Source organism: Hippoglossus stenolepis, chromosome 3 (genome assembly GCF_022539355.2).
Source record: "Hippoglossus stenolepis isolate QCI-W04-F060 chromosome 3, HSTE1.2, whole genome shotgun sequence".
Classification (NCBI taxonomy): Eukaryota; Metazoa; Chordata; class Actinopteri; order Pleuronectiformes; family Pleuronectidae; genus Hippoglossus; species Hippoglossus stenolepis.
Window position 1 is genome coordinate 19,791,149 of NC_061485.1, and position 271,035 is coordinate 20,062,183.

The window sequence follows — 271,035 nt, forward strand, 5'->3', positions numbered from 1 at the left end:
TTACGACCACCTCAGTTACAGCCTGTCTGTAAATCAACACCATGTCCTCTGAAGTACAGTAACACAAGCTTGTTTGTGTGAGTGGGTGAGTGAGCATGTCTGAACATGGCATATGTCCAAGCTTATTAACACAAGCAAGGTCATGCACAAGATCAGTGACACGATAACCAACACGTCAAATCATACCATGACACTCATTTAACCTTTGAATGAATCATTAGCAATACCATACTGAGAGCCGCATAGATTACAATGACTCTAATGGCCAGGTACAATAAATATATTGTACTCTACAGTGTGAGTAGTTCAGATTATGAAGGCGTAAAGAGGCAGTGAAGACAAAGAGACCAACACGTTCTGTCGTATTTCCACAAAGGCATAGAAACACGAGCATGAAGTGCTTCCAATGGCTTGTAGGCCTGAATAATGCATTAATGCACCAGTGCAGAACAGATGCATAGTAGCCCATGTATTTATAATACATAACAGACCATTCAGAGAATGAACTGGCAGCTGGTGTTGGTTCTCCCAGCTGAATCCTGCTTGGCAATCCCACATTCCTGTGGATTTCCCCCTGAGTCAGATTGTGTATTCCATATGATCCTATAGGTATTTCAATCCAACTTAAAAGGCTTTCTTAGTGATTTGATATTGTGTGTTGGAGAGTTTTTTTAATCTAGTTGCAAACTGCTGTCGAAGAGCATTTGTAGGGTTGCCAGGCCCTCAGGAAAAGGCCAGTCACTGTTTGGACCAGAATTTTTATCACAGAAAACAAACACATGGCCACAAAGGCCTCAGTCTGTTACTGGATAAACATTTCACATATGATCTTTGCGTTGATATTTTCCATTGACACAGTTAGTTAATGGTGCAAAGGCCTTTTAGTAATTTATTCTATTGCAAAGCTAATCCTGCAGTTTCCGATAGGCTCCATCTACAAACAACCTTGACAACAGAGTTGAAGAGGAGGACTTTGTTGTCACTTTCTTTACAGGATGACAAAAGCATTCAGTACCGTCTATTGTTGCAATTTATCAGCTACGCTCATCTGTCAAGTCTCAACGTTGGTTGTAAAGCTGTTTAATTTTCTCCCAACCACCCTGCCCCATCTGGAAATGTCCATATTAGCATTAAGGAACCATCTGTGGCTGCGTGTCATTGGCCAGTGGCTCAAGGCTTTGGTTTTCAAATAGAAGCAATGCAAGGATGGTCAGGCTTTGGAAAGGTTTGTGTGGATATACACACAAAAAAAAGAGTAAAATAACTAGGATGTGATTAAAAAAAACAAGAGCGGTTCACTTGGGACCAGTTACTGCTCAATTATCTCAACAAACAGCCCAAGTCATCTCATGCTTTATCTGTGCACCCCACAGTATGGTCATGGTATTTGCATTATTTGTGTAGCTCAAGGCAAGGTGGTCTATTCATTACATATAGAGATACATCCAAACATTTATATTTCTTCTGCCATTCAGGTCATATATTTACATTCTTTTAATCTGAGATTTTAAATGGAGATTTGGGTTTTGCCATGGACAGAACCTTGCCAAATGCTGCTTATGCAGGGTGAGGCGGCAGTGGCAGCAGGTCAGCCACAGTAAGCCACATGTACCTTTCCCCATCACCTTTTTCCTGATCCTCCTCAGAGCTCCTGAGACATTCCCAAGCTAAAGGAGATAAATGATCCTCCTCAGCATGTTCTGGGTCAATCACCAGAGCTTCCTACCAGTGCCTGGAAGGTGACCTCACTACCTCCACAGACTCCTTTCAACGCAAAGGAGCAGCAGCTCCCACCGGCACCGTAGCTCCTTACCCTATAGTACCTTCTGATACTGTATCCATCCCCTCATTAGCCACTAGCCAAACTAATAAATAAAGGGTTTTGGTTCCAATCAGCCCCCCCCTCTTCACCACACTAGGCAAGTACACCATTTTCTTTACTGCCAATGCCACAACAATCCGCTCCATATACTCTCAATAATCAACAAGGTCCTGAGAAACTTAAACCACTTAACTTGGGGCAGAATCTCTGCCCCAACCTTAACAGAGTAATCCACAGAATTTTGGCAGAGAATCATGGCCTCAGACCTCCATCTCCACTGTGGGGGGGCAGACTGTAGGAAAAAACACGAGCAGCATGGGCTGACATCCACAGTCCTTGCAGTCTCCTTGTGGTATCTCGACATCCAATGTATTACGCATATGGTGTATAAGAATTTTGTGATGCTCTGATGCTCTGATTTTGATGGGGAAATATTAAATATTAGTGTTAATTCACATTTGGAATCATTCATCCAGTGAGACAATTCATATTAGATATGTATATAATGCTCCATATTACAGGCGTAAACAAGAGATGTCAGTTGGAATTATGATTGTTATTCATTTTAATGTTTTTTTATGGAAGCAAGTCTAATAAACAAAAATGTTGTTTCGAGAGGTACAGATCTTTGAAAGCTAAGTGACTGAAATGCCCAAGGGAGCACAGGGACACATATTACTAATACTAACATGATCGAGTGTGTGTGTGTGTGTGTGTGTGTGTTTGAGAGAGAGCTGAAGATGTAAATGGTCTGTATTTATAAAGCACTTTTCTTGTCTTGATGACCACATTTAAAGCGCTCATGTAGAGTATGAGGAATAATGTGGGGCAGGAAGATATCTAGGACAGTAGAGGAAAAAAGACCTTCAACATAAAATAACTCATCATTACCACATAAGATTATTGTTTTACATTTAAATATGGTCTTTATGGGTAAGAGTTAACTCTTACCAACTCTTTCTCTCCCACACATTTAAGTCCTTAAATGTATGTGTGCATGTGTATTCTAACAGTGTATGTTTCAGGACCTTTAATTTGCCTGTTAAGTATATATGTGTACATTCCAGTTCATGTCAGTGTCTCTCTGGTCTTGAGTCACAGATCATGTGACTGGGCAGATGTTGACGTCTTCAGTATGATGATAGAGACACGAGCTTGAGAAGCGTAAAGTGAAATAAACCAGTTTGCTTTGAAGTGAGTGAGAGGCAGGCAGGACATTTCTCTGACATTTCCTCTGGTGACATTTCCAGTCTGATGGAGGAAAAATGCAAAATAAAGAGAAAAGGAAACGTAGAAACAAAAGAGTGCAGCATTTCGGCTCCATTTCTCCTGACTGATTTTGGAAGCCGGTCCTCCTTTGCTCTTTTTTCACAGGAAAAATAATTGGTGCGACCTCTGGGAGTCTAACTCAGAACAATTAACTGTGTTTTTGTGTCAGAGCCGTCTTGTTACAGCCTGACTGAGGCAAAGGTCAGAGAGGCAGGTGGAATCCACCCAGCGGCGTAGTATGGGCGAGGCGGTGGTACGTCTGAGCAGCAGGTGAAAGTAAGAAGGCCTTACAACATGAGATTTAATTTTTTTGCTCAGAATGGGCTTGTAACATTGTCACTTTAAACACAGCACGTCTTTGGTTTCATTTCAAAAGACATAGGGAGTTCTCTGATTGTGGTGGCATGGAGAGAAACTTACAGAAGTACAGATACAGCAGGAGGATGAATATGTTGCTGTAACAAGTAGAAAAGGGAGTTTGAAGGCTACAGTGTGGCCTCGTTTGTGGATTTTTTATTTATTTATCTGGGGAGTGGGATCAAATTGGTTGAGAATGTGGCTTAATAGAAAAAAATATATATTTATCAACTGATCTCCATTTGCTCTGATTCAAAAAGCAAATGGCTGCTCAGTAGCAGCTGAGACATTCATTCATTTAATTCGTAATCTTCATGGATTTCATTCATTATCATGTAATGTATCATTTCTATTATATTAAGCGTAAATCCTACACATTCACGTAGTTTTAAGACATGAATGCCATATAATAATACCCTGGGTGCTTTCATCTGATTGCACAAAGATAAAACATTGTTCTCGTTTCCCTCTCATGTGACATTTCTGCACTACAATGCAGTTCTGATTGCTAAAAGCCGAGGTTTAGTCTGAGGCAGCAGCCTCCTCTGGACATCATCAGCCAGCGGCTTCTCCCAGCAGCTTGTAAACTCCACTGTGTTCCTGTCACTGGCCTCAAGCCTCATTTGTCTACATTCAGTGCAGGGTTCAGAGTCGGTGCAAGAAGAACCAGAATCCATGTCCTCACAGTCCTGCAGTGGCCCCTGAAACTCTGCTCTGAAAAGCTCAGACATCTGTCTGATAATCTGTTTGTCTGTGGAGCACATATCTTCTACCAGCACAGTTTGCAATTGTACTGGTAGTAACCCAAGGAAGTGCAGTGTTGAATTTGCTGCAATTCGGACATGTGATGCATTAAATGTTAATAAACTGAATAAACAGACGACCAGCGCTCTGTAGCCGCAGCGGCTGGGACTATGTAAGTGACATGGTTGATCATGGCGACAGCAACAACTAATTCAGACTCGAGCTTCACTGAACTTTGAATAGACAAATGAACAGCAGCAGGTCTCTATTTGACACGGCTTAATTACTGCAGGTCACTTTCAATGTTACAGAAAGAAATCTGCATTCAGCATCACCACAGGCCAAGCAAACTCATTCCAAACAGAGATATTCAGAACAGGCACTGCAGTAATTCTATCAATTGGGGGATTCAACTGCTTGTATTAACATCTGTATGATTAATGATTAAAGTATCTGTTTTTCTTTCATATGCATGCTGTCGAACTATACTGTGTGTGAGTGGCTGGATTTGATGAGCACCATTTGAACAGACCTGACTGGCGGCACAGGAGGTTAAATAGCTACAAAGGCTCAGAAATCATCACCTGAGTGACCACACAGAGATTTCTTTTGAATACTCTGCTCGCTGGATTCCCTTATCCTTGTTCAGTCATTAATCACAATGTTTGTTTCTTTATGTGCATAAAAAACCCACTCAGTCAGCCTCCTGCTCTTCGGGGCGCCAATACCTGTTTTCTTGAGAAGTCATGTTTTCAGTCACAGCATGGCTCGGCTCTACGGATGGCAGTGCAGGTCTTTCTGTCTATCAGTGGGTCAGTCAGCCTATTTATGAGCAAATCAGACACAACATAATATGCTAAACATTATCATGTTATCTTGTCATTATCACTGTTCAATAAACAATAGCATGCTGATGAAGCACCACTGTATTGTAGAGTGGTAATTTATTTGCAATAAGCTCTATAATACACCAGTTCACATTTATTTTTATAATCTTATTTTGTGTCATGGCCATGAGCTACATCAGGAATGTACAGCTATTTCTATTTTATTTTCATAATGCCCAAATCTGAAGATGTTCTCCAGCTCCTTTGTGTGGGAGTCGGCAGCGCCTGTATGAGTCAGTGAGTCCTGGAGGATAAATAAATAAATAATAAAACAAATAAAGACATTTCATGATAGCAGAGGTTATATGAGGTGATATGAACTTACACTTTCTGATATTCTAAGTCAGCAACAGATTTGAACCCATATACTAAGATAGAATCATATTAAATTGTGGTTTGCAAAGATGTTAGTCTAAAACTGGTCCAAACTAATTGAAGACTACACACACACACATACACCCTGGGTATTTTCTGTCACGTAATTGCCATCCTTTACAACTACAGCAAGTGATAATGAATCAAATGAGCAGAGATACATTTCGAGACCTCGTTTGTATCACATTTGAGAGGCGTTGACAGGGCAATATATAGCACGGAAGTCCCCAATAGATGTGTTAGATGTGAAACTGTGTTGTGCGCTAATGATACTTAATGTATGCCCTGAGAAATACACTAACATGATTATTTTTCTGAAAGACCACTCTGGCTGTGCAGGAGGGGGTCTTTGTGTGTTTTGTGTTGTTTGCTCTGGAGTCAGTGAAGTATAAAAGATTGTGATTGAATGGAAACAAGAAAACATACATTTGACAGCTAATGCTAGACTTTTATAGAATTACCACTGATGTCCTTCCCCCAGAACCAAATCAAATGAAAGGTGGTTTCATTCCCACCTGTTAAGATGGCCCAAGTACTCGATGTGTGTTGTAAATTGGCACCTCTTCATTCAGCGGGGTCTGCATCAAAATGAGTGATCTGAAAGGGGGACGGGTGTTTGGCAGGGAGAGATGACCAAAAGAGGTTGGTCGTAACGTTATTAGCGTGCAGGCTGGTAGGACACATTTAGAAATGGAGGCATGTGCCATGGTTTATGTTTTCTACATCATAGGCAGCGACATGATACCAAGCTTTTTTCTTTATAAAGTTGCTGTATTCCAGGGGGAAATGGTAAAAAAAATAATCATTCAATATTTTCACCAAAATGGCATTTGCCCCAGCTTGTCCTACGTAAATATCTTTCCTTCCTTAACCTTGTGCTTTTTTCTGTTGATTGGACAAAACATTTGAAGACATCACTTTGGGCTCTGGGAAACTGAGATGGTCAACAACTAAAATAAGCAACAGATAATTATCAGAAGCAAAATATGTGCGATGCAGCCCTAGTTCAGACACACCAAATCAAAGATAAAAGCTACAGTATTAAGAGTAGTAAGTCGGTTCGAACTATTGTCTACTACTTACTATCTAAAGCCAGATAGAAACAACTATCAGGCTCAGGACATAATAATAATATAATGATGGCATGTCTCCTCCCTGTACCCTTTCGTCTTTGTCATCCAGTGCCATAAAATGTACGACAAAGTAAACTGGCTGTACATTTTTGGAACAAATAAATGTGAAGTAAATCATGTTCCCCATTGTGTTTTTCTTCAGGAGTCAAAGCTCAACATACAGAGACATACAGCTCTGATTTGCATAAGATAACTGCCCTCCAACCTTTGTTTCTATGGATATAGAGCTGCCAACCATCGTCTTACTCTGCGCACAGTTAATGAGTGTTGTCAGGGTCTTTGATGAGCAGGTGCAGACGTGATGCACCAACAGGATCATCTCCTTAATTGGTCCAGGACACAGTTGGACCCGCATTCATGGAACAGAGTGAAACGCTGCGACTGATTCTGACACGCTGTTTTAACTGGTAACCTCCTGATTTTATAGTGTGTGTGTGTGTGTGTGTCTGAGAGATAGATAGGAAAAGAGAGGAAATAAGAAAGAGAGCATCTGTTGAACCTTCACTTATTGTTATGCCACAGTCATTCTCTGCGTCCTTCATTTTAAAACCCATTTTTGAATTGCGATCAAATATATTCAAAACTTTCAGCCTGATTCCAAGTTATCACTCATTTGCAAAGCATTACAGTCATGTTGACTCCCCTTTAAGAGACACTCAGGAATGATAATATGTTTGAGAAATTCTAGAGAAGATTTAGTAAGTCACTCACAACAGAAACAGCTCTCCTTTATTTGAATTTTAATTTCTCCACAGACAACAAAACTAAGTTGTATCTCCATCCAGGGTTTTAAATCCAAAACTGCAATAAGCTTTACCTGTGGACTGCTCTAATTAGTGTATTATGGGATGGATTTAATTCTCACTCTACATGCATACATTTCCCTGAAGTCTTATATGTAATTATCTTGTGGGAACAAGTTACTATCTTTTGCACACAAGATATTTATTTTAAGAAGGTGTTTGTGTTTTAATCACTCAGCTTATCAAGTTTTATTTTCACCTGAGAATGTCAAACAATGAAATTCTTGTTGCTCTTGCACAGACACACTGAATTGTCAGGAATCATTTGAAATTTGAAATGGAAATGAACAAACTCTTAAAAGCTATAAAGGCAACTTAGTGTTGACTTCAGAGCATCGGCCAGTCATATCATGCTTGCACAGCCAATTGCCTATGTATGGGCTTAGTGCAGTTTGAGAGATATATACATATATATATATATATATATATACAGTATATATGTATTTTTGGTCATGTTCAAAATTTTGTATGCCCTACAAGGAGGGTTTCAATGGGTTTCTGAGTGCTATGGGAATAAAATGTCATATCATCATCATTGAATTCATATTAACCATTAACCATTGATTTTAGCACAAGCTAAATTATCAGATATTTTATATACGTATAACAAGGTGTAATGGTGCGATTACTCACTATCTTGTAAACCAAATGCTTTGGGAAAGCTGAAATAGACGCCTATTAAGGTGTTTGATTACTTGTGATTACACTCTCTCTCATGTGTGCTGTGCACATAACGCCCTCGCATACACCCAAAACTCACCTCCCCTTCTAATTAAGCAAGTAATCCTATCTTATATTCCCTCCTCACACGGCACAGATGCTGCTGAAAGACATGCTCAGAGAGGGAGAGAGCAGCAGAGAGCCGCTTTGATTCAAATGCACAAGAGTTGTGCTTATCTGCAGTTTCATATTGCAAAGGACATGATCAGAATACACGTTGAAGTGTCTGCCGCCATTAATCTTGAGAGCTTTTACCATCCGGTCAGTGTTGGATGATAAAATGTTGCTTGCACTGTGTCATGCTATTTTTGCATTAGTCTAGAATGTTAACTTACATCCACAAGGTTGTGATTGGCCCATGAGCCCAGTCACAGATCATGCATGCTCTAATGTGCACCCTGAATGACAGGCACATAACAAGTGCTGATAAATAGGCTGAAGGGTCAGTATACATTTCATAGATTTTTAGACAGCCTAACAATATGGCAGCCCAATGGGATTTGTCCCAGTTTTCCTGATGCCATGTGTACCACTGAATGTACACACTGTTTGCCCTCTTACATTTTTTTCCTTCCCACAGGTAACTAAGAGCAGTCTTGAAAACACAGACAGTGTGGAGCTACATACCTGTAACCTACATGAATATCTGCATCTGTTTACTAGTCAAATAACGTTCTAAAACAGTTCTCACAGTGTCACGACCTACATCCCTCGCTTTTGTCACTTCGAATCTACACTGATCTCATGCAGGGCCTCGCTGCAAGACGGTCTGCCTGTGGGGCTCCTCTGTGGGGTCGCCTCTAGTGCAGGTCTGCTACACTGCCAGGACAGAAAAGAAACCCAGCAGACAGACCCTCTCCCCATACTTTGAATCCACCTGGAAATCTGTCGTAAGGACTGAGAACTTTAATCCCTGTTAACGGTTCAGTTCACATATTTTGACTCAGAGCCCTTGAAAGGACGTCTGATGTGATCGATAAGCAACAACTTTGCCCTGCTTTAGGGAGAGGTGGTAACTGTCGTCTGCAGAAATTGATTGAGTGTGCAATGAATCCGCACTGTACATCCCCCACTAGCAGCCCTCAAACCTAATACTGATTTTTTTTTTTTAGTCTGACATCTGTTTAGAACTGAACAAATTCAAAGTTCACTCAAAATGTCTGTGGCCAAAATGATTCTGTCACAGGAAGCATTGTGTAGCGGCAGTGCTAATGAGAATCGGGAATGGGGTTAGCCTCACTAACAGTGTGTGTGAGAGAGAAAGAGCTCTTTAGTTTGACCCAGCTTTATGGGTAAATGTCGACCTTTTAAGAAATACTTGTATTTTCCCCTCGACCTTCACCTCCTGGCAATGAGAGTGATGGGATGTGACAGGTGGAAGCAGGCCTATTATAAAGCAATAACCCTGTAGTCTTGTGGCATTTGCTTGACTAAATCTTGTTTGGTGTCTCACCACACTTCATATGCCTCACTGTCTTTTTCTGTCCACAGACAATGGTGTATGTTTCCTGTTTTCCTTCTAGTTTGCAGGATGTGATGAATTAGTTATAATACTAATCTCAGCTTATTTTCATTTTCTTCCAAGGTCACGTTAGACAGACTGACATAGTAAAAGAGGCGGTAGAAAGAACAAAGTGCTTGGCCTAGTTAGGACACACAGTGAGCTGTCCATGGTGCTGAATCCATTTAATAGCTCCGTCTATTCCTCTCTCTCCATTCACCTCAGTCTGAGCTTTGTTGACATGACGTGCACGCTCCATACAGATCTAAACAGAGGGTGACAAAATGAATTACATTCCGTGCACAGAAAGAGCAGTCTGATAAGAACAGATGGGCAGATCTGCAGTGCTATTTTGTATCCATTACAGTCGCCTGTTTCCCGGAACATGAGACAAATATCAGCACATCTTGTAGAAAGAAAACCAGGACTCAGTACATTTTTCTCTCTCTCTGTTCAGTTTATTCCATGCATGACTTATTTCTTATTGCCTTAAGAGGAAATAAGCTTTGGGTTGCCAAAGCAATACTGTTGTGTTGATAGTGAACTAAAATATGTAAGTTTTTTATTTTTTTAAACCGTCTGTATCAACTAATTTGTTTTTAAATTATTTTGTTTCATTTTCCTCTTTAACTCTTAAAACTAGGTAATTTGTAATCCATCACTGCATGTATACATCAAGTCATACATCCCTTGTATTTTATTTATTTTATATTTTCTTTCACATTTTCAGTAATGTGTGCAGTAAATTTAATGTGTAGATTTGTAATCACAATGCAAATATGTAATCGCTTCAGTGCAGGGTTTCTACAAGTTGACTTTAAGACTTAAAGACAACAAATATGAAAGAATATCAGATTTAATTGAAGATAAGGTGAAGTAACTACAGGCAGAGACAGTAGGTATCCATAGTCTTTACCGCAGCTAGGTTGAGTGTACTGAGATCAATTCTTTCAAGGGTGTTTATACACAGTTATCAGTTCCACATGGGACAGTTTGTAGTATTTATATAAAGAACTACAACTTCAAGACATTCCCATCAATGCATGGCACCAAAAGATTTCTCGAAAAATATCGTAATTTCAGAATTTGATGGAAGCTGCGCTAAATGAATGTTAACATAATTAACGTCTACTTGGACATATTTAAAGGGTTAGTTCACTCAGTTCATTCAGTGAATGAAAATTCACTCGTCATCTACTCACCACTATTCCGATGGAGGGGTGGGTGAAGTCCACAAAACACTTCTGGAGTTTCAGGGGTAAACTGTTGCAGCCAAATCCAATACAATTGAAGTAACTAGTGACCACTTCTTAAATTGGCCATGATTTTAGCCTAAATGTTCGGTGTGATCCACGCGCGAATGGCTCCAGAGGAGGATATCAGAGGACATTAAGGCTGAAAACATGTTGTAAATGTATTTGTTTAGAGTCGAATTTGAATGTCGGGGCTTTCAGACACTTGGAAGGCACCACAGGAGCAGTATGGAGGCATTTTCTGTTTTTGTTTTTTAAGTTTGAAAAATTGGTCACCATTTACTTCTATTGTATTGGAATTGGCTGCAACGCTGTTCAACCCTGAAACCCCAAAAGTGTTTTTGTGGACTCAAACACTTCACTCACCCCTCCATCGGCATAGTAGTGAGTAGATAATGAGTGAACTTTCATTTTTGGGTGAACTATCCCTTTAAGATCTAGTACGTAATATTCTCATGCATTTAATATTTTTTTAAGGCCTTGATGATGGTTATTTGATGATGATGTCATCAGTGTGATTTTCTCAGCTTGAGCTTGGAAACCAAATATGTCCAAAATAACTATAGAGTAGAGTGTACAACATTTATCATCTTCCATGTTGTTGATTAGTTCTCTTATATATTCTACCAGGCTCAGTGAAGATGTAAAAAATTCCAAGTAACTGCTCACTAGAGTAAAGCAGAGGTGAAGGAGTGATGGGACTGATCTCGTGCACAGCCGTGATCATATTTACCAGCAGGAGTTACATTCACTCTCGTTACTGTAGCACATTAGAAATTCTAAATAAGTAATTTCATTTTTATTTTTATTTTTACTTTGCACGTTCTTTTAATGTTAAAATACAAATCTTCGAACCACAGCCACACTGTGTGTTGTGCTCAAACTGAACTCATGTGAGGAGGCAAGTGAACACAAACATCTAACAGTGAATGACTGGTAGCCTAAATACACTGAAGCCTTTCACTTGTGATTTACCATCTCTCTCGACCAACCCCCCTCCACTCTCTCTCCCTCTCTGACTCTCTCTCTCCACTCTCTCTCTCCTTCTGACTCTCTCTCTCTCTCTCTCTCTCTCTCTCTCTCTCTCTCTCTCTCTCTCTCTCTCTCTTCTCTCTCTGACTCTCTATCTCTCTCTCTCCTTCTGACTCTCCCTCCCTCTCTGACTCTCTCTCTCCTTCTCTCTCTCTCTCTCTCTCTCTCTGACACACTCTCTCTCTCTCTCTCTCTCTGACACTCTCTCTCCTTCTGACTCTCCCTCTCTCTCTCTCTCTCTCTCTCTCTCTCTCTCTCTCTCTCTCTCTCTCTCCCCCTCTCTCTCTCTCTCTCCCTCCCTCTCTCTGGAGTTAGTTGGTGGGTTGCAGCAGTGTCTCAGTGTCTATCCTGGCTCTCCTGACTGACGGACAGAGGCAGTCCTCCTCTCTGCCTGTCTGCCTCTCTGCCTCACCGCCTGTCTGTCTGTCTGGCAGTGTGTCTGCCTCTGCGTGTATCTGTCTCTCGTCTCAGATGGAGAACGGAGCTCGGTAATGGAGACTGTCGTGGACCGGGTCTGTCGCTTCCTCCCGCCACCGGAGACCCGCCAACTCGCCGGACACATGATGCGTTAAAGGACGATACATCGTTTACCTCTTCCCCACGGAGATCCCACAGTGACGCTCGTTGGTGTCTTTTTCTTCACCTCCTCTTCCTTCCTTCCTCGTCCTCCTCTTCCTCGTCTGCTCGGGGAAGTTACGCACCAAACACGGATAAATCCTCCAAGTCTCCTGTTTCCAAGCGGCGCGCTCCGCCGGAGGTAAAAAACAAACAAACAAACAAACAGCAGGGGGTGGGAGGCTGGAACTGGTGAATTGCTTCGAGATGTTTATGCACAGGATGTATTGTGTGTCTGTTTTATTATTTACATGAAAAGTCAAATGTGTGAGGAGTGAACATTTCGTCCAAAGTGGGAGGAAGGTGACTCATGCTGACTCAAACGGAGGAGTCAGTGTTTGCGCTGCGTCTCTGCAGGGTTTAAACACACACACGACAGACTATTCCTCTTTAACATGTCACTGTCACAGGACGTGTGTGTGTGTGTGTCTGTGTCTGTGTGTGTATGTATGTATGTGTGTGTGTGCAGCTCCCCCCCTCCACGCTCCTCTCAGCTGTATTATGTTTGACAGGTAAAGAAATGGGGGATTGAGGTTTTGCAGTGTTTGATGACATTGGCCGGTTTGTCACATTGAGTTAAAGGTCCAGTGTGTAAGATTTAGGTGAAAGGGATCTCTTGGCAGAAATTGAATATGAAATAATCCTGGTGATGTTATCACAAGTGTGTTTAATCTAAATTGTACGAATTGTTGTTTTCTTTTCCCCGAGAATGGCCCCTTTATAGTTAAATACTTAATATTTACATCGGGAGCGGGTCCTCTCTATGGAGGCAGCCATGTTTTTTACGGTAGCCCAGACTGGACAAACTAAACACCTTCTAAGTTTTTATGACAAATGAAGGCTACCACAGGTTCACTTTCATGTTTGGAAGGAGAGGGTGAGGTGAGGGGTATTCAGCTGCAACACGAAACTTCACCACTAGATGTCACTAAATTCTACACACTGAACCTTTAAAGACATGTTAATTATACACTCTGAAGATATATAAGAATATATGAATATAGAAGTTATATTCCTATTTGCACTTACAAATATGTAAGACGGTCCTGTGTTTACTATTAAGTGCAAGTGCATAGTTAATTTTTGCAAACACATTGGACATAGTAAGCTACATTATGATTGACGTGGTCTCTTAATGATTTTTGCTTATTTTTCCTGTAGGATTAGTGTATTTCTTTTAAAGTACCTAAAGTTATGTTCATCAGTGAGCTTAAGGCTGGATGATGTAATCATTTCAGACCTGACACTCAGAGAGTCAAACAATTTTCAAATTCACTAGATCCAGAACACTGATAAATATCAGTCCCCTAAACATGCCTGATTTTCTTTCATCAAGATTCATGAATTATTCTCAGAAATCAACGAAAATGTCTCACATTGTTAAAGGAAGTGAAAAAAAAATCCTGGAGATGCCTTCTGATCTGGATCCACACCAAAATGTAGTGGTTTCTACCCTGACTCATATCAGGGAATTGTGAAACTCATGAAACCTTCCACCAAGTTAATGGTAATCCGTCCAGTAGCTTTTGTGTAATCTTGCTTAAAAACAATATACTTGTCATATACTTATAGCAATATAACGAAAGGCAATTGTATGTGTGTATATATATATATATATATATTGTGTAAGAACAGTAAGGTGGAATAACGTATAATTGATCTTCCTCATATTTGTTAAATATTTTGGTGTTCATCAAATGTTTCTGATTCTCTGTTCATAAAGAGTTCAAAACCACAACCTTCACTCAGGAGCAACAATCAGTCTTTAAACTTTAAAAAGAAATAACATGACATTTATCCTGATTAATATCTATTGACTAAACTGAACATTTTTATCTTGATATCCATCTAACCCAGCCCTAGGTGTGCTGTAGTGTGTTATATGACAGGAGGCTGTACTCAGAGTGTAATGTATTTCAAAGCAATGCATTGTGCTAAACATTGCCTAGCGAGTCTCATCTGTCAGTAAGATTTGAGAAATAGGAGATCCACCACAATATCAGGTGGCCTTGCGGAAGCTTAGAGTTTTTATGTCTCACTCTGTCCTCTGTTAAACATCAAGAGGCATAATTTCACTGGGTAAAAGCCTCCAAATCAGGAACTCTTCACAGTCCTGAATCAAGTAGACTTTTACCTCACTCTGCTGAGAATGGAACGGAAAGCATTATATTTACTGACAAGTTAGTTTTTCGTAAAGAATGATACATGTGTGACTCTTTGAAGTGATTAAAATGCTAAATCACCACTGGAGCATCCCAACAGTTAGCCTGCTGCCACAGATGATGATTTAGCTCAGACTCTCAGTCCCGTGTTTACAAGGTCAATTACTCCACAAACTCGAATGAATCACTCGTCCAGCTCCGTCCACTCAGCAGTCACTTCCCCACAGCATTGCTGAGCAGGGCCGGCTCACTGTACTGAGGATATAAGAAGACAGATTTCTGCAAATATGTTGTTGTCATGAATAATCAGAGGTAAGCGAAAAAGGACACTTTATTAATAACTGATCGAGACACGGCTGTGCTCAGCCAGAGATACCAGTCAGGATTAATCAATAGTGTTTTTCCCAACAGTTTAATCAAATCAACTCCTGCGCAGATGACATGTCGTAGTCTCTCCATGTGGCACAACATGCTTTAGTAGGTTGCAGTGTCTTTCATTCCATCAAATTAACAATGGATTTAGGTCTAGCTACCCTTTTAGCACAGCTTTTTGAGTGACCTGAAAAGCAGCCTAACTGCTGTGTTAGTGGCCTCAATTTGCTTCAACTGCAAAAAAAAAAGCTCTCTTATCCACTGTCACACACACTACCCCCCCCCTGCTAGTATGCACTCACTCAAACTGTGTCTCATCGCATCTCATCACTCTCAGCAGCTCTCTGCCCTCTCTGCTTGTCTCCCTCACACGTGCATGCGCATGCACGTGTACACGCACACACCCAAAGAGGCAAACCAGCCCACAGCCGTGTTGGATATTATTTGATAAATTATGTGCATCTTTCTGCTATCACAATTTGGTAGTTTGTGTATTCTTCGGTAGGTTTGTCGACGAACCTTCCTTCTTTTCTGCTTTCATTCTGTAAATTACAACTGAGCATTATGACCTTATTGAACTCAATACAAGGGGCTCTGTGTATTTAACTCTATTATAAATACCTGCGTGCTCATGTCATATATATTGGCAAAAAGAAAAAACTGCATAATGGAACTTCTAAACCCCATTTCAAGGGCAGGTCATTTCTATTTTCTCTGTTGGCACAGTGGCTTCCTTTTAGGAGGATGGTATATTGCAAAGGGTCATTTATAATGTATAATGTATAGAGCAGTCCTGTATTAAATATCTGCAGAGTCGGGGGTGTGTATTCCAACGCTCAGGCAGGGGGGCTTTGTTACACCATATTGCATCAATAGGGGAATGAAGGCAATATGGGGGAGATGAGAAAATATTCTCCTTCTTGTATCTCTGCAGAAAGTTTGCCCGGGTGTTGTGACAGTTCGGAGGAGTGTGTGGGGCTCGGTGATAATTAGATTTTAACTGGATTCTTTCATGTTACTGCAGTAAATATGAGTTGTAATGTCTTGGAGAAGAATCTTAAAGACAAAAACCTGAAGTTCAAAGATGAAAACAGAAATAGAAGTCTATGATCATGTATCAGCAGACTCAGATTCTGCAGAAACAGATAAAGTCGTAGAAGTCTATATTTAAATGGCCTCGCTAGAGAGATAAGATGTCGTCATCCCTCCCAGTTGGAAACTGTGTCTGCAGAAGGAACCAGATCTTTCTTATCGCTGCGTCTTTTTTAGTGCTTGTTCACTGCAGAGCCTTTATGAATGTGATCACATCATCTTGTAAATCTGTTTACAATATTGTTCCAGGTTGTGTTGGATGAAGAGTGTGTGCCTGTTTTGATGCGTAGCAGTTGACAGGTGTAACCAGGAATGTCAAAACAGAATAATTGACAGCGAAAATGTGAAACCTTTGTTGACAGTTGACTGGGAGGATATTGGACAACAAGGAATTTTTGTGCATGAAAATCAACAAGGAGACTGTAGATAAAGCTCACCATTAGTGATTTGTTTAGGAAACGGCAGTGATTGCCACGAAAGGTAATAGAAGTAAATGAAAGCATCATTTGTCATTCACATTATGTTCTGGCACATTTTCACATTCATTTGCTTGTTACCTGAAAAAATGACACGAACAGTCACAAAACAGTGTGTAATTTAAGAAAATGGTCATGTCAGTGTGTCAGCGTTGCTGTTTTCTCTAACTTTCTCTTGCTCTCACCTGTCAGACATTCACAGTTCAGCTGTCACACAACTTGCTGATTCTATCTTCACTGAGCCAGTGTTATGCTTTCGGGTCTTTGCCCTTCCTCTAGTCGGTCATTTAGCTTTTTGTTCATGTAGAAGGTCTTTTGAGCTGTAAAGGCCACAGTCCAGAGTATTTTAAAGAGTATGACGACGTTAAAATATGAAGAACGCAACAGGATATTGTCCAGTTCACACATGTTGACAAGAGCAGGAAAATGTCCAGAACATTCAGCTTTAATAGAGCAAGCAGGAGACACGACAAAAGGAGTAAATTCTGCCTGTGCAAATCACATATTTTTGTTTACAGCAAATCAACAGTGGCGTCACTTTAAAACCAGTTGGAAAGAGGTCACTCGCCTCTCCCTCTCTGTCTCTCTATCTTCCACTTTCTCTCCTGAAATCAAAACAGTTTAGTGTGGACATTGCTGACATGAAGACAAGAACTTTTGACATCAATTACTGCCACTTCTACTTGTCCATAAAAAATCAAGCCTCTAATTAGACCTTACGTCTGACTTCCCGGGAGAGCGCAGGCTTGGTAATGGGTGACAAACTGTCTTTTCACCTGGCCTGTAGATAATAGTGGTGCCAGCTGTGCTGTGCTGTGCTGGGATACCAGGGTTGGCAGGGATTCAGAGTAGCAAGGGGGACCTTTATCACTGAGGCTGTTGTAATTCTGCACACAACATGTCTTGCTACGATGTTCCATATGATGCTAGGAACACTCTTTAACAATGCACAAGGAGTCTGGTCCTGGATCCACATGTCAGGAATAAAGGGAAGGAATCACAACCCAGTTTATCAAAAGGAAGGATTCTGTAAACTCCTGGATTATAAGTGATATTTTTCAATCGTCACTGTGTTGCTATTCATTACAGGAGATTATGCAAAGTTAATCTCTACAAACAGATTCTGCATTTGAATATGCAGGGACAAGATTTTGTGGCCGGAAGCCTTGAGGTTTCCTTTTCTAATTTGACCTATCATGTTTGAGCGGGCTTTGTTTGCCCACAGTCCTTGTAGAGAGCAACAGAGGCAGAACACATTGACCAAAATGCATCAGCTATCGACTATTTGATTTATCTGCATTCATATGCAGATATCTGTAAATAGAGATTAGCCAAAATGTTGTCTGGACCTAAAACAGCTAGAAAAAGTATCACTGTTTGTGTTTTGTGTGGAGAAATCGTCGACTCATGTGATAAAAGAAACTTGAATGGAAGAAGGAGTCTTGACCCAGAAATTAGCTGTCTACACTGGCAGCCCCAAAATAATGGCTGTTTCCCCCAGAGGCTAATTCGTTGTCTGATGATAACCGAGATTGCTGCAAGGTTAATAATTTGGTTTGAGGCTGCTGCACACTAGAGGATTTTCAACTCTTGACAGATTTAAAAAACGTGGGAGACCACAGACATAATGACAGATTTAACTGATTTTAAATCTTAAAATCGTCAGAACGCACACACTAGACAATTTGGCCAGAATGTAAAACCACACACTTGTCGTTTGTAGGGAACTATTTCACAGTGGAGATTGCAGAGACTTAGAAAATCACAGAAACTCACGATATCTTCTTCATCTTCAATTTTCTTAAGACGGTTGGCAAACAACCTTTAGGTGCATTACCAGCACCTTCTGAACTGAAGTGTGGAAAACTTGAACGTGACTTCAGAGGAAAATTAAACATTGCAGTCAAGCTGGAGGTCAGTTGGAAATGTATTGTTGTTTTTAGGTGTACAAGTACGCAACATCCGGTTGGTGACACTTCCTGGTCAGCTCGCTCTCATTGGCTATTGCGGGTAGGCAAAAGTCTATAATCAGCACCGATTTTACGCCCCCGTAATTGACGGAAGGGACAAATCGGGTCTGAAATCAGCCCGAATATCCTCTAGTGTGCAGCAGCCTTTAAGCAACAAAAACACTTCAAAGTTAGGTAAAGATCAGTACATGATACTGATGCAGTAAATCAGTTAAAGATTCAGCACTGAATGTCGGTCCGACGTGTTAATAAGACAGTGTGCAGAGTTTGCATACTGATTTGTAAAATGTTTATCTGCTGCCTGTTTAAAATGCAAGTCATGCATACAAATAAACATCCACAGTAAAATCTTCTCACTCCACATGTTCTATTCTGCAAAGCTTTAACTCTGTGGAACCCCTCAGGAGAATTATGCACTTCTCAAAGCTTCGCTAATGACCATATGAAATTATGCAAAACACCCACCGAAGGTCAACAAAGGTATACCTGGCAGAAATGAAAATGATTCTAGGGTTTCATTTCAAAGTTGTTGTCTTTTTATTTTTGCATGTGTGTGTATGTGTGTATGGTTACTAGAGGTGTGGAAATTTCTCGATTCTAAGATGCATCGCGATGCAGACTTGGACGACTCTGCATTGATGCAGAGACGGAACATAATCGATTTGTGTTTTCCGCTACGTTCATTGTTTTAGCTATGTCCCGTCGCTTAATAATAACGACCAGCACTGCTTCAGGATCTGAACAAATGCACATTAAACGTCTGGTTGTCCTGTGTCAGTCTCTGTCGGAGTCTGTTTCCTCCTCACTCCCCCTCTGACCTGCGCTCACTTTACACCATCAGTGATCACAGGTTATTAGGACACGTACAGTGTACTTTGTGTTTGTTTGATTCGCTCTAGAGTTTATGAGACACAGGTTTAAACCTGCTACACAACACGAGACGTAACGTGACGCGCCCAGTCAGGAAATCAGGATTCAAGTGACCGGAACTATCCGGAGTCATGATCCGACATCATCAATTTATAACTAAATACATGTGATTATCAGTTTGTGTGAAGAGGGACAGAGACGAGCAGACACACACACCCTCACACAGACAGACAGACAGACACACACACACATACCCTCACACAGACACACACTCCTGCAGACAGAAGTTCTTCCCGCAGATTACGACGTAATGCGGGGCAGTAATTAAATTCAATTATTAAATTAATTAATTAATTAAATTAAATTAAATTCCCGTCGCAACAGCTGTTATTTTGGCTTTGTCAGTGAAGTTATGGTCAGGTTAACTTTTCCTTTTCAACTGTTTTGGCTGAGAGAGGATGAGTTTTGCTTTAGGCGATTAGCTGGCTGTAAGCGAACAGAGCAAGAGAGCAAACAGCCCTGACTGAAGGAGGCTGAAGTGTGAGATACTGTTACAATGGATTAATGTCAGGTTTCTGTCTACTTTTACAGTGTAAGTTGTATGTTTGTGAATTTGAAAGTAAGTGTTGCTTAGTGTAGCTGTGTATTTGGGATGCACTAGTATTGGTCACATATCAGCTCAGGTATTAGGGACAATAATTTTGGTTATTATTATTAAGAAAGTAATGAATCTTTCTGAATCATCAGTGTTTGCAAAGTAGAGTGAATGGAAGTCAAATAAATGATGAGAGGGATTTATTTATTCAAACCATTTTATAGTCCTCGTTTAACAAGGGCTGGTCTTATTTGTACATTATGTTCTTTTTGCACTGCCTTTTATTTTTTTCCTCTACTGTTCTTTCTCTCAATTTCTGCCTTTCCCCCTTCACCCTAATCCTGCCTCCCACCAGTCGTCACTCACCAACCCACCCTTCCTCTCCACCGAGCCACCTAACAAGGCTGTTCCACACTCGGCCCTGCATTAAGATGCAGACCCCCATCTCGCCTGCTCCTACTCAATGGCCCTAATCCTTCCCTCCCCTCTCTGCTATGAATGATAGCCTCAGCACCTAGCCCCCCGTCTCTGGCAGGCACAGGCCCATCGCTAAACAAAATGCTGAGAAAATGGCCGCAGTCAAAAGATGTGTCTCGTGAGGAGAGGTCAAGCTGTCAGCTGCTCAGTTAGAACGGACGGAGCAGGGACCTGGAAACCCAGCAGAGTGAAAAGGTTCCTGTCAGCAGACAGTGTGTTAGCTCTGTTTCAGGTTTACATCCTTTAATCCAGGATATTCTGCAGATCTGGGAGTCTTGAAGGTTGTTAGTTGGTTTTCTGTATTTATTTCAGACCAGATGTGTGAATTTGATTGTGCAAGATATGCATTCATTCATGTTAAAGAAATTAATTAACTTTGATCCATTTGTGTACGGCCAAAATAAAGATAAAGGGTCTATCTCAATGTGGAAATTAACCAAATCCTTGTATACATCTGCATTAGCATACATTTAATATTTTGAGATAAATTATTTAAATATTGTAAAACAGAAAATGCAATATTTAGCTGCATGAAAATGAAGTTAATTTGAGCTCATTCGTTTGGCTGAGAATTTGGTGAATAGATCAACATCACTCTCATGTTTTTAGACTATGAAGCTGAAGACTATGAAGTATAAAAACATGGTCGATATGACTGCTCCCCAAAAGTGGAGCCAAATCATCTCGATCGCCACCTGGTGGCTGGACACAGTGTAGGTCATAAACCCCGCCTCCTACGTGTGAGCAGATGGGACATAGGCTAAATTAGAAAGTTAAAATACATATACAATATTATTAGGAAGATGGTTTCTGTAATTTTAGGTATTTGTTTTCACACTGGTGTATGTCAAAGTGATAATTGTTCTGGTAAGTTTGTTTTTAATAATTTTTTCGATGATATATAAACTTGTTCGCCACCGCGCAGACGTTCTCCAAATGTGCAAGATGACAGCGTTTGTATCAAGGTTATATTTGCTTCATTTCTGGTTAGTCAGAGGAAGTGTTGTCTATGTAAGAGACAGTTAGCTGAGCTGAGGAACACCATCACCACTTCATCCCTCTTTCAAGAAAAATCTCCACACACTTCCCCTGATAATGCTTGCCCCTGAAGCCCCACCCTTCTCTCCAGCCAGTTTCCTAATAGCGTGAGGGAATTGCTCTGTCGGAGAACAGGGTGAAACAATTAAATTAGAGGACACAAGAACAAGCGGAGAGGAGGCCCACCTCTGTGTTCAATTTACTTGTTAAATATACTCACTGTGCCTCGACAATTATCTCTCCTACTCTGTTTCACACACACGTGCACGCACACAAGCACATTGTGTTGAGATGAATGGACTCCCTTCGATATTGTTTGTGAATGCTGCATAATAAGCTGATCTGTGTTGCTTGTACAGTGCAGGCAGAGAACATGTCTGACTGATAAATTGCACATTTTCATTGTTTCAATTAGTACTTTTGATTACAGTTGTTACCCAAAGAATCAAAATGTAAGAACAGTTTCACACAGTCTCAGATTATTTAGGTGTGTAAAATTACTTTGATCTGCACTTTTCATAATGCTTTATTTTGTAACTGTATTAATGAGCTATGCAGCAATCCAATACTAATAATACTACTAATACTAATAACTATAATACTTATGTAAAAATTAGATAGTGACTCAATTAGCAGGATCGGATATTGTTGATAATAGGTCCAATCGATGGGGTCGAAATGTTGTCACGAGTTGTCATGTTCACGAGACTGGCATGGAACATGTACACACCGTGGTCGGGCCTACACATACACTGGTAGAAAATTCTGGTGTTTGCTCTAATTATCCAGGGCTTGACCTCAGCACACCCCAGTGACTGGCAACATGCTTTTAAACACTTTTATGGTTCTCCTATTGCTCTCCTGTGCCCACAGAAACAACCGCTTTCACTCTTAATCCCTCTCCTCTCTCTCTCCTGTGTGTGTGTGTGTGTGTGTGTGTGTGTGTGTGTGTGTGTGTGTGTGTGTGTGTGTGTGTGTGTGTGTGTGTGTTTCACAAAGCTAAGCAGCCCTGCAGAACAACTGACAGGGGAACCACACAGAAGTGAAGCAGAACACTGTGTGACAGTTGTGCATAATTAGAGTTCCTGTGGGTTAAAAGTCAATGAGTAAATGAGTGTTTTACACTGTAAATTATTATCCTGCTACATTTGACACTTGTTGTTGATGATAGACCAGAATATGTCAGAGCAATTACTGTGATCTATGGTACATGAGAGCAGGGTTGCTGAACAGGGCATGTGACAGCAGTGAGACGTGTCTTGGGTCTTGAGGACTTATAACGTTTATTTACCGACAAACCACCTAAACTGCACTTTCGTTGCACAAAGCTATACCGGCTAACTTCTAACTCTCCAGTTGTAACCATTACGATCGCCCACCCACCCACCCACTCTCTCTCTCTCTCTCTCTCTCTGAACCACATGTTTGCATTCACTGAAGATATAAGAATCTGCAATTTAAATAAGGCAGTGATCCAATATAATGAGAAGAGAGAACCGCCACTCCTAAGCAGCTGCAAAATCCATGAGTTGTGAAGCACATGTATCCCTCCTCAGCTACTTTATCACGTCTTAGTGCTTTCCAGTGGATGATACCCATTTCTTTTTACAGTGTACTGATCTCTTTGTTTGTCCATTCACATTGCATTTTCTGTTGTTGCAGATTCTGGTCATCCATGGTGGCTTTCACTGGCCGACAAGTGAAACCACATGATTGTGTAGACACGCGGCTCAACATTAACACAATTGTTAATGTACTTACCTAGGTACTATGCGTGTTACTGGAGGATATCTCTGGAGGGCACACCAGAGAGATCAGGCCTTACAACTACTACCATATTTGCATAATGTTTATTATAAATATAGCCATACACACTTTCAATATCATTTTGTGTACATTTTTTCCTGAAGACTGGTCAACAAAACACGCCATGTGCAGTACAACAGTATCAATATACTCTCAGACATGCAATGACGTCCTGACATTTTCCTGAAATTTTCTGGAGAGGTTGTATGTGAGAATCCAAATGTCCGAGTCTGTTGCTCTGGAATCTTTCCAGATCTTTTCCAGAAAATGTCTGGTGGGCATGTTGATGACATTTCTTACATGTGACGGACCCAATACTGTAAGAATAGAAATATCTCACGATGCAAAAAGAAGTGCCGTACATGTAGAAGATACTGACAAACACATCACCTTGGAAATACGAGAGCTTTTGGCATTGAGGGGCGAAGCTGTTGTCAATATGTTGTAATATGTCACAGAAGAATTTATACTACATATCCTGAGTCTTGTATGTTCTACTCAGGTGCCAACCCTCACCTGAATGTTCCAGAGATGTTTCTATTGTTGTGAAACGCGTCTCACTCGGACAATCTCCTGCTGCGTTCTTCATAAGAAAGGCAAACTCCGGAGTTCATGTCTCCAAACAGCTTTACGGTGTTATTAAGTGATAAAACTGGAGGATGCATTTATGAGATTAACGGTGACAAATAATGATGCATAATTGCACAGTTGCAAAGGGCGTTTTTTTTGTCACTGATTTTACATTAACAAATACACCATTCACCACAGGAGAAATGACACAGTGTGGCACAATTTAATGGCACTGAAAAGAAAAGACACAGGGAACCAGGCTGCAAAAGAAAAGAGTACACAGAGAGTTTGGTTTTCCTCACTAATTGCCTGGCATGATGCTGACTGAGTTGGCGCTCTGCTGTTTGCTGGTACACAACCACACGCCGTATTAGATGCTGTATAACTGTGGCACATGTTTAATCAGACCTGGCCCTTTGTTTTGGATTTGATTGATTTGTGCAGCGTTGAGACATGTGTAGTCTCGAATCAGATTCATTCTAAGTGCTTGCTTCTTGAATGGAAGTTGGAGAAGGTAAGCTTGAAAATGTGTTTATTAGTGTTTATAGGAGACTTTATGCACATACTGTATGTTCAGCAGCAATGCATGTTTGCATGTTCTGGCATGGTGGGATTTGTATGGTTACTTCACTTGTCAACCCTACACCCTGGCCATCTATGCAATATTTAGCAAAATTAACAGTTTCCCCCGGAGTTCGGGCTTCTCGTTCACACACAAATGCTGTTTTAAATCACTAAAATAGAGGTTTTTACAAAGTGCAGATTTTCAAAAGCTCTGGTTCCACTGTTTATGGATGTAAAATGGAGCGTTTGGGAGATGATGATGTCGCAGCTTACTTTGCGCATCCCCACTGTTGCTTTGTGTATAGAGCATTGTATTGAGTATAAGATCACTGTGCATGCTCACAAAATTCTTCTGTCTGACAGATGGTTAGTGTAGAATGTATCGCCACCTACTGGCCCGGCATGCTCGTTTGTAGTGGTTTTTGTGTTCTTGTCTGGACCGAGATGAAATGAAGGGGGAAACAAATTTAAGAACAGACGTGAAAATATCAGCAGTCGTATAGACAAGGTCTGATTTTGATTAAAAGAAGGCAGTTTTCCCTCTCTACTCCTAAATCCCCTCTTACAGCTTTTATCTCTGCTTCTTTATTTCTTTATAAACTTAACCTTATTCTCTTACTCTTTTAGTCTATTTGGAGTTGGGAATTCTTATATACATTTGTGATGCAGTTTGATGCGCCCTGGGTTTGAAATATAAATAAACCTGCCATGCCTTCTGATATGTGTTGTTTTGGATTAATTACTGGAGTCCTCGGCAGCACAGAACTGCAGGTGACACATAAAGGATATCACAGAGCGAGAGAAAACAGTAGAAGGGAGGAAAGTGAGGATAGTGGAGATAAGTAGACAGAGAGGGAAGCTGCCAGCCGCAGAAAACAAATGAGCAATGATGAGTGCTGAAACTCGGGGGCACATATATGAACGTACAAAAGGTGTAACATTCTATATATTATGGCGATGCCTACAACTACAACTAAAAAAAGAGCTTGTTCCCAGCATGCAACCGATTTCACAGATATTCTGGTGTATTGTTTTCTGTCAGTGTCAATCAAGTCTTTGTTGGATGTTTGTATTTATAAAGTGACTTTTTTATGGCTGCAAATCAAAGTACAATTTCCATGAGATTAGAAACCTCACTCTGTTTTAGGAGTGGCAGCTTCTCTACTAATGCTTATACCTCTGCAGAAAAGTGTCACCTTTATATAGATATAGATTGACATAAGATTTTTTATAAAGACCCTATAGTTGCAGAGATATACTTGATTCTACTATAAGCCAGACTTAAAGGGATAGTTCACCGAAAAACATTCTGCAGACTAGGGGGTTTGCCTCAGAAATTCTGCGGAAAGGCCGGAAGCTGTCAATCTCACATGTGCGTTAACACATACAGCCCCTCCGGAGAGTGTCTGGAGGTTCTCCAGTGTTCAGTGAGTGTCTGAAAGCAGCTGAAGTGGTTCAAGAGCAGCATTCAGTTTATTTTGCAGACCTTTTTGACCATGTTACAGGAATAGCAAGAGTTAAATACAGAACAATGTAAGATACTAAATACTATAGCAAGAGATCTAAGAAAGACTGAAACCATAAATGTACCTCCTCAGTAACCCTAACAGCCATACCAACCATCCATTAAAAGCTCAACTCTTTACTTTGTAACCTTAGCCTTGCATCACCGAGTGCTCATCCAGTCATAGAAGATTAACAAGGTTATCTCTGCCAGTGAAAATCATAAGCAGGTCTTGACTGAATGGCCTGAAGCGACCTTCCCCTGTCTGAGGAGAGCGCAGCTAATTATATCGGGGTTTTTTTGCAGCGTCACAGTAGCTTAGCAGCAGAGCGCTAATTCATGCTTACCCTCCTCATTCACTCTGGTCGGGCTGACTCACTGACAACTTGTCAGTGCATTTGAGAAGTTGTGAAGGGAGAAATAAGCCCTGTTGGCACTGGAGCACTTATCATATTACACCAGCTTTGTTACTGCACCAATGACAGGTGTGAGCAATAAGGATAAAAGATATTTTCAGGTTTCTGTCAGGAAGCAATCAACCGCAACTTTGAAATATTACTACTGGCTATACTTGCCATTTTACCTTGTGGTAATAATTTGTTCTTTGTTGTATTTGATACATGAAAAAGCTCAAATGTGGTCTGCTCGGTGGGGTTCATAGGATTAAAGTATGCACACTGATTGATGTATTAATTTAAAAGACATTGAAACCAAAGCATTCAGGGAGGGAAAGAGCTCATATACAATGCATAAAACCGTCATTTGTAAAAACAGAGCTTAATGACATAATAGTAAAAGAGTAAGAGGCCATACATATAACTGGAGTATTGTCAGTGAGAGCAGCCAAGCCTTTCAGTTAATTCAAACAATGAATAACGAGTGAACTGAGTGTTAGAGCTATGTGATCCTGCCTGCTGCATTCTGCACTGAAGCAGCAGAGGAAATGATTCTATCCGGTGACCACAACTCAGTGATTTACAAAGTCAAACCCTTCTCCTGCCTTGTTCATGTTACTACATTGAAAACATTTATCCCCCAAAATGCTTTAAAAAAACTGGGAATACACAACTGCATTCATTTTAAATTAGATTTAAGCAAAATTAATGAATTTTATATTTTTGTTTTGTCATATTTTTTCCTTTGGGCTACGTTGAGAGTTGTCATGGGGTCACTTTTGTAAAATTATGCTACATAAATAATCCAAAATATGAAAATTCGGAAGAATGAACTAAAGTGCCTGGCTTTCGAGTTCTCTATGCCATTAAATGTTCAGTCATGCAATGTGCTGCCTACCTAATAGCATATTATATATATTATTACTACTGTACTCATCATTAACCTTTGAAATGCTGCATGATCTATGCTTTATGTTCCATGGCGACAATAACAATGCTCTCTGGTGGCTGTTATTTTAAACTGGCTGACTGAGGCCCATTTAAAATGAATTCATCACTCGGATTAAAATATAATAGTTCTTTCTGACTGCTTGATATTGTTAGTCATGTCAGTGTATTATTTGCTACTATCATGTAAATCATGTAACCATATTAAGTGCCAGTGACCTGTTTTCCTCTGTGCTAGTTGTATGTGTTGGGCTTTGCGGGCGCACCAGCAGCTCACAGCCAGCTTGAATTTGGCCCATATAAGTTAATGCCATAACAGAGCAGATTATAATGAAATCATGGTGGAACATGAGCAATTGTTTATACAATAAAATGAAAACAGACAAATGGCTTTCAGGGCAAAGGACTGTAATCTTTATAAATGACTGTGCTTCGGCTGAATCATTGGGCATTTCACTCACCACTGCCACTGATGCTAAATGCATGTCATGTGAACACATTTGTGCGTCTAGCCAGCAGTCATGCCCTGTGTCTCATCAATGGCGCCTAACCTTGTTCGCTGGCTGTGACAGGCTAACAAAGACAAATGACAAATTGGTTCAGGGAATGATGCTAAATCACTAGTATAGCAAATCAACTGATCTCAGGTGGGAGAGTAGCACTGAATGCAGCACAGCAGCAGCTTAAACTGACTGAGCTTCTTGCCTTGTCTTGTGTGCATGTCTGCGGTGTGGGTATAAAAACATTTGTGTTGTTGTGACAGTTCTATGTTGCACTCGTGTCTTGTGTAACACTTACCTCTCAACCAGACTCCTTAGCTATTGTTATGAGCCAGGCCTGGACCTTCAAGAAGATGGCCTTGTGGGTATTATGTGCAACGTAGTAGACGTAGATGTTGCAGTTGTATTGTAAGTTTTGTTTTAGCTGCAGCCTCAGAAAAAGACGGACCGCCACCTCCATCCATGTTTGTAACCTGTTTTATGCCCAGTGAGGCACTGAGGGATAAGGCTGTGTATGTTCGCAGTAGTTATGCAATTAAGTGCCCAGTTCACTTCTCAGTTGGTCCGCACAGTTTTATGCTGCGTTCACATCGGGATCATTTATGTTTAATCGCGCAAAAGCAACTAGTGAGTATTTGCCTGTTCTTCGGAAGAGAGGAGGACGACTGGCTGAAGTGACTCAAGTTGCTGTGTTGTACATGTTGTGGCAACACGTCTGAATGACTATCGTTTCCAGCGCTTACCTAAGGCTGACCAGTGACCGCTTTGTCCGTTGAGTATCGTTCTCACGTCTACTTGCGTCTTTGCATTGACTTTGCATGTAATCTGGACGCATGGAAGATTTACACCGCGTTCGGTGTGAACGGACCATTATTGTTGACACCAACGAGCCAGAGCTAAGCTAAGTGTGCGAGCATAATACCTGTGGCCTCCTTACTAGGGTTTAAAGCTGAAGAGCTGGTGAGGTAACACTATGCTCACAATGACAAAATGCTGATGTTTAGCATTCTGATGTTTAGTTTGGGTTAGGGTTTGTTTGACAGACATCTGGTCATGAACCAAAGTATTGGAGAGATGAAAAGTTCGACTTAATAAAGTTACAAGATCAGGGTAAATTCATTCGAAGTAGGAAATTAATGAAATGAATCCAAAATATCCCAGATCAAAACGCTGCCATCTTTTGCATTTGTCTGCGCAGTAGTGATCGGGGGATTTGTCGACCAATCACGAGTCAGTCTTAGCTGTCAATCATGTTTCACTCCTCTTTTATAGCATCTCATAACAAATTCAAACCAAACTTGATCATACACAAGTGTGATAACATCTACCTAAAATGATAGAAACCATTTTTGAGAAAAATCAATTTAATGTGTACTTAAACTTTTTACTTTTGGTCCATGCCCCATCCACTAACATAGAGCAGGTAGAGTTTGTGATCTATACTGTAGCCAGCCACGAGTGGGCAATCAAAATCCTTATTTCCTCATTTTGGGATCTGTCATGTCATCCATCTTTATACGCAGTCTGTACCAAATTGCATGACAATAGTTATGGAGATAGTTCAGTCCAAGGACCTAAAATGAGGGAACGGTATGTCCAACCTGCGATATCCATCAGGAAGCCAGCGAGTTTTAGTTCATGTTCTATTGCAGTCAAGCAACATGTGTGAGGCTGATCAGGTTTGTGTGTCAGAGACTCTGTGACAAACCACTGGAGGCGAACTTGTATTGTGCTGCACCAGGGCCCCAGCAGAGCTGCAACCAGAAGTGAAGGAGGTCACACTCAATGCTTTTGTAAAGATGAAGAAGTTCCCCTGAGAATTGTTACTGTACACAGCGAGCGCTGAAATGAATAAATGAGAAATAAATCTTGAATAAAGTTTGTTGGCAGATAAAGTGGCGGAATGTAACATTTTGCACTCGGAGCACCACGTGGAGCCATATTACAATATAGCACTGCCTGTAAAAAGCTGGTTATTGTTGCCTTAAGGCTGTTTTATACTGACAGACGTGTATCTTCCTCCTCCTGTGGTGACAAGTGCTTATCCTGATGTGAAATCCCAGGCAGTAACGCTCATGAATCTTGCCCTACAGTCTTTGGCAACAGAGGCTGCACTGCCTCAAGTAAGTGGTTGCAATATACAGCAAAATGCTGTAATACTGTAAGAGCATTGTATAATGTAAGGATCCGATGTATCTTTGGGACCTGACTTCCTCCAAGTAGAAGAATTATTGTAAGTGCCCAACAGCGGTGTAATAAGTTTATCACATTAAATCCCCCAAATTAGTTTATCAATTACTGAGCCATGCAGTTACAATGTGGTGCAGGGCAATTTTAAGCAATTTTTAATGATACCATTATGGGCAATGTTACAGCTTAATAAAATAGACAGGAAGTTGTTTTTGGTTTGTGCACCCAAATGTCCTAAAGCCAAATTGGCCTCAAATTTGTAATGAACATGACAATGACTTCCTTAGAGCTCCTTCGAGATGTGGTGGAACTGGAGCTTTGTATCATGAATATGAAGATTACAGACCTTCAGTAATGATGTGATTCAGTCACGTCGACATGGAGCAGAATCATTCGAAGGAATGTTTTCTTTTACAATATGTGTGATAAACAATAAGGTTGTTTTGAGAGCAAAGAGAAGCTCTACCCAGACTCTACCCAGTATCTGCTCCAAATAAAGTCTCAGTGTTTCGTATATTCCTATGAGCACCCAGGTGTATGAACTGATAACGAATATTAGTAAAAATGTCTTCACAGTGAACATGTTAATTAATTTATAACCCCCACCATGAAGGTTATGTTTTCGTCTCCATTAGTTTTTTAATTAGCGGGATCATGCAAAACCTAGTCGATTAATTTCTATGAAATTTTGTGAAACAAAGAAGAGCCCATTCCATTTTGGTGCAGATTCAGATCAGCAGATTCAGTGCTGTGTTTTTTAGTGCTGTCTGTCTGTTTGTTTGTAAACAGGATTACACAGAAGCAACTGAACCGATTGTCATGAAACTTGGTGGAAGGTTGGGCTATGGGCCAATGGAGAACCCATTCACTTTTGGAGTGGAATTGGAGTTTTTTTTCTTTGGAACTTGCATGTGAATTTCTTAACAAACAATGCAGAAATCGGTACGAAAAAATCAGGAATGTGTAGGGTAGGGCCACTGGGTATTCCACACACTGCATGTACTTTATATGCATTATTGTGATAAAGTGGCCAATCAGCCATGGTGGAGGTATGTGCTCTTTGAGTGCCGTTTTAGTCAGATGAAATCTAAGGTCACTCCACTGTTTGAAGATCAATGATGCAAGTGGTAATCACCCCCTCAGACTTAACGAGACCAAAGTCATACTCTGAAGTCACGTGACTTGATATTGCAAGTAAATACGTGGACACTTGCTGCGAGTGTCAATGATACTGTAAGAGGAGGTTGACCTTCATTACAGGAGTACAGTTTGCACTTGTCCTGGACTGTAAGCCAGCCACATGAGCCCCATACATATTTGATGCAAAACCTCACTCGACCTCTTCGAAAGTACAACAGACAGAACAATCCTCCTCAAATTTAGGCATATTTGGATGCGTTTGTCTCTAAAAGCTCTGTGGTACATGTAATTTATGTGTGATCCACGCCATCTTTCATGATCTTAAGTGACAGAGCAATTCTTGGCCCCATTGCTTTAAATAGGCCAAATGCTGACCTAATTGTCAGCACTGCTTTTGGTGGAAATGGGAGTATAGTACAAGGAGAGGAGAGGAGAGGAGAAGAGGAAATATGTTACTTGAGGGTGAAAAAGACAAGTAATGGATGAAGAAAAGTAATGAAGAACTCCACAGTTGAGGGAGAATAAAGAGATGGGGGTGTGGTCTGCTGGAGGACTGTGTCTAGGTTTTCTTTATTGTGGAAATTGCAGCACATGGTCACCAAATGCACACACACACACACACACACACACACACACACACACACACACACACACACACACACTCAGGCCAAAAATAGCACGGCTATTTCAACGCTACCTCAGTGAAATTGACTTGAGGAGGAAACGGTTCTTCAGTTAATCTGCAGATGACAGAATGACAGGTTTTGTTAAGCAGAGAATAGAAAGAGATGTGAGAGCATGATGGTGAACTGTTGGCCTGCTGGTGGTGGGAAGGCACAGGATAGTGTGTGTACATGAGAGAGAGAGAGAGAGAGAGAGAGAGAGAGAGAGAGAGAGAGAGAGAGAGAGAGAGAGAATTGCTCTTTTCAGACATCTTTTAACGATTTTGTTCCCATTGCATCCTCTCTGCTCCACCCTTCTCACTCTCGTCTTCCCTGCCCCCTCACCCTTCTTGTCTCCCTCCCCTCCTTCTTGACCTATTGACCCGCACCATGTCCTGACAACACAAGGAACAGTCTGATTTTGTCTCCACACCAGCTCTTAGCTCTACCCTGCCGCCGGCAGTGTGTCGGAACATGTGGGATTTCTAAGGCTTTAAGACGACTGTGTTTCAACATTGCTGATTCATAGCGAGGCCAAAAAACACTGATGTGTTTTATGAGCAAACTACTGATTCTTACATAAGCTTTATTTGTGTCCATTCTCACATTTCCTCAAAAGTACAGTTTGGAAATGATTAATTTGTCATCTTCAAGTTATTTCAGCTAGCATGTGAATACAGCAACAGGAGTGTTATCATGGCAGTGACGGTTTGCTTAAGAGAATATATAAACTGTTACCACTGATGTGACTCACGCCACCAAAATCAGCTTTTTCCTCCTGCAGGATTTCATGCACTAGTTTGCATGAACATCACAGAACAATCTCAACTGGCATACGCTGCCATACCTGGGGACATTTGTTAAATTTGCATGGAAAGAAAAGCACTGTGAGATTCTCGACTGAGTCTCAGCTACTTAAGTCCGTTTGTCTGTCTCGTCTTGTTGATCCATTACAGCAGATCAGTTTGTTCTAATTTAAGAATGTTTAAAAGAAGAATAATCTCCTGAGTAGACACATGGAAAAGCAGAACTCCACAGAACAACAGCAGCTTTCAGCTTCTCAGCGTGGCGTCTGCAACAGGATTAGCAAATCGCTGTGACAGTCTGACATTTGAACCCTGGGGTAGGGCTAGCTGGCAAAGTGAGGCAGCTGATAGCTGATAGTGATGGGGTCCTGACAGTGCCTGTTGGTATTATTACAAATGTTTGTGCTGCACCAACAGTGTGTGTCATGGTTTTTACGTCGAGGGCAGATTTAAGATGGATTGGCAGTTCAAGCCTCAGGGGTTTGCCCATGATGCTTTGAGATAACAGCTCACTTCAGTTGACACTACAAACAGGAGATAGAATTTGGGTCTGGAGATCTGTGGCAGGAACATTACCCACCAGGTAGTGATGATGTGCAAAGACAAAGCTCACTAATGGCTCCTTAGAATCACTGATCATGCACAGACTCATATACACAGTTCCTGATGAATAATAAATATCATAATTTACCTGTTCACATTTCATTCAGTCTGCACCACAGCTAACATCCTATTTTGTAATGTTTCAGAAGAAACAAGCTGTTGAAGCCTGAAGATCTTATCTGATCTGTAAATGTATTGGGCTTTCAAAAATTCCTGCGAGACTCAAGTGTCGAGTGTTTGTCTCAGTGACAAAAGCATCTCAGCCGCAGTGAATGTGCAAAATGCTTTGCTGCAGGTCTGAGTGTGACAGATAAAGTGTGTGACTCCTGCACAGTCATTGTTTTGTGGAGGCCTCTGTCCTTTGCTGGATGAAGTTTATTTTATAGATTTTTGTTATGATATTGTTGCACAGGAACATTTCAAATATCAGGTTTTTGAAGTTACTAAAAATTAGCGGAGGTAACTTGAAAGATCAATTTGCAGAGCACGTACCTCTGCATAGGATCATTGGCTACTTAATCACCGTTTAATTAATTTTTTTGAGATCAGATATATCCAGATCATTATCTAGCTCCACACAAAAATCCCCCTGTTCATAAATATTAGCAGTCTACACATGCCAGATTTTTTTTCATAAAGACCTCTCCATTATTTCTTGAGAAATTCATAAACGCAGTATCTTACAACGTAAAAGAAAATGAAAATTGATTGAATCCACTCCAAAAGTCAATAGCTTCTTCGTTGGGCCATTCTCCATCCTTCCACCAACTTGAAAACCTTGTAATCCTTCTGACAAGACCAACTATATGGACTCAGTAAAGCGAATACCTGTACCAAGGCCCAACAGTCCCCTTAAATTATATCAAGCTGCACCAAATTGTACAATCTCATAGATATCAGTTCCCTATATTTTCATCAAGATCCATCAACTCTTCCCTGTTAATATCACTGGACTTGTAAATAAACAAAAAAACAAACATCCTATCTTACAATGTTAAGTGTGACATTCACAAAGATGTTCCTGGATTCTGGAAAGAGGAATTCCTGTCTCTACCCCCATAATCAAACCTGCTGCAAAAGTGAATTAGTTCTTCCTTGGCTTATTACCCCAACCTTCCTCCAACCTTTGGACAGGCCCATACCACACCCCTCCACCAAGTTTCAAGTAAATCTGTTGTTAGACATACAGAGAAGGAAACAACCTCCTTGGCAGAGGCAATTAGTCTGACCTCATTGACCCTCCTTTGTCTATTCATAAATGTGCTCATGCAACATACCAGCTGAAGGCCTCGCTCACCACAACAGTCCTCTGCCTGACCAGAACCTTATCTGAGGTCAACAAGAGGTCACACTGAGACTCATTTAGCTCATTAGAAAACTGTGCCTGCACTGCAGCAGGCCTGTGTTGAAAACCTGTGAGTCAACTTCACTCGGTTCATCAAGCACTGACCTCATTTGGTGACGAATGATGTTTTATGTATTTATGGAAAATTGTTGTTTAAACGCGGCTGAGGAATTTTTGTTGGCAACGAGGCGGTGACATCAGTGGTTTTTCATCCTGAATAATGTTGCGTGTTAAAAAACGAGGATGTGAGACGAGGGCCTCGACGTGAGAACATTATGTTAAGATGCTTTCGCTCTGTAGCTTAGATCACCTGAGCTGACCCACGTCGTATTTGATGATTAGCAAATGTTTCCGTCCATTTTTACTGCAACTCTACAGCGTGATCAAGTATTTTCTTTGTCAGTCATAATCAAACCACGTGACTTTAACAAATCAGATATATGAAGTGGCAGGAGGCTGAGATGAGACTTTGCACGCTGGAGCGTTTGGAGGCACTGGTTTGCGGTGTCTAATCTCCCGAGGTGAACTTTTTCAAAGAGCAAGAGTCTGTGCTGCTAATTCCATGTCATTGTAATTTTGTGCACCCCAGGCCCAGTTTTGTGTGTTTCATCATGCTAATTTTGTTTGCTCTGTATTTGCATAGTTGACACCTCCACAACAAACCTGGCAAAATATGCATGTGCCTCAAGTCAAAACATCTCTAAACAAGCTTTGGCAACTTTGAGTGTGAATGAATCTGAGCATGCAATAACAAAAGATACATTTTTTCATTTTCCATTTTTGATTTACTATTATTATTTACAACTATTTTACTATGAATGTTCTATATATTGACCAATGATAGTGTCACAGGAAAAGAGCATTCATTTAAATTATGTCTATGCATATATAAAGAAGAGGAAGTTTGTTGTGAGTAGTTTCTTAAAAGCACATAATGACGGTTTCTGGCTTTATTACCCCTCCACTTATCTTGTCTTACTTATATTCAATGAAAATAACATTATTTGTTTTAGTCTTATTTTGTGCTGTACAAATTGTCGTGGTGAATCCTGAAAGCACACACTCTGTCCACGGGTCAACAACTGAGCACTATCGCACTAATCACACTCTTTTGAATTTGAATTAGACTAATTAAGAATGTAATCTGTCGTAAGGGTTTTACTCTAATAACTGTATTGTGGGGAGATTTCATTTGTAGTCCTGATCTGGAGAGCTTTGAATAATTTCTCTCTGTGTGTTAACATGCGTGTCATGTAGTGCAGCTGCATACACTGATTATCTGTGTTATATTCTCAGCATACAAAGCTCGGCCTGCTCATATGTTGTGACTGATTGAAGTGAAAAGGATGATCGTCCTCGCCAAGAGGCAACAACTGCTGAGTCCTTATGTCAAAACTTTCCCTCTGCATGTTTCAAACTCTCCATGATGCTGCTCTGTCACTGTCTCTCCTCTCTGCCACTATCTCTGTCCCTGCTCCTCGCTCCCACTCTGTGGAGCGACCGCTACTGCTCTTTATCAGTGATGGGGCAGAGATACACACAAAGTCACTTCCATCCATCTTACACACTCTTTTTGATGCTCACACACACACACACACACACACACACACACACACACACACACACACACACACACACACACACAAGTAAGCCCTCATGCACGTGCACGCACACAAACTCACACAATAAGTTATTCTCGGCATACAAAGCCACCTGCTGTTTTCCGCTCCAAAGACATTTTGTCCTGCAAATTTAGTATATTTGTAAACACCAAACTCAACTATGCAGAGAAATTACATTTTCCACTATAAGTTTTATGAATTACCATGCAATCAAATTGTATTTATATGTATTTGTATAGCCCATATTCACAAACTGTCTTAAAGGGCTTAACAAGGTGTGAACAACCTCTGTCCTTAAAGGGATATTTCACCCAGAAATGAAAATTCAGTCATTATCTACTCACCACTATGCCGATGGAGGGGGTGGGTGCAGTGTTTGAGTCCACAAAGTGTCATGGAACTTCTTTTATTATCTAGTTTGACAGTTTTAGCTGAAAAACTAGCTATTAAATTAAACTTCCAGTGTGAAATATTGCAAAATTGCTGACATTATAGCTATCTCTGGCTAATGCTACTCTACTGGCAATTACTTCTTTGCTGCTTTAAAAACCAAATCTGCCAGGGCCAGTACAGCAGAACTGCTGTTAAGAAGTGGTGAAGAAGAAGTTTTAACCCAAATAAGTTTTATTTGGGTTAAAACTTATAAAAGAAAAGACACGGTATCAGTTTAGTGCATAGAGTAACATAGTCGCCAAAGCCCAAACCTACAATTTTCAGCAGTATCAAAGTCATTTCTGATGCTGATGTCGGAACATCTCTCCTTGAAACTTTGCTTGAAAAGATGAGAATCCAACTTCTGTCCAATATAAACTACCTTTAATAGAACAGAAACTAAACTAAAACCAAACACATTGTTTCACATTGATTTAATTTCATTGCTTTTTTAATTGGACAGTTTTTATGTTTGCCCCTGAGGAGAAAAAGACAAAGAAGCACACGAAGAGAGAAATATGGAGGAAGGGAATATAACAGTAATCTAAACCAGAGAGATGAGACCATGAATCTCTGTGGTGATGCTGCCTTCACACCATTGCTTTCTCTTCCCTTGTCTCTTTCTTTATAACCCCCTTCCCCCTTTCTCCCCATAAGCGTCACCTATCTGGATGCTGTCGCCATGGTGATTCTTATGGGTCTCTTTGGCAAGGTCACCTTCACCAGTGAGAGAAAGTCACCCAGAGGAGAAGCAAGGCAGCCGTCTTCACAGAATATAGAAAAAAATGTGGGAACTTGATCAGGAAAGAGATGAAGTGTGACTAACAAGCAGAAAATGAGATGGGACGGAAATGGAGGGTTTGACTGTGGGGGAGAGAGATGTCAAGACAGATGGAAGAAGATGGTGGAAAACAACAGGATAGAGGAGTGGGAAGGGGGAGGGGTGCATAAACAAACTAACAGCTCTGTTAAGCATCAGGCTCGTGTTGAGGCTAATCCTGGAGAAACATGTTTAGAGAACACTTTATGGAAAAAGAGTCCCATCACACGTGCATCTCTTTGGTTGAAGCTTCAGATCACCTGGACATAAATCACAGTATGCATGTGAAGAGACCAGCTGGCAGCTGGGATATCATGGTTTTTAACACACATTCGCACACCATCATTTCTCCTCATCTGCTTCTTTCCATTTTGCCTCCATCTGCCATGGCTCACCCGTCCTCCTCGCTAAAGTTCAGTCGCTCTGACTCTACCTGACTGCAGCCCTGGTCTGCACCTCCTGCAGAGTGTGCTGGAGGTAGCCCTCGCCTAGGGACATCAATATTTCAGGCTCTCTCGGCTCATGGGGTTACATGGGCCACTTGGAGCCCAGGGGAGACGTGGTGATGGAGAGACAGAGTGGGAGGGAGAAGGTTAGAGCTGAAGACTGATAGGTGAACAGTGCGGGTATGATATGGGAGGGTAAATGATAGTGTAGGAAGGAGAAGAAGAAACATTGAGAGGGTTGAATGGATATAAAGGGGAAAATGATAGTGTGCATTATAGAAAGATGGATGAGAGAAGAAAAGGAGAATGGAAGAATTGTGAGGGTGAAAAGGAGGTGAAAAGATGGAGTAATTATTCTGCTTTGTTTTTGGATGAATGGCCGTCGATTTTATCGGGAATGTTCATCTAGCTGCGTCAGTGCTTGATGAACTGGAGAATAAATCTTGGAGAAAAGAGTGAGAGAATGATACAAGTATAATTGTGATGATGGTAACAATGTGCGTATTTATAACTCTGAAAATCCATTTGCATGAGGCAAACGTTAAGTGGTTAATTATCTTGAAAACAAGGCAGTAACATCCAGGGGCAGATGAGAACAGAGGGGAGAAGTGGGCAAGAGACAGATGAACCACGGAACAGACAGAAAAAAATGGATGATGACAGAGAGCTTCCTGCCCCCTCCTGCTCCGTCCCTCTCATCCTTTTAGTCAGCGTGAAAGAGCTTCACAAGAACACTGTTGCTACGACTACAGCTGTTGCTCCTGTGGTGGTCATTAGGGGGTCGTTACCATAGCGAGGAGGTTCCTGGGGGCAATCAGAGGAGACACGCTGCACCCTCAGTGATGATCGATACGTTCATGTTGTTTTAAGCCTGTAAAGTCAAAGAGATCATGGTAGCGAGTTAGAAATGAAACACGATCTTTTACTGACCTATGAGCCAATAAAAAGTGTGTAATGACAAAGGTTGTAATTTCTTAAACGTTCTCAGAGTGGGACTTTAATTAAACTGCATTGTATTCTTTGACTCTGCCGCTGCAGTGTTTTATATTATCAGTATAATAACACACGCCATAAAACCAAAGAAATTGTTAATATAGATATGTATGAAAAATAATGTAGATTTCATGTTTCCTGTTGAGTTTGATTTAAGTGCACAGGTACAAGATGGGATGCCATAGCAGTATTTTCTCAATCAAGACCAAAGCGCTTATGATCACTGTTCATTGACGAGGCATTCTGCAGGAAACCATGAAAAACCTTCATGATCGCACTTGTAAAGACAAAGAAGTGTGCACAAGTGTGATTGTGTTTTTGTTAGTGGCGACACCTATCATCAGGAGAAGACAGCAGAGTCACTGTGCCTCTATTTCGAGTATGAAAGGGAAGGCGTCGATATCACAGTTGGTGCTTGCAATGACAAATCCATCAAGCATATCTCCGTCTTAAGAGTCTACAGCCATACCAGAGGTTCTGTGACAGTTTACTGACACACGTTGCTTTGAAATGATGAATGTCGTCACACCAACATGCGCAAAAAAGGATAATGCTAACATGGTGATGTTTAGCAGGTTTTCGTTCACTTCCATTTTTAGCTAAATTAGCATTAAATGCAAAGTGCAACTGAGGATGGGAATGTGTTGTACAAATAATTTACTTTCTTTTCATCCTGACAGCAAAGGTTAGTTGCTGAGATATGTTAGCAGAAATCTCATTCTCTTGGTGGCGCTAGAGTAAAAAGTCCAACCGAAAGCAGCAAACCAAACAACCCACTGACATTTCTATCCCCAGAGTCACACTGCTAGCATATCTACAAATACAAATTCAATGTATGATTATGATCCTTTGTTTTATGCATCAACAATACATTTAATATATAGAATAGCTTGATATTATCCTTATATTACAGTATAATTAGAATTGTTTGACGAATTTTGAGATGACCAAACATCCTTTTGCTTAAAAAAAGTAGTGATGGACCAGTTAAAGAAGTAAACTATGCCAGAACATCATAACTTATACTGGGGACACAAAGTGGAGCAGGAAGTAGAGCAGGAAAGTGGCACTCGGAGCACAGCTGAACTAAAGTGAGTCTCTCTGAGAACTCCCCCTGGAGTTAGCTTCACTTACATTGTAACAGTGACCAGTGAGATATTTGACCATGATAGACCAATTATCCACTCTCACAACAGAAAGAATGAGGGAACACTAAGTGAACTCTGACCCGTGCTCATGCTCTGCCAGAACAAATTGAGCACTGTGTGTTGAAGAAATGAGCTTTGCTGACATGGAAGTGTTGTAATTACGAGGTAGTTGTACAGTGGGAACGTAGAGGATCCTGTATAACCGCATCCCGGTGACCTTAAAGTGTCCTGTGTGTGCATGAAAATATGTCAGGCGGTTGAATAGCAGCCACTTCTTCTGTAAATAGAGAAGCTGATAAAATATCTGTTGAGTGATATGAAGTATCGACCAAGTCCTTTGCAGTCGCTTCCCGACTGCCCCTTAATTTAATCACACTCTGACTCAAAGAGTTCACCCTCGAGCTTCTCCCTCAGTGCTTTTCCAAAACACTTCGAAAGACAACTGTCCTCATCCGGTGCCTGGGTGGTTTTATCAGCCGCTTCACCTAGCCATGACCCACCAATTTGGCTCTTGCCAACTGGTTACCCCAGCTGAGGCTCCACTCCTGTCACTGATACAAGATAGGAGAGGAACAGTGGGTAAATACTCCACATCCAAAGTAGATTATGGGGCATGACTCCCTTGCTGCACTGCCTGAGTCAGACTACCTTTATAGAAGGCCCAACTGGGAAATAAAAAAGAATGACGGCATGCAGGAGAGAGCGAGAAAAAGGAGTATGATCTCATATTTGTTTATCTGAAAATAGACTTCTTCCTATCGATATCTCAGGGAAGTAGTCACTGTTTGCTTTATGCCTTTTGGAATATGAGTATGAAGAGAAAAGAGACAAAGGTTTTTCTGTGTTGATTTACAAAGCAGCCTGGTCAGTCAGATCAAAGCAGGATGTAGAGTGATCAACTGCGAGTGTTAGCGGAAAGACGGAAGAAAATCAGATGGATAAAACAAGATGGATGCCCAGGGTTTATGGGAAAGCAGTTAGTTAAAGTGGTAAAAGAGAGACGTCAGTAGGTTAATGGGAAAGCAGCAGAGATGATGGGAGATAGAGAAGCGGGTGAGGAGCAGCAGAGACACTGTATGGCCTCTAGTTAAAACATTTACTGTAGATCTGGCTGGCTCAGACACAGGGAAGCTAGGCTAATGCTTATGTGTCACAGGAAAGCTGGGCTAATGTTTCCTCAGTGAGTCCCTGCTGCATTCAGGCCTCCAGGTTACTGTTACTGTTAGCACAACTCACGCCTTGAGAAATCAAAACAGCATGAGCCACAATGAAGAGTTTAGCTCGTACACACGGGCAAACCAAGCCTGCAGTCAGACTCTGCTGTGGGGGTCTGTCACTAATCGCTGCTCAGTCAGTAGTACATTTTTATTTCTTATTTCTGCCTCAGATGACCCTCTAAAATTTAGAGCTATGCGCAATTTCATCAGAATTAATGACAATGTATGAAACTGCACCACATCAACACATTGCTTTAGATACTAAGGTAATCTGTGGAGTATTTGTTGTACATTTCATCAAGGCCTAACATCATGTTAAATGTCTCTACTACCTTGTAAAAGAAACCTTGCCTAGCTTTGCCCCCCTGTCACTCTCTCTCACACACAATAACATTGACTTGTCTGTCATAGTCAAATCTAAATTACATTTCATTTAGCTGACGCTTTTATCCAAAGTGGCTTACAATAAGTGCATTTAACCATGAGGGTACAAACCCAGAACAACAAGAATCAAGTAAGTACAATTTGCTTCAAGAAAGCCAAACTACAAAGTCCTATATGTAAGTGCCATATAAGTGCTACTATATATATATATATATAGTTTTTTGATAAAAAAATGTTATCCAAGGTGTAGTCGGAAGAGATGTGTCTTTAGTCTGCGGCAGAAGATGTGTAGACTTTCTGCTGTACTGATGGGGAGCTTGTTCCACCATTTAGGAGCCAGGACAGCAAAGAGTCATGATTTTGTTGAGTGGCTAGGTGTCCCTCGCAGTGAGGGAGCAACAAACCGATTGGCAGATGCAGAGCGGAGTGAACGGGCTGGGGTGGAAGGTTTGTCCATGTCCTGGATGTAGACTGGACCCGATCCGTTCACAGCACGGTACGCAAGTACTTATGTTTTGAAACGGATGTGGGCAGCCACTGGTAACCAGTGAAGGGAGCGGAGATAGTATAGGCGTGAGATGACCAGAGCCTTCTGAATGAGAAGGGGACGTATTCTCCTGATGTTGTGCAGCTTGTATCTACAGGAACGGGTTGTTGCAGTAATGTTGGCAGTAAGGGAGAGTTGACTGTCGAGTGTCACACCCAGGTTCCTAGCAGTCTGGGTGGGGGCTACCAAATGGCCATTGGCAGCACCTGGAGAAATCACGTTGCCCACTGGACTTTTAAAACATCAGTAAATGTTTTACAATCCTCGGCAGGCAGGGAGAACTCGTCATAACACCTGCTGTCATTCAGTGCACTGTATTTGTGATCATACATTTTTTTTAAATATACCTTTGTCATGTAGATACATGAACCCATTAAGTCCTTTGCAAATATTGTCATAGTGGAACAGTGCAGTCTATGCACATAAACATATGGACACCACAGCTGACTTCTGTCTAATGAAAGGTCAACCCAGTGGTGGAGCACAAAATGATCTAAGGAGCAAATGAGGTCAGACATTCAGCCCTCATCAGAAACCACTGGGGAGCTGCAGCTTCCTGAAGTGGTGAGGTGAGGTGAGGGTCGCTGATCAATCGCAGCTCTGTGACACACAAAGGTTAAATTAGGTTTCGATGAGGGAGAGACTTTGAGCACATATTACTGCAAATGTCAAAATCTTCTAGAGCAATTTATTTGTATTTCACACCCTCATTTCACATGTAGTAGCTACAAAGTCATTTCATTTTTCATTAGCGTCCAGACAGCACTGACCAAGAGACAGTTTGTGTGTGTATGTGTGTGTGTGAGAACGAGTGAGCAAGGCAAACAAAATGAATTCATTATCTTCCAAACAGGACTCAGAGCAGGTTCCTCCTGCCTCTCTCTCTCTCTGCAGGCAACATACTCTCTGACCTAATGCCCCTGACCTCCACTCTCTAATGGTGGACTTACTACACTGATACACATTAAACGAGGCAGGTTCTCTACTTTACCCAAGTGTGAGTGGTGAGACAGCAGTGTTCACAACAGAAACTTTCTTTCACATTGAGCTGTGCATATTACAGTGATACAGTGATCGTATCAGTTGCAGGTACGGACTGAAACAATAATTCAGGCTGAGAATTTGACTCCATTTCAGGCCAACCTCACATAAACCTGAGCCTGTAGACTAACCCTGTTTGTTTATAATTTAAAAACATTAGGTAGATGAAATATCCCACAGGTCACTGCGAATTTTCATTAAACGGTGCTCTAGACTGGAATAATACAGTTACATTTTTCAGATGTAGAGTGATGACAGTGAAAGTCTCTCGTCTGACGTATTGTGACTCAGCTATCAGCACGGCTCATTCACACCGGTTATGAGAAGGATTCGGATGTAATCAGATCAGAACAAAATGACTTCAGAATAGAGCAGGAAAGATCTTAAATAACAGAGGATACCCTTTATGGTGTGGCAGGTCCAAATGAACCACAGCAGCAGCTCTCCTTAGGAAATAATCAGGCCAATATTTCTGCTCGTGTCAGACAGACTGTAGTTTACTGTTGGGCCTGCGTCACACTCGGCTGCAATGGATGAAGGCTGTAATATTTAACGACAGAGTGCAATGGTGGCCGAAATTAGGGTCTGTTTTATGCTGTCAGTGGGATGTTTGCCCTGAAACTGCAGTATAGACCTCTGCAGTATTTTGTTTAAGCATCTATGATAGAGGCATTCGTTTTATCTTAGTGAAGGTCTGTTGTGTCACAGTGTCTGAAAAATAAACCCCAGGTACGAAACATAATTTAAAAAGATAAAATAGGAGTTTAGAGACCTACCTCTTTATTTTTTACTGTACACAGTGAAGCTTTGCCTTTATACTGTTGCTGAACAATATCCAAAAGTTATTTTATGTTTCTGCTGATTCACGATGTGGTTTCCTGGAGTCTTATTGCCTCAGGAAGCATGTTCCTAATCTAATCTATGGTTTTTAATTGAAATACTTTATCTCACAAGATGTGCCTGTTGCCTATCTCCAAAAACTCGAATTGATTTTCCAAATAAATGAAAATGTTGTCAGGACAATAAGCAGTTTTGGAGACAATGAAACATATTATCAAAGGACCATAAGAATGTCCATATTTGCATATCAAAAATCCATAGATAGACTTTGTAGGCACTAAATTTAAATCGACGGAGCCTGAAGACATTTTCTGTGTTAGATGTACAGATTGTTATGATGAGTGAACCTGATGAGTCGTCTTTGTGTTGTAGGATTTCTTCCTCTTGGAGCCTGGTTCTTCTCTGACGTCAGCGACAGACCCTCCAGTCCCAACAATCAGGTACGGCACATTTGAGCCTCTGTTTTTCTTCAACCCATGGGCTGTGATATTCTGTCTTTATTTAATGACTTTGTTTACATCTTCAGCCCAGTTGTGAATGTGACTATAGAGCTCGTGCTAATGAGACAGTGTTCTCCTTGATGTTGTTACTTGACATATTGAAAGGCCTTAACTGCCAGTAGAATTAGCTCATAGGCTTCAGAAAGATGGCACGCCTTGACCTTGTCCAGATTGAACTACGATGCGTCTTCAGGGCATTGAGGCTGAACCCGGCCGTCAAACAGAACACGAGTCCGAAGCTGTGGAAGGCAGAACTTGTCGTCCTTTGTGCGGGCTAATAAATCTCTGAGGGCTTTTGTTTGCTTAGACCAAAAACTGATCAGAATTGAAATGTCAGTGTATTTGATGCTAAGTAGTTTGAATGTAACATGAGTTACAGTAACTGCACCACTGCCGTGTGGTTGCATCTATGAAAGGGCATGTTTTGTCATGCAGACGCATGCACAATGTTGCCTGCAGAGCAGCGAGCGCTGACGGAACAAAGCCGCGGTGCTCAGCATCATGAGTGTCCTCTGTGGGCTTCCCTGAGGTCCAACTCTGAACTCTTGATTTCACACTGGATTAATTTCAATCTGAGCAAATATCTCTTCTGTATTACTGTCTATGGGAGAGCACAGTGCTGAGCAGACAACTATGTGAAGGAACTCGGCCTTCTTTACTTACAGTAGAGCCACTGCTTTCACTTCTTCCTATTAAAACAAGCCCTTTGTTTGCACTACAAAATAAAACTGTACATTTGTGGAAAGGACCTGAGGGGAAATGGAGAGAGTGCTGGGAGGAGTCATGACTGTGTACCTTGTTAAATTTCCAGTGACATTGATAATCCCTCTGGGGTTTTTTTCTTGCTTTTTTCATGCTTCCTAAAAACAAATCAATAACCTTTCTGCAGCTGATGCATTAGTGATGTTTTTGCTCCACCGAGCTGCTCGCTGCACAAAGTCCTACATAACAGTGGCCCATTCATCCGGGCACACTGAACCCATCAAAGGGTGAAAAGTTTAAAAGCTGAACTATTTTTACAGTCTGGCATTCAAAAGAAGTACCTTTAATAATATTTGAGCAAATGCTGACCTCTGCACATATTGATTGGATCAATATTACCTCAAAAAACGACACTGTAGGGAGGGATCATATAGAAAGCAGCAGAGGGCAGGAGCTCCTCAAAATAAGAAAATCGTTTTCAGTGTGTTGGCGATGTGAGCAGCAGAAGAAATATCAGCCAACAAAACTTTCAGTGGTATTTGCAGTCACTGAAACACTTTTAGACTTTTATAAGAATCTTTTCACACTTTTTAAACTAATCAAAAGCATCATCGGCAGTTTTTTTTTCATTCAAGAAAAAAATAAACATTAATGCTCAAAACATATCTGCTGTATTTTGACTTCACAAAAAAGCCTCTACTTAGTTAACGAATACAAGTAGTCGCAAATATCTACATGACACAACCCTACTTATTATGCCTCTGCGCAGGTGACAACCAGAAGCCATCTTTTCGGGTTGACTGTCTGTCCATCCGTCTTGTGAACACAATATCTCAAGAATACCTTAAGTGTATATTTTTATTTCTGTATAAATATTCACTTTGGTTTACGGGTACACTGATAAGAGTTTGGAGGTCAAAGGTCAAGGTCAGTGTTGCCTAACAAACCAAGGTTTTGGTGTTGTGAACGCAACATCCCAGGCACACCAATTTCTTCAAATTTTATTACAAACTCTCCGATGGACTTCATTTTTTACAAATAAATGGCCATAAGAATCACCAGCATATACCAATCAGAAACAACATTAGAACCATTTGCTTGTTTTAATGTCGTGACTGTGGCTGATCAGAGTAGGATTATAAAAATAGTGAGCTTATAAATACATTAGACTGTATTTAAAGTAGCATCTAATACTAGCCTAGGTCAAATATCATAGCTTACAATATATGCTCTTTATATACACATCAAAACAATACTAAAATAGGTAAGTGGTTTCAATGTGGCTGATCTGTGTACATTATATTCCATGTTAGTGAACAATGGATATTAAATACTGTGTATATTTTCATATTTTCTGTGAGTGGGCTTGAGTTGCATTGAGGACATTTTAATTCACTGTTAAATGCTAAGTGTGCATATGCACAAAACATTTGATTTGAAATTCAAATGATTATTGTTATAAAACATAAATGCTAATTATGCAGTCTCTGTCGGCCTTAGATAACGTGTATTTATCTCCCATTGTTTATGTAAAGCATTTCAGTATGTCAGAGGGAAAGGACAGAGCCGAAGGAGTGCTTGTAATTACGTATGCAGGAGAAGCTATTGTACATGAAGCTGTTGCACAAATACATCCAGTATGTGTGAAAACCAAGGTGAGTTAACTGTCAACATGCACGGTTTAGCAGTGAGAACAGGGAGCGTCCACGTTTCTGACAATATGGCATCATAGTACATTTTGTTAATGTCTCAACAGCCTGAAAGGTATCCATCACTAAATGCCAGAGAGACACGCTGTCCCCCAAGCCATGAACCCATTGCTTTCATTCAGCCCACAATCAATTTGCTCCTCTATCTCCTGAGAGTCACAGTGGTGCATCTTATCTGTGATGCATTGTCGATGTGATCATGTTTTGCTTTCATGTGTCAGGGAAGAATGTACAATTCATCTCCAGCACCGAAGAAAAAATATTCATTTGGAATCCAAATAAACATTTTTTTGCTCTACTGATAAAGTAAGACTGTCACTGCTACTGTGAGTATTGGCTTTAGAATTGTTAATGAAGAAAACAAATATCTCAGTATTTTTCCCAGAGCTCAAGATTTTGTCTTCAAATTATTGTTTTGTCTCAACAGTCCAAAATCCCAATGATATTCAGAGATATAAAAAAAATCATTTCACATATGAGGTGGAACAAGTGAATTGAGTAGTTCTGCGTTTTGCATAGTAAAGGGGACGTCTGATATTTTTTCAACATGGGCCCTACGTTTATAATTGGGTGTGTAAAAAAATGGCACTTTAAAAAGCTTTTCGGAATCGGCTCTGTAGAATCTATATCTCATGAGAACCCTGTGCTCTGTTCATTTGCATAGCGGCTCTGCATTGGTTTTAATGAAGTGGCTTTAGCCAATAGAACAAAAGTGCTGACACTTAGTGCAAGAAGAAATATATTAGAAGTGTCTATACGATTTTGAAATGCAGTGCTTCATTACTGAGCCTTATACTGGAACAGTGAGTTATTAGACACTAAAAAGGCTTCTGTGCCATGGGTCATCCTCTTGTTTCATTTGCGGGACCATCACTGGGGAAAGAAGACATTATCTCCTACGAGTATTGTAAATGGTCTGTATTTACTGTATATAGCGCTTTTCTACTCCTGCAGACTTTACAGTATAGTTTTTGCCATTCAACCATTCATAGAGTGCAGCACTTTCTCTGTGAGAAGGGGCGATTTTGCGGTTCAGTATTTTGCCCAAGGACACACAGCATGTGGTAAGGGGAAGACACATAGATCAAACCGTTGACCTTCTGGTTAGAAGACAACAAGCTCTACCCCCGAGCCACCGATACCACTTGGTGTAGCCGCTCCGTAAGTCTGTTTTAGGATAACATTGGTACTTTTGGTCGTACACTACATCAGATAATTCAACTTTGTACAACCATGCACTCACCATTTACCTGCTTTTGCGCCGAGTACCTGGTATTGTTACTGTGAGCTCACTGTCACACTGTCAACTCTTACAGGGTGCTTTTCATACTATGACATGTCAAAATGTCAATTGTGTGTGTGTGTGTGTGTGTGTGTGTGTGTGTGTGTGTGTGTGTGTGTGTGTGTGTGTATTGCATTAACATGGTTTAATCCCCTGCTTGGCTTATTGGATACAAATCCTTCCTAAAGCTTTAAAAGCTCCTTTTCATTTCTCTCTCTCTCTCTCACTCTCTCAGTGCCTCTCGTGTCACAACATCTTCAGTTTTATAATCAAACCACATCCGATGATGGTTTCATTGGGTAATTTTACATGTTGGTCAGTTCCTAATTGACATTTTACTTTTTTGGCCATGATAATACTAGAGTCAGGACATGTGCAAACTGGTTTAATGTGCATTGCCAGAAATACTCACAGCATTGCAATAACCTTAAGTAATAACTGTTTAACTACCTGCCTGTAATTTATTTATTAATCTGTGGCACGATTTAACACCACCAGTTTTGATTAAGCTGTTTATAACACTATAAGCACCTGATGTCTGGTCATGTTTTGCACATAGTAAGCATATATGAATACATATTTTTCACAAATACTCATGACTTCAAACAATATCTTTTATAATTTGTTCTTATTTTGATAACATTCATCAGGCCTTTTACTGTTTACTTTTTTACTGTCTTTGACGTCGCAGTCATGGATGGGATTTAATTTTTAAATTAATGAGTGAAACATGAGTGACAAAACCAACTAAAACAAAATACAGGAGGTTGCTTTTCTCATTGGCAATTAACAGAGAGAAACTGCTGCTTGATCGTCAATGAGGAATCAATACTCAGGACTCTCAGTGCACTCTGTAATACACAGTGATACAGTGTCTGTAGAAACCCTTGTATAAGCATTAGTGAGTTTTTACAAACTCAATTGTACATTTCTACATCGTAATGTGCTGTAACTTGGCCAAACTTTATGACTAAATGATTTAATACGGCTGCTGGGTGGACTGAGGGGTGATGTGAATGCCATCTTTATTCTCTGTCTCTCCGCACATTCACTATGTATACAGTAGCATTAGACATACCATAATTCATGTGCCCACAACTACAATATCATTTCATTTAATCAACATTTCTGTAAATGTGCCAGTGATAGACAGCTGGCCTCTTTTCATCTGCAGCCCTTTGTCCAGATGTTACTACATATGTGTATCTACATATACAGAACCTAATACATTTGGTCTTGTCTCAGCATGTACCTCTCTTTGGTCAGAAAATGACAAAGTACTTAAGCAGCAAAGCATTTTCTCTGTGTCTGTGTAACTGTTTGGTGCCGACAGTGTCCTGATTAGCCTTCAACTTCCACCATACACAGTAATGTCTGTGTAAAGTAAATGTAAGTGTTTACCTTCGGAGCCACCACAGCTCCTTCTTCTCAAACACTCATCTGTCTGTAAAGGGACTGGAACAAGAATAGAAAATCATTTAACAGTGATAGGACTATTTCCTGCTCATATTCATGTTGGCCAATGAAAAGAGAAAATTAAATTATCTTCTGTTCCTCTTTTTTCTCCCGATATTTGAAGAGTCTGACTTGGTCATAAGGGTTTCTCAGAGAAAATGAATATCAGGTCAATGTGCCTATTATTAACACGTGGATTCTATTTTAATAGCCTCAGCACCAATTACTGGAGTTCTTCAATATCAGTATCACACAGTGTGACCTAATTAAGGTGGCAGAGACAGATGCTGTAATTTCTCATGTATGATTTCATTACAGATAATATTTGAAGAGAGAAAGTATATTTTAATGTGAACTTGAGCAGAGGGGTGATTAAGAAAAGGCCTTATGAAATGTTAAAAGCACCACAAGGAGGCCATGACCTACTGTCGTGTATATCATCAATGTTATGCTATACAAAATAAGTTGCTCAATGGATTTAGAGTAAACACATACAAAATGTGTCTGCTCATTGTCAACAAATTGAACTATGTCGTCAGCATATTAGCGTATTCACTTCTTTTTCTTCTTCTACTTTTAAATGATGTCTCAAATTCCTGCCACTGGTCCGAACTATTCAAAATCTGAACTTGATCTAAACCGAGAACACCTCTTTTGGTCAGAAACACTTTTGGCCCGTTTGTCTGAAAGGGCCCTATGTTTATGAAACAATCGCCTTTTTTTCAGTAATTCATTTATCTACAGGCGTGTGCAACAGTTTTATCATTCCTCCCACCATAAGACTGGTTTACCTGTTATTTTTAGCACTAACAAACAGTGATAGAGAAGATATATTTTATTTTATACCTGATGCTACATGTAACAATAGCAAGCTGTAGAGGAAAGCACTGCGACTTCACATCTGAGAGCCGTTGACAGCAGGAGCCACATCCTGTCATTTTCCCTGACTCCTTCCCCTCTGAGAATCTCTCTTCATGATGTCTCACTCCTGCAAATACTTCTCCCTGCCCATTCTGCACTCTCCCTTTCACACAAACCCCTTTCTTTACTCAGCGCGATAAATACTTGCCCCTCTATTTCTTCTCTTTATATCTAGTGACTGCTCTGTATTTTTCCCTCAATCTGCGAGGCCATCTGGTCCTCTCTCCTCAGCCTCAGTCTGTCTGCAGTATCTTTGCTCTCTGAATCCATTTGACAAGATTAATAGACTGAACCTCAGACAGATATAAGCTGCTCATTTTGATAGGGATCGTTGGGAGGGGATGGGTTCAGTGCTCATTGTGAGCAGATGAGCAGGCTTTTTCTTTTTCTTCTTTCCCTCAATGGCAGCTCACCTGGCCAATCAGAAGGATTCATGGTAAAATAAACTACAGATTTAACATAATAATTAATCTGAGAGGGAAACGATACATCATCGTGATGTTTCTTGTTTGATATGGACGCATGTCATGCAAACAAGAGTGACCCCTTTTTTCTCCCAGTGTCAGCCGAGGTCACAGACTCACTGAAACCACTCAGCTGGCAGGATAAACTGTAGTCAGATTATATACTGCTGCCAGGTCTGAGATCAGCTGTGACGTTATGTGATGGGGACAGTGTGGAATATATGGAATATATCAACTGCTAAGTACAGTCATGTCTTTGAAACATTTCTATTGTCAAATACCAATTTACATAATCAGGAACATCTGGAATCATCACAGTTTTTCTTTAAGAAAAATGGATTTCTAAGGATTTCTCTGCACTGTGTGTCAGTAAAAATTGTAAAAAGTTTATTCCCCTGTGATCATTTTGAGGTTAAACTAGTATAATCGTTCGCAAAAACTTCAGGCCTTAGGCCCTTCAGAAGAGATCATGTCAAACAGAACCAAATTAATCTTTCCAAAGGACTTCAGAACAAAAGAAATCAGGACAAAGAAAAAACAAGCACAGGGCAGAATATTTACTTAAGCGATGGTTGGAAAAATGACTAAAAAGAATTCAAATATGCCGACTGTTGAATCCAATTCAATATAAATTCTCTGCCATAAAGTTTACTGTACGTGGTTTTATATGACTGGAAAAGAGCCGTTCATTGAACGATATATTAAGGTCATAGTTAGTACTTGACTGCATTATATTCAGAAGTGTTTAATAATAAACATATAACTGAATTTACACATTTTTGACAATGTCAACAAAAACTGATTGTTACGGTCATAAAGGTCGAATTTATGGCAGAGCTGTTACATTAAAGTGCAATAGGTGGTGTGGTTGTACCTAAAAATGTGGTCACTCTGTGTGTATGTTATATTGAAAGAGTAATATCGGTGCTGTGGTATAGATGTAACACTTTCTGTAACAGTCTTTAGTAAGGATCACTCAGTATGAGGGTGTTTGACTGAGTCATGGCCTGTCCGAGGTGCTTTTGTTGCATTTATGAATTGTGTCACAGGTCGTACACAATCTGCAGGCTGGTGGTTTCCCACTGCTAATTGACCTGTTCCCATTTCAGCAACTGCTTCACAGTTTGAACATACTAATGTAATCATGCCCGGTGTGAATGTGCACTTTGCCAGTCCACATTTTAAGATGAAGCCATACATTTGTTTTACTTCTGTATATTTATATTTAAAACATTGTGTGTAGTAGAACATTTTTTCTTTCCTTTTTCCCATTCTGTTCATTATCTTAGTACATCCTGTGACATAAGAGGTCCCACCGCCAGTGTGGCTGCCAATGCTCAATAGTTGACTTGTGAGCCCAAATGGCACATATTCCTATCTCTGTCCTGTTTTTCTCTTATTTTTTCCAAAATAGGAGAAAGTATATATTTTTTATTTTATTACATCACACTCACAGCACATGCGCTCCTCTTGGAAAATGAAGATTTGACATTCAAACCAGGGCAAACACTTTTCGTTTATGACATAACTCACACCCTTTGGCTAAGCCTAGCACCCAGGTAAACTACACACAAGAGCAATGTGATGATTCACGCATGATGTAAACATTTAACTGCCTTTTTTGTGTTTATTTGCCAAATTATGGTTTCTGCCCCTCCAGAAATACTCAGTTCTTTGATTTTCTCCCACTCATCTCTTCTCACCCTCTACTTGTATTTTCCTTTTCCAGCAAACCAATTTATCATGCATGCTAATTAACGAGGGTGGCCTCAATTAAATTGGTAATTGGACCATATGGAAAAACCAAAGGGAGAGACATCATGGACATACTTTCTTTATGCTCTTGGGAGGACCTACTATTATTTCTAAGTGAAGCTTTGTTTTGGCTCCAGAATTGATATATTGTCATACGATTTCTTTGGCAAAAATATCCCTGTTTACACAGCTGCTTTACTTCTTGCTTTTGCTTTATTGGTGCCATATCAAGACACGTGTGAGTTTTAGGATTTTAAACGATTTTTCTTTTACTAACATTTTTAAGACTTTAAGTCTTTTGCTGTCTTCTCCTTCTCCTTCTCCTTATGTGACAATTTGGGGGACAGAATTTCTTGATTTATAAAGCCCAACATAACAGTGGCATGCACTATTTTTAACCAAATATGTTATGTAGAGCACGAGACAGAAGCTGTTGACAGAAAATGGAGCGCATATAGTACCTTTAAAGGGGTAGTTCACCCAAAAATGAAGATACACTCATTATCTACTCACCGCTATGCAGATGGGGGGACGGGTGTCCACAAAACACTTTTGGAGTTTCAGGGGTAAACAGTGTTGCAGCCAAATCAAATGCAATCGAAGTAACTGGGCTACCACTTCTTCAAAAGTAAAGAAAAATAACAGGAACAAAACTGAAAATGCCTCCATACTGTTCATGTGGTGTCATCCAAGTGTCCTTAAGCCCCGACATTCAAATTCGACTCAAAACAGCGTCATTTTCACCATGATTTTAGCCTAAATGTCCTCTTATATATATATACTCCTAGCCTGGAGCTGCTTTCACACTCACAAGCTGCAGAAGTTGCTAATCTCGTGATCTCGCCTAGAGGAGAAAGCTTGTGCAAGTGAACGTGAACGTGGCTCCTTTTATTTGGGAAAAATCTCTTCAATTTCATGTGTAATTTAACTTTAACATCGCTTATTTTTTAATTACCCGTTATTATAACTTAAATTAATTATGTCATGGGTTTTCATTACTGAAGGATACAATCCCTTGAGTTGTTAAATTGTTTTACTACATCATTTGTTTTCTAATCACGTTTACTCCAGTCAACTGAAGATATTTCTCTATAAGCATGTAATGTCCATTCCACAAGTTCATAAATGCACCATTGTTAGTATAAGACAATAATGATGAAGACTATCGTGGCCTCAGGGCCATGACGGCTTTTTCTTGGTATTTCCAGTTCATTAATATGTTAATTTCCTTGAGTTCTGGTTGCCTGCTATGCATGACATACAGTGATTCATAAGGCTGTGTTACTGCTGCATGTGCTTGAAACTGCAGCATTATTGCAGACAAGGACGTGGATGACAAGAAAGACATGAATGGATAGTATTATATTCAACAACAGATGTGAATCTATGAATATCATTTCACATCCCTTTGTGCTGGGGTACTATGACTCAGACCTCTACAGCTCTGCAGGAGAAACTGTAACAGCAGGCTACTCACCTCCACAACTCTTCAGACGGGCAGCTTTTTACAGGCTTTTCTTCTTTTTAATTGGGAGACAGGGACTGTGCAGACAGGGACCTTTATTCTGCGTCAGTAATCGATAGGTGGGGAATATACTACGCTATATTAATGCTTTTGTTCTGAAGAATAGAATATAGGGACTTAGCAGTGATTAACCCTGGTATATGTCAGGCTCCAACTGTAATGTGAATGTGCAAATAACTGACGGACTATACATGCAGCAGTGGAGAGGCTCATTGACAAATAGACAAATCGGTCATTCTCCGTTAGTATGTTTCAGGAGTTGTAAGCCTGTTCCCTATCAAGTGCCATTTCAATTTTTATAGCATCCTTCACATGGCTTACTTAATCATTGAACACATACACCACACTAATATCATGTGATGGCTGGAAATGCTTCTCTGTGACAATAATCTGATGTCAGATGGTAGTGATGATGATGCTACTCAGCTGGTTTTAGCCAAAACAACTTGCTGAAACAAGATTCAAACAAAACAGTATTCCAACACACAAACTGGGCGCAATTTGTATAGTTGGGCAATTGTACTGAAATTGGAGCAATTTTTTATGTCCGTTGTTTCACTGCAGACCAGAGACATTAAACTGAAAATACCCTACCTTGTGCTGTATCAGTAATCTGCTCTGTGACAGTTCTTCAAGAAAAACAGACTCTTTCGAACAATTTTACTTTGTCCAGTGCTGCAGCTCCACAGGGGCAACAAGACCCTTTCTCAAGCTCCTTCTGAGTGAGGTTGCTAATATCTCACTCACCAAACTCTCCCACAAAACTTACCTGCATAACATTGTCTCAGTCAGAATGCGATCTTGTGAAGGCTGCTGCCTGAGCACCCAAACTCTGCCTTAACTTTATCAAAATGCATTTAGCACTGGAACTCATCCAGTTCATCTGCTTGTTTCCAGCTGTTTGTCTCCAGAAATTAGGATCAACAAAAAAAATTAGGATCAGTGTAAGATTTGACATGTAGCATGTATACCTATATATTATTCTAATGTGGTAGATCTTAAATGATGGTTTGTAAATTGGCCCTTTAGAGACAGATCAAACTGTCTTGTGGGTCGTATGCGTCCTGGGGGCTTGAGGTTTCCCACCTCTGATGTGTTTGATGCTTCAGCTGGTCTCTGCTAACAAGACGGGAGCACATCTTGTTTACAGTGTTATTGTTTTGGTCAACTATTGTCACCTCATCCACGTCTAAAGTGATCAACAACTTTGTGATATTTTAGTCTGACAACATCTGAGGCAACAGGAACTTTTTTCTCCTCAAAAAAAGAGAGGACATCAGAAAGCTATAAAAAGCTACAATAAACCCTTCCTGCCAAAATTGTACCATTATTTCAGGAAATAGAACTTGTGTTAATGCCTAAGGGCAAAGATTATTTGGTATATTTTGGTATATTTTATAATACATGACACCATGTATTTTGAATTCCCTCCTAAATCACACAGTGCATGGCTGTGACATTGTTTTCCTCTTATTGTTCTTCTGAGGATGAACACAGAACCGGCTCCTGGTCTGAGAACAAAAAACTGCACAAAGAAAAACATTTTTAAGACGCCATGCACAATTAATCCTCTGGAAGAAATAAAGGTTTAATCCCCTCTCCAAAAGCTGCTGTGCTTTGCTAACTGTAGCGTTATCTACATGTCATTCAACAATGCTTTTTTAAAATGTATTACGCTGGACCGGTTTGTACCACCTTTTCTCTGAAACTGGGCTAATGCATTCCTTTGCACCAGAATGAACTATATTAACACTGAATACACAGAGGGTGAACTCTTCTTTCAATTATAATCAACAAGCACCTTTCACCAAGAAGTTCACAGTGTCCTCCTGATCTAAGGCTGTGGTTTGCAATAAGGCTAACACACTCTGAAATGGTAAATAGACCCTGGGGGTGCTGCGAGGAGATTAAGGCCACGTCAACTGGCTGCAGCTCGAGCTTTGGCATCAACACGTCACTACAGGATGTCAACATGTTAGCCCATGTGCTCAGCTTTATTAAAGCACTGTCTTTCTTTGTGCGTCACACACACACACACACACACACACACACACACACACACACACACACACACACACACACACACACACACACATACATCCAATCAGGTTGGCAGCAGGACCAAACTAAGGTCACTGGGTCACATTCCATTGTTACAGTCTCAATCCCTCACCTTTTTTCTGTCTGTCTCTACCCTGCTCAGCCCACTAATATCAATATCCCCCCCCGACCTCTGTCCGTCGTCTGTCCTCTGTTGTCCACCCCTGTGTCACTCCCCCCCCCCATCTGTCATTAACTGCTGCTGCAGCATTGTCCAACCCCAACCCTGTTCAGTGAGCGACAGTGGCCTTCCTGGTTCCATTAGCATGGTACGCTACAGTCTTTCCCGAAACTGAGACACGTGAGTATCACTGGCTTAGGATTTGAAACCACCTGCTGTCTGCTCTAACTCTGTGTTGGATGGATAGAAATGATAATGACGTGGAGAATGATAGGGGAGTTGTGGAGTTTATATTCATGTGAATGTGGCATTTTTGTTTGTTTATTTCCCTAATTTTTTTGTTGTCTCTGAGCCACAGTTGACCATGACCTCCAGAGGTCTATTCCAAGGGAGCAGGGGGAACACATCTGGTGTTTGGATGTGTGTGTGCACGTCTGCTTCTGTGTGTGTGTGTGTGTGTGTGTGTGTGTGTGTGTGTTTGTGGATAGTGTGTATGTTGAGCATCCCATCTGGCCATGCAAAGAAAAAAACAGGACTGAAGCCTGGAGCGTGCAGTGTCGTGCAGTTCTGTGAAGAAACTCACATCTGTTTCTCTCCCTCACATACACTGGAAAATAAATAAAAACACAAATGTAAACAGCAAAATGTGGGGAAATTTAACTACATATACTGTATCATCGAGCACATTTTTCTACTGAAGCTTAGCATGCGCTCACACAGCTGTTATAGCCCATGACATGCATATCTTATGCTGAACGCACCATATTGGCCTTAGGCAGGTGTCCAGCCCTGAAGAAAAGAGAAGCAAAAATAGCATTTGTACACAAACACACGCACACTTGCATTCACATTGACTCCATCTCTTGAATAACCTCTCATAAATCACTGCTCCTTCTTCTAGTCTCAACTTGTGTTTAGTTAACCTCCTACTGAATGTTGCCAAACGAACCATGACTGAGAATATTACATTGTAATGGGATTTGCATCGACGTCACTGAGGCAGACGATATGCACACGATTCACCCATAAAGAGCGCAACAGCGACCGCCCACTTTTAGAAAGGCTCTGGTTCTGGAAGTAAATTTCCCATTAATTTTCTCCGTTGACGTTTCAGAAAATCCTTATAAAAACAGTTCGATATCCTATAAACAACTGTAGATTATCCCTGTCCAATGTAGAGTGCTTCTTCTTCTATTTAACCTTGTTGTTGATAAAGTGTTGCAACGTATTGGAGTTTGTGTCTTGTATGTGTATATGTAGCATTCCATGGAAGCGTAGTAGTTTAAAGTTAGTTTTGTTTTCTTTATCTCTAAAAAACTGCAGCATGTTAGACTGGGAAAGGTCGCTCTGTGTTGCGTCATGTATTGTAACGGCAGACGTGAGCCGAGATCATTTTCGCAGTTGTGATTAACATTTCCATATGAGTGAGCTCCACCAATCAGGGACATAATTGATAAGATACGGACCATGGCTTCTACGGGAGCATATAACAGTTTCACATCTCATAGCTTGTGGTGAGTCTACATGGGATGGTTACAATATAATGGCTGATCGTCATTTTAACTTCAAGATCCATATTAATGAATTCAACACTGCAATATGATGTAAAAGAAGATGATGCTATGACTTTCATTATGGTATTTTGTTTTATTGGGGGGGTTTGTCAGGAGACAGAAAATCTTAAATTGACTTTAAATAGGGCAATTAACTCCAAATAAAAATATTTTGTACACATTTTAATATTTCCCTACTGTCTGAACGTAGGCTAACAATATTTCTGTCCTGCTCTTTGATGGATTTCAGGATGTTTACACAGCAACACCAGACAGATTTAGACTTATTTTAAATAAACATATCCTTGGTCCTCCTCTCAAAAGCCTTATACTCACAATATTAAGACAAACGATGTTTACACTGCAACACTGAGCTGTGCCTTCATTTTTATGTCTTGATCATGAGTCGGTAAGGATGCCGATATTTGGTACATGCTGCATATCATGTTTGTAGCCATTGAGTACTTATTTAGACAGCTTTACATGCTTCAAATACTAAAAAGTCAAATGGAAATGGATTTCTCAGACAACTCTGGGAGCTAATCATTTAATTAACTAGCTAATTACTGCTAAATCTGCTTCTGTTGTCATTTGATCAATGTCAGTGTATCTCCCTATATCTGAAATCAAGGATTAATTTTAAAAACATTAAGATGAATTTAATGATAGATCTGCCCTTGGAAGTTTGACAGGTTTCGAAAACACAAATTAATTTCTTTTACCTCTCTTGATCTTTTTACCTCTTTTATTGTACTTCTTTTAATCTTTTATTATTAATTTGTTGTAAGATTTTAAATAGTTTTCTCTAAATGTTGTTTCTGTTTTTTTATGTGCCTGTACAGCACCTTGACTAGTCTGTGGAGGGGCTTCATAAATATAATTGCCTTGCCTTGCAACAGTTGCAAAGTGACTAACAAATTACATGTCAAAATACATATATTATGCATTTTTTTAAGATAAAAATGATGAGATGAGCTGTTGATGTGAGCCTGAATTATTATTATTGTTTTTTATTGAGCTGATTTTGGCTTTTAAAGATCGTAAGGAGCTGAATAAGCAAATTAGAGGGTTGGTGACAAATCAATGTTTTTAATTCTTTTCAAAGCTCCCTTCCAAGAAAGACGGCACAGGATCATTTTATTATGTAACATTCCTCTGCTGCAGAAAAATGTGGTTACCTGCCTGAAAGATGTGAGTCATAGGTCTGTTTGGACGGAGCAGCACAATATCTCATTCATTTCATTACAACTGTCACTGGCTATTGGGCAGAATACTCCCACAGACCTGCTGCTATTTTGAGCGCACTGTCAAAGTTATTAAGGGATGATAGCTCACTCAGACTGTGTTTTGAATCGCTGTTCATCCATAGATTTCATAACATCTTTCCTGCATGCCACAGTCATCCCCTCCTCACCCACACGCAGAGACACACTGTGTACTTTGCACGGGAAGTGGTGTTATCACATTCTGTGTGTCACAGCCATGCATTGGTATTAAATGTGAGAAAGAGAGGACCAGCAGTCTGGGAAATATGACTCAGATCGGGTTTTAAAAAGTCTGCAAGAGACATCACGTCAAGATCGAGAATTTAAAATTAGAAAGAAACAAAGGGAAAGATCTTAGAATAGGCTGATGAGGTCACCTAATTGTTTCAGAAGGGACATAAAGTACACAAAAACACCCAACACTACTTTATACTGTATCGTGTGTATGTGAAACTGTTAGGGCACATTTAATTGTCTTTATCCCTGTTATCTTCCTACTTTTGCCGCCCTTCATTTCCTCCGTGTTCCAGTTCACGAGGCCTCTAAACAAAAGGCAGAGTCAAATTGGCCTGACAGGTCAACTGAACCCAGCGCACTCTGACAAATATGGACTCTTCCTGGAAAGTGAATCGCTTTTCTTTTTTTCATGATTAAACTTTACTGTCCAGAAACTTGGGGGGGCTTCTACACAGTTTTTGAGTGATAGCTGTGTTGATTCACTTAATATCAAAATCCATAAAAGGAATCGAGGCCCTGTGGTAATGAATAGGGTAATGTACATTTGGGACTGGTGCAGTGGAGCAGAGAGACGAGCCAACATTTGAGCTCCGAATACAGAATCACTGTGGAATTTTTCTCATGTTCTAAAACTAAAGGGCTTTTTCTTTTTCTTTTTTTCTGACACCATTTGTGATTTATTGGTGTAAAGGTCAGTTTCCCTGATGATTGATATCTGGTAACTTGGGCTAAGGCCACAGGAGGCTCATTAAATTATTCAGTGTCCCTTTGAGTCCTGTATGGAAGCATCTGCATGTTTTGTGTTTTTTTTTTTATTTTCCTCCTTGTATGTCACCACCAGCTGGAAATTTATAACAACATGAAAGCTGTTGCCCTTGAAATTATGCACACGGGTCTAGCTACACATATTGTGATTCATTACTTTACTTATGATGATTGACCGTCTCCTGATGCCTTTAGATTCAAACGATGGCCGTGTGCAGGACAGGGTGGTGCACAATTTACGTGACTTTCCTTGAAACATGTAGGCTACTGTATTAAAAAGACTTTAAAATAGTCATAGACTGTATAGAGAAATTAATTATGTCACCACTTCTTCCCAACGAAGCCAAAATATCCGACACGAAAGCTGCCATCTTAAGCATTTGGAAGCAGACTTTGTGCAATAGTGTTTGAAGGATGGTGCCGCGAACAATCACGAATCAATCTCAGCTGTCAATCATGATGTTTCACCCCATTTTGTGGCACCAAATAATTAGTTAATATCGAACGTAGTGGAAAAATTATCACTTGAGCGAATCGTTTTGATAAGAACAACCTAAAATGAGATCATATTTGAGATAAATTAATTTGACGTGTACTTTGACTTTTTTGTTTGGTCCATGTCCCATCCACTAACTTGGAGGAGGCACGAATATATTACCTATATTGCAGCCAGACATCAGGTGGCGATCAAGAAGTTTTCTCTTCACTTTTGGGGAGCAGTCATGTCGTCCATCTTTCTATAAGGTCTATATTAAAAACTCAGGCTTGAAGTCATGTATTCTAAGCATGCATGGAGTGCACACACAGACTAGTAGGGGTGTTCCTCCTGAGCACCTTTAAGGATGTGCAGATATTAGATATTTCCACTTTTGCATAAGCCGATTAGGAAACTCATTACACAGCATATAATGTGCAGCACGTATGGAATATTTAACTTGAGGATTATATTAGATTGCCCCTTTGCTGTATCTGCTCTTCAATAGAAAATGCACTGTGGTAAAAACAAACAGGGAATATAAATTAGATTTAATATTTCTAGAATGTACATTTTGAACATCCAGCTGATAAAAAAACAGTAGGAATGCATAGATGAGCCGAGCTGTGCGTGTTGAAGTCTGCAGACTGCCGTGTTCGGTCGCGTCACTGGACAGTAGGAGCTTCCCTCCTCTTCATAAAGCTGCTGTGGCAAAGACGTACAGTAAGCTTCTCAATTGGCTTGGGATTGGTTTGAGTGAGACAGGCTCATGTAATATTGTCAAAGTGGTTAAGCCCCCGGGCGTCTTTAAAGAGCTTTCAGCAGCCGCACAGGGAGGGAGACGAGGGGGGGGAGAGGGAGGAGCCGGAGGGAGAGATAAAGAAAGCACCAGACCTCGAGTGCAGAGACCCTCCAGCACATATGAGAGAGGTGGAGGAAAGACGTCTCATTAGGCTCAAGCGACTTACAGTAGCAGTGAGGAAGAAGAACAACAGATAACAACGGGTGGGGTAGAGAGAAAGAAGAGGAAGTCGGTGCTCTCACATGCCAAACTACACACCTGACTGAGCTGTATTTTTTTGTGGATTGTGCCTGCACCTCTAAGGCCTCTGGCAGTGACGCAGTACTGTTCTCACTCTTCAAAAGAATCTCCCAACATCTCCGAGTGGTTATGGTTGACATCTTCAATTCTGCTTAGCAGTTTAAATGCGATGCGTTAAGTCGCGGTGGGCGGTGGAAAAAGAGAGAGCAATCCTGACACGTCTGAAGTGCTGCGTGTTTGGAGGAGGCGTGCACTTCAAGACGCTTCCCTCTGACACAAAGCCCGGACCACAGCAAAGGCTAGTGCGCTGCCACGGCTCACTCTTTAGCACAGTTCAGCTCAACATGGCCTACATCCAAGTGTACAAAAGTTATGCAGGTAAAAGTAGAGCAGGGCTCACGCTGCGTTGCTCCTACCGCTCCTTCCATCCACGCTAATTACATTCTCCTCACCCGTGAATCTTCAGCCTCAGCCAAACACCCAGGAGCACAACACAGCTTATTAATAAGCCGCCGAGGTCAGAAAAAAACGCCAACTCATCTCCATCTTGTCCTTTCCGTGAATCAGCTAAATCATGTATAACCTAAGCTCTGGGAACACATTGCAGTGACACATCTGTCAGTGAATCACCCATTCACGTCCGAGAGATGACTCTCTGGCGCTCTGAATCGCTTCAGGAAAGGCGAGGATTCGGGCTGACTTGTCGTCATTAAGTGAGGGTTCCTGCACATGAATGACAGCGTGCAGGTGGGAGCACCAGCCATCGTGATCCTTCCCCGCTGCAGGTGACAGAGGATTATTCTGCGACAGGCCGGCATGGGTGTTTGTCTTATTTACACGGCTTGACACATGGATATGAAGTGGAAAATTTGAAGGAGGGCCTCAAGGAGCAGCAGCAGTTCTATTTATTTTAACCACAGGAACAGGAAGGCGTTCCTGAAGGAATTATGTATGAGTAAGAAAACTGCAGCGTTTTTTCCTCAAAATAGAAACTGCTGTGATACAGTTTTATTTCCATAGTTTGTTCAGTTTTGTTTAAGGTTATGGCTCCATACATTAAATGTATCTGCTACAGTAAGTTTATGTCAAGATAATAAGACTTAACAGTCTTAGTTATAGTGTTAGATATGCTGACGTGTTTCAATTAATTACTGGGTGCTGCGTTATTTCTATTTTTGTCCGTCTTTGTAAATTGGAATAAGCTGATTTGGTTTTTTTTCGCTCTACCTCATATGACCATGTAATCTGTCTTGTTTTTCATTATTGTAGCATCATTTCCCCATATGTGAAAAACACAGACCTCATTACATCATTCCAGATTTAATTAGGAAAGCATGTTTTAATGGTTGTAGGAATCTGAGACAATACGATTTAGTTGATTCGCTTAAATACAATCCAGAGCATGCTCAGGATTTTCTTAATCCCACCACAAAGATAAAGCCATAGCAGCCAAACAGAATGAGGACTCACTTCAATGAGTTGATTCTGTGCAGCCTCTCACTGCCTTAGTGTTAATGCAGCTTCAGCTGTTGTCAGTGTTGTAGTTGATGTTGCTTCAGTACAACATGTCCTTCAGCCTGTCTATTGCCAACAATAACAGATCAGCAACAGGAAGCAATAAGAATTACAAACTGTTGAAATGCATCTATCATAAAATACCTGTGTTAAACACTAAGTACATAAATAAATACAAAAAATATGATGTTAGAGATCTTTTATTGAGACTTTATGGCAATACTCCTTTTGCATGTCATGAAGTATCTTGGTTTTGTGCCCAAATCAACAGTATCAAAATATGCAAAAAACAATACCAGTACGATTTTGAGAAAAATGACTATTTCATATTTTAAAATCATTTTTATAAAAAAAAAACATACAGCCTAAAATGGTGGTAGGTTGCAGGCTACTATTAAATCTTCAAGGTCAAACAATGATAAATGATATAAACTCAACACATCACAGTGTGTTTCAATAATCAACCCTGATTAAATTAACGTTCAGCCCGCAGGCTGCTGTTTATCAAAAAGGCATCTTCAAAGTTAAACAACTGCAGTGGAGTACAAAAGCCAGAATCTAATTCCAAAAACCCCCATTTCTTGAGCACCAATCACTGGTGCTGTTGTTGTCATATTTTAATGATAAACTCTAATGTTGAACCATTTTAATTTGTCATTTATCGTATTGATTATGTCAAAGGATCTTTACTGATAAGACTGTGAATGTAATTCATCTTTAGAACTTGCCCTTTGTGCACAGGAAGACTTTTGAACAGATATAATTGTGTTTCAACATGAAGAAGAGGCTGAAGGCTTCCTCTTATCTGACATGAGATTGATTTGAGAAACTTTACAACCCTGTATAATGTTAACCAGAAAATGAAAAATCATGTCATACCCTATTACCTGGTTTCATTAACGAGGTACAGTTTCATTCATGATTTTGCAAAGGCACGCCAAATAACTTTTTGTTGGGAATCATGAGAAAGTATCAGAGTGAGAGAGACTGAGACTTTGTTCTGATCTAGTGTCAGAGTGATCGGATCTCACCTGACATTAAGATGCATCCAGAATGTGTCTCTTGTGACGCCTTGTGATTGGATCTTACTTCCCAGCTCTATTAGCAAATAGTGGAGCAAGGAGGGGCTAAGTGAATCAATGCACACAGCTCCACTATAATATAAGATTATTATTATGCTCTGTCTCATCTTCTCAAGGGTTACTTTTTCCACCGTGTGAGAACATTGACGTGTAAGCATCCACAGCAGAGCAAAATCAGCTAACATTGACTCACAGATCAGTTTGGCATTCAAGCGACAGTCCAATGACAATTTAAAGTTTCGTCCCACTCCTGTATTGTCTAATTGACGTCAAATTGAATTATAGCTTTAACAGCTTGAACGGGTCAAGCACTGCTAGCCTTTCTTGCCCTGACAGCACATCACCGATACACCCAACAGTGCACGGCAGGAGATGAGACAATGACAAATTAGAGTGGGAGCAGTGTATTTCTATCCAGATGAGAATAGCCACACGTAGCTGTTCAGCTAACTACACCGACACAAATACATTGGTGATCAAACACCTTCCACTACGAAGCCAAGATGGAGACTGTTGAGGTTAAGGAGGGTCTCATTTTGTGGCTGTTTTGCGTTTTCTGTCTGGATGGTTAAACTCTCTGTCCTGTAAGAATATCTCGTTGTTTTGGGGCGGACATGCAGTACATGAGGCAGAGTTTAATATAGTTTATCACAGAAAAGCAATAGCACAGGTTAGGCTTGTGTCAACAGAGGACAACAAATATAGACCTCCAGACAACGATGAATTATTAAAGCATCACATCATGTTTTTTGTTTGGGACTCCCCTCCTCGCTGGTGCAGTGAGCGGAAAGAAGTGTGTCAGTAGCGGTGACTGGGAACACTTGCGCAGACGGAGTCACTGCAGCACATTGTTGCCGTTCTGAAGGGTCCTCTGGGACTGAGTCACAGATGTGAAAATAGAGAAGTGGGACACCTTGTGATTCAGCTTAGACTTTCTCGACTGCAGAGACAATGATTAAACCCAGATAAAGTCAACATTATTTCTCTGATGATGATGTGAAATGATAAAGCCTGTCTTGGGAGGTTATATGTGCGAAGGGACTGGTGCTACAGGCATTTTCCTGGACGAATCACAATAAGTCTTCGTAGGCTCAACTGCAGGACAAACTAAGCTGTGGTTTAGCTCTGCATTACTGAGAAGCAGCAAAGGCTTTGGCACAAAAAAGATACTAAAAGCCATTTTAAGACATTAACTCTGAAGAATGTCCGCATAATGGGTCCGGACTTTCTCTACGCAGTTTGCCTTTCCCTTATGAACAGCGCAGCAGGAGAGTCTTCACTCAGATGCGTTTTCATCAGCACAGGAATTTTCCTTCCAGGTGAGGAGGGGTGCAGCAGGAGGAGGCAGGACAAGACGTACTCATTCTGCTGCAGAGATCAAGTGTTTTTGTTCACAGCCCATCGACACCAGCGTCTGCCCTCATCGCCAAAAGCTCACTTTACATCTTCGTCTGCCTCTTCCATGTGTATGGCTCTGCTTTTTTATCTCAAGAAATTAGTTTTCGTTGTGTTTTTGTCAGGTTTGGGTCTGTTGTGTTTATTGCGGTGAATCCTGCGCTGGATCCCCTGCTGTCTTCTCACATGAGCTTTATGACCAGAGGGCTGGCAGGAGAAACTCTGCAGAAAGTCCACAGACTCTCACTTCGACATTTATGCTCTCACATACGGCCCCTTTGGAGAATGACAAGAATGTCTGAAAGCCGCTTTACAGACCTCAGAGAGAAATCTTTCTATCGTTGCATCCTATAAAACTGATGAATACCTTTTTATAAAAGCAAAGAGAACGGGTACAAAATGTTCTGGAGGATATTGTGTTTTCTACAGCCCAGATTTACAAAAAGAATATAACATTGGTGATTTGTGAAGGAGGAGTTCATTTTCTGACATTAAATAAAAATATTTTTCTTCCAGGCTGTCAAACTGTTCTTGTTCCGTCAAATATAGACTTACAAACGTCAGTCACTTACAAGCACAGCTGTCAAGAGACAAAACCTCTCGTACGTAAATCACAACCAAGAGAAAGTTGGAAATCCCTGTGTTGTTTTTGTGTTAAATTGTGTTTTATCCTCACAAGGATTCCAAGAAGAAAACCTGGTGCAACAGAGAAATTCATCACAGTGCTCCATATTCTCAGCTAAGAAAATCAATCGCAGCCCGTTCTCATTTCCTGAAACTCCACAGGTCCAACATATCATCCATCTCACCCTTCCTCACCCTTTCCCATCATTGCCCCCAAATTAGCATGAAATGTCCTTTGTTAAAGTAGGACAGTTTGTTGACTGATGAGTAGATTCACACGTGTCGTCTCTGAATCCAGACGTTTTGGCACTTACTCTGGTTTCCGTGTCACGAGGGGAAACGGCTGTCAGAGATCAGATCAGTGATCAGAGAGGGGAGCAGGGAACATTGTTTTAAGTGTGATCAAAAAGCAAAGAGTTCCTGAATCCTAATTAACCCAAAAGAGGTAGAAGGCAGCATTTCAATGGTAGAATCCATATCTCTTTTTTTTGCATTACAATAACCTTATTGTGATTCTGGGACTCCTGTATGAAGTGATACCAGGCAGCTGACGCCTTGTGAAGCTCAGGGACCTTGTGATGTGCCTTGAAATAAGATCTGAGGCTTTACAGCATTGATCATGGAAGTCACTGTAATGTCTGCTGGTTTGTAAAGATGATTAGAACTGCAGTTTTTAACCTCAATGAACCAGCAACACTTTTAAAAATGAATTTAACATGAATAAATCTGATATATTCACTAAAATGCTGATAAAAGGTTAAACTTCAGCCTCATGTGTCCACCTGATTCCCGTATTCCCTTGTTAAAGTATTGCACTGAGTAGCAGTCAGGTCGTATCATAATTCAGTATGTAATTGAAAATGCTATCATAAATATTTTATTATCATAATCAAGTGAAGGCTGGTCCTACTGTAAAGGCCCTATAGCATCTCTGGTTTTATGCAGTTTCCTTTCATATTTTTAATTTATATAGCAAATTTTGGGTCTAAGTGGAAATTAATTCATCAGATTTAGTTTCGAAAATAGGTTTTCCACCAACTTTAGTTCGAGCTGTCTTCTTGTCGAGCTAACGATTTGGGTTATTGTGTTAATGGCCTAATACTAAGCCATTTTAGGCGTCAAATGTCATCAAGCTCACAACATGATAATGTTTCTGTGACAACCTCTGTCGCTGTTTTAACTGAAACACACGTGGACATCCACTAAATGTATCTTTGATTGAATTTATCTTCAATTAACATCTTATATGAAAAGCTGATGCTCACATGAAAGAACGAGAGTGGACCAGGTGTAACATTAACTGCCTCACATGAGTTATAGTTACACCAGTCATTACACAAAGTACAGGGGCAGCAAACATCTGTATGCCGCTGCACAGATGTGTGTTTATGGAACAACAAAGGGTAATCAGAGCTGCACAATTATTACATCAGACAAATCCATCCAGCATTTCCATAAATACATTTTACTGATTATTTATTTTTGTCTTTCAGGAATCACAGTGCCACTAAGTGTCACTGAGATATCATTATTTCTATTTGCCTCAGAGTATTAGAAATGATTTCATGATGACTTCAATAGCCTTCTCATCTGGATGGTACCAGATGACTCCAATTGTCCTCAGTAATGGTAGCTACTGATCATCTGCTTGTCCCTCGCAGCCAAACGGCGACGCAAATGAAATGATTATATCAATTTCCAGCACGCACACAGGTGTGCCCGCACAATCATGTTGCCGCCGAGCCGCAGCAGATGTTTGTGCCAGCACTCGAAGACCGTCCAGATGTCTGCTCCGAGCTCACTTTTAGTGAGAGGAGAACCACAAAGCAGACTACAGGGCAAACATGGACCAGTTAGACACTATTATTCTCGGGGGGGAAAAGCATATTGAGACCATTCTGTGCTTAGCCTAGATTCCTCTTTGTGCCCTCCTGTCCCACTTTCTTCACTTACAGTGGTTTTACTGCAGCTGCTTATTCAGTGGCATTATCTCTGTGAAAATGGTAGGATAAATATAATTGGATTGTTTGCATAGTTGATAAAATAGTGGTGGATGAAAAAACACAGATTTCTTAATGCTGTGAAGTGAACTTTCCTTTCCAGGTCAAACTGGTATTAAAAAATGTATTTCTGGCACCTTTCGTCTTGTGGGACTTTAAGAGTTAACAACCTTGAGGCTGTTAAATTAATGACATGTCAGTGTGGTGCACATCAAGTTTCTGCAAAGGGCCGTGAACATATGCAGCGTTTGTAACCTTCCTGCAGTGGTGTCTTTTGCCTGGGCCACACTCCCTGGTGAGCGGCGCGTGACGGGCTCGCCGCGGTTCTGCTGCATGTCACGGTCGTTTGAGAAAATAGGCGAGTTCTCGACTCTTCAGAGAAAAACCGCACTGTTCACGCAGACAGTTGTGGACGCTCTAATCTGGTAACATTGACACCGAAATGAAAAGTAAGCTGTTCCGCGGCGCACACACGTGCTACTTATGCAAACAGTGTGTCCCGGGCTTTAGGCCTCAATACCCATATTATTACATTTCAAACTAAAATGTTCTCTGTCCACTTAAGTGTTTTGGCTCCGTATCAGTTTCAATCACATCGGTACTAACACACCTGATAATGCAGACCATGTGACCATTCACGTGCAAATGTAGCCTAAATCACTGCTATAGTGAAAAGGAAAAGAGATAAATATTATAATACACCTGGTAACAAATGCATTGTCAAATACAAATAGCAACTTTAACAAGCTTCTTTTTACACGTGCTGCTGTCTTTACAGACCATTGTCGTGGTTCAGTAAATGCAGCACTGCTGTCAGTCTGAGTGGTCTCTCTTTGTCTATGACCATCCCATGGGCTTTTACAGTAGGCCAGCCTGTTCTTGTCCTACTTTCCAGCGGTGGCTGCCTGTCCTCCCTCCTCGCTGTCTGTTGAATGTGAGGAGCCAGCCCTCCCTTCACCCACCTCTCTGAGGCACCAGGCAGCAAAGCCACTAGCCTCGGAGACAGGGCGGCCTGGTCTGCATCCATCCATCCATTGCGTTTTCCTCTGTTTAATCCGATTCCCTCCTCTCGGACAAGTCTCCCCACAGACTCTCATCCATCTCTGGCTCCCCGTGAATCTGGGCTGTCTGGTCAGGTGGTCCAAGCACATCATTTGTTTCAGTTAGGTTTTATTTTGTCCCCCCGCCCCGGGTCCACTCTCTTATACACTGTTCTCTTTCTCTTTCAAATGGCCAGTCCCTGCGACGATGTGTTCAATATCACAGCGGCAGGGATAAGGTTCCACTTTTTGCCATCAGCAGCTGCTCTAAACCAATAAACAGGATGTTAAATTGAGAATCATTGCCGTAGCCAGGTTGTTGGCGGTGGCGTCAGCCATATTCCAGACAGCAGTAAATGCAGCTGGTCCCAACGGGCTATAATTGAATGCGACTTATTGTGTTACATCTATATATCTATGTTTCCCACTGGGGCTTGGAAAGTGTCTCCTGAGTTTCATCCTGCAGTAAAAACCGCAGAGGGTGTAATCACAGTAATGGCAGCTTAATGGCTGCTACCTGCCAGCCTAATTGAAGATTTGAGGTGTCATATTTGCGTCTGTTTTCATGGCTCGCAGATGCGATTGTATTCCCCAGTTAAAAAAAAATCTTTACACATCTTCCTCTGTGAAGCTTTTATGGCCCAGTCCCATCGCAACATGGGAAATAATCAAGTTACCAGTTAGACCCAGCGATCACATACAGTGGTCTGCCTAATGTGGACACTTGTTAACCTCAGGCTCACTTCCTATTACCCACATTGCCATTCACCAACACTGCGTATAGGCAGAATGGCCACATTGTTCTCTGGTAGCTTCACTGACATTAATTCATCTCGGGTGGTTGCAGAACTCGGCTGGTGGCTCTAACCTGTTGTTGCACTATTATATCGTTCACACTGCTCAGAACAGGCCTGCAGCTCCTATAGCTCCGTACAGATATGTGTTGATTACAGTAGCTCCCTGACTACCTGTATTTGCAGCTTATATTCAAAATACTAATACTTCATTAGAATATCTGCAGTGAATTAACCCTGGCCCCAAATCATTGCTCAGCCTTCATAACAAGGAATGGCAACTCTGTCAGGCTTTGCATTTGTCAACATGCTGAAACTGGCTTTCATGGGGTTCTAAGAGGAGCGATACTTAGTAGTGAAGAGATTAAAGGGTTGTGTCTCTTTTAAAAAAACAAAAATACAAGAGAAAAAGTGTAAGGAATGGATTCAACTGTAAGTTTATTCCTGCAGGAGTTTTTCCACAGGTTAGGTTGTTCAGACATACATCTATCAGAGAGCCTTTCCTGATTTTACATGAATGAGAATTGTCTTTGAACTGTCTTGTAATGTTTATAACTATTCTCTTTCATTCTTATGATTTTATACAAAGTTAGTTTTTATGTTTGCTTTGTGAAGCAAATTATAATTATATTTTTGAAAAGGGCTCTATAAATAAAGATTTCTGTCATTAGTATTACCAGCGCAGTGCCCGTTCCAAACATGCCTGTCTGGAATCAGCTGCCTGCTTCTCCTGTGGTGCTGCTGGTTGCAGATTTCTTTCTAAAACTGTAGAAGTGACCTGCAGTAATTGAGCTGCAGGGAGTGAAGTCCACAGAATCCTGAAGCCAGCGCTGCTGCACCGAATCAGTTCGCGCAACTAGAGAATCGGTTATCATCGCCGTGGTTGTGAACACTCTGTTGTCATGATCGGCAATGTCACTTACGTCCATGAGTTACAGCCGCCAATACCACAGAGCGCTGTTCGCCTGTTTATTCAAACTTTATAAATATTGAACGTATGGTCCAAATCACACCAAATTCAACACTGCACTTTATCGGGCCCGAAACAAAACACATGCTAAGTTTGAAGCTGATAAGATGCAAAGTTCTCGAGATATGTGAGACAAAGACAGACTTATTATTGGAAAGATTATTGTTTTTACTTTTAGGGGCATGTCATTATTTTTGCAGTGTTCATGGTTAATTTGGAAAAGACGACTGTGATTTGCATGCCAGCCTCTCAAATGGTTAATAATGCATGTAGCCAGGCTCCATACACTTCTGGCAGTAAAGCAAGAAGCAGTTTTAAATTCTTGCCATTTCTCTTCTACATGAGCCTTCCCCTGTAACCTGCTATTGTCACATATGTGAGTCAGCCTGGGGTCCATTTAGCCGGGACACCCAGGCCATAGAGACTGTGCTGTTTGTGTGATACATTAATGAATCAATATTAGACTGGATGATATCCTCATTAAACAGTGGCAGCAGTTAAGATAAATCCCTGATTAAACACTTCTCAGACAAATAAACGCACAAAAGGACTCACACATACAGACGTATGCACAAAAACACACACAAGCGTCTGAGACGAAGATGATGCTCTGAAGTCAGAGTATTATTCGCATACCCACAGACATAAACACACATATGTCATTTTTAATAAAATGTAAAGAAAGGTGAGCTTTCATTAGCCTCAAGCAGGTACATTATCATCCCTTCACCTCTTCATGCTCATACACGGGGGCAGCAGAGATACATTTGTTACTCACTCTTAAAAGCAGTTTGATGAAATGACATGTGGTCCCTCGCTGCTCCCTCTTCCCATCTGTTAGTGGAGGCCCAGATTATGCTCATGTGTTTATATGCATGGGGTGTTTGTATGCATGCGTGTGTGTGTGTGTGTGTGTGTGTGTGTGTGTGTGTGTGTGTGTGTGTGTGTGTGTGTGTGTGTGTGTGTGTGTGTGTGTGTGTGTGTGTGTGTGTGTGGCTTTGGCCGGTGGTAGAAGATGAAGCTTCATTTCATTTTTTATGTCCCTGACTTTTTTACCGCGTGCTATAACTACAGCCCTGGAGAGAAAGACAGACGGAGCATAGAGGAAGACAGGTGTCTCTTCCTCCAGTGCCTGCTTGTATGTCCCTTGTGTGTGTGTGTGAGTGGGTGAGTGTGTGCATGTGTATTAGCTGAAGGCATTGCATCTCTCTCTTGAGCCAGGACATGCAGAGTTAGCGTGCAGCGTTCACAGTCGGCCTGCGTTTTTACCAGCAGTCTCCATTTACACCGTCTGCCACTCGACTGTCCTTGGATGAAACATAAATGGATCCTCTTGCTTATGACAGGTACAGCTGATGGCAGCGTCCTGCAAGATTAATGTAAAGTCTTAATATTCAGACTTCTGAGAACACGTGATAAAAGAGAAGATTCAATATGGAATAAAAACACAAATATGTTAAAACATACAAACAGCCTCACGTGGTTGAATAGAACATTGACTGGTCTATTTTTTGCAGCGTATGTGTGACAAGCCAATAAGCTGTATGTAGTTTATCTTGTACTACATCAGACTCTGTCTTTTATTATATTCCATAAACAACTAGAATGGCACCGAGTCCATACCTCTCTGCCAGTGTCCAACAGTCCCCTCATGAAACCACATTCATCAAGAGCCATAAATTTGTCTCTGATAAATCAATGAAATGTTGAAAAACACCCTGAAAAGATTCCTGGATCCTCCCCAAGATCTGAAGCTGCACAAAATTTAATGAGTTCTTCCGTGGGGCAGGTCCCACCCCTCCACAAAATTCCATGAAAATTGGTTCAGTTGTTTTTGTGTGGTCTCGCTAATTAACAAATAAACAAACCAATCAACAAACAAACGGCATGGGGTGAAAACATTAACTTCTTGGCCGAGGTAATAAGAGCTGAAGAAAGTGTATCGATTTGAGGTGAGACTGAGTTTACAAGACAGGAGACTAGAGTGTCAAGATGAATTTATTTTAGCGGAGTGGTCCATGTCTAATTAATTTGGACAGCCAATATACTTGTACCCTTTCAGTTCTAGGAAATAAAAGCAACCAATTTGGAAACCAATTTCACTGTCATCAACCAGTTTGCTTTAGAGGTTCCTCAACTTCTTCATCCATTAATGACAGGCAGAGAACAATGTGACTCTGACGAGATGCAGGAAAAGTGTGCAGGCTCTGTAAGAGTTTTAAATTGTGCTATCTTATATTTAACAGATATTTCAATTCCATGTTTGTGAAAAGAGAAATACATTTGAATTTAGAGGATTTTTCAAAGAATGAATTATGTTGTTAGAAGTTAATTTAACACCATCCACTGTGAATCATTGACCATGGTATGTTAAAGTATCTCAGGTTGGTGTAGGCGACGTAATGAAGTGAATTGTAATCTGACTATGCTCTGTAACATGTAAAGGGAAAATGAATGTAATATTCTACTAGCAACTCATTTAAACATCATAATCAAAATAATGTATTATTCAGAATAAGGTCAATAGTTGTTGAAGTCATAAATGGATTCCAAACATTCAAATGACAAAAAACTGTATCAGAAAATTTCCTATGTATGTGAAATTAGTTTTAAGCAACAATATTTACAAAATATCAAAATAATATTAACGTGTTGGAGACTGTGATTCGTGCTGGTTTGTGAATATTGAAGTAATTTAGTTGATTCATCTCTGGAGGAACGAAGACATCATTAAGACAGAAGTAAAAACTAAGTAAAACAATTATTAGATCTTCATCTCACACTTCTCTGCTAATATCATCCATCAGGAAGCTGAAAAGTGGTTTGAAATACAACAGCTGATAAAGAGCAGAGTCAGAAATGATTGAGGGCAAATTTGACATCAGGTTAAAGCAATTATATTCAAAGAGATCCTGCCTCGAGGAAACCTCTGGTGATCCCATTTAAACATGCAGGGAACAGAAGGAAATGAAACAGAGGTTGTGAAAAACTGTCTCAAAATGTTCCCTGAACTTGTTCTTTAAACTTTTTTCAAAAAAACCTGCCTGAAGCAAAACTAAACCACCTGGAAATGGACCATAAAGGTACGGCCATGAAAGAAAAGATAATATATGCTGGAAATCTAACTTTTGCTGTTCAGCTATTGATACAATGCCTTTCAGTTTGAGAATATTTTACTCATATGATTAAAATTGTGACACAAGACTGGGAAAATTTTTTTATTTATTATTCTAATCAATAAAGAAGTAAGTATCAGTTTACGTATGAAATATATAGGTTAGTCAGTTATCTGGGGGAGGTGGAAACAAGTATTTTGTATTTGCATTTTTCTTTCTGTGTGTGTGTGTGTGTGTGTGTGTGTGTGTGTGTGTGTGTGTGTCCCTTTTTTCCCTGTTTTGTATATATAATAATAGTCCAAATGCATTGGCTAGAAATAAAATCGACATATATAATATGTATATATTAGAATTGCATTTCCTAATGGCATCATTTATTCGTATTTATTCGTATTATAATAGTTAGCAGACTAATGGAACTGACTCAGTATCGCTGGAATCATTATGGTATATTACAGTTGTAAAGATGAGTATGAGCAGAAACCTGGCTTCTACTGAAAGACTTTCATTTTCAACTTATTGTTGTGTCTGACTTCTTAGCGCTAAGGACGTGCGCACCAACACTCTCTCTATTCTTCGCCCCCTCACTCTGAGCATGGAGGGAGCGAACATGAAAACAGACGTGAGTCCTCGCACAGCGTCTGACCTGCTGAGAGCAGTTCAATGCTTTCATTGACGTGTTGCTGACGACTTGAAGTCAAACAAATGTGTCTGTGTTCGATTTGAAGAACTCTGTAATTTGACCAAAGTAGGAACAAAATCAATGAGTGTTTTCTTAAAAGGTTTTTGTTTTAATTTTCTCAGATTCGATTTTGACAAATAAAATGATTGGGTCAAGACAAATTGGTCAAATATACGAAAATCCAAACATTGAATATTAGCAGACGAATGAAGAGTATGAGTATGTGAAACATTTTGATTATCGCTCATCAGTGGGATTGACCATCTACCAATCATTCAAGCCAGACGGCCTATTAATTATATTATCTGGAGGGGCTGTATGTGAGAAGACAAATGTCCGAGTCAGTTGCTCCAGATATTTTCAGGAACTTTTCCTGCCAGCCCTATAGTAAAATATCCAGAAAATGTCCAGGTGTCCCATGTGAGAACACAGCAGGGAAAGTATGAAGTTTCTTACATGTGATGGACCTAAAAACTGGGGGGGGAAAGGGTGAAAAAGAGGTGCAATACACAGTGCAGAAGAAGATGTCAACTTGGAAACACTGACACCAGTGTAGATGTTCTGGAAACAAAAGCATGTGATTGCCGCAGCAGAGTTTAAACATCGTGTTCTTCCTCCTGCCTGCTCTGCCATGTGCCACCCCTCACCGGAATGTTCCACAAATGTTCCTGTTGTTGCGAACAAGTCTGACTCAGACAATCTCTACAGTTTTCCTCTAGTTGCAAAATGCTGAAGACAAGGGAAGGTGACGTACTCTTTCTTCAGTAAATGCTGATGAGATTTTCTGTTACATCTGTCAATCATCACCTCATCAGCTCTTTTTAAAGTTACCTCAGCAGATCAGTTGCAAAGTAATATCACCGATATGTCAGTATCTCAAAATCAAAGGGACTCCAAATGATTATTTTGAAATTGAATATTAAGAAATTAAACACAATGATGCACTCACACCTCTCTCTCTCTCTCTCTCTCTCTCTCTCTCTCTCTCTCTCTCTCTCTCTCTCTCTTACACACACACACACACACACACACACACACACACACACACACACACACACACACACCCACACACATACATACATACATTATTCCCTTTAGTGCAGTGACCACATTTATTTCAGTTGCCATATCCGCTGGCAGCTACTGAGTCATTAGCAAAATTATAACATGCTGAGGTTTTGGGGATGAGCGTGTCATTCTCTCCAAAAGCGTTGTCACACTGCCTCACTTGTGGCATCCATCTTCAGTCACATTCCCATCTGCTCCCTGAATACTATAAATTGCATAAGTGGACGAGTCCATCCTCTCGATGAAGGGTTTCTAAAGGAGCCGGCTGTCTGTTGCCCTTTTCTCCAGCTTTTTCCTCCTCTTCAGCTCGATATAGTTTCTACAACATCTATGTAGCTGTGTGCACACTTCGCACTGTGCACTTAGAGCCTTGAAACAATCAGGGTTGGCTTGATAATGCACCTGTACACACAGTGACCTTTAGGTGAGGCAGTAATTGGATTTCATGGTCGAGAACTGACAACAAGGGATTTGACTTCGAGCCCATTACTGTGGTTCTCATTCCTGTGTTTCGGAATAACTAACAAGGTGGCATTAAAACACACTCTTGTGTAATTAAAAAAATTAAAATATTTATTGGACAAGCAGGGTGGCTATCACTTTAGCAACTAGAGTAAGATAAAGAAAGTCTAGGGAAGAGACAAGTCATCCTCATGAGTATACAGGTATGTAGTGTTCATACACTGTTGAAGCTGTGGGCGTATAGATAAAGTGTCCTTCCTGCTCTCTGTCATTAGATACATTTATGAGCTTTTTTACCTGCAGCGGTCGTCATGTTGATTCGCTTCCTCCGTTCGTAAAAGCATTCTGGGAATAATGTCTACCTCTTCATTTTTAGAGGGGTCCTGAATACACTATGGTTGAAGGGGTGTTTGAAGGGCTAGATGGCCACTACCCCTAGATCACAAAGAGAAATGGAATAACAGCACCCCTTCACAGCTACGCGCAAAACAAAAGGGGCAGTGCCAAGTGGTAGGACTAAGGGGGGAATTGGGACAGGCCCTTTAGCTCGCTCGTGATCTCTGAAAGTCCACAGAGGCAAAAAAGATTTAGGCTATAGGATTATGTCGGCTCATGTGATTCCCCCAGTTTATTAATATATACTGCGTCATCAAAATTAATGCTTTTATCCAATTATAATCTGCACATTTCCTGTATCTGTGCTAAATAGAAAAAAGGAAACTAGAATAGCACTCAGTAGAGCTCATAACTCCACCAAGGGCCCTACCTCTCAATACTAAAGTTATAAAAAAATTCTGTATCTCCCCATTTTCCCGGCAACCGCAACAAAATGTTTTAGCGCACAGTGCCTGAAAAAAGTCTAACCCTCCTATGAAAACAACTCATCAATATCAGGTATTCATTCTACAGTGGGTATCCACTCTGTAGTTTTTGTGTAATCCTGCTGACAAACAGAATCATGGCACTCAGTAGAGCGCATTCCTCTGCCAAAGCCCAACAGTCCCCTTAAATTCAATCAAGCTGCACCACATTTCCCACACTCATAGATATCAGCTCCCTAAAAATGCCTGATTATTTTCATGAATGTCCGGGAAATATTTCCTGGTAAAATTGTGAAAATATCGAGAATGCTCCATCTTGCAATGTTAAATAAAGTGATGAAAAATGTCTGGCTCGGCCCCCTGATCCAGATCCATACCAAAAGTAATTCAAAGAGCAAGTTTCTTTGAAATCAGTTCAGTTGTTTTTGTGTTATCTTGTTAGGCAATAAACAAACAAACCAACAAACAAACCTCCTCTCAGTGACATTAAAAATCAACCCTCATTCATTGATGGAATCAATTTAGCTGTAAAATAGGAAACATCTAATCTAAAGTAACTGTTTCTCAAATGGGTCAAATCTCCATCTGGACCTTAGAGTCCATGCATCCATCAGTGAGAGAGATTTTCCACAGCCAGGGAACAGACATTTATAATGCATTCCTTAAATGAAGAGCCCCATCAGCAGATCCCTCCAGTCTGATGCCTCAATCTGCTTGCCAATCTCATTTTTAATTTATCTCGCTCTGCCCCAACAAACGCGGTGCCGTGAAGTGCAATTTGACATTAGTCCTTCAGAGCTGCAGTGGGCGACGAAGCGAGGAAAGAGTGGATTGGCAAGGGTCCCATTCCCGAGTCAATCCCCAAAACTCCATGAAGTGCTTTTCATTTGTCTTCTGTTCAAGTTCATCTGAGCTTTATGAACGAGCTTTAAAACGTGTGAGGATTTGCTCTGCCGGGAAGTGTGAGGAATCCTAATGGCTTCTTGATGTAGCCTCAGCTCTACATGGAAGAGATGAAGGAGAATCAGCTTTAGCTGTTACCTTTCACTATTTGTATCTGATACATTTAGAGTTACCGCTTACTTTAAAACCTCCTCTGTTCTACTTTGTGTATATTGATATTAGTAACTAACAGGGGAAGGTGGATTGTATTTTTGTTTGTTATTTAAGTTCTTCTGAATAAAACTTCAAAGCCAATATGAGATAACCTTTAACACTGCTAAGAGGTTTGTGTTTGTGTGGGCACGCGTGTGTATGTGTGTGTCTGTATAATTTCACTTGACATTTTATTGTAAAAGGTCGCAGCACTTTTGAGTTTTGTTTTTGTTGATTCTGAACCAAAAATCAAAACTATAATTACAGTGATGAAACTGTTTTCTTTCAATTTGACAAGGGTTGTGGAGGTTCAGTGTAGAGTGATGCGTTGAGGAACATGACATGTTGTAGTGTCTCCACCTGCTTCCTATAAAGCTGCCTCCTACCTAAAGCTGACTGAGTGGTGATCGTGTTATTAAAACCAACCAGAGGGACAACGGAACATTTTCAAACCATCACCACCTCTAGGTTAAATTTTCCAATTTATGTGAGTCTGTTTGGACATTGTTTTAGTTTGTATGCCTTCAAGGAGACAACAGTTGTGGCTGGAGACATTATCCTTTTGGGTCCATCCATCCCATTCTTGTGAAGACGATATATCAGGAACACCTTTCTTCAGATTTGGCACAAAAGTTCATTCGTCCTCAAGAGTGAAATGATTAGATTTCGGATGTCAAAGGTCATTGTGACCATACTAAACACATTCAAATGTTACTAATGTTGTACTTAACATGTCTATGACTCAAAAATGATTACACTTATCATGGTACGATACACTTAATACCTTTTAAATGTCTTTATTACATCGATGTAAACTGCAACTTGCTGTTGGTTGAGACAGACAGCTATGAGGCGGTAATGCTTTTGATTTTAATTTAGTCACATGTTCATCTGCAAATCCTAATACTTGGTGGAGGAAATGTGTTCAGGGTCAAAGCTAACATCCTATTGGCCATAAAAATAGTAATAGTGCCTACTAGTCAAAAGCCGTTTCATCCCTGATCCCCAGTGTAAACATAAGAGTAGACAGAACATATAAGTACGGAACATATCGAGTACTCAAAAAGTCTTTGTTTCTGAATAGCAGCTCAGAATTTTGTGCATCCAAATGTTTAAAGAGAGTACAGATTACTTGAGCAAACAGACAGAGTGAATAAGATAAAGATACCAGGACACTTTCTATAAACTTAAAATAATGTTTGCAGCCTTTTGAAACACAATTCTGAATATTCAGGCTTGCCCTCACGTAGAAGAGATGGCAGCAGTGATCTTTTATCTTTTAAACACTTAAACTATGGTCTGCACCTAAACAGCACTCTCATTTACCCGCAAACACACACACAGATGGTGGCAGAGCTGCCTGGGCTGCACATTGAGTTCAGCATCTTGCTCAAGGAGACTTTGAAAACCGAATCCTTGCGATTAATGAATGACTCACTGTGCCACCTGAGCTCGAGTCACCCACGTCTTGATTTGATTCAGTTCAGTTTGTTGCAACCAGTGTTGACGTCTTTCTATCCCTTCTATCTCCATGAAAAATGACTGTTTATGCCGCAACTCAGGAGCAAAGGCAGAGGAACCATGGTGTTCTAGCACCAGAGCTGGATGCTTCAGTATGGTTTAATATGGGAGAATCTCTTGTTTCCTACCAGCTTTCAACACTGGCTTTATTCAAACATGACCACAAAATATCGCCAACATTACTTCACCCAGGAATTAAGGACTTGCTGATTGAAATGTTCAGAGCAATCTTTCTAACGTAATTACTTGACTTTGCATTTGGCAGCTCTTTGGTTTGCAGCGGTGTTGCACTGGACTCCTCTTCATGTAAACAACACAATCAACGTCTTTCAGGAAAAACTGTCTTAAAATGCTTACTATACTTATATAGCACTTTTCTAGTCTTATCAACTACTCACGCTCTACACTACACGTCACATTCGCTCGTCCACACATCAATCGCGGTCGACTGGTCGATCTCGACGGTCTTCACCGCGATCCCTGAAACTCTCTGGACTCACTGGCTGTGCTTCCCCTGCAGACCAGCTGTGTTTCGGTTGTCTGTTGTTCACATGGGCAGTGTGTCCAATACTGGCGGCGAAGCTGCTGGTATATCAACTGCATTTCCTTCAATACAAGTCGGATTATGTACTAAACTAAAAACCAGGACACTTTGGTATGAAGACGTGCATCTTCCAGTCTTGCGATAACAATCAAAGCCCTGTTAGAACAAATGACTGTATTCAGAAAGTGAAACGCTGGAGTGCTTTTACTTTGAAACTGGTTCGGGAAGTGTTAGAAATACGTTTGTGTCATATACAGATAAACATTATGTTTCACTGCAGAATAAACAGAAAATGATCTTTCACCTGAGTTTTAATGTTTCTCACTTGAATTTATTTCACAAACATAAATGGTTGCAACACTTTCTGTATGTGTTTCAAAATAAATCCATTGGTTTCTGTAAAAAAAAAACAAGGTTTTATTGTGAAATAGTGCTTCAGACTGTGTAGTACTGGTATTTATTTGAGTACACAAGACTACTTTTATACAAAGAAATAGTCATATTTATGGCCATATTCAAGTCAATGCCTATGTAACAACATTGTTCTGCAGTAGCGGCTCTTCTGCAGAACATATTGTTGGAATTAAAGTGATCTTGGGCTTGAAACGGTCGGTGTCCACTGTACTATACTATCCTGTTACACACCATTCACACACTGCAGACTCCGACTCCGCTGTCAGGCAGTTTTGGGGGTTTAGTATCTTGCTGATGAACAAGCAGGGGATTAAACCATCATTCTTCTGGTTAGTGGATGACCCACCATACCTCTTGAGCCACAGCTGCCATTAGTGATGGTCAGGTTCTCAGCCCACCTTCCAGTGCGTTCATAACAGTTATAAACCTGGTTTTATGGACAATTGTAGCAAATCTTTTGCAGCTTCTGGTTTTAACAGCGACTATTGAGGCCAAGACTCCTCCATTTCTTCATCTTGCTCTGTTTACAATCTGACTGGTTTCTTTTATCACAGAAGTCAAATGTAATCTCAATTAAAAGCTGTCTGCAGATGGATGCAGATAAATTAATAAGCTGATGCATGTCGGTCAATGCGTTCCATCTCTTTTGCTCTCCACAAGGACTGTTTACCTGCGGGTAACCAAAACCTGCTCAAACATGATTGGTCAAACTAGAAACAGAAACCAAAAAACAACAGAAGAAACCAAAATCTAGTCCCTCGCCAACAAATTTTGACCCCGAGTGGAGCTTCTTCTCCCAAATCCTTGCTAATGGATCTGTTGCGAGATGCTGAACTGTAGAAACAAAATAAGAAACACCCTTTATTTAAGCACATGTCATCTACATTCACTAAAATGTTTCTATGTGGATTCTGAATGTTGCTTTTACAGTGAATACTTGTGTTGTTTGTGTGATACCATCAACTATTTCACAGATGAACAACAGACGAATGCTCAAAATATCAAAGAGAATATCCAACAGGTTTCACACTGTGTGTGTGTGTGCGTGTGCGTGTGTGTGTGTGAAGCTTAAAACACTGAATGCAGCAGAATTTATATATTAATATCAAAGTTCTACCTTTCCACACACTGTATATTTGAGTGCTTGTGGGACTGACGAACAAAGGCGCCTCGCCTCACTGAATTTTCGAGGAAAAAAAGAATCCATAATGCAAAACAAGATTTCAAGTATGCAGTTTGATGTGTGACCTCGAAGAGTCGTTCTCCCAAAGATTTTAGATGGCACTTGTCAGAGTACGAGTCTTTTGTAGTCTGCGCTAACGGGCTCGGACGGCGACAATGGACATGACAAATAGAAAAGAGAGAGAATGTTTGACGGGTTTTAATCTACTCCTAACTGGGACGACAAGAGATAAATGAAATATACTCAAGCATGCATCCGTCCATTATCTATACCGCTTATCCTTTGAGGGTCGTGGGGTGAGCTGGAGCTTATCCCAGCCAACATAAAGAGACAAACAACCATTCACACTCACATTCACATTCACACGAGTCTTCAATTAACCTTACCCCAATCTGCATGTCTTTGTCAGAAAGCCGGAGAAGCCAGAGAAAACCAACACACTGGGAGTGTATGTAAACTCCACACAGAAAGACTGCACTCACATAAATAAATAATTGTGCAAAGGTACACCACACACACACACACACACACACACACACACACACACACACACACACACACACACACACACACACACACACACACACACACACACACAATATTGTGTCCAAGCACTGATCAAACTCCTCAGTGTGGACTCTGCAGTGTTATCAGACAGGACACATGGAGAGTGTATGACTGTTTGCAGAGGCGCGTGGTGAAAAGAGCCCTGATCCAACATTGTCTGAGCTTCCATTCCACTGCGGGGTGTTATAATAAAAAAAATAAGTGACTGGAATATGGATGAGTGGGATCCTGTCGTGATTAAAATGTGCTAAAGCCAGTGCCTTTGTGCTGCACTCCAAGGTGTGTGTGTGAGAGGCAGATGAGCGATTGAGAAAGTAGGGCAGAGAAGAGTAAAGTAGACAACAAGGTGGAGCTGCGTACTGATACTTTGCCGGCCTGAGCCTGCACACGAGTTGCCCTCAGGCGCTGGCTCCCATCAGATTATTTTAACCCGATTCGCAATGCAGCATGGTAAAGCCTGATCTTCAGCTCTGTGTGTGTGTGTGTGTGTGTGTGTGTGTGTGTGTGTGTGTGTGTGTGTGTGTGTGTGTGTGTGTGTGTGTGTGTGTGTGTGTGTGTGTGTGTGTGTGTGTGTGTGTGTGAAGCAAAGCATGCTCAGGTTCTGTTGTCTTTTCCTCAAGTTAAGCATATCACGGTTGTATGGATTCCTAGAAGACATAAACGCTGACACAGTTTTCCTCCTTCTATCTCTTTCAGGAAACCTCGTCCCGCTGTGATCGAGCCTTCGGAGAAATGAGCTGCCAATGTAAGTCTCGACCTCAGCACTGCACTTGCTTTTAAACTAATTAACAAAGCAAAATGAGCACAAACACTCATAAACAGAGTCGTAGCCTTGAACGCGTCACCTTTAACCCCCTCGCTAACCGTCAGGGGGCGGGACTCACTGCTGACATCATCTATCAGAAGCTAATTGCTATTCCCTGCAAACCCACTGACGGGACATCAAAGCATGAGTCACAGATTCAAATTTCAAACACAAACCTTTCCCTCTGCATTATGCTACCGAGTTGCCACTTTGGGGTTTTAGTTTGTCATCCCACGCACAAGGAAGGCTCGAGGTGTTATCAATAATGGATGAGGATGTGAGACTTTACAGCTTTTTTTCCCCCCAGAAGCTTCAGTGCTTGCGTTGAAAAACCTGGCAGGACCTGGCTCTCTGTACACCTGGAAACTGGTTGTTGGAGCTTTCCCTCTCCAGGCAGTGTAGTCGGTCAGAGCCGCTTACAGCAAAGATGAGAATCTGCAGGTCTCAGTGAATACGTGCGGATAAGAATGTGAGATGTTGGGAACAAGTTGACAGGAAAATGTTCTATAGTTTATTCATTTTAATGTGAAGTGACATTCATAGGAAACTCCTGGGGGAAAACTTTCATATAGGTGCTGCATCAATAATCAAACTAAAGGCATGAATCTGCACAAGTGGAATTGAGCAGTGTTTAGATCTACACCAGAGATCCTCGTCAGGCTTTGTCGAATCGTCATCGGAAGCAGAACAAGCAATTAAAAGCATAGACACAAACACATTCATCACTCAGGAATCTGCATGACAGGGAGTCAGTCTGCTCAAAGCAGAGTTGGACAGTTACTGTCTCATGGGGGACAGAGCAGAGCAGAACGATTTCCCTGGAACTTTATGTAGATCCTGATCCCTGCGGTGGAAATGTACACAGCTCCTGCAGAGGTTCCTCCTTCCTCGGGAGAGGGTTCCTGTGGTTGAAAAGCAGCTTGAAATATCTCAATCAAATATAGTCAAATATATTTTATACATCACATTAATCATCCCAAAAATGTATTCAGTATACATTAGTAAAAGTCCATACATAAATGATAAAACATTAATATATTAGGTTTTAAATTTGAATCCAGGCAAGTTCAGCCCAACAGTTGAGCAGAATTGAGACAATTTTAACCCCAAAAAATCAAAAAAGGAATAGAATGAAGGAAAGGAATGAAGGAAGGAAGGCTGGATGCACAATGCTGTGTAGAGATGGGATGGGGCCAGCACCGATGAACCGTAAATACACATCACTGACACGTCATCATTTCCTGCAGCAGCTGGAAACACACTAATGAAACTGAACCACAAAAGAAAAGTTTGTTGCTGTAAAACCAAAACAAGTCACTGAAATTATAACATCATAAATTGCACATTGTGTGGATCATGTGTTTGTTATGAGAGTGTACAGCATCCCTGAAGGGTCACAGTGAGGTTGTACTCACTTTTGCATTTCCTTGCAATACTTTTGAAATACTTTATACTGAAATATACGTTATTTTGCAACACCCTTGCGTTACTTACAATACAGGACGACGGCACAGATACAGTTGTCTGCGCACTATAATGCAATGAAATATCACCTATAATGACATGAAGATGTTGCGTAATGGGAATGGGCAACATAAAGCAAATGTATGACATGGTAAAGCTAAAGTAATCCTCGTCTGTGACCTTTCTGGGGCTTCATAGGAGTGAATGTTGTGTTTGATGGGGTTCTACAAGTTGCACAAATAACATCAACATCCTCATGAACATGATCTGCCTCTTCAGTTCGGCTTGAGAAGGTTTTTATTTGGCTGCTTCTCCGATCTGTCATTGGAATGGAGCTGTAAACCTGTGCACTTAGTACTGAACCAGATTCAATGTAAGGATTACACCCACACATGAGCAAACCTCACATACAATGTCAAAGCCACTGTCCTGCATCCCTTCACACACACACACACACACACACACACACACACACACACACACACACACACACACACACACACACACACACACACACACACACAGACACCTACACAGTGTAGTTTCCTCAAATATTAACAGCTGCCACACGTCCTATATCACATGAGAACACGTGCACTCGGAGATACATGCATTAGCATACGCATATACTTGTTGGCATTCACACACATGCACACACAGACACCTCGGCAGACCCACACACATACACACATATCGCCAGTTCTCTGCAGGAACAGGGGGTCCTGCCAGCCGTGCTGCTGTGGTTAGAAGATAACAGAACGCTCCAATCACAGGTCTCCGCTCACTCCTTCCCATTAGACCCCAGATGGGAGTCTCCATAGCATGGAGCATGAGAGGGTGTAGCTGACATCACACTCACTATAGGCCATGCACGAGGTGTTAGGACTGGATCTGGAGGTTGCAGTCACAGTAGCCGTGCACAAAAGGTGCACATGATAACAAATTAATCATACAACTCTCACTGTGGTGGAGTCATGCTCTCGTCTTTGAGGAGGTGAGACGTGCTCGTTTGCCGGGGGATGATCAAATCGATAGGTAGCTTCACACAGGAAAGGCAGAATGGATTCGACCGCGTTGCTGAAACACTATGATCAAAGCTGAGCTCGCGGTGTGAATGAGAATGTCGGGAGCAGAGCGGGGCTGCAAAGGACAGCTGTGATTGATGCATAACTGTCTCTAGCTGTCTGCACACAAACACAAGGAGGCTGTGGCAATTTCACTGAATCACAGTGTCGAACTTCTTTTGTCTCTTCTCTCATCTCTCAACACACGTGCATTTTGCTCGGACTGAACACTTGCAAGTGCTCATTCTGTGCTATTTAAAAAGCCTTTGTGTGTGCAGACAGTAAGAAACAGGCATTCCAATGTTTTTCAGTACGACCAGGACAGTGTCACAATCTCTTACTGTCCTACACATTGAATATACTGTATCCTGGGAATCACTTTTTAATAAAACCATTTACTGCTGCCTCTAATTAAGTAAAGATGTTTTATTTCAGATATGTTTGGAGTCGTGCAGTAACACACTACGTTCGTTTTCCAAAATAAGGTTTTAAGTAGGTTAAAAATGTATATCTACTGAATATATCAAATGTTTGGGATTTTAGTTGATTTATGCAAACATAAAGTAAAGATCTTGTTTTACTTCAAATAATCTGAGGGCAGCTCGACACAAATCAGAAATCCACCACATTATTCTCACGGTTTACAAAATAGGGTTGCAAATATGTATCCACTGAATATATCCCAAAAAATGATTATTGATATAAACTGAATTCAGTTTATTTGCTATTACTTCGTGGCTTTACAAAACTTTCTGTCTGTCTTTCTTTCTTTTTGTCTGTCTATCATCTATCTATCTTTGTAACTATGTATTTACCTATCTATCTATTTAATTAACTATCAATCGTATCGGTCGATCGAGCGTATCTGTCTGTCTGTTGTATCTGTCAATCCATCCATCCATCATATCCATCTATCTATCTATCTATCTATCTATCTATCTATCTATCTATCTATCTATCTATCTATCTATCTATCTATCTATCTATCATGTCCGTCTATCTATATCCATCTTTCCATTCATCCATGTATCCATCAAATAAAAGGGTGATAACAGCCACCTGAACATACTGGTAGGTTTAATAGGTCCCTACAGCCCATATGTATGGGACAGATGTGTGTTGATAACAGTCAGATCGGGTGCACCTTAATTTGCTCCGTGCAAACATATTTAATATGAGGCATGACCCATCCTTTTTTCCCCCATTCCTCCTGCCTTTTGTTATTTATGATGCCTAAAAAGCATAGATGAACAGCTGGTTTCCCCAAGAGACGAGACGTGCTGCTACCTCTGAAATCTGTGTATTTTTAGTTGAGTCACTGCAGAGAAAACATTTGTTAGATGGATATGTTCTAATATGTGTGAGGATAAACTCGCTCGCAAGCACACGTATAACGTATAATAAAAATCGAATTAATGTCACTCCTTGTTACTTTGTCAAGGTCAACATCGTCTCTCACTGCGAAGTAATTTTCAGCAGAGCTGCACGTTACCTGCTCCAGTGCAGTTTAACAAGGTGATGAGCCTCAGTGGTGATATTCAAAGCACAGTCGGAGGGAAAGTTTATAGGAGACTGTTGATAAAGTAATGAAAATGCCTCTTAATGTACAAATCACACAGCAGAGTAACACACCTTTATTTCATTGTTTACAGCTGTTCGGTGTTGGCTTGTAAATCCAGATATTGTTAGTTATTCCTTTGCTTAAAAATGTGAATTACATTTTCCTCTTTTTTCTTTCCATGGTGCAAAACCCTTTTTAACTGCCTCCTGTTAAACTTCTCTCGGGGAACATGTCCATGGGTTCTAAAACATGATTAGAGCCATTTCACCTTCCCAAAAAACAGGAACAGGGCATGTTTTATATCATGACACTGTACTTTGCTTGATTTGGTGCTACGAGAAGGAGTTGAGAGAGAAAGAAGTGGGGCAAGAAATTCTCTAGAAGTCATAGATGAACTCGTAAAGATGATTAAGACTATTTGAGCTCAGGACGCGCTGCAACCTTCACTGTGAAATGACCCAGAAGTATATGGCAGTGACAGCCATGATAAGAGCTGGTCCACTTCTCTAGACACATAAGGAAAGGTGCTTCAATGCTTCCTTTCTTGTCTCCAGTGGCATCGGGGACACTGGACCACTTTTTTTAAAAGGAAAGGAGAAAATGCTGTCTTATCAATTCACTGTGGACAATTACATTTAAAGCAACCCATGTCAATAACGTCTGTCATCAAATATTGACATCGTGTAAGTGCCTAGTGTAAGTCTTCCTATAATCCTTTTAATTCTCCTTTACATCTTATGTCCATGACCGTATTCAACTGCAGTCTTTTGTTTACCTCGAAGGAGCAACCAGGCTTTCTTAAAGTAACTTAGAAATGGTTTCTCAAGCTCTCAAGCCTCAATTCTGTGAGTTTCTGTGACATTTTATTTCAAACCATAGACTGCGTATAAAGATGGACAATATGACAGCTCCTCAAAAGTGAATATGAAGCACCTCGATCGCCACCTGGTGGCTGGCTGCCGTGTAGGTCAGAAATCTTGCCTCCTCAGTGTTTAGGATTTTTCTTAGCAGGCCGGCGATCACGGCGAAACGATCACATTTATTTAGTTATTAATCAATGATGTCGGATCATGAATCGGGATCGTTCCAGTCACTTTAACCCTGATGTCCTGGCTGTGCACCTCACATCTCCCGTTGTGTGTAGCAGGTGAATTGCCTGCGCGCAAAATGTTGTTTCAATGAGTTCAAATATGTGTCTCATAAACTCTAGAGCGAGTCAAATAAACTCAAAATAAACTTCAGTACTGTTCAGATCCTAATAACTTGTGATGAGTGTTTATTGTTAACATGTAAAGTGAGCGCAGGTCAGCAGGGGAGTGAGGAGGGAGGACATAGCAGGGTGACACAGCACAGTGCAATGATACCAGATTCATAATGTGCGTCTGCCCTGATCCTGAAGAAGCAGCGGCAATAATTCTGTAGTGGCGGGTCGTAGGGGAAACCCTGCTCCTCCATCTTAGTGGATGGGACTTGGACCAAACTAAAAGGTCAAAGAACACATCAAATTATTTTTTCTCGAAGATGGTTTCTGTCAGTTTAGGTAGTTCTAATCACACTGATATAAATGCTAATTGTTATTTGATGCTTAAAACGGGGTGAATCGTTATGGTTGACAGCTGAAGATGGCAGCGTTCAATATCCAGGATATTTTAGCTTCATTTCTGGACAGTGGGAGGAAATGGAGGCTCGTCGTCCATCAACAGCCTACTTACGTATCCAGCTGGCACAGAGCTACAGCCGAGTAGTGTCTCTGTGTCTTTGACTTGCTCGACACTCCGCTTTGTTCATCAGCCACCAGTTTACTTTGACTCTCAGCTGGACAGAAAACATTCCACTCGTCTGAGCACGTTTTCTGGAAATGGATTCATGTGGCTTTGGTCCAACAAACACTCAGCCACAGCCTGTGTGGGGCCAGAAAATCATGTTGTTATCACAACCTGCTCGAAGAGGACGTTCTCCTTCTCCAGGATGTGTTGTGCTCAGACACAAAGAGGATTCTTTTCTAATGCATGTTGCACACACAGGGGCATGTTGTGTGATACATCCATGTGACTTTATCACATATTCTGAGGGCTGTGGATCCCGTCTTCTAAATGTCAGAGCTCTGTGTGATATAAAAGGGAGGACGGACCCTCTCCACCCATCCTGCTGGCTTTATGACTGTTGTCAGGACAACGGCTCATCCCTGGGCAGTTGACGGGTTGATAGGTTGAAAGATGGCCATTAGGGTATTATTGTGATGTCACATGGCGATTGAGTGGCACGGATGCAGCGTTGACCCACTTGGCATCCAGAGGGTACAAATGTCCCCCTCTCGTCACGTGACCACCCTGCGCATCTCGACAGGAAGTGACTTTTCACCCTTTCCGTCCATAGCAGGAAATCTCATTGCACCACATCTTCCTCCGCGGGGATCAAGGCTGCGTGGATGTGTTAGATTTAACTATGGCTATTGTGTGTCAGGCCAAGGGCATTTTGAAGTGGGTGAGGGTTTAGGGCTTATCCTGGTGGGATTTATAGCTGTGCTGTCGTTGATCATGACAGACTGTGGGTGACTGTTCGTAGCTCGCACACATGGAGGCAGCTTTCATCAAAGCTTTCAGGTCTTGCAAAGTTTTACACTCAACATATCTAACCTCTTCTTCCCCCTTATTTCAACAATGTCTTGCATTCTGGTTCACCTCAAATTTTAGGCAACATCCATGCTGCTAAGTGTTCGTCTGAAAATGGCGTTCAACAGGCAACAACAGTGTCCACACAAGCGTTTTGGCTCTGTATCAGTTTTAATCCCTGTCCATACTAACACGCCTGAAAACGCATATCACGTGACCACTCACATACACTGGGCACGCGTGTGTCAGTGAGGGCATTCCTGTCCTGCTGGACACGGGAATTGTCTCAGATTGCTCGAATAATAGCTTGTGAGGAGCCTGATGAATCTGCGAAGGTGACATCGTGACCGACGAAGAGACCCAATCAGCAAGCGCTCATCGTTTCTGCGAGTCCAGACTAAAACACAGCCCTGGTGTTTTTAAACTAAAAAGGGGCCAGCAGCGTCTCCAAATGTCTACGTCCTAGCCTCTCTAAAAATCAGGAGAAGCATGGATGCCAGACGTACCTCCAACAGAGTCGATGAATTTTCAAATGGAAACGTAGTCATATTGATGTAGCCTTCAAAGTGGCTCCCTGCTGTGTGTGCGAGAGTGTGTCTGAATGGTGTCCTTGCATTCAAGCTCCTTAATATATGTGCATTCATAAAAATGGGTTAGCGTCTGTGTGTGCATATGTGCACGCCTCTGTGTCTGTTTGCATTAGTCCTTCTGATTTGCCCTAAGTCTAGAGACAGAGGCCACAGCTGTAGCCCACAACCCTCTCCCTCCCTCCCTCCCTGCCTCGCCCTGTGCTTCACTGCACCCAGCCAGAGACACCCACCCCGTGTCCCTCCCAGCTATAAAAAAAACACACTCTCAAATTAAGTTGCAGTAGACCACGTCTGCCCACAATGTCTTCAGCTTAAAACTGGTGATATTAGTATATAGTTCAGTGTATGATCCTTTCTAACGTGACCCTAATTCAATAAGATAACCCACTACTCTTGCCTCCTGCATATTTATTATTTATTGAGTACACTTTTGCTGAGTACATATGTTTTTTTTCTCAGCAAATCAAGTTGGTATCCTCCAAAGTTAAAAGACATTTTTAAATTCTTTCTTGGTTCCTCTCTCTCTCTCTCTCTCTCTCTCTCTCTCTCTGCAGCAGCTCAGCAAAAAAACACTGTGGAAACACAAAGAGACTTTTCATCCTCAGAAGCCTTAGAAGTAACCTTGGAAGAATTCCACTTGATTTCGCCATATCTTGCACGGCTGAAGCAACTTATTAGCTTCTACTGAACAGCATGTCAATGTGTGGGTGCAGAGAACAAAGACTGGATTTTGTGACCAATCTCTTACACTGAAGTCAGACATGCACTGAACTCTGGACCTTTTCCTAAAAGTTTTCAGACGGCCTGTATATGAGAACGCAAATCTCTGAGTCAGTTAATCCAGACATGTTCTGGAACTGTTCCCGCTAGCCCCCAAGTAAAATGTCAGAGTGAGCCCATGTGAGAATACAGCAGGTAAATGTACAGAAAAATTCAAGCACATGGCATGTTGATGGTGTTTCTAACACGTGACGAACGCAAAAATGGAAGAAAACAAGTATCTCAGGATGAAGTAGAGGAGTCATTCACGTAGAAGTTGTCACCTTGAAAAGACAATAAGATTCAAGAGCCTTTGGCGATGAGGGCCGACATCAATGTGCTGTAAACAAAAACACGTGATTTCCTCAGCAGAATTTATACATCATGTCCTGCCTCCTGCATGCTCTACCGAGATGCCTCCCGTTGCCTGAATGTTCTGGAGATTTTTCTGTTGTTACTAATGTTTGACCCCGGCTGTCACCTGCTGTGTTCTTCATATGTGAAAGGTAAACTCAAAATGTCCAAACCTAAGTTTAAGGACGTTGTCTGAAAATGGCTCAATATGGTATTAAGGGATCAGCAGCCAGTACATGAGGAATCATCACAAAGAAAATAAACATATAGACACGTGAGTGTTGTATTAAGACAGACACAGTCAGATCTGAAATTATCCTTTAATGTTTTATCGCGATCTCTTTTTAAATAGCTGTGCTTGTCGCTAGTTCATTTGAAGCGATTCTTTTCTTTGTGACTCTTCCTCTGTTTATTATTACTTGTAGTTGTCTTCACACTTCCAGGCAGGTTGTCCCAGCAGAATCACAAAGGGACACAGACAAGGTCAGAGTGGAGGGAGTGGATGGGTTATATTGGAACATGGCCACCATAACTGCCGCCGACCACAGTAGCTGTGGTTTATACCAATGTATTGTTTTGGGCTTTGGACCTGAACCATAGAGCAAATATTTACAGAGCAATTCTGTGTTTGTGGACTGTGTGGATTATAAAGTCAATGGAGAAACCACTCAAATCAACACTATAGTTTACATGCAAACCAGGATAGGTTATCTCATCAAGGAGCTGCAGGCAGCACCTCAGTGCTTTATTACACTCAGAAAAATGTTACTTTATCCACATAAATGTGAGGTTGAGCTTGTTTGGACAATTTTCTGGGTTATTTATTGGGAGTTGGATAGTTTTTTGTAACCCAGCTGCTGGCGTAGCAGTTAAGCTCTTGTGACGTATTTCATCAAAAATCTGAAATATTTGTATCTTTTTTATTTTTTATTTTTTTGCATCCGAAACGAATCTCCTCACACCGGCTGCTTCAGACATTCTGCTGAGTTTTTACTAGGAGACTGGCCAGAAACTCTGCAGAAAGTCTGCAGACCCTCACTTGGACAGTTGCGGGTTGTCAATTAACCAAAGGGTTGGTTTTCAATTCCCGCCTCCTTCAGTCTGTATGCCGAAGTGTCCTTGGGCAAGACACTGAACCCCAGATTGCCCCTGACAGATGTGACGTGTAAATGATGTGTGATAGAATAGATGAATGAGACTTGTAGAGTAAAGATTTTTTAATAAGAAACTTGTGGAATAACCTATTTATGAAGTAGAATGAACCCCAAATTCAAGTTAGTATGAACCAACATTTGTGTAGAATATTTAACATTTTACTGGATTAAAAGAACAACACATCCTGTTGTGTAGGATTAACCCAGTGTGCCGTTGGTCTAAGAGTGATTTACGATGTAGTTGAAAAACTACACACATTGTTTTTACTTGACAGCAACAATGTATTTAAAGACCTGAACTACATACAAATGTGACATTTAATTGACCTCTTGCCTTTTCGCTTGCCCCCCCTGCAGGCTTATTAGATGTTAGCAACAGTGAAAGAAGAATAACTATAAGCTCAGTTGCTCAGTGTTTTTAAAGAGGAAAGATGCTTGTCTCCCACAAGTTTCCTAACACGTTTTGTGAGAGTCAGTTCTGCAAATTCATAAATAACCTCTACACTGTAGCAACAAGACAGAGCCGCTCTTTTAAATGTGAAACACTCGTAACACTCTCAACATCTCCAGGTGGCACATTTAGCTGGGTTTTTCCTCATCCTAAGAAAACACCAACAACACCATACTCCTTTAATGTACCAACTTCAAAGCCAGAAATAGTTAGGAGGACATGGAAAGTTCCCGTGCCATAATAGGTAGTGAAGTGGTGCCACTGTCTTCCACTGAATTCTTTCTGGCTCGCAGTCTTCAGAGATGGGCTAAAATGAGTGGGTCATCTATCACAACAGAGGGGAGAGTGGTAAATTTATAGCTTTGAAAATAGGCCACGGCACAGCACTGATGGAATAGATAGAGTGTAATTAGGACAAGGTTAGCCTGCTTCACACGCACACGCACCCACGCACACGTACGCCATTTATTATTAATTACATGACACACATACATATAAGGCCGTGTGTGTGTGTGTGTGTGTGTGTGTGTGTGTGTGTGTGTGTGTGTGTGTGTGTGTGTGTGTGTGTGTGTGTGTGTGTGTGTGTGTGTGCGTGTGCGTGTGCGTGTGCTCGCTCGCAAACACTCAGAGGCGTTCAGTGACTGACAAATTATTCAATTACTTCTCACTTGAAGGAACGAAGCACCATAACTTGAATCAAAGCAAAAGGAATGTCTCATTTCTCAAGTAGTCCGAGACAGTTATTATCTGACACACACATACGCCTGACATATTCACACTCATTTATAGCTCACACTTCTCTCCGGGATAAACACATGCAAAGAACACTGCTAACTGACACACATCTCCTCCTCCGCTATTGTCTGATTACCTCGAATCAACCACAAAAATTGGCTCGTTTCCTTTTCATATCACTCTTTTTATTCTTCCTCCTCCGTGCAGCCTTTCTTGCCGCTCCCCGTCCCTCGTCTCACTCTGCCTCTTTATACTTCCTCTCCATCTCCCCAGTTTACGGCACATTTACTAATTTTCACACCTTCTCGTTCCCTTTACATTGCTTTCATTTCCACTGCCGTCAAAAGCCACACCTTTCTCCCCACAGCTTTTCCTTCACCTTCTCCTGTCCCTTCCTCATCACCAGCAGCCTGTGAGCGCTCGTCTGTCTTGTTACATGTAACACACACCGCCTGTGGATGCACACACACACACACACACACACACACACACACACACACACACACACACACACACACACACACACACACACACACACACACACACACACACACACACATAACTGCCCCCTGTCTTCCCGGGCATCGCTGTAAGCCTGTATGGAGCAGATGGGCTCAGGGCTGAATGACTGAGCTGTGCTCTGACAAACCGCCTGTGTTGCTCAGATGAGAGGATGATGTCCTTTGCACAGCCTCTAATCTAAATCTGGCCGCCCAAGGGCTTGTCAATCTACAAACTGGACACTAGTTGAAAAATCTGGCCACTCACAAGTTATGACATCGACCAAACAGAGACATTTCAATCAGTTTTACTATTTCCAATGTGGCTTAGTTTGGAAAGAAGAAATTCTCACTTTCAGTTTCAATTAGGAACAATTTCATGCCAGGAGATATGTGAATCGTGCAAATGGAACGGATGAAATCTGTTTTAACTGCTTGTCAGATTGACAGATGGGAGTTTACTGAAGGGAAATAGAGGAAAGGCTCAGGGTTGACATGAAGATTCTTGTTATGGTTCAACTGGTTTAGGTTTTTTAAATCAAAATTGATCCAAGTATTTTAAACTTTTATTTTGATGGGCTATTTAACAACTTTTTTTTATGCCATCCAAGCATTTTCAGCCCAAAACATTGGGACAGCTAATTTTTTCATCTCTACCCCATTATTCATCTCATGGTCAGACTTCTTGTAGGAAAAGGCCCGACATAGAACCACTGTACTAAAACTATAGGTGATATAAATAAGTTAAAACTAGCTCTGCCATAACTTGCCACAATGGTAAAAATCTGCTTATTCAGTAATGCATCAGTATAAACAATCTAATAATGTCATAGTTAATTTTATCTCACTTGGACGGGACATTTTTCTGCAGAAAAATTGCTTTTACTTTTAATATATTTGAAGTGATTATGTTCAAATTTGTATTTACAGTGTATTTTACATTTACTTTACATTTTATGAATCCTAACCCTAAACAAAGGATCTGAATACCGTCACTCCCTGATTTATGAACATCATTAGAAAAGATACTGAGTGCTATCGAGACAAATAGTGTCAGATATGACCTTTTTACTTTTGGTCTTTATTGAAGCATTATTTGACATTCACACATTCCTCTTCATCACATCTCCAATGGTCTGTCATGATCTACGAATGATTATTGATTCTGTTAATTCTGACGTGTATTCCCAGTATTCCCATAACCTCCCTACTTGCTGTATGAAAACATCAAAAAATTATGGAACTTGGCAGCTACACACTCCAACTTGTATTGACCGTGATCGCCCTCTTCTGGTTGGTATTATAAACTGCCTGTGGCTCTCAGGTTGTGGTTGCTTAGGGAATGAGTATAAGGTCATGAATTGGACATGGATCCAAACGCCCCTTTCCCCACTGAAGGAGCAGATGGCAGCTCCCCCCGGTGCACGAGGCAGGGAGATGCAGCCACCAGACGATCCAAGCAGGGTGTACAAACACACACAAACAGACACATTCATGGAGTTGTGTGCACTTATTTGTATTTTGAAATGTGTATTATCTCTGAGTGCTGCACACACACACGCACACACACACTTTTCTACTTTAATGAAGGCAGAAGCTTGACCTAAATCCTTTTCTCTCTCTTCTCCCTGAGGGTCAATGCCTCTCGACCTCTATTAACATTACATTGTAGTGCTACTGTATGAGGATTACTACTGTAGGTGCTGACACCAGTGGTTATACATGACGCATAAACATTAGCAGCTGTAGGAGGGATTTTCACACTGCTCCTTTTACCCTGTGTAACATAAACCATATTAACCTGCAGGGACTTCCAGGCATGTTGATTCATCCTGGTGTGTTCAAGTCGCCATGTTGTTCAACCACGACTGAATATAACCATTTTCCAAAAGGAGCTGGGTCCAGTGGACACATTGAATTTAGACATTTTTACATTATTTGACAAAGGGATCAATAAACCAATGAATAGAACAAGCTTTGTTTTCATTACATGTCAGTGAAATTATGAACACCTTACAACTTTATATTCTAATATTTTGTGTTAAATAACCTACAGTTAACTAGAATTTCATTATCGATTAATAATTTTTAAAAAAGACAAAAAAATATATATTTTATTGGGTTGTTTGTTTTGCTTCAAAAAGTTATTTTGACCTTGGCCATTTGTAGGTCTTATTCTATAAAGGAAAATACTATTTCTTCTACCTATATATTACTTGTGTTTTCAAATTTTACAGTATAATCATCTTCAATTACAGATCATTAACATAAAATGCTCAAATGTGAATTCTGAACGTGGTAAAATGTTTTCCATGTATGACTGGCAGCGTAAAAGTTTACGATCCCGCCGCCGTTAATAATGCCTCTATCACTGTCATTTGGAGTTGCGATGGCTGACACATTGAGGAGGGTATGCTAAGCTCAGCTGAGTGGCGTGTCACGGCGGGATATGAGGCAGTTAGCTAATGTGGTGTAAAAGGATTTAGAGGATTTGACCCTATCAGCGGAGATGGCACTCAGAGAGGCTCTGTTAATGACACTAAATGAGTCTGTGCCTGCAGCATGCTGATGATGGGAACATGAAAGCCAGGCTTATAAATTATATGGAGTTTTTTTTTTTGATTCACCTAATTGCTAGAAGTGTGTAAAAGTAATGGGATGTGTGCAGACATTATGTAAAGGCAAGGTAACACAATACAGTTCAGTTCCTCCTCTGAAACAGCGAATCACAATCAGGTCACACCGGCCTGCAAGTGAAGTGGAATCTTAAAAGTGAGCTGCTTCCTGTCACTGTAATAATTCTCCCCTTTTCTACTGGTTTTAGCTCAATGAAGGGGAGAAGATATATGCATTTTTTCAGAAAACATCCTTCCTACAGAGTTTGACAAAGAAATTATGATATATATATATTACTTTATAAACTCAAATTGCCCTTTTGCTGCACTGCAAAGCAGATTTACATTTGTTTCCTTGAGACAGGACATGGCATTTTCCTATTTGATTTTTAATATTAAAGAATGGGACAGTGGTCGAAAGTAGTTGCTACTACTGTCCCCTAGTTGCAGCTTTGGTTGTTGCATAGCATTTTGCAACTAGAGGATATGCCCGCAAATTTGGTCTGTGGTTGTGTACGGCTGCTTCCAATACATGTATATTAATTTTCATTAATTCGTTGTCCTACTCATCTAATTTCCTCTGGAAAATGAAGATAAAATGTACTTGGGGATGAGTGGGCGCCCCGCATACAGAGGTGTTAGTTCCGACTTATAACTTTTCTGCATGTCTTTCCCCGTTCTCTCTCCATCTTTCACAGGTGTGAATCACACCTAAATGCTGTCCTGCCACAGTGGCCAAAGATATCTACAGAAAAGCTTTAATTTACTTCATGGAAATCTGCAGAAATCCGCTCAACAATATATGATATATTAATATATTTTCATTCCAATCAGAATCTTATGTTGTGCGTTGTATTAATTATCAACCATAGAGAGGATAGGTTAGTGTGTACTGTATTAAATATGTAAGAAACTGTATTAGGTATTTGAATTATGAAAACTGATAATGTCAGAGAGCTGCCAGGGTTCTTCTAGCCTCCAACAGCTGCCAAAACTAATAAGAAATTCAGGGAACATTTAAATAGCAAGAAAATCATTAATATCCTCTAAAGTCTCCCTGGTTATAGTCCACAAGCTGCTGCAGTAAAATAAAAGATTAATTTGTGGAGTTTCAGATAATATTTTGTCCCAAACCCGTTAAAATGTAACTATACCAACAAAGAAAAAGAAGCAAACTGAGACTGACTTTCAACAATGACGTGCGTCCTGAAGAGGAGGGCTCCTTTAGTCCAGCAGGAATGAGGAGAAGTTATCATAAATTGAATAAAATAATATAAAATAAAATAAACCTCTTAAACCAGAACACTGAATAATAATAAGAGTTTGTTTTGCTGAACATATAAATGTCTCCCTTCTCTGATAAGAGGCCTAAATCAGTTGTTTCTGTCTGTTTGAATGGCGGTTCCCTGATTTTCTTTTACAGACAGATACATTTTTCAATGAATTAATTCCATAAAAGCCGGTATCCATCTTTGCTTTACCTTTACATAATATTCCCCTCCCATTGTCATCCATCGTGCCATCCTCACAGCCCTGCCTGCCAGGGCATTAGCACAGCTTTACTACAGAGGACAAGGAAAACTGTAGCTGCCAACTCCCGCCGCCCACTACCTGCTGGTCAAATCCTTTTCACTGGTCTCACTGTGACAGTCTGCGTGGCATCCTTGGCTCGCCATGTAAAGATAGGGCCGGAGCTCAGTGACCAGTGCCAGCGGATCCCCACCGGAGATGGGAACAGGAGAGAGAGGGAACAGAGGAGCAGGAGGAGAGAAACTGAAACAGATGGATTATTGGGCAGAGACAGAGTGCGACAGGCTGAAAGAAAGGGATCTCCCAAAAATGTGACTGTTTTGTGTGACAGCTAACCTGTAGAATATGCAGGGAGGCAGCGGGTATGTTGTTTGGATTATTTTGCTGGCACATAATTCAATGTAAAATGCTGCGAGTGTATTTTTGCACATTAATGAAAATGTTTGGACAGTGATTAATTCTTCTACTTCTGACGTCCTTTTTCTGAATATAATTAAAAAAAAGATGAGATACTTGTTGACTGGCTGCTGTGAAGCTCCACATTGCTGTGGAGGTGTCTGGAGTTACAGATGACTGCGAGCAATTGTTCTTTTACGCATGATATGTGCCCTCTCACATTAGCTGTAGCTTGTCTTTCTTCCACATGTTGTTTATCTATTCATTTGCAGCAGCGTAACAGATGTTTGCTGTGGGAGGCAGTGGAAATCTGGCTCATTCACTGTCCACAGTGTTTCCCCCACAGCCCCACAGCTCGCCGGTTTGTTGTCTGGTCTGGCACATCAGTGGGCGTGATTGTGTTGCTGAGCTGAGAGGCGCTATTGAGTGTCTACTTTAACGAATTCAGAGCCTCTTCTCTCTTTTTCATGCCGTATTTTCCTGTCCTGTTTTTGTCTCTGTTTTCTAGGAGTAACGCTCAAGCTCATCAGTCAACTCTTCTTGGCCTGGGGGTCTTCTAGAGGGTCGGGCCTCCTCACCACCATGAAAGGGTTGGGAACCAACCGTAACAGACACCTGTCTGAATCCCGTGATCCCTCCTCAGGCCACCCAGAGGCCCTCTACCCTCACAAGACGAGCACCCTGCCACGCAGCCCTTACCTGCTGAGCCCCTCAATGGACCACTATGGCACCATGGACCCCCACCTCTACCCTTCAGCCAACCCAGACTCTTATCCACAAGACTGCATGCTGCCCCTCAACAACCAGCTGTCAAACAGCAGTACCTTCCCCAGGATTCATTACAACTCCTACGACCAGTCAGACTTCTCCCCACCTGGGGACTGTATTGGGGGGATAAGTACAGGGACCATGGGGCCATCCATGTCTATGGGCATGGGAACAAGCATGGGCATGGCAGGGTTGAGTGGACGAACACCTATGATAACGAGTGGCTCAGCAACTATATCACATCATATGACCAAGAGCCAGGCACCCCCCAGTCTGCTGGAGTTTGACAAGCAGCTATCTGCAGGGCATGATGGATTCAGCACATTGCAGTTCCATCGGTCGTCTGCTGTTGCTGCTGCAAAGCAGCGCACAGACAGTCCTGGTCGCATTCGTTACATGCTGCACTCAGTGCAGAAGCTCTTTGCAAAGTCCCAGTCACTGGAAAGCCAGAACATGAAAGGAAATATCAATGGACGCTCCACCGGCAGCGGTGGAGGCTCGTCAAGCACTGAGGACGGAGGGAAACAGAGTCGCAGATCCAAAAGTAAAGATCGGGGTACAAAATCAGAGGCGACTGCCAAGAGACGGCCACGCTCCAACATGTCGGGTTACTGGAGCTCAGATGATTTGGACAGCAGTGATCTGAGCAGCTACCACAACACCATGGCCATGATGACTCTAGGGCGTCCAAGTGGCCACGAGAGCCAGAGCAGGTACATCCACAGCGGCTACAACACCATCAGCTCCTCCAAAAGCAGCAATGAGATGAAGTATCAGGGACCTCCTGGGCCTGGGGGTGGAGGAGGTGGAGGACAAGGTAGAACAGGTGCTATGGTGATAAATGACAATGACTATATGAAAGGAGGGACCTGGTCCACGTTGAACATGGGCCAGCCGAGGCCGGTGATCCAGAAGGGCTCAGCTACTCTGGACAGGTCCATGCTCAAGTCCAAATCCTGCCAACAAGAACTAACCTGCAACTACCTACAGGTTGGACGAAGGGTGAGTGAATGTAATGCTTGATAAAAGTTGCATTGTATACTGTACATTGAATTTATATTTGCAGAGTATTCCAATGTGTTAGTTCATTTGAATTTCAAAGTATCCTACAGTGCAGTGATACAGAGTTAAGATCGATAAAGACTAATTTGAGCCTCTTAATGCTGCCTATAGGGTGATTGGAGCACATTAGGCCACAGCGGGGGTGCCAATGAAATCCCATGTCGGCGGATGCGCAGTGGCAGCTACGTAAAGGCCATGGGAGACATCGAAGACAGCGATGACTCGGAGGGAAGCCCGAAACCCTCTCCGAAATCTGCTGCTCGCCGCCAGAGCTACCTCAGGGCTACGCAGCAGTCTCTGAGCGACCAGCTGCCCCCACGCAAGTAAGAGAACAGACCGAGACACAGAGCTGTGCTTTATTACGCAGTACATATGAACGCTCAACGTTAAAGGCGAAACTGAGTACATTTCACAGGGTTGTGGCCTGCTATCAGTTTTAAAATGATGGACAGGCCTTCAAATGTAAAAGGCTATCATAAAAAAAATGGATAAGAAGAAATATGTGTAATGATGTAAAGTATTTTTTGGAAACAGCTATAAAACAGTCAGGATTGGTAAGAAAAAAAAGGATGTTAAAAGTTAAAGGCTCCAGTGATAATCTGTATGTAAATATACCTGAATGAAAAGCTAATGATTGAGTCTTTAAATCTTGGGCTAAAAAAGTGTTTATTTTCAAAGGACACGCAGTTAGAAATACTAATTGGTATAACCTGTCAACATTTAAAATAAAAAAGTTAAATCACTTCCTTTTGTGATGGTGAACGAGAAGGAAAACCACTTCACACAGCCTCACTACACCAGAAAGCAGGAAAATACAAATGCATTCAACATGGACCCACATAATCCCAGCTGTGCTTACTCATGTATGGAATTAAGTGGTGTCAGACTCCTGTTGTCCTCCACATGTCACGTACCTCAGCGATGATTTACCTTCTTACTGCCGTTCCCACACAGAGCAGACTGCGTTGACATCTGCCGTCTGAGATAAATATGTTTCTAAATTTCTATCTGAAATCACACTGGCCCCAGAAATGTACAAAAGCTTAATGATTCAAGGTATTTTGGGCTGGTGCCACATGGTTTCATGCTTTCACAGACCATGTCCCCTGCTTCTAGTCGATACAGTGAAGTCAACATAAGTAATCATAAGTGTTAAAATGTCCATTCCACACAATATTCAGACTCTTTAATTAAATTTTTAAAAAAACGCACCTCCCCTCCACATATATACATGAATCAGAGGGATTCATGCACTGATTGTGTGTTGTGTATAAACAATCAGGCAATGCTAACTTTTTTATAATACAAAATATAATGCCTTATCAATAATAATTGAGTGATTATATGATGGCTATTACATTTCAGATCAACATAAGCTTGACCTTGACTTTTGACCACAGTCAGCTTAAAAAATTATTAATCTAAAGATACCCCCCAGTAATATTCACACCAAGTTTTGTGAGAAACCATCAATTCGTAGTTGGGTTATTTTGTTCACATACACACACCAACAGGCATAAATAATAGTTTCTAGAACAATTTTAAGTCTGTGTTTAGACATTTAAGAATTAATTCTTACCTGACGCATGGGTGATTGACTAATCCTCCTCCCGCTGCCAATCCCTGACCATCCAACCCCACTTCCTGGTCTGCTGCCCCCTGATTTGGCGCGAGCAGCAGAACCCTGGATTACGCCTTGTTGCAGGGGGAGCTGGACGCCCTGTGGTCTCCGCTCCACAGTGTGTCCTCTCTGCACCAGCTGGGCAGGTCAATGAGCAGGTCAGTGGTGGATAGGTCTTTAAGTCACATCTCAGGGGCGTGGTGCAAAACACTTCTGTCTGATTTGGATGATCTGTCACTGCTGGCTTTGCACTGCCCCCCTCAGATGTATGTAGCAACTCCAGCTGCCAAATTCATGCCATGTTACCAACAACTGACAATTACCATTAAGCTTGTAACTATCTGCCAGGCGCTTTTAGGTGCTAAGTGGGTCTGACATTATTTAGATGAGGGACTGAAGTGACATCTTTGTGCAAAGAACATGGCCGGAGGTCTACTGACATCTTACAATCATTGTGTGCCAACAAAGAATATGTAAAACATGACTTTAGAGACACTTCAATTAAACCTGCACCTGTTCTTTGGCTTTGGCACCATGATAACACTGTGAGCTGTGCACGTGTCTGGTTTTGCATGCAGATCAGATGCTCCACTTAGTAATTCAGATTATATTTGGGGCACATTAACGCTTCCAAATGAGAATGGAAATGAAAGGGATGAGTTGAATGAAAACCCTACGCTCCTATCGCTCTTTCAATTCCTGATTTTGCTGATCTTTCATGTTTCCCTGCATGTCCTCATATGCCTTCTGTTTTCCTCATGCGCTCCTGACATAGCTTTTCATTTTCCTCCTTATGTTTCACATCTTCAACACATCTCCTTTATCTCATTTCTCTTGTTTCTCCTCTCCTCTCACTCTCTGTCCAGCTGTCTTCCATCTCTCCAAGAGCTCTCCAATAACCGCAGCCTTGACAACCTTGACTGCATCGAGGGTACAGGCTTGTCTCTGCCACACTGGGACGATGATGAATTAAGCCAGGCCTGCAGCACCTTGGGCCGGCGCAGCTGCATGGGACAGGTCAGTGCTGGTCTGGAGACGCGGATCGTATAATGCTGTGTGTGCTCGATCCAGCAGACGCCAAATAATGATTTCCCCTTTTCTTTCTAGCTTTGCATATACATTTTCTTTCTAATGAGTTATGGGTCCATTTTTTCTTGCTTATAATTTGCATCACTTAGTTCCTGGCAAACGTTCTTCTTTCAAATCAGCAGTGGTTTTCAAAGAGCCCCTTTGTCTGCCGTGAGCTGCCCTCGTTTCCATCGTAGAATCAGCATTTTCACAGACGCAGCCTGATCGACGCTCATAAAACCAGCGTCATATGAACAAAGCAACCCTGTTTTCCTACCGTGTCACACATTAACGATTATAAACCTGCAAGCCAAATGAGTGACATTGGTAGTTTTAAGTTTAATTCATGGACTTACATAAGAGCTATTAGCCTCCCACTGACAAGGTCACTGGGATGATGAACAGCTGTGCGGAGCAGCTCTGATCTTTTTCAATGAACCAGTCAAATGAGGCAGTGCGAGCTATTAGTGAAGGATTTGCACCCGATCTCTGACACGTCTCTGCATTATGACAAATGTGCTCTAATTTATTGCCTTGATTTGCATGCACAGCGGCATCCCAGGCACATTTAATATTCATTATCACTGGAACTGGTTGAGGTCAACTTGTGTTTTTACAACTAAATGAATTTAAAGAGAGAAAACTGACAATCATCCATAGCCACAACTATAAAACGACTTCAAAATGTGTGTAGCTGTAACCCCACATCTTCTCTTGCTGCTCTTACACCCTTAGATCTTTTTATTACCAGTCAGTGAACCGACAAAATACTTTTGCTACACCCATTTTTGCTACGAGTCTTTCTCGGGCTGCTTCTGTCGACCAACAGAATATGAAACCCCTTCATCTGCGAGGCTGCTCTACAAAAGAAGCCTCAGAAATGACTCACTCTTTCGGAGCCTGCAGTTGCTGTGTAAAACATACAACCGTACTAAAACTTTTCAAAGTGTTGTCTGCTGCCTCGGAATTTCTTTCATTTTCTTAAAGTTGGCAGCTCTTAGAGACTTGGCCAAGTGAGAAATGTCAAACAAAAGAGGAAAATGCATTTTAATGGTGAACTGACATCTCATCCACAGACCCAGCCTGAGGGAAATGCTAAGAGCAACACTGGTACAACTCTGTGCTTTCCACTACTATTGTAGTTTTTCACACAGTTAAACCTTTGACAATTTTGTGCCATTTTTATTGGATCCCATCAACTCTGTCTCCCAGGTGGAGAGTGTCATTAACAGACACACTCAGCTGAGCAGCTGCTGGTCACCTCCAGTTACCGTGGGCAAAATCAACCCATTCACTCACTTTCTTTATTTTTAAACACACCACTGTAGCCGTTTTCAGACATGACCGCAGGAGAATGTCTGGACAATCGGGTCCGGACTTTCTCCAGACTTTTCCTTTCACATGAGGAACATAGCAGGAGATTGTCCGTGTCCAGGCGAGGGGCTGGGTCTGATTAGATCAGGCAGAAGGCAGGATGTAACTTCAAATGGGATGTATTCTTTTTTTTTAGTTAGTTTTGCCTCAGTAACATGATAGAAACGTTGTCTACACGCCCACTCGCTCACCTTGAATCCTCCAGTAAATCTCTTGCTGTGTTCTCACATGAGCTCATTCAGACATTAGCCGGAGTTTTTGCCAGGGGGCATTGTTTGTAGCCACTGACTCTGACATCTGCAATCTCACATACAGCCCCTCAGGAGAACATCTGGAGTTCAGTGCATGTCTGAAAGCAGCTGATGTCTTTTCCAATCTTATCCTGTCTTCTCTCCAGCTACGGGACCTGGACATGAGAAGTAATTATGAGGACCGCAGCTCCGACTCCACATACAGAGATTCCCGCTCCCATTCTCAGGACAACCCAGAGCCTCCAGACCTGCCCATGCCCACATGCTTCCGATCTCGCAGCCACAGCTACCTGAGAGCCATCCAGGCCGGCTGTTCCCAAGACGACGACACGGCTTCCATAGACTCGAGCTGCTCACACCCTCCGATTGACACCACTGTCCGCACCTACAGCACCAGCACCGGTGAGTCACTGGCTCAATTGTTCATATATTTGACCTCAAAAAAACCATATAAATAGGGACAATAGAAGAGTTCTAACATGATGCATTATGTGTTGCCCAGCTGAGATCGTCGAGATGTATAATAGATTCAATATACTGTAAATGTAATGGTTATTTATTTGATAATTAAATCTTGATCATTTCTGCGAGGCTTTCACCCTTTTTCAGACTGACTCAGACACACGGGCCCACTTTTTTTTTTTCCATTACATTACTTTGAATGATCTTCATAGCAGTGGTCCTGGGTGGACACTAGTCCTCCAACATGCACACACCAGTATTTTTAGCTCAAACGCAGCCTCTTTTGCCCACGCTAGACGACCTTTCCACCCAATGGAAGACGTGGAAAGAGCAGTTTGGCTCTTACCTGATAGCAACAGGCTTGGACAAAGCCCCAAAGGAGAAACAACTTGCACTTTTTCTGCAGCGTTTCGGGACAGACAGACCACGCATCCGACCCTCACACACAGGTAACAATCTGAAAACCAGCTACTCTCTTCTAAGAAAAAAGATGTTTATCGTGGACTGCAAAATCATGATGTTCGGGAGGGTTGGCAGTATCATAAAACCTCAAATAAATGTATTACAATTCAAATTATGACAGGGGATAACAGCTCAAACATTCACTGTGCAATTGCCTTCCCACCTTGTTGAGTTTGCTTCACCAGAGGAACTGTGGATTTAGAGATGAGACACATTAGAAGCTTTGTTTGTTGACATCTGACTACTCTCCATTTCAGAAAGAGAGCCTGGATATATCATGTGCTTGTTAATATCACTGAGCATCCACATGGTGGCGCTTTTCACCACTCTTCAAAATACTCTGTGCTGCCTTCAAGAGAGTAGTATTTTTCATTTATTCAGTAGCTTCAAACACATTCACAACGCAAGAAAAGCATTTAAGAAATTATAGAGGCAAAAGTAAAAGTCTGTGCAAATTGTCAACAAATTATTTAATTATTCATTTAATTAAATACTGAACTTATCTGATTAAAACTGAAACTGAAACCAGAAGCCAACATGTGTATGGGTAAAAATTTGTTTTTCTGGGTCCGGAGTTTATCCGCAGTTTGCCTTTTACTCATGCACAGCGGGATGTGTGGCACTGCTTTCTCATTTTTTTTTTGTTCGTTGTTTTCCTTTTTGCGTCTGTCACTCATTACAAACGTTATCAACACACCCACTCGCTCAAGGTGAATCCTGCAGAGTTTCTCCTGCTCACCTCTCACATCTGCTCCTCATGACTTTCTGCAGACTTTGTACCAGGGTACTGGCCAGAGAAAGTCCGGAGGCTCTCAATCGGACATTTGCATTCACACATACATCCCCTCCGAGGGAATGTCAGGAGGAGTTTGATACATGTCTGTAAGCAGTTTAAAGGGATAGTTCGCCCCAGAAACAAGGTCATTTACACCATAGTTTTAGCCTAAATGTCTGCTGTGAACAGTTTTGTGGACTCAAAAACTTTACCCACCCCTCCATCGGCAAAGTGGTGAGTAGATAATGATAATTTCAGGGTGAACTATCCCTTTATGTGCACCAAAATCCACATTTTCTCTGTGGAGCTGTTTTGTCCGAGGCTCAGTGAAGGCAGCAGCAGACATGGCTCCACGCCTCCCTCAGGCTCAGAAACAGAGTCCAAACAAAAGACAGAGTCAGTGAGACAGTGTGAGAACATGTGGACACTGGTCAACATCTCTGTCTGCGGCTGACAGCAGGGTGAGTCTTTTCACTGGTCCTTTTCAGAATACAACTTCCTATTAGTGGAGCAGAATTTGATGACTTCAGCAATAATATCTTAATAAACATGTAGCTGCTGGTTCAGCCTGTCACTCATTCCTTTACTCATTAAAACTGTGTTGACTCTCAGAGACAAGCGTGTGTGTTGCTCTGCTCTATCTTCATTTGGAGGATATCTAACTTATTCAATGTAGGAAATATGTGGTGAATAAAAAGTGGGATGTAACTAAGACTAACAGTGTGTATGGGATGAGTTCACTTCTGCTGAGATCATGTTAAAATGCTTTTTTCACATTTGCTGTCAGGACTGGACGATATGGACAGAAATTCTATCAAGATAAACATGTTCATATCAGTCGATCTTGATAATTATCAGGATAAATGTCCATTATTATTTAAGTTTAAAGTCAGATTGTTGCTCCTGAGTGGTTGTGGTTTTTTTAAACTCTTCTATGTGAGCAGAAAATCACAAACACTTGATAAACAGAAAAACATGTGACAGATCGGATGTAGATTAATTATGTGTTTTACCTCCTGACTGTGGTGCACAATACATAAGCAATATATTGATATTATTGAACCTTTATTATATTGCTTTTGATTAAAATGATATTGTGTTAATTATAGATTGTTTAATTGCTCAGCCCTGATTGTGGCCATAATTGAAATATTTCAAGCCATGCTTTCAGTGATGTGCTGTGAACCATTGAGTATTCTCCGACATCTCCAAAGCTTCAGGAAACTCTTCTTCCCACAATGCTCCAGCAATTCATTTGTGGTGAGGGTCAGGATAAAAGAGGAGATTTGCTGTTAAACCGAATCGAGAATATATTAAATCCACTTGTCTGTGGGACCATTTAGCTGCCTTCACTTTATAATGTATTTGCCCGTCTTCGTAAAGCTGCTTCTCTCTGGTTGCTGAAATGGAAAATTGGCCTCCACGCTGGATTATTTGTGGGCTGCCCTGCTTTTGTCCCACACGGACGACTGCAAATCCCATTTTCAGGTCACATTATTAAACAAGAAGAAGGCTATTCAGTCATATCGCAGTGTTGTTGTTGAACACATCGAGTGTAATAATTCATTGTGATACTGGTTTTGGCGACGAGGGAGTGGTGATGGTTTCAGGCAAGCTTGTCTTTGTCTTTACGGCAGTTGTTGGATTAAACAATACAGATGGGTCAACTGACAGGCAGCAGACAAGTTGGCCAGCAGCACTGAACTGTTAAATAGAGCATCACAATCCAGCTTTTGTCTCCCATTGTTTCCTGTTGTCCAGTTCTAACGGACCGCAGCACAGCACCACTTGATTAAATGAGATTATACTTTATAATACATGTCAAATAGATCATCCGGCTTAATAACACTTGCAAACTTGGGTGAAAACTACCAGCTTCATTGTTGGATCTGTCTCACAGTTGATGGGACTGTTTGACGACACAGACACACACCAGCCAGTGCACTCGTGCTGCATTCATGTGCTCTTCTAATGATCTAATTACCTTACTTGGCCACTGCTCTTCTGACTGGTGTGTTCATTTGAAGTCACATTGTGAAAACAACATGGATGCTACAAAAAGAGATGTATTTTATTGCTCAGAGCATTTAAACAATTTTTTTAATTTTTGAAATATTGTTTTAACTGACTAACTAATCAGAGTTACTGCTAATGAATAAATGTAATAATGATCTAGATCACTCTATGTGTAATGCAACCCAATACCATATGAAAAAAATCTATGCAAAAACTGATATGCAACACATGAATTTTTAACCAGTTTCTAATATTTACTTTAGTCCGCTATGTCTCTACATATATGATTTCAACATTTCGGCAAGTCATGTACCAAAATTTGTGCTGACTTTCTGAGTTGTTCCAATTTGGACGTTTTTTCCCATAAATATCTTCCTAGTTATCCTCAGTTTCTGTCTCCACAGTGGCTTGAATAAGCAAGATGGGATACATAGAGAAGATATGATTCATTTTGTTATGTACCCATTTCTAAGCAAAGGAACTGAATTATTGCGAGTATTATGAAGGTTCAAGGATCTTATGATACATGCATGTAAACTACATTAAAATCTGCTCTGTGTGTCTTTTAGATCAATTTACTTATTCCGACTTTGGGTAAAGAAAATGACATCTTGATGTCTCTGTTGGCTTCAGCTGCACTTCTGTCAGAGCAGCAGAATTTCCTAACATGGAAATTCTATAATAAATAGGCAGAATGTTTTTTTTAAATGAATCCTGGGTCTTTGGAACCAAAATGACATGCACTACCAGCGGTGATGTCATCATTGCGGGGTCTGTGGTTAATAAATCATGTCTCCATAGTCTCCCTCGGGAAAACAGTTAAACAGGGAGAGCAAACTGCTGTGGGTGGCACAGTGGTGCTGTGTGGGGTTTGCATGTTCTCCTGTTGTGTGTGTGTGTGGGTTTTCTTCGGGTACTCGGGCCTCATTAGCCAGTTGAAAGACACGCCTCTTAGGTTGGTGATTGGTGATTTGTCCCTATATGTCGGCCCTGTGATGCTCCGGCGACTTGTCCCAGTGTATCTTGCCTCTCGGCTGTCGGCTGGGATTGGCTCCGGCCCCACTGCAATCCTCAAAGGATAAGCTGTATGGATAATAGATGGATGGATGGGGACTGCTGTTTGGGTTCTAGCACATTAGAGTTTCCTATTTTCATCTTTGCCCTTTCCCTGTTTGAGAATGTAACCAGGATCTAATCTGTTAATGCATTTCATTCCTGAGATGGTAACTTGGAACGATTTTATAAAGTGGTGAAAAATTCCACATTTTACGCTGCTGAGTGGAGAGCGGTCACTGGCTTGTTGGAAACGGTTTTCAGCAGATGTGGCCTCTCGCGGCTAATTGTTTTCCTTCCTTGAAAATCACATCTTGAACCATTTCTGGCAGTGGACAACAACACCACTGTCCAGATGGCACGAAAACAGCAGCGCTCAGTGCCCACTCCAGATTCCACTTTAACATTCTGGCACAAAGCATGTGGTTGTTACTGTTCCGTCTGTAGAGCAACCAATATGTTCTACTGAACAACTCCTACACAGATTCAGCTTAATGAAGCAGAAACTGTACTTGGCTTCGTGTCCATTTTATAGTTGCAGAGGTATGTCAAGTGTTGAAGTTTATAAAAGGCCTTGTCAGTGTTTGTACTATTGTCAGTAGTAGTTCACATTTAAAGGATGTGTTTTATGCTGACACAGCGGCGTATGTTTGTGTGGCGGAGTCCTGTAAAATAAGCAAATGCACCCAAACTGTCTGATTAAGAGCCTGTGCCACTTGCGATCCATCTGTCTGTGGGAAGTTTCTGCCATGGCTGCAATTTCCAGCATTTCACAAAGCTGCTATTTTCTGCTTTATCATAATGTTATCGCTTCAAATTGTCTTTTACAATCATAAATTTGTAGTTCTGGTCATTGTTATGTCACCAGTTATTTACAAGTTTCACTGCTGACATCTGTGCTATATAACGATACCAGTGGCCACAGCCATAGAACAGTGTGAACAGTGGATGAACTCCAGACTTGTCAAAAACCTGTCTGATCACTCATGTGTTTGTCTTGTGCACTGTTTTCTATGGCAGAAATACTGAATCCCTGTATCATGTAACATGAGAAAACACCTCACAATAATATGTGAGGTGTCTATATACATTTTTAACATTAACTCAGGTACGCAAACATTACTGTTAAGGATCCCTTACATGTGTGGATTTCTGATCAAGAAAGATACTTTAGAAATGAACATGGCTGAGTGTATTCATCTTCGCTCTATGAGACTTAACCATTGTTAGCATTTTGCTTGGAGCTTACTGCTAAATCCACCATGCTTTCATATTCACAATAACAATGCATCCTTTACTGTCTGTGCTGCAGACACATGAATGGTTAAAACAATGATAACAGTGCTAACATGCAGTTGTCTTAGTTTAGCATGTTAGCATCCATCACAACAACTTTTCATCCATCATTTATCCTCGTAATTTTCAATTTTAGAATTTCCAAACACATGAATCAAACACAGTATTAACCATAAACCAAATGATCTCCCAAAATATCCTGAGGGGGTCTGATCCAAACTGCCTGGCAATCCATTTGGTTATAGTAGAGCTACAGTATTCTGGACCAAAGCAGTGCTGGCCAACAAGAGGCCAGCACTGCTGTGCACTGCTGTGCACTGCTGTGCACTGCTGTGCCTACAGAGGCCTAAAGGTCCTGTCAGTACTTCCTGGTGGAGAAACTACATCATGACGTCACTGTCCAGATTAACACAAAGATACATTAGGCTGCAGTTTATTTTACTTTATTTGCCAACAGATTGAGTTATTAGAGGCAGAAATCGGCCCTTATTGTGTCCAGCTCTACTACTTTATCTGCTGCCTAATCTCAGAGGCAGATGTCAGACATGGTTTTGGGGCTTGTTTTTCATGGATAAAGCAGATTCAGTCATATTAAGACTTAGGGGGGAATTCTGTTCAGAATGATGAAAGCATAGTGTGACACTTGGAGAACTGCAGGGCAGGTGTCCAAACAGCCAGTCACAGAGACAGTTATCCTGCACACTGGGGCAAAGGAGTGTTGACAGTGCTTAGCAGTCACAACAGTGGTGACCTTATTCTGTCCAGCATCTATCTCTGTCATGAGCAGGAACATGGACAGTGAAAAGCTGTCTCAGCAGGTTTTCCTAAGGCTATAGTAGTCAGAGGCTGGTGGATAATCTAGACTAGTTGCCTGTATTGTTGGGTCCAATAGACCCAACAGGAAACACATTTTGGACCCTTGTTTCTGGGATCTCATTCTGTCTGTTCAAACTTTCAAGAAAAGTGTTTCCACACTGAGAACGTACCGAGCTATGGTTAAGTTTGATATGGTCCGAGACCACCTCTTTTGGTTGGACACAGTTTTGGTTCAGGTCGTTGTCCGATGCACCTTTCGCACCTGTAATTTTGTCAGCAGGTCCAGAACAAACAAGATAGGTGTGAGAGTGCCCTTAGCTACTGTTTAAGAAGAACCAGGGGGACCTTTAGGCCAGTAATGTTTCAGTAGTTCAGGCTGGAGAACGTCTCTGACAAGAGACTGACAGCTCAGTTCACAGTTCAGTGTGAGAGAATGATGTGTATGCATGTGGTCATACGAGATTGTTGTCAGGTGAGGTTGCACAAACATCAGAGGTGAAAGCTGTGGATTACACGGAACAACAAGCCTTTTGTTTGACTGTTTTCTCAGCTGCTCACATGTTTGCTGCAGGGCTTTTCAAAATCCTTGATGTATTATGATTAGGCATGTATTGTGTCTGTGCAGGCTTGTGGGCACTTTACTGTATAATGGCTGAGCTTCAAACCAATAGAACAGACAACAATAGACTTACAATACCACAGTTAAATAGATTTTTCCTTCACATATATGTCACTTGTATACAAATTACAGTGTGGATGCATGGCACATCTTGTGGGGTCAGGTATCGAGACAAACGTTTTGAAATGATATTTGGCACACCATCTCACCATTTCATTTGAGAAGTATTCATTTCAATTAATTTGACAGGGAATCAGCATAGTCTCTAAAAATGCTTTCTGACACATGTTTTGTCGAACTTGAAAGGAAAAAAAAGTCACAGGCAGAAAGTCCATAAGTATTAAATCTATTTTATATCAGGTCTTAAGGAATGAAAACCCATGCTGTTCACATTTGAAAAGTTCTTGTGCTGTCCAACTGCTTTACCGTCTCTGTGCTGACTCTTCCAAAGAAACAACTGTTGGTACAGTGGAAAGCTTAATGTGTGGATTTCACAAGCTTTCCACTGTTTTTCCAATGTGGTGTGAAATAAAGCATCTGTTGGAGAGATTATGTAGAAGCGGCAGGGTTCATAATAATACAGTAAAAGTCCCTGTTTAGATTATAGGCTTTAGTGGTGCAGCATGACATTTACTGTGTGTGTAGTATGAGTGGGGTTTCTGTGGTCTCATTAGAGTGAATTTTCCTACAGCCAACAGATCTTTTATATGATCTCTACGCATATTAACAGTGTTAGCATTTTGAAATGTTCTTTTTGTGTGAATGAAATCTATGCAATGTGTCTCAACTACACACACTAGAGACTCCAGCCCATTAACTGGATCTCTTCTGATGCACTGTTTACGTCACTGGGTGAATTCCTCTTCACAGACAGGCCATTTATTTCTGCTCTCGCTGATACACATGCTGTCTGTATGGGAAAGTATCCATGGACCCCATCATACATGGCAGATGTGGTCGATGGATGAGCTGAGGGATGAGTGGCTGTCCTGGCAGAAGGCAAAGCAAAGAGCGTTTGTTTTTTTTGCACAATAAAATCATCTTTTAAAAGTTGCGTGCTGGACACATGCTGTGTGGATTTCATGTAAGCCCACATATAAGTTCCCTCTCTAAGCTCAGCTTTAGATTTTTAACCATGTATATATGCTACCATGTGACCAAGCGACTAAGCAGTGTGCAACAGTCCAACTCTGGTAAAGCTCAGCAGTTTGTGTGCACTGGCTTTTAGCTTCACCAGCTCTGTGAGTTTTTGGTGGTTTGTCAAATTATCATTATTGATATATTTTTTTACTTTATATCACACCAAGCCACTTAAACAGCAACCATATTCAAAATAGAAGAGAATGGAAGGTGTTTATTATACTGTGCATATCACATAAAGCTCTTCTTATATCTGAGCAGTTTCTTTCTCTCATTTGTCTCCATGTTTAATTTACTGCACCCCCCTCTTGTGTCCTTTATATCTGATTGGCACATTCCATACCGGATTTGCTCTTCAGAGTCAGATGCTCAGCTAACTTGATTTACTGATTTTATCACCCATCTCATGATCAAGGCTCTGAAGTGCAGTGTGTGATTCCATTGGTCACCTGTGTGAACGACTACGTTTGGTCAGTGCTCCTCTGATTTGATTTTCTGCTTTAGGCCTCTGATTTACTGGCGTTCCCTGCAGCAATGTCCTCGCATGTTTCTGTCCAGTATGAAGAGCTCAGGACATGCTAAGAATATGTATTAATAGGCTATGTCCACATATTTTAGTTTTATAATGCATCACTTTTGCCATTATTACTCCTGGTGTCCATACTACGCTGGACCAGTCACAACTCTTCTACCTGCAGTGACTGCAAAGCATTGCTAGCTTTTAGTCTTATCCACTTTGTCATCCCTAGTATGACTCTGGTTCTCATTCATAGTATTTTCTGCAAATATGCAACCAATTTGCTTCCTGTTTACAATGCTATGTGCATGACCAATGTATACATGTGATATGTGTTTTTAAGTGTATTGATGGTGATTATTTCTGATAGGGAACATAAACGCTGATCTGGACGGAGCACTTAAACATCTGGATGGAGCACTTAAACAAACATCAGTGTGAAAATAACTACCAAAAATGTGTTTGTTTAGACTTTGTACTCTGATCCACGTTCCCTCTGCTAACATGGAGGAGGTGGGCTTTTTGACCAATGCTGCAGCCAGCCACCAGGTGGCGATTGAGCTTGGGTAGCAGCCATGTCGTCCATCTTTGTATACGGTCTATGGTGTGGATGTTGCCTTAGAAACTGAAATTGTAGCCACTCTTCAACCATTCATGGAATCACAGGGGGACATTTGACACGTTATCTCTAGATTAACTAAATCAGCCACAGTGCATTGAGTGCACTCTACCTGGCAGCCTTATTAGTCAAGTGATTAGCCTAAGCCACACGGATGACTTCTTTGAGATGGTGTCAATTAATTTGGAACCAACTTAAAGTAAACATTTTGTAAACATTATATACGGAGTGAAGGGGGTGTCTGACTTTTTTTTTATAATGAATGGAACGCCAGGAAGAGCCTTGACTACATCCATACAATTATGTGATACCACTAAGAATTCTTCTGCAATTGGTTCGGTCTTTTATTTTTTTATTCATTCTGCCTGAACATGACTGCGCCTCAAAGGTTTACTGAGGGGAACATCTCTTCCACTGTCATTAGTAATTCTTTTTCCCTCTCTCTCATCTCTATCCCCCGCTCCATTATCTCTTCACTCCCTCAGTCTCCACCTGCATAACCACCTGTAAGAAGATTGCTCCTCCACCAGTGCCACCCCGTACAACGTCTAAGCCCTACATCTCTGTGACAGTGCAGAGCAGCACGGAGTCAGCCCAGGACAACTACCTGGATCAGCAAGACCGGAGGTCAGAGGTCAACAGCCAGTCGAGCCACGCTCACAGCAACTCCTCCGACAGCCTTGATAGCACCCGTGCCAACAGCCTGGCCCGCGGTATTCGCCGCCCCCCGCACATCATCCCCACTCCTATTGCCATCCCGAGAGACCCAATTGCCCCCAGCCACGCCAATGCTTCCACGGAGACGAGTGACTCAGTAGTCCAGATCGAATCCCTGAAATCAGGACTAAATAAAGGGAATCTAGTGGCAGAGGAGCCCTTATTGGCCCCAGTACCCAGACGGAAACTCTCCTCCATTGGCATACAGGTATGCAGTGAGACTGTACTCTCCAGGGTTGATCTGCTACATATGGAAGTACATATGAAGTTTCAGTGTTTGAGGTCGGAGTCATTCCACATGTACATGTGTTAAATAGGAAAAATCATTTCTGTCACTTAAAGCCTAAAACTGTGCATGTAAGCTTAAGGTTTCATTACGTTTTCATTAGAGTGGGTCATATACTGCAGTATAGAAGGCAGAAAATGCTTTTCTTGTTATTTAGTCACTTTCTTTAGTTTCCCAACCCTGCACATTAACAGAACTCAGTCAGGGAAACCATTAACTGACATTTTTTGGAAATCTAAGCACAAAAATATATGTATTTCCATGTTTTTATACCTCAGCGTAGGCATCAGCCATGGCCAAATTCTTTGGTTTGTCCGTCAATCCAGTCGTCCGCTCAATTCTTGGAATGAAAATCTATTTTAATTTAGCACAAATGTTTTCTTGGACTGAAGGATGAACAGATTAGAATTTGATGGTCCAAAGGTCAAGGTTACTGTGACCTCACAAAAGCCATTTTGGCCATAACTAGAACTCACTGGGTAGGGACCTATGAGATCACACATGCCACAATGTTTTTCTGAATATATAGCTTATATCTTTAACCAGCTAGTGACTATAATTTTTCTCCATATCACTATTTATTTTTCTCCTAAGGTTGACTGTATCCAGGAAGTTCCACGAGAGGAGACCCCGCCACTGGCCAAGTTTCAGTCAATCGGAGTACAGGTGGAGGACGGGTGGCAGTAAGTCCTCTTCCTGTCCTTGTAACAACGTGAGGAATTTATATTATAGCCACACACACTGTTCTGACTATTCATTCTCTTTGCAGGAGCTCTGTAGATGTGAAATCACATTGTTTTCACATGTCATCTTTTTGTCTGAAAACCATCTGTGTGTGTGCGTGTGTTGTGTTGGTAAAGCATTTACCATATTAACTTTTCTCTTCTTACTGTATATTTGTGTATTTACTTCTTGGCTGTTGCAGTGAAGTTGACATTCTGTACGTTTGATGATTTGAATTCCAGGAAGTTATGAGGGAGACTTCCTTTTCTATTTTCACTTTTTGGCATGCTGCATTTAGAGTTTTGTATATAACTTAATATAACTTAATCCAATCTAATTTCTTACATTGGATTGTCTTGATGTTGTACACACATGACAATCCCTCAGGTTCAATAACATGGCCTTATCCTGTGCCTTTCCAGTCTTATCCTCACTTGATATTGGTTCATATTCTTCAATCAAGCACTGCTGGAAATGATGTGAAATGTTTATCCATTTAAAAACAAGAAACTGGCATTTAGTGATGTGAGATCATCATATATCATATATGCAAGACTCCATCCTGTATATTTATAACTCTGTTGACCAGTAGAAGGGACTTGGTCTTAAATGTTTGACAAAGATTAAAATTGTTGTGTTGAAAAGCCGCTTTGTAACAGTGAGTCTTGCCTTATGTGTTTCAGGAACAGTCGCTCCAGTAGCATGGCCTCAAAACAAGAAATAGACTCAGGCACACAGGACATTCTTATTTCCCACGTCAATAATACCAAACCCTTTGAAAATAAAATCATGGTCAGTAGTGCCAGCCAATCCATGAGCCCCCCTCCTAGACAGGACTCTTTAGACAACGGGGACACCACAGGTGACATCTCCTCACCGCCTCCGCCCAGGCAGATCCTCAAACGCTCCACCACACGAAGTAGCTCATCCTCCTTCTCAGAAAGTTTGGACCCAGCACTCGACCCCTCGTCTCTACCGCCCCCGGACCCCTGGTTGGAGAGCGGGAACGGCAGTAACAGCAGCGTGCCCCCGAGCGGCGGAGGGGGGACGCTGTGTCGGAGAGACGGCCACTGGTTCCTCAAGCTGCTGCAGGCCGAGACGGGACGCATGGAAGGCTGGTGCCAGCAGATGGAGCAGGAGACCAAAGACAACCAGCTCTCCGAGGAGGGTAAGGCTGGCACGGTACTCGCAGCAACTAGAGGAGCTGTATTCATAAAGCATCTTCCTACAAAGATCAGCTCCTCATGACAGAAAATTAAGTATTTTCACACAGTTTCACAAAATTTCTAGAAATCTCCGCCCTTAAGAGAGATCCCAAGGTGAAAGGAGAAGTGTTAGGAGAACTTTTAGGAGAGTAAAAGTTTCTTGAACAGAGGAGAAAGGACATTAAGTTATTATTTAAAATTAAATTCCTAGCCGTTTGAAAAAAAAATTTAGTTTGTGTGCAGCAATCTCCGCTCTCGCTTTTCGACTGCATCACAAACAGCTGCTTTTCACCCTCCTCACTGGTGCACACAACCAGAGGGAACAAGGTGTCAGTTTGCTGAGCTGTACTCTCCCACGCCTGCCTCTTGGCCTGTGCTCTAACACAGGGACTGAATTTCCCTCTTAAAATGTCTTTAAGCTCGTCATCTAATTGAGATAATTGTAAACACTGGTCATCTGCCCAGTTGGGTTTTGTGGTTCTTTTACTGGCTTCCCTTACTGCTTGCTGGTGTACGGTAGATTTACATGCCAACCAACACAGCTTCTTCTAAGCCAGGAGTCGGGGGAACGTCCAGCCTCCAAGATTGTTTGATCTGGCCTGCAAGGCAATTCATAAATCCAAAGAAAAAACACTCATGCACATGCAGACTTTAAAGAGGTAGTTCAACGAAAAATGAAAATTCACTCACCACTATGCTGATGGAGTGGTGGGTCAAGTATTTGAGTCCACAAAACACTTTTGGAGTCTCAGGGTTAAACAGCGTTGCAGCCAAATCCAATACAATTGAAGTAAAAGGGGCCCCTTCTTCAGACGTAAAAAAAATGTCTCCCTCCTGCTCGTGTGGTGTCATCCGAGTGTCTGCAAGCCCCGATATTCATATTTGACTCGAAACGGTGTAATTTACATAATGTATTGACATACACATGTCCAAGCAAAATTGGTATTGTACAGTGGAATATCCTTAACTGAATCAATATTGAACTAAATTGAATATAGACCTTGTGAATTGGAATCGATTAGTAATAAACAATAATTTTGTACGGCCCTCAAAGGATGTTATAAAAGATTAAAATGGCCCTTGATAGAAAAAAGGTTCCCCACCCCTGTTATGTATATAAGCTATAGAGTGTCTATCAATGGGACCTCAACACTGCAGCTTCTTCCCCCGATCGCTATAAGCTGGCTTCAAATGTGCAAGATGGTTGGTTCATATTTTAGTTTCATTTCTGGATAGTGGGAGGAAGTGGAGATGCATGGTCCATCTTCATAAACAGTCGATGGTCACGTTTTCATTCCATTTCTGAGTCAGACAAGTGGAGGCACTCTGAATGAACCCAGCGTCTTGAGCCTCCCCCCAGAGGTCTGATACATCTGTCTGACCTCAGCACATGGTCCGCAGCTCCCTCATAAGGTTCTGCCTCAGGCCCGACAATCACTCCATCAGACATACACAGCATGGAGGGGATGAGCCAGTAATACCTGAGGTTAACACACACAAGCAGGCCTGTAATCCCCAGAATTACACAAATCTACTCTGGAACTGATTAAACCTCCAGATTAGATTAGTGCTTCAACATCAGCCTGACAGGGCATACAGCAGTGGACACACACACACACACACAAATCCACACTGTACACACAAACAAACAAACAGTGGAAAGGCTTTGGATGCTCAGTTTTTCGCAGAAGTGCTGGATCAATAGCTCAACATCCGGGTCTCACAACACAATAATCACATTAATATAACTTTGCAGTTCAGTGATCAGAGAGGACTTCCAATTTTGTCAGGGCAGATGTTTGTCCTAGTTTTGACACAGCAACAGACAACATACAGTAAGCCGTTTTCAGACATAAACTCTTTTCCTGACTTATGAGGAACACATCAGATCGTGTGTTCTGCCATGTTTCCTGTCTTAAAGCAGAACTAACTGGGTTTGTGTATCATCCATAGCAGAGATAACAGGATGTTTCTGAGATGAAAAATCATGTACAAATTCACAATGTGTTGATTTTTTTATTTTTCTTTCCTTGTGTTGTGTCTTCAGTGCTGGGAAAAGTCCGCAGTGCAGTGGGAAGCGCCCAGCTCCTAATATCCCAGAAGTTCCAGCAGTTCCGGGGCCTGTGTGAACAAAACGTGGTGTGTATTTTCCTTTCTGTGACACATCCACTCCACAGGTTTGCACAGGCGAGAAACGGAAACTCACATCCACAGTCCCATTATGTTAAACTCATGGCTTTATTTTGGTTATTCTTTATTCTCCAGGATATTCTTTCCTTGATACACATGAAGGCTTTCACACAAATTAAAACTGACTAATACGCCATGATACACAGCATGTTAAGGCACAGGGTCCCACCAGTACCCAATACAGGGAGCTTATGATAAGCCAGTAAGCCATTCCTCTCGGGTGACGTGTTTTACTGAAAATGGCATTATACAAATTGCGGACAAATACCAGCACATGACACCACAACAATTAAGCATCTCAAACTAGAGCAGCACTCAGTGAGCACATTCCTCCGCCGAAGTCCAACAGTCCTCAATCAAGCTGCACCAAATTTCACACACTCATAGATATCAGTTCCCTAAATATGTTTTTTTTTTTTTCATCAAAATCCATGTGACAGTGAAAAAGTTAAAATATCCTCAGTGTTAAAGAAAGTGAAAAACGTTTTGTGGCGATCTTTCCAGTTGTTTTTCTGTAATCTTGCTAAAAAGAAAACACATCAGCAGAGGTCATAAATAAACGGTCTGCTCTGTCAGTGGATATGATGTTCTACTTGCCAAATCTTTGTCTCTTTTCCAGCTTCACTGAACTTATCTTAGGAGAGGTTTTTATTTGGAACACGTTGAATACAATAAAAATATCAATATATGCAAGTAGGAAAAAAAGCAATCAAGTGAACAAATCATGTCCCAAAAGGAGTAGGAAGAAGTGAAAATGTGCCCTGCTCCCTTTGACTGAAATATGGAAATCCAGTTCAGTAAGAGCAAAACATTGGATTTAACGATTGAGCATAAAATTGTACACGGACATAAAAGTAACCAAACTATGATGGTGTTTCGGACCCATCAGGCTGAGACACACATCACACATCACAAGAGGATTTCAAGGCCACATCGACACTTTTCTTTCAGCCTCTGCTAAATGCTTTCATTATTAGAGTTCTATTTAGAGGTAGAAATGATTTCAGCCTCATCAGTTAAGGAAATCAGCAATGAATGCTTCATATTTGTTGATGTAACTGTGTCACAGCCTGTCACCCAACTGTCTTCATGTCTTTCACTGCTTTGCAATGACGAAAACGATTTATATTCATATTTTGGACATGATGCATACCTTCATCTGTACTTCTACTAAATAAGGAATACAGTACTATCCTCCTGTTCACTGATCTTCAACAGTCAATTGACATGATACTTTACATACATGTGGTTTATCTGCATTGTCTGGACATAGCTCACAACAAATTGTGAAGAACAGAGTAGAGGCTGCACAAACAAGATGAGATGTCCGGGCAGGATTTACTTTAAATCCGTCTTTATATATATATATATATATATAGAATGAGTTTACATGGTACTGATGAAGCATTTAAAATGTCTCATTTTCAGAATCTGTCTTCATTGAAGGGGATAAAAGCCGACTGTGATCCTTTTCTTGATGTGAACATGGCTCCCTCTAGTGGTGAATAAGAAAAGGGCAGTGTTTGTTTATGGTACAGTAATATTAGGCCACAATTAACATAGTTGATAATTGACAGCCAGTAACAGTAACCAACACCAGACTTTATTTTAATTTTTGTATTATTTATTATTACTATTATTAGCTGTTGGTAATAAGATCTTATTTTTTGTCGTTGAAGAAATCCTCCTAACCTATGAAACCACATTTAAATCCACAAGATCTAGATTTTTATTTGGATCAAATTGCACACACTCATCGATACCAACCCCTTTAATATACTGGTATTTTTTCATCTTAACTCAGACATGATTCTCTGAGAAATCTATGAAAATGTTGACAAACAATGTAAAAAAAAGAAGAAGAAAGACCTGGATTCTTCCACCAAGTTTTGTGGTAATCCGTCCCGTAGTTTTTGCGTAATCTTGCTCACAAACATAACTTGAGGTGATGGCCCTGACCTAAATCAACTGACCCAGATCCCCCACCTACTGTACTGACTCTATTTTTAAGGATCATCCTAGTTTTTATTGACAAGTCAAAGTTTATTCAGCTTTTATTTGCAAAGTCAATATTTTCTTTTATTATGGATCGCGCATCTGATCCATCTCTGCTGCCGACCACCGTACTTTCAGTGAAAGAAGACTCATTCATCTCTTTCCTGTCATCTCAAGGCCAAAGAATCATTTAACGGCTGATTTGTCTGAAACCAAAGCTCAATTTGCTGAGCTTTGAATGTCCTCTCCACACAAGGACAGTACACTCACTGAAAGACAAACTAACTACATGAAGTAGCCTCATAACAAGAAGTGACACAGATCTGCAGTGGGGTAATGGGTTCTGACGGCTGCTTGTAATGCCAGACCAAAGGGACCACCTACGGACATCCAAGAAGAAAGAAAGGGCAGAGAAAACACTGTAGATCTGTATATTTCTATTTAATTTAAAGTTCATCAATATAGTTTGCATCCTATACCAGCATGTGTCAAATGAATGAATGTTTTGATCTCGGTAGGTAAAGAAATTCAGAAAAGTTATCCTTCGGCTCCAATGCTTTTCACTCTTTAGATGTTTTCAGCCATGAACTACGGAAAACACCCGCACCCTATTTTCGGTACATTTTCCGGAGTTCAAGTCTGAAAAGGGCAAAAGATTAAAAAGCATTATTTTTCTTTCACATATGAAGAACGCAGCAGGAGATTGTCCGAGGTGTTTACAACAACAGTAAAAAAAACATCTACAACATTCAGCGTGGCATCTGGGTGGAGTGTGCAGAAGGCAAAACAGGACGTATAACTTCCACTTAGGAGATCACGTGTTTTTGTTTACAACGCTGTGACGTTGGCGTCGGCCCTTATCACCAAGAGCTCTTTAATCTCCTTGTCTTTCAGAGTTAACTTCTTCGTCAGCGCCCGACGTGTGTGGCTCCTCTTTTTCACCCTAAGATATTTGTACTCTTTTATTTTTATTTTTCTTGCGTCTGTTGCATCTTAGAAATGTCTTCATCACGCCCACTCGCTCGCTGTGACATTTTCCTGCTGTGCTCTCACATGGGCCCACGTAGACATCATGCAGACATTTTACCAGGAAACATCCAGGAAACGTTCTGGGAAATATCTGGAGCAACTGAATCAGACATTTGCGTTCTCACATTCGGAACATTTCTGAAAAATGTCCTGATTTCAGTGCATGTGTGAGAGCAGCTTTCAATATATTTCATATAATCCACACCTCAACATGCGCTTTGTCCTCTCTCATCATAATTCATTTCATCCCTCTCTCCCTCAGATTGTGAATGCCAATCCACGACCCACAGCCCAAGACCTGGCTGGTTTCTGGGACCTGCTGCAGCTCTCCATCGAGGACATCAGCCTCAAGTTTGACGAGCTCTACCACCTCAAGTCCAATGACTGGCAGCCCGTGCCGTCGGCAGCCGCCCAGTCGCCCCCTGAGCGGAAGGTACTTCCCATCCCTGCTGCCCAGTGCCCTGGCTGGGGTAGGAAAGCCGCCGAAACCGGCCTCTCTCCTCCCACCACCACCAACCATTGCTCCCCCTCTTTTTTACCCCCCCGCCTCCCTTCAACATCCTGCCCTTGTCCCTGTGGGGGATGAACTCTAACAGGGCCTCCCTGTGCGACGCAAAGGGGCTCGAGAAATCCCTTTCAGCATGCATGGAAATATTCATCTCAAAGTGGGCTGTCGTTGGTGTGGTTTTTAAGTGATCCCCACTTTGAGCATGCATGGGTCAGTCTGATGTGGAGCATGGCTGAGATGCACCGGGACAGAAGGCAGTCTTCTTGCTTCTGCTCCTGTTCTGTTTACATTTCTGTGCTGGTGTTTATGTATCTTTGTTGGTTACTGTTTGTGGAATTGTGGTCGTATCTGTGTCTAAGACGTCATTCAGACCTGGTATTAACATCCTTCCTGAGTGATCTGATCCCAAGTGGACACGCAAATATTTCCTCAATGCTTCCTGAGATCCGATGCCTCAGACCACATTCTGAGGTGGTCTGGGACGGATGTGGCCACAATCTTTCCGCTGTGTGAACGCGTCCTGGGACACATATAAAGGACCGCTTACTCAGCTGATGTCTCTGACCTGCTACAACTTCACTGTGAATCAAGCGTGTTTCCAGCTTCTCAGTGTCCATACGTGGATTTGTATTTGTTCCACACCACAATATCAACACTGACACACACATAATGATTGTTACTTTTCCTTAAATTGGTAAAAAAATCTATTATCATAGCACAGCTGCACGAGATTCAGCCTCTTCTTCTCTCTCGCTCGCGCCAACACACACGTACACAGTGACATCAGACACATCAGCAAACACAAACAACATAATTTGGTCTTTGCTGGCACAAAGTCTGCACGTGTTTATTTGCTTATAGAGCCAAGAAGTGAGATCTGGTCACAAGTGGCCAAAGGAGAAACATTTAGGACACATTTTTATGTCAGGTGGAGCCAGATGAACTTATGGCCGTGAACTTGAGATCGGATCTGTCAGGATGGATGTTAATGCCGGGTCTGAACAGGGCCTGTCTGACTGCCTGTCTGTCTGCCTGTCTGTCTCTTTTAATGCTGTAGCTGAGTTGCATATTAACTGTGTCTTGTGATTCTTTTACTGCCTTCATGTTTGACACATGTACCCATCATTTCATGTTTCTCTTTTCTTTGAAAGTTGTCATTCAATTAACTTTTTCCTCAATGTTTGCCTGTTTTTGTTTTGTCTACACGCTCTGTGTTCTCCGTGTTTCTCTTTTGACAAAAGCTTTAACAGAAACAATGAGCACTGGCCTAATGTCTATGTCCAGAGTCCTGTCTGCCAAACCTCCCCAAACAAACTTGAAACTTCTCTCATTGCCTTACATCTGTCTTTTTGTCCCCTACACACCCTCTCTCCCTCTGTCCTCCTCTGTCCAACCGTCTGTCCTCACTCCCACAGGACGAAGAGAAGGTGGCCTCTCCGGCTTCAAAGAAGCCTGGTAAGGGACGCCCCTCGCTGGGCCGCGAGAAGAGCGCAGACAGCTCGTCCACCTCTTCCTCGGCCTCGGCGGAGAAGCAGAGGCAGGAGGCTCGCAAGCGGCTGCTGGCTGCAAAGAAGGCGGCGTCGTTTCGGCAGAACTCGGCCACGGAGAGCTCGGACAGCATCGAAATCTACGTCCCCGAGGCCCAGACTCGCCTCTGAGAAGAGACAGTGACACACGGGGAAGGATGTGGGGGTGGGGGGTCTGTTCAGAGAGCTGGATAAGTAACGCTGAAATACCTGCAGAAAGTAGAGGAGGACTTCTGCGATGCAAATGAGCTACTCGGAGTAAACATGGATGGTGGTGGGGGAGGAGCGGTGGGGTGGTGGGGGCGGGGGGTCAGTTCGGGCATTTTTGGCACATCCGTAAGTTTAAAGGCTGGTCCTGGTGACGTCATACACTATCACCTAATGATTCATTTCATCTCGTGGACCTGACAGCAGGAGACTTGTCGGTGAAAACCTCGGTGGGAGAACTCATTTCTTTCTTGTTACTACTCTTGATATCATACAATTGTTAATGAAGATATTGTTACTATGACGATTATATCCTAAAGAATCTATATGAAGACTGTTTTAAATGTTCCTCTGTCTCGGCTATAAGATCTATTATGTGGACAGGAGACGAGCGCTCGTGCTCCTCTCCGGTACGTCATCGTCTTTCTCTTCCCAGATCATGGGCCATCTTGTAGCTTTGCACAGCGCCGCCTTGTGGCCGTCCCACACACCGCCCACACTACATCCACTGCACGACACTCTGCAAACCCCCACCTATCTCTGTCCGTCTTCCTTCTATTAATTTGTTTACTCATCCTTTGTTTTGTATAAAAATCCGATTAGATCCGATTATTGTGAATATTTTTGGGATGACGAAATTGAAAGTCAGGTTGGAGGGGATATTATCTAGTTCCTAGCAATTAACTCTTATGTTTGTGTGTTTTTATGCCAGAATATTTTTTTAAAACACTGGTGAGGATCTGTTAATGGTTGAAATGAAAGCACATCCGATCATTAGGACATCCGTGGCCGAGCATGAGGATCTCAGATTGAGTCAGAGTTTAGTCACAACATTTACTGAATATTTTCTTCTGTAGGTAAAACGCCCTCTCTCATTTCTTTTGCTTGTCTCTGTTCCATTAACTTCCTGTTTGTGCTGTAACCCTGTGCAAGGCTTCTTTTAAGTGCTTCTATTAAAATCACTTAGCATTCAACTCACAACATTTCAAATCAATCTAGGGCTTTTATTAAATTAACGCAGCCGGATGAGTATGCAGGATACGGTGTGTTTTTGTTTGTGGGGACACACGGTAGAACTTGTGTCCTACTGTTTTTTTATACTGTTTCAAAAGCATTTGATTTATTTTGCCACCGTCACTTAACAAAATCTTAGTTTTTTCGTTACCATTATTGTTTTTCCCTCCATTGAAGAACATCCAAAGTGTCTGCACTTTTTTATTGAAAGAGAAAATATTTAATTAAAGCAATACATACATTAGTCATTGTGTTTTCATCTTTCATTGAATGCTGCCTGCTTTTATTTTCCCATGGAAGACTGCACAAGCCAAAGATGAATTCGCTGATTCAAATTCATCTCATGTGTTTAAATGTCAACAGCAGGGAGCCCAGTGGTAACTGCTCACTGTGAAAATAGATGGAGTGGAGGACTGTAGCCCAGTGTGTATTCCAGATTCAACGTCTAGATACGCACATGTCCAGGAGCCTGAGCAGAGCTGTAACAGTAAAGGACACATTGTTTGTGGAGAGCTCCGGGTCAAAGGGAGCTGGGAAGTTCAGGAACAACACAGTTTAAGTGCAACATGAAATATGGCTCAAAAAGACTGAACAGAGTTTGTGTCCCAATCAACATCGCTGCCATCCTCCTCTGCATGGAAACCCTCTGACCTCTGAGGAGCAACGATGCTTCGTTTTCAGTGCATTGTTACGTACCCATACAATGAAAAAGCATTTACTTATAACAGAGTTATAACAAAGAAAGACAGAGCGCATACCTCCACCAACAGTCCCCTTAAATTCAATCAAGCTGCACCAGATTGCACACTCATATATCAGTTCCCTAAACATGACTGATTTATGACTGAGATAATGATTCATGAATTATCGTTTTCGCCAAGGAGGTTATGTTTTCACTCCTGTCTGTTTTTTTGTTGGTTGGTTTGTGAGCAAGATTTTTTTTAAACAGAAAAAAATGACTTTCACAAATCTTGATGGAAGGATGGTGTATGGGTCAGGGAAGAACCCATTCAATGTGGTGCGGATCCAGATCAGGGGTGAATCCAGGATTATTTTATTTCCACTTTGGGAGATATTGAGACATTTTAAATTTTTTCCCGAGGATTAATTCCTTGATCTTGGTGAAATCAGGCATATTTATGTTTGTGTGATATTTGTTGCAGCTTGATTGAATTTGAGGGGACTGCTGAGTGCCATTGAAGTTCTCTGGGAAACTTGTGAAAATGTCAAAAAACACTATCTCACAAAGTGAAAAGAAAATCCTGGATCTGCCCCAAAATGTAACAGGTTCTTTCTTGGCTCACGTTCCATCTTTTCACCAAGTTGTGTAAAAATCTGATAGGTATCCTTTCCATAATTCTGCTGACAGCACTGGTTTACACATATTTACAGAATCGCCTGGTGCATTTTGAAGTGTAGTATTTCACACTAGAAGTAACGACAGCCCCAACACGCCTCAGATCAGCCACAGTTGTTTTCCTGTCTTCCGTTCACATTAGATTTCTTCCAAATACAGTAGTAATTATTATTAAACTCAACCAAGCCTCCTCTTCCTGATTACTTATGTTAAACTGCAGCACTGTCATTCCACTGCTTCCACTGCTGCAATGCCGCCTCCTCACCCACTGTGACTGGAAAAAAAATGCAGCCTGGGGCTTTGAATTGGAAAAAGCCAGATCACCGCCATTCTTTCTTTATCTCAGGCCAGAGCTTTCTCTGGATGGTGGCTCTTTGTTTGCCTGTTGTGTTTGCCTGCAGGGGATGACTCTCAGCAAGGGAAAATGACTCAGGGGTGTCAATAGCCTGTTCCCTGGCTGCTGTCAATGGCCCCGTCCATTTGACGGAGGTGGATGGTATCGTTAGCACCTGAAGGCCTTTTGTTTGACTCAGCCGAGGGGCTTGATTTGATTTCTGACTGCCAGGAAGGGGCCGTATGTGTGTGTCTGACAAGTTGTTTTCCCAAAATAAGCATAGTGTAGTTGTCTCTTGTTTGTGTGAACAGGTTAGCTTATTGTTGATTGCAATTTCATCACTACATCCACCCTCCACATTTTTAAGAATATGTTGAAAGCATTGCATGAATCGTATCATTTTCTGTTTTATGTCTCCTTCATTGACTGCAGATTGTTTTTTCTGGTCCAGACCCTGCTGTCAACCCTCTTCGCACACACACACACACACACACACACACACAGATCTGTAGGTCTGTGCCTGACTGGAACGCAGATCAAACGCAGTGTGGCATCTGAAATACGCTGAGGGGGGGAGGGCAGGAAGACACAGAAAAAGCTGTTCTATGACCCGAGCGTCAAACTCTGAAAAGCGATGCTTCTTTTTATTTCTTCCAGTCTGCTGAAACTTGGGGATGTGCAAAATGCCAAGAGATGTCAGTGGCATACTTAAGGAGATGAAAGTGAGCTCATCTCATACATTTTGACAAGACTTCTCCCTCCAATACACACACACATACACATCACCGGGACACACCTCGGCCTATTTCCTGGGTTGGGTTATACATGATCCAAACAGCTGCACTATCAGGAGAGAGGGGGGGCTCATTGTAAAGCCATTGATTTGAGGGGTGATAATGGCCCCCGTATAGAGTTGATAGATTTGGCCTTTTAAAGTCAAAACTGCCATTTCAAAAGCATTTGCTTAAGCAGCAGTTTGTTTTGGTGGAGCTTCATTTTCAATTTAAGACTTGTGTTCAGCTGTACTCTCTTAGGAGCTTCCTCGAGCCGCAGTAAACAGTAGTCTTCTGGTTATGTTATTGTCCCTAAAATGTGAAGAAAAAGCAATAGTCTGTTAAACAAGCGGAGGGAAATGTCACACTTGTATAGCTTTACTTTTCCCTCCACAAATAGTTTTGGCATCATCACATATTACGTACGGATTGTTTCATGTCTTTGCCACCTTTTCTACATTCCAGGACAGAGAAGAAGTTGCTCCACTGCGAGTGGCAGACAAAAACAAACCCAGAAAAGAGAGTTTACCTCAGCTGGTTGAGCAGTGAATTCACTCCCACACACAGTCGTCCAGACCCCTGCCTGCAAAAACACAAATGGGTCATTAGCATCTCTGCTTTTGTTTGCAGAGGCATAAACCTGGGGAAAGGGTGAGGGGCCGAATTTATCACACATACATGATGTAGCAAAAAAGTGTCTAGATCAAATATTTTATGAGGCAAGCACATATTTTAAAGAATAGGGTCTGTTCTGTATATTATTATATAGGCTGTGTGTATATCAGGGTTTGTGGGGGTTTAGAATAAAAGGGTTATTATGTTTGAGACTAAGTTTTGTGCGTGCGTATCTTTCATAAAATGAGACTTTCTAGATTCACGTCACTATACTCTGGTAACATTTAAAAAGATATGTGCAATACTGAGTAAAAATGGGTTCTTTGATATTAAGATGAAACTGATAATATTGCATTTTCTTCCCCACTCTTTGCTTCTTAAAGTTGTCTTCTGTAAATAAGAACAAACCCAGACTGAAAATCCTCCTCTTTTACAATGCTCTAGATATTTATACTGTTTCGAGGTTGTTCAAATGTATAACAGAGAGACGCAACATTCAATAAACACAGTACTTTCTCAAAAAAACTTGCTTTCTGTCTTGTGGATAAGTTATCGTGATTGTGTGTTTTCTTTTTTAAAGATAATACTTCATATTGATTGTAATTGCTTTTAAAAAAAACACTTTAATAGGTAACACAGGAAATTTGTTCAACTGAAATTGAAAAAGTTACACTTCAGAAATACAAAGTCACACACACGTTTTCTCCTTGTGTTGACTGCCATAGTGACAGATAATGTATTTAGACACATAATACTTTAGTGCTACATTTTAATGACTAAGCTCTCATTCATTTTATTTTAAGAAATATCAGATGAGCAAGTATTATGTGTACATGTAGATGTATTATCAGTATAAATATAAGAACAATATACACACATAATACTTAAGTTTCACATTCCGATTTTTAAATCATGACTCATCCGGGGACATTTCTTAAGGAATAATAGAAGAACGTGTATATTGTGTGTAAGTAAGTATGTGTACACATAATACACATGACACATAATACTTCGTTATCCTCCAGTGGCTTCATTTTGAAATCATGACTCACTCTCATTAGGTTTGAGACAAACTCCTGGAGGCTGTCAAGATTCTCCATATCCCTCATTTATTTTTATTTTCGCAAAGGAACCTAAGAAATATTAGGAGTATTGTGTCAATTTGTCAACACGTATACAGTTCTCTTTAGATTACATACTAGCTCTACATTGTAACTGTATACTACAGTTTAATATTATCCTATCCTCAAGAGGCTTTATTTTTAAATCATGACTCACTCTCATTAGGTTTTAGGGGATCTTTGACTAGGATTCACCACACATAGTTTTAGAAGAACATAAGAGATATGAGAAGGAGTATTATGTCTATGTGACTAAATATAAGGAATATTCAGATACACAATACTTTATAGACTACATTAAACTAGTTCTACATTTTAATTGTATATTGTAGTTTTATATTACAGTGGCTTTATTTTTAAATCTGGACTCTCCTTTGGTTTGTGGGAATTTCTTTGTATTTTCTTGGAGAAACCTGAGAAACGTTAGAAGATTATTACGTGTTTGTGTTAAACGCATTGTCGAAATATAAGAAAGATTTAGACACATAAATGTTCTACATTTTAACCGTATTTTGTTTTAAAACCAGACTTTTGAGGATTCCCAACATCCCCCCCCCTTGGTTTCCAGTTTCCTCACATGTGCAGCATCGCGACAGAAATGACTTTAATAACAGTGTGAAACATGTGGGGGATTCTCTCAGGAACCAGTCAGATGTGGCGACCAGTCGACGTTTATGATTTACGTAACTAGAACATTTTGTTACGTAAAAGCCTGATCACACACTGTGGCGCCCACAGGAGGAAACCATGCGCCTGAACACGCCGAGTTACAAACACGAGCGCGATGGAACGAGTTCAAAAATAAAATGTGCGTCGTTGTCACAACAACGTTACTTTCAATGGCCGCACTATATTTTGAATGAAACGCTTCTCTCCGTCAGTCACAATGAGACGAGGCTCCTGTCTGCCCTGTGTGGCGGAGCGCGGCGATTGGCCGACCGCTGCCCAGGGATGCGGAATGGAGGGCAGGGATTGGCCGGGGGGGCTGTGGAGGAGGCGGGACCACTTCAGCTGCGACTGTCAAGATTGGCAAAGAGCTGCTGCTGCTGCTGCTGCAGGTAAAACAAGAAGGAGCCGAAAACACTCATGTAGTGCGATGGACGCGGAGTGTGCGGGGACGTGAAGCCTGGTTGTGTTGCGGGAGAAAGACGAACGTGTTTGTGCGGGAAGAGGAAAACAAACAAACAAAAAGAAAAAGCGCAACACCGCGTGCGTCTGAAAGTGCCGCTGCGTCAACCATCGTCTCGGGCACGTTTTGTACGGAGCAACTTGGACAGCTGCGTGTTTCCAGCGCACAACAAAGAATGAAAGCATTCAAACGAGGTGAGCACACACGGCACACACACACACCACACACACACACACACGCGTCGTGTTTTTTAATCACCGCCGCGCACGTTTCACTGGCCGCCACAACAAAAAGTGTCCGTCCGCCGCGTCCTCGCTGTTGGCTGTGCGTGGCGTGCGGGGGCTTTGTGTGCAGCGTGTGTGTTTGAATGTGGAGGGAGAGGAGAGCTAGCCTGCTAGTTATCTGAGGAGGAGGAGGAGGAGGAGAGGAGGAGGCATGGTGTCCATCTGGCGGAGAGAGGCTGAGCGACATGCGGGAGGCTGTGCGGTGCCTGTCTGCCTCCTTTGTGCGCTCCAGATGGCCAATTTCGGTTTCGTGCGTGTTTAAACGCAACATTTGGTTTTTATTTGTCGAGGCGGCCCCTCGTGTTTTCTCTTGCGTGACGGCATCGCTTCCCTCTGTAAAAAAAAAAGTTTGGTGTCTGATGCGAGGAGAGTGTTGTTGTTAACGGCCACATTCGAGATCTGCAGCTGGAGCTCGGGAGACTTTTCAGACTCTGAAAGGAACATGTGCTCTTTTCCTTCCTCCCGCAAGAGAGCGTGGCTCGGGTTTGTAGACGAGATGTTTTTGTAAACAACAAGTTGTCCAGTTTGACAGTTCGGCCTCTGTGAAGCGACTCCGAGCTGTTTGGGATGTGACATCTGTCTGAAATCTGCCCCTGCTGCTTTTATCAGATCTATCCCACCCAGTTTCCACCCCACGTTGGATGGGTGCAGATGTTTAATTGCGCCAGATATAAATCCAGTGGAGGCGAGGCTGTGCAGCTCTGTTGTGGCCTACACAGGGACGACCTAAGCCGACTGTCAAACCCCGTGTCCAACAAATGGCACACTCGAGTTTGTGTACTCGTGTATTATATAAGAAATGACAGTTTTGCTTCAACATTAAAATAACACAGTGTACAAAAGATCACAATAGACTAAAACCATGGAGGATTAAGTCTAAACGTATATAAAAAAAGTCAAATATAAAGTGTATTTGGAGTAAATGCAGAACCAGTGCCTAATCGAAATAACACAGGAAATAAAATGAATTACACGAGACGGTAAACTAACACTAAACTAAAAGAGCAACAGAAAGTAGTGAGTTAATAAGAGGGTATGATATTAAACATAATATGGTGATAAACTTAGCCCCCATTTTCTCAAAATCAGAGTACTGCTACTGAAATCAGTGTTTCAGTATTTATTATAAATATGAAAGCTTTATATAATATATATAGTTTGCAAATCACATACAGAAATCCAACTGCAGTGCGATGCACCAAGTAGTAAAATGTCACTCGGAGTTAATTTGATAAGAGGAAAAAAACATCTTTTCAGAATTATATACAGAATCTGTGGTTGTTGTTTTTAAGTCATTGGGAACATAAAGTTTAGTCAAAGTTATAAGTTGTGGTATAAATGTCATGATGAGGTCCCACTAATATCCATCTGACAAACTGGCCCAGCTCTAACACAGTAAATGGAGGTGCTGGTAGAAGTTTGCTAATTTACCAAAGTTGGGAGGGAAATCCATTCAATTAAAATTAGCATTTGTATGTTTTGAGCCCCCCACCACCACACACTAACTACTCTAACTCAGTCTCGTACATGGCTCGTCGTAGAGGAATGCAGCATTGAAAAGATTTTGTCAACCGCTCCAGCAGTCTCATCGTCAGAGCTGGCATGAGGTGAAAACGGCCTCCTCCTGCATGGTCAATAGATTCCTGGGCTACTGTGATGTTGATATGCACACAATCTCCTTTGTGGAGACAGGCGCTGCCCCGGGGGGTCAGGTTTCACCCAGCTCCAGAGAAAGACATTTACTGCATTCTGTGGCCCACCCCTGGGACCAGGCATGCTCCATTTTGAGGGGGAGATTCCCTCCAGTGGCCAAACGTGGATTGAAAAGGAGACTCACAACAAAGTTCAAACCTCAGAGCTGTTGTATGAACATGTTCGGTGTGTACATGAAGCCCCGGTGTACCTCACTCTAGACCGGGGTGGAACTGGAGGTTAAAAGTAACCGACCCTTGTGAACTGAGAGCGGGGGCAGTTCAAACAAACTGTTTATTTTTCTGACCAGCCTGAGCTCACACGGCTTCTACCACTGTGAGAAAATAAGGCTGTACCCCTTTTCTGTAGAGGCCCAGCTGAGCATATAACTATTCAACCATATATTCATGTATATTCTTCCATCTATACATCTCTTAATATATCAAAATGATACCTCTAATAAGTAGCATATTTAATATAATCTACTGTTGAAGTGGTCTGCCATGTTCTGGTAAATGACAACAGTCAGAGCTGTGGCAGTGAACATGACTAACGACCGGCCTCCTCTCCCCTCAGCTCTGGAGGAAGAGCAGCGCCCGGAGCAGGAGCACTCCTCGGCCATGTCGGACAGCGATGACGGCTCCCCACTCGACCTGTCAGGAAGGGGGCTCCTGGGGAAGCGCCGTCGCCGTGGCAACCTGCCCAAGGAGGCGGTGCAGATTCTGCGGAGCTGGCTGTACGAGCACCGCTTCAACGCCTACCCGTCGGAGCAGGAGAAACTCAGCCTGTCAGGCCAGACCAACCTCTCAGTGCTGCAGGTGAGGAGCTTTCATTCAGTCTTGTATTCCTTTATTTATTTTTTGTTAGATTTTTTTCCAGCAGCACTCAGGAAGTATCACATTCTGGTTAAATGTATCTTTATGTTTAACTTGCTCATATTCCTTTAATTATGTTGAATCATACATATTATACAAATTTAACATGAAATTGCATATTAATGCTCTCAAGTGGCAGCAAAACGGTAATCACATGTTATTGTCACACTAAACTGGAGGACTCTTCCATGCTTCCCTTTCACTTCATTGCATCACTAGTATGCATTTCCTCTTTCCATGCGGGCCCACACAAACACACTGGCTGCATTAGATACGGCATTACAGATCAGCATGAGGCAGCAGCGCACTTTCTTGTTTTGTAGTGTGTTCACTGGAATGCCTTTGGCTGCCTTCTCTCTGGCTCAGCATATTTGAGCTCAGGCCCTCATTACTGCCAGCTTTCTGACGTCTGTCATCTGTCTCTTTCTTCATTGTGTGGGGGGCTGGTACCACTAGAGGGTGTTAAGTAAGGCCTCATCTCACGGATGGCGATGAAGAAGAAATTGTAGTTGGTTGCTGAAATCACGGGGCTCGGGTCGTTTTTAGATTCTGAATGTTTTTTTTGGATCTGGCTAATTGAGAGCAGACTGAGGCATAAATCTAGCATCAAAGTGTTGCAGTAAATTACACGAAAAAGAAAAATCTGAAAGTACATCTTTGATGTTAATTTAATTATTTTGAAAGTGAAAATTTCAGTTTTCAGAATCAGCTCTGCTCATGCCAAACATTTGACCTCTCTCCCCAGATATGCAACTGGTTCATCAACGCACGTCGCCGCCTCCTCCCTGACCTGCTTCGCAAGGATGGAAAAGACCCCACCAAGTTCACCATCTCCAGAAAGGTTGGTGGTAAAAGCGATGGCCACTCATCCAACGGAGGTGGAGCCAGCTCCCCTGAGAGAAACTCTTCCCCAAGTTCATCTCAACAGCGCCCGTCTGTCATCCGCTCCGCCCCCACGCTGGACCTCAGTCTTCTTGGCAACACGGCGACAGCCATCTTGACTGGAGCAGGCTACCCGGGTATAGAAGGATCCGTGCAGGCGCTCATGAGGCTGGACACACAAAGTTTGCTTAGGGAAGCAGAGGAGCAAGGGGTTAATCATGCTTGTCTTACCAGCACAACAATGGCAGCTAGCCCCAACAGCGGCCTCTTCAACACGCCTCCCCCAACTCCCCCTGAGCTGTTCCCCACTCAGGACTTCAGCGACTTGAGGCTCCTAGTGGACGCGGCTCTACAGAGGGCAGCGGAGCAAGAGAACCTGAAGAGGCTCCAGGAGAGCCAGAGCAAACCAACAGAGGTTGTAAAGACTGAACCAGTGGAAGCACAGTGCAGTGCCTACAGCAGCGAAATGGGCCCCACGCCACCTCCAGAAGACAGCCAACAGGTGATGGATGCCTCCAGAGCTCAGAGTCTGATGGAAAAGGCGATGGCAGTTTCTGTGTCTGCTGTAACTTCGGGCAAGACTCCAGTGGCTCAGTCCCCAGCAGCCCCTGTACTAGTTCCAGCTTCTGTCTTGGTCTCAGCCCCGAGGCTGTCTCCTCTCCCCATTAATAAAGTCATCTGGAGCCCCTTGGACAAGGACACAGCCAGAGCCTCCAGCCCAAACCAGCCTCAGCTCCTCCCGGCCCATCTGCCAACCTTAATGCAACTGTCGGCTTCTGTTTTTGGACAGCTGGATTCTCAGAAAGCAGCGGCTGCTCCTTCATCAGCGCCAGTCTCGAGCTTAGCTCCAGCTCCACTGCCCACTTCTATCAGTGCAACAGTGCCAGCTACAAGCCCAGTCTCTGTGCCATCACCAGTCCTCGTCCCAATAAGTCCCACCTCTGTCGTGGCTTCACATCCAACTGTAGCGCTTGTTCCAACATCTCCTGCCGCGGCCATTACCTCTCTCACATCCCCCAGAGGACTCCCACTTTACCTGCCATTCCACAAATCCCCTCTAATCCCTGTCACAGTTCCGAGTGCATCAACCGTCTCAACCTCAGCATTGTCTCCAGCCCCTGCTCCCCCCCAAGTCTCTGCCTCTGCCCAGGCTTCAGTACATGTCCCAGCTTCAGCCCTGACGTCCTCTGCCTCTCCAACGATCACACCTCTCGCAGGCCTCATCTCCCAGCTCTCTCCTCCTCTTCAGCCCTCTTCCACAAGCGGCATTAGTAGTAATACCCAGAGGAATTCAGCGGTGGCACCCAGTGTGTGGAGCATGGTCCACGCTGACACCAGGCAACCCACTTCTCTTCAAGTGGTAAAGACCCCTATCACTGCAGCGTGGGGCCCACAGCACAGTCTGCACACAGTGAGTGAAACTGTTAACTAGGAGCTGGGACTGGACAGGAACCCTTTTTGTATTTCTGCAGAGGAGGCTGGACAACACTGTAAATATGAGAATGTATCTTCTTCATCACCAGTCCTTTTTTTGCATTAGAACCTGTGCCTGCAGGACACACAGCAATGAAATGAAGTGTCGAACATGAGGTGTTTTTAGAGACATGCTGTTTCAAGCAGCTTTTATTGTTTTTAATATACTGTTCTTGATGGACGCTTTTGCGGCGCAATGTCTCTCCAGTGCAGAGTAAATGTATTGCGCAAAGTTTTTGATGCCATTTTCAAAACAACTTTCCAAGTTCCAATTCATGAACGAGGAGGAAAATATCCCGTAATTGTACAAAATTTAAATCGGTGTATTTGTCAGCACCAGCACAGTTGGCCTCTTCAGTAACAGTACTGGACTTTGATGAATGTACAAAAGGCACTGACATCGATGGCTGAGCTGCCTTTCACCCATCATACACCCAGGATACAAAGGAGGATGTTACTGGGGTGTTTTCTACATACAGCAACAACTCCTCAGTAGCTGTGCAATTCAGATTTAGTCTTTTCTTAATCCACTACATATTCCTTTTTCTTTCTTTGTGGCGCGATGAGCAAAACAGAAATTGATTGTACTGCAGCAACTTTGACTGACTCGCCTCAACGTGTCTGTCACTATGTCTCCATCTTCCTGTTTTTTAATAGCTGAGGGGATTCATCGACTCTCATGATTAGTCATCTCAACCACTCAACAAGCACCACATCTGTCTTTCTGTGTCGTTTCAGTTCTCCACGTGTATTCAGCCAAACAGTAGTATTTTTATCTAACTGTTTAAAGCCTATCTGTCACTTGCATGTGTGACCTTGCTCCGCTTGCAAGGATTGTTGTGGGGGGCAACTGTGAGTATAGGACATAGGGGAGAAGGTCACATTGGATCTGTTACACAAATCAATTTCAGCAGAGAGGTGAGCAGCTCTGGTGAACCGATGACATCGAGCTCTCACGGCTCCTGAAATGAAATGTTACACCCGCTGTGAGACGTGGCACCTTTTTATCTTTTAACGTTGGATCCTCTCATTTAGAGGAAACCTAAATTATACATATTCCCCTGTCGATTGATTGATTGGGTCAACTTCATTCAAACCTCGGATGTCTTAATAGCGCTAAAGCAAATGTAGCAGTTGTACTAAAGTAGCTGATGTGATGTTCTTCTATTTTCCAGGAAGGTTCAGCAGCATACATGTGTAGTTTTTTTTCTGTCATTCCTTTTCCCCCCAGCCTGTTTAGAAATGGGTTCTGTTGTTGTTCTAATCATTCCTGAAGCTGTAGTTTCTATGAAACTGTCTTAGCATAAACCACAGCATATGACCGAATTCCGGCTGTAGGTCTATTAGCGGTAGCATCGTGTGGAATAATCAGGTTCCCATGGGAAATAATACTGTAGCAGAAATACCATGTTTACCAGAGTCTCTGAGCCTTTGTTTGGTTCAAACGGTTACATTTAGCATGTGCACGGACCCAACATCTAATGTGAGGTCGTTATACTGCTGAGCACTGACCCCAGCAAATCTCTCCATCTTCTTGTTCATGGCAGATGTGGAAACTTTCTTTTTGTACTTGGTCTTCTCACTGCCAGTTATCATCAGTACATGTCAGTGGAGGGTTTTTTCTTTATTGTCACAGGTACCAGACTGATGTGCATTTATACCTCAATTTACACAGGTCATGTCAGGTTTGGGTCTTATGAGTAATATGTTGTTGAAGAGTAGTCATGATACTAAGTATTACAGTAATATTTTTGTTATTCATTCTACATCATGCCACTTTGACGACACCTAATCAGTTGTGATACTGGAATGGAAAAGGCTGGCTAAAGATTAGGGAGGCAGGTTTTATACAGTTATTGTTTATTTGGGGTTTTAGGTGAAAACCGACGCTCCAATCAGAGCCGACAATGTATTGATGCATGTAAATATTTTTTTTTTTGTATGTATTGGCATGATCTTTATCTCAAACTGTGTAGTGTCTTCTCAGCCAGATGCATTCGAAAAGGTTTTTTCAAGTTCATGTGGTGAGTCAGGACTGACGGTCGGACCGACTGGCTGCTGTGCCTTAATACGACTGAGGGATAACCCCCATGTCCCCATTTTTTTTATATATATAAAAAGATAGTCGTGCAATATATGCCTTAAAGTTTAAATGTGTGTTTTGTATCAGCATTTCAAAGAATAAAAGTTCAGTTTTTCATAAATGCTGTATCCTGTCAGTCTTTTGTTGCATTAGTACGTAGGTAATTTGTAAGAATAATCCAACTGCATCATCACTGGACGTCAGAGGGCTTTAAAACAATTCTCTCTTTTCCTCTAACAGTAGGCTTGTTTATTCATTGGAAACATTTTTGACTTGTCACAGTTGGCTCCTCGTAACGTGCATGCTGACTTACTGGGACATTTTATAATTAACACCCGTACATTTCCTACTGTGACGATCCACACAGTCCTAATGAAGCTAAATTGTTGTATACCAGGTACAGGGTCTCAAAAAGTTAAAAAATATCTAATATTCAATCTAAATTTTAGGCTGTACAAAATTCTAGTCTAAAATATGTTTAAAATGTATGTACAGGCCTTAACTATGTTATGGTAAGTCTTAATTATGTTGATGTTCATTTGAAGGTACTTCCGTTGTGCTTTGAAATGTCTCCACGTGTTGTAGTTCTTTCACAACAATTCAGATATTAGCACACTTTAACAAAACTACTAACAAGACCAACATTGAACTGATAACTTTTAAACATCCCGGTTTATTATTGATCTCAGTCCACTTGGCTTGGCTGTGGTAAAGACTGTGATACCTACTGTCTGTCGTTTGAGATAAAATGGTGTTTTGAGGATTATTCTCTACCAGGATATTTAACCTTATTTTTAGGGATTATTGGGAAGTGTAAATAATTCTGGGGCTCTCATATTCCTTCATATCATATAGATGTTAAATTGCATTCTTTATGATCTTAAATTGAACGTGTTGAAACCTGCAGAAACAGATTTGAAATCGCTGCACACAGTGCTCGCAAACATTTTTTTCAAAATTAATAAGTTTATCTTTGTAACAGACCTACAATTCAGTTTTTGTCAGTGATATAAAAAAATAATCTTGCAGTAATTAATATTTAGTTGGTGTTTGTTTAGCCATCGTTGTGAGGTAATGTAACGGAGAGGAAATACTTTAGATAAATTATCCAGTTGGGGGCTTTTACGCTCTGGTATATCTGGCTTTGAATTTCAAAGGGCTAAAACTATGAATGCACTAATGGCATTTTAAACCAATGAATTAAATAAAATGACTTAAATGACTCAAAAACACACTCATGTTCAATGCGGTCAATGGCATGAACAAACTTACTTTATTAGCCTGAGCAATATCAAGACTGAATTCCTTCGAACAGTACAAACATACCTGATCCTTCAACCAATACACACACACCCAGCTGATGGGAGAGAGAAATCCGAGTTTAGACTAAAAGCTCTAGTTACCATTTCTTCAAGTGGACGTACTTGCCACGTTTGATTGTCAAAAAAATTATAAACACAAATATAAGAATCACTTTATCCATTTCCAACATACAGGGACACACTTGTAACAGAAGGAGATTTCATTGCCGTGCTTGTGCAGGTGTGGTAGCTAATTGGCAGGAAGAGGTAAACATGGCTGGTACTGGATGAAGCACTGAATCCGGCAGTCCAAGCAGCCCCCGCACACACTGACCGTCCAACCACGTTCCCTCCAACAGGTCAGAGAGCTGCAGTCAAAGTGGATGAAGCTGCAGTCGAGACGCATATGCTGTGATACACCTCTCCTTCATGGATAAACCCTTCAATGACGATTCAAAAATGAAAAGTGGTGTATTGCAAAATATTTGAATCCCAAGTTCCTACCTTTGAGAAACTTGTAGATGTAATGAAAGGCAACACGTTTAACTTCTGAAATTTATATTCCTACATGCTTTCCTATTCAATTTCTCTAAAAACCTACGAGGTGCACAAAGGTAGGAGCTGGGGATTGACTTGTGGTGTGTGTGTGTGTGTGTGTGCGGGGGCCTGAGGCAGTTGTTTCCTCTCCTCTACTCGTCATCCTTGTCTTTGGCCCCGTGTTTCAGGATGCGGGTGAACTCTGCGTAGTTGAAGTTGCCCTTCTTGTCGATGGGTGCTTCGCGGAACAGCTCGTCCACCTCTTCATCTGTGAAGCGGTCACCCATGGTGGTCAGCAGTTCTCTCAGATGGTCTTCATGGATCACACCTAACGGAGGCAAATAACCTCAGTGAAGTTGACAAAACACTGACAGTGCCGTCATCTGTGTATATAATATTTGGGGTTATATTCTCACCAGATCCCTCCTCATCGAAGCAGGCGAAGGCGTTGCGGATGACGTCCTCTGGGTCGGTTCCATTGAGCCTCTCTCCAAACATGGTGAGGAACATGGTGAAGTTGATTGGTCCTGGTGCTTCACTCATCATCCCCTCCAGGTATTCATCAGAGGGGTTCTTACCTGAGGACGAACAACACGGTTACAGCGACCTACGTTTGGTTGGGACTATGCAATACATTCTCCACGCTGTTGTTGTCACTGTGCATTGTTCCTTCTCCTGCAAAGTTGGTAAACATCACATTCAAATTTGAAGCAGCAGACCCTACATTTCCCACAATACCTAGCATCTTTTGCAGACTCCCCACCATAGACTGTTTATAAAGATGGATGACATGACAGCTCCCAAATGTGAAGCCAAAGCATCCCAATTGCCACCTGTCGGGTGAATGCAGTATAGATCATCTACCCTACCTCCTCCATGTAAGTAGATGGGACATGGACAAAAATCTATGTACATGAGAAATAGGTTTAACTCAAAGATGGTTTTGTCATTTTAGCTGGTTCTTATCACATTGGTGTTTGTTCAAGTGTAAATTTTCCAGTAAGTTTGGTTTTAATCATTTATTTGATTATATTAAAATGGCTTGAAATGTCATGATTGACAGGTGAGACCGACTCGTGATTGGTCGAGCATGTGTATTGGCAGGACCTCGATCATCCTCCGATCCCTACTGCACAAGCTTTGGTTCCACATGCACAAGATGGTGGCGTTTGTATCCTGAATATTTTGGCTTCATTTCTGGATAGTAGGAGGAAATGGATATGCATTGTCCATCTTTATATACAGTCTATACTTAGCTCCCCTTATATAAATGCCCATGTCTTTCAAACACTCCCTTCCAGTTTGTAAAGCAGGCTAGCTGTCATGAATTGGTGGTCTGCACTCACTGATGACATCATTAGGGATATCTCAGCAGCTCTTGGTCGAGCTACAGAAATCATGCAGCTGCTCACAGGTGGAGTTGTACTCCTCATGATGAGTAAACTAAAGTTTATGTGTAAAATTGGTGGTTTGCCCCTTTAAAAACCAGCTGTGCTTCTCTGCTTTTGAACATCAGGTCTACTTTTGTAGCCATAATAACTCATCCTGAGCACAGAGCTGTTTACCCAGAGAGGCCAGCATGTCATGCAGATCCTCCTTGTCAATGAACCCGTCTCTGTTCTGGTCAATCATGTTGAACGCCTCTTTGAACTCCTGGATCTGAGACTGGTCGAACATGGCGAACACGTTTGAGGTGGCCCTCTGGGGGCGCTTCTTGGTGGTCTTTCCCTTGGCACGTTTGCTCGACATGGTGGCGGCTGGATCTGGGCCTGTGCACATTCAAGAGACATGATTCAGAGGTTAGATAAGACTGTGCTTAGGCTGTACTGCCAATGGTAGCATGACTTTCAGCATCCATTTGAAAAGGGGAGCTTAATTTTATTTATATTTTTGCATTACACTGTACAAAAACTGGAGTACTGCATCCATGACGCCCTTTTATCTTCTCTCTTGTATCTGCCACAAGCAGGAGAATGTTCCTCGCTTCCTCTCTCTCGAGAGTCACATGCTCCCCGAACGTCGGGTATAGTGATGGGTGTGAAAACGACATGTCTCCACGGTGCACACTGCAGCTAACTTCAGCTCCTTCCACAATTAGACCTGTCATTCACATCTGCAAGGTATTGTCATTCGTGTGTGTGCATGTGTGTGTGACTCTTTGATTGTGTTATACCCAGCGGGGAATAGCAGACAGAGGACAGGCTGGACAGACAGGAGGGAGTGAGGGGGTGAATGTGTCTGATGAATCCCACAGAGGTGTGACATCATGCCATGAGCAGCACTGAGGTGACGGGAATATACTGTATGAGCTACCAGCTCACAATTACATCATTTCTCAGGTGAACTGTAATTTATCATGTGAATTTAGGCAGTAGGTGTATATGTATATTGTATTTTTGTTAGACTTATGAGACTTCAGTGGGAGGGGGTTAGAGTGGGCTCTGTCGAGATAAGACATTCATTTTATGTATTAATCAGCAACTAAAATGTGATGATATGAAGCAGGTAAGTATGACTGCTTCCGGTACATTTGAAGACCTTTCAATATTAATATTCTGAAATATAATTCTTCTTTATTTAAATCTGTCAATAAGCAAACAAACTTAGTTTTTGTGCTGCCGTTTCCTGTATGGTTCACAAAGGTGTCACAGACCAGCACGTGAAGACTGAGTTACAATGGATTTGCCTATCTTGCCGTCCTACTTTCCTCCTGTGATCTCTGTGCAAATGAAGCAACAGTCTAATTTTTATTGTCAATGCAAAGCAGTTTGACCAGGGTTGTGTCCAGAGTTCTAAAATACATTATATTAATTCTAACACACTCAATGAATATCTAAGGTATCAAGAGTACTTTAAATCCCCCAAACATAGATATGTTTGTTTGGGTTGTCAGCAGCCGATTCTCTCCTTCCTTTCCCTCACTATGCACACATGTTGCAGGAGTCTTTCATTTCATTCTACTACTGTTTGGCTGCTTCTCTCTCTCTGTGTGCCAGACATAAGGAAAAACATGGAAGGTGTGTGCTGCTGGCTCGCAGCCTCTCCCATTCTCCACCTCACAGTCACTGAGGAAGCTGGAAAAACAAACAGCCTCTACAGCTCATACTTAAGGTTTCAGGAACAGAGGATTTCCTCCAGTCTGTCCCACCTAGATGGTAAAGTCGTCTCATAATGCAACACATTTTCTTTCTGGAGACACTTGAAACAATTGATCCTGCAGTTGTTTGAGTGTGAAATTCAAATGAACTGGCTCCAGTGTAAACAGTTGGAGACACTGGATTTTAGTAATCTATACTATGCATTCTTGTCTAGCTCCGGTGATGCAGCACTGCTCTGTCTCCTGGGACCTGTGGACGTTTAACGTTTCATTAGTGGTTCTGTTGCAAGCAATCAATAAGTTAGATTTCTGAAAGATTCTAGACTAGAGTGATTAATTCACAACTGACATTTTCAAGGTGCAAAAAAACTAAATCCAACTATTTTTGATCCCAGCAACGTAATCATCTGGCTTACATGCCTCAGCTTGGCTCGTACTAACAACTCTATTTGTTCCCTGGCCACCACAGTTCCCCTGTCCCCTTCTTATGCCCCCGATGACAGAGCTTCTCTGTCCTTCGAGAACACACACACACACACACACACACACACACACACACACACACACACACACACACACACACACACACACACACACACACACACACACACACACACACACACACACACACACACACACACACACACACACACACACACACTGGTATCACCAAACAGTCAGAATGTTATCATCCCTCACTCATGCAGGTCATGTAGATCATCACTACTGTGGCGATGACTCAGAAGGCTGACGGTTCAGGAATTCCAAAAACAAACAGAGTGAAGTGCAAGTTAAGCTCTCACCGTCTATAAAAAGACATCAGATGAGTGTGTGTGTGTGTGTGTGTGTGTGTGTGTGTGTGTGTGTGTGTGTGTGTGTGTGTGTGTGTGTGTGTGTGTGTTTGTGTGCTGCATGTGTGTTAAAGAGAATGTGCAGTGAGACAGCTGCATTCAGAAATTCCTCTGTCTACTGTGTCATAGAGATGAGATGGAAGTAAACAACTAAGCGTAGAGTCGATCTAAGGTGCACATGCTCCACAGGTCTCTCTTCGCCTTCATCAACAGATGAATAAAGGTCTGTTGTATCTTATCTGGTTCTGTTCATCAAAGCTGCACTTCAGAGGCTCCCTGTAATTCTGTCCTCTCCTTCATCCTAAGCACTGACAGTTGAGCATTGTACTCCTGGACTCACAGAAATCACACTCTCAGACTCCTTAAAAGCCATCAAACATAAGCATTTAGAATCTAGTCATACAACCCAGTGGTTAAAAAAAGCTGCTGTCTTTCTCACCTTGGCTTCAGGTACAAGTATTTGGGAGTCCTTCAAACTCCTTTTGTCTGGGTCGGACACAGCAGAGGAAGGGAAGCAGCCAGTCCTACTGAAAAGTTTGTTTAAAGAATCAGACTCCTGGTGGGTTACTCCCCTTTCCACCCCAGCCAATGGAGAGGCCGGCCGGTCCCATACAAAGACAACCCAGGCCAGGCCATTTCTCCATACAAGGCAAAAGAATGCACAGGCTGCAGGCTGCTACTGCCACAGACGCGGCCCGGGATGTTTGGGAAAAGGCAGAAATGACAGGAACTACGATAAGGCTGCCTTATTTAGAGAAAAGTGCCTAAACATTTCGAGGAACGCTCTGTACGGCTGGAGTGTGGAAACATGGGGGAGAGAGTTGTGAGCAGATGCAGAGCAGTTTTGAAAGGCAGCTGCAAGACTATGGCTTTCCTTAAATAGGCAGTCTGGCTGTGCCTGAGGCCTGAATGTGCAGGGAACACCTTAATTTATGTCATGGAGGCAACATCTGGTTTGTGGTGGCCCAGCGTTTTTCACATTAAACACAAAGGGGGAAACCTTCCAGACATTTAAAATAAAAAGTGTTTCCTGTTTGGGCAGCTTACTTTGACAAAGCTGTGTTTTCACGTTCATAATATGTATTTCATGTCCTTAATTGGGCAGTGCAGAATGTATGTTGTTGGAGGACTGCATGGCTCTTGAGTTGGTTATCTTTAATTGTAGATAATACATTTCATTTGAACAATCCTTTCCATTTTTGAGCTTGTCCATTATCCGTAAGTGTCTGTATTTAATAGTAAAATTACTATTTAGGATTTTCATTGTTGCTGTGTGTCGATGGTGATAAGATATTTTGATACAGATGCTTTTTACATACTTAATAAACTGGATACTACATTTACTACTTCATCTCCATGTTTGTGTCTTTCATCTGTTAATCTTTATATTGAGTGTTTCCAGCAATATATAAAAAAAATATTTTTCCCTTTAAAACAGTGCATTGTCTGTTTTTATTTGTTTCATATTCCGCATATTCATATTGCAGTAAATAATCAGAGCAGTAAAAGGCGACTTTCTTTGACTGGGATTAAATAATAGAAAGACAGAAGATGAGTGAAAGAATTCAAGCAACAGAAACATTAACGGCTCTCAGTGCAGGTGCAGTGACGCCCCCTACTGGACGAAACCAAGTATTGTTTCTGAAACACTGACAAACCCTCAATAAATGATGATGAGGACAAAAATAATAATGTTGGCGGCCTATGAAATTATTTATACATACAGGCACACCCACATATTCCATTGTCCTTTAGAATAGATCATAACGTAAAATGTAAAAGCAAGTAAAGATAGATAGATTTAGGCATCCAGGAGCAAACAAAACAGTCAAACAGTCAAACACAAGAGCATAAGAATGATACAAGGTCACAATGAGTAAAGAATAAGTAGACTGCAGTGAGATGAAGGTCTACAGCCACTAGAACTGCTACAAAGCTGTCACTGTAAAAACAAAGTATGTGCTCATGGAGATATTGACAATGCACATATTTTAAGTATCAGGTGATTGAAAGACTCAAGTAACCCGAGGCCGAGTATTGAAGCCAAATATAAACACAGATTTAAAGATAATTATCTGAAGCTCCTCAGATATTGATTTTACCTGCACACAGTAGGAACAGAGACTTTCGTTATCATGTGGATTTTGTGCTTGTTTTGTGTTTGTATAAGACACTTAAGGTTAAACATTACTCGTCAGTTTCAGGGGTTTTGTCACTGATTCGTCTTTAGTTCAACTGTGAGACTCTTTCCTCACATACAGTCCTATTAAATTGACTAAATCCACATTGCCAGTAACTTTTAACAGGTTTATGATTTTTATGAATCGCAAAATAGAATAACCTCATTGCGTAGCCGACGACTTTTACAGAGAAAATTAAAAACCTGAAGAATTTTAGCGTCTTTTTATAAGTTTGCTTACGTAATAAAGTTGGAGGCGGGACCTACTTTCTTTTCCCGTTCGCTCATTGGCTGCTGGAGTGATCGACTGGTGTGGTGCGCAGGCGCGGTGGACCTGGAAGCGTTCGGGATGGCTGTTGTTTTGTGCATCTGACGAGCTGCTCGGGAAGGTAAACTGCTCTCATCACTAACACAGGAAGAATAAAGTCTCTGACACGTTCAGCAGACCTCCAGCTGAGTGAGTAGTCAGGGGCACTGTGGTTGTAAACATGTCAAAGATTCATTTTCACTCGCTGTAACTTAAGATGTCGCTTTCTGACCCATCGAAGAGAGGTTACAACACTTCGCTGTCAACTAAAGCTAGTTGCTAATGTGGTGTAAATGTTTTTTCTGGTGTTTTCCCCTCGGTCTCTTGGCTGCAGTGGTTTTACTGGTTTGAGAGTTTGTATTGTTAGAAGTGAGATGGTAGATAGTTTCGGTCACTGACGCCGGATTGTGACGCACAGTCTCGAACATGGCAACCATACGTGTTAAAACTGTTGCGGAAGTTACGTAGAGTTTGTGGTCAAATAGTCACATGCGTGCGTTAAATACGTATCCGCACTCAGGTAGCACACACTGGGTACTATGGGATTTAATTCATTTCCTTTTGTTGGATTGTGTCTTCTCTCTCACTAAACTAGCCCCCGAAGTTATAGACTTTTTATTTTTACAGTGAGTAATAGAAGATGACACATACTGTCTTGCTGTGTTTGTGTCTGCTTGGAGACAAAGGTCAGTCGAAGCCTAGACATCTCTTTCCACATCCTTGACACAGCACACACTTGGCTCAGCGTGTGACCAGTGACTAATGACGGATGAGCTACTGTCCTCTAGTGATGAAACTCGACAGAAAATGAATCATCAAGAACTTAAATTCTTGATCACACACTAAAGGATTTAATCGAGCAAATGTCCAGATGGACTTTTCTTCCTATTCGATGCTCAGAATTTTTGATCATTTTAAACTGAATATTGTTTAGTTTGGGGTTGTTGGACATCTGGAGACGTCACACTGGACTTTTTTTTACAGCACCATCATCATCATCATCATCATCATCATCATCATCATTCTGATTAACACATAACGAGGTTAGATTTCTTCTGCAGCCCTAGTGTTGACGACATCAGTTTGAATTCCTCAATGAGAAGTGAAATTAAAGGCTGTGAATATTGGAATTATGCTAATTGACACTGTTGTGATACAGAGAGAAATGTGTTTAATACATCAACTACAGATCCAACATTTGAGCCATGTACACCAGTATGAACCGCCACACATTTCCCTCCTGTCATTCGTCTACAACACGACAGTTTCACAACCATTGTCTCCTCTTAGCTTTTGTTCTTCCTGCTTTTGAAATAGTGCTGACTTGGCAGTTTCATTGATGCATTACTTTAAATCATTTACAATTAGAAAAGATGGAACAGACACAGAAAGGGTCCATGTGTGTTATACATCGAGTTTTTCATGGACAGACGCGAATGTTTTTTTTTTTACTACAGCTGATTAGCTACATCAACTCTAATGTTAAACATCATTTTTCCTATCAGACCCACCTTTTTATCATGTCCTCCCCGTCAGGCAGCACAGGCAGCGCCATCCATCAAAATTAGCGAGTTATTTGCTTGATTTCCTCCCGGGGCCTGTGAAGGATTTTCTTTTCTCCCAGTGTTGACAGAGCATGACCGCCAGAGAGTCCTCTCATCTTTGATGGCCCAGAGAGCTGTGGTCAAGCCCAGAAAGAGTGTGGTCCATCGGTTTGTGTGTGTGAGTGGATTCTCATGCCAAGTGCGTTTGAATAGACCGTCCAGGCCTTTCAGAAACTGCTGGTCTGGCTGTCATGTGCAGCGCAAAGTGAGGAAGTATGAATTCGGTGTGACAGCGGGGTTTGTGCGAGTGTGTATAGAGTGGGCCTGTCAAATTGTGTGAGCAAGAGGAAGCATTGGTGTGTGACTGAATATACTAGGACTCTCTCATAGATTGTTATATTTTCCATCCGCGCTGAGAACACAGAGGACTGAAGTGCTGTCATTTCTAATAACCACTGATCTGATTTAGCTAGACTTATGTATCTATGACTTGGCTTGTTTGTTTTTTGGGCCAGAGCTAACAAAATGTAGCCTTACAGCCTCTGAAAAACATGTAAGAGTGCCCGTGGGTCGTGGGGTTGAGTAGCCTGAGCTTTGAGAGGCAGCCGAGGATTGTGGGGAATGGAGCTGACAGGTTCCTGTGGTGGAAATGGAGGTAAAGTTCCTTGACACCGTTCCTGAGTTCCTGTGGCGGGAAAAGACTTTATATTGGTGGCGTATGGCAGAGAGGAGGTCAAGGGAACACAGCCGGTTTGGGAAGGGACATCTGCATCCTTCTCTGTGGGTAAGGCATGAGACCATGTGTCCATTGTGTCGGTGTGTGTAACGTGTTACATCCCAGTTCAGTGTTTTATTATCTTTGAGGTTATCCTTTCAGGCCTTTCTCTGTTTGTTGGTTTGTCTGTTTGTGAGCAAGAGTACGTAAAAACTACTGGATGGATTGCCATGAAACTTTTTGGAAGGATGCGATAGTGGTCAGGAAGGAACCCATCACATTTTGGAGTGGATCTGGGATTTCTTTTTCACTTTCTTTTCAACATTTTCATTGATTTCTCAGAGAATAGTTCATGGATCTTGATGAAAAATCAGGCATGTTTAGGTGACAGATGTTTGTGAGTGTGTTTATTTGTTGATCCAAATACAAAACTGCATCTAGTGAAATGAAATGTGGTTTCATTAGGGGACTGTTGGGCCTTGGCTAAGGTATGCCCTCTCTGACAACTATTCAAGTTAAAGCTTAAAAGTGCAAAAATTACAGTAAAAGTTACATCCAGTTTAGACATTTGTTTTTGCAGAATCAAAATACTCACCTCAGAACTTTTGAAATATAAAGTATTTCGAGGTCGCAGCCTGTGATGGTATTTTCTTTAAATAAGCGCTGTACAGACACAACAGGCACTCGTGAGGCCACCTGAGGTAACATACTGCTCTTAAGCCTCAGAGGAGCTCATCTGATGGTCTATTCGTGTTGATGCAGGTACAAACTAGGCCATGTGATGTTTTTCGCCCCCTTTAGCGAAGTTTCTCTTCTTGACTCACTGAGACATGTTCTGTCCTGCTGCAGAGAAACTGATGCATCATGGACAGAGTTTCTTGACCATTCTTTTTAAATATCAACCAACTTTTGAACGATTGCCTCATAAACTCTTTGCTGTGTGGACATTTAATGGCCAAATGAGTCATATTTTGAACGTACGAGTTACTCCACTGAGTGAATCTTTTCACATAATCATCATGACTGACTCAGAACAATGACTTCAGTAGTTCCTTTTGTCTGTGACAAACCTCTAGATAAGTGCCTTTATTAGATCTCACCTCCCAGCTGCTGACCTTTTGATTTGCAGTCATTCATGGGAAACGTCTGCTAAAACTCTGAAATCTTCTCTTTTCTTTATGTAAAACAGGTACTCTCTTTTGCAAATGTTTAATGTTTGCTGTGTTAAGCATTTTCAAATGTACTACATGTTTTTTATTGAATGACCACTGTAACGTGTTGAGTTATATTCACTATTAATGGAGGACATTGCTGTTGATTGTTGCTGGAGTGTAGGAACAAGCACCAGTCTACACAAAGTACTGAATATAAAGACTTTTTTCTTTCTGTCTCATGCCACTGGGCCTCACTATTCTCAATTCTTTTTTTCTTTTTTTTGCTTACAGTCCCAGACCATGAATATTGTGGGCCAGTTAGCAGAGACGGTGTTTGTGACGGTGAAGGAGCTGTACCGTGGCCTTAACCCTGCCACGCTCACCGGAGGCATCGATGTCATCGTGGTCCGGCAGCCCGATGGATCGTTCCAGTGTTCCCCCTTCCACGTCCGCTTTGGCAAGCTCGGAGTTCTGCGCTCGAAGGAGAAAATTGTGAGTTTTTTTTATTCTTTGTACTCAGATCTTCATTTTCTGTTGCTTCGTGGTCTGTTTGCTTTTATATAACTATGTTCATCATTTTGTTTTTAGGTGGACATTGAGATAAATGGAGATTCTGTTGACCTGCACATGAAGCTGGGAGACAATGGAGAAGCTTTTTTTGTGGAACAAAATGGAAATATGGAGGTAAGACAGCCAACATTAATTGCCATTAGTTTAATCTCTGTAAACAAATGTTTACCTTTTTTTAAAAAACATTTTTAACATTTGATATTTTTCTTTTGGTCCCCCTCAGGCCCAGGTCCCAGCGCATCTCTGCACCTCTCCAATTCCCCTTGAGGTCCCTGAGGAGACAGAGGAGACACTCGAGGGATCCTCCTTTGCCGGGTCTGGTGCTCGCAGGAAGAAACGCCGTCGCAAACGCATGCGCTCCGATACTCACCTGAGAGAAGAGCACTCGTCATCAGATGAGAGAGAACGAGAGAAGGATTGGGAGAGAGAAAGTGATCAGGCTGGACCGGAGAGTCCTGCTCAAGAGGATCTTGTCTCAACGTTACAACTCAGGTCAGTAGTTGGGTTTTTATGGTGAATCATATCATATGTTTTGTGTCTTATCTTCCTAACATCTACTGTCACTACCAGTAACCACTGACACATTATGGCTGAAGTCGCCAGTTAACATAGAACTCTTTCCATCATATGTCTGCGTTCTCTTCTTCAAATCTTGTGAGTAAAGAGATTCTGCTTGTAATTGTCACCAGTAATTTGTGAGCATATTATATGGCTACAATGTCTTTTTCTGCCAATATATCTGATGTATCTGATCTATTTGCTGAAATTAAAAACTCTTTTTACAGAGCACAATCCAGGAAAACATACTTAGGGTCATTTAGTGATGGTGTTATCATATAGTTTGTCCAGCAGAGTCCACTCTGACGCATTTGTTTACAGTGCTCGTATCCATGTTTGTTGCACAAGTAGCAGAGTAAACATCACAGCCGATCAGACAGTTGTACAGAGTCAAGCTAACTAGTTTGTGAAAGACAAGTTAATAAACATATATATACACACGAAGAATATTGGCCGATATATATCAACATCGGAATTCTTTACTGCCGAAAATCTGTATCGTCCCCAAAACTCCAGTATCTGGGGCTGTAATTGTCCCCCTTTAATTAAGCCACAAATTCACATAGCAATGATGTATGCAAAGCCAAATACTATAATTAGATTTTATTATATATACTATTTTGGTAAAGGTGTTATATAATGACAATAATATATCAAATTTCAGTCATTATTTAATTCTCTGTGAAGAAAAGCCACTGTGATGTTGATTCTCCTCTAACAGTGAGTCAACGTATTCAATACTCAAACCTCAAAATCCTCTTGTGTTTGTGTAAAGTAAATCAGTGTACTACTCGCTGTCTGAGGAGCTAAGTGAAGAGTTGAGTCCCACGCAGACCAGAGACACTCGCCCGCACTCGGACGGAGAACAGTCGCCCTTGGAAAGGTGAGGAAGCTTAGCTTTTACAATAAATTAGTGAATTGATTTGTTTGTGTTTTAGCAGTTTCACTGGCAGGCAGTTTGAAATCAGTGCTCACTGATTTATGCGGTGTCTCTTCCTTACTTAAAATTGTTTCTGTATTTCCTTCTCCTTAGCAGCAGCGTGTTTTACAGTCGGCCGTCTTCTCCTAAGAGCGACTCAGAGCTTTTTCTTAAAACCGAAGATTCCCCTGGACCTCAGATGCAGTGGAACTGGGGAGGTTTTCCCATGGTACGCCAAGCCACACACACACACACACACACACACACACACACACACACACACACACACACACACACACACACACACACACACACACACACACACACACAGATGAAGCTTTCATGTCCTGTCTGTGCTGTGATGAATACTGGAGATATAAGACTCTCATATTTCTCTCTCTGCTCCCCCCCTTACAGCTGTGTCAGTCAGAGAGGACACCAGTGGACTTACAGCCCATCTCCCATTCTGGGAGTTCTCATTTCTGCACAATTGAGAGACAGGACTCCTTTGATATGGGCTTGGAGCCTGTGATCAGCTGTGGAAGAGTGGGCAGCGTAACAGTGGTCAGACCACAACCCAGGACTCAGTCCCTCGACCTCAGCCTCGCCATGCACAGCACTCCTTTATCCATTGAGACAAACTCTCACAGTGAACACTCCACCTCTAAGTCTCCATCATCAGTGAAGACGGATGTGGACTCAAGACAAACACTTGAAACCACATCAGGAGAAGACGGGAACAGAGACTCATCTCTTTATTCTGCTAGTCTGAATAATGGTACTGGCTCCCTTGATAGCAAAGAAAGCACAGACGCTATTGAGCACGTTAGCACTTTGACTGAAACAGTTGGTACAGTTATGGCGGTCGGTGTGACCACCGTAGAAACAAGTGCAAGTAGTACAGCGTCATCACATCTACAACAGCAGGGAGCCTCCTCTGAACAAAGTGAACGGGGTTCAACCAGTAGTGCCCCTGTCAGTGAGGGGGACAGTGGGATAGATCCCTGTGCCGATGGAGGGGAAGAGGTCAACGGACCGGGAGTGGTGCAGGCGTCCAACGGAGACACTCTGCCCAACAGCACTGCACCAAAAGATAAAGCTGGAGAAGTGAGGGACGACTGGCCTGCTGCAGAGGGGTCAGCAAACCCATCTGAGATGTCTGCCAAAGTGGAGCAAGAGGGCAAGAAGAGAGGTTGCTGCTTTTTCATTCAGTAAACATTTCAAGCCTCATTTTAGACTAAAGAAATATCTTAATGTCACCTTTGTTCACTAATTGTTTTCATGTGTCATTCGGTCACAGGTAAACGGAATCACCATCTAGAACCAACCGATATTTACTTGGATGATTTGACCTCACTGGACCCAGATGTGGCTGCACTCTATTTCCCAAAGAGGTGAGAAGTCACATTTGGATATTCCTCCCATAATACACTCAACTTGTGGGGGTTGTGCCTCAGGGGTTAAAGCAGTCGTCCTCTAACTAGAAGGTCGGCAGTTCGATCCCTGTCTTCCCCATTCCGAATGCCAAAGTGTCCTTGAGCAAGATACTGACCCCAAATTGCCACTTCTCATAGAGAAAGGTGCTGCACATAGATGCACTGTATGAATGGGTGAATGTAAAACTGTACTGTAAAGCACTTTGAGTGGTCAAGACTAGAAAAGCAAATAAATAAATACAGACCATTTACCATCTTTAGACAAATTAATTGAAAGACACTAAAAGACATTTAGTAATTGCCACAGTGTCCACAGTGACTGGTTACCATTGAAACATCTATAGTGCTGTGGTTTCTATAAAATGTTTCCTCATTGAAATGATATAACTGTGTGTTGTCCCTGCAGTGAAGCAGAGGGAGCATCTCAGCACGGGGCGGAGCAGGGCTCACTCTCAGGGAGTCAATCCCCTCACTCAGTGGGCAGCGGGGCCCTAGACAGCGGCACAGAGTACCTGTCAGACTCCACCTCCTACAACATGGACATCAGCATGTCCCTCTGCGGACGAGAGGGCGGCACCAGCCAGATCACCAAAGGTAAATGGGTTTTTACTGTGTTTGTGTCGCTACATGAGGAAATGGGACAGAGTTAAATCAGTCACCATGATGCTTTTTTCTCTTACTCCAGAAAAGTTTATGGAGCACATTGTGACCTACCAGGATTTTGCTAACAATCCAGGGATCATTGAGGATCCAAGTCTTGTCATCTGCATCAACTCCAAGTAAGAAATAATGAAATTAAATGAAAATAGGTAATGAAGTGACTCAAATTTTCAACAAGCTAATGTCTATGATTGTTCATTAGCTGTTTTCATCTTCCACAGCTATTATAACTGGGCAGTCGCTGCCCCAATGGTCTTGTCAATGACAACTTTCCAGAAAAACCTACCCAAGGTATTTTATTGTTTCTAAATCAGACCACAATAACTTACTTATTAAGTTGTTTAACCATAATCAATGTTTTCATCAAGTTCTATTTTATTGTTCTACATGATATAATTACAGACAGACAAGATCTTAGTTAGGTGGTGACTATGATGTGAGGATTCATTTAATCGTTGCCCTCTTTGTGGATGTGTGTCATACAGACTTCCATAGAGCGGTTGGTGAAGGACAAGATGCCCAAGAAGTCTGGACGCTGGTGGTTTTCCTGGAGGAGAAGAGACATGGACAATAACCAGGTAGATACTTAAGAGCTCCTGTTAATGGTTATTCATTGGAATATGATGGTGGAACTGCACAGAAAGAAATGATACATGTTCGGACCTAAACAATAACTATACACAATAACCACAAAACAGAAAGTTAAACAGGGTTGTTTTTTTTGAGGAGTAGCCTTGTTAGCTCGGGTTGGTAATAAGAAATAAGAGCATAGAGATGGAACAAATTAACAGATTAGATTATAAACAACTTTTCACTGCTTTGTCTGTTTGTAAAAAAACACTATAGCCACTTTGGTTATTAAGTTGTAATGTTGCTGATAATATATATATTTTTTTTACAGCTAAAAAATTCAACGGAGGCACCAGAGGAGCAGCTGGTCAGTGTTTCTTCCACAGTGAAGTAAGGCACCTCACAAGTTATCAAATCCTGTATGATCTGTTTAAGCTGGTCCTGCACATGTACAGATGCTCCACAGATTTCTTATGTTTGAGCTTAGAAATTCAGTCCGGTGGCTGGACAGACACATACTGCCAGTACATTTTTATTTACCTGTATTTTGTGTATTTGAATGCTAATAAACTCCTGTGGTTGTAGCTCCTAGACAGAGGTACAAAAACATTAACTAAGTATTAAGTAAAGCTACAAGCAGTAACAAAAGAGGATTGTATGTCGAGACATTAGCTGTGGTGTTATAGTCCTCATCAACTTATCGTTGTCATCGATTTAGAGCTGTGTAGGAACAGTGTCACATCTTCTGATTTCTTTATATTGTAAGGATCCTGTTTTGACAAAGACAATATCAGAAGCAACAGTACGGAAAAAACCCAAATCAGCTCAAGCAGACCTTTCAAAGATTTTACAAACTCTGCTCATGACTTTGTTGTAATTATGTAGCTATATTTTTGAGAAGATGTCTCATCTTAAGATGTATTATCTATGCAGCTGAAGAACCTCCTCACACAGGCACCACAATACTAAAACGAATGAATTCAGGGGAAATTGAGGGGAATTATTAGATGGTTTCGCTTTTAATCGAGAAAGATATTTCTGAATCAATTCAAAGCATCATCCTGTAGTTCAAATTTGGGCCTCCAGGGTACGCCAAAGCTACATCCATAAAAGGGTGTTGCTCTATGATTATTCTCAAAAACAACTGTCATGACTGTTGATGATCACAAACTATAAGTATCTACGTCAACATGTGACAAATTAAAACTTAAAATAGCTCAAACAGAAAATACATTATTTTATTTTCATGTACAAATAATTTCATTTGTCAGTGTTTCTGTCAGGATTATTAATAATGAACAATGATTTGAAAAGAAACATAACTTATTCTGAATCATATGTGTTGTTTCCCTAGAGCCACACTGGATGACATCGAGAGTGATGAGGCGGCGGGGCTCGGACGGAAAGCAACGCTTCCTTCCAGCCAATCAACAGACACCCTTATTGCTACTCAGTGTATCAGCCAGATGTACCGCAAATCACTACGCCTGACCTCTGAACAGATAGTAAAATAGGCTTTCAACTACACACTCATTATACTGTCAAATATACATTTACAGGTTTACGAATGTATTTATGGTTTTGTGCACTTTTCTGCTGTCTCAACCAGGAACACTTAAACCTGCGTGAGGGAGCCAACAAGGTGGTGTTCAGTGTGACTACACAATACCAAGGCACCTGTCGCTGTGAGGCTGCCATCTACCTGTGGAACTGGGACGACCGGGTCATCATATCAGACATAGACGGCACCATCACCAAGTAAAACAACCGTGATTGCATACAAGAAGTCCAATAGACAACTTCCTATGAAAGATACACTGTCACCGTGTTATGAGTAGTCTTGACTTCCTGTCTCTTGCAGGTCTGATGCTCTCGGTCATATTCTACCTCAGTTTGGAAAAGACTGGACGCACAAAGGCATCGCCAAACTCTACCACAAAATACACCAGTAAGGGAAATTAAAGTTGTCTTCATTTAGTTTCCTGTTCCATTCTTCCTTTGTTACTGTTTGTTTTGAACCGATTTTTCCCTCACATGACTCACACCATAACAAGTAAAAACAGATGCGAGACACCTCCTGCTGGTGATTTCATTCTGATGTCATTCTAGATGCATTTGATTTGTCTAATCTGCATCACCCTGTTGGCCTGTTTTCCACATTTTCATGCGTCTTATCTTGAGCTCTTAAAATGAGGGCAGCTGTTGAGTTAATTGAAAAAAGACACAATTCCATTTGGGGTGCTAATATTTTCTCGCACATATCTGAAGAAAAGAGATACGCTACATGTGTGATGTTGAACGAGATGATGAAAGTGTTCAGGGGACTAATGCTGCACGTCAGTTACACGCACAAGAACTGGAAAACATGTTTTGTTCATTTTGTGAAACTAAAATGCAAATGTGGTTGTTTGTTTCCTTGCAGAAATGGTTATAAAATCCTGTATTGTTCAGCGAGGGCTATAGGTATGGCTGCCATCACAAAGGATTACCTGCAGTGGGTCAATGACAGAGGCACTGTGCTTCCTAAAGGCCCTGTACTGCTGGCTCCCAGCAGCCTCTTTTCAGCTCTACACAGGTAAATAATGCATACCACTAATATGCATTCCAGATGTTGTGCTAATTTTATAAAGTGTTCTGATTCACAGTAATATATAGGATGTAGAGTTTTACTTCTGTTTCTTTGTCATTAAATATCTCATGAAATCACCAATGTACAGAATAGTTGGCACTGCTCATTACCTCTTGGGGGCACAGCTCTGAGACGAAGAGGTACAGATTATGCTCGGTGACTACACTGTGAAATAAATAAATGTGTTCAAGGAGGAAAAACATTTGAATGATTCACTGTCCCTCTAAACCTGTGCAGAGAGGTGATTGAGAAGAAGCCAGAGGTGTTTAAAGTTGCTTGTCTCAGTGACATCAAGGACCTGTTCAACCAGCAGAAACAGCCATTCTACGCCGCCTTCGGCAACAGGAGCAACGTGAGTAAAATTAAAACCTGAAATATCACATATCTTTCTTTACTATGTAAAGTCCCTTGAGTAAATGCATCTTGTGATTTGGCACGTTACAAATACAACTGAATGTATTGAGTATTTAGACACTTGGCTATGACACTTCAGCATGATTAAGCTGTTTCTACACACTGACTGGAGCCCATTGGTGGTAAAGTCAACATGATGTGGAAAGGCACACACCTGTCTATATAAGGTCTCACAGCGGACTCTGTCAGAGCAACAACTTCCACATGAGGTGGACGGAGTTTTCTGCAGAGCTCAGACACAGGGTTTTGTAGAGACACAGATCTGGTGAGTTCCCAAGATGCACAGAGACCCCCATGATAAAACCAGTGGCAGTACTCATAAAGCCTCCTTTTAGCACCTTTTCACTCTCCTCACTGTCGCACACAGCCAGTGGGGATAAGGTGATAATTTGCTGTTCTGAAATAGCCCGCGCTTCTCCGCTGTAACACCGGGGCTGACTTTTCCTTTTAAAACTGTTTAATGCACATCATCTAATTGAGCTAATAAACACAGGTTGTTGGTCCATTTAGGTTTTGTGGTTCTTTTACTCGCTTCAATTACTTTTTGCTGGTTAGTGGTAGATTTACACATGAACCAACCCTGCTACTTATAGTCTACAGACTGGCTCCATAAACTTTAGTTTATGAGTTTTTTAGGTGGTTTAATGTGTCTGTCACTGAGGCCACTATACAGCTCTAATTGATAGAGTGCCGAGGGAGTTCTTTTTTAATCTTAACACAAGGTGGCAACATAAAAAATGTGCAAAAAGTAAAGAGGTCTGAACATTCTCTGAATGCACTGTACGTTGCTGCCCTCTCTTTTGCAGGATGCTTACGCCTATAAGCAGGTTGGAGTGCCTGACACCAGGATATTTACTGTCAACCCAAAAGGAGAGCTCATCCAGGAGAAGACCAAAGGCAACAAGTCCTCGTAAGTGTGCGACACAATGTGGGTATGGAGGGATAACATCAGAAATGAATGGGACGACTTCCAATTATCACTTCTTAATCCCAGACTAGTTTTTAAATTCAGATGAAGCGCTTGATTTTCACCTTCAACTCCAGTGGCTCTAAACATCCCACTATTAAAACTGTAAATTGCACTCGCATTGGTCTTGTTAAAATACTTAAGAGTTTTGGCTTGACTGTAGACTTATGTTCAAGATACTCAACTATCAATTCAAAACTTGAAATCAAATTAGGTGTCTTGAATAGAATTTAAAGGATCTCTGTCCTCTCCTTTTCTGTTTTGTCACTCAAACCCTTAAACCCAATTTGTGTAATTGTGCTTAAGGGAATGTTTGTTGCCACGTCTCTCGTGGAAAATCGCTCTTAGTCTGAACATTACATTCATATTTAAAAATAATACAGGTTTTCCGCATTTAAATTAAATAAAATTTCTAAGCAAAAGTTCAGATCATTCAAAGTCTGTTTATCATAATAGTGTGTGTGTATTTTGCAGGTACTGTCACCTCAGTGAATTGGTGGAACATTTCTTCCCTGTGCTCTCTGCTGAGGGCAGCCTGTCCTCTGCCTTTGAGTATCCTGAGTACAGCAGTTTCTCCTATTGGAAGGAGCCTCTGCCAGAACTGGACCTGGATGCCCTACTGTAGAAACACACACACACACACACACACACACACACACACACACACACACACACACACACACACACACACACACACACACACACACACACACAAGCATTAACACTCTTGCTCAGTTCTCTCATTTTCCAGAAAGGTATTTCAATGGATTGTCCCCAGCCTGCCTGAATGTTGCCTTTGATAGACCTGCCAACTGTGGAGCCTGTATTATAAGCCACTGGATAAACTGGAACATAAAGAGGCACCTGTTCTTTTTTACGCTGCACTCAAATGCAGAATGCATTTATACAATAAAACAAACCATCTTGCATTCATCTCAGTGCCCTTATATTGTCTATAGCTGTTTACACACTGACCCAAATGGACAAATATGGCTTTAGACTGTTTCACTGACTGCTATTGTGTGTAACACCATCAAAGTCTTTCCTAAATGTTAATTCAAGCAGAATTTTTGTTTTATAACCTCAACACTGTCATACATTTGACATGGACCAAAATATTTTTGTACAGAAATAGAGAAATTAGATTAGAACATTTAAATTGAGGCCTAAATTCCTGCGAATGCCAAAATGGTGTAACTGTTGTTCCCTGTGACAGACCTAGAAATGAAATGCTTATACCAAATCACCATAATGTGACTAACTGAAACAGACCCACCCACACGTAGCTGCAAGACCAACTGTCCCTTTATTCCATGGACGTTGTTTCGATTGTGTTTGTGTATTCATGACAACAGAGAATGTCTTTGTGTTTGACTGTTTTGAGGAGGAGGAGGACTTTTTATAGCTGCACGTACCAGGCAACCAAATATGGTGTGTGAGTGTATTTAAAACAATTTGATTTATTCTTTATTCTTCTTCGTCTCCAATAAGTATGAGATACAGTAGCTGGAATTCGTCCTGATCAGTGTTTAACATTATTAGTTTAGTCTTAAAGTAGCCGTAGCCTCAGGAGTGAAGACCCTTTAAGAGCAACAAGGACTGAGTCAGAGCTCAATATGGAGTTAGAGCTGCTTGTAAAGTGCAATAGATTTATTTTTGATTCAGAACACAAGGACTGTTATAACAAAGCTGATCATTGTCAACTAACACTTTGTCATTGTCTTCCTACGAGCTTCGGCACCACCATGTTTAGAAATGTTTGTACACTACATGAGGCGAGGTGGGTCAGACTGACGATGACTTTTACTCCAGATGTGTAAACACATCGAGGGAGTGGTGGGATTTAAAGTAGTGATTAACCTGGCACTGTGCCTTTATACTACCACAACACTGTTTTATTTATTGTCTTTGCATATCTTTCATCATCAAACTGTGTGGGGATGCATTAGAGACGAATGATGTTATTTTAAAACCAATTTAAAGAAATATAAATTAAAACACAACAATGCCTGCTGTCTTTTTTGTCCAGTTTAAATGTGACATGAGGGATAATGTTAATATTTACATTCAATATACATTTGCATTGATACTGCATACATTCAATTAACTAGTGCTTCACATTTTGTGCATATATGATGAAAAAACATGTTTAATTTAAAGTAATTTATAGGGCATGACATTCACTCCTTAGTCTTTATTGCTTTTATGCCTTTATTCAAAACAAATGTAAAAAAGAGAGGAAAAAAAAACTGAGAAAAGGGAAACGAAGAGAAAAACAGTAGAGAGGACTTTTTTATACAATACATTGTCCGGTAAAAAAAGGAGCTTACATCTTTGTGAATATCGATTTCTGTGAGTTAATTTTAAAATTAGTTAATTTTTAGTTAAATATTATTGTTGTTTTTTCCTTTGGTGAGGCAATTTGTATTTTTTATTTCGTTGTGAAATAATAATATTTATTATTACTATTATTATACTAGATGGTGGAGCAGAGTGGACAAAGCTCTCGTTAACTCACATAAATGAAGTCAGGCTGTAATGAGGAGTTAAAGTTGACTAAAGCTCCAGTGGGACTGACTGAGGTTCTGTTTGTGAAGCCGTTGAGGATTTGAATGCGCACGCCTGCGTCAGTGCGTTTTATTGACTCGTCAGACCAGGAAGAGTTGACACCGAGACAGTGCTGGTGTTTCAGGTAAGTCTTTGAAGCGCTTTGATGTGTTATGCTTTTCTTTTCATGACTGACAATCTATATTTAGACTTTTGTAAACAATTACGCACCTGCGATGTGCGTGAAATTGTGCGCACGTGTTTACGAATAATAAAGTAAGCGTCCTGTTTTTACACGGACTCAAAGCCACGTTAGATTGAAATCAGATTTATGTCCTAAAGCAGCAGAGTCAGACTGACAAAGTAAATCTGGTTGATTTAACAGCGATATCAGTCGCCTTGAGGTCCTGGTGGAAATCCATGAAAACGAAACTCAACCAATAAGTAAACAGATGCAGAAATATGTTTGACCTATAGAGGCTCTTAACCTGTCATAGCCACTAGAGATATTTTCCTTCGACTTAGGTTCATCATGCAGAATAGAATATAAGTTGATGCGACCTTGTTCTGGCCTGGAAACCCACATTTTGAAATATGTATTTTTGAGTGCTACTTTCCATGCATGCAAATCCAGTACTGTTACCTCATGTTGTGCTTTGTGACGCTTGCTGTTGGTGTTTCCTGGTGGAAATGATGCAGAAGTTAATAAGTTAAATATATATATATATATATATGTATATGTATATGTATATGTTATTTTTAAGTACCCTTTAGTTAATATGTCTTACCATGAGTTGTCTTTTCCTCCAGTACCTGACCCCCATGTCTGTGTGTGAGGCTGAAGCAACCCCTCCGAACATGAATCATTTAGAAGCTTTGGAGTTGGAGCTCACCTGCCCCATCTGCTTGCAGCTCTTCTCTGTGCCGGTTTCTCTTCCCTGTGGTCACGTCTACTGCTTTGCCTGCCTCCAGACCATGGGAGAAGGCCTTGACCAACACAGCTGCCCTGAGTGCCAGGCAGCGTATCAGGGAACCACAGCCCTCGTGAAAAGCTTCAAAATGCGCAGCATGGTGGAGACCTACAAAGCCACTGCTGTGAAAATTGGCTCCACTGCAAACCCTTGTAACGTCGGCCAGGTAGCAGTCAGGAGTCAGGATAGCTCAGATACAGACAAATCAAACACAAAATACCACCAGGACTCCACAACAGCTGGGGGGAGCCAGGATGGCAATGGTCATGATGGCTTGCAAATCGGGTCTGGATCCACAGGGTGTCCTCTTCCTGTGAACCAAGAACAAAGCAGTGAAAAAGCCAAAATGGAAATGTATGAACCTAAATTCAGACTGGCAACTCAGGTCACAGAGTTGAACCTGAAGTTGGAGATGGCAGAGGGTGTTTTGAAGAAAGAGAAGGAATGGGAGTTAGAAGTGGCCACTGCTAATGCTCACCTGAGGGAGAAAACATCCAAACTGTTAGAGAAGATAAAGGATTTGTCCCAGGGCTATGTTGCAGAGGTGACGCAGATCATTGAGGAGGAGTTGGGTCCAGGTGAGGCCACGATAGTTGGTCGAGTCAGTCAAGCCTCTGAGCTGACTAAGCAGCTGAGGCGGGCGATGCTCCGAGCTGAGTCCCTGTTGACTGAAGAAGATGAGACTGCATTAAATGACGAGATCCAAAACCTACAACCGCACATTGTGGAGTTAATGGCCAAACCAATGGATGAAGAGGAAGACCGTGTGCAGTCAAAAGTCAACCCTGCACGAGTCTGTCCCAAGCTGGAAAACATGAACGCTGAGCTGCGGGAAAGACTTGGAGAGATTCAGCGCTCTCTTCGCAGCACCCTCAACCCTTCAGAGGTGACATTTGACCAGGAAACGGCCCATCCCAACCTCGTTCTCTCAGAGGACTTGAAGACGGTAACTTTCAGCGCTACAAAACAGCCCTACCCCATCTCCCCTCAGAGGTTCAACAACTTCTATCAGGTCCTCAGCACTCAGAGTTTCTCTGAAGGTGACCACAGCTGGGAGGTGGAGCTTGAAGGCTCCCCATGGATCATCGGTGTGTGCTACAGTGGGAAGCTGGCACGCACCGGGCTGCCCTCTGCCCTGGAAAGCAGCCAGAGCTCCTGGTGTCTGATGTGGTTCAACAACCTGCTGACGGCCTTTGAGCAGGGTCACAACGTGCCGCTGAAGAGGACCTCATTGTCAAGCAAGCTGGAGATCAAGCTGAGCTTCAAGACCCATAGGCTGAGCTTCTACAATATCAGCGCCATCAGCGGGAAGACTCATGTGTACACGTTTAAGGCCATCCTGACTGAGCCTGTACACCTGGCATACAGGATGATGTCAGGGCACCCAAAAGCACGTGTCACTGTTTATTCTTAATACATTTATATTACCTATATTGTTTACTTCTTAGCAAATGTGCTGCATTGAAGAACAATGTAATAATATTAGAAATCAAATCTGAGACTTGAATTGTATTATGACAGAATGTTTGATACTTTAGAACTCTGTCCTCGTTCCTCAGATAACTTGTTTCAAATAATTTATAAATACTGATGGAACCTCTGCTTATTAGGTTGGTTTTGTTGTGTGTGATAATGAAATACAGTGCTTTAAATGATTTGTCTAGAAATTTCATTATTTTGCTAATGCACTCCTAGTGTAATGGCAAAAAGACTGAAATATATTATGTTTTCTGTCAGACAAATAAATGAATGAAAAGATTTATAAGAAAATTGTACGTTTTTATAATATATTGCATGTTTATATTATTACATCCTTGGGAGATGTGACTCTCATAATAGGCATTTTACATTTCTTAATTTGAACTAATCTAAACAAACTGAAGTAGATCCACCGTCTGTCTTTTTTTATGCTTTTTAAAATGTACTCAAACATTTTATTGCTAACAAACAGATGAACAAAAATAGAAACTTATGGTCCCACAACAATGGATACATGAAAAAGAAAAAAAAAAGATGATAAATAAGTAAAATGTGATATGATAAATTTATAATAATAATATAAAATTATGATAAATAAATCCATATAATAGTGCCTATGTCTAAGTCTATGGGTGGAGTCACAATAAATCTGTATTTGTCACAAAAGAAATGACAACAAAACAACAAAAAATTGTTAACTAAAAGTCAAATAAAACATAAAATATTTATCTAGAAAATATAAAATAAAACCATGAGACAGCCTCTGAAAGGACTCCTACGTCACACTGTGATCTCGCGAGACCTGGCGCGCTTGTTTGGAGCGGGTGTCAGCTGATCCAAGAGAAATGAGTGAACGAAACTATCCGGAACAGCCATGTTTCCTATCGGTGATCGATGTGCTGATCGGTTACAGAGACTGTGAGCATGCGCTGAACTTCTACACTTTCTAGAAACATTTCACAACACGTCGCTGCCTGGAATCTCGCTCCTCCCGAATCGGTAAGATGTTGTCTCGTTTACCAGCCGCGGCTCCGTTACGTCCACCCAGCGTCACTGCACTTGCACTAGTATCACGTTTGTTTTGATGCTAACGTTGAGCCAGAGGCAGCTAATGTTATTTACCGAGCCATGTTTACTGTCAACAACGCTATCGCTGCTGTGTTTGTCTCCTTTAGAAACACAAGGAGGATGTGATTTTAATTAGAAAACATGTCTTTTTCCTGACCACAGCTAGCAAACTGGAAGTAGCAGCGTTAGCTAGCATCTGTAAATCCCGAACTGAAAGTGTTCTCATTCAGCGCGTGAAGGGATCATGTGTGTGGAGTCATGCAGAATACGTGTAAGTAATTGCCAATGGCGTTAGATTAGTTTGACTGTGTTAACACCACACAGAGCTCAGAAAGCAGCCAGTCGTGTTACATAATGTTTGTCCAGTGGTGGCAGCTGTGACAGGAACCTTCCATGTTTCAACAGTACAAGAGTTTAACTCCTCCTGTCTGTTAAATGGCTGTGTGCTGTGCTTATATGATCTAGTTTAGATCCCCTTTCATTCAGAGAAGAGTAGACCTGAATGATCTTCTCTTCTCAAACCCTACTTCAGGAGCTAAACCTTGATGGGATCCATGATGTTTACTAGAGTTAAAGTGAGAGGATATGAAGATAACACATTTATCCTTTTCGCAGCAAACTATTGATGTAGCTGGTGGATGTCACCACCTTCCTGTATTCCCCTAAATGATGAGACCCTTCATTGTTGAAATAATATCACAGCTATATGTTTATTTGTATAGCCTTTCCCCAAACAAAGTTGCAAAGTGCATACAAAATTAAAAGAAAGTTGCGTTAAAATGAACTTGAACTTGAAAACAAATAAATACTTTGAAATTACATCGAATTTTGTAAAAATCGGGGACTGTGGTGGGATAAAAGTACATTAAAGCTTGGATTTAAATAAAGATACTGGCATCACCTGCCATATTTCCCCAGGCAGGGTGTTCCAGAGTCTCTGAGCTCTTCATTTCAAAAGCTCTGCCCTCCTCAGTCTTAGTCTTGTGTGAAGTAAAATGACTGCCTCAGCTGCTGTGAAGAATCCCTTCCAATGAATATCTGATTTTATTTCCCCTCAGTCTCCGACACCATGCTAGCCACAGTGACAGCTGTGGTTAGGTTTGCTCAATACAATGGCAGTGTTACACCCACACCCTTTGAGAACACTTCAGCATTCACCACCTGGAAACCCGGTCCTGAAGAAAACATCACCAGGCCTCACAAATGTCTGCAAGTTCTGTACGAGGACATCGGGAACTCCAGGTAATCAGAAGAGTAATTTACTGCAGAGGGAATTGTTCAGTAAAAGCTAAATGCATCTAAATGACTGTGCCCAGCAGTCTACACAGCAGTGTCTGTCCCCTGACGTTCCTCTCTCTGTCCTAGGGTTCGGTTCTGGGACATTTTACTGCTCGTGCCTAATGTGGCCTTCTTTGTCTTCCTGATGTGGAAGCTGCCCTCGGCCAGGGCAAAGATTCGACTCACCTCTAGCCCCATCTTTGTCACCTTTTACTTGCTGGTATGATACAAACTACACAAACACCAATATACAGTATTCAGAGTAACAAGATAAGATATAAGATCTTGTTACAGCAGCAGATAGTAAAAAAGAAGTAGAGAAGAAAACATGTGAAAGTACAAAATACAATAAAAAAGGCAATAGAATAACATAATCTTTTTTTATAGATATAAAAGTTTTCGAGAATATGTACACAATATGTACCTTTCACTAGAGACACAAATATTATTAGTAGAGAAATGTACTAGAGCAAAGTGCAGTGGTACAGGATGATTGCATCAGGATGTATATACTGTATTTGTGCATGATGTATAAGGAGATATTGAAATAAACATATACATGTGCAAACTTTGACTGTTATAAGTATGTAGGCAATATCAATATTATTATATAATGCTATATAATTTCACTGTAGTAAAATAAATACTATATTAAGTATGTACAAATTCACAATAGTGTACAATATTATTGAGGAATATATGTAAAAGAGGCATAATATCATTGGTATTTTGGATCCAGTTCTAGATATAGAATCAAGCTTGAAATTGTGCTCACACTAGTGATTGTGTGTATTCTATTCTTTGAAATGGCAAAACAAAACTCAGAGGAAATGTGGACATTCCCGTAAAAAGTCCTTTGCGGTAATTCACTTGTTATGACTTTAACTTTCACTTTTGCCTAGCAGCAAAGACAAAGGAACCACGTACTGATAAGGTTCTTTATTTTTGCTGCTCTGCTGTATAAGCTGTTCCTTCTCAGTGACAGGTGCTTACAGTATTGTTTCCAAAATGTACTGCACCTGTCTGCTCAGGTTTTCTTTCCGGTGATAACAAACAAAAACTCTAGAGAGGGAGATACCTCAGCTCTGCTGTGTCTGGCCACAGAGGAACACTGCTCATTGTTTGTCACCAGTGTAAAACTGTGCATTGCTGCTATCATTTATACTTAACCTGTGATTCTATTCCAGGACAGGTTTCATTGCTTTCAGTAGAACACAATAGAGGACGTCTAACATGTTGTGTCCTGTATTTCTTAGGTTTTTGTCGTAGCAGCAGTTGGAATCACCCGGGCCATAGTGTCCATGACTGTCAGTGCATCCAGTGCTGCCACCATCATAGACAAAGTAAGGATGGAAAAGTAAAGTAAACATGTCTCTGTTTTGTTTTTTAAGTCTGTACATGTAAGTAAAAAAACAAACAAATGGGTGACGACACCACTGCCAAATTTCAAAGCACAGTATGTGTTCAACAGATTGACAGGGCTTTAAGGGTGTTAAAAGTTTGTTTAACATCAGTTATGTTTTCAAATGAATCTGTAAAACAGAGCTGAATGCTCAGTTACAATCAGAGGGAAACATACAAATCATTAAGTCAAACCTTTTGATTATACTAGACATGTGAGGGTATATATATAACATATCTGCACTCAACACAAGATGTCCATGTTTACTGCAAACTACAGTGACAAGATTGCCATTAGTGGGAACATGTAATCTGGAGCAAATGGGTTTAAACCGAGGCATTCCTTTCTAAGTAATGTTATTTATTTGATGTAAGAACTTGATGGGGTTTTCCAATCGAATGCTGTCTTTACTGTTCATGTTGTGTGTGACGGAATGCAGCATTGCAGCATAAATTTTTAACCCTCGCTGAAGTAGCAGGCACCATATCCTGTCACAGATGTCTCTTTTATGCAGTGGCCAGAGGGTGTGATATGAGCTGCAGCATGACTTTGCAGAGCTTTCATGTCTAGAAGCCAAAGCATGGCTGACATTCCTCACATACCAGACAGGTCCCTATGAGGGTCACACTGACGGACATAATGTTCCTGCAGAACTCTGTCATGGCTGCGCTGTTGGAAGAAAAACAAACAAACGTGTAATTTAATAGTCTTTAGTGTAATCTCTTCTGTAAAGTAATGCACATGCTCTGGGTCCTGGTGTGTGACAGCACAGCTTGTTGTCTTGGCCACACTGGATTCTCATGATGTTTGTTGTCTCTGTAGGTGCTGTGGGAAATCACCCGATTCTTCTTGTTGGCTATTGAGCTCAGCGTTGTGATCTTGGGACTCGCTTTCGGTTAGTCTGATATGCTGGTTTCAGTTCTCATTTATACTTTAACCATTTATGGTGTTTCTGTCTCATTTTCGTGACTGTACACTGTGTGCTTCTCGGTCAAGCCTCTTTCTTTGTGTGTTTATCAGGTCACCTGGAGAGCAAATCCAGCATAAAGCGTGTGCTGGCTATCACTGCTGTGCTCGCTCTGGGCTACTCCATCACACAGGTAACGACACATGATGAGAGATTAAATAATGATACAATTTTTGACAGATATATGATGATAACATTGCACTTAACATTCTATATTTATCATTGTGCCATGTATGCATTCAAATAAATAATTATTAATTTTAGGGCACACTAGAGATCCTCTATCCGGACAGTCACCTCTCTGCTGAGGACTTCAACATCTACGGCCACGGAGGACGCCACTTCTGGTTGGCCAGTTCCATCTTCTTCTTCCTGGTCAGTAACCTGTAGCTCTGCAGTATTAGCAACATGAGCAAACATATTAAAACTCAAAATTACTAATGTTTAATTGACAATGTAATGGTTTTTTTTATAGGTGTACTCTTTGATTGTGATCTTGCCTAAAACTCCAATAAGGGACAGGATATCTCTGCCATGTAAGTTACACATTTCATTACGTTAGATCTTAAAAGGTATTTATTATATTTCAAGTAAATATAATGAATGGAAACAAGAATTTACTGTACTCTCTGACATGTTATCTATACCTGTGTGGCCCTATGCTGAAGATGTGGCCCTTTTTATAACATAGTGAGTTTAAGAGTTGAAAAGTAATTGGAAAGATACACATAGGATCAAACTAAATGATCATATTTAATGTTTTTGGAAAATCCATTGTACTCTTTTCAGTTTTTTGGGGGGTTTAACAGGAGTTTGAATCTGCTGGTGAATCCTCTTAAGTTCTGCTCATGAATAATAATAATAACAAACTTTATTTATATAGCACTTTTGTATAACAAAGATTACAAAGTGCTTTGACAGCAAAGCAAGAAAAGTAAATATATGAGAAATAACAACCAGCAGGATGCAATGTGACAAGGAGGCCAGACAACCACGTTTAGGTCGGTAACAAGGTATTGTTTAAATTAAATGAATAAATATAGAGCTATGTCAAATTCAAACTTAAACATATAAAAGCAGTAATATGACAATAAAAATAAATAAAGTACAATTAAAGGTGAAAAGAAAACGATAAAAATCATGACATCACATGAAAGCAAGTCAATAAAAATGGGGTTTAAGAGGTGATTTAAAAGAAGTCACTGACTCTGCCAGCCTTAACTCCTCAGGTAGGCCGTTCCAAAGCCGAGGGGTCCTGATGGCAAAAGCACGGTCACCTTTAGCTTTCAACCTCGACTTTGGAACAGCCAGCATTGCTCCACCTGAGGATCTTAAGGCTGCATGCAGGCACATAAGCGGTCAAAAATTCTGTGATGTAGCTTGGGGCCAGTAAAATCTTAAAATCAATTCTAAAACAGATAGGGAGCCAACGGAGAGAAGTGAGGATCGGCTGATGTGATGTTGCCTTTTAAGACCAGTGAGAATTCCTCTCTTGATTGTTGACAAGGAAACATGACAGTCTGCATCCTGGAGAGTATATTTGACCAGCTGTGCAGTCACGCAAGGTTTTTTTTTTTCATGCCAAGGATTTTCTGCTTATCTCCCAAGACGTGTGCCTCGTCCTGCACATATCTGCTTTTTTTTAGAAAGTACCCAACAATTTTTTTGGGCAAACCAACTTTTTACAAGCCTAATTATCTTCTCAAGAGCAACTTTAAACTCTCAGTCAACATAGAGCCACATCTCTGCTCTTTTGTACATTACTAATATCGAAACGCACATCTGCCAAAAAACCTTTCAGTACCCTTTTAGAATCTTTGTTGCTATGTGTTAAACGTTTTTTGTCCCACACACAATTCTTTCAATATTGAAGGAAGCTGAGACTTTCATTTAGTTTCCATTATTCTACTTCACATTGAATGTACATAAGCAGGAAATCCTGAAGAACAGAAAATGTGCTGCTGTTCAAATATTTATGGTCTGGACTGTAATTGAAAGCAGTTGTTCTCTGTTGTGCATTACACTTTGTTTTGCTTCCTCCGTTTAGCGAAGAGGAGTTTCTACGTGTATGCTGCCATCCTGTCCTTACTGAACCTGGTCCAGGGCCTGGGCAGCGCTCTGCTCTGTGCTGAAATCATAGAGGGACTCTGGTCAGTATCATTCTCATGAACATTGTGTGTAGCATCATATTTGTTTACAGAACAGTTATCACATAACTATGGATATAAAAATGTCTGTGTTTGCATGATCCAAATTTTGAGTAAATTGCCCTGCTAATGTCACTGTTGTACGAAGAGAAATATAAGCTACCTTCAATTTTTTTGATTGAGAGCAGCTACAGCTTTTGGGGGGAATTATGAGGGGTAATCTTTTAAAACAAATATTGAGGATCTGGAGCTTAGTGGCTGTTTATAAACCTTATTTGTCATTGATTGACATTGTTTTTTTGATGGGATCCATGATGTTTACTAGAGTTAAAGTGAGAGGATATGAACATGACACATTTATCATTTTAGCAGCAAACTATTGATTGGGCTTTTTGTCTTTCCTGATGTAGCTGTGTGGATGTCACCACCTTCCTGTATTTCTCCACATTCGCTCCGCTCATCTATGTCACATTCCTCAAAGGCTTCTTTGGGTAAGTACAGCGAATCATACAAAATAAACCCTAAATACCGCACTTGATAGAGCACAGGAACTTGGAGGCTTGCAGAATCAGTGACTTCTTAAAACATATATTTAATAAAAAAATTAAAATAAATTAAATAATTAATTTCCTTTATTAATTGTAGTGCACATTTTTCATCAAATAGAGTTGTTGTTTGTTTTATTCTTTTATTGCTAATGTTTTAATGGTGTATTTTAAAGGGGACATATCATGAAAATTCCACTTTGTTAGTGCTTCTACACGTTAATGTGGGTATCTGGCATGTCTACCAACCCAAAAACTCTGGAAAAAAAACACTTGCACGTTTTGTTATGTTCCTCTAAGTCAGAAACGTCATGCTTGAGTGACTGGAATGAGCTTCCTGTGTATTGTGTCGTCACAATACACTGGAAGTCTCCCTACATGGCCTTGGCCCACCCCCCACCTCATCCCCCCCGCCCCCCCACACTCGTTACGCCGGGTTTACACTGGACGCGGAAGTGCCGCGCCGCGCAGCGCAGCACCATTCTCAAGCGCGCAGCCGCCTGGCTGTTCACACGGGACGTGCATTTCTCCGCGCTGGTCAGCCCCATAGACTGTGTATATATAAGGTCAGCCCGCGATTCTGCTTTCTCCGCTTGTTGTTGTACCCGTTGAATGTCGGGGTTCGGGGGTAAATGATGGTCTTCATAGCCCCCCACCCCTCTCTTTCTCTCTCTGTCTGTCTGCTTGTGTGCTTGTAGTGGATGGGCAGAGGGGACATTTAATTATGTGATTGGGAAAATTAAAACTCCAGGACAACAGAAGGGAATACAAAGTATGGGATGCATATTTGATAATTTATATCATATAAAATATGTAATTTATATCGTTTAAAATCATGGGGGAGAGGGGGAGGGGGAGCTGGCTCACTAGCATTTAAAGGAACAGGCACTCAAAACAGGTCACTCTGTGGAGGGCTGTTTTATACAGGGTAAAAAGGGTGCTGTTTTAAATGATCCTTGTGGTATTTTGACCAAAGTATGTTACAGACATTTCATTAAGACCCCAAGGAACCATATCAACTTGTGGTAAAATGGGCATGCTATGTCCCCTTTAATGTATTATTACCGCAGCCAAGGAGGTTATGCCATTTAGTTTGTTTGTTGGTTTAAGCAAGTTTACACAAAAATAGCTGAACTGATTTCCCCTAAACTTGGTGGAAGGATGTGTCATGGATCAGGGAAGAACATATTAAATTTCGTTCTGGATCCAGATCAGGGGGCGATCCAGGGCCTTTTTTTCGCCCACATTCTTGATCATTATGTTTTACGACATTCTCACTGTTTTCCCAGAGAATAATAAACGGATCTTGATGAAAAAAATCATGCACATTAAGGGAACTGATGTTTATGAGTGTGTGGAATTCGGTGCAGCTTGTTTGAATTTAAGGGGACTATTGGGCCTTGGCAAAGGTATGCGCTCCACTGAGTGACATTGTAATGTCTATTATTTTATTCCCTGATCTTATTTGCCTTAGTCCCGTAATGATTTAATCTTCTTCCAACCATGTCAAGTACTTTATAACTGTGTCTGAAAAGTGCTTATTATTATAAAAAGCACTATTATCAGTTGAACCTGTTTCTTCCTGCGTGTGACCTATTTCTCCTCTCCCACAGCTCAGAACCGAAGATCCTGTTTTCCTACAAGTCGCAGGTAGATGAGCCGGACGAAAGCGACGTCCACCTTCCCCCCACAGTGGCTACAGCTCTTGGTCGTAAGGAGATGACCGACCAGGGCCTGTTCTACTCCTCTACACAGATCGATGGCTCTGGTCCCGGCAGCTCTCGCATGGTGGGAGCACACCTGGACGATGTTGCCTCTGGACCCTACGGCTCCAGCAGCATTAACAGCATTGAAGCTGACCGCTGGAGACCTATCAATGCGTGAAAGGATGAAGAGGAGAGATGGTTTTCCAGAGGGATTTAAATGTTATGCACATGGCGTGTGTTAGACAGGAAGGCATCCAGTGGAGTTGCCCAAAAAAAGCAAAGCAGAGCAGAGTATTTGGACATCAAGGAAGGGTTCTTGTACTTTCTCTGAGGCCAAGCTGAGTGGACACTTGAGGAGGGACCTTTGCTAAGCATTTAAATGGTGGACTGAATTAAGCAACTGTTTTTCTAACACTGTTGCTAGAGTGCACTGCTGCTGTAGCTCCACACTCGGAGTACTGTCCCCGATTGTGGCCCCTGAGAGACTCCATATTGATTGTGTTCCACTGGCTTTTTAGATGTGGGGACTTTGAGACTCATCTCATCACGTTTTCTGTCATTCCAGCATCTTCAGTGATGACGTTTTAGCCCCATTTTAAGTCCCCACGTCTTTCAAATCTATCTAACATTCTTTTGATGGCAACTCAGCATCTGTACATTCCCACTGAAGCCTTTGAATAACAGCATCTCTACTGACTTTGTTATGTGCTGCCTTGTTCTAGATTTGTGACTCGGTGTCACCGTGCCTCTTTATCCAGGGCAACAACTCCAGTGTACTTTGTCTTCTGAAATAGGTGCGGTTCATCCTGTTATCATGTGAACCGTGTTACCGTGTTAGCGTGATGTGTGTCCCTGCAATGTAATGAGGAAATCTGTATCTCCTAAATGCAGCTGTTGCATTAATTTTAAAATCCACAAGCCATCTGTGAGGCAGAGACAAGAATAATTCTCTAACAAGTTAAATAGCATCTCAGGCATAAGCTCTCTCCTCTCATGTCTTTCCTTCTTTATTTATTCCTTTGGTTTTCCTTTAATTTCTTGCACCTGATTAATCATTCCTGCTACTGAAAGCACATTTGTTCGCTTCATAGTCCTTTAGGAAGTGTTGTCTTTTGTGTGATTTAAACAACAAATGTGCAGAAAGCTTCAAATTCAGACCTGTGCTGCTTTCGTATCAGCATATCTAATTCCGCTTTCCTTGCTGCATCATAGGATACTGATGCAAAGTTGAGTTTTTATTTTGCTGCTAATCTCTTAAGAGTTTTTATAAATGTTATGAAAAGTGGTAAAATTAGACCAAAAAGAAAATATTGCTCAATTTTATAGTATCAAGTGGTGGTATTTATATAGCTTCATTATAGACATAATTCTCATTTCTAATGAGCAATAACCGCTCAGGCAGTTAAGTCAGCGATGGATGATAGATACGTTAGACAATGTCGAGGATAAAGCAGCTGCACTGTTGCAGGTAATTTTTTTTGAAGTTTGTGTCTTGGCTCAACTCATGAAATCATACCTGCCATGCGCGGTATTATTACAATAATATACTTGATTCTTTTGAAACCACATCACATGTACTTATGCCTACCAAGGAGATATTATGGTGTTGGTTTTCCCCTGAAAATACTATTATGTTAGGTGGGATTACTGAATTTAAGCTATCAGGGTTCATAGATAATGGCAGAAAATGTAGGGTTGCATTTATTTTTTCACCATGATAAAGAAAAACAATTAAGAAGTGATATATTACCAAGAAAATACAGTATTTACCAACCTCTTGACAATATTATATATTCATATTTGAGTGCTGGTGAACGCTGCTGTATTACTTGGAGTTGCAATAGTGATTGGGAAATTAGCTTGCTGTTTTATGATGTGGGTTCATTGGTGTGGAGTTGAAGTGCACTCTCTGGATACACAAGATGTTTGTTTGTGAAATCATTTAGCAAATGACACGTAAATGGCCTTTTTTAATTTAACTGCATTGATTGTATAATATTCAACTCGTATTAATGCAATGTGATGAGCATTGCATGAGCATCAGAATAAAACATGGACTCTCTCATGTGTTTGTTTTAGGGCGATTGGACACCACATCGAGGGTTGCTTTGGTAATATAACATATTGAAGTGTGGGATAGGACTCCACCTTGAGGTTTCTTGTGGCAACTACACCCTACTTATTTATTTATTTCTGAATCAGAATCGTTTGTCATTAATTATCTTGTTTTTGTCCATGTTATTATTATCCTAGGAAATCCACCTTCCCATAAATTAAAATAAACCAAATTTAGCACATAGGTCCAGTTCTATTCCAATAGTCCTCGACTGGCTTTGTGGGCCAATAGTCCTGATGGTGGCGCTACAACTGTCTAAAGTTTAAAAGTTTGAAAATTCATAGCAAATCAACAGTTAGTTCTAAAACGTTCACCTTCAAGCCACTTTAACCAAATTGTTGGCCCAATTGAGCAGAAACTTCCATACATTTTAAGTTAGAAGCAATTATGAAGACATACAATACACCAACCTATCTCCTCCCACAGTTTTGGATCGAATCACACTTAGCTTGCCACACTACATCGTCAGATTGTCTTCCCCAAAAGATCCAGCCAAGTTTTCGATTTTTCTAAAATTAAGCCCACAGTGCATCAAAAGGTTTTACAGATACTTGAAATGTCCGCTAGATTCCCAATAACAGAATTTTAGAAAATGTTTTGAAATGTATCATGTGAAATGTGTCACCTTTTGCAGTCAATGGGAATACAGCATCTTTAAACATCAGTTTCTCACTCATGCAGCAATCAAACTTTGTGAAAATACATTAGACATCTCTATACTGTCTAGATGAAGTCCAGAAATTATCAAAATGTTATCTTGATAACTGAATTATTTACAGTAGTAGTGACTCATGACTTTCCCTGTGTTAAGAGTTCAACCCCTGGGTGATGTACAATATCTCTGCTTCAAGAAAAATGCATTAAAATGCCCGGCCCTGATCCGCCGCTGCTTATAGCATAACAAACATTGTAAGTAGAAAAATTGGAAGTGAAAAAACTACAATAAAATGAAATATATACAAATATTGTTTTTTTTAATAGAAAAATTACCGTTACATGATATATTAAAAGAAAATCTACAGAATGCATATATCTGCTCACCGTGACTGTTGTGTCATACAGTATATCCAGGATCCATGTTTCCTTGTGATTGATTTTTTATTCTTTATTACTCACAAGTAAATGATACACAATAAAGTACTAGAATACACAGTAAAGTACTTAAATATAATAGAACAAAGAATAAGCCTATAAACAAGAGACTAAAGTGCAAAGTTGCAGTAGTTGTTTGCATTTAAAGACAATGTAATGAGGTAGGTAGGAATATGACATATAAAATAAAATATGAATAGAAGCTGTGCACATTCACAGTTATTGACAGAAGCTGTGCAGGGTTGTTGCTGTAGACAGGACAGATCTCCTGTATCTCTGTTGGAGAGAGAAGGCACAGGGCCGCTCAGTCAGACCTGTCATCGCTCAGGCAGCACCCAAAACTACAACTCCCATCTGCCCTGCGTCCACTCTGATGCACCACGATAAACGATTGGATCGGAATTATTTCTTTATTTCTCGCAGCCAATGAGCTTTGAGAACACCGAGGTTGCGCCTTATCGGAGCGTGAGGACCAGCCACAGACTGCGGGGGACCAACAGTGACTGTGGAGGAGTCTCCTGCCGCCCTCACCTCTCCGTGTGTCCCCGTGTGACCTCCGCGCTGAGGAGGGTCTGTCGCTGCCTGACCGCTTCACTATCCGGCGGGGCAACATGGGAGGAACCGGGAGCCGGAGAGTGTCATTCGGTCTGGACGAGGACGAGAAGGTCACGGTCATCGAAGGGGTGAAGGTAGATCCATACCCGCGCGTGTCGCCCGCTGTGAAGTTTGACTTAGCTTAGCCGCGGCCAACAGCGCTAATAACGGTGTTAGCTTAGCAGGCTAACGTGTCCGGTGACAGGTCCCGTGTCCTCAGACGAACCCGCGGTCAGACCCCCCCTCTCTGGGGACACGTACCACCGCCCGCTGCCCGAGGTCAGCAGGTCACCACAACAGCTTGAGGAATAACAATAACATGCGCACATTTAAGCCAATATAAGGATAGTATAAAGGTGACATGATCCCACAGCGTTTTAAAGCAGCTGCGCCATCAATATGTGAGTGACAGTGTGTACACTACACTATAATATTATTCATCATGAGTATTTATACCACTTTACTACTATTGTTACCTCAACTTATGTTCACTTATATTTTTTGGAAGGACTTTATTCTTAACGTAAGTTTCTTAGATTTACATTTGATTATATAATTGTTTGTTATTCAGTTGTTTTATTTATTTGTTTTTATTGTGTTTTTTTGTTTGTATATTTTCCTTTTTACATTTTAATAACAGGCACAATTTCATTTGAGGATGACACTGTCGTAATTTAGTTGTGCTTGCACGATGACAATAAAGTTCTTGAATCTTGTATACCTCCCTCCTATTTTTTTTCTTTTATATTTAATTTTGTACGTCACAAAATATTGGTTCATTTCAGTTTTGTTGACTCACAATTTGCATTTGTGTCCCACCTGTGAACCTGCACTTTGTATAGTATTAGATTAATACATGAAGTGATCATGTGCGCTTCCACGTGTGCACATAGCTGCTCTTCAACCATTGAATAAGGTCACAGAGGTCAGACACAGCTGTGCAGCAGCACATCTGCAGCTGGTTAGCAAGACTGTGACTTGCTCAAGGGCACATCAGCAAGATGGATGATACCTTAGTTTACCTGTGATCTTTTAATCTGGTGTTTACCAAGGCTAAAGAGGGGGTTACTTCTAAATGTGATAAATAAGACCACATGGATTATATGTAGATATATGTTGGAAATGCCTTCATATGTATTTATATAGAGAAGTTGATTGTTTGCAGTATGCTTATGAGTTGGACAATTCAGGAATAAGAGTGTGGTGGAAAATGCCTGAATATCTATTGTTAAATACAGGAGTTCAGATAGATAGATGTTTATTCAGTGTTCTTTTTAATTTCTTCATTTGTTTTTGAATGCACCAAAGAAGAGCAGCACTTCAGACAGACAGCTCATGTTTGAAATGTTAAATGAAACAGCAGAACAAAGTTAGAGTTTGTTGTCCAGCCTCTGACCTCATCACTCCCCCCAGGTATGATTGTGCAGATATAACAGGGGAGTGCAGAGCAAATATCTTTAACCCCTCTGTCAGAGCCTGCAGGTGGAGGCTGGGGTGGTGGGGGGGCTGAGTGAGGCATTGACAAGCAAAGGGAGGGATGGGGAACCGTTGCAGTTTAAATAGAGAAGCAGACTGAGTGGGTGTTTATGAAGAGGATTGAAGTCACATGACGTCACATGAGTACAGCAGTGCAACACGAGTTGACTGATCGAGCTCACAAGCAGCTGCTTTTGACAAATAAGAATATAGGAATATGTTGGAAGTTATACACACACATTTTCTTCTTTTCTTTGAACTTTATGTGGAAAAAAATGTATAATTTAATTTAATAAGTTAATATAAACATGATATCTTAAGATCAGCTTGAGTGAATGTTTTCAAATCTGGTACAAACGTTCACTTGGACTCAAAGATGAACTGATTAGATTTTTGGTGCTTGGAGGTCAAAGGTCAAAGTCACTGGCCTCAAAAATTTTTTTGACCTTTTGAATGTTGAATGTAATATCTCAAGACTTCTTGAGGGAATTTCTTCAACTTTTGATCTGTTGCCACTTGGACTAAGATTTTCAGATAAAGTGATTACGTGTCAGCGGTCAAAGGTCACAGTGACGGAGGTATACAACCGCAGTGTGGTGATTATGGTTGGTGTGTGAACCCCAGGATGAGACAAAACATCAGCTAATAAGGATCCTAATAATGACCTTAATTTAAATGTCCTACATCTCCATCAGAGAACTTTTTATATGTGTATTTATGTGCCTGTGTTTTTCCCACATTCCTGTCCAGCTCTCAGAGGATGTGCTCCGGTGGATGAAGCAACCTCAGGGGTCTGACAGCGACAAGCGGCCGCCGTTTCCGCCAGACAGTCACAAACCACAACAGAGTACGTCCCAGTCAAAGACTCTTCCTTTCTCACAGAGGTCCCACTGGGAGGCCCACTGTCTCACCACTCACTTGTCAGTGTATTAAAACACACAGCTAATTCCATCAGCTCCTAAGACTATATTCTCCAAAAAATGTTTACAATTAAATCAACAGCTCTTTCACAAAATTTCATCAAATAATGAACATTAAACTTTAATGAAGGCAGGATTTATTACAAAACCGTTAGAAATTATTAGTTTGTGCTGGTTGTACCTAAAAAGCTGACAACCAAGTGCATGTCCACATACACTGACTGATAAGAACAGTATCAGGATAAAGGTCAGTTCTGCTGCTGTTTGCTGTTTTCAGATTGACAAAGGGCATTGTGTCATGTGCTCGCTTTTGTGTGGCAGTCTGCAGCTGCCTCACTGTTGCGCAAATATTTTTCTCTTTGATAAATTATTACCATGTAAATATTATTAATGTAATTAAAATGACATTTTCCTGTTACTTTGTTAAAGTTAAGTTTAAAAGGGGACCCATTCTAGTCAACTAAACACAGATTAGTTTGTTAATAAATTGTCATGCTCACAGACCATAACCATTCGCAGCAATTACTGTTTGTTTACTATGTGGTTATGTTTTTTCTCAGCAGAATTATGCTAAAACCCCTCAACTGATTCCATGTAATTTTGTGGAGGGGTAGGGCATAAGCCAAGGAAGGACCCATTACATTTTAGTGCAGATCTGGATCAGGGGCCTGAACCAGTAATTTCATTTCACTTTCTTTAACATTGACAAAGTGAAACATCATTTTTCAACATGTTCCTTGGTTTCCTATATATATATGATAATTTATTGATCTTGATGAAGAAAACAGGTATATCTACAGGACTGATCCAAATAAAAATGTGGATCTGGTGAATTTAAAAGTGGTTTTGTCAGGGGAATGTTGGGCCTTTGTGGAGGAATGTGCTCTACTGAGTGCTATCCTAGTTTCATCTGTCCTCAAAGCTGATCCATATTCTAATTCCTTCATAGTTTTGATGTTAATCTTCTTTGAATTTCAGATCCAAATCCAACAGGACCATCCATCACAGAAATACATGAAGGGCTGCGCAAAGAGTAGGTGCTCATTATGTCAAGGTCACAGAATTTATTCTGTTGGTATATTGCAATATTTGACTAGACATGCAAAGTTGTGTACATATTTATCATATATTATAATAGTGCACTTATATTGACTAACTTGGAATAAGATTTCTCTTAATTATTGCAAATTGATCTTGGTAAATTTTAGATTTTGCAGAACATCAGATCCATATATATTTTTTGACATGTCCAAAGTTGAGCCTTGTGGGTCAACACATGTGCAGGTGTCAGATGTATAACATAGCAAACACTTGCTGCTAATGTGTAATGTTTATGGGGAATATACACATGGTGAGTGACCCGTCAACACTGCCTGAACTGATTTACTTTGTCAGGCATGTCGCTCCACCACTGGAATGCTCATATACTAGATTAACCTTTTTGGCATGAAATACTGTTTATGGTAATTTCTCAGGCCAGAATTTACAACAAACTGAGAAATAATAAAGAGCTATAGATATTTGTTCCAGGTTTTTCCATATGTCCACTCTGGTTTTAAAACAGAGCTTCTGACAAACACTAAATAATTAATAGCACAATGATTATAGCTTAATTTTAAATTAAAAAGATTATTTGATTCCTCACAGTGTTTATGCTTATACTCTTGTTCTATGACTGCAGCTCAGAATAACATGAGAAGACTGATAATAAATGGAAATAAAAACTAAACCCTCTGATGTCTTTCTTACAAAAACTATCCACAAACTATTCAAAACTAACAATTTGCTCATCAGACACAAGAGCAAAAATACTTTCTCAGGAGTTCTTATTCACAGTATATCCTTAGCCGGACTTTTAATTATTGCATTTTTAAATTTTATTCTAGTTATTTGATCATATAGTTGTTTTGTTTCTTTCAGCATTTCTCCTCATATTATGTATTTTATTCATGATTCTGAAAATAAAACAATGAATGCACATGAAGCTGGATAGGAAGATAAGAGTTAACTAAGCCTCTTGATAACCAGCTTCATATCCAGGAGAACCAATGTTAGGCTTAATGAAGCCAGATAGCAAACAGTATCCTGGGTATGTTGGGCCTGCTTCACACTTCAACCTCCTGGTTTGTGTTCCCCTCATGTATTCACAGTGTGTCTACAAACCATAACTTCATTTGATTTTAATGGGATTCCAGCCAATTCCAATTCATGGATTCATGAATACATACACTACTGAAGAAAACAATAAATACTATAATCGTTTTACCTTTTGGAGAATTCATCCTAAAATTATGGATATTGGTTTGGATCAATAACCCACTGACTGATGTTTGGCAGACATTTGCTGGATAAGTAAAAGGGCAATGGTTAAAACGGTTCTCATCCTCTGCTTCAGCTTTGAGCGTCAGCAGGCTCTGGTGCAGGAGCAGTTGGCCAGTCTGGCTCAGAGGGAGAGAGAGACGGCCGCAGCCACAGGCCTGGATGAGCTGCTGCCCACCCTCATCATTGAGAAAGGGAAAGCACATGAAGAGAAAGAGAAGGCAAAGATGCTGGTGAGTAAAAAAATGGGGATCCCTCAGCACACGTCAAAGCTGTAACCATGTACCTTAAATAATAGGACCCTAGTGAATGTATTCATTTCTTTACCTCTTGTTCTTCGTAAACCACAAGATACAGAGGCAACATCTTACAACTGACATTTTATAACACAAAATAGCAAATTTAACCTCCAACTTAAGATCTTTGCCGATTTATAAACCTCTGTTAGTTGGAAAATCCAGCATTTGTAGGCCAGAAGTTGGCATCATTTCATCTAGGTTTGGCAGTAAAGTTTCACATAATCTTCAATAACAGTTATGTCTTGAGTGGAAGTTTTTTAAAACTGTCTATCAAAGACATGTGGATGCATTCTTGTTTTGATTTGAGAGTGAATGTTGATGTTAGGGTCCTGGTGTCTTTCAGGTTAACATAAGGTTTAACATTTTGAATATAATAATTTGCTCAAGAAGACAAAATGTACCTTCTAAAGTTGTTTTAATGTTAAACAAAAGTAGTAGATTTTTCTTTCCACCCTGTATTGTTTTTGTGAGTTAACAGCACCCTCTACTGTTTATACTTTGAAATGCACCACTGGTGAAATTAAAGTTATTAGGATGAAGCATGATTTACAACCCTGGTTTCTTTATTGCAGAGGGCAAACAAATGCATTTATTAAAAGCAGACTACCAAACATTGGTGTAAAATTGATTAGGATAATTAGACTATGATTCTCTGCTGTATTTTCCTTTGCTAGTAACACTGAGCTGGAGATGCTGTATGCTCAGTATCATGTTGGGGCCTTTTTCCATGACTGCACCATTTTTCTATCACTCATTTTGCTTAAATTTGTCTCAAACTCAGTTTGTTGACTTTCTATTTTTTCACCTTAGTCTATCATTGAAATAATATGTCATTATCAATACATCAAAACTTTCCAATGAAACTACTTTGATTATGTGAGTAATATTTACTGCTAATAATCATAAATATGACGGTAGTGATGTTCAGCACCTGTAGAGCAGAGAACATGCATGCTGCTTGTAGCCTGTTGTGTGTGTGTAGATATGATCACCCACATCAATAAGGACAGAAATGAACACCGGATGAAAACAGGGACATGAACAATGCTGTCTGTCTACTTTGCATTTTACACTCACACCGGTGTTACATGTGTTTCTGTGGTCTGATTAACCCCGTCTGTGCACGTGAACAGTGATTGCATTGATTGTTGTCAGTATGTTGACTTGATGACAGCTTTGCTTTTGCTCATTTTAAATGTTCTTGTTGACACAGTCTTGTCGAATTCAGAATCAGACAGACAATGACTCAACCAGCAGTGCAGTGTGTGGGAGGGAAGCAGAGACAGCAGTCACAGACGGAGAGTTTCTCAAGGATCTGGATAGAAATGACTGTTTCACTGAGATTGTTGTGTGTGTGTGTGTGTGTGTGTGTGTGTGTGTGTGTGTGTGTGTGTGTGTGTGTGTGTGTGTGTGTGTGTGTGTGTGTGTGTGTGTGTGTGTGTGTGTGTGTGTGTGTGTGTGTGTGTGTGTGTGTGTACTAGTCTTTGGTACTTCTATAGGACCTTTTCCAGCATAAATACTGTTGTTGTCGGGACCAGTGGAATCATGGGGACCAACGCCCGGTCCTAATGAGGCAAAAAGTCATTCCCCAGCTCCTGGTTAAGGATAGAGTTAAGAAGTGAATTGTGGTTAGGTTAGGGTTAAGGTTTAGCTTGAATTGGTCATTGTTAAGATTAGGAATAAATGTTTTCAGCTCGTCCACCACAGTGAATGAGAGTCAGTGCAAAGTCCCTAATAAGGATAGCTAGACAAAACTGTGTGTGTGTGTGTGAGAGAGAGTCTCTGCTGCAACTAACATATTGTATTGATGAGCAGTAATTAATCAATGATCACTAATTTGTTATTCCCACACTTTTTTAACTCCCTTCGCTCATTCCCAAAATTAAACACTGTGGATTTCCTGCAGCGCCCAGTCTCTCTCTCTCTCTCTCTCTCTCTCTCTCTCTCTCTCTCTCTCTCTCTCTCTTCTCTCTCTCTTTCTCTTTCTCTCTCTAGCCCCTTTTAAACATTATGCTGGCTTTGCTTGTTCAATTTAAGTGATGCCACCCCAGTGTGCGATTTGTTTAGATCGCATGCCGGTTCTCCAGAATCAGAGGTGTGACTCAATGCCAGCTCTCTCTTTCACATGTACAAGTGCAGTGCCCATTCAAAACACGACAGTTTAAATAGACACTGAGCTGTGGCTGCTCACTGTTAGAAACACTGGTGAAACACAAAAATAGACACCCAAGTTGTGACTACATTCAGTCAGAGACACCAGTTAAGAACTGCAGTTACAGAGGGTAGCTTTTTAGCAAAACTGGTGGTATAAGTTAGTATGGCAAACTGGAACAGGTTGATTTTCAAAGGGAGATTTCTGTCCTTATAGACTAATTGATCATCATGGGAAGTGAAAACAACTGCCTGTGTCTTTCTCTCACTCTCCCTCTCTCTTCCAATTGATTTGTACTACAGCGTCTTTTTCGATATGTCAGCCAGCTATAACAAACACTGGCAAGCTTCCATTGATATGGGTCCAAACATTTAATGATGTTACATTGTAATGAGAAAGTTAACAACTCGCTCCTTGTTTCCTTGTTTGATACTTTTTCTACTTGAGTGTGTGACGTGTCTGAGCATCTTGTTGTCAGCAGTTGGATTAAAGGAAGCTGGAGTTCAGCTTGATGCGGGTGCAACGCAGAATTTTGTCTGTACGGTAAATAAACGTGGTTGTTTTCATGTGAAAACAGGTTGGAGTAGATGTGTGAGAAGTCTAGACAGCATTCAACTTTGAGTGTTTATATGACCCCCCCCCCCCATCACTGCTCCTTTCCCACCTTTTCTTCTTTCTCACCTGTCCTCCGTCTTCAGTCTCACCTCCACTGTGTAACACATTCATTGTTCCTCAGCTTGATTTAGCTGCTGTCTTAAATGTCACACCTCCTTGCTGCTGCTGAAACCTTGAAGAATTCACTCCTAAGATTAAAAAGATAGATGGGCTTGATTTATATATTTCCCATGGCGTTGCTTCTACTTTTGAGGAGATTGAAAGGAAGTGCAAATCTGATTCAAGAGCTCCTCCGATATCGAATCTCTCTGACTAGCAGGTGGGCTTCCCTTTCTTCTTTGCATTTTCCATCAACCTTGCATCTACTGGCAAAAACACAGCTGGAGACTTGGAGAAAAAGTCTCTTCAACCCCTCATCTCTTTCCCCATTGCACCTTAAAGCGCTCCACTTTGAGTGGTTTGAGAGCTGCCTTATTTCCCAGAGGAGTAGACAAATACACACACACACACACACACACACACACACACACACACACACACACACACACACACACACACACAGACACACACTGCTGTTATGCTATCACAATACACAAACACATATATAGCTAGTAAACCCCCAACCTATTTCCCCACATGCACTCCTGGCTCCCTAGCAGGCGGCCTGTATGTAAGGGTTTGGTTGACGAGGAGGTGAGGGAGGCGGGGGAGGCGGGGGGAGGCAACACCTGTCAGAGAGATGAGCTGTTCCCCACACAGCCTCGGGCCTCCTGTCATCAACACTCACTTTAGCCATTTACTCCTGTCTCAGCGCCAATCGACACCACTGGGACTGTTTGTGTGTCTATATACAGTACGTCTTTGTTTGTAGGTATCTGCGCGTGTATTGGACTGTGTGTCAGTTTACAGCAGAGGAATGTGTGTGTTGTAGGGCGATATCTACTGGTAAGGTTCATTAACAGTTCAGTGAATATTATATTCTCTGAGCATTTTTGAATGTGTTTTTGAGTTTATTTGTCATGTGATATATTTAAACTTTTGTTTGGCACACAATTCACTTTCACTGTGCAGCACCTGATCCAGTGGATTCCTTCTTCCTGTGTCATAATTCTTCATGTAGTGCAGTGTTTCCCACATGAATCTTTAAATCTATAGCTGTAGGGGGCGCAAGTGCACACAGGTAACAGATTCTGACAGGTACACAGGGCACGGTCAAACATACTCGAATGCAGGTGAATGTTGTGGGTCAAAGTTCACCAAAGTTGAACTCCACATGAAGCTACGCTGTGGATTTGCGTCGCCATAGGCAGCAAATGTTTTGCCGCCCCCTCGCTCGCACAGATCCCTGTGGCAATGATCTGGCAAGCAATGTTGTAGCCTCAACCAAAAGCATAGTAGTTAGTGTGGTTGACCTCATTTGCTGTCATTTCACTTTCTCTGCAGTGTGTCCCAGAGAATTCATTCAAACTACAACATTAGAAGGCTGCACATTCATAAACCTTACACACAAGACGTTCCAAGTCAGAGGTAAACGTGGGAGTGAAAGAAACCTTCTTGTGTTAGAGAGAGTGAAATGCATTGCATGCCACTTGCAGGAACTCGCACACCTGCAGCTGAAACTATGAATAATTTAACAACTTTTGGACTTTAAGCTAGCATGCGGCAAGTGACACTGCACACAGCTGTACAATGCAGCGACAAACACCAAGTTAGAGAACTTTTATGTTATTGTGAGGAGTTTAAAACAGTTTAATATATAGTATAAATAGATATATAATATATATAATATAGAGCCACCGAAATCAGGATCAGGATCTGACCACTGGGACACGAGTGGCTGACCCACCCCATACCTTCACTCATGTAAAATACCCAAAATACAAACATGGACAAAATCCTTAAATGCAAAATATGTAACTTAAACCCACACCAGGATAGGTTGCAACCTCTACCACTGTTCTTCATTTTTGCCAATTTCTTCTGCTTCTTCCCCTGTGTCATCATCCAAATTCTCACTCCACCTACAAAGGTGCTCTTATACAACTTGACATTTTTGCAACCTGCTCAGAGACTAAATTTAGGCCTTAACAGTTACACGTTGAGTGAAGACACGGAAGAGACGGCAAAGCTACATTAACACCTAGTGTCTCCTCCTATCGCTTTCCTATTCTCATTAGCACCTCCTGTGTTTGTTTTCTTCCCTGGACCAGTCTCTCTACCTCAGAGGTGACATTTGTGCTGCAAATAAAATGTTATTAGTATGCACAAGCATTCAGTGCTGAGCAACACTTTGAAAAAAACAAGCATCTGCTTTAAGCTATTGAACTCCAAAGCTTCCTGGGTGGGTGAGAAAAATCGACTTTCCTACCTGTGTGTGGGGGTTGAATGTTTGTAACCTGCCAGTAGGTTTTTACTCTTGGTTTTTGTTTTGTATATTAGAAGCTTTTATCTGCTGTCTCTAATAAAAACAGTTAAGGACGACAGCGTCACAGTTTAGTGGAAATCAATCGGTCCATGTGCATATTTGTGCAGAGGCAAACAATCAAGAACACATTTGACATTTCAAGGGTTTGTATTTGTCCTTTTTACAAACCAAACAATTCGTATTGAAACTTTGTGTTTCTTTATATTAAATATGCATGTTGTGGTGTTTCATACATATTTTGATACTCCATCCAGAAGTTGATTTACTCCGGGGGAAATTTTCACAGCGATTTCATGTGGAAAATAGGTTACTCTTCTTCTTCTCTGCATCACACAGCATTGCTCCTTCTTCATTCTATGCTGTCTGTTCAAATCCACAAGTGACATTTCTGTGACTCCCACAGACTGATCACATAACAGCGGAATCAAGTTGACACTGCCCTAAATTTTTTTCACCAAGATCAAAATTTCATGCAATGCAAATTAGACAAAATGCTCAAAAAGTTTTGCAACGATTTCACTGCAGTGATTTCATGCACTTGCAGGCTGCAGCAGATTCTATGTAAAGAGCAATTATCGTCAAATGTAAAGCATGACATCTTGTTATGAGAATATTGTCAGTTATGCAGTTAAAACTCAAACGTGTGATAAGAGCTGTTGCGTCCATTTGGTCATTCTGATGTCCCTGCTGTCTCACACCTCCTCCTTTCCTTTAACACCTCGTTCTGATTGTAGTGTGGGCAGTTAAACTGCAAATCAGCCGTAGTTCTGTCATATTGTTTGTATCGGTGAATGTTTGTGTCAGTACGAGGTTGAAGCAGTTTCATTTGGCTTTTGATTTTCTAAACCACATTTCACTTGTAGGTGGGTATTACGGGTTATTAGTTGGTTGTATTTGGATGAAGAAGGTTTGTGAAGGTGTGGTAAGGTAACAAGATGTCATTCCATAAGTAGTCACTAGATGGCATTGTTGAAGTGTGTTAGGTCTGCTAGTGATGCAGGATAAAGCGTGTACTCTTCACCGCTACATGTGCTCCTGGGCAACATGTTCTCGCAGCATTTATTCCTCCTCCTCCGGCACTCTTCTTTTTTATCTTTCTCTATTCAACCCCTCAGTCCCTTTCCTTTGGATGTGTGTGTGTGTCTGTTGGTATGTGAATGTGCAAGCATGATGCGTGTGTGTGTGTGTGTGTGTGTGTGTGTGTGTGTGTGTGTGTGTGTGTGTGTGTGTGTGTGTGTGTGTGTGTGTGTGTGTGTGTGTGTGTGTGTGTGTGTGTGTGTGTGTGTGTGTGTGTGAGCGATGACTCAGAGCGAGGCATTTGACACTGTCCAAAAGAAAGATGATGAAAACTAGAGTGAAAAGCCCAACATTCATTAAAGTCAGACCTGCGATGACAAACACTCAGACCACAGCGGATGATGGCCACACATATTAACAGAATGGCCCTGCTGCTGCTGCTGCTGCTGCTGCTGCATAGAAGAAATACAAGGATGTGTCACTTGAAAAGGGTGGAAATGGTGTGTTTTTGCACTGAATATGCAGCCTTTCAGTTACAAGATGTTCTCGCTAACCAGCAGGGCCCCCTGCTGTCTACGCCTAAAGGACATTTGTCCATCATCATGAAATTAAATTCTCTGCTATAGATTTGTGCTGTTCTTCTAGCTCATTCTCTCTTATTAATCTTTTTTTTCCCCCAAGGTTTCACTAATCTCCATGACTTCATCACACATCCAGAGCTGTGATTTGTTGCGATTTAATGGCAAATCCAATATCACTACCTCAACATTGCGTCCGTCCACATTAAACCAGCCTGTGGTTAGATCAGTCTGTCAATTCACATCACCTCAGCTGCTGTGAGTGTTTGATTTCTAGCAGCAGATGGACATGTCGGTTTAGCTGCATTCAGCCAACCCCGAAATAATCTCCGGATGGATTTTTTCTTTCATTTGACCTAAGATGACAATGTTTATCTTAAATTAAGACTATGAATCTGCTGTTTTTCAGCAGATGATTGCACGTAATTGTTAACGAGGAAATACAAGTGGGACTGTAACAATACAACAATAATATGGTCCTCCCTTATATCATCATCCCATGTTTATTGGTTGCATACATACATATACACACACGCTCAGGAAATCGTCTGAAAAAAACAACACAGAAATTAAAATACTCTTATTTTTTCTGGAAGCACCTGCAATTAATCCATCGTGGTATTTTACATATGTATGCTGGTTAGATATCCAACTCTGCTTGTTTGCCAGAAGACAGCGGGTGGGAGAGAGGGAGGAAAGGACGGGTGTAAAAATCCAGAGGAGAGGGAGAGGGGAGAAAGATGGATCAATGAAAAAGAAAGAAAATTACATGAAACAGTAGAGGGAGAGTTTTACATTGAAACTGAGTGGGTGAACATCAGCCTTCACTGTAGCCACTGCTTTTGAGTCTGTATGTTTGACGTTACTGAGGAGACACACACACACACACACACGTTCAGTCATAAACCCTGAATTTCGCTCTCAAAAACCTTGTCAATGTAAAATACAATGAATAGCGGTTCAGACGCACATATTCACACATGACTAAACCACTTGTTATCAGCCAGTGTAATCACAGACTTGACATCTTTTCTGCATGTTAAAGCAGCTAAGCCCTTTGTGCGTGCTCGCGCTCACTCACACTCACACACACACACACACACACACAGACATGCACACACATACAGTTCTCCCCCATCTTCTCAAGCGACGGTAATTGCTGACGAGCAGAGCGCTCACCGGCTGAGGAGATTTTGATCAGTACAGAGCAGTGTGGGGGTGGGATGGTGGTTGGGGGGGGGCATAAATCTGCTTCAGAGGACAAACGTGTAGGAGTGGAATACCTCTCCCATCAGAGAGCGGTTGTGATGTAATGAGACAGCTGGACCAGACTTATTATCTGCGGGAAAAGTATAATGCTTCCCTGATGCCTGTTCTCACATAGGGGGATGATGATTTATGTTGGAACAATCAAAGTATGGGTCAAAGGATTTGAACTTACCACATAAGATTTCTCAGCTTGTAAGATTTCTTGTTTTCCGAAGCAAATTGTGAGTGTCTTAAAGTCGCATTCATCGCTGTCGAAAACAAAGGCATCAGACAGGCAGCAGGTATCACGTCACTGAATGTGATTTCACATTTGTTCTATTTTTCACAAGTTGAATCACACATGTTTCATGTTAACCGGGTGACGCAGGCGCTTAACATTTAACCCCTGAAACATATAATACTTTTTATTAAACATATTTTACTGTTGTTCTGTGTTATTGCATATTGGAAGATGTTAGTTCTTTTTTTTCTGGTTGCTCTCTGTGATATTGTTTTGCTTTATCTTACATGCATGTGCAGATGAGACGGTGAATGCGTTTTTTATGTTTTTAATTTACTAAGGCAGTGCTCTCACAAGTGGACCCTGGTTTCCTCCTGAATATGGTTTTATCAGAAAGTTGGAATGGGGCAGTGGGGCATTGATTGTTTGTTTTTAAGCAAAATCAACTCTGTGTTCAGTTCAATCAGACTTCAATTGAACTAGACTAAATTTATTGCCATGTACAATAAGAGATGAAATGAGAGTCTATTCGGCGCGTCGAGCCCTCGTGATGTTATCAAGGGGTCTAGTCACTGGTGGTGGTTGATGGGACCAAGAAAATGTTGAGGCTCTGATAAGATGAGTGGACTCAGCTGGGATTGACCAGGGATCTGGATATGGAGACGGGAGGTGACAGGGGAGGAGGAGGGTCGCAGCGAATCACTGAGATGACAGTGATAGAGAGGAGAACCGATTTTTAAGTCTGACAGTACCGACATGATTGGCAGATTGAGATCAAGGCAAAATCTGATTGAATTACCATGAACATCCAACAGCCAGCTGATTAGAAGAGATGGGTTAAAGAGAATTGTGAATGAATGAGACATTAGGGCTGCATGGGCGATGTGACTTCAAATCAATGTCACGATTATTTCAAACTTTTACTTTGTTTACGATTAATGAACGATTATCTTATGCCAGCCCTAAACTCTAGAGAGAATCAAACAAACACAAAGTAAACTTGAGAAGAAAGAACTTCTGATTAATGTTATTGTTTATTGTTAACAGTGGGGGAGTAAGGAGGGAGGGCATGCGGCACGGTAATATGGCATAGGACAAGGTACTGGGCCACCACTGCAAAATGAAGGTAGCGGTAACCCGACAGTTTGTGAATACACACATTGGGGAAAATATCAACTGGATTAGCCGACATAAGCAGGTTAGAGGTTATACACAGTTTGAAAGTGATTAGTGGAGAAGTTAAGAACTATAACTTTGCTGAACATCACTATTTTAAGCTAAATGGGAAATTGGAGCAAATGATTGGAGAAGACAGAAAATGCCTCTGGTTATTGTTGCTCTCGCTCTCTCTCACTCTCTCTCTTTCTCTTTCTCTTTCTCTTTCCCTTTCTCTTTCTCTTTCTCTCTCTCTCTCACTCTCTCTGACTACTACATTTTTTCTTCTCTCATTTCCCCCCATCCTTCATTCTCTTCTTAACAAAACCTGTCCTCTTATTCAAATATCTCTTATCTCTCTCTCTCTCTCCATAGTCTTTCTATCTCTCTATCCTCCTCTCGGTGTCTGTCTTCCTCTCTCTGTCTCGGTGACAGTCTGGGGTGGGAAAGCAGGTTGATGATTAAGTGTTAATTCATTTCACCTCCCCAAGCTATGAGATGAGCACACACATTTAATGAGCAAAGAGCTAGACTTACCAATTCATGCCTCTAGTATTTCTATTGGACTGGGTGCGCATGTTAAACGTGAGTCCATGTGTGTATGCAGGTGTGTGAGTCATCCACAGTGTGGTGATGATTCATGCATATGTATTGGACTGTTGGCCTGTTTTCGTGATTGAGGCATTTGTGGTATATGTGTTAACAACCCTGTAATACTGAGGTAAAACCTCTTTGATTGCAGTGTGGTCCTGACAAAGCAGCCACTTTTTCTTTAAAAAAAAATGTTTGACTGTGTGTACATGCATCCAATGAGAGGATGAAGCAGAACTATCCCTCTGTTTTAAAGGAGGGAGGATTGTAGTGGGAGCACCGGAGTATCAGGTGGGACTGTGTGGAGAAATTTGTTTAGGTCAGGATCGAGTGTGAACTGGTCTAGGGCGTCATTTACATACTAGAGCTTTCTGATCCGTGTCAGACTAAACCACATCCATGAGACAGAAGGAACTCTTTGTTTTGTCTTGGCTCTGTACACAGGACACAGACGAACATGTTCAGAGAGTTTGTGGCCATACGAGCCGACACCAGTGTCTGTGTGTTGTCAAGAATATCATGTGTTACTACGTTACTTCCTGCCTCTGCCTGCTGCACCACCTCTCGCATGAATAATGCGGAGGATTTGTTGCTGTTGTGCACGCGTCTGTGCAGAGAACCACCCGCTGTGTTGTTCACGTGTGAAAAGCAAACAAACCCAAAAATTGGGTCTGGACAGGTATACAGGGGTATGTGTACATCATTTGACTTGTCAGCTGACACCTACAGTGCCCTATGCTAGAAGTAATATTCATGGTATGGTAGCCTGGATTACTGTTTTTCTGGAGGTGCCAGTCAGTGGAGGCTTATATAGAAAACAATAGGTGCGAAATGTTGCATCATACACATCCAGTATGTGTGATTCTTTATTGCATATCTTTTCTGTATATATGTGAGCGAAAGTGTGCAATGTTGCATGTTGGCTCCATGTTTGGAGGAACCTCATCTCCTACTTGTGAATTCAAGTTACAACAGTGAAAATAATTTTCTCGGATTCTGTTCACACTCTCTTGTCGTTATTTATTTCAGTGAAATATGAGGGACAGTTGACAAAAAATGCAAAATAAGGTAAATATGATGTAAACACAAATTAGCTGCTGAGATGTAAACAACAGTTGCTCAGTTAACAAGGGAAATTCTAATAGAACAGTTTTTGAAAACTTTCTTTTATGCGAACCTCACTGGGGATCTGCAGTTTTAGCCAAGCAGCAGCATCGACCAAACATGAGGGATTAAAACACTCAGCTGAACCAAAAGCTTTTATTATTGGCACACATGATGAATGGGCCTGCTACACTTATTCCCATAGAGAGGTGACAGGGAGAAAGCTGTCACTGAAAGATTGAAATCTTTCAATACAGTGGAATCATCACTGTTATTGTCATTTTTATTAATATTGATGTAGGTAGACTAGTATTATTCTCTCACACACGTGTACGCACTAGGGTACGACTTTGTGTCAACCTTATGCAGAAGTATAAACCAGGGACCCCTTTTGCAGGGATTGTCTTTCTATTCTCAAGATGAGTTGACCCCCTTCATCAACAACCACACTTCACATTTGGTTCTCTGTGATTTCACTGCATATCACCATGTCATCATTAATGCAAAACAAATCCGCAGTGCAAGCTTTGAGACTGTTGGTAGCTGTGGTTGATGCTGGACAGTATTTACTCTTGGTTTTTCAAATTGCAGTAATCGGACATGGTTTTAATGACAATTAAAATTTGAAGTGGTAATAGCAACCGTTTACCATGTTTTACGGTCAAACTGGTAACGTTTCATCATGAAATTAGCTCTTATTTTCTCCTCTCTGTCTGTATTTGTCTTTCTCTCCGGCTCGTTCCATCTAATTAAAAAGCCAAATCGGCAGTTTGACAGCAAGAACTGTTTGTCTCCAGCCTAATCCTCATCTTCGCCCTCTTTCCTCATCTCTGTCTTTCTCCCTCCTCTCCTGACTCCGCATAGAAAACAACAACAAAATCTTTTCTCCCCAAACACGTAGATTTATTCAAATTTACTATTTGCATAATTCCCAATTTACATAATTGATTTTTAAGGAAGCGTTCTTCACCAGGTGAGGTGATGTTTTAGACCAAAAGGTCTCATTCTGTCACACACACACACACACACACACACACACACACACACACACACACACACACACACACACACACACACACACACACACACACACACACACATTCTGCGCCTCTCCTTTTTCTGTTATTCTGTGTCACTTCCAAACAGATAAAGATACACACACAGACACACAAACACATTTTGTTGCAGTCATTTTCTGGAGACTCACCATAACCCTAAACAGAACTACATCTCACCTAACCCTAATTCTTTACATAACCTTAATCTTGAACCACTAATCAAAGCTTTTTCCCAATTGGGGAAAAAAATGTCGCCTATGACACACACACACACACACACACACACACACACACACACACACACACACACACACACACACACACACACACACACACACACACACAGTGTGTTGCCAGAGCACTGATGTCTAAAGTGTAAATCAAGCATGAAGTGTTGCCGAGCTGGTGCATCTGCTGACCCTCATGGTACAATCACAGTAAACATGATTCAGTCAAGCATAGATAATGAAATGTATTGTGATCCATGACATTGGTGTGTTTATTGAAATGGGACATCATTTATTCCACTATGTTGGTAAAATATTTCCCCATTTGACCTGTAAATCAGTTTTGTAGATGCAGGGATGCTGTGGTTCTGGTGGCAGGAACTGAACGCAAACCTCGACCTCAGCTTCCATTTGTCATCATGACATAATGATGACATTACATAAACCCATGAGAAGCTGGGCCCATCCCTACTGATGAGTGGGATTCGCCCTCTATGATTGTGCATCTGCATAGATGTTAGACCAGGATGCTGCTGCTATTCTTTACCCCGCACCAACAAACGTCAACAGTGTTTACACCCCCAACAAACATGCGTCTAAACATTGTTGACGTGTGTTGGTTTGTTTGTTTTAAAGCAAGATTACTCATACACCACTGGACGGATTACCATTAAACCCTGGTGCGGATCTGGACCAGGGGGGCGAATCCAGGAATTCATTGTGAGATAGGGCATATTTCGAGATTTTCATTAATTTCTCAGTAAATATTTAATGGATCTTGATGAGAAAATCAGGTATGTTTAGGGGACAGATATTTATTAGTATGTAATTTGGTACAGATCCAAACAAAAATCTGGATGTAGTAAATTTAAATCTGGTTTCACAAGGGGATGTTGGGCCTTAGCGGAGGCATGCACTCTGGGTGCCGTTCCAGTCTTGATGCTGTATGAGAAGCTGCTGGCTCAACAGTTTTGTAATCATAGGTCTTTATAGGGTGGTTCTTCCTACCCCCTGAGAAGACAGCCATCAGAGAGAGGGTGGAGAGGCAATATTCTTTGAATATGGGGACAACATCGCACATTTTCAGGCTTTTATGGTAATGGCCTCAGTTGATTACATGTAAAGAAACAGAAATGGTGGGAAGAATGAAAAAAGGGAGCTCGAGAGGGTGTTAGAAAATTCCAGAAATTGTCGCCCCCCCAATCAAATGAGGAAAAGCAATCTGAACATCCAAACACCCAAAACATAAAGCAGCTTTAGAAGGAGGGAAGAATCAGCTCCTTATTGTACATCTTAGACAACGATGTGGGGGACAGGGAGGGTCATTTTAGAGGGTGACTGCATCATTTGAAGAAGGTCATCTGTTGGAACCATGATCCTTTGGTAGGTTTTCTGACAATGTAGGCTGAAAGGCATGTCCACGCACCGTTTTTAAAAATATGCTTAAACCGTTGAACTGAATTCCTTTAAAGGTATTCTGTTGTTTGATTTCACATTTACAGTGCGGTGTCATTTATTGTCACAATTAATTTGATTAATAAAACATTACTACTTTATCTTTGGATAACCTCTTGCTGAATTTATGAGCCTTAGTCTATTTGGTACTTCCCTGGCTGTGTTTTTGCTAGCTCAGTCGATCCAGGCTTTTAATGTCCAGAATGAGGTTGCTGACTGTTGGTCACTGGGGAGCACAAAAACAATGAGGGGAAGTACCTGAAATGTCCGCTACGGCCCACAGACTGCACCAAACTACTTGGGTGTGTGTTTGTCTGCAGCAGTATCACAATGAGCCCCTGTACCTCTCTTTTAAAGTCGCTCATCTATGGAAATAGGACCAGCACACTCCTGTGAGCACTCTGTGGGAGGCCACACACACACACACACACACACTCACATACACACACAAACACACACAGTCAGACTTAGGCACATATTCAGTTTAGGGCCAGTCACAGAAGAGTGGGGAGGTTAAACAGATGGCATCGGCTGTATCCATTACACACACACACACACACACACACACACACACACACACACACACACACACACACACACACACACACACACACAGACACACAGACACACACACACACACTGTAGCAACTGGCTTTGTGAGTTCACCTCATTTAACTGAATAGTGTTTTTATGAAGCATGGCAACATTAGAACCACCCACCGCTCTAATCTACCCCTTTCGGTTCCGTGTCTAATGCTGGACTGGGAGCACTTGGTTTGAGTGGGCAAGGCTAGACACACCCAAATATGGTCTCCTGTGTGTCTCCGATATAATGCTTTAACTGAATGTTTTTTGATTTTGTGATAAATGCATTGTAACATATTGTATTTTCAATAAATATTTAATGGCTATATTCAAGACTCGTACGTTTACAGGTCTATAAATTATCACATAAAAGAGATCGTGAGATGGTAATCCTCAGTCCTGCTATAAAATAGGCAATAAACACACACCTGCCTTTTTAAACATAAACTTGCAGGGTAAAGAACACTACAATGATATTACATTATATTGCTCGAAAAACATATTTGTTTGGCTTTTACTAAAGACTGAAATGTGGCAGTGATTAAAAATCGATATTCAGTGTTTGTTAGGCTTTCTGCAAAGACACAGTCTGGCATACAAGCAGTTGAATATATAGGTTTGACAAGTACTGATTTATGACCAAGATTCAAGGCCCTTTAGATTTGATGCAGTGAAGAGAGACAAAGCAGATGGTTGGACGGGGAGTGTGGATATAAGGTTGACAGGCGGTGAGAGTCACGTGCAACATGACTCTCAACAACATCTTCACTGTGTGGAAAACTGTTTGGCTGCCTGTGCCACCAGTTTGACCAGTGTGGAGATTAATGATTAGAATTTCATGCTTTTTATTTATTTATTTATTGTTTATTTGATTATTAAGGACAAAGCACAATCAATGAACATATGTAACAAATAGCTAATGTCAACGTGCCGGAGTTAGCAAGAATGCTAATTTAGTAATAGATACAGACACCAGTGTTCAGGAAAAAAGGACAAAACACATTATTCTCAAGCCCAAATAAAAGTTATCATCATGTTGCAGTTGCAGAATGAAGGGGGTTTAAATTACATACTATACATTTGGCAAATAAGGTTTTATAACTAAAAACAATATTATGTTGTTCTTTTTAATTATTTTTTCTTTTGCAGATGATAAAATACAAAAAAATCATAACAGTAACAAATGAGACACAAAATTTGCTGAACACATTTTAGCACTAATGATTTACTGGACAGAAAAAATACTGGCGAAAAATGATTAAAAATAAGAAATGTGCATTGTCTCTGCTTAAGTAGATTCACACACTGCAATCCACTTATACATAAACAATGTCCACAAGTAATCAAAACGCAATAAGTTAGTATTAGTTCAAATGTAGGTGACTATTTATCGGCCTTCTTAGCTAAAGCATCAGCTAATGCTGATTACTATAAACAATTCTCCCTATCGACCAATTATTAATCGGCTGAACCAGATTACTCAACACAACACACTGTAGCACCAGCTTTTGTGAGTTCACCTCATTTACCTTTAATGAGTCATGGCAACATTAAGGCTACAAACTGCTCTAATCAATACTTTCAATCAGCTGACCGATCAGTTGATCTCTACTAACACGTAGTCTCCAGCCTTACATATGCAACTGGCTGTAGATTATTCTGTGACTGGCTGTACGAACCCTGTGCCCTACTTGTTCCCTTTTGAACTGTTATCTCTGCTTGAGCTCTCATTTTCTCCTCATTCCTAGCTGCTCCTTTATTCATCTCTTCCTCTCCTCCCTTTTTTCTTTTCCTCATTATACCTGTCTCCTCTTCCTCTCTGTCTCTTTCGCCATCTCTTCCAGCCGTGTGCCTTCCTCTTTATATCCTCTGCTGTCTCACTAACCACCGTCTCCTCACTCTGCCCTAGCCTGCAGATTTGGATGCCTGGGTAAGCAACACTACTATTGCTGGTGTCTCCTGTTTTTAAGCCTTTTCTCTATACCCCCTCCGTTCTCTCTCCCTCTCTCTTTCTCTCTCTCACTTCTCTATTCAAATGTCATGTTTTCATTGTGCATTAAAGCGAGTGTGCTGCCGCCACCATTCCGCACAACAACACTTTGGGAGGTATTCAACTAGAAAATTACACATCATCTGTGCTGCTGGCAGATGTGATTTTACACACACACACACACACACACACACACACACACACACACACACACACACACACACACACACACACACACACACACACACACACACACACACACACACACACACACACACACACACACACACACACACACACACATACACACACTGCCCTTACATCCAACAGCCACTGTAGAAAGATAGAAAGAGAAAGTGCAGTGAGCCACAGCAGGGATTTGCAGATGTGCTGTTTGGGGATGCATGGGCCTGTTAAATGCGGATAAGATTAGACTGGATTACAATACATGTAATGCCAATCTGTGTTTGCGTCTTCACGCCTGTATCCAGCGTATCAGCTGAGAGCACAGGAGATCAGTAGATCAGGCAGGGAAGATGCTGTTTTTGCTCCATCTGATCTGTATCACACCCTCTAATGCACAAATCAGGTACAGCAATCAGTCACCATTATACTGTGTGTGTGTGTGTGGGGGGGCATGTCGTAATATATACTTTCAGTACTACATTAAATTCGTGCCTCATTGCAGCTTTTTGCTGCCTCACTCCCTGCCAGCTTCACTGTGCTCATACACCATATCCTGTTCATACTGCTGCACTACACTACTCATTACCCTTATTGTTTTAAACAGAGTGTATAACTGTGAACATGTGAACATCTGCAGATCAACTGTTTACACTGTAGAGAGAATCCAAACACTCAGTGTACACACCGCGTGCATGTTATCTATCATTTTATGCATTTTATCCATCATATGTGGATCAGATTGTGCAGCTGTCTTTCTTTATCTACTGCACGCTCTCCACAGCATGACTAAAAATACTGACAGATGCATGTAAGATCCTAAACCACGCCGCAAGGTATTTAGTGCATCAGTTCAATCTAGCTCACTGACATTTATTTTGGCTTTTAGTGGCTCAAATATGACTATTTTAATATATTAATGATACAAATATATTAAATGTTTTTATATAAAAAGACTGCACAATACCCTAATGGCTAGAGAAATGACTCTGACTGTCCATGAAAATGATTTCAGATCCTTTCATGCTCCAACAGAAAATCAGATTGTTATTTTGTGATTGGATGATGTAAATGAGATGGACCCAGATCAGTGTACGGCTGTGTGTTGCCATTCAGCTAAACTGAATTTTGATTGTATTCATCTTTTAAGACTATCCCTCTCTGTCTCTTTTTTTTTACCATAAACCCTTACTTTCTATTACATGATTAATTTGTATTTATAATTTTTTTTGTCCCAATTAGTGAAACTGTAATAATATAAAAATGCTGCATAGCCCCCATACTGTAAAAACAAAGGGTGGGTCCATTGCAGAAGTCATGTTGTGTCTTCTGGTAAATGTTTTCCGTTTATTTGAATATCTACTGCATGTGCATTTCTGACTTCAAGCTGAACTGGCAACTTGTTTTCACAGTGCATCTTTTTGACGTCTGCTTCCTGTCTCTTCCTCTGCTTGCATGATGCTTCGCCACGGTGACCCAAACTATGGGTCGTCCTACAGCTCAGAGGGCATTTTAAATGGTTTCACCTCATCGTAATGCCGTCATCGTCATGTCAGCACCTGCCACCGCTGTGCCGGTCTCATGCCACCTCAGTAGTTTTGTAAGTTTTCTTTCATTAGATGGACCAAATATCCAATAACCATTCCTTTATTTTTTACTTTGCGGTATATATGTGATGTCTTTTATATTATCATATATTTCAATCAAGCATAATCATGATATGCCCATAGGGTGCTTCACAGATGAGTCGCACAGAAACAAGTTACTGGAATAATAATGCACTGAAGACACAAACCTGTAATTTGAGGCTGTAGTTGCATACTTGTGGAGGGTATAATATTTTTTACTATGGTCTACCAACTTAATCTTTTGTTAAAGGAAACTTCTTAATGTTTTGTTCTCACGTGGCTGCAGAAAGGATGTATCTGCAGTAGCTAAAAGTAGAAATTCATCAGCTAATATACATAATATACATACTCAATTGCTTTCTTACACCATGATTACAAAGCAGTGGCAACACTTCCTGTAACTGCTGTGAAGTTCTGGTATGTAGTCATGTTTATGTTGTAAAGTGATTACATATGTTTTTTTTTATGTTAAATGAAGACGAGTTGATGAGTACTTAAAATTACATTTCATATCATAGGTGAGATGTGTATCCAAGTTGATACTATACACTTTATTAGAGACCAGTGTTATAGGCATGATTTCTGCATCTGTTGCCTTGTTTCCTCCTTCCACTTCACTTCCCTGTGTGTGTTGCTGAAGTCCATTATCTTTAAACATCATTCACCCACCTTGTATCTATATCAACTTAAACATTGATAAATGAAGAACATGACACAGGCCGACCCAGGTGTTATTTGTGTAGTAAACTGTCATATGTCAATATAAAGAACCTCTACAACTTCATTTTCTCTTTACTCTTATTTTCATTCTATTATTGTGCAATATTTAGTAAATCCAAATTTTGACTTAAAGACAGTCTGTCTGTAATACTTATTCCTTTTTTATTACTTACTTAACTGCCTTTTATTTTTACGTTTTTCACTCGTTTGTGTCGTAGAAACGTTGTGACAGTCTTGATTCTTCAATCTCTCTTCTTCTCCTTCATCTTCTTCCTATTCAGGCCAGACAACTGGAGAGGAAAGAGAAGGAACTTGCCAGTATCTCCAGCTACTATAAGGAACAACTAGAAACACTGGAGAAAAAGGTAGATACTGTTTTATATATATACATATATATATACTGTAGAGATATATATATGTATATATATCTTAAGAGCATTCATACAATGCAAATCAAATCACCACAGCTCACCAGAATGTCTTCCTAAATATGGCTAAATGAGGCTTCCTCGAATGTGTCCATTAGTTGCATTGCATTCATTAAATTCCAAGATTTCCAATTTTTTTCATTGGTTTTTCTTTTGAGGTATTTATTTTGGGGGGTTGAGGGAATGAGATACTAACTCTTTAAAATGTTGACATGAATAACAAGAGACCTAACTAATGAGATAAAAACATCCAGCAGGCTTTCACTGAAAGGAAGTCTTCACACATCAGGAAGAGTAAAAATAACGCAGTGTGTTATTCACTCTCCGTGGAGAGTAAAATCTTGCTGAGACACAAGACTTTTCCCTATCTTGGAAATGTCAAGCCCGCACACCAGTGTCAAAATGTAAATGTAAATGAATTGAAAGTTCCAGCAGACAGACGAGAGTCACGACTTGCTGTTGATGGACCAGCACTCAGGAGAGGTTTCACAGCGCTCTATCTCTCAGAGAGCTTCAGCTGCCTAATCAAATGTACTGTGCTTTTTCCTAACACTGTGTCCTTTTACCAACATCCCGCTGGTTCTTTTCACAAATCAGAAAAAAAGGATAAAAGCGGTTTGTTGGGTGCTTTTAAGAAATGATGGCCTGTGTTCACTCCGTCTGAGCCCTAATGCACAGTTGATATTTTGCACCCTTTTAAAGCTCAGTGGTTTGGTAAATGTTGCTTGCTTTTTACACAGTAAACCTGTATTTGTTAAGGGACTTTGTGAGAGACCAGTTTGGAACTGGTGTGTTATTGTCGGGTCAGAAAAAGCTGTTTCATTCTCGTAAATATCTACAGAGGCTGGATGAAATGATGAGTGTATGAGATTAAAGGGATAGAGTGAAAGTTTGTCTGAAGTTGGTGGACATGTTCATGTTCATTATTCCAACGGGCAGTTCAAAACCAGTATGTCAGACATGCTCAGAAACCAGGGCGATTTTTTGAAACGCAGCAATATAAAACAACACTACACCGTTACAGCCCCGATTTTAAAATCTTGAACAGGAAAAGAGCGGTGGGATATATAGGTGTTAAAGCTGTTCAGTTATTATGATGTTTTGAAATTGTTCGAAAAATGCTTGAGACTTAGGTGAAAATTAGTAAGTAAAAAGAAGACGACTGTAACATACGTGAACTGCTAACTGTGGGTTCCCCTGTCACTGAACAGCTACCAGGACTCGTGAGTTGCAATATAGTGATTCTTATATTCTGTCTTTTCAGACACTTGCGCACACACACACACACACACACACACACACACACACACTTTCACTGTTCTTCCTCCGACCCGTCTTCTGGCCGTCTTGCAAACAGTCTGGGAGAGTCTCTCGGTGTGTCCGCCGGCCCGGCCCCAGCACGCTACTGCTGATAAAGGAGAGAGAGTGATTAGCCAACACAGAATACCAGTGCACAATCAGACTCCCTCCCTGGCAACGTTCCCCGAACCAAATCCCTGATCTCTCACTCCTGCAGCCGACGCTGATCACACCCCACTACCACAAAGACTATTTTTTTATTATTTTTTGAGTTAAGCATTTTTGTAAATTTTTTAAACCTTATGTATTGTGTTCTTTTTTTGGGGAAAAGGGCATTTATTTTTTATTAGAGTACTTATTTATAATCTCTCCAGTTGAATATGAAAACTGACAGTATAACATTATTGCGTTATACTTTCTTTGACTTGACAGTCAGATGTTGACGACATTCAGATGTTGACACATCTTACACTGAATGATAATGCTAGCTAGACATTATGATGTTCCAGACCTTTGTTGGAGGAAATTTTCTCTGTCTCGACCTCTTTGAATTTTGATTGAAAATCCCTGATAGAGAAAGATGAGACAAATATTTCGATTTTTTTAACAATACATTGACTGAACGAATAATGTGTGAAAAGAGGCAGGTAGACTCACATACACTCTCACACACACACCTCTCCCCTAACCGGCACTCCGTCTCTTCACACACCCACTACTCTCCTTCCAGTATTCAGTAGACGCTCTATGGGACTTGACTGCCCCACCAGCCCTCTCCCTGTCGCTCTCCCTTCCTCCAGCGGGGCCCATCAGGCAGACGGGGGACCTTATCAAGTCCTATGCACTCGCCTCCTTTAGGCCTCTGAGAAAACCTTTTACATAGCCAAGTTAAATGGAAGGGTCCCTTGCACACCGTGCAGCAAGCAGCACACACTGCAATGCTTGACGGAAGAGACTGATTGGCAGAAGAGTTGAGGATGCTCTATCTTTCTCCGCTCACCGCCACAGTCCCCTTTTTTTACTATCGCTTTTTTTCACCCCTCACTTGCTCGTAGCTGACCTGCATGTGGATGAGGGAGTAAGAAAGAGGGGGACTGAGAGCGAGAGATAAAGAGGCTATATGGACTGAGCATTAAACAGTCCATCCTGAGCTGGCGTCCATCTTCCTGCTACTCTTCATTTTCCCATCCAGCATTCCATTCATCCAGCTCTCCTTTCATGCCCCCTTGCCTTTTCTCTGCTTATCTTTCTTCATTTCCCTCTCTCATACCTGTGGCAAATTCCAGTTAGGTTAAAATAAAGGGCCACTTAAGAGTCGAATTGTGACAGATCCATATGCATAAATAAAAAACTAAAATTGAAACAGTTATCTGTCTCACTTCTCCCATTATTAATGATCCGAGCAGGTAAAGAAAAGCTGAACATTTTCTCTCTCAAGGCCTTCCTTACCGCCAGTATTGTATCAGATCTACACACAGAGATTTATTAGGAACATCATCCCCTCAATCTCACAACAGCCTCCGTTCATAATGGCATGTATTTCACAATGAACTTTCCCCAAAAATTTGCACTTGAGCACAAATAAACAATCACCTAAAGTGACAGAATCCAACAGTTTATTTGACTGTACTTTGACTTCTTTTGGGGGAGTATTCATGCCGCCCATCTTCATGTAAAGTCTATGCTCACATTGTTTTATGCAGATTTGACCCCACCTTCTGCAGACATCAAGATTAATCCGACCAGGCTACATTTTGCCAGTCTCAAGATGTCTAGTTTTGCTCTGCCTGTGCCCACTGCAGCCTCAGATTTATTCTAGTCATCTCCGACACCCTGAGCATTCTTCTCTGACCTCTCTCACCAAAAAGTATTTTCCTTCTGCACAAGTGTTGTCCAGTGGATGTTTTTCTTTTTTCACACTGTTCTGAGTGAACTCTGTTGTGTGTGAAAGTCCCTGGAGATCGGTAGTTTCAGAAACACTCAAACCAGCCTGTCAGGAACCAACAATCATAGCACAGTCAAATTCACTGATATGTGACATATTTTTCTCCACTCTGATGTTTGATGATGTTTGATGTGAACATTACCTGAAGCCGCTGAACTGTATTTGCATGATTGTATGGATTGTGCTGCTGCCACATCGCTGACTGATTGGATAAAGGAATGAATAGGCATGTGTTCAAAACAATTGGCTGCAATTGACTGTGAATAGCTGGCTGTGTTTTATTCCACTAATAATCTCAGAGGCCAGAGCCTTTTCCATACGGCTGTATTGATTTTTGTATTGAAAAACACACAAGCACTCATGCACATTCTGTTGCTGCATCTTGATGATCAGAGGCAGTGATTTAAACCAAACGTAAGAGCAGCCAGATTAGAAGGAGAATCCACTTGTAATTGGTGTGTGATCTTCCCCTGAATCAACATTTTACCTTGGTTTAGTAGCAGCCTCTTTTAATAGGCTAATGTGTGTGTGTGTGTGTGTGTGTGTGTGTGTGTGTGTGTGTGTGTGTGTGTGTGTGTGTGTGTGTGTGTGTGTGTGTGTGTGTGTGTGTGTGTGTGTGTGTGTGTTACCTGTACAAAACACTCTCCGGTGTCCAGTTTGCCAAAGGGATGGACGGAGATAATAGATTTTGTGTTTGTCTAAAGGCTGTGGATGCTGCCTGAGTCCGCTACCGACACAACTCAAAAAGCTGTGAATGTGTGAATGTGACAGGTTTGTGTTCATGCTGTCACCTCCGAAGTAATTGTGATAGAGTGGCCAATCTACAGCGCAACTTAGCATTGCCCCTCTTCCACACGATATAAGACGTCCCAAGAGTGAAACTAACATTCCAGTGCATCCTCCACATCTCCTCTCTCTCCGTCCTGTTCCCTCTCTTCTCCATCCCTCTCTTGTTTATTTGTGGAAGCCTCTCTAATCTCTGCGCAGAGTACAGGTGGAGTATATCTGTCTTCTTGTGGCAACATACCCTATGACTCTGTAAACAACTCTCAGTTTAATATTCACCTCTTTTAATCCCATCTTCTCCCCTTTGTTGACTACTGCCTCTGAAAAAAAAATTAATCCGCCTTCGTCCAAGTGTGGAGCGTGAAGCAACCCCTCCCTCAAAATCCTGACATCAGGCACTTTCCTGGAGGGTGTTCAGACAAGCATTCAAATACAAACACAGATTTAGTCACACACCTGCGTGTATGCAAGCTTACACACACACACACACACACACACACACACACACACACACACACACACACACACACACACACACACACACACACACACACAAGCAGCACACGTGCACCTACACTAATCCCCTGCATGAGCCATTCCAACACCCCCAAAACCTTGCTTTCCCCCATTGAGAGTTATCATCCCCCCGTCTCTCCACATTGGGCTTTTGTCCCCACGGGTGCAAATGACTGGGAAGAGCTGAGAGTGTGTGTGCCAGTGATAGTGCTGCCACCTCTCTGGTGTCATGAGAGCTGTTTCTCAGGGTGTCTTCTGTCAATAGACACAAAAAACACACAGCCCTGCAGTCCCCCATCGAGAACAGGATAAGCTACACCTGCCAGTCTAAATACTTCCCTCTCTCTTCCGCTGTCCTCATTATCCCCATGTTCCCTCGTTTGACTTGTAAGACAAGAGACGTCACAGTTTGTTTAGTAGCATCTGGTGCAACATCCCTCGCATAACTATCAAACTACCCATGATTTTTACATAAAACACAGTGTTTTTTTAGATCTGAATTGTGTGTTTTATATGAGAGACATTAAAGACATACTTTGTTCAGAATCAGAAATGTGAAAAAGGTTTTCATTCAGAAGAATCTCTCCAGAGCACTTGGTTTACTTCATATGATTTTCTTAAATGTTGGACTCACAGCTGAGGAAACTTTTTAAATAACAGGAATTCTAAACAGAGTTTGGTGTATTTGTTACAGTGGCAGCTCTTCTGGTTCAGGAAGCCAGGGATCATGGGTTATATCCACCGTTCAGTTTGTGTTTCAGTTCAGTGAGTGGGACATTACAGTCTGAGCTCCGGTCAACAGATTGCTAGGCTTGGTTTTCTCTCTACTTGAGAACCATTTAGTCTGTCAGACATGGAGCCCAACAGATTTAATCACCACATGTGCCTGTAGAGAGCGCTGTCGCTCAGTAAAAGTTATATAGTGTTGCTTTAAATTACATTAACTCCGCTGCAGAGATCATGTAAGATCATGTTTACAGCACCCCGACGCCGACCTTATCACCACAAACTCTCTAGACATCTTCGTCAGTGTCTTTTGTATGACACCACTTTTACACCAGGAGATATTTGATTTCTTTTGGGGGGGTTTTCATAGTAGTATAGTAGAGTATCTGCAGAGCTCAGCGCATGTCTGAAAGCAGCTTAAATGTTTTCCTTTGTTTATCCTCATCCAAGTGGGAGACATTATATCAAATACTGCCTGACCCCTCAAAACCTTCAGGATAGAGCCTTATCCTGTAGGATACACCAATTGTCAGACAGAGACTCACTTTACCTTTAAACCACCTCCTTGCTGCTATCCTTGCTGGTGCCATACTCTCCATGTCCTGCATAATCTAAGGCCCCCATGGGCTTATACCCCTGTGGAGCCTGTTTTATCTTGGCTCGAGTACTGGATGTCCCACAAGGCAACCACAGACTTTCAAGTTTCAGCTCAGCTTTCTTCTGAAGAGTGTACCCACTGAGCCCTTGACCTGGGGCTAAAGGATAAGTCGCTAACATGTGGCTAACTTCTTACTACATATTCTCAGAGAGCCAGGCAAAGCATGAGGTAACTCTCCATGAATGGGCATGTCCATAAATCCTGGACTTGGTTTTTCACACTTTGAAATTAAAGTATTAATTGGTAATGTTTTAACACTTGGCAGATTCATAACACATTTTAGCAGCAGTTCAGAGGTCTAGAAATCATTTTTATTCAAAGGGTTCATGTTACTGGAATGGAGTAAATTTGACATTCAGGATTTGGAGCTACATACATTACCCCCATGTCAAGGTTTGGTATTTAAGCCTAGTCCACACATTGGGGATAGGGAGATTTAGTGGGAACAGGAGTCTAATCCTGAACCGGCAGGGATAAAGTCTAACCCAAGGATGTTTGGCATTTGGACTTTGTGAATTACTGTGAAAGTCAAAAGCAGAAGATATAAGACGGGGTAAATAGTAGATGGACACATAATTGATTTCTCTTTCAATGCACATTGTCTATAGCTCATTTCCAGATTTCTCACAATAAATAGACGTGTGAGTTACTCTCATCTTTACTTTGTTGGAAGAATTAAAGGAGACATATTATGTTCATGTTCATATTCATATTTATATTTTAATTTGGGTTATAACTTGAAAAGGTTTACTTGCACAGACAACGCATCACTTTTCTCATAATGTCCCTTGCTGCAGCTTTTCGGCCTGTATTTATAACACTTGGTTGTATCTACTCTCTCTTTAAAGCCCAGACTGCTCTGATTGGCCAGCTAGCCCACTCAGTTGTGATTGGTCAACTGCTTCCATTGCACATAGGGAATGTTTGCCTCCGCTCGCTAGACCAGCTATTAGGCATGCATTATGCAAATGTGGCGCATCGTGATGTCACATAACATAGGAATAATGACCCCAAAAATGATCAAAGTGTAGGTGAGATAAACACAGACATACACAGAAATTACAACTCTTAAATTGGTTTATTTATTTTATCAGGTGCAGCAGTTTTAGTGATGACAGAAACTGGCATTGACTTTGCATATAATAGATAATAAAGTTTTACTATTTTTTCTTTTCAGAAAATGAAATGATAGAGGGACTGATTATTGTTGTAGAGAATACTAGAAAAGTGGTATTAAGGAAAAAGATGTCTCTGAAATGATTTGAGTCCTCTCCAGCACCAGACATTTAAGATCGGGAAATGTATGTCTTTGGATCAACGATAAGTCAAGAGAAATGAAAATGACTAGGAGGCACTGAAGAAGTAGGGATTGTGGAGGAGGTTTGTGTTTGATCCCATTTCATCCCATGCTCAGTCACTTCAGTTACCTGCCTTTCCTATCACCCCATCTATTGGGAATACAGGGAAAAATTAAGCAAGAGCATGTGCATGGCAGTTACCGGTTTGAAATGTGGATCAATGCTCAGAGAATGTGCATGAAAGGGCAATAATAGAGATTTGCTTGTGTTTCGGTCATTGTGGTCATTGACACAAAACCTGTACGATGATCATTCCTCTTACAGAGCTGATGATTTTAATCACATTCTTTGCACTATGGCTCAAAATACTGCACAACATGTTTCCTCTTGACTTCCTCATCGTCAGTGCATCACCTTCTGAGCAGCTCCGACCATGATGCAATGTAGTTAACATTGTGACCACTGATTACTCCAGTGGAGGTGTGCTGTATGTGACCTTGCCCTCTAGGTATGAGCTCCATCTGAGCAGTAATTGGTGTTTAAATGCCACTGTGCACCGCATTAAAAAAATATTATGGAGTACCAGCAGTCCATCAGCATTTAGATTTGTAAGCAGCGCTGTAAAATGTAAAGGTCGCTAATTTAACAAATGTGACATTTAACATGATGATTTTTACATTTTGCTTATCAGTGCTGACTTATTAGAGCTTGAATTGAAGCTCAAAGGTAATTTTGGTGAGATTATGTGATCTAAAAATGTAATAATACCTGGGTACAAGCTCTCATATCATAAAAGCAGCATACATCTGAGCAGCCTATTTTATATTCAAAATATAAAGTGAAGTGGAACTTATGCAGAGCTGTAAAATACCCCTGAATTGATTCTCAACTTTTTTGTCGTCTTTGCCTGCAGAACTTTGACATCTACAAGGAGTCGGCTGAACAGTACAACCAGGCAGCTACCAAAGCTGAGGCTCACATCAGGTAAGTACTGTGAATGAGCTTCACAAACATATTTTCCTAGGAAGGACTCTGCAAAGTCATCACACCGTCAATCCCTTTCTGCCTCAGTACTGCTATATATTTATGAGACTATCATAGGCAAAATAAGTTTTGTGAATGCACCTGTAAATTAGTTGAAGCAAAGACTCTTTGAATAACACAAAGAAACCAGCTCTGACTGGGAGGATGTCCAGAGAACAGGGAGATGTGGACAGGGATCAGTGTGAAGGCTGTTTGCTTTGATGTGAACTCTGCACCTCCTACACTCTCTCTTTCACCGTGTTAGTGGACCAGTGGATCGTCAAAACGTCAATAAAATGTTTACTGTGCTCGGCAGGGAGACCAAATTCAGCATAACATCAGTATCGTACTATGTGCATGTTCACAATCATAAGAATCCCCCAACTTTTCATGAACATTCAATACACCCCCCTCTCAAAATGAATCATAACAATAGAGCCTCCATCACACCATCATCAACCCCCCAACCAGACTAACTAACTATTATTAATTGTGTACAAAGGGCAGTATTGACCTACTTCAAAATGTTAAACTTTTTTCATGAAGTCGTGTAGACTTACTAAAGTCAACAGATCTGACTCACTGCTTATTTTTTCAGTTTCCTTGTTCTTTCTGTTTGAGTCCAATACCTTTCCTTTTTTTTATCTGTAAATTACAAATAGCAATAAAAAAATTCAGATTGCAAAATACATGACAGTGCTCAAAGACAGCTTGAGTTGTTATATATTAAAATTATAAAATTATGATTTTGACATTAACATCCTAACCTTTCCTTTTTTTAAATAAGGACACACCTCTATATTATATTACTTTTTAATGGCACAATTAATTTACTCTTCAATTGAATGAACCAATGTATATTCATTAAATCCCAAGATCAATATTTCATTTCAATATGCCTTTTGCAGTCTATGGCCTTTTTCTGTGGATGTATGAAGCTTTATCTAATTAGTCTTGCGAGGTCAGTCGACTCCCACATGGGATCTGACTACCTGAAAGAAAAAAGAGAAAAGGCAATGCCAAGGCTAAAGGCACGTGATTGGTTGCTTTTCGGATTCAAACGCTATGAAGACAGTCAAAAGCAAACCCAAATGTAAGATGCAAAAGGAAGGAGGAAACACCAAAAATCTTTGAAACCGTGTAACAATACACCATCTAGATATGCAATCTGAAAAAACATCCAGTCCTAAACAATATCACAGGAGAAGGATTTGTGTGGAAGTTACCATCCAATTCCCCACCTGCGCAAAAAATATCTGAGGCTGTCACAACTTTTAAATGCAATATGTGTACCCACACAGCTTTGTTCAAAATAATGGCTTCTGAACGCTCATGGCTACATAAGACCCATGTACGTTTTAGCGACACAAGAACATTTAAGTGGAGTGGCATTCCCAAACCTTGCCACAGACACTTGGAAAAATTCTCTTCACAATACACACTGTATTTATTAGTGTCCATCCCAATCACTGTATTGGAAACAAAACGAAAACAATCAAAGCTTTGTTTGACAATCAGAGTGTACGACTCCCACTGGTATTAGTGCTGCTGACAGTGGGACAGTGTGAGCACATGAAACATAACTTCACTAAATTCAAGTGTCTGGTATAAGTGAGTCGAGTGTCAGATATGTCAAAGGACACTGATAAATCCCATACATTGAGTTTGCCAAATCACCCTTCAAATGTGTCTCAGAATGTATTGTTATTGTCAGTGGTGATACTCAACCCCAGTTCAGACGTCACCTCCTGTCAAAAAGCATGTTAGTTTCATTCAACATTGACTTAGTACCACACAGGCAAAGCCAGAGTGTGTGTGCTTTGTCAATTTGCGCTCCTACAACACCTATTCTCACCCTTTTTGCAAGGAGAGAAAGCCGTGCATGCTCCCTGAATCCAATTTAATCAGAAAGCCATTCATTTTCCCTTTTCCCACGTACATGGCATTGAGTATCGCAAAACTGATGAAAGATGGCTAATTAATTCAGATCTTTTTTTCAGATGTTATTCTCGCATGCTCATTTCTCACCTTTTGCTTTTTCATCAACACAAAGCCTTTGCTTTTCTACCCTCTCTCTTATGTTTCACTGTACGCCATTATGATGGGATCTCCAGTTAAAATCACGATGTATGAGCCATCTTTTCTGTGCTGAATTTCATTTAAAAATTTGACACATTAAATCCACGTAGAGCAACACAAACACTGGTATAAAATTAGGAATCTCTCTGCAGAAAAGTATTAAAAATGAATAGTAACCATGATTTATACATTTTAATTGATATTTAAGAACAATATCTGAGATAATTTTTTCCTCCATTCACTTATAAATTAGATAAGAGTAGAGTGATTTAGGGGTGACAGAATTCCCAACAACCTTTTTACATCATCACAAAAACGTGTACATAGCAAAGGGGGGGAAAGATACAAACTCATGAACAGTGTGAGTTACTGGCATCATTAGCAAGTTCAGGTTCTACCATGTAGAGGCAACCTTCAAATCTGCCTGCACATTTACACAGCTCTCAGAAGTACATGTTCAGGGCTTCAACAGAAAAGCTGCTAATTCAATTTGCACAGGGTGACATCATGGGTTGCTGAAATGCATTGTGGTTCCGTTGCTTCGCAAGATCTCAACTTTTCAAGCTGCAGCTCAGGCAGCAGCCAATCAAATCTTGTTAAAACAAATAGTCAAGTGCAGGTGCTAGCCAAATCAAATAATGTTAACGCAAGTACATCAAATGTCAGAGTGAGACAGGAGAGAGGAGGCAAAGGCAGCAGGGGAACCTAGTGCGTGTTCATCTGGTTGGGGATTATATTTTCCATTTACTTCCCTTTTAGCATTGCCTGACATTTTGCATGGCACATCAGAAGGAACGCTGCCTATGTTGCGTGTCCCAAGCAGGAAAGTGTGATTGGTTGTTGTTAAAATGATATTGCCAGGATCAGGCACGTCCGTCATCCACCATCAATGCATCCATATGTGTGAGTTCTACATTACTGCATGGTATCTTCCTCTCTAAAGTACAAGCTATGTAAAACCTAGAAGTACATATAGTATGAATGCCATTATTATGATGCAGTCAGTCCAGTGCATTCCGAGAACAGCAAGAGGAAAAACTAGACACGCGGTCTTTCTGCTTGGCACTAATGGACAGCGACCTCATCCAAGACACTGCCACCCTCATGCACCTGCACCACTGAGTTCAACAGCATTTAATTCAAGTCCAACATTTTGTGCAGATGATAACATTATCAATGATTTGCTGTTGTCCACCGCTGGAAGAGGTTAGAAGATCAATTCTGTTCAAGTTTGCCAAATGAGTAGCATTTTCTTGTGTTGCTCATTATTCTTTAAACACACACAAAGTCATGCACACAAACTTCTACTCCCGTTTAATGGTCTATCTCTGCCACACACACAGGCACACTTTGTATTCAGGCAGCCATGTGCTCATCATGTTCTGTCAGCATTTGGGCAGTGTTTCATTGTGCTGTGTTCATGCTGTCATTTCACACTACACTGACCACCCAGTAATTATTCTATTTACCCACTGCTGAAGGAGGGGAAGCTGTGTGTGTGCGTGTGTGTGTGTGTGTGTGTGTGTGTGTGTGTGTGTGTGTGTGTGTGTGTGTGTGTGTGTGTGTGTGTGTGTGTGTGTGTGTGTGTGTGTGTGTGTGTGTGTGTGTGTGTGTGTGTGTGTGTGTGTGCTACTGTATGTGTTAGTATCTATCTATGTCTCCAGTTGTCCCTCTCTTATTGTATTATTCCATATTCGACAAGATATATTAACGTCTAAATACTAGTTTATGAATGATGATTATATAGTAAGTTGTTATATTGTGAAAACTCTGTGAACACCCTCCCAAGATAGGTCACATGCATGCAGGTTGGATGACACTACAATTTAAGTGGCCAAAACTCCAGATGTAAATGTTAGTCACTGATGACTGTTTTTTATCAGTTTTATAGTTTAACATTACTTTCTTCCCAACTTTCTGCTGCGGAGATCACGTGAACATGTTTACAGCACCCCCGACACCATCGTCAGCTCTTATCACGACAAACTCTCTTGACATCTTTGTCTGTGTCTTCTGTGTGTCACCTCTTTTTCACCTGGGCATGCTCATTTTCTTTTTGTTTCTTCCATTTTTGCTTCTGTCGCGTGTTAGAAGCATCATCCCCCCCTCCACTTGCTTGCGGTGAATCCAGCGTAGGATCCCCTGATGTGGTCACACATTGAATTCTCCGGGCTCTCTAAGGACTTTATACTAGAGGGACAGGTGTCGAAAGTCCGCAGAAAATCAGGAGTCTCTCACTCTGACGTTTGCGTTCACATATGCACCTTGTCCAGAGAAAATACGGAGGATCTGTAGAGTTCAGTGTATGTCTGAAAGCAGCTTGAGAGTCATTGATGACTCCACCCACTTAATATTACTATGAAACAGGCTAAATATTATAGCTCTTTAGAGTCAGTTGCAGTTAATTAGCCTTGCAAACATAACTTTAAATCATTCATTTAGCTATGTAAACCTAATTTTAGAACCGTATAGGGAAAACCATTAGTCCTTTCCTGTTGTTTATTGAAAGTTACGGAACTGGCACTTGGCTGCTGTTACCTGTTCCAGGACCAGCCCCTGCATAGTTAGAGTGTGAAAAGCTGACTCATACCCCAGAGGAGCATATGTTGTTGATAACAAGACAACAACATGGAAGGTCCCTGGGATATTTCTGTTCTTTTCACACACTGGACAGGTCACAATCTCCAAAATATTTTCCTCAAATGGAGACAGTGAGTGGTAAAACGTTGTCTAGTGCCATTTGCTACTTAGCTTGCCCAGCTACATGTGGCATTTTAGAGCAGTTCATCCATTAGTCCTGCCTTGGGGTATGGGACTACTCAAATTCCCCCAAATAAAATACCTCACTTAAGAGACCCACAACATTGCAGCTGAGCTTACTTTAAGATCAAAAAATCCATTAATCCTCTTAAAAAACCTTGCTACCCTCAAAGTGTTAGCAAAGACACAAAATCAGTGAACCTCAGGTGGATGTCTATGTGAAGATTCACCTTGAAGTAACTGCTGACAGTTTGTGGTTAAAAGCCTACTTTCATGTGGGTTTGTTATATCTGCTCTATTCTTGTGTGCATGGGGGTAGCGTGTCCAATTAGTGAAACAGACAGGTAGCTTACTGTGGGGATCTTTGTGCCCCCCAAAGAAGCAGACTGCAAGTCATTACCAGAGACAGGGCCTGTCTGCACTGTGGTCCAACAAAGATTTCCCATTAAGACAGACCGCTACAGTCACTTGCACATGCTGCCTCTTAAAACTACAGTATATCAAGAAACACACACACTCCAGCAAAAGATAACAATCACAGGCAGGTCAGACTTACTGGTCTGTGCAGTGGGACAGACAGGTGAAGAACTAGACAAGTGTCTCCTAACAGGACAACAATGGTGTGTAATGTGCACTCGGCACACTCGCATTCTCAATCAAGTCCAGACATGATTGTTCTGTGACACAGTGCTTAAACCTAATATCCTGGGAGCACTAAATGACCACACCAGTGCCCATGTTGTTCAGGTTACTAAACAGGACGTCATCACATTAAAGAAATCATCAAAACCTTTTCACCTCTGTGACATAGATCATTTTGGTCTTTTACGGCAGATGCTTACATTTGAATGCACGCCTTTGTTGCATCAAGAAGTACTCAAAATCTTCAAATGGTTCAAAATACTGTGTATATTTAAATTCAGCTTTAAAGAAAGTGTGAACAAATTATACCAAATTCTAGCTTCATTTATTTGCTCTCTATCCATGTCAGATCAGACTTTAAGGTGTTTTTAATGGCATACAAGAAATTCAAAATAGACTTGTCCTCTCATACCTGATCTCCTTAAACCTTATATTCAATCCTGTGCTCTGTGTTCTCAGACTACAGGGCTCACGTCTGTCCCCATCAGACACATCTGATGGCTGCAGGGCCTTCTTCTATCAGGTCTCCTTCCACTGGAATAATCCCCCTACTCACATCAGACTGTGTGACTGTTGAGGCTTTCAAATCCAAACTTAAAACTCATCTGTTTCTTTCATCCTTAACTTTCAGTCAATGCCTTCTAGTTTCATCATTATTTCAGATTTGTACCTGTTGTCATTCCACCACTGGCAGTATGGTCTCAGTTTCAATTAGTTAGTTATAACCAGTATATACAGTAGAAGAAATAAAAGTAAACTTTCTGAAAAATCACTTACTCTGTATTCTGTTCTGTTTTTGTTGTTGTTCTACTTCTACTCTTTCTTTTTCTTTTTCCTCTTTGCCATTTGAGTACAGTTTAGTCGTCCTCCATATGTCAAGCCTTGTGATAAATTCTATTATGATTTGACTCTGTATAAATAAAATTGACTCGACTTGGCTTCATCAAGCCTTTATTTTGTTGATTCGTATACAATCAGATTTAGTGTATTTGCCATTACAGTAAAACGGATGCAGGGATGCAGTGATTTTGGACTTTTTTTCTCCTCCAATACTGATACATCAACTCAGGGGAATCTGCCAATACACATTCCCTAATCCTATTCCAGCGCTCTCCTCTCTCTCTCTCTCTCTCTCTCTCTCTCTCCCTCTCTCTCTCTCTATTCCACAGATTTAAATTGTGCACACTACGCTGTGTGGAAGTCATTGGGCTCATTTTATGTATCTGGACAGTAACTGAATGAATGATAGTGGAAACACTTAAATTTAGAATAACATTGACAAAGTTACTGTGTTTAATTGTGGAACGGACATGGATCAGTATCTGCCCTGATATTGATCCATGTTTTGATGTGTGATTCTCAAATTGATCAGAGGAGGCAACCTATCAGCTCTAATTGGGGTATTCCACTTATTAGAGGAGACAAATGTGTTTTTGTCTGGATAGTGTATGTGAACTTACAAAGGCTCGGAGGATAAAAGGACCTCAAACACAGCCCACCTGATGCACTGTATGAATTCAGCTAAGCTGTGTAACATGCTGCAGGCTGTGTGTTATACAATCTGCTCCTGGAAAATTAGAGATAAATGTAGTAACAGTAGATTTTAGTCCGCGGAAATATGGCCCTTATATAACCCTAACTCTAAAATAATGTGATCACTATTCATTACACTGTGTTTAAAGTTTGAAAGCCACACTTCACAACATCCACAAGAAAAGTTAAGTTGTCGAAAGAAAAGAACCTTAACAAATGAAATTACAGACAAAACTGGAATTGAAATTGATGATGATAAAAACACGAGCAACGGAATGCGATAGCAGCGAAACGCTCCGAGGGGCATGTTTCACCCCACGGCTCGAATGAGTTGTCCAACCGCTTGCCTGATTGAAAAGTTATCAGCGATGAGATGTCGCACGCAACCACATGTGCACATGTGCGCCTTATCTTGTTCACGCACGTCACCTGATTTAATGAAACACTCTCCTTATCCCCTCCCATCTCTCGCTGTATTCCCCACAAAGTGAATTTGGTGGGGATCAAATCTGCCAGGAGAACAGAGTGTGAATTGTTCTCCTACGCCGCTATCTCCCCTCAGCACTTCAGCTGTCAGCGTATGAAGATACGGTTGGATTTCTGTCTGTCTTCAGCCCACAGCTTGTTGTTCTTTTTGATTGCTATTCCCATTGGAGACAGACTTTTGTAAGTGTTTCCTGGAGTTGAGATAAATTGGAGGGTTTTGGGTGCTTTCTTATTGTGACTTGAGCTTAGGATCTAAGTGTGCTCCGCTACTTAGCAAAGGTGGGACAAGTGATTGTTATGACTACCAGAATAATCACAGCCACTGAGTTCTGTCAGTCCTTCACAGGCTTTAGGAACTAAATCGGTAGTTCTGGTTTTATGACTCTGAAAGTTAAGATTTCTGTCAGCTGAAATATAATGTTGTGGATATCATCCTTATGGTAGTATCACTAAAGCTTTACAAAGCCTCTAACAATACAGATGCTCTGTCATTCCTTTTGATCTCACCCCAGCCATGACATCTTTGATCCTTTCTTCTCTTCCCCTCTACTCAGTGTAATATTAAAAACCCAAAGTACAAGGCCGTGGCTGCTGCTTTAAAGTCATTGATAACCATTCCAACACACACACACACACATGCACGTACGTGCACAGAATACAAATAACGCCAATTTAGAAGAAGAATTATAATATGTGACGCCTGTACGATCTCTCTTTTTTCTTCTTATTGCTTTATTCCCCAATGTCATGCTTTGCAGTCATGCAAGCTTGAGCTCTCTTCATAAAAAACAATGCCAAGGTGAGACAAAACAAATGAGAAACTTTACCAATCTGAGCCTAATCTACCCCCTCCCAACTCTGCTTGTCACAGAATGAAAGCAGTCGGAGGGTTGTATTCCTTCTTCTCCCTGCGAAATTTAGTTATCAAACTATCAGGGGGGGCTAATGTTTTTCTAATAAGAGCTCACCTTTAATTTCAGTCAAACGAAGCATTTGGTGCAGATTAGCAGAGGCAATTTTCTGCTTCAGATTCCATTATTAAAACTCTCCTGCTATCAGAAAGTTTCTCTTGTTGAATAGAGAAAAGAATTAGTTTTTTTTTTACTTGAGCTTAGATTAATACCTTGGGGCTATTGTTGCTGTTATCTCCTTCTTTTTGGGAGTAATTCAGAATGCTGACTAGCTTTCAAAGCGCTAAGTCAAACATCAACCAGACAAATGATTTTAATTAGGGATGGGCATTTCAAGCAAAAATACACAAACAAGTTATGATTTACTAGCTTTACGATGCACCTCATGGTTTATTTTTTTCTGAAGGACACGGAACTCTTTGATTGCTGTCGTGGTCTTTGGCTTTACTTGTTTGTCCTATTTGTACAATAGTATCTATGTCACAGCACCGTGTTTTACTAATGCTTGGCAGTAACATGTTCTTCTGCTTTTTTGTTATTTGATGTCAGTTGGCAAACAGCTTTTAGGCACATCACATCACCACCAAATTCTTGTGGTAGGAATGTGGCACCTCTAAAAACAATAGAGAGTTTTCCAAGACAGTTATGATAGTAGAACTAACTATTTCCTAAAGTAATGATTGAAAATTCCCCAAATCTTTATCTTTCCCCAATTAAAAATTGTATGGGATCTTTTCATGTCCCATGAAAACATAACTAATGACTAACACAAGAAAACCATTTTGAGTTTTCACTGTATATAAATTCTTTCTTTCCTAACCTTGTCATGTCCTTTTTCATTTGAATGAGAGCAGTTCAGCCCCAAATCATCCTGTGTGACAATTATTTTATTTTAATAATAACTACAGGCAACCCCTCAGAAGAATGTAAGCAACTTATTTGAATATGATTGAAACTACATCATCTAATGTATAATGTCGTGTAGAGACTTTGTCCCAGCTGAATGACTGTTAGTAAAACATGGCCCTACGAGAACTAATGTGTAGCTGCCATCCTTAGCACAAAGTAATGTGGCACCACATGATGTGGCACAGGTACAATGCAGATAGTGATGGTTGCTATGGGTTACTGTTTGCCGATGCAAGCTGTGAGGGTTATTGTCATTTAATACGTCACTGTCATGTTTCTCTCCCTCTCTCTCTCTTTCTCTCTCTCCTTCTCTCTCTCTCTCTCTCTCTCTGCGGTTAACTCCTCTCTTCATGAATGTTCTCTCCATCAGTGATTTCTTTAATCCCTACCCTCCACTGCACGCACAAGCACACACACATAGGCACGCACACTCAGGGCAGAGGAATTTCTGTTATAGTGTTTCTTATGTACAGTTTATCTTAATGTGCACACATAATTGCTTGGAGGGATGGCATGAGGGCAGCTCTCACTCTGTCACTCTGTCTCTCTGCGTGTGCGCATGATTGCGTATGTGACTCTCAGGTGGTCAGCATCCCAAAATAAAAAGGCATGTCCCATCATGTCAAGTGAAATCATGCGTCACCTTATAAAATTGAACACTAATTCTCTCTTTTCTACTCTCTGTCTGGGTCTCTTTTTACAGTTCAGTCTTGAATAGCACCTTTAATATTACTGTTGGATGATGAAGTTGTGTCTCGAATAAAATCGACACGTCACCCATCCGCTCTCTATGAAGTTTCACCAAGACAAATGTAAAAAATAAAAATCAAGATAATAAATATCTACAAGATATCTAGTGTTACAGACGGAGCAGACAGAGGTACAGAGGATCCCTATTCTATTTTAATCTTGTTGATGTTTAAAGTTCATAAAGTAATTTCTCTTCCTATGGATGGATAAAGTGTTACCTTTTCTTGAAAAAGCTTTGGATCTTTCATTCACATCACATGGTCATCATCAGATGGAGTTTTCTATTCTGACACAAACATTTTTTAGCCATGTTGGCTCAAATTTGATTTAAACTAAATTCATGAGCTTAGGAACAGCTGTTGAAAAAACAATATCAGTTTCTTGAATTAGAATTGCTTTAAGTGCTCTGGAAAAAGTAAAATTTGAGGGGTACTACTTCTCATCAGTGAGTCCTCCTCAAACTACAATATACTGTCACTTTTTCTTGTTTGTGTGCAGAACTTTTTATACATATGATGCAGAGTGAAGTTAGAAAGCTTTCTGTTTGTCCTACCTGGTTTATCTTAAATGAAGATTTTACATCCAATGTTTTTGCATAAAATGAAACTGAAATGAAACTTTGCTGTATTACTGTTCACATATGTGATTTAATTTAACATTTTAAGTTTGAATGATTTACTGAACTGGTGTAATTTCTTTCAGTATGGCATGCTGGCTATTTCAGAGGCCTGTTAAGCAACTGACACAATCTTTAGCGTTAACAAAATAAAAGCTCTGTTTTTCAGCTCGATATACAGCATTGCAGCAACAAAACAAACACTGTGCTTTGGGTTATTAGACAAATTGCTAAAGAGGAAGTGATTCTATGAATTTGGGACACCTGCTCTTTCATGTTATTAGCAAAGTTTAATTTTGTCACTTTGAGCACTGAATTTCTATTCAGGCCTTAAAGAAAAAATCATAACTGCTACACTGTGATTGCTGAGATGTGTGTCTGATGTTGTGTGTATGTTTGTGCATTTGTATGTGTACATATCCATATCCCAATTCTCCCAGTTACGAGTTCTGTCACAACACCAGGTAAATTACCACAAGCAACAGAGCACTCAAGGATTACCCTCATGTAGGATTAGCATTCACTATGTGTGTGTGTGTGTGTGTGTGTGTGTGTGTGTGTGTGTGTGTGTGTGTGTGTGTGTGTGTGTGTGTGTGTGTGTGTGTGTGTGTGTGTGGAGGTGGGTGGGTGGGTGGGTGGGTGGGTGTGGATGTAATTGTGTGCTTTTGTCTATGCACTTGTACTGTTTGTGTGAGTAAGATAAAAAAGAAAGAAGAAAGTTTGACTTTGACTCTTAAGCTGCTTTGTCTTTGCATAATTCATTACTCTCCACAGGCTGCACCTTGAAGCCTCGGAAACTATCTGAGACGCTGCAACTAAAAAACAAACCACCTCAAACAATCTCGTGTGGTTTTGTTCTTCTCCCGCGCGTCATAAGCTTTAATGACACAAACCAGAAACCGCTCCTACAGTTTTGACTAAGCTGAACTTCAAGGAGTCAGTAATGTTTACTCACCTGTACCTTGTCTCTTGATTCAGGGCAGCCAGCTCTAATCTAGGTTGTCTTTTTATTTGTCTTTTGAAGCCTGATGCTGTTGAAATTTCAATTTGGCCAAGAATCCGTCTAGTAGTTAGCGCCATAGTTTTTTAATTTACTGCCATAAAACAACAAAGACTGCCATTTGGCGTGAATTAAACTGTAAGTTTATATTGATTTAACTCCAGTTGCACATGAGATAACCTTATCTTCACAGTGCTTTATCTAACTTTAAAGCCATTGTTTCATGGCCCTTTACAAACCTGTTTGATGTTAACAGTGCTGATACCTTTACTGTAACAGTCCCTTTAAAGAGGCTGTAACGTCTGATTGCAGATTGGTACTAAAAAGGTGATGGGCAAAACCACTGTAAGTAATCATGGACGACATAACCGCTTCCCAAAAGTGAATCCAAAGCATTTGGATCACCCTCGTTGTGGCGGTAGCTGGCTGCATTACAGGGCATAGACCCTGTCTCCTCCATGTTAGTTGATGGAACATAGACCAAACTAAAGATTCAAAGTACATGACAAATAAATGTTTTCTCATACATGGTTTCAATTGTTATGTTGAAATGCAATTTTTTGAGAAAAGATGGGTTACTTGATGCTATACAAACGGGGTGAAAAGTCATTATTGACAGCTGAGTCTGACTGCCGATTGGTCGAGCATGTGCATTGGAGGGACCTTGTTACCGCGGCTCCAATTTCGTGATCACTACTGACTCTGGCTCCAAATGACATCCTCAGCACAAGATGGCAGTGTTCATATCCAGGATATTTTATCTTAATTTCTGGATAGTGGGAGGAAGTAGATATGCGTCGTCGATCTTTATTTACAGCCAAAACTGTGACAGCAAATTTTCTTTCAGGAAGTTTTCCCATCATGAAGAGGAATTGAAGATAATAGTTATCCCTTGCAGTAAGCTTTAAAGCTGTGCTGACCAGATTTACGCTTTCTGTGGAAGTGGCTCTGTCATGTTCCCATGTTTTATTTATATGTCACTTATAGCTTTTGAACTTTTAATTTCTAATGAGGCCTTAAAGGAAAACTATTACTGATACCTTGCTGTTTAAAATATAAGAAATGCTGAATGAGCAAGACCACGGGATGATTGTAGTGCATAACTAGTGTTTTCAGTTACTAGAGCTGAGTTGTACTCGCACTGACCCTCCTCTCTACCCTCTGCTTCTAGGCCCCGGCAGGTTGCGTCTGTGTGCACTGAACTGCAGGCCAAGGTGTTCCAGTGCTACAGAGAAAGTCCACAGCAGACCCTGCACTGCTCCAGCCTGGCCAAACAATACATGACCTGCGTCCAGCAAGCTAAGAAGGTACATAAGGGCTCTATACTGTACGTGTGTGGGGGAACTGAGAAAATAGGGTTATTTGGGTAAGATGCTTACATGCGAATGCTTGTTTTTGTGCGTGTGTTAATGTGTGAATATTTTTATGCGATACACTTGGCGAAAGAATTTTGTGTATAGCTCCCTTTGCTGCTTGCCTTTTTTAATAGAAGGTAAGTAGTTACATTAGTTATCAGTAATTAGTCAGATCGGGATGGAGCTTGACAGTGACACTGACAGTGGGACAAAAAGGTGAAGAGGCAAATAAACCTCTCATTCCTTACATCAAATCTTTTAACTTGTGGTAATCGCTAACTTCGGCAGTCAAATATGATTCATGGGTCAATGAGTTACGCTTATTGAGCAGATTTATAAGTCAGCAGGCACACACTGTGTTTTGGAACTTTCTGATTGGAAGATTACACTGTTATTAATGTATTAAAATCAGTTTTGGCATTCCCTAGTTTTGTAATGCATTCTGCTTTCTGTTGATGCTTTTCCAAATAGTGCTCAGACCCTGCGCTTATCTACAAAGTGCTTATTTTACCCAATTTCTCCATCAAAAAACAATAATGAATGGAGCAATTTGCACATTATTATCATGACAAAATGCACTGATACGGCTCCAAAGTAGATAAAAGGCACAGAACAACAACTGGTGAATTTGGCAGTTTAAACACTTGAGAAAAGCAAGGCAAAGGCTCACAATAAAAAGCAATCAGTCTTTTTAAACTGGTTCAAAAGATCCATTTGCCAGTGGGATGGTGCACTATGGGGGAAAAAACAGTGTCTATGCTTTTGTAAAGGAGTCAGTTTTTTGTGAGCATTTTGTATGAATTCAGTTTGTCTTTTTTTTGTAAAGAATAGATAGTTGCGCAGAGTGGAGACAAGCTGTTATTTATTCTTTATAAAATGTGAGGCACTTTAATACTGATTCAAGACGGCATATTCATGACAATTAGTAAGAAAGAAAGAAAGTGGTGACAACCGACTTAGTTCCGTCTGATGGTAGAAGTTGAATTTGACTGATGTTGAAAAATTTGGTCCAGTCTCTTTCACACTGTGTTGTGATTGCTGCTCTATGGTTGAATTTAGAGGGAGAATAACTATCTCAGGATGGAAAAGAGGAGCCGTACACATCGATGACGCTGACCAAGATGTCAATTTGGAAAAACAACGAGATGAGAGCTTTTGGTGATGAGGGCAGATGCCGGTGTCACTGTGCTGCAAACAAAAAACATTTCATTTCATTTGCACAAGTTATAAGTCATGTCCTGCCTCCTGCCTGCTCTATGCGAACACCACACCGCACATGAATATTCCTGAAAATGTTCCTGTTGTGAATGCATCTGACCTGAAGAACCTCCTGCTGTGTTCTTCATATTCTAAAGACAAAATCCAGAAAAAGAAATTCTAGACCCAACTTCTTGACATTTTCTAGAGTTCATGTCTGACAATGGCTGCTCTGCACACCAAACTGTTAAATATCTCTGAGCTATATTCAAATCTTTGACGTACTTTTTTCTCCTTAAATTCCTATATTTCTTAAAGTTGTGGCCTTTTTTTAGTTTCAGATGGCTGGAGAAGGAAAATCGTGATCAGAAGCATTTTATCACCTTAATCTTTTTCTATCTAACCTTTCTTTAAAGAGGAGTGACCGGCGGGACTCTTTTGAAGAGGGTGGGATATTCAGGTTGACCTTTAAGACTTCTGAAGAGCTCTGTCCCAGGCTCAGACTTAAAGAGGCACATAAATGTTCCTCGATTTAAGATATAACCGTGTAAATGTGAAAGACCTCATATTTAAATGTCGTATTAAGCTGCCTCCCTGTGTTAGCGCTCCTCTACCTCTTCCTTTCTGACTTATCCTGCCATCTTGTGTTTTATCTGCTCATCCTTTGTTCATGCTGCTGTCACTGTTGATCCACCCCTCCCTACTCTAGTTCCCACTCTACACGGGTCTCTGTTCCTATATTTAAACCACGATCACCAGTGTATTAACCAGTGCATTAGCTCTGATCTGCACTGCTGGCCATGGCGCTCCGTTAGGTCTTGGCTAGGGTGTGCTGACATGTCAGGCGCTACCCGTCGCATGTTCATTCACAATCTGTATCTGCACGATCACACAGCCTGGAGTTCTATGTTGAACTCACACATTCACAGTGAACTTGGAATCTGACTGGAATATTTAGCTGTAGCTTTAGAGCTTAAACCTCTATCCTGCTGGTTCTGTCAGACTTGACCCGTAGTGTCTAGTACCACCAGCAGCACGGATTGCTTAGGGTCATGTGTAGTGCAACATGAGTAGGCAGATGGGGTCACTGAAATTGTTAGGGCATAAATACACAGACAGAGACATACGTACATGTAGAACATATAAAATCATACAGATTAAAAATCTGCTTTTGAAAACTTTTGTCCATGAGCAGTAGAACTTAAGACTTTCTTGATTTTCATTTCCAAAACTGTCTAAAATGTGAATATTCAAATCGCACTTTGGAACGCTACCCAAATGTCTGAGACTGGGTCAGAATGAGAGGCGAGACGAGTAGCGCTGCCACCGGAGGCTCCCAGTCAGCCTTAATGAAAAGAAATGAGTGGGCAGTCCCAGGACCCCTCTGGACACGCAGGCAGCTGTCTGCCCGTCTATAAATGGATCTGACAGAGCCAGCAGCTTGGCGGAGCAGAGCACTTGGACAAGAGTTTAACTAGGAAAAGTTTGAGTATTGCTGCAGGTTGTGAAGGGTCAACAGGGAGCAATATGCTCTACAGATTTAGTCATGAGAGAGAGAGCAGTGGATCGTATGTCATTATGAAATATCATTTTCTGCAGACCCCCGAGGAAATATTTTGTTACGGTTGAGACTGTATAATAATGGAGGTTTTACCTTTCGCCAAACAGGGGTGTTTGTGTGCTTGTTTCCCACGTGGAACGCAGGGCTTTAACATTTATGATTGATCATTCGCCTCACATGAGCTCATCCATGCTCTGTGACAGATGCTGTATGTATTTCTAGAGTCCAATTGATTTTAGGGAGTAAACATTTCCGATACAGATATATTGGCCAGTATATAAGAATGAAAAGAAAAGAACTAAGAAAATTAAGCATTTTTCATGTAAAATGTTTGCATTGTTTATTCTGTGAAATAGAAGTGTTCATATCAGTGCATACCGGCAAATAGGAACGCAGATACAGATGTGTCTGTGTGTTCTATAGATTGGGTGTTAAAATTGGTGCAAAATATAGCAAAGCGCCACTCATTTAGGAAAATAAATATTTGTTTCATTCAGATAATCATTTAATTACAAATAACCAAAAAAGTTAATAATTTAAAAGCATTTTTAGAGTAACATATTTAGTTAATGTTGGATATCTCATTTAGGAATAAAACCTTCTGTTCCATTTCTTTAGTTTGGGCATGGCCTGTGTAAATTTGAAGAGACCACTTTCTTCCACACCGAAGGATAGCAATAATCCACCAACATGTTTCAAGATGCACTTCCCAGCCACACAGAGGTCAGTTTAGCAAAGTGAAGTAACAAGCTAAATAACTGGCTGCTCATGGGCAGATAAACTAGCGAGCGAGCAAGAAAAGAACATACAATGTTTGGATGCAGTCATTTCTCAGCTTTGTGCAACAATAACACAGCTACTCAATAGATGAAAAAGCTTTTAGCCTGGTGAAAAACTCCAGACAGCTTAAAAGCTCTGTTCTTTTGTTATCTGTATGTGCTTGTCAGGATTTTCTAAAGCAGCCTTATTCTTCTCTTTGATTAAAGGGAGAATGCTGTATTTTCCCCCAAAAATTAATCTTTGTCTGAAGTTAATACCTTTTGGTTCACGCTTTTCTTGAACATAAAGTTATCTCTCTCTTTTTTTCTTTCACTATACTTGAAGCTTGACACCTATCAAATCCCATTTGTTTGAAGCTCAACTCTTTTCCTTCGTTTTCTGGTATTTTCTGTTTTCTCCTGTCATGTTCAGCCCATTGTTTCAACATGAGAACACCCATGTACACAGGATACCCATTCAAGCAAAGTTAAAGGAGAAATTACACATCAGCAGGCCCATACTCAGGCCTCTTTCAGACAATATCCTGAAATTATCTGGAGGGGCTGTTTGTGAGAACGCAAAAGCCTGAATCAGTTGCTCCAGATGTTTTCAGGAACTTTTCCTGCCTGTCTTGGTATTCTCATGTGGGAATGCAGCAGGAACATTTCCAGAAAATTCACGGTGAGCGAGTGGGCATGTTGATGATGTTCTCCCAACATGCAACAGATGTAAAACTGGAAGAATCCGAGTATCTCAGGATGGGTCAGGGTCAGGGTTTGGTTTAGGAATGCCATACATGTAGGGTTTGGTGTTATTTGGGTTTTGTCTGATACCAGTGCTAAATCTAACCTATTAAAATGGAACCAGTGCATTAACTATTCACAAATTTACATAACAAATCACATAACCCAACTACAATAATTAAACACTAAATAGCAGTGTTAGCAGTGTCTTATTACAGCAAAATACTCCAGCTCCAAACTCGTCATCAATTGTCTCCTCACCCCCGGGTCAGAGACGCCCACACTGGCTGATGTGTTTAACACAGAGTCACACAAACAGTCAAGCATGGAGCATTCCTCTGCTTTCAAATGTATCCCGTGCGTCGCAGGTGATTTATTAGGTTGGCATGTTCCTCCCTTTACACTGAATTGTTTTCAAATATTTGCTGCACGTCCCAGTGTCAGAATACTTTTGCGTGAAATACAGCCACACTTTAGACCGTTTCGCTGTCAGCATTTTGTTGCTGTGTCAACTCGAGTTTGAGGTAGCCAGTAGCCAATGGTAGGCTCACGTTACCTGCTACCACAGCCATGTAGGCACGCACAGTGATGTTTATGTTGCCTGTAGTAACTATTTCAGTTCAAGCTCAGGTTGTTTCTTCTCCCACAAACTTTGACTTGCTGTAACAACGTTGTGCTTTATGCGGCAGAATTTGTACATCATGTCCTCCCACCTACATGCTCTATTTAGGCTCCACCCCTTGCCTTAAAGTTCGGCAATTGTTCCTGTTGTTCTGAACGCATCTGAACCGGACAATATCCTGCTGTGTTTTCCGGAGTTCAGGTCTGGAAACAGCTTCTGTCTCGCTCTGTCACTTCCTCACAGCTGCCACTGGCTTTCATGGCTTTCCAACAGTTCATTCATGTAAACTCTACCGAATATATCTGTTACTTTCCATCAGCTTTTTTGTGTTTGTCAATCAATCTGCCAATGAAACCACCGCGTTGCCTATCTGTCTTTCTTCAGCCAACATCCCGATCTGAACATCACTGGAGTATCTATCTCACGCTTGAAGTCCCCTCAACTCACTATCTACAGTGGCACAGCTTTCCTTATATGTCACTCAAAAGTTCTTTTATGTACAATGTATCATGGATGCACACACACACACACACACACACACATGCACTCATTTCTCACACATTTTTCTTCCTGCCACCCGTTAAAAAATACTTGCTTCAGAATGTGTCCCCACTATCACTCTCCTGGCCCTCTCCTGTCACCGTCTCTGGTCATGCACTATTGTCATGCATATGGGGCTTTAAGTCTACGTGTGTGTGTGTGTGTTGGATGTGGGGTAAATGTCAGCTCACCAAGGTTTTTATACCCTGTGTGTTTGTGTAAACCTATGAGAGAGTTTGTGAGTCCACCTTATACCACTTGCTCATCAATGCTCCACGGCGCCAACTATTTGCAGAATTCTAATTCTAGCACTTTGCTATCTAATACCATCAGGGGGCAACAGCATCAGTGTGACACTTACCACTGTATCCCACATACTTAACCCACTTGAACCTGATGGTCCTCTGAAGGCAGCGTTTGTGTGAGCGTGTGCTGGCCTCTGAGATGCTTGGTTAAGTGCCACTCTGTTTCTGCCTTGATTACCCAAGCGTACGGAGCATTGCTATAACAACAGGTGCATTTGTTGAGCTATTTTTTTAGAGTAATCAAAATAAGCAGCAGTATTTGCAACAGCCAGAAAATAGACTCTGTGAGGTGGTTGGGTCCGTGGTAGGGGTCTGATAGTGTGCAATGTAAATGTAAAAAAGAAAATCCAAACTACTGCTTTAAAAATGAACACAGATCAAATCCCTGGCTGATGTGGATATTGATAGGTGGACTTCGGAAGTACAAGATTTGCATGTTAATGATCCTGTTTGTCATAAAATAGCCTGAGTCTCCTCACTCCCTCACATCCACATGCTGAACAGTGTAAAAGTCAAACAGCAGTTGTCACTGTCACACTTTGTGATGGTGCACACATGACTGATATTGTTGAGTAATACAGTGAAGGGGCCATGAAAGAAATGCAACTAATAATCAACCTGAGGTGATTAGTTACTTTACTAATGCAACAAAACTGATTCTATTTAAATGTAGGACCATATTATGTAAGTATGACATTACACCTGCTTTATTATTTTTCATGTGACTATTTTGGTACAATCAGGATTGAGTAATCACGACTGCAGTAAAAGCTAGGCAAGTGGAATTTGCTCAATAATAAAGAATAAATTGTAGTTGCAATGTGATGTCAACAATATAAGAACACAGAAAGTATAGCTACTGTTGAGTTGTGCACTGATGTGACACGAGAGCATGTGTGTTTGGGTTCTTGGGTTTTCATGTAATTTGCAGATTTGGTTGGTTTTCATTGAACTGTGTAATAGGTTGGGTTGGATTTAAGACGAGGTTCTGGTTAGGTGCACTGATAAATCTATTAATCTATTGATTGACAGAAAATAAATTAAGACGTCACCTTACAGAGTGAGAACCTTTTGAAAAAGGTGAGGACTGGCAAACATATCCTCAATTCCCCAAAGGGCATATTGAGGGTAAAGACTTGTGTATGTTTATGAATCTGTATATGTCAGTATATTTATGTCATTATCAGAGCAGCGGTCAGTATAGAGATTTTCCCTCCTCTTCATAACGTTTTAAACACAAAGAAATTCACCGGCTTATTTTCAGAAAGCCATCTATTTCTATTTGTATTGCCAGGAGCATCTTCGGCACCTCTTAGACAACATTCAGTCGTAACAAAATGTTTAGACCTCCACTTCCCATGAAAAAGAAATGGCTTCAGTCACTCTGCTTTTTCTCTGGACATAGAAAATCCCAGCAACAAAAATTCAAGACATCTCATTCAAACCTGTTCAAATTTACCAGGTGAAGAGGTTGATTGATAGGAAGAGAATGAATTCTGCCATTTCCAAGTAAAAAGAGGGGAAGAAGCTGAGGTGAGAGTCTTTGTAGCGGGGATGAAAGAAGAACAGAAGGTGCCTGTGGGAATGGATGGAGACTGATGAAAGAGAGGAAAACAGGGGGGAAAGAGGCTTAGGAGTACCTGTCAGTGAGGAAGGGTTAATAGAAAACTGTAAGAGAGATACATTAAGCATGGGTGGAGGATGGAAGGAATGTGGAGGATGAATACACGAGTGGAGAGGTTGTCAAAAGGAGAGATGAAGGAATTTCAGGAAGTATTCAGGATAGGAGGAGGAACTGTCACTCATTACTGTCTGTAAAAAAACACTGAGACTAAGATTTCATGGAGTGTGTGTGTGCGTGCGTGTGTGAGCATGTCTATTTATAGTTATGAGGGCCAATTTTGGATCAATACCGTCATTGTGAAGACATTTTGGCTGGTCCTCACAAATTCAATGGGCTGTTTGAGGGTTAAGACCTGGTTTTAGGATTAGGGTTAGAATCCGGTTTAGGGTTAGGCATTTAGTTGTGATGGTTAAGGTTAGGGTAAGGGGCGAGGGAATGCATTATGTCAAGGAGTGTCCTCACAATTATAGAGAGACGTGCGTGCGTGTGTGTGTGTATGTGTGTGTGCGCCTATCAGTAGTAGCAGGTGGGGGGGCCCACTGTGAGCCTTGGCCTGCCTGCAAACCCTAATCTGATAACAGAGCTACTCAGCAGCAAGCTGGTCCTGCAGTGCACACACACACACACACACACACACACACACACACACACACACACACACACACACACACACACACACACACACACAGTTATACATGTAATGTACTTGTAATATCCCTGTTATTAATATCTCTCTCATATTCGACTCCTGCACTGATTATAGCTTCTGACTGTCAAATTATACCAATATGAACATGATGTATGTATTTTTACTCTGAGGTGAATATAAAGGTGATCTCCACACACTCTATGCAGTGTTTTCACTTGAAAAACACTGCATGTGTGCGAAGATCTCTTTTTATCATTTTAACTCATTGATGCTTTCGGCTGTTTACGGAGAGAGCTGACTGGGTGGAGCGTTCCTCCTCATTGCTATTTTCATTCTATAAAACACTCTTGTTATTTATATGACTTTTCATTTTGTTTTCATGCCACTATAGTGCTTCAATAATGCGGAAAAATATGTACTCTTATGTACAGCGTGCAAACAAATACTAGCTCACATATTTACATCTCTCGCTTCCCCTCCTTCCATCCCAGCTCTACCTCACATCCATCATCTCCAAGGCAACCACCCTGTGAAGGCACACATAAAGATTATCTGTTCTCTCTCACGTCCCTCTACCCTGTCGTCCAACAGCCATTTTCTCTCTCTCTCTCTCTCTCTTTCAAATCTATATAACACTCCCACCAGCATCTAGCTAAACATCTGGTCCGTGCTGCTCCACTTGGCTGACCACCATCTTCGTTACATGTGATCAGTCTCCCACCGTCCAGTTTGAGCCGCCATGTGTTTTACTTCATTTGGCTGCAGATAAGCCATCAGGGTAAATTGTGACAAAGGGTCTCGCTAGGTGAAGACCGAGGTGTTCTTTTACTCTGAGAATGGAAATGTCATTTTCTTCTTCGTCATTATGTTGCTGCCGCTGTTTCATCTGTAGGACGTTAGTGTATTTGTTTTTCATTTCATGTGTACAGATGTGATTTGCGGTAAAGGATTTGTTTGCTTTTCTGTCATTATCCAGGATTATTATTTTATGTGTTTACTCTGAGTGAGAGAATTTTGTTTCTGTGTGCAGAAGTGTAAGATAGGACATTTAGAAGTATAACTACAGTGGTGCTTGGAGAGTGCATACCTCCGCCAAGGTCAACACCCTGTCTTGCTATGCTAAAAAAATTGAGAAAAAAATCATGTATCTGCCCGTTTATCCGGATCAATTACCAAAATGAAAGTTTTTTTCCTTGGATCATGCTCCACCCGTCCACAAAATATCGTGGATATTGGTTCAGTAGTTTTTTTTCGTAATCCTGTTAACCAACAAACAAACAAACAAATGCTGATGAAAACACAACTTCCTTGGCAGAGGTGGCACGCCCGATCGATTGGTACCATGTACGAGTTTGTACGACCTTGGCAAGTTTTTACATAACAGTATAAATAATGTACTGTGATAGTCACATGTTGATTGAAGTGACAAAGAGACAAAATCTATTTCATTCCAGTACAGAAAAGAACAAAATATAATTTTAGGGAAAAAAATAATTTCCATAGGCTGTTTATAAAACCATAGGCTGTTTATAAAGATGAACGACACGTGTCCTTTTCCTTCCACTATCTAAAACTGAAGCCAAAATATCACGGATACGAACACTGCCATCTTACACCGATGACATCATTTAGAGTGTGCACATTAGTGATCGGGGATGGAGTCACAGTATCATCCCTTTGGCTTCACTTATAGGGCGCCGTCATGTCTCCATTTCCATATACAGTCTATTGTATAAACAGAAAGGACATGTATGGAGAGAGTGTGGGGGATGAGATGTAGCTAAGGTCCTTCAGACCACTCAACACAACAGTCCTTGAAGGTTCCCATTCAATTTTAAACTGATACTCCACCCAAAATGTACCTGTTGAGAATGACACTTGTCCCCTGTAGACTTAATAGGTTGCTCTTTTCTCCTTCAACCATGAGGCCTGAGTCTTCTCCTTATTTGACTTTCAATAGTTTGAACATTGAGCATATTACTGCACGATATTCAATGATGAAATTTGACACGTCTTAAAATGTGTCTGGAGATTATCTTTAAGGTTTGTGCATGTACATTAAAACAGGTCACAAGTCCACAATCCCTGCGAAAAAATGTATTATAAAACTTTTATAGAGATAAACCAAAATCATGAACTCAACAAGTGAACTCTATGATGCCAATGAATTAAACATGAATGAATATTTGCATGTGATCTGCTCAGTAATCCATCTAAAACTTGTCTGAGCCAAAACTGTTAGTTAGTTGTCAGGTTGTCAAGATTTTTCAGTCTGGTCGAAAGTGGTGAACTGACAGAGAGCTGCTGGTGCTAAACATGATGAGAAAGTTGGTGAGGATGATCAAATCAGTAGCACTGTGCTGTACTGTACATTTAAGTTTGCCACCTGCTTAAATCTTTCTCTTTATTTATCTGCTCCCCCATAAAAAACATAATTTATATCCGACTTAATCATCAACTAAGAGTTTAAATGAAATTACAGAGAACCGGTTAGCTGATGATTTACAGACTGACACACTGATTGCTTCTATTCTGCAGCTTAACTGACTTAACAACTGTCTGAGTGAATCAGTGAGTGATGCGTTTATGGTCCAATCAGTCAGTGCACTTTACTAAACTAAACACCCGACTGACTGACGGACATGCAGACTCACTAAATGATCAGTTTAGTTCTGTCCTGCGCACATAACCAACCACTGACTGACTCAGAGTCTTCCTCAGCCGTGCTGACTAATTGACTGTCTTGCTGTCTTAGTGACTGTGTAATCAGTGAATGCTTGTGTGTTTATAAAGCGACTAGAGTGAGTGTGTGATTGACAGTCCTGCCTGGCAACTGTCTCTGTCCCTCCAGAGAGAGAGAGAGAGACAGAAGTGAGTGCAGTTAGCACAGAGCAGAGAAGACAGTTATTGATTTTCTACTGCTCTATTATTTTTGTTTTTCACATAGAAAAGGCAAGTTAGTGAGTCTAGTGTGTGTGTGTGTGTGTGTGTGTGTGTGTGTGTGTGTGTGTGTGTGTGTGTGTGTGTGTGTGTGTGTGTGTGTGTGTGTGTGTGTGTGTGTGTGTGTGTGTGTGTGTGTGTGTGTGTGTGACTGAGTGAGTCAGCGTCTAATTATATGTGGGGCAGATGTGTGTCCACATGTTGGACTGCTGCCTGTATGTTGCCCATTAGCTTATGACTATGGCTCTGGGAGCGTATACCCAGGGTGTGAACGCTGTTGCTTCCTGCTCTCTATACGCCATGCTGCTCTCTAATTGGATGAAAACTGACAGGTGGAAGAAAACATGTGTTTGTGTGTCTGTATTTGTGTGTGTGAACCAGGGTTTTTGTGTGTATTGAACCTAATCTCCACAGACCCTTTTCCATCTCGGCAAGAGTCAGTAATAATGAAGTGCAGTTGCTGGTTCAACTTTGCACCGTTCCAACCTATGTCAATAGATTTGAGAAAGCAAAAGAAGAATAAGAGAACCAAAAATTACATTGTGGTTATGTTATGTTTCTACCTCAAAATAATATTATTGCCTTTAAAATGTCTGGACGATGTATTGTAGTGTCGAGATTTGTCAAACAGTCTGATGTCCAGAAGACAAAGATTTTAACCTGGACGCGTCTTAAATTATGTGCAGACCTTGAGCTGGAATACTCGTCTGCCCTCTCTGCCCAAGGTGGCGTGCATAAAAAGGCGTTGGTTGTGGCGAGAGTCCAAATTTGGATGTGGGGCACCAAACTGAACTGTGTGTACTGTGGGAGGGTCGAGGGGTCAGTTTGAATTCAATAACTGCTTCATACGCTATGCATACATAACGTCCCGTCATACTGCTGTGCACTCACACACACACACACACACACATATTAAAGCTTGCATAAACTGCTACACACACAGAGGCACTTTCACACAGATAGTGTGTTTCCATGCTCATATAAAGACACACACGTTGCCCCCTTTTATATCTGAGGACGTGAGTGGAACAGCAAAGCTAAATCCCCTTGTCACATTTGCCGCTCATCTGCGATTCAGCGGCGCAGGCTGGTTGCCCTCGGATGCACTTGGCAAGTGAACAGCTAACCTGCCCGCCAGTGTGTCGGCGTGCCAGCCGAGCTAGTTAGCGTGCCAACTAGCCCACCCATTAGCCACAAACTAATGCTTCACTCACCCTGGGTCATCCTGTGTCTCTCTCTAAGTGTGTGTGTGTGTGTATTGACACGGGATGTTAAGTTGTACCTTATAGCAGACTGGCTTTTCTAAAACCTCAGCACGCATGAGCCATCGTCCTTTATAATCTGCTGGTAAAACATCGCCGAGTTACTTTGATACACAAACGTCAAGTCTGCACGTCTGTGCTATAGGAGCTATTTTTGTCTCTCCTTTTAATCATATCCTAATATATGTGCTGAGTTTTTTTTAAGTGACATTTAGATATTTAAAGGTGGAACTTTCTCTGCATTTTCTTTAATAAACAGTGTGATTTCTTTGCCTGGTGGGTTTTTTCTGTGAGGGACTAGATTTCCCATAATACATCCTGACTTTTCTGAGTTTCCCCTTGGGTTCTCTGGATGTAAATTCATAATTGAATGCCTTCTTCTCTTCTCTACCCTCCCCCCTCTCCTTGCCTCTCTCCACCTCTTCCCAGAGCTCGCTGACGAATCACGGCTGAGGAACCCGAAGAAAGTAGGAGCAAGGAAGAGAAGTGAAGAAAGGGAGAGCGTGTCAAATCCGTCCATTTCTCGCCTCCCTCCGTCCCTCTCCTGTCCATCCATCCATTTCTTTAGTCTCCGTCACTGAATAAACCCCTCCTCTCCCCCACTCAACCATCTTTCTTGTTTTTTGAGTGTATTATCTTGATTTGTCACTCCAGAGTGTATGATGAGTTGATTTATTGTCAAGTTGCGCCGGCACATCCCTGCCACCGCTGAAATAAATCCCAGTGATCCGGCGGTGATGAGACTGCAGGTTGCGTGTCTTTTATTCCTGTGTGTGTGTGTGTGTGTGTGTGTGTGTGTGTGTGTGTGTGTGTGTGTGTGTGTGTGTGTGTGTGTGTGTGTGTGTGTGTGTGTGTGTGTGTGTGTGTGTGTGTGTGTGTGTGTGTGTGTGTTCGTGGGGTGTGGTGGCGTATGGCTGTCTCTCACAGCACGCTAATAATGCTTCCACTACTGAAAATGGGGTCGTGTGCACCTTCCTCACCATGCTGTGCAGGCCCAGGGGCTTGATTGTCTGCCGTGCTCATGGTTTTATCAAGTGAGAGCGACGGCAGAGGAAAGTGACGGAAATGAGGGATAAATGAAGTGGAGGACAGATGAATAGTGAAGTGTGCACGTATTAATATGTGCGCGTATGTGTGTGTGCGTGTCCCTGTCTATATAGTGAACCCATGCACGTACGTGTGTGTCGTCACGTAAGGGTGCTAGCACGAAATGCGTGCACGTGAGCAACACACCACCGGACAGGCCACATATTGTCCCTGCTAGCTGTGTTTCCATGGTGACAGCAGGGGTTGATGCTCGCAGCAAGGTGTGGAGGAGCCTTCCAGATAACCCTGAAGGTCAGCACACAGAGCTACAGCTCGCAGCACTACTCTGTACACACACTCTTAACCCCCTCCATGTGTGTGTGTGTCTGAACGAGAGTGGGACTCAGTTAAGATGCATTTCCACTTATATATGGACATGGTTGGCCACCCTCGGAATGACAGAGGCTTGTTATCGGACAAACACACACACACACACACACACACACACACACACTGCACACTTACACACAGCAGACCCACAGAGAATATTAATGGACTTATAATATGCCCACGTACTTGCGCCTGGATATAAATCCACATTCACACAAGTGGCAGTCGATATGAATGTAGTAGAGTGTATTTGTTAATGATAGCTGTGAGGAGTGATCTATTGATCACAGTTTGACTCCCGCGTGCTGCCGAGGCATTGATCAGGACATAACCTGCACAGTGCTACTGACAGATCCATACAATATTTGCTCTATTGTAGATCTCTAGTACAGAGACAGAGACTAATGAAAGGATAAAGGAATGGATTTAGGAGAGCGTTCGTCCATCAGTCCTGTTTCTTGAGTGAGTCAATGAACACCTTGGACCACGGACTCCTCTTCCTCACCAGGGATTAAGCCGGCTCTCACCTACCAGACGTGAGGCACATATTACGTATATTAAAGCTGGAACCATATTAGAGGTTTCAGCCAGTGACTTTCATCTCCCATCTCTCTCCGTGACATTTCTTTACAAATACCAGCCTCTATTCAATCTGTTATTGCCTCCTAACATTCAGCAATTCTCTGATTAAACGAGCTCCTGAAAAGCCTGGGCACTGCTATCTGCCATTTTGCTTTTATTAGAAACCCAGCTACTTTAATTAAATTGGCTGAATTACAGAAATATCAGGGATATTTCACAAATATATTGGCTAAGAGAGCACAATGGGTGAAGAAGAGAAGAAAGGGACACTGGGCTTTATGAGATGTTTTGAATGTGGTTTGCTGATGAAATGAGATAAACACAATCTTGATGGAGGGCTCATGTTGTTTTTTAGGAAGCTGAGGTTTGTTCGATCGAACGAGTCTCATCACAGGACATGAGTCACAGCTGAAACTCTCTGTGCCCGTATTTTCTATTTTTTTTACAGAATCTCTTAAGAACTTGATTTATTTTTCACTCCCTCCTCCTCCTCCTCCGGCTCCATGTCAGCCCCGCACCTTCAGTGCCATGCCTTTCTATTCCCGCCTTATTACTGTGAAAGACATGGGATTGAGGTTTCCATGGTAACTAGCCCAGCTTTGACTGAGGGAGACAGCTGCATGGTGCGAGGTTAGAAGATGGCTGCTCACGCCTTTCAATGCGCCACTATTGATTTCCAGTCCTTGACAATTACTGGGCCGAGTTGACTACAACGGCTTGCAGAAAATGTGCATAAAGCAGAGGGTGTGTGTGTGTGTGTGTGTGTGTGTGTGTTATTCTCACTCTCCAGCACAACACACAGTAATTGTCTTCCTTTTTTCCACCTGCTTAAGTGCAGGTGTTTGTCTGGAAAGCGATTCCCAGAGTTGTTGCCGCAGCTTTAACACGTCAGACGTCCTGTAGCTCGAGCTGGAGACGAGTCTGACAGTCGGCCACGGAGCCTAATGTTGTGTTTTTGTAGCTACAAGTCGTTTCCTTTGTTCGGCTCGTGAAACACTGATTGTCAGTGGATCTTTCTGTAGCTGAAGGGGTGTCAGCCAATGAGAGGTGTGGTGTCAGACTTTGACACACCGCTGCCCTTTGTAAAGACTGAATGGGGATCAATTTAAAGAAAATTTACACACTTGTAGAATTCATGTCCTTTTTGATAAAATGCAAACACACATTCTCACACATGCACACCTGCGTCTCACTGGCGTTCACCCGCTGCCGAAGTATCTTCCCTGCACTTTTCTCCGTCCCTCGCCGTTTCCCTCTCCTCTTTTCTTCTCTTTCCCCTCGGCCAACTTGGCATTGTATGTGATAAGTCGACAGTGAGCCTAATTGGAGTGTGTGGCTGCATCATTGACAGTCACCACTCTGTTTCTGCATGCAGCACACACTCACATGGAGCTCTCTCGCTAATTGAATAGTCTTTTATTAAACTGTGTTAATGTGAACTGGAACTGGCTGCGAGTGAATTGAATTAGACCCCCCACTACAATCACCAACCATACACAGAAACACACGCAGCTCAGCTGAGCAGTTGGATGAATGGAGCCTCAGCATGGAACGAGGAGAAACAGGAAAGTGAGAGGTGAGGGTTTTGTTGCGTTCGCTGTACTTATAAACTTATATCAGCACTTAAGTCATTACAGATTTCACAGAATGCAAAGCTGCTGTACTTAGGTTTTGTCAAATAGTCGCACCACAGAGCAGCTTTTCTGTGAATAGATCCCTGATTTGTTCATATTGTTCAAACACGCAAGGACGCACATACACGTGTGGGTGATGCCATTCGCATTCCTACCAACGGTTTCACACTGTCATTGATCTACAGGTGGTGTTAAAGTGCCAAGACACATTATGCACAGCACTTCACAACAAGCCTCAAATTATTTCTCACATGCTGCATCTCAGGACCTCAATTCAAAACTGGTTAGATTCCATAGTAAGTGGGAAAGTGTGTGTGTGTGTGTACTTATATTTTAGTGAGGACCATTTTAAGCATAGACCTTACAGAGTGAGGACATTGGGCTGTTTTAAGGGTTAAGACTTGGTTTTAGGGTTAAGGTAAGGCATTTAGTTTGGATGGCTATGGTTAGGGTAAGTGGCTAGGGGATGTATTATGTCAATGACTGTCCTTACTAAGATATAAGTACAAACGTGTGTGTGTCATAGACAAGACCTCCAACGTGAATGCTCGCCAAAATTTAAGCGAAAGCATCTTGATCGCCACCTGGTGGCTGGCTGCAGTAGAGGTCATAAACCCTGCCTCCTCCTTGTGAATTTATGGTCTGCAGATACTAACATGTGATAAGATATTAACTTTATTGATCCCATGCCTTGGAAATTCGCTTGTTACAGCACCAGAGAGTCATAAAGAGTTAGACAAAGGAGCCACGGATACGTACAAAATAAAAATGAAAGAAATACAATAAAAAATGAAAAATACAGAGATATCATTTAGACCTTTCACTACAGACAGATATTATGGGTAAAGAGAGTACATGAAGAAAGATGATAGCATGCTATAATTATAATTACACAGATACAACGGCTATGGCGTGTATACTGATTTATCTAATCTACCACCAAACCACATATTGACTTGATACATCTGCAGTAGTTTTTTGGTCATATTCATAGTTTTTAGTCTGAAATTTTTTTTGCGTCTTTTCCTTTGATTATATGAAGTGAAATCAGCCTTCATCAGTTCATCCTTGATGCTGCATTGAGTATTCTGACTCTATTTGACCTCCAGGGAGAAACGCTCTCTGTTTCATCCAGCGAGAGAAAGCACACAGAGGATGCTGGAAAGATAACCAGAGGGGCCAGAAGCAGCAGGGGACCTGACCCATGTGTCTGGAGTGAAACTCTGGCTGAGACTTAGGGTGGAGCAGTTCAAGAACCCTGCACTGTCATGGAGGAGGAGAGGAAACAAAAAGAAAAGCAGAAGCCTGAACAAACCACAGCACCACAGAGAGACAGAGTAAAGAAAGGGAATGAGGAAAATAGGTCAAGGTTGTCAAGGACAAAGTTTTTCATCTGGGAGGAACAGGGCAAAGACAAGGAGGGGGGGGGGATGAAGTTGGGAAGGTAGAAAAAAGAGGAGTGAGCGGAGGGATAGTCCACTGAGGCCTTTAGAGGCAGCTTGAAGATGATAGCTCCCTCCTTCCTGCTTAGACGGGTGGATAAAAAGAATCCGACACCCTCTAAAGTCATTACAGCCCAGTAAGACTGGCTCAGAGGGCCACGCAGCTCCTTAACCCCTCTCAGCACACGCCTGCATGTGTGTGCATCTCTCACAGTGCATCTGAATGGGAGAAAGGGGTGTGCACAGGCCTGTTTGTGTGTGTGTAGGCATGCATGCACACTCGCATTGGCCAAACCAAAGTGGCATATCACTTAATCCTCCCCCCGTAACTAGGATAAGCCACCAGTCTTATCCCCCCCCTTCCTTCCCTCAATCTTTCTTTCCTCGGGAAACTATTGTCCCCTCTCCCGTCGTACCCCACAGCCCCCTCCCCCTCTTCATTCTTATTATTACCCTCCTCTGCCCCAGACCTTAATGCTTCATTATTCTGTATTTAGCCGGGAATCTTCTCTCGCGCCAGCCAGCAGTATACGGGGGAAAACATGGCTTCTTCATTTCTTTGGTTCTTTATTGCCAGGTCGTGAACAGGATTTGAGAGGAGCTTTCTGGGAGAAGAAGGATTTCTTTTTTTTTGCTGCCATCCGCAATCACGCTGCCGACTCCTGCCAAGGCGTGATATTATGCACAGGAAGTGTCACTACAGCTGCCTTTGAGAATGGAGCAACAGGTCTAGAGCCACACGATAAGCAGAGAGCATCAGAGATGTATCAATAGTGATTCTAATCCTTTGTGTTCTTTTGTTTGAGTGGGTTGATTTATAAGTTAAAGTTAGATGGCCTGTTTTCTGTCTTACAGTTAACAATGAAGAGAAGAAGAAATGGGCAGGAAGTCACAAATGTTTTGTCTGTTTCTGCATCTTTCAACTCACGCAACTTTTCGACTTTTGCTTTTGTCACCAGGATCTCAGCCCTGAGGAGCTGTTCAGCTTTTTTAACCCAGAACAAAAAAGCCACCAACAAACCCACTGAACGCTACCAGCTCAACACCTTACATCAGGCTAAGTTAGCATTTAGCACCAGAGTATCCTGCTATTTCCCTCAGGATGTAATGATTAAAACAGCCAGAGGGAGAAATGGGGCTTTAATTCCTCATGTGGTCACTGACATGATTTTAATGTTACTCTGCTGGCTTCCTGAGGAAATAAATTAGGGCTGGGTGATAAAACAACATCAATAATCAATCAATCAAATTTTATATGTGTAGCCCATATTCACAAATCACAATTTGTCTCAGGGCATAACAAGGTGCGACATCCTCTGTCCTCTACCCTCAACAAGAGTAATAACTATCGCAATATCATTTTCATCAATAGCAATAGCACAAAGGTTAAATATATATTGATATAATACTCACGCATAGTGTAAGCACAGCGAGGAGGTCTAACACATAATTGATCAACCTCACATTTGTGAAATGTTTTGCTGTTTATTCAGTGTTTATAAAGAAGAGTTAAAAACACAACCTTCACTCAGGAGCCAAAGATCTGTCTTTTAACTAATAAGAAAAAATAAAATGACATTTATCCTGATAATTACCGATATCGACTGATATGAACATTCTTATCTCTGTATGATTTTTGGCCACAGCACTCGGCCCTAAAATACAGCATGACACTGTTTACATCACAGACGGGTTTACAGCTACTGTGATGCCCACGTGGTATAAAAAGTAGTTACAGCTGCTTTAGGTTTACCTTTCAGCACAACTGTTATTCTGAAATCAAACCAACTGGAAAGTGTCCAATCTGAGATTTATTTAGGTGATTTGCCCCAAATGTATTTTATTTTTTTATTTTTTTAATGAAAGCAAAGCCGTTGTGACAAGCTACTAAAATTTCAGTTTTTTAAATCACAAATATCTTAGACTCACATTGGCTCACTAAAGATAAACATGTTCATCATTTTAGTTTTCCCCCCTGACTCTCACTTGCCGTAGTTATTGTTTCCCTCTCTCCGTTCTACCCCATATTCATTGTTATTGAGTATTTATTTTCAGATTTGCCCGGAACATGTTCGTGTTCAAAATAACGAGTGAAAAGTGCACGGAGTGATCAAAGCACTCAGATGCCTCAAGTATATATTTTTTCAAATGTACATCTAATTTTTGTCGGCTCTTCAAGATTCCATCCATTACATCCTCGTGGAACTCTTTTTTTTTTCTTCCTGTTTGTGCAATTGCTCTTATCAACTGAGAGTTCAGGGTCGAGGGAATGTTGTGTTTATTTATAGCATTAATATAGAACCAGTGTGCTGCCCTTTGAGACTTTGCTACAATTAAGGACTGTACAAATTCATGTACTTTTATTTATGAAGTGCCAGGATTTGAAAATACAAACCAGGCTGTTTTTTAAGTGAACAACTAGAGAGAGCCAATTTTATGCACTTCCAAAAAATGACCAGCATCTTAAAAACATGACCGCTCGATGATTTGATATAAATAAATGAAGAACCCTCTACTACAGCAGAAGTTTGTAATATGAACTTTTGCTCACTCTGTAACTTTATTTTCCTAAACCTGACATTAACGGTCTGACCACATCCAAAGTCAAAAGTGGATCTTAGCATTGCAACACCTGATGAATCATACGGGTGAAGCCATACACTCAGTGGTATTCGTTGTGTTGAATTTGAACCAAACTGTCAACTTACGTGTGCAGGCACCAATTTAACGTATTTCTAACACACACGCTTACTTTTCCATCTCCATACTCACTCTCTTTTTCTGTCACTCACACACTTACATATAGTGTCTTTAATCATTCTATCTCCACACGTAGACGGTGCTATCGCCTTTGTTTGTCACTCAAAGAGATGAGAGTATGAGTGGATTACCCAGTCCCCTAGACACACACACACACACACACACACACACACACACACACACACACACACACACACAGAGACACACCCTGAGCCGTTCTATCACGTCCTCTGTTAGACTTCCGATGTCAATAGAAGCTTTGATTAACCAGGGACGGGCAGTAGACTTCATATCTCTTAAAACTGCAATTTTCACTGGGACATTACGTGATACAGACGGGCACAGCATGAACGCTCTTAAAAGAATATTTGATTTTTAGTACATCAAATCATTTCCAATATTCCCTTCAACCCTGCTGCTTTGTTTTTCCGCTCCTTGTTTGTGATTAATTATCTTTAAAACAGACTCCATATGTGTTGACTCTCATCTTGTAACTTCAGCCGGGAATCATCGCAAGAGCATAAATTAAACGCAGCCAATTTCCTTCCCCCACTGACAGTGTGATTCTACCTTAAACTTCCAATTAGCCGCCTTCACTTTATCTATCAGTCACTCTGCAGAAAGGCTTTCTCTACCCACCACATGATGCACATCAGCCACACTGTGATCAATTTAACTGTGCTGATAGGCATGTGGGCTGCATCCATCAAACACGACTAGTTATGACAGCAGAGGGAAATTAATATTTAGCCGCTTTCTTGTGCTTTCATGATGTGTGTGACTCTGTGTGTGTGTGTGTGTGTGTGTGTGTGTGTGTGTGTGTGTGTGTGTGTGTGTGTGTGTGTGTGTGTGTGTGTGTGTGTGTGTGTGTGTGTGTGTGTGTGTGTGTGAGCAGTTAAGTGACAGGGTGAGGGACCTCTGAATGGTGCCCTCTGCCTCTTCACCGACTGGCAGGGAGTCTGCCAGGTGAGGCTCTGGCCACTGTGACCAGTGCCAACAGGGCAACCGAGTGCCAATCAGCAGCGGCCCGGAGGTCATGTGTGTTCAACTGTTGTTTGGAGAGAGGCCTGGTAAACTGTTGTGTGAACTCTTCTAATGTTTTAATGAGCTTTATGTGTGTGTGCAGCTGCATATTAGAGTCATGTGGGAGCAGGTGGACAAGGTTGTGGTGAAGGCAGCAGACAGGTTTTGACACATGCTCAGGTGTGTGTGTGTGTGTGTGTGTGTGTGTGTGTGTGTGTGTGTGTGTGTGTGTGTGTGTGTGTGTGTGTGTGTGTGTGTGTGTGTGTGTGTGTGTGTGTGTGTGTGTGTGTGTGTGTGTGTGTTGATCAGTGAAGCCTTCCTCTGCCTATAGATGGCAGCATTATACTCCTGCGTCCCCGTGTCACACCCTCTAACAAGCATTTCATTGCCGCACAGCAAAGACTTTCTCCTGATCCCTAGATAAAGATTTCCATTGGGACATCAACACAAGCTGTAGGTTCCTGGAATTGCTAGAGTCTCAGTCTCTGGCTCTAGAGCACTTAGGCAGCCCACCTCACCTGGCATGAGGCTGCTGAGACACCAGGTCAGATTTTGACAGATTTTAACTTGGTTACATTAAAAACAGAAGAATAAAATGCAATATAAGTCTTTTATAAAAGTTCAATTTCTCGAAGAATTTAACAACACCTATTTTACACAGTGTTCTGCTCCCATGTTGATGCAACACCTCCCTCGACATGCTCCCTTAGCCCCAACATATATACATTACATATATACATTTTAAATAATTCTGTTAACAAGAGAGTTACATATGTAACTACAGTTCTATGAATTCTGTGTGACCAGCAAATGTTCTACGATATACAGTTTCTACAGCGGGAGATACTGGAGAAGCAATCTGACAGAGCTGTGAGGGGGATTAGGTGTGATTAAGCTAAAACAAGGGAACAGCTCTTTAAAGCATCTTGACAGCATCATTTTGCCAGAACAATCAATTTGTTATCATTCCTTAGTATCATGATTTATATCATTTGCCAAAGTCACTGTTCCTGGCCAAGAACTCTTGCCACACACGTAAATCATGATGTGTCATTTAAAGTTCAGTTTGTATAGATTACACTCACAAAATATAACACGTTAATAAGTGAATGTCGGAGGTGCATGTAAGAGAATTTGTTACGTTTGCTTCCCCTGTTTCCAGTCTTTATGCTAAGCTAAGCTAACTAGCTGCTGCCTTCAGCGACATTTCATTGGTGGAAATGTCCAAAGATGACTGATGCATCACCGCTCCCTTCCACTATCCAGAAATGAAGCCAGAATATCCTGATATGAACGCTGCCATCTTTAGCCGATGACGCCATTTGGAGCCAGAGTCTGTTCAGTAGTGATTGGGATATCATCATTTTTATAGCATCAATTTAAACCACAGAGAATGAGCACATGGACACACATCAGTGTGATAAGAACTACCTAAAATGACATGTCTGAGAATCTGTTTTTAATGTGTTCTTTGACTTTTTGGTTTGGTCTATGTCCCATCCACTGACATGGAGGAAGCAGGGTTGATGACCTATACAGCAGCCAGCCACCAGAGAGCTTTGACTTCACTTTCAGGGAGCTGCCAAGTCGTCCATCTTTATCTGCAGTCTATGCTACATATTTACCACACAGACAGGAGGGCGGTATCGATCATCTTATCAGCTCTCAGCAGAAATGTCAAACTAGTCCTTTAAACCAAAGGAATCTGATTGGCTGCCTGCTGGGCCGCACACAACCTGCACACGACCTGTGAAAACTGGGTCACTCGATCTGATGCCTCTGCTTTTCTTTTACTACCTCGACCCATGAAATTGATTCTTTTTATCTGTATGTTTGTGAGTGTTTTCTCTCCGTGACACAGGTCGCTCTCGCTCTTTCCCATCATGCCCTCGCCGTACAGTAACCTGGTACGTCTGTGTTGTGTGCGAGACACTCATTTCATGCTTCATTTGTCGCCACACGAGCTCCGTTAATAAACAAGACCCTTTGTTGCCATCGCCTCGCCGTGTGTGTGTGTGTGCGCTCCTTCAGTACTTTGTGTCGGATTAGGTGCTGCGTCGCAATCATCAGCGTCACGCTGTCCTGTTGGGAGAAAATAATGTCAAACTCATTACCAACTTCACCATCACCCATCTAGGGATTATAACTCCTTCCATCAAATCAGTGAATCTGATGCTGCTTGGATTGTGAGACAATGGACTTTTGAATTGAAAAATGATGCAATTTTTATCGACATAATCATGGGAGAGGGTCGAACTGCTGTTTTATTTCTACCTATCATGCTGAAGGTCAGAGGTCATCTCCCATCCGCCCAGAATACACCTGAGATGGGAGAGCGGTGCTTAAGAGCGCGCTATAGGGAACGTCCATTAACCCCTCGTCTCCCTGAACACATCCTCCAACAGGCTCGGTGAGGACGCTGCAGTCTCTTGTCTTTGCAATTTTTTGTTTGAAACACTTTCTGTAATGATTCTCTTACATGACACATTCATAGCAGACTTATGTAACACTTTGAGGACGAATTACAAAAGAACACTTAAAATATGAGATTATAAAAATGTTCCCCGGTGATTTTAGAGATTTTCAGACACATTCATTATGATGAAGAAGATGAAGAGGAGATTGCATTCACATTATTTTCACTTTGTGCCGCACCTTCTATTAGAAAGCAGTTTCCTTCAAGCTGAATAGGGAGTTTATTTTTTCCACTCAGACGGCATGAAGGAGTATTTATATATTGTGTTATTAAAAGGGAGAGAGCTGAGACAGTGACTAATCTATTTCCTTTCACACACAGCACCCGGTAATCACTGTTCTATGGAGCTGCTCACTCATCCATCCATAATGTTATCAAGACACATTATCTGTGTGTGTCTGTGTGTGTGCCTATGTGGCTTTGTGTGATTTTTAGGGGCTTTGAAAGCAGGTGTTGAAAATGTTCATGTGGGCATTTTGGTGAATGCAAGAGTGCACATCTTTGTTTCTCAGGATTTGAAATGTGTGCGCGTGTGTGTGTGTGTGTGTGTGTGTGTGTTGGAGCTCCATCCACACTGCGGAGCCAAATGCAACGTGTTTTCCCTGCAGCCTGTGGCTCGATCTCACATTGTCAACCAGCGGAGGTCACACACTAATGTGAGAACACTGGTCCTTCTTCTCAGACCTGAAAGGCAGATGAGGCTTTCTGCTTGGACGAGGCCACAAAGACATGTCTCCCAGCTGCTTTTTTACAGAGTACTGCTGCATGTGCTGCCCCACTTTCTAAGTATGCCTGTTGGAGAGTTTGCAGGGATGCAGATACCACAGATGGTTTGGATTGAAACCTAAAAGCCAGTGGTGGATGTGGTGGGATTCAGAAACCATTACAGTCACAAACAAAAGGGGATCTTACAAAAATTTAGTTTTGTATCAGGTAAATCCGGATGTTGTGGTCAGTGTTACATCTTGTGCCTGAAAGAGAACACCCACATAATCTAATGAGGTGTTGGCTCATTTAAGGTGCTTTTGCATGAATGGCACCTTTAAAGACTCTTTATGAATAATATTGATGCTGCTTTCAGGGGGTTGCAACAGAGTAGGTAAATTGTAAGCAGTTTCCTGAGGCCCCGAGGTGAGGGGGGGCTGAGAAAGGGTTATTACATCAGTCCACAGCTAAGACAATTTTGTGAGAACCCACTTAAATGCTACGATCAGCTATGTACAGGAGACTGCAGTGACACAATCGACAGAAACCCCCTAACGAAGCTTTATGCCATTAGCGTTTCTTAATCTCTAAATGTGTGTGTATGATGAGTCTTGAATGGTGGTGGGGGTTTGCACTTAAATTTGTCTACTTTAATATCATACCTCTTTTATACGCAAGTTCTCTGCGACATCCTCAACGTCATAAACGCACCGACAGTTAATTCTCTCACCTCCTGTTGTGCCAAATTAGTGCGTTCACCTGGGTGCCACTTTCTCATCACTGCCGGAGGCGGAGCCGTTAAAAGCCTGTGTCTACTGCAGATTCATCATTATTTATGTGTATATTTAGTCACTTTTGATACTAAAAGAATCATTTGAAAGATAGGAATGATGTGTTTTGATATCATGTTTATTTTTGAGGGGGGGTCTTTTTGGTTCAACGCAGATCCCCTTTGCCTGGGGTCCCCAAAGTCCCTTCAACCACTCCAGGCTGTTTGATAAAATAACATCACATATATGTTGATGACTGGAAAAAGACAATTTTGCTGCTCCCACGTTTGTGAGAAAATCATTATCTCCCCTTACTTTCTGATTCACATGGTCGGAGATTGCTTATTAGATTTGTAGTTTTTATTCGCAGAGCTGAGAATGTGTTGTGTGCGTCTTTGTGAGTAACAGATATGTAGATATATACATACACGTATCAATACGCTGAGCTATTTTAGCAATGCTGGAATATGAATATAGCTCTCACAGCAGGAACACATTCATTAGAGGTTTTCCTGTGACATCCGTGTGTGTGTGTGTGTGTGTGTGTGTGTGTGTGTGTGTGTGTGTGTGTGTGTGTGTGTGTGTGTGTGTGTGTGTGTGTGTGTGTGTTTGGGCAGATGATGTGCACTGGTCAGGCACTGATCCCCGTGAGAGTGTCAGGACTCTGACCTCGACCCCCACATGACCCCAGCTCTGTTTTACCGCCCTCAGCCTACTACTGCACACACCTGTCGTCCCCCATTAAATAGTATAGCACACAACGCCACAGGAGGTGATCTCCTTCACTCTTTGACCTTTGTGTCACCAACACGTATGCATGATGTAGAACATACAGTAAAGCTCTCCCCGTGAATGTCTTCTGTTCTTCAGCATCTCAGACAGTAAACACTGCACTGACGTGTTGACGATCAGCTGATGGCCAAGTACAGTATATGAGCTGGAGGTAAGGCTGGACTTTCATTGCATCAGTTTTTCAGTGCAGGTTAGTTCAGTTCTGTTAATTTTTGCTTGTGAATGATGTTTGTTGTTTGTAAATCAATTTGAGTATTTAAAAGTATGAGAGCATAGAAAGACTGTACCCAAAGGGAGAGGGAAGAGGTTTCCAGCCGGAGCAGGAACACTGATGAAACACAACACGGCAAAAAGTTCCAAGAGGACACTCCAATGACCGTCAGTGAGTATTAGAGTCATCTGTGGTTCATTTTGCAGCTACACGACAAACTGATAAATTGACTTGTCACTGCAGCACTAATTACATACATACATGTCAAATTTGATGCATGTGTAATGACTAGGCTATTTCAGCCTTAACCCCAAAATAGGGATTTTGTGAGACGAAACATCTTTCATAGAGAAGGTCAGAGCAGAAGGGTGGTAAGGTGGAGAAAGATTTGCCTGAATGGTGAGTCATACGTTACTGGTTTTTCTGCAGCCCCTCTCTGGATATTGGAAAGCAGCCTGCGCGCCTTGACTCATTCCATTCTCCCCGGGGAGTCCTCTCCGTCAGACTGCTGCTGGAAATTGACCTGTGAGTAAAGCGGGCATTTTTTAGGAATGGTTATTTATTGAAATGCCAGAGAGGAGACGTGATGACTCACAGACAGGTTCAGTCACAAACACCTTCAGATGAGCACACAAACGTTCTGCTTGCACTCCGAGGGAACTTTTACGAGGAGGGTTGAAGAATCGAGGTAACTTCAGCCGTCCAATGCGGCAAAGATCTTTTTTTCGCTCTGCAGTCGAGACCGCTTTCTCTGTCCTCATCCTTCTTTCTCTCATCTCACTCCGACTCACAGCAAAGCTTCTGTCGGTACAATATGATCTGGTCACAAGTGCCTGTAATTTGATTTAACCCCTTCTACGATTCAACTTTGTATCTGTCAGATAAGAATTCCCTCTCTAAGCTAAGATATAACATTAATTGAGTTTATCCAGAGCAAAGGCTGGAGAATGTTTCCAAGCTGCAGAGGAAACAATCACGTTAGCTTTGTACTGGAGTTCTGAGTTTCCCTGCATATCTCCAAATTTGCAGCGAATAATGAAGTGATAATGAAATGGCACTCAGTCTGATTATCACACTAAAAGTATGTAATCGTTCGTCAGACATGAAAACAAATCATCAAATTGGATTCATTAGGTTTCCACCCAACGTTTGTGATTGATAACTGAGCAACTCTCAATAGATAATGACTGATTGAAGACTGATTCATAGATTTTGGGGCTGTTATCATACGGAGGCAGTGGAACAAGATGTAAACACAAATTATTATTGCAGACTTGTTAGCAAACAGTTGCCTCTGCAGCAGCCCAACATTAACATTCATTTGAAGTCATGTTTCCTGACACTTGCTCACTTTAAAGTCCAATATATGTTCACCTTTTTTAGCTCTGCTTTGGTCTCACAAACTCCTGAGGGAAATATCTGACTCTAGCAAAAATGTGTTCCACCATGTTCACCACCTATCGACTCTAACATTAAGTGCTTGGTGCTATTTAACACTTTCACGGAGAAATGGCACTGATGAGAGGGGTAAAGTGAACAAAAAGTGCCTCCCACAAAACCACAAGGATCATGGGTATGCATGTGAACCACAGCCTGTTTTCATGGAATCTGAGACCAACAGAACATTATGGGATGACCCATAATGTGCACACTGTGAATCTAAAAAGCTGATCTTATTTAAGAAAATCTGTTGCCTTGAAAAGGGTAACAAAATATAGCTATGGGTTTTAAGTTGTTTACTTGAAATCTACTTGTTAATTTCACTTAAAACTCAGTTTTTGTTTAAGAAGCTGAATGGTTAAGATTTTACTCACTGGAATCTAGGAATGAGATTGACTGATATTATAGAATAGCTATAATTTTTTTATTTCACAGCATGCCCTTCCAAGCAAGTGACAGTAGAAGTAAGATTGCACAGCTAAAAGTCTTTTACTCTTTTGAATTGTTTTTAAAAATGTTTGTCAGAGGAGGCAAATGGCTTGAGCATGATTTTCCATGTCATCTATGATCACATTACTGTCCAGTATGATAATGTAGTAGTCAGTGATTTAAGGTTATAACTCAAGCAGAGGGATTGATTTCATGAGACCTGCTTAACTGTATTAATAGAACCCATGTTGGTGTATCCATTAACCCACCTACCCCCAACACGCTACAGTACCAACACTGGATGGTTCCTGTGCTCTACCGCCCATGTGCAACACTGAGCTCTCATTCACTCCAGAAAGTGTCATATCTCTTTTAGGCATAACAGTTACTCACATTGCATGAGCGGAATCAACTGGATAATTAGAAATGAGTATTGTCCCATTACAAAGAAATGTAAGGAAGCGTCGGTATTTCCTTTTTTCTAGAGTGGGCCTTACATTTGTGGTTGAGTTGTTGCCCTGCTCCTGAACCTAAGTTAACTATTTAATTTCATAGCATATCAAAATAAAATCAGTTTTTTGATTCTTCAGGTTCAACCAGCACAAACCAAACAAACTAAGAGACACTGAGGGGCCTCGAGAGCATTTCATGATATGCTCCCCTCCCAGGCCAGCGGCCCAGCTGATCTGATGCTTAGCGACATGACCTTCTCGTCTTGCCCAGCGCCATGAAAGCCCTCAGGGTGCTCTCTCTCTCTCTCTCTCTCTCTCTCTCTCTCTCTCTCTCTCTCTCTCTCTCTCTCTCTCTCTCTCTCTCTCACCTCCCTTCCACCATGCCGCCTGTTTGGGGCTATCCCTGCTCTGGCCTCGTACCTACTGTCACTTGCTATTCGCAGGCAACACAGAGGTGCAGCTGAGCATGAGTAACACAAATCACATAAACACTCTCAAGCATGCACACAGATGACAAATATAGACAATTACAGGGTTAAAGGAATATCTAGGGCAGCCAGGTTGGAGGAGGGTGGAGAGAAATGTGTGTCAGTGGTGTTCAATGGTGTTGTAGAGGTGTTACAGAATACTTAGGTTAGAATTGGGGTGACACTGTTGCTGCTGTGATGTAATTTAACCAGACGTAATGTGTTGGTGGTTCTGTAGGTACCCTGGTTTCTAGTGAGGTGGCCATCCTCATAGTGTGTGTGACTGGCTGCGTGTGTGTGTGTGTGTGTGTGTGTGTGTGTGCATGCGTGTGTGTGTATCTGCTAACAGGCAGGATTGTAATAAAGCACCGAGCTGTGATGTCCTGACATGAACTGGCCACTTACCAACCTGAAGACATGCTCACTTTGACAGCTTACATTATAATTCATGAGGTGGACGCTAGTGTCCTCCACACACTCACTCACACACACACACACACACACACACACACACACACACACACACACACATCATATTTAACCTCTGGTGCTCTTCGACACAGCAGAGAGGTTTTTATTTTCTTCATCTCACAGTGTATAGTCACAGCTACAAAGACCGCCCTGCAGCCTTCCTGTGTTATTGCTGCAGATTGTTTTCTTCACCACATGAGCAACATAATCATTTGATCTGCTCCGTTGATGATGTGTGTGACTCCAGCTGTATGAGCAGAGAAGACTTCAAACCTTTGACCAGGTAAATTGGGACTTATTTGCTTCCATGGTACTGATTTTCACAGAATAACATTGATTTGATGAGTGAGGTTGCCCGAAAATGGTGATGTAGAACTTGTAATAATTAGATGCTACGATAATAATACAATCATTAGACACATTTTCTTTTTAGCCACACTAACAGACTGCACTAACGACATTGATGGTTCCCAGATCAGGTTTTCTCTTGGGACATCATCAGGTCAAATTGATACGCTATCTCCAGTACTTTGGTTTATACGGACTTTCTCCACCTGGCCCACTAGTATAAAGTCCATAGAAATTCTGAATAATCCAATGTGAAAACACAGCAGGGGATCCTCCGCTGGATTCACCACAAGCGAGTGGGGGGGTTTGATGAAGCTTCTAACACGCAGCAGATGCAAGAAAGTATGTTCAAGGTGCTTTTATTTTATACAAATCAAAAAACTGTCCCAAACACTAAAGCCCCTTACACCAGGAATCTGTTTTTCCCCCACCTGCAGGAGACCTGATCTATTCCTGACTCTGAAGATGGAAAGGTTTGACACGGGCCTGTTGCTTTTTTCGATGTAGTCGGCCACGAGAACATCAGGTCTGTGCCACCAAGTGTATATAAAAATAATCTGAATTTCTGTCAGTGTAAACGAGCCTCAGATGTGGAAGCCAGCACTGGTCTGTGAGGTTTTCAACAGGACAGGAGCACAAACACGACACATGACCAGTGACAAGAAGAAACCTTAGAACATTTCTGTTTGTTTGCTTCTCTGTCAGACTGTGTATAAGTGACAGGAATGCCTACTGTCTGCGAGGAGAAGCCTGTGTTTCAGAGTGATGTATTTCTGTGTGTTTTGGCCTTTCAGGGTGTGTTAGTTTTTTAAGGGAAATTTCACTTTGGTCCATAAACTTATTAATGCAGATGTTTCCCCATGACACATCTGTGTGGGAAAGTCCAGGTCCGATTCACACAGATTCTGTTTTTCTTTTGTGGTTGGAGCAACTTGTTTGTGTTCCCTCTCGGAATTAGGAATCTCCAAAGTTTCATTTTGCGAAATCCACCGCCCAAGAAAAGTGTAATTGTTGCACAACTGCACCGAAATCAGTTTTTTCCCCTTCCTCTGCAGTAAGAATGAGGCCAGTGTGAGCAAATTATTTGGGTTTGTGCCTCGCTGCTGGACCAGATACTTGGATAGCTGGATAACGTCTGCGCTATGAATAGTCTTCTCCAATATGACCTCAAACGACCCAGCACATTGTGGTGTGTTGTGCACACACACACATACACACGGTTGAACTGAAAACATGGTCTTCTTCATCCGGAAACAGAGTCCATGGAAGTGTCAGACATTGCCGGCGGGCTCAAGAAGACGGCTGTGTGTGTGTGTGTGCGTGTGCGTGTGTGCTGTGTGTGTGTTGTGTGCGTGTGTGCGTGTGTGCGTGTGTGTGTGTGTGTGTGTGTGTGTGTGTGTGTCTGTCAGTCAGTCAGTCACCCTGTCTTTCTGTCTTACTGTGTATCAGTGTGTGGGTGTTTTTGAAGGATCCAGGCATGACTTGAATAAGTCCTGTGAGTTATTGTAACATTTTATTCACCAACTTCATGAAGATGTTGGACGTGGCTGGACTGGAGTTCAGGAAGGCAAGAAAAAAACCAGTGGTCAAGGAATGGCAAACAGCAAACATGAATTCATAATCTCTGGACACATTTTGAGTTGACCCTCTGGTTCTGGTTTTACTTATTGTACTCAGCAAACTTGTCGACACAAATGGGTTTTCTATGCAGTCAGGGCATTGTGACAGATATTCCTGGGTTGCTCAGTTTAGAAAATATGGTGACACTGACGTTTTCTGACAACCTATTTGATTGTGTGACCACTCTTGTTTATTGCCCATGTTTAGGCATGTTCACTTGATTTTTCAGCCGCACATGACTTGCTCAACTTCAATGTAAGAATCCAGTGCCATTGCAAGAAGTAGCATCTTTTTTGTAATGAGACCCCATTCACACCTACCTGTTGTTAACATGTGATCTGTATCTGGACACATTACCTCCGCCAAGGAGATTATGAGACTCTGTTTCTCTAGCAGGATCATGTAAAAAATACTAAAACACTTTTATTGATGGTGGAAGGGTGGGGTCACGATCCAGGAATTCTTTATAATGCAGGGATCTTGAAAAAAATACGTAGAGTGCTAACAGCTATGAGCAGTTGACATTTGGTGTAGATCTGGATAATGAGCCGAACCAATCTGATCTCAATAAATGTAAAAGCAACATGGTGATAAAGTATGTGGTGATATGTGGTCCGGATAATGACATGTGATCACAGGTCATTTCATGCACACCTGGTATTTACTAAGTATTTACTATTTCGGATTCTAGCAGAATTGTGTTATGAACTTATTTTACAAATTATTGACAGGCTTGGCTTACTCAACAAACATGGTACATCCCAGATAGAGAACTGACGCTGCTCTATGGGCTGTACTTACTTGTCTTTTGTCAACTTTTAAAGAGTCTGTAAAGTCTGTGCTTTCGTTTGCAATAAAACTTCGAGTGTATTTTTATAGTTTCCCCTTGTTTCCATATGTGAAAAGCCACTGGCTATTGCCTTTTGAGAGTGAGCTATGTCTGACTGCTGTGAGCCAACTGTATTACTGACCAGTGCATGGGGTACATTCAGTTGTTTTACCCAGGAATCATAGCGTCCATCATTTCTTCACACAACGCAACACAACACAGAACCAGCTACGGTCAATTCAATTCAGTAAGGGCAATTTAATGCAGCACTGGGACTCAGCCATACAGGCTTTTCAGCACAAATGTTATTTTTTCACCTGTTGTTCCGGCAGTGGCTTACATCCTCTGAGGTATTTTCGTTATCGGCTGTTTGCAGAGGGGTTTTTTTTCAGGGGCAAAAACCTACATTTAAATCCAAGCTTTCCATTCCAAGTCGAGCATTGAGATTTTCACAATCAGTACAATAAGCAAAGTCCAACTTCACTTTCCTGTGTTTTACAAGCTATATTGTATTCAAGAATATACAACCTATGAGTAGTTAAAGTGAAAATATCAGTATATTTCTTTTTGGGGTTTGCACTCGCATGAGAGATAGAGCGAACAAGAGCCGCAGCTTGTGCTTGGAGACAGATGCACTCATCTTCAAGACACTTCCCTCACTCTAATATCTACATCTGCATCTCGTTCTCTCTCTCTCTCTCTCTCTCTCTCTCTCTCTCTCTCTCTCTCTCTCTCTCTCTCTCTCTCTCTCTCTCTCTCTGCGCAGTGTTCAGGTGGGATGGTAATGCATCAGCTCAAGCAGCCGTCTTATTAGCCGAGCGCTAACAGGCAGCCCGTGTTCCCGTGGGAGCCAAATGCTGCTGAGTCATCTTGTACAAGCTGAGCAGCACAGTAAGTCTTCAGTCTTCAGCCTAAAAATCACAAACACACACACACACACACACACACACACACACACACACACACACACACACACACACACACAGGTAAACGAATGCCAAATACACTCACCTGCTTGTACACAGCTGGATTCCAATGGGAGTTTTACATCAGGCTCTTTGTGTGTGTGTGTGTGTGTGTGTGTGTGTGTGTGTGTGTGTGTGTGTGTGTGTGTGTGTGGATGTTACACATAGGCGCTCTCTCTTTCACTCCATCACCTGAGCAGCTTGTTGAAGCAGCAGCATGAGAGCGACGTCGTTGATAGATTCTCTCTCCACTCTATCAGTCTGCCTCTGATTACATTAACACTGAGTCTGAAACGTGTCGTACAGTAATGGATCGCTGTGGTGAAAGACCAATCACTGTGCTATGTTTTTCTCATCAATTACCACCTCCTCATCCGGAGTAATTTTATTAACAGTTTGTTTTACATGGCAACTGCCAGTGTTTTGCTGCTGTTAAAAGAACAACATTGCGTTTTTCTCACTGGAATTAATTTAATTGGTGTAAAACTGACGTCCTTGTGTAGTTTTGTTTGATGAAAAGATGGAGGTATTGAAAGTTGTCGAGTTGTCAGTGGCTGGTTTCACTTTTAACCTTTCAAATTAGTACATGGATGATCTTTGGTAAAGGAATAAACCCTGGCCCATTTTCAGATGCTCAACAGAAGGGAATCTTTGCTGAAAAAGCTTTCAGATATAAATCTTGTCCACAGAATTGAGTCCGGACTTTCTTCGCAGGTTTACTTTCACACATGAAGAATGCACCAGGACATTCTGCACTCTGACGCCTACACAACAACACAGATATCTCTGAAATGTGCAGGTGATGGGTGCAGCAGGCAGGACAAATTCCTTCTTCTGTGGAGTTCACATGTTTTTGTTTTCAGCACAATGACGCCAGGGTCCCATCGTATGTTTGAAACATCATCAACACACCCACTTCGCTCACGGTGAATCCTCCGGAGGATCTCCTGCTGTTTTCTCACATGGGCTTATTTGGACATTATCCAGAGTTTTATGAGGGGGTTAGCAGGAAAAACTCCAGAGAACTTCTCACTCAGACATTTCCATTCACACATACAGCCCCTCCACAGATTGTCAGGAGAGTTCAGTGCATGTCTGAAAGTTCTGTAGCTGTAAGTGTCATTCTTGTAGGCCTGTGCACACTAACATGCGGAAGCTGTGCCGAGTTATGATTGCTAAGCTATCATTAGACAAACACTGTGTGGCTAAGTAGGTTAGTGAACAGTCAATTGCATCAACATGTTATTCTGTTCAATTTAAAAAAGAAGCTTGAGACATTTCCATCGTTTGCTGCTCTACTGAGTTATTTCTGCGCCAGAGGGAGTTCATTTCACATTTTCTCACACTTTCACTCTGACAATTACTGCCAATTTTTTACACATATACAGTAAACTTTCTCAATATGTCCTCAACTGACATTTAATAGTCTTGGGTTGTGTGAAATAAGAAAAAAGGTGTGTGGAGTCAATCTACAAACCTACTGAGTGCATGTGAGTGAGAGACAGTGGCAAAGCGAGGGACATCCGGACAGAGGGAGTGAAAGAAACAAGGAGAGAGCGAGTGAGCGTGACAGTAAACAGTCAAATGATCGATGGATCGCCTGACGTGACTCAGCTCTTGTTTGCCGGCCAGCATTTCCATGACTGGCGAGCCGCCTGCACGACGAAGACAAACGACCCGGCAATGAAGGAAAATGAGGATTTTATCACCCATTTCCCTCTCACACAGTTGCAGGCCCACACTGCCCAGATTGCTTGTGTGTGTGTGTGTGTGTTTGTGTGTGTTTTTCTGCACTGGGAAGTTAACCAAATGTGTGGCCCGCTTTCCTGTCGGGCTGGCTTATGGTTTTACGTTGGCCCAAGGGTGCAGTTTAGAGAAATCACTCACTCAGTCGGAGACTTGTGGAGAATTGCACAAAGTCTGAAACACCTATATGTTACCTGTGATCCTGTGTGTGTGTGTGTGTGTGTGTGTGTGTGTGTGTGTGTGTGTGTGTGTGTGTGTGTGTGTGTGTGTGTGTGTGTGTGTGTGTGTGTGTGTGTGTGTGTGTGTGTGTGTGTGTGTGTGTGTGTGTGTGTGTGTGTGTAAACGGACATTTATCTCATCCTCAGATATAATTACACTGCCCCAGGGTAGAGCAGAGTTATCCAGCTCTCCCTCTTTCTTTTTCAAACCCCTCTATCCCTCTGCTTCACCCCGTCTCTGCCTCTCCTACCTCCTTTTTTCTCATCCGAACTAAGAAAGACGATTCGACCCTGCCATCCACGGAAGTCCTTACGGGATTAACTTATTCCCAGAGAATGGATCTCTTCCTCCAAGCCCAGCAAAGGGACTCCCGTTCCTTGCTTCCCCACACATGGCTCACTCCAGCTTTGGTAATCAACCAGCAGCTCTCCTTCCTGCAGCCTAGAGGTCCAACTCGGGGGAAATCACTTCTCGCTTCTCATCACTTCATCCAAAAATATTAATCTCCCCAAAATCAACTCAAAATAGGAAATAAAACAAAATTACACATACAAGAGTGTGTCAGGATTCAGAAGAGGAGTTATTACATTAGGAGGAAGGTTATGAAAAATGTAGGTGATTCTCGTTTTAATCTTCACTGTGTAAAGTAATAGCTTCAGCTGCTGGAGCTGAAGAACAAACGAGCGCTTTTGTAACGATAATAACAGCGTTCCCACCGACCTGACAGGAATCCGCTGCCTGGGGAGAAGAAATGTAATATCATCACTTCCTGTTTGTGAATCCCTCGCCCCCGTGGGCTGTCGGGTAATGACACCTGCCAACATGCCAACAACTCTCACTTACTCTCAGGGCAAGATTAACAGTTGAAAGCAAAACAGTTTGTTCTGAAGGGAGAACCTGATTGAACAGGCTTAGGAGGGTTTGTACCGCTCCTCACCTCGACTCACCAGTGGTTCATCACACAAGATGTACACATGCAAAGCATTTCAGGACGACAACGCACAACGACACATACACTGCCGCTCTGTGCTGTACGGCGATAAATGTCACAGCCCAGACCAGCCGAAGCTGCTTATGATTTAGCCTGAAAATAAAAGGGGAAAAGCCACTAAAAGTTATTAATTTGTTGTGCCACACAATCTGTCTGTCGATGGGATAGTTCAAGTATTTCTCAGGCCACAAGGCATCGTTTTATTAGTGCGCTGTACAGAGAAATCACATTTAGTGGGGCCTTTCTGTTCTCCACTGTCTTCACAACTGTGCAGCTGTCTTCAGCCTTGCTCGGGGGCATAATAACCATGTGTTGGTGCCACACACACACACACACACTCTCTCTCACACACACACACACACACACACACACACACACACACACACACACACACACACACACACACACACAGACACTCACCCCCATGCATGCAGTGTTATCTTCAGAGTCACAAGTTAGTGTTTTTCTAAATTGGGCCATGTGGTAGCCTTCTGTTATAAAGAGGCCACACATATTTTAGTGCAGGCCAGGCATTTATCTAGCATAATGTGATTGTGCTGATGTGCCCTCGCTCTCGGGGGCGATGGGTCAGGGTGGGCCACATGGTTTTGGGTCTGCCCCTCCCCTGGGCTCTGCTTTTACTCACAGCAGTGCTGGCCTTTGTTTGTTCAAATGTCGTCTGTCAGGGGAGCCAGGCTGATCAAAAGTGACTTCCTCTGGTTTAAGCTCTCTTACTCTTCCTTCCTCCGTTCCTTTTTCTTTTTGTTGTTATGTTATTGGCTGCACTAAAGCAGATCATAAGGAAAACAAATGATTTCGTGTCCACGGCCACCATAGAGGCATTATTTAGAAATGTATAAATTCAGCGGCAAAAATCTCTTGAATCTTGTCGTCTTTCCAAATAGACATTTTCACAATGTAATAATTGTATTCTTCCAGTTTCACATCTGTCGCGTGTTAGCAATGTTATCAACGCACCCAGTGTTCATTTTCGTGGCCTCGTTTTTTCCATATGGGCTCACTCAGACATTTTCCAGACATTTTTCTATGTGGCTGGGAGGAAAAAATCAGGAGGTAAATGTCCAGAGCGTTTGACTCCTCTGAGAAATTTCAGAAAAAAATGTCCAGAGTTAAGTGAATGTTATGTTATTTGTATTCTTGTACATTTTCATTTGATCCATAGTTTCTCAAAAACAGCAACAAAATAACAGTCAATCATCAGCCTTCAACTTAGAACAAAGTCTGCTTGATAATGTGACCTCATGCAACACACATCACCTTCTGCTCAAATGCTCAGTGCACACAAACATCCTCGAGGGGTATCTGGGTTTTAGCCTATTTAAACCTCTCTGTGTAAAGTCCATCTTCAAATTTTATTTTCCCTTGGGCTCAGTTTTTCATCTCTTCCATCCTCATATAGGAGATGGTGTTCGTCCCCTATACCTCTCCTTTATCATTCCCCTCTCTCCCCTTCCTCCAGCTGACCTTTTACTACCTTTCCCCGCATCACTCGTTCCCCCGCTCCCCACTCTTTCCGCATCCCTCTCTTCACTTTCTTTCCTTTCTGTTATCTCCAGCCGCCTCCTTCCCTACTGGGAGCCTGCGAGCCCATCTCCAGAGTAATGGCTCATTCTGACCGAGTGTTACGACTCTTTCAACCACAAACGTCTCTTGAGTGACAGACTGAGAGAGGAGAAAATGCCAGTCGGATTGCTGTTTAAGATTGGCCAGGGGAGACAGAGCAGCCAATCTCTGCTGGCTGAGAGTTTAAATATTCCACCTAGATTTGGCTCTGGTGACAGCGCCGTGCGACAAGAGGCTACCCTCAACTTCAATAGCAATTTCCAAATGCAGCGATAGCTCTGCTGAGGGCCAGAGGAAATTTGTCGGTTCAACTCCCTGTTGGAAAGAAGAGTATAAGGATATGTTGCTCTTGAGGGAGGGCTACGTGGCAGATGAGGTTCATCCTGTGCCTGTGCATTGCTGTAGTTTAAGTTGTTTACTGTATCTAGCTGCATAGATACTGACTCATCACATAAAACGTCTCTCTGTCACTTTCTTCTTCCTCTCCTCTTCCTCCTTACCATCCCCCTCCGCTGCTCTCTGCTTTCCTCTGCTTGCCGCTGTGGTGGGTTCAGTTCTTGACAAGGCCCCACATCCTGCTATAGTTGCTAAATGAATAATACATGCATGTTCTAGCAGCGCTGTTAGACCGAGAGACATAGAGAGAGAGAGAGGAGGGAGAGACATAGAGAGGGAATGAGAGAGATGCTGTGTGTGTTTGTGTATATGTGAGTGTGCCAAGGACTGTTTGGGCTTGAAGCCCCTTATGGAAAAGCCAAAGCTGTCACAGAAGTTTAGATCCAGTCTAAATCAGCGTGTACAAGAGGAGATGTGGGCTTTTGACAATCTCGTGTCAGATCCCGTGCTTCTCTTAGTCCTCCAGCAGAGAGAGGGTGCTGGAGGTTGTCAGTGAAAATCCCACTGTGGTGAAAGAGAGGCCAATGCAGCCCCTACGATAAGGATTGGGATTTCAGTCAGGGTTGGAGAGCTTTGATATCCAAGACTCTATGTGTTCCATTTAAACTTGGAATTGAAGTGACTCGATCACATCTAGATGTGATTTTAACCTGATTACCTTTACACCAAGTGCTAATGTGTCTCCAATGTTCAGCATTGTCCACAGCTCTCATGTGGGTCCAAAAAACAACAACAAAGAAAAGTTAATAAAGAAAATGAGAAGATGGTGGCCGTCCTTAAAGCTGCTCAAGGAGGAGAAACAGGTTGTGATGTGAAGTCACTGGTATGATTGTGTTAGACCAAATATGAGGCAGACACTCCATCTATGAGTATCTTGAATAATAGTTGGGGAGTGAGGAGAGGGACTGCTTTTTGTGTTTATAGGCTAACGGCTGCTAGCTGCATATATCTTATATTGGTGGTTTGGAACAGTTGCGTACGATTACTATTTCCACCCACGTAGTTGTTGTATGTGGATCAACAAGGCAATTTCATTTACACTTGGTTTTACACTTGGTTTAGGTTTAGGTGCATTTACGCCCAAATTCTCATGTGGTCAAGCTCAATCTGATTTCTATCCCATCACCAAACACACATTTTAATTCCAGGTGTAAATGGGGTATTAGTGTGTTAGTAATACAGCAGTTAGGTCTCTAAGTTTCCTTTAACCCAGCAGAACGAGGGTTGCCCTACATTTTATCAGCTCCTCTCATTCAGTTTTGTTGGAGATCAAAGCAGTGTGCCAGCAGCCAGCAGGGCATGCATGCATTATCAATCATGTCTGTGGCTTTTCGTTGTACAGGGAAAAATATTGCAGAACAGAAAGATCAAAAAGAAAAAGGTAATCAAAGGCAACAAATCTGTTTCTAGGTGCAGGGGGTAAATTTACACGTATACAAAGGCAGGCGCACAAACAAATCCAATTTTTTTTTGCTGTATGCACATGCGCCGTTGTGTGGGATTTGTGTGCATGTGCATGAAATGGAAGTATGAACAAAAACATTTTGGGCAATCTGTCCCCTGACCCTGAAATTGGACATGTGAAACTGTACGCTGTATACTTCAGAGAGCTTGTTATTTCTCCTCACTCCCTCTCGCCTTCACTCTCTATCTCTCTCTTCTAAAGGAAAGACATTTCTGGTATAACCATGACACGTTATCTCAAAGGACACATGCAGATTCAAATGATTCGCCTCTCGCTCTGAACTATTTCCACTTTTATTAGTGAAATAGAGCAAATGAATGGGGGCAGCAGGGGTCTCTGGGCTGAGTAAAGTTAGTGAAAGCATGCGAGCCAGGCGTGTTTTTAGACGGCATCTGTAAAGTGAGTTTTTCAGGGTTTGGGGACGGTGTTTAACTAGGAATGAAGTGCAGTCTCAGCTGTTTCTAATGGTCCAGGTTCACTAGGAGCTCTGGCACCTCAGACGGCAGGTTGCTGATTGATGCACCATGACTTCACGCCTCTCACACCGACAGGCAGCTCAGGAATGTGTCTAAGCAGCTTTGCACCAGACTCACACAAACATGCACGGACACCTTGTTTCTAGGCAGAGTACCTGTGAGGGCAGCCTCGCCGCTGGCAGTGCCTTTAACCTTGACACACACACACTGCACATGACCCAGATGTATGACTGCTGTTTGTCTCTCTAAGTTTCTCCCAGCCACCCTCCCACACAGACACACACATCAACATCAACACCTTATGCTGTTATTCTCAACAGCGTTTTAAACTCACTCCAGTCTGAGAGCTGAAGAGTGTCTGGTCCAATTTCAATCTATGGAAAAATCCCTGCATTTATAGGAACACTCAAGACCAATGTAAACAAGTGTTGGGTAGTTGTGGCTGCCATTGACTAACAGTGCATTGTTAGCAGCAAACATGTTTATTTGTTGGGCAGCAGACATACGTGGTGAATACTGCAGTGGCGTGAGGGATTACAATTTGAAATACCTGACAAATACTACTTCCTGGAACACCCCATCGCCTCAATATTTTGAAGGTTCATCTTGTTTACTGTATTATCACGCTGAGGAAATTTGGTCTGTCCAGGATATGTTAGCCCAACGTAGAGGCTGGCTTGTCAGACATTGCTTTGAAAAGTGAAGAAATGTGTGTATAACTTCACACTTATAAACCCCTTTAACGTTCAGGAATCTCACCTTTCAACATTTCAGGGGGAGGGTTGACTACTGTATTTGAAAGTCAAACTAAAAGAACACAAAATGATGTTATTATAAAATGTCTACATCACACTAAAGTCCTCCTATCTTTGTCCACTCTTTATGTCAGTTAATCAAAAGCAAATGTTGGATATTAGTTTGTGTCCCTTCTTTGAGGGTATCTCTGTGACCTGTCTGCTGTCCAGTGCCCAAACAAGTTTTGACATAGACAGAGTGAATGTGAATGGACAGAGAACAGGTGGATTTGTTTCAGTGGACATTCTAATGCTTTAGCTTTAAAGCAAAGTGAACAGAAAATGATTGGATGCTCTTGTGGCCTTTATTCATCTTGTTGCCAGTGGATCACGGACAAAAATCAGCCATTTCATATAAAATATTGCGTCTCCCTTTGAAGCTGTGTGACGCTCAACATGTCAGCGAATCAGCCAGGGGGGTAAACAGTCATTCAACGGCGAGCTCAGTTTCAAAACACTACATTTCACGACAGCCCGTGTGAAAAATCAGAACACGCTTCTTCTGTGATGTTGTTATTTTACAACTTTACCGCTTTCCTCCAGCGATGTTTCTCCCCATGATGAGAGGGAATAAAGTGTCTGATCTATCCACAGTGGTCACGTCGCATTATGACACACTCAACGTTTAGATTTCCACATATATGAGAATTAAATGCAAGACCCTGAAACTAGTTTATTGTGTGTGTGTGTGGATTAAGTGTTTTAAATGCGTTTGTGAGTAGATGTTGAGGCTAGAAACTGTTGTGTTTGCTGCTTTTTGAAAACACAATGGTGCTCTTATACTTAATGCGATGATGCAACAAATCCTTTTTGTGTTTTAGACCAACTGCATGTTTTTGTTTTTCTGCGGACCATGATGCAGCGGGGGCTGCAGTGGGAAAACTGGCAAGTATGGCCACCAAGCCAAGGTTGGAAAGAAAATGTAACGCTTTATTTATATTTGAACCGGACAAACTTTGTTTCCATAGCAACTGTGCTGGCAGCTTTAAAGAGACCGTGTGTGTATGTGTGTGCATATGTCATAGTGGCTCTCTTGGTGCATTGTGTCTCTATACAAAGCAAGCATACAAAATGACACACACAAAGAAAAAAGTGTAATTTCACCAAAATCATACAAAACATGATTTTCCTATTTAACCCTGGTGGTATATCAAGCCATGCAAATGGTTTTGATGCTATTTGTCCAGGCTTTGAGATGCTGTATCTCTACGATATCTCTTTATCCACACCCTTCCCAAGCTTAAACTGACAGACGTCAACAATACAAAAAAAGCCAAAAGAAACTGAAACAATGTTTGGACAATTCAGTTTTCATAGCAGAATTCCTACAGATGAAATAATATACCAAACTGAAACTCAATTTATGCAATTTTTTGAGCTGAAATACAGCCAAAACACAAATAAGAGCAAATATATAGAAATTGAATTAGGAATTAAACATAAAATGTAAACATAAATGCATATCTTTGCTGCATTGTTTATTCTGTAAAATAAAAGTTTTCATATTGGCGCATACCAGCAAACATTAATGTGGATACTGATATATCTGTGAAAGACTCAGATCGGCAGAATTTATTGGCCTATTGTTAAATTGGCCGGGTTCTAACTGTACATGGATCGTTAACATAGACACCACTGAGGTATCAAAATGTCTATCAAATGTCTTCTGGCGGCTGTGACTCAGGAGGTAGAGGGACATTCACTCCCCAGAGAGTAAGTGGATCATTCCCAGTCTACCCCATTCGTGCCGAAGTGTCCTTGGGCAAAATATTGAACCTCACATTACCTCTCACTGTCCCAACAGTGTGTGATTGATGTATGAAAGAGAAAGTGCTGCACATAGATGCAGTTATATTAGCACTTTGAGTGGCCATCAAGAATAGCTCAATAGCTCAATATAAATAAAGATGATTTACCATTTTAAGTCACCGAAATGTTTATATTATTGAATTCACAACTTTAAATACAAAAAAAACACCACATATAAAACCATATATAAAAGTGGAAATGATAATAATTGTGTGTAGTTTGTGTTTTTGTTCAAGGCGTATAGCTGAATCAACTTGTTCCTAAAGAAATTCAGCTCATATTTACACAGATGACAGTCTCAGCGTGTGTGCGTGTGTGCGTGTGTTCTCTGTGACCCCCTGAAAGTGGGTTCAAAAGCATCAGATGATGCAACATTGAGATGGAGAGACAGAGAAACTCTCCTGATTAACCAGAAGGAAGACAAGCTTAGAGCTGGGAGCAGATGCCACAGCACAACCTCGCACGCCTCAGCTGGCACAGCAGCTCAGCACACACACAAGTGGCATGACACAGTAGCATGTGAAGGCAAACTGCCGCATGACAACCTGCTGCTATTAAATATTCTTCAGCATAAAAGATGAGCGGGGCTGTAAACTCCCTTCTTCCCTCTCTTCTGCATCCTGATCGCTCTGATTGCATCCACAGTGTTGTTTGACTCTCACACGCTAACCTGCGGTCTCTAATTTATCTCGCCCATCCCGATTGCCTCTTAATCGCTTCTCTCTCTCTCTCTTTCTCCCTCCCTCTCGCTTTCTCTTTCGCCTCCTCCTCCTCCGCCTGAGAATCCATTGAGGATTCACAACAATAGAGTTGTAGACTGGATTAAGCAATACAATGTCTGATGGAGGGGGTGTAGTGTGCAGAAATCAATGGGCAGATGTGATTTCCTAAGCCGCTAAACATCCTCTGACACGTCGACCAATTAGCCCTGTCAAATGGGGATATCTTTACTACGTGTACAAGGTCATTAGATAAGTGCGTCTGTTGCTCTAGAGCTTTCTGCACATGCATTTGAATGGTTGTGTGTGTGTGTGTGTGTGTGTGTGTGTGTGTGTGTGTGTGTGTGTGTGTGTGTTAAGACAAAGGAAAGTATGAGATAGAAACATTAACAATATAGCTCAGTGTAGTTCCTTTGTCTTGATTACCTGTCTGCGTGGCTTGATAACATTGGGGATTGGACAATTTGCAGCTTGTCACACTCGTTGCAGTTGCATTCGGTTTAGAGAAATGAATCGAAAAACAATTTTGTCATCATTTCTGTTTCATACAGTGAGTAAATGCAGTTAGAGAAAGCTCGATCGGCTTTGTACGCACACCTTTCATCACACCCAGTGCTTTTCATTACTCTTCTCCCTGCTGTCACAGGATACTTGCTAAAGAAAATGACTGATAGAATAAATTAAGATTTATTTTTTTTTTTCAAATTAAAAACACATTGCAATCGCAAAACAACAGCTTACGCATATAACTGTACTCTGTGCTGGTGTTCTTGGGGGAAAGGATGTTTCTTAAGAGGCGTTCACACCTAACTTCTGGTGTTCGCACCCTTTGGCTTTTCAGTTTAGTCCAAAACAAAATGACAGGTGTGAAAGTTGCCTCAGGCCGTGGTCAGAGACAGTGGACCAAAATTTTTTCTGACCAAAAGAAGTCCAACTTTTTGAAAAGTTCGGCCTTTCGGTGGAAGTGGATCCCAAATCACTGTAGATATGCTTTTTATTCCTAAGTAATATCAACCTCATGTACTGTACAACTGATATTTTTTCAACTTATGTTTTGCTAAATTGCCTAAATTTTATTGCTGCTGCAGGTTAAGGATCGTTGACTGGTCTGTATATCTCAAAGTGAAACTCATATGGAACTGTTGGTAGAAAAAGGTGGTGAGGGTGGATTATCGGTGCAGATACCTTTCATGCCTTGTGCTAAAAGACTCTTTGGCTTCAATGGAGCAGCGAACTTGAGAAAATCTCTGTGGCACTTGCACATTTTTAAGAGCAGCTGGCAGAGAATAAGATTTATAGATTTTAATTGATTCTGGAGTTAATTATACCTCTACCTAAAAAGGAGAGGATGTTTTATGCTCATTTAATCACAAGAACTGACTATAAATATCTGCAGTCATCTGTGTTCGGTCTGAGGGCAGTGGGTCAGTGGTAGCTGAAGCGGAGGCGCAATTATAAATACACTTTATTTCTCAACCTTTCTGCTGTTTCGTCGGCATCATTACATATTGCTGTCTGTGAGTTTACTAGATATAGAGTTAAGACAGCATGCATTGATTTTTTGGGTCAGTTGGGTGTTAGCACACACTTGTCTATACCCACTGATCCAGCACACAGAGCAACTTTAGCATTAACATGGAGTCATGTCTCTGGCTGCCTGATTGATGCACAGCCAATATTAAGTCTCCATCCAACTTAGTTTTGCTCTCTATCATTTCCTGAGGTGTACAATATGTTTATTAAACCTTTTAATACAAACTGTGGGATCCTGTAAATGATGCCAATGAGAGCGTTGAGAATGAATCAAAACAGCAAAGTTGCGAAAGAATCCATCCATCCATGCATTGACTTGTCAGGGCTCGGGTCGTGGAGGTACCCGGCCAGGTAGGGTATCCTGGACGTCCCTCTCCCCAGCCCGACTTTCCAGCTCTTCCTGGGGGACACTGAGGCATTCACAGGCCACACGGGATATGTAGTCGTATCAGCAAGTTCTGTGTCTACCCCAGGGTCTCCTCCCAGTTGGGCGTGTCCGGTGAATCTGCAGTGGAAGGCGTCCAGAAGGCCTCCTGACTAGATACCCGAACTACCTCAACTGTCACCTTTTCGACATGAAGGAGCAGAGGGTCTGCTACAAGCTCTCTTCGGATGTCCGAACTACTCACCCTATCTCTAAGCCTGAGCCTATCGGTCCCTAATAACCATAAGTCAGGGTTGGAAAGTAGATTTATCAGTATATCGAAAGCTTTGTCTTGTGGCTCAGCTCCTTTTTCACCAGCTGTCAAGTACAACGCCCTCATTACTGCTGAGACCACACCAACCCACCTGTCAATCTCATGCTCCATCCTCCCCTCACTCATGACCAAGACCCTGAGATACCTAAACTCACTTGGGGAAGCAACTCACCCCTGACCCATAGAGAGCAATCCACCGTTTTGTAACATAAGTGTAAGCAGGGTAGCAGGAAATTAACGCAATGTACAGCCACAGTGATTTTTTTTTTTCATATTTAACAAAATCATGTGATCAATGTTACATAAAAATATTTATTATTGCAGCTTTAATGTTGTTGGGGGGGAAATGTACCATTAAGTGAAAGCTAAATGTTGAATTGAAATTGTGTAATTCACTGAATTCTCAAACAAAATGAATCAATCACAGAATCCTGATGTGAAACACATCAGTACTGGGACCTAACATTTGTGATGCTGTGCATCTGTGCAGATGTCAGAGGAAATAAGATGTAAAACTCAAATATTGTGAGTATCCATCCATCCAGGGTGACATTTCTTCTCCTCTCATTAGCTGTCACATCAGCTAATGGCCCTGTGCACTGCTCTTATATATGAACGTTGATTAAGCTTCCTATTTTTAGAGCATGTATTTTTTCTCCTCCATATGGCACAAAGCTGTATGTCATATTTGATTAGGCTGTGCAGAGATGGCATTAATTATGCTCTGTGTTATATCTAATGTTGATCGACTTGTTTCTGCTGGTCAGGCTATAGATGATGTATAGGCTGCTGTGACTTTGTAGAGCATTACAGTTAAGATCAAATAGACTTTCACTGATCTTAGAGATATTAAATTGGCAGATTTATATGGTAATTACCTCTTTTATTTTGATTCTGTTGTTTATTAATCTTAATCTAACCTATTGCTTTCCATGTAAATTTCACTATGATAATGCATCTCCATTTGACATTTGCACAAATTTGTAATTGTTCTGTTTAGTCACAGACATATTATCTTTATAGGATTTCCTTTCTTTTATCATTTTGGCCTCATGCATCACATCCTGTGTGACCTATCCAACCAGGAAGTCATCAGGAAGCTGTCTGGAGTCACAGCGACAGGTCGCATTGTTTAGCATATAAATAACTGCCCATCCCGCTGCCTCCTTCAGGAGGAAAATTGCACTGCCAGGCGCATCTTAGCATCCTAGCATATCGTGTTGTTTTCCAGGTTGGAGCTGTGCGTGGCTGACTGAGTCCAGGACAGCTGTGAGTGAGGGCCACTCACTGCTCCGTCAGGGGTGGAGACAGAGGCACTGAACTGAGGCCAGCAATCCTGAGAAACTCCTACATGTCACCTTTTCTCTCTGTAGTAGGTTTGCTGTGTGGAAGACAGCTTGGAGGGAAAGGATTTTTTCTTCCTCTAGTGTATATGCTGTGTGTGTGTGTGTGTGTGTGTGTGTGTGTGTGTGTGTGTGTGTGTGTGTGTGTGTGTGTGTGTGTGTGGTGTGTGTGTGCGTGTGCGTGCGTGCGTGCGTGTGTGTCTCCACAGAAATACAGAAGAATTCTCAGGTGGACAAGTAACACCAAGCCCTTGAGCACAATCTGCCAGAAACATCAAGGTTTTCCCATAGAATAGATTATGTAATCTCCCTTGTGTGGATTATATAAGAAACACTGAGTGTGACATCATGTGACCCCCGCCCCTCGGTTGAAGGAAAACAACATTCTCCAAACCATAAAATGTTTTATGAAATGTGTCATATGGAGCTTGAGTAACCGGTGAGAGAAATGGTGAAAGTATGAGAAATGATTGAACGTTTCAGACATCTAAATTCATGTGGCTTTGCTTAAAAAACAACCAAAACGCTTGTTGTGTTTTTAATTCATTAGCTCAAATGTCAGTTCTCTTGAGCCACAGTGATGATCCTGTCAAACAGAAGTTCTTCTCCCTGTGAAATCTGTCACCACTTGTTGATTTGTCTGGAGAGTCTTTTGAGTGATTCAATTTCCCCTCAGTCCACAGCTTAATAAGCATGAGGTTGACTTCAAAATGAGAAATCAAATCATTATCCAGATACTGAGAGAGGAGGCAGGATGAAGGGAAGCTGTTTAGGAACTACAACCGTCATGGTGCCATGGTAACCAGGAAATGTCAAGAGGAGTTG

The 271,035-nt window shown here is 41.4% G+C and overlaps 7 protein-coding genes across 20 annotated transcripts; 6 read left to right on the forward strand and 1 right to left on the reverse strand.

Moving 5' to 3' along the window:
• The first annotated feature begins 12,183 nt into the window (after positions 1–12,183).
• Positions 12,184–125,791, forward strand: dlgap4b (discs, large (Drosophila) homolog-associated protein 4b). 5 transcript variants are annotated; one of them, XM_035152837.2, is made up of 15 exons: positions 12,184–12,653; positions 44,459–44,526; positions 83,547–83,595; positions 99,949–101,210; positions 101,382–101,593; positions 102,948–103,049; positions 103,758–103,908; positions 105,731–105,986; positions 106,343–106,495; positions 115,845–116,284; positions 116,957–117,045; positions 117,769–118,253; positions 120,338–120,429; positions 123,767–123,937; positions 125,428–125,791. In XM_035152837.2, exons 4-15 carry the CDS (start codon positions 100,023–100,025, stop codon positions 125,668–125,670), a joined length of 3,582 nt encoding a protein of 1,193 aa, XP_035008728.1. In that variant the 5' UTR covers positions 12,184–12,653; positions 44,459–44,526; positions 83,547–83,595; positions 99,949–100,022; the 3' UTR covers positions 125,671–125,791. The 5 variants fall into 5 exon arrangements, with proteins under 5 accessions (XP_035008728.1, XP_035008727.1, XP_035008724.1 ...); XM_035152836.2 differs by lacking the exon at positions 102,948–103,049 and having other exon boundaries at positions 123,767–123,974; positions 125,428–125,616; XM_035152833.2 differs by lacking the exon at positions 102,948–103,049 and having other exon boundaries at positions 12,185–12,653.
• Positions 125,792–128,689: 2,898 nt separating this feature from the next.
• Positions 128,690–149,407, reverse strand: myl9b (myosin, light chain 9b, regulatory). 3 transcript variants are annotated; one of them, XR_004694862.1, is made up of 5 exons: positions 145,603–145,760; positions 142,781–142,984; positions 141,632–141,793; positions 141,312–141,543; positions 128,690–128,702 (listed from the first exon to the last, which is right to left on the reverse strand). XR_004694862.1 is itself a non-coding variant. In XM_035150209.2 (4 exons), exons 2-4 carry the CDS (start codon positions 142,962–142,964, stop codon positions 141,368–141,370), a joined length of 522 nt encoding a protein of 173 aa, XP_035006100.1. In that variant the 5' UTR covers positions 142,965–142,984; positions 149,161–149,407; the 3' UTR covers positions 140,618–141,367. The 3 variants fall into 3 exon arrangements, 2 of the variants coding, with proteins under 2 accessions (XP_035006100.1, XP_035006089.1); XM_035150209.2 differs by lacking the exons at positions 128,690–128,702; positions 145,603–145,760 and adding an exon at positions 149,161–149,407 and having other exon boundaries at positions 140,618–141,543; XM_035150198.2 differs by lacking the exon at positions 128,690–128,702 and having other exon boundaries at positions 140,618–141,543.
• LOC118103341 (flocculation protein FLO11) lies at positions 131,997–139,498 on the forward strand. The gene is made up of 3 exons (XM_035150169.2): positions 131,997–132,282; positions 134,641–134,882; positions 135,685–139,498. Exons 1-3 carry the CDS (start codon positions 132,264–132,266, stop codon positions 137,251–137,253), a joined length of 1,830 nt encoding a protein of 609 aa, XP_035006060.1. The 5' UTR covers positions 131,997–132,263; the 3' UTR covers positions 137,254–139,498.
• LOC118103327 (phosphatidate phosphatase LPIN2) lies at positions 147,632–161,788 on the forward strand. 3 transcript variants are annotated; one of them, XM_035150156.2, is made up of 20 exons: positions 147,632–147,731; positions 151,354–151,554; positions 151,651–151,746; positions 151,856–152,124; positions 152,966–153,073; positions 153,224–153,338; positions 153,527–154,301; positions 154,410–154,503; positions 154,952–155,139; positions 155,231–155,324; positions 155,427–155,496; positions 155,691–155,783; positions 156,107–156,165; positions 157,130–157,280; positions 157,385–157,533; positions 157,637–157,723; positions 158,198–158,350; positions 158,642–158,756; positions 159,625–159,728; positions 160,260–161,788. In XM_035150156.2, the coding sequence occupies exons 2-20, from the start codon at positions 151,363–151,365 to the stop codon at positions 160,408–160,410; spliced, it is 3,063 nt and encodes a 1,020-aa protein (XP_035006047.1). In that variant the 5' UTR covers positions 147,632–147,731; positions 151,354–151,362; the 3' UTR covers positions 160,411–161,788. The 3 variants fall into 3 exon arrangements, with proteins under 3 accessions (XP_035006047.1, XP_035006034.1, XP_035006038.1); XM_035150143.2 differs by having other exon boundaries at positions 147,653–147,799; XM_035150147.2 differs by having other exon boundaries at positions 147,653–147,799; positions 153,227–153,338.
• Positions 161,789–162,359: 571 nt separating this feature from the next.
• On the forward strand, positions 162,360–165,063 carry trim107 (tripartite motif containing 107). Its single transcript, XM_035150183.2, has 2 exons — positions 162,360–162,477; positions 163,143–165,063. Exon 2 carries the CDS (start codon positions 163,155–163,157, stop codon positions 164,715–164,717), a length of 1,563 nt encoding a protein of 520 aa, XP_035006074.2. The 5' UTR covers positions 162,360–162,477; positions 163,143–163,154; the 3' UTR covers positions 164,718–165,063.
• A 518-nt stretch (positions 165,064–165,581) lies between these two features.
• tpra1 (transmembrane protein, adipocyte asscociated 1) lies at positions 165,582–175,957 on the forward strand. Of its 3 annotated transcripts, XM_035152682.2 has the most exons (12): positions 165,582–165,781; positions 166,013–166,121; positions 166,909–167,092; positions 167,216–167,348; positions 168,385–168,471; positions 169,353–169,425; positions 169,551–169,630; positions 169,762–169,872; positions 169,973–170,033; positions 171,545–171,647; positions 172,055–172,135; positions 173,803–175,957. In XM_035152682.2, the coding sequence occupies exons 2-12, from the start codon at positions 166,109–166,111 to the stop codon at positions 174,071–174,073; spliced, it is 1,197 nt and encodes a 398-aa protein (XP_035008573.1). In that variant the 5' UTR covers positions 165,582–165,781; positions 166,013–166,108; the 3' UTR covers positions 174,074–175,957. The 3 variants fall into 3 exon arrangements, with proteins under 3 accessions (XP_035008573.1, XP_035008574.1, XP_035008572.1); XM_035152683.2 differs by lacking the exon at positions 166,013–166,121 and having other exon boundaries at positions 165,583–165,781; XM_035152681.1 differs by lacking the exon at positions 166,013–166,121 and having other exon boundaries at positions 165,598–165,700.
• Positions 175,958–177,551: 1,594 nt separating this feature from the next.
• On the forward strand, positions 177,552–236,348 carry LOC118104682 (MICOS complex subunit mic25a). Of its 4 annotated transcripts, none has more exons than XM_035151726.1 (9): positions 177,552–177,792; positions 179,924–180,020; positions 181,072–181,126; positions 182,489–182,645; positions 199,072–199,092; positions 201,965–202,048; positions 210,253–210,323; positions 223,220–223,355; positions 226,780–226,851. In XM_035151726.1, the coding sequence occupies exons 1-9, from the start codon at positions 177,715–177,717 to the stop codon at positions 226,834–226,836; spliced, it is 756 nt and encodes a 251-aa protein (XP_035007617.1). In that variant the 5' UTR covers positions 177,552–177,714; the 3' UTR covers positions 226,837–226,851. The 4 variants fall into 4 exon arrangements, with proteins under 4 accessions (XP_035007617.1, XP_035007621.1, XP_035007620.1 ...); XM_035151729.2 differs by lacking the exon at positions 226,780–226,851 and adding an exon at positions 236,035–236,348 and having other exon boundaries at positions 177,556–177,792; XM_035151727.1 differs by lacking the exon at positions 199,072–199,092 and having other exon boundaries at positions 177,556–177,792.
• The last annotated feature ends 34,687 nt before the right edge of the window (positions 236,349–271,035 follow it).

Coding starts and splice junctions, on each gene's coding strand:
- dlgap4b (XM_035152837.2), top strand. CDS start 100,023: ATGAAAGGGTTGGGAACCAACCGTAACAGACACCTGTCTGAATCCCGT. Junction 103,050..103,757: donor CTGGGCAGGTCAATGAGCAG/GTCAGTGGTGGA, acceptor CTCTCTGTCCAG/CTGTCTTCCATCTCTCCAAG. Junction 123,938..125,427: donor AGTCGCCCCCTGAGCGGAAG/GTACTTCCCATC, acceptor TCACTCCCACAG/GACGAAGAGAAGGTGGCCTC.
- LOC118103341 (XM_035150169.2), top strand. Junction 134,883..135,684: donor CCAACCTCTCAGTGCTGCAG/GTGAGGAGCTTT, acceptor CTCTCTCCCCAG/ATATGCAACTGGTTCATCAA.
- myl9b (XM_035150209.2), bottom strand. CDS start 142,964: ATGTCGAGCAAACGTGCCAAGGGAAAGACCACCAAGAAGCGCCCCCAG. Junction 141,794..142,780: donor TGACATGCTGGCCTCTCTGG/GTAAACAGCTCT, acceptor GTTCGTCCTCAG/GTAAGAACCCCTCTGATGAA. Junction 141,544..141,631: donor CTTCGATGAGGAGGGATCTG/GTGAGAATATAA, acceptor TGCCTCCGTTAG/GTGTGATCCATGAAGACCAT.
- LOC118103327 (XM_035150156.2), top strand. CDS start 151,363: ATGAATATTGTGGGCCAGTTAGCAGAGACGGTGTTTGTGACGGTGAAG. Junction 152,125..152,965: donor GTCTCAACGTTACAACTCAG/GTCAGTAGTTGG, acceptor GTTTGTGTAAAG/TAAATCAGTGTACTACTCGC. Junction 155,784..156,106: donor GAGACATGGACAATAACCAG/GTAGATACTTAA, acceptor TTTTTTTTACAG/CTAAAAAATTCAACGGAGGC.
- trim107 (XM_035150183.2), top strand. CDS start 163,155: ATGTCTGTGTGTGAGGCTGAAGCAACCCCTCCGAACATGAATCATTTA.
- tpra1 (XM_035152681.1), top strand. CDS start 165,628: ATGAGTGAACGAAACTATCCGGAACAGCCATGTTTCCTATCGGTGATC. Junction 167,093..167,215: donor GAGGACATCGGGAACTCCAG/GTAATCAGAAGA, acceptor TCTCTGTCCTAG/GGTTCGGTTCTGGGACATTT. Junction 169,631..169,761: donor TGGGCTACTCCATCACACAG/GTAACGACACAT, acceptor TATTAATTTTAG/GGCACACTAGAGATCCTCTA.
- LOC118104682 (XM_035151726.1), top strand. CDS start 177,715: ATGGGAGGAACCGGGAGCCGGAGAGTGTCATTCGGTCTGGACGAGGAC. Junction 182,646..199,071: donor AAGAGAAGGCAAAGATGCTG/GTGAGTAAAAAA, acceptor ACTCTGCCCTAG/CCTGCAGATTTGGATGCCTG. Junction 199,093..201,964: donor CTGCAGATTTGGATGCCTGG/GTAAGCAACACT, acceptor CTTCCTATTCAG/GCCAGACAACTGGAGAGGAA.